We start from the raw sequence: 288,358 nt of genomic DNA on the forward strand, positions 1-288,358 counted from the left end.
ACCAGAAGCTTTTGAAATGGTTCTCTTTAAAACTAAGTACATGTTGTAATATTCCAGATGGAAGCATATGACAAATTCTCTATACATTTCTCCTCTATGCCTCAACTGAAACCTGGATGTCCTCCAAACACCTGACTTCACTTTTGCCCTTTCAAGCACAGTCTTGTTCATTCTCCTACACCCCAAGGTTTCTAACGCAATCATAGCATTTTTCCTAGGTTGTTGTGGGTTTTTTTTGGCCAGTTCTAGACCATTATTACATATGCATGTGAGAAAAACCTCTTGTCTTTATAAAGTTTATAGTAATCAAGTTTACCACCTTCTAAAGGTTTCAGGGAAGAGCCAATTCTGATTCCATCTTGGAATTGTTTCTTTGACTTGCTTTTCATTGCTTTTGTTTTTATTTATTTTATTTTTTTAAGTTCTTTTTAAAATTTTTATTTATTATTTATTTATTTTACTTTACAATATTGTATTGGTTTTGCCATACATCAACATGAATCCATCATGGGTGTACACGTGTTCCCAATCCTGAACCCCCCTCCCACCTCCCTCCCCATACCATCCCTCTGGGTCATCCCAGTGCACCAGCCCCAAGTTTCCTGTATCCTGCATCGAACCTGGACTGGCGATTCGGATTTGGGAGAATGGCATTGAAACTTGCTTTTGTTTTTAAAATCATACATAATGTCCTGTTTCAGAGAATCCTGCCCCTCTGCCTGACTGGTAAAGTGCCTTTTTCAGAACCCTGTCCACCTATTGATGGCAGGAAAGAAGAAATGAAAACATCCTCTGGCAGAGGCTTGCCATTCTGAGATATTTGCAAGACTAATGGTCTTTTCACTGTGTTTACTCACCTGCCCCCATCTCTGATCTATAAAAGAACCTGACATCCAGACCTTCATAAGATGGATATTTTGAGACATTAGTCTGCCACCTTTTCTGCCAGTTGGCTCTCTGAATAAAGTCATATTCCTTGCCTCAACACCTCATCTCTTATTCATTGATCTGTTGTGTGGAAAGCAGAGTGAGCTTGGGCTCTGTAACATAAACTTCCCCTCTTTTGTCAATTTTCTGGTGAATCAGTCCTTCTCCATATTCATTGAGGGGTTTGGCTCCCATTTTACAGTCTTCTTTCCATCTCATTTTTCTTCATTCTTCTGGATGGTTTCCATATGCAAGCTGAGGTCCTATCCAATTCCATGGTTATCCTATTTATTTGATCTTCAAATATAATCACTTGCCTGGAGAATCCCAGGGACGGGGAAGCTTGGTGGGCTGCCATCTATGGGGTCGCACAGAGTCAGACATGACTGAAGTGACTTAGCAGCAGCAGTGCTTCAATATACACTTCAAGATAGCACACAGGAAGTTACCAGCTGAAGGTTCCCCAATTTGGGATTGTTAGTATCCACCAACCCTTTTAGTCATCTAAGCCCCCTGGCTTTCTCTATCTCCTCCTCCCATGTATCTATGGTCTTTTACTATACTGAGACCCTTAGTTTCCCTCTCTTTATCCTGTGTTGACTTCTTTCTCTGTATTTTGGGCATTTTGAGGTTTGGAAGTTCCGATACTTTCTCGAGTATTTCTTCTCCACTGTCCTGAAAATGGCCAAACCATCAACTCTTCCTCTCACCTGATTGTTCCTCACCTCTTGCATTTCTGAGCTTTATCGTTGGTACTAAAAGTGAACACTTTCTAATCTCTGCTTGTCTTTCAATACAAAAGAACAAAAATACAAAACATCCTTGGTCAGTTGCTTCTCCCATTTCTTCTCTGTCTTCCAGCTCCCACAAATACAAGGATAGTATTCACCCCTCTCATCTTACTCCTTTCCTGGCCTGGCTTTCTTTCTGTGTTAGCTGGCAACCTTGCTTTATATTTGGATGTCAAGTATCTACTCCTTGTCATTATCTTATTTTCCTTGTTAGAAAGTGTAGCCAATAATCTAGATCCAATGCATCTCATTTCTGAAGGTGTTTTGTCCCATTAATTATATCTCTATGTGTTGGATTCTTTCTTATGGTGTATAAATACACTTAACTGTTTCATTGGGGCGGTGGGGGGGTGGAGTGGGGGGATCCCTCTTTGATGCCTGTCATTGTAACACAAAGCCTTTCTTTTGCTGTTGTTTGCTTAATCAGATTTCTTGAAAGCAGAATTTATATACAGTTACTTCATTTCCTCACAAATCACTTTTCATTTTCCAAGAATGTGACCCTGTACCCAAAATATCCACAAATTTTCTCTGGGACCTTTGTGCCTCAAATACTTCTCAGCCAACTTTTTTTCAGTATGATCACTGTATCTCAAGGAGCTCTTAATCCATTGCGTTGCAACTTCCAGATTATCTGTATCACTTAACATACACAAGCCATGTTTTGTCAAAATTACAGTTTGTCTGGAGCACAAGCCTATTTCATAGAAGGTGTGTGTGTGTGTGTGTGTGTGTTAGTTGTTCAGTCATGTCCTACTCTTTTGTGACCCCATGGACTGTACCCACCAGGCTCCTCAGTCCATGGGATTCCCCAGACAAGCATACTGGAGTGTGTTGCCATTTCCTTCCCCAGCCATAGTGGGTGCTTGAATAATATTAGAATGAATGACTAGACTACTACAGAAAATGAACCTGAAGTGTCTTATTCCTAGGAATTCATAGAAATCTATCACTGAAAGGGTGTTATGACTCTTTAACTTCCCAATTCTCTAAGATACCCTATAGGTCTTACCTCTGTTAATTACTTACTAGTAACCTTATAAAGTTATTTTCCTTAATTTTCTCATAGGGAAGGTCAAAAGATTGGAGTTGGCTATAGTCCCAAGCTGTTTTGAAATAAGCTTATTCCAAATATAATCTTCAAACACACAAACTACATGCCACAGGGACAAGTGAATGCTAGAATACCTGCCTGGGGCAGGATCAAGGTGTGGTTATTTATTTAGACTCAATTCCTGTCTTTGGAGTTACTGAGCAGATGTCAATGAATGGATAAATAAGTAGAAATGGAGAAGGCAATGGCACCCCACTCCAGTACTCTTGCCTGGAAAATCCCATGGACGGAGGAGCCTGGAAGGCTGCAGTCCATGGGGTCGCTAAGAGTTGGACACGACTGAGCGACTTCACTTTCACTTTTCACTTTCATGCATTGGAGGAGTAAATGGCAACCCACTCCAGTGTTCTTGCCTGGAGAATCCCATGGACAGAGGAGCCTGGTGGGCTGCCGTCTATGTCTATAGGGTCACACAGAGTCCGACATGACTGAAGTGACTTAGCAGCAGTAGATTTGCTGCCAATTCAGGAGAGCACCAATTTTCCCCACTTCTTTTCATGTTGTGAGTTGTAGATAGGGAGATAAATTTGTAAACCATCCTGCTTCTATGAGAGAATGAGAATGATAAGGAGAGGAGTCAGATATCCTAAAAAAAAAAAAAAAAAAAGCTATAAAGTATGCTCCAAAGAAGGTTTAATTTTACACAAATTTGCCAAAAAAATAAATAAAATAGATAAATTTTTTGAAATGTGCTACACTGTTTTAAGCTAAATCTAACTTATTTTTCCCCCTCTTCTGATTGGACACTGTTCTATTTTTACTGCTCAGGCAATCACTTTCCTAAAGCAGTTGAATAAACCTCAGAGGACAAAGGTATCACTCTGAAGGGCATGAGCTTTGCAGTAGGGAAGCTATTGGAATTCTATTCTGTTGACTCAGTGTCTCCTTAGATCAGACGAGTGAGAGAAACTGAGCTTGTCAGCAGATTTACTCCCACTGCACACACTCATGCCAAATTAAGCAGGTCAATAGCATCTCCAGAATTCCCTACTTATTTTGGACAATATCTCCACTCTAAGGGTAAAACCAAAGGCCTCAGTCAGTGATCTGCAGCAATTATCTTACTTTTAAATATGGATTTTTACAGAAGACTGTGTAGTATGTGCCCTAAGGCAATGATGCAATAGTTAATAAGATTGATACTCGATAATATGGAACACAAAATGTCTCACCCCATCATTTGAATAGAATTAAATATCAATAACCTCAGATATGCAGATGACACCACCATTATGGCAGAAAGTGAAGAGGAACTAAAAAGCCTCTTGATGAAAGTGAAAGTGGAGAGTGAAAAAGTTGGCTTAAAGCTCAACATTCAGAAAACGAAAATCATGGCATCCGGTCCCATCACTTCATGGGAAATGGGGAAATAGTGGAAACAGTGTCAGACTTTGTTTTGGGGGGCTCCAAAATCACTGCAGATGGTGACTGCAGCCATGAAATTAAAAGACACTTATTCCTTGGAAGGAAAGTTATGACCAACCTAGATAGCATATTCAAAAGCAGAGACATTACTTTGCCAACAAAGGTTCATCTAGTCAAGGCTATGGTTTTTCCTGTGGTCATGTATGGATGTGAGAGCTGGATGGTAAAGAAGGCTGAGCACCGAAGAATTGATGCTTTTGAACTGTGGTGTTGGAGAAGACTCTTAAGAGTCCCTTGGACTGCAAGGAGATCCAACCAGTCCATTCTGAAGGAGATCAGCCCTGGGGTTTCTTTGGAAGGAATGATACTAAAGCTGAAACTCCAGTACTTTGGCCACCTCATGTGAAGAGTTGACTCATTGGAAAAGACTCTGATGCTGGGAGGGGTTGGGGGCAGGAGGAGAAGGGGACGACAGAGGATGAGATGGCTGGATGGCATCACTGACTCGATGGACATGAGTTTGAGTGAACTCCAGGAGTTGGTGATGGGCAGAGAGGCCTGGTGTGCTTCGATTCATGGGGTCGCAAAGAGTAGGACACGACTGAGCAACTGAACTGAACTGAACTGATACCCACTTGTATAGTGCCTCAAAATACAGGATTTTATCATTAGTGTTAATAAACCCTGAAAGTTCCTGAAGCTTCTGTGAAAATGAAACTGTGTTCAAATGCTATACTCTGTGAAATATAATTGCTCTGGTAAGTTTTGGAAAAAATTTCAACAGTGAAAAAAGGTGACATAACCTTCCATAAGGCTTTCTATTTAACCCCTAGTTAATCAAACAAGAAAACTGACACTATTTTCCTAGCTTTCAAATTACCCAGGACTTTATTTTCCTTTTCAAGTTCAGTATAGGGTCTGAGACTCTATGTGGAAAGGACTAATAAAATAAACAATATAAAGTTGATTGTGGTTGCACCTATTAAGTTTGTCTCTTACAAGGTTACTTTTCCTTTTTAGGTAGAATTAATTTAAATATTTCAGAAAAATAAAATTCTCTACTTACTAAAAATTTCTAAAAAAGAAGACACCAGTATTTCCCACCATTAATAAAATAATGACTGTTTAAAAGACTTAATTCACAGAAAAATTCTTCATTTTTCTACCATCACTGGAATAAAATGAAACATCAGTTTTTGCACAGTAACCTTTAAATCTTAAAAAAAAAAAAAATCCTTTTACCCTTTTCCCCCTCAAAAGGTCCTAGCTTCTATAATGTATTTTTTGTTCTTTTTTGAGATGTAACTAATATATGACATTAGATTAGTTTCAAGGATAGTTAGGGAGTTTGGGATTGATATGTACACACCGTTAATTTTAAACAGATAACCAGCAAGGACCTACTGTATAACACAGGGAACTCTGCTCAATATTATGTGACAACCTAAATGGGAAAAGAATCTGAGAAAGAATTGATACATATATATGTAAATGAAGCAAAAATAAAATAAGATTGTACACTGCTAAAATAGTTGTTTTAGGTGTACAATATGATTTAATATTTGTTTATATTATGAAATGATCACCACAGTAAGTCTATATAACATCCATCATCACACATAGTAAAAAAAAATTATGAGAACTTTTAAGATCTACTTTTAACAACTTTTAAATATTTAATACAGAATTATTAACTATAGACACCGTGCCATTCATTATTAGGAGATTTTATAACTGGAAGTTAGTAGCTTCTGACCTCCTTTATATAATGAGTGTTTCTTAGTCAACTTCTCTGATTATAAGATAAAAAAGTACAACCAGATGTGACAGCCTGGCTATTTTCCATTCATATTCACTATCCCATAATTATTTATTATTATATGTACAATATTCACTTCTTGGGTTTTAGTGGGTTCCCCACCCCACTAAATGGAATACTTTGCATTTCACATGTCGAGTTTTATTTCCTATAGGTTCTTTAGTTTATGAAAGTAATTTTGAGTTCTGAAATGCTAACTACATCATACAACAGAATGAGAGTCATGCCAAAAATACTAATATCAAAGCATTGTGAAAATTCAAAGAAGGGAAAGTTAATTTCTATCTATGTGGATCAGTATATTCACACAAGAGTAAAATATTAGCGACAGGAGATAGAATTTGTTGGGCAACATAGATGTTGGGAGAAAACATTGTATTAACAATGCAAGCAAATATACAAAGGTATGAGAATGCTGGGTATTTAGATGAAAAAGTAAATTGTTCAGTTAGCCATACATATAACATGCATAAGTTAAAGAGGTTGGAATGGAAGAATATTGATATTTTATCATCAAAAATATAAAAGTATATTGCCCCCAGTTCTCATCTACATAAAGAAAATATACAAAATGCAATCTCTGGTTAGCTTTCTGAGGCACTCAGGAAAATTGTATTTAAAATAAGTTCTGATTATTTATAGTAGGACAAACATTTTGAAACTACCTCTTTTAGAGTATGAGGGAAATTATGTAGAATTCTTCAGTGACACTTAGGAAAGCAATAAAATATTTATCAATCCACTTGTGTTGGGGTACCTACAGCATTCATATAATTTGCATCTCTTGCTGATAGTGGTCTATGCAGTTTAGGTATCTAGTTTAAGGATCAGAAGACAATTAACATTTAATTACAAGCTCATATGGCTTACCTGATATTGCTTCTATGCTATTAACTGCTTGTTTCAACTAAATGCTTTACATCATACTGCTAAATCAGAGCAAATGTTGCTAAACAAGTAAAGTATGGCACAAGGGTGCTTTTAAAAAATTTGCAATAGTTTTTCTTAACCTATGTAATTCTTTTCAGGGTTATAGAAGGAGCAATTTTTCTTAAAATGTAACAGTTCTATAAATGATATAAATATTTTTTGGACTGAGTCATTTTTAATAAACATAAAGAAAACTTTTATTAAGATATACTAAAACCATCTACATAGAGAAACTTATATCCAACACATTTAACTTTTTATTCTCATTTTTACATGCCAAGATCCACTTTAAATTTTTATTTTGTAACTTTTCTTGCTTGTTCTAATATGTTTACAAACACTCTGAGGAATGATAGAGGATATCAATATGTATAAAATATACTAGAACTTCCCTAGCTTTGTCCCAAATGTTTAATCATCTGTATTTAAGTATTGTATGTTCATTAATGCCATTTTTTCCATTTTCCTGTGCAAGATTTATTGCAATAACCTAAGTCCCAGCTTGCTTTCACTGAATTTTTAATTCCAAAAGGAAGCAAGACACAGCTAATATGCAAATGGAAATGCCATCATATTAAGTAATTAATCTCTTAAAAAAGATGTATTGAAATTCTGTTCCTACTTATCTCTCAAGGTGACAGAAAAAGAGCTCATGCCCGTCTGTCCTGTATGTGAGAACTTTCCCACTGAGCACCATCATTATTGGGGTGGGGTTTCCACGTGACTCAGTGGGGAAAGAACCCACCTGCAGTGTAGGAGATTCAGGAGACATGGGTTCGTTCCCTAGGTTGGGAAGATCCCCTGGAGTAGGGCATGGCAACCCACTCCAACATTCTTGCCTACAGAATCCCATGGACAGTGGAGCCTGGTGGGCTACAGTCCACAGGGTTGCAATGAGTCTGACATGACCAAAGAGACTGAGCATGCACACACATTATTGGGTTGATAATATCTTGAAAATCCAAGAAGTAAAAGATATACTTTGAGTATGTGAGTTTTTGTTATGAGATAAATTAGAGATAATTTTGGCTTAGCTAAAGAGATATGGCCATAAGAGTGTTTCAGTTTGGTATACTGATTATTTTTCTCCTAGGTACTATAAAAATTTAAAGCAGCAAAAAGAAGCAGCTGCATTTCTGATCAATTCTTAGTAATTAATGTTTTACTGAAAAGTAAGTGACCTGTTTTGATGCAACAACCTTAAACCCAAATAGAATTTACACCTGCTTCTTATCAAAATGAGAAAATGAGAATCATAAAGATCTGAGCCATTCATTTATTTACTTAAAAATTATTGAGTATCTACTATGTACTTGGCATTGTTCTTGGTGATAAGCTATAAGTTTGAGAATGTTACAACTTTGCTTTGTAGTAGAGTAACCATTGTTACCTTTTCACTTTGCACCAGCTGGTACAGCTACTGAACACAAGGCTATTCTACCAAATGAAGTAGATTAATACTAGTTATTGGAGAATTTAGTAAAATGCCTACCAAATTCCATGGCTGTGAGTCCATTGCTACATTTCTGGTATAAGTTGGTTTTGTTGTCTGATGAGATATCATGGCAAATGGATGAGGCTTTCTGTAAGTCCACAGATGGTATTGCTGGCAGAAGGACTGTGGATGGAGATTGCCTACTGACATCAAGAATCTATGACCATCTCAGTAAAGCCAATTCTCTGTCCTTCCTGTATTAGAAAAGATCCAATACAATCAATTAGTCACCGAGACCTAGCTAGTTCCCATGGGGAATATCTCTTTTGTTCAAAGACTGAGTACTTAGCCCTGACTGTAGTCATATCAGTCTTGATGAATGAATGCCTATGTTCTTGAATGCACAAATAGCATCTATGCCACCACAAGCACTTCTTCCCCAAACTTTAGAAGTTATTAAGTAGTACGGGGTGATTGGGAAAAAGGGATTAACGTGCTCAAGATGGTTCATTTTGTCCATTTAATTTGAGATCGTCATACACATGCAATGATCAGAAATCAACTGAAGACTTACATGGGTTTCTCAGCAGGTCTCTGTGGTGTGCTCTGTACTTCTATCTACTCTTCTCCCTCCTTCTAGATGAATGCTAGACTTCTTCTCTCTATACTTAGACTCCCAGTTTTATCTCTTAGACTGCTGGCATCTCCTCCTGGTTTCCCATTCCCTCTTCTGTAGTACAGAAATTCTTTCCAGGCAGTAACCTAGAATAATCATAGATATGGTATATATTTATAAAAGCAGCCTTAATATTCTTATCTTTTAATTGTATTGCCTTTTGTGGGTTTTCCACTGAGATTTTTTTTCTTTCTGCAAGTCATTAATTATTATTCTTGCTTCTTTGCACACTTGTTCATTTTTTATTGTATATGGTGTGACTCTGATTTCTGTCAGGTGAAACTCAATATAACCCCAGCCACTGTGGTGTTGGAGAAGACTCTTGAGAATCCCTTGGACTGCAAGGAGATCCAACCAGTCCATTCTGAAGGAGATCAACCCTGGTATTTCTTTGGAAGGAATGATGCTAAAGCTGAAACTCCAGTACTTCGACACCTCATGTGAAGAGTTGACTCATTGGAAAAGACTCTGATGCTGGGAGGGATTGGGGGCAGGAGGAGAAGGGGACGACAGAGGATGAGATGGCTGGATGGCATCACCGACTCGATGGATGTGAGTCTGAGTGAACTCCGGGAGTTGGTGATGGACAAGGAGGCCTGGTGTGCTGCGATTCATGGGGTCGCAAAGGGTCGGACACGACTGAGTGACTGAACTGAACTGAACTGATTGTGCCCCAGAAATTAATTGCCTATTGCTTTCTGGTGATTCTTTCTTTGGTCTTTGTAATTTCTTCTTATGAATAGACAAATCAGTACTTAAGCATAGACTCAAGGAAATCTTTATACAAAGCTCCAGAGCTCTTTTTACAAGACATGTAAAAGATGCTTTTGACCTTCAACAAATTTAGAATGTTGTGGGAGAGAGTTAAGAGATCTAATTGAATAACTACAATAGATTTCTTTCTTTCATTTTCCCCAAATATGCATTCCTGGACAGAGTAGCCTATATATATACCCAAAGGAATATGAGTAGATCATTCTAAATAAAGAGATGTCAACTGAGTGAATTTTTATTTCAAAATTTTAAAATATTAACTTTTTACAAGCATCAAAAGAAACTGGTGTTTTTAAATAGAGGATGGATTGATTGATTTGCTTATCTGGCCATGCCCCACAGCTTTTGGGGATCTTAGTTCCCCAACCAGTTATGGAACCAAGGCCCCCTGCAGTGGAAACACGGAGTCCTGCAATGTACCACCAGGGAATTGCCTAAATAGAGAATTTTAAATAGGTACAGTAGACATGATTTAGTTAAGATAACAATAAGAAAATAATAGACACTGTCAAGAAAATCAGTTGGCGATGTTAGGTGTGAAAAGTATTAGACACAATAGTCCATATGACATGAAACACATAATAGATTCAACAAACAGAATGTGTGCTGTACTGTGCTCAGTCAACACGTCGTGTCTGACTCTTTGTGACCCAATGGACCGCATCCTGCCAGGATCCTCTGTCCGTGGGATTTTCCAGTTAAGAATACTGGAGTGGGTTTCCAAGCCCTCTTCCAGTGGATCTTACAACCAAGGGATTGAACCCGTGTCTCCTGAGCCTCCTGCATTGGCGAGCATATTCTTGTACCACTGAGCCACCTGGGAAGCCCCCCAAAATGGAACAGATACAGACAAAAAAGAAACAAGAAAGCTGGAAAGTCTAATTGGGCAGTTCTCCTAGAAGAGAGCATACAAAGATAAAGGAAATGTTAAAAATATGGAACCTACATAGAGAAATATCAGCAGCCATATAATAGGGATCACAAAAAGGGAAAAAATAGAAGATAATTTTTTAATAATGAAAAGAAATTTCTCAGTACTCTTGACTGGAAAATCCCATGGATGGAGGAGCCTGGTAGGCTGCAGTCCATGGGGTCGCTAAGAGTCAGGCACGACTGATTGACTTCACTTTCACTTTTCACTTTCATGCATTGGAGAAGGAAATGGTAACCCACTCCAGTGTTCTTGCCTGGAGAATCCCAGGGACGGGGGAGCCTGGTGGGCTGCCGTCTATGGGGTCGTACACGACTGAAGTGACTTAGCAGCAGCAGCAGCAGCAGAACTTAAAAAAAAAAAGTGAAAGGTCTCAGATTAAAAGAATCCACTGTGACCAAAAGGAAATATTAAGAAAAGCTACATCTCAGTAAATTAAAAATTAAGAATACTGAAAAATTCTAAAATTTTCATAGAAAAACAGATCACTTTTAAAGGAAAAAAAGAAAAGATAACAATACTCTAAGAAAACAATGCATTAATACCATTAAAGTATTAAAAAGAACTTTCAATCTAGAATTTATATGTAGCCAAATTGCCATTTGAAAGTGAGGGTACTGTAAAAACCTTGTTAAGCATACAAGAACTAAGAAGTTTTGCCTCACAAAAATCCACATTAAAAACACTTTTAGAAGAAGTACTCAAGATAACTGGGCTTCCCAGGTGCTGCCAATGATAAACAACCCTCCTGCCAATGCAGGAGACATAAGACACATGGGTTTGATCCCTGAATAGGGAAAATGCCCTGGAGGAGGGAATGGCCATCCACTCCAGTATTCTTACCTGGAAAATTCCATAGACAGAGGACCTTGGTGGGTTACAGTCCATGGGCTCACAAAGCGTCAGACATGACTGAGGTGATTTAGCATGCACATACTCAAGATAAAGGAGAAAAAAGTCTCAGAGGTGCTCTAAGAAATTTGCTAATGAAAATGATTAAATACCTAGACCAAATTCATAATTTAAAAAAATTAAGACCAAAAGAAGAGAAACAGTAAGCACTCATTTCACAAGCTAGCAAGGTAATACTGAAAATCCTTCACGCTGGCCTCAACAGTAAGTGAACCAAGAACTTTGAGACGTACACGCTGGACTTAGAAAAGGCAGAGGAACCAGAGAACAGCCTTTTTATGGTCCAACTCTCACATCTGTACATGACTACTGGAAAAAAACATGGCTTTGACTGTAGGGACCTTTGTATGCAAAGTGATGTCTCTGCTTTTTAATACACCATCTAGGTTTGTCATAGTTTTTCTTCCAAGGAGCAAGTGTCTTTTAATTTCATGTCTGTGATCACCATCTGCAGTGATTTTGGAGCCCCCCAAAATAAAGTCTGACACTGTTTCCACTGTTTTCCCATCTATTTGCCATGAAGTGATCGGACCAGATGCCGTGATCTAAGTTTTCTGAACGTTGAGCTTTAAGCCAAATTTTTCACTTACGTCTTTTACTTTCAAAAGGCTCTTTAGTTCTTCTTTACTTTCTGCCATAAGGGTGGTGTCATCTGCATATCTGAGGTTATTGATATTTCTCCCGGCAATCTTGATTCCAGCTTGTGCTTCATCCAGCCTAGCATTTCTCATGATGTACTCTGAAGATAAGTTAAATAAGCAGGGGGACAATATCCAGCCTTGACGGACTCCTTTTCCTATTTGGAACCAGTCTGTTGTCCCATGTTCAGTTCTAACTGTTGCTTCCTGACCTGCATACAGGTTTCTCAAGAGGCAGGTCGTGTGCTCTGGTATTCCCATCTTTCAGAATTTTCCAGTTTATTGTGATCCACACAGTCAAAGGCTTTGGCATAGTCAATAAAGCAGAAATAGATATTTTTCTGGAACTCTCTTGCTTTTTCAATGATCCAGTGGATGTTGGCAATTTGATCTCTGGTTCCTCCAAATCACAAATTGGATTTGTCAGCACTACACCTGGCCTTTTCTGCTACTATGAGTACTAAAGATCACCCTAGTGACTGAAACCAGCTATGTCACCATGACTTAATTGTTTTCTTTGGGGGAAGAGTGGGGCAGGAAAGGACAAGACAAAATCAGTAAATGATTTTACTATTGGCTGTAAGAAATTCCTGCTGCTGCTGCTGCTAAGTTGCTTCAGTCGTGTCTGACTCTGTGCGACCCCATAGACGGCAGCCCATCAGGCTCCCCCGTCCCTGGGATTCTCCAGGCAAGAACACTGGAGTGGGTTGCCATTTCCTTCTCCAATGCATGAAAGTGAAAAGTGTAAGTGAAGTTGCTCAGTCGTGTCCGACTCCTGCAGCCTACCAGGCTCCGTCCATGGGATTTTCCAGGCAAGAGTACTGGAGTGGGGTGCCATTGCCTTCTCTGAAGAAATTCCTACAAATTCATTTATCAGAGATAGCATTCGGCTCATATACGGAGATCATTTATTAAACAGTAGTTTACTTATCACTTCAGAACCTTCACCTCCCTGTATGCAACAATCCTAAACTGTTGTATCATAAATGTTGCCCAATCTTTATTATTCCCCTGCCTTCAAAGATCTGCCTAGACCTCAGAACTTCTAGATTTCCTCCTTTTGAGATACTGCCAAGACTCTGACTTTCTCACTACAGTGAGTTAAACTTCATTTGTCTTTATTTACACGGGGTCTGATGATACTTTCAGGAATTCGATATTAGGCATTTCTTGCCAAAGCCCCAGCCAATGCTGTCTTATTACTTAAGCCTATGCATTTCCCTAATAAGAAAAGGAGAAAACACCCCAGACAGATTCCATTTGTGTTGGTACCGGTAGTTATTTTCCTAAAGTGATAAGAAAATTTATTCTCTGTCTGACAAAGGGGGATATCTTCTTTAGAGGTGGGACAAGATGAGGAGCAGGTCTCTGGACTGGTTGTGTCCACAGAGGAGACATAGGGCTGAGGTTAGCTTAGTCCTTGGACTCTGGCAGCAGTCAGATTTAGTATATGGTTTTCGGTGGGGGGTGCGGGGGGGGCGTTAAAGAATTTTTTTTTTTTTTGATGTGGACAATTTGTTTGAATCTTTATTGGATTTGTTACAGTATTGCTTCTGTTTTATGTTGTTTTATTTTTTTGACTGTGCGGCATGTACGATCTGAGTTCCCTGACTAGGAATCAAACCTATACCCTCTGCCTTGCAAGGGGAAGCCTTAAGCACTGAACCGTGAGTGAAGTCCCCTAGAATATGGTTGTACGTGGATTGTCCCGTCTGCTCTAGTTAGGCCTTAATCTCAGATCACGGTCACATCAGGGCTTGCGATGGTGTGGGGAGTCAAGGGGGCAGAGAGTAAAGGGTAGTGTTGTCTCCCCTACATGCTTTGCACTGAGGCCCAGGCAGTAGTAAGGCCACTGCTCCAGGGAAGCTGATCAAAACGCAGTGACCAGAGGCCCATGCAGGGTCAACTGGTGTGAGACTCTGTAGCAGCGCGGATGGGCTCCAATAAGATGGCAGAGGACTCCTTCCCCTTTCTCGAATATAGTAGGAGCAGTATTTTCGCCAAAGGAAAGAAAGTAGAAATTTGGAATACAGTTACAGAGTGATAATTAGAGCATTTTGTTTGAAGTTTCCTGTTCCTTTTGTCTGGGAAAGAATAAACAAGGGCCTACTGCAATCCTTGCTCGTATCCTCTGTTTCCCTACAGATCTGTAGTTGCCTGAAGGAGACACTGCCGTCTCTCCCAAGGTGGAAGACTGGGGAAGGAGGTAGGTGATCAGGATGTCAAAAGGCTGCTAGATCGTTCTAGAGTTGTAATTACTAATGAGAATTCATGAATCAACTCCTCAGCCAGGGGCCCATAGGCAACTTCTATTTTGATCAAACAATTATTTATCCTGACACGGGTGGAACACGTGGAGAACATTTCAGCAACAGAACTTATTTCTTTTTTTCATTTAAAAGCAAGATGATAAATTATCTCAGAGAATTGTTCTCATTTTCCTCTAAGAATATATCTGTATATAAAAATAACATGTAAATAGAATACTATAGAGTAGATTGAGTATTGGTACAACTCTGCCTAACTGGAAATAACATTGATTTTTAAAATCTATTGCTTAGGGAAGGTATAAATAATCTTTGCTGCCAAATTATGTATTTTGTAATAATCCTTGTTTCAGTAGTCATCTTAAGTGTTGATTTCCTACATGGTGTGTTTTGTAACTAACGTTGGAAATGCAGGAGATCTCAGGAAAAGTTGTATTTCCCCCTATTTTTCAGTTACAAGGTTAACTATATATTTATAAAAAGAAGGCTGCATGTGATACAGTGAGGAGGGTGTGAATCAAAGTCCCTGCCCTTTCTCAGCAATAAATTATCATGACCTTGGGAAAATCATTTAACCTCTGTGAAAAACAATTCACATTTTTGCAAAACTTGGAAGTCTTATCTAGATCATGGGTGGGCAAACTGTTTCTATAAACAGTAATTAATATTTTAGGCTTTGCAGGGTATCTGGTGTCTATTGCAACGTTTAGCTCTGCTGTCATAGTGCAAAAAGCAATCACAGGCCAGCAGCGAGTCGGAGCTCTATGGAGGTGGCGGCGAGTCTCGGGTGGTGGTTGCAGCAGCGACTCTTCTGAGCCGTTTCAAGCCGGTTCAGACTCCTTCCTCCCCCTTCCCTCCCCCTTTTTTGTTTTCCGTTCCCCTTCCCCCTCCCTTCCCTGTCCCCGACGACCGGATCCTGAGGAGGCAGCTGCTGTAGCAGCTGCTGAGTTCTCGGTGAAGGTTTTTCATTTCTCCCATCCTCTTCCCCCCCCCACCCCATCCATTAATATTATTCTTTTGAAGATTTTTCGTTGTCAAGCCGCCAAAGTGGAGAATGCGATCGCAGAAGTGGGTGCTTCTCCTTTCAGTGCTTCTTTGGGCGGAGGAGGAAGTAGGGGTGCACCTCAGCACTATCCCAAGACTGCTGGTAACAGCGAGTTCTCGGGGGAAACCCCAGGGCAAAACGCTCAGAAATGGATTCCTGCACGAAGCACTAGACGAGATGACAACTCCGCAGCAAACAACTCCGCAAATGAAAAAGAACGACATGATGCAATCTTCAGGAAAGTAAGGCATATTAAACAAGCTTACTCCTGAGAAGTTTGACAAGCTATGCCTTGAGCTCCTCAGTGTGGGTGTAGAGTCTAAACTCATCCTTAAAGGGGTCATACAGCTGATTGTGGACAAAGCCCTAGAAGAGCCAAAGTATAGCTCACTGTATGCTCAGCTATGTCTGCGATTGGCAGAAGATGCACCAAACTTTGATGGCCCAGCAGCAGAGGGTCAACCAGGACAGAAGCAAAGCACAACATTCAGACGCCTCCTAATTTCCAAATTACAAGATGAATTTGAAAACCAAACCAGAAATGTTGATGTCTATGATAAGCGTGAAAATCCCCTCCTCCCTGAGGAGGAGGAACAGAGAGCTATTGCCAACATCAAGATGTTGGGGAACATCATATTCATTGGAGAACTTGGAAAGCTTGATCTTATTCATGAATCTATCCTTCATAAGTGCATCAAAACACTTTTGGAAAAAAAGAAGAGAGTCCAACTCAAAGATATGGGAGAGGATTTGGAGTGCCTCTGTCGGATAATGAGGACAGTGGGGCCTAGATTAGACCATGAACGAGCCAAGCCCTTAATGGATCAGTACTTTGCCCGAATGTGCTCCTTGATGTTAAGTAAGGAATTGCCGGTGAGGATTCGTTCCCTGCTGCAGGATGCTGTAGAGTTGCGAGAATACCATTGGGCTCCTTGCAAAGCTTTTCTTGACAATGGACCAAAGACGATCAATCAAATCCGTCAAGATGCAGGAAAAGATCTAGGAGTATTTATTCCTGCTCCTATGGCTCAAGGGATGAGAAGTGACTTCTTCTGGAGGGACTGTTTATGCCACCCAGGATGAAAATAGATAGGGACCCACTTGGAGGACTTGCTGATATGTTTGGACAAATGCCAGGAAGCGGAATTGGTATTGGTCCAGGAGTTATCCAGGATAGATTTTCACCCACCGTGGGGCGCCATCGTTCAAATCAGCTCTTCAGTGGCCATGGGGGACACATCATGCCTCCCACACAGTCGCAGTTTGGGGAGATGGGAGGCAAGTTTATGAAAAGCCAGGAGCTAAGCCAGCTCTACCATAACCAGAGTCAGGGACTCTTATCCCAGCTGCAAGGACAGTCGAAGGATATGCCACCTCGGTTTTTTAAGAAAGGACAGCTTAATGCAGATGAGGTTAGCTTGAGGCCTGCTCAGTCTTTCCTAATGAATAAAAATCAAGTCTTTTTAAAAGAAACATGGTTTACTTGCACAAAACTGATCAGTTTTGAGAGATCGTAAATGCCCTTGAAGTGGTCTTTGTGGGTGTGAAACAAATGGTGAGAATTTGAATTGGTCCCTCTTATTATAGTATTGAAATTAAGTCTACTTAATTTATCAAGTCATGTTCATGCCCTGATTTTATGTACTTGTATCTATCAATAAACATTGTGATACTTGGGGAAAAAAAAAGCAATCACAGACACATGTCTAAATGGGCATGGCTAGATTCCACTATTCATAGACATTGAAATTTGACTTTCATACAATTTTCATGTCATGAACTATTATTTTCTTTCATTTTTCCCCCAACCATTTAAAAATATGAAAAGTATTCCCAGCTCATGAACTGTACAGAAAACAGGATATGGACTGGATTTAATTCAGAGGCCCTGATTTCCTAACCCTTGAACTAGATCTCTGCTGAGAACAAAATTCCCTTTGACTTTGGTTTTCTTGGGGCTGAAATGGCAAAGGTACAGGTCAGTCTTGAGGTAAAGAAGTAAAATGAGAATCAAGATTTTAGAGAAGTTGCAGAAGATGTTATGATGGAGTAATGTTTTGGGAATGGTGCAACAAGAAACTAGCTGAGGAAAGGGACAACTCAGGGAAAAGAGTAACTCCGAGTAGTAGAGTTGCCTAACTAATGGCCAGAATGTGTAAGATATCTCTGGCTTGAACTGAAACAGAAGTAAACCTGGAAAAGAAATAGAGATAGGTAGAGACGACAATAAATATGACATTATATGTTTTTTCATGCATGTTTGCGTGTGTTAGCAATCATTAATACCCAGAACTATGCAGAAAACATTGTGAGTGAGTATGGGAAAAATCAGACATGACCAATATGTGCAAGAAAAGAGGAATAAGGATATGAACACAAGATGAATAAAAATCAAAACATTTTAAATGAGTTTATAAATGAGTTGTCTTCTCCTACAGCCATTTATTTATTTTTTAATTTAAATTTATTTATTTTAATTGGAGGCTAATTACAATATTGTATTGGTTTTGCCATACATCAACATGAATCTGCCACCGGTGTACACGTGTTCCCCATCCCAAACCCCCCTCCCACCTCCCTCCTGGTACCATCCCTCTGGGTCATCCCAGTGTACCAGCCCCAAGCATCCTGTATCATGCATCAAACCTGGATTGGTGATTCATTTCTTATATGATACTATACATGTTTCAATGCCATTCTCCCAAATCATCCCACCCTCATCCTTTCCCACAGAGTCCAAAAGACTGTTCTATACATCTGTGTCTCTTTTGCTGTCTCACATACAAGGTTATCGTTACCATCTTTCTAAATTCCATATATATGCGTTAGTATACTGTATTGGTGTTTTTCTTTCTGGCTTACTTCACTCTGTATAATAGGCTCCAGTTTCATCCACCTCATTAGAACTGATTCAAATGTATTCTTTTTAATGGCTAAGTAATCCATTCTAAAGGAGATAAGCCCTGGGTGTTCTTTGGAAGGAATGATGCTAAAGCTGAAATTCCAGTACTTTGGCCACCTCATGCAAAGAGTTGACTCATTGGAAAAGACTCTGATGCTGGGAGGGATTGGGGGCAGGAGGAGAAGGGGACAACAGAGGATGAGATGGCTGGATGGCATCACCGACTCGATGGACGTGAGTTTGAGTGAACTCTGGGGGATGGTGATGGACAGGGAGGCCTGGCATGCTGCGATTCATGGGGTCGCAAAGAGTCGGACACGACTGAGGGACTGAACTCAACTCAACTCAATACTCCATTGTGTATATGTACCACAGCTTTCTTATCCATTCATCTGCTGATGGGCATCTAGGTTGCTTTCATGTTCTGGCTATTATAAACAGTGCTGTGATGAACATTGGTGTACACATGTCTCTTTCAATTGTAGTTTCCTCAGTGTGTATGCCCAGTAGTGGGATCGCTGGGTCATAAGGCAGTTCTATTTCCAGTTTTTTAAGGCATCTCCACACTGTTCTCCATAGTAGCTGTACTAGTTTGCATTCCTACAGCAATTTAACTTGCTCTAGAATGAAACAGTGTCAGACTTTATTTTTTTGGGCTCCAAAATCACTGAAGATGGTGATTGCAGCCATGAAATTAAAAGACGCTTACTTCTTGGAAGGAAAGTTATAACCAACCTAGACGTCATATTAAAAAGCAGAGATATTACTTTGCCAACAAAGGTCCATCTAGTCAAGGCTATGGTTTTTCCAGTGGTCGTGTATGGAGGTGAGAGTTGGACTGTGAAGAAAGCTGAGCGCCGAAGAATTGATGCTTTTGAACTGTGGTTTTGGAGAAGACTCTTGAGAGTCCCTTGGACTGCAAGGAGATCCAACCGGTCCATCCTAAAGGAGATCAGTCCTGGGATTTCTTTGGAAGGAATGATGCTAAAGCTGAAACTCCAGTACTTTGGCTACCTCATGCAAAGAGTTGATTCATTGGAAAAGACCCTGATGCTGGGAGGGATTGGGGGCAGGAGCAGAAGGGGACAGAGGATGAGATGGCTGGATGGCATCACCAACTCGATGGACGTGAGTTTGAGTAAACTCTGGGAGTTGTTGATGGACAGGGAGGCCTGGCATGCTGCGATTCATGGGGTTGCAAAGAGTCGGACACAACTGAGCGACTGAACTGAACTGAACTGAGAAACAAGTTATATGGCAATAAGGCATATGTTAAAAGCGGGTTGGCTTATTGGGTAATGACTTTTATGTATGTTAACAAGAGGCAGGAATAAATATTATTTAAATGGTTAACATCAAAGCAGACATTGATTTCATCTACTGGCTATAAAGGAGTTGACTCCTCTTATGCCCATCTGGGCAATGTTCTAGATTATGTGTTCAATATGTTGACTTTTAATAAACTTACTAGAATGTTTTAGGTCTGTGACTTGCCTTACTTATCCTGGCCAATGATTTCCAGGGCTTCAGCTTGATAAGTATGGATGTAGATAGATATCTATCTATTTTTCTATCCAGCAGTCATCTAATAAGGACATTCCTAAGAGATATCTTGCTCTGGTCATATATAAAGATAAACTATGCTGCAAAGCACTAAAATAGTTCAGCAAAACTGCATTCACTATGAACTTATGTTAAGGATATAGAAAGTGTAGACACAATAGATAGCTTTTTACCAATATATTTCATAAATAAAAGTAATAAAGAACACTAGAGTGAGTACCCTGAGGGAGTTGCTTAAAGTAATAAATAAGTAGGATTTTGCCAAGTGCTCATTTGATGAGGAGATGGTAGCAATCTTTGTAAGAATCATAAACATTAATTTAACTCCTTCTTTACTCATTAAATATATTCAGATGCATAATAAGCATAAGATTTCATGAAGAAAAAAATCACAACTTTACAGGGAAATATTGTTGACAATAGGTTTGTCTTAAGGTAGGTGCACACAGAAATTCTTAATGGACTCTTAAAAGTATTCCTGGACTTCTTAAAAGTCCATGATGGACTCTTAAAAGTATTCATTTAGCTTCTTTACTGGAACTCACCTGCCAATGCAGGAGACATGGATTTGATTCTTGGTCTGGGGAGATCCCACATGCCATGAAGCAACTAAGCCCATTTGCCACTACTGAAGCCTGGAAGTCTAGGTGTGCTCTGCAACAACAGAAGCCACCGCACTGAGAAGCCTGCGCACTGCAATGAAGGGTAGCCCCCCACTTGCTGCAACTAGAGAAAGCCCTTGGAGAGCAGCAAAGACTCAGCACGGCCAAAAATAAATAAATAAAAAGAATTTTAAAAAAGTATTCATCAAGGAGAAGAGTCACCCACTAGACAATAAGGGGGACTATATTAAATAAATGCATTGATTTTCCCATTTTAGAACTCAGCTAATAAGATTTAGTGATATGATGTACTGGGTCTCTGATTCTTATTCCTTTTTATTTCCTTTTGAACTTTTTATTTTGTATACACTCAGTTAATGATGTTGTGATAGTTTCAGGTGAGCAGCGAAGGGACTCAGCCATACATATACATGTATCCATTCTCCCCCAACCCCCTTCCCATCCAGGCTGCCACATAACATTGAGCAGAGTTCCATGTACTATACAATGGGTCCTTGTTGGTTATCCGTTTTAAATCTAGCAGTGTGTACATACTCACCTTATCTAGATTTTAAAAGTATGAGAGTTTAATTATGGGAATGTTTGCCAAGGCACACCTTTGTTCTTTAGCATCTGCTGAGTGAAGGAGCACCTATTAAGCTGTTAAGATATTAATGCTCTTGAACCCCTATAGCTGTGTTAAGTTACCGTGTGTATTGAAATCATTAAGTTCCCTGCCTGTGGTTTGTGGTTCAGCAATGCAAGCATCTCTAGAATTCCTGCTTCCCTACAAAATGTTAGTTGTGTATGGCTGACAGACAGAAACTTGTATTTCTCCTCTAATTTTTTCCTCTTTCAGTCTATGAGGAATATGTGTTCTTGGTGTTGATCATTCCTGAGATAGTTGATGAAAAATATTTCATGGCAGAATGATTTATAACATTCCAGTCCTTAAAACATTTGGGTATTATAATGTGGTGAATACGGAAGTCATATTCTTCACCCGTCTCAGGGTATGTTCTCATTGTTTGCTGTGGGTTTTAGTTAGTCATTTAATGACTTAGTAAATTATTTTTGTAACTTTTTTTTTTGTAAACTCTTTTTGTCATGTGTGGTGTCTAAAATCTGTTCCTTAAGCTTGTGGTCAGCTACTGTTTTGACAGAAATTTCCTTGAATACTTGGACTTCCTCCCCCCTGCCCCCGCCCCCCGCTCCCCACCCCCCCAAAAAAGAAGGAACAAAAAGAAAGAAAAGGGGGAAAAATTAAAACAATTCTGCCATTCTCTGCAGGCTGGCTCTGTGTTGTGGCACCCCCTCAGTGCTTAGCCAGGCTAGTTACAACTATGCCTTAGCCTTAGTTCTTAACTTGTGGTGAGTATAATGAACAGCCAGAGGTAAAAAGCTTGTAGTCTTCTTGGATTTTTCTGACCGTGCATCTTACCCTGTGCAGTATGTGGCTCTCTAAATTCCTTGTATATGCAAGTGCTTTTCGGTGCCTTGCTTTCCAAAAGAAAGCATTGTCTTCCCAGCTTTTCCTCCTATGCATGCCTATTGTCTGCTTCAACTACAGTCTTTTGTCCCAAACAGCAGAGACAGTGAGCTGTTCATTTGCCTCGGTGTTTTCTAGGAATGCCTTCTCTGAAGACACTTTTCTGCCTTTAACTGATTGACAAGGAAAACACAATGCAACAAATATTGTGGGGTGCGGTGAAAGACACGTTTAAGGGGAAATTTGTAGTTTTAAACTTAAAATAGTTAAAATTTTGTATGAGATAGAAAAATTTTAAAGTCAGTGAAAAACAGAGTGATATCAGCAAATATAGCAGAGACTATTAGGAGACTATTGTCTCCTAGAGACAATATAGGAGACAATTCTTGAGTTGGGAGAAACAAAGACAGGTACCTCCCATCATCCCTTCAGGTAGCGCCAAGGCAGGCAAAAACAGAACATTGTTCTTTCAGAAGTTCTGCTTTGATCACTCCAGAGCCTGGGTGAAGGTCCCAAACTGGGAGCATAGATTCTTATCCTTAAGACTGCTAGTGAGCTGAGGAGCAAGCTGGACAAGGTCACGGAAAAACGCCACAGAGCACTCCTGCTGTTTTAAAGTTGCCTTTTCTTGATCAACATATGCTTTGTTGCTGTAAAACCTTTTGGTATTTCCCAGGGTTCTTCCACTTGATTCTGGCAGTTTTCACTCAGCTTTTCTAACTTTTTGTGGAGAAAAACTTGGAGCTAACTTCTCTGCTATATTTGCTGATATCACTCTGTTTTTCACTGACTTTAAAATTTTTCTATCTCATACAAAATTTTAATTTTAAATTTAAAACTAAAAATTTCCCTTTAAACGTTTCTTTCACTGCACCCCACAATATCTGTTGCATTGTGTTTTCCCTGTCAATCGGTTATAAATATTTTCTAATTTCTCTTGTAACATATTATTTGATCTTCAGGTTATTTAGAAATATATTTTATAATTTCAATATATTTGGTGCTTTCCCAGAAATCTTTTTGCTACTGATTTTTTATTTAATAAGTTTGGGGATATGGGAACATGCTAAGGTTTAAATCCTTTGAAATTTGCTGGATTAATTCATTATGCAGCCTATTGTCTATATTAGTGAGCATTCCACATCGAAGGCAAAACAAATGTTTTCCTTCTGACCAAATTAACTCAGTTTAGATCTTGATCCTGCATATAAGACACTGGTTCTATGTTTTTATTTCCACACCACACCTGAAAAAGCCGTCACTGCCTTTCACAATGAAGAGCACTTGCTTGATTCAGCAGATTTGCCTAAAGTGAACAAATAAAGCATGGAGATTTAGATGGAACTAACACAAGCACATGTTGCTATATTATTAATAAGAAGAATTAAGTCATTGGTCCTGTTCTTCCCCAGGTTTCAAAGTCAGTTTGCTTTTTTTCAGTTAACTGGTAAAAGTAAGGAGCACAATTATTCATTCATAACAGTAGAACCATCTCATTTGTTATACCATCAGCTCTCTGTGTTCTGAATGTGAAGGGGTCAATGAGGATGGACTGTAAAAGGTCACCTTCCGACACGTGTTTTAATGAAAATTATTGAGCTGGGATCACTGGTAATAGGACTATACCAGCAGCCTCTTTCATCTGTGAAATACAACTTTTCAAGTTTCATAAGAACTACACAATAAGATAAATATTTTTCTGATCTACTATTTTGGATTTTTTACCCCTGTTCCTATAGTCAGAGTTTTAGTTCTATGTAACAATAAAAGGACAGAGAAAGCTCCAGAACATCTTTGGAACTGAGTGGTTATTACAGGGGACAACCAGTGATTCTTTATCTAGCAAAAGTAACTAGTCACCTAGAGTATGCATTCTGGCACTTGAGTTATCTGCAAATTTGATCTGCTACAGACAACTTAAAAGAATGCAACCAGTATTTATAAAGATGGCTAGCTATTATGGGAATAATGTTGCAAGCTAAAACTAATTGGGATAGAAGAGAAAATAATTTCATAAGTAGCCCATCACACTCACTGCAGCTGTTGCACAAAGGAGAGTACACAGTTAATCTATTGTACTCCACTACTGTCGCTCAATAGACTTTGTTTCTTCTTGTCAGAAAATTAGTTAAGAGCATGTAAGACCTCAACTAGGATACCAGGTTTTGACAGCCACATGAAAACTGTGAAGATTCATCTGACTTATTTCACTTAGCATAATAACCTCCAGATCCATCCATATTGCTCCAAATGGTAAGATGTCATTGTTTGTTTCTTTTTTTAATAGCTGAGTAATCTTCCATTGTGTATATATACTGCATCTTCTTTTTCCATTCATAAATAGATGGACAGTTAGGTTGCCTCCATATCTTGGCTATTGTACTAAGTTGGTCAAAAAGTTCAAATGGGTTTTTCTGTAAGATGTTACAGTGCTGTGATGAACCTAGGGGTACATACATATTTTTGAATTTGTATTTTATTTTCTTTGGCTAAATACTCAGAAGTGGAATTACTGGATCATATGGTAGATCTGTTTTTATTTACTTTTTTTTGAGGACTCTTCATATTGATTTCCATTGTAACTGTACCAATTTACATTCCCATCAACAGTGCATAAACGTTTCCTTTTCCCCACATTCTTCCTGGCACTTGTTTCTTATCTCTTTGATGACAGCCATTCTGACAGATATGACATGATATCTTATTCTGGTTTTGTTTTACATTTTCCTGATGATTAGTGATGTTAAGCATCTTTTCATGTGCCCATTGGCCATCTATATATCTGTTTTGGAAAACATATCTATTCAGGTCTCTGCCTGTTTTTAAATAAGCTTTCTTTTTTTTTTTTGATATTGAGTTTTATGAGCTCTTTATATATTTTGGATATCAACCTCTTATTGAATATCATGCATGCCTGTGTGCTCAGTCATGTCCAGCTCTTTGCAACCTTATGGACTATAGCCCACCAGGCTCCTCTGTCCATGGAGTTTTCAAGGCAGGAATACTGGAGTGGGTTGCCATTTCCTCCTCTAGGGTATTTTCCCAACCCAGGGAAAATACTGTGTCTCGAGTCTCTTGCATTGGTAGGTGGATTCTTTACTGCTGCCACCTGGGAATGCCCCTTATTGGATATATCATTTGTAAATATTTTCTCCCAATCAGAGTGTTTGCAAATAAGGGCAATTTTCTCTTTTCCAATCTTTTTAATTTTTTAAAAATAGTTATTTCTTTGCTGCACAGTTAGAATGGCTCATATAATGTTGAAGATAGGGTGTTGGAAATTTTTACCTCTTCAAACTAGTTTATAGCCATTCATCATCTTACTGTTCCTCTTGGAAATCTAGTTACACAAGTGTTAGAACTTCTCACAGTACCGCCTACTTATCGGATCTTCTCTTTTGTATTTTCCAGTGTTTTGTCACTCCCTGATTCATTTTTAGTGTTTTATTCTAACTATATCAAAAGTTTAACTTGCTTTTCAGTTGTATCTAATCTATTATTAACCCATCCATTGGGTTCTTAATTTTAGTTATTGTATTTTTCAATCCTAGAGTTTCTCCTAATTCTTTCATAATTCCAGTACTTTTGTCAAAATTCTGCATTTATATATCTATAAATGTATTAAACATAACTATTTGAAAGTATATGTTTGCTAATTCAATTGTCTGGATTCTCTGAAATGTTTTCTATTTTCTGTTGTATCTCTTCAGTTTGGTTTATATCTCTTTGTATATTCTGCCACTTTAATATATTTTATATTTAATTTATCTTGGCTCAGATGGTAAAGAATCTGCCTGCAATGCAAGAGACCTGGGTTCGATACCTAGGTCGGGAAGATCCCCTGGAGACAGGAATGGCAACCCACTCCAGTATTCTTGCCTGGGAAATCCCATGAACAGAGGAACCTGGCGGGCTACAGTCCATGTGGTTGCAAAGAGTCGGACACGACTGAGCAACTAACACTTTCATATTTAATATCAGATATTTATGTGAAAATTATGGAAATATTTTGAGACTTAAATGATATTAGTTTCCTCCAGAAATGATTTATAGTTTCTTTTTCCCATAAGGGTAGGATCAGTCTCAGACCTCCTTGATGTAACTGTGAAATTGAGATGACTGGCAGCTGGACTTTAGCAAAAGAGTCTATTTATTTTTGCTTTGCTTTTCCTTACTCCTAGGACTTAACTTTTTGGAGCACCTACCAAGACCTGTGAACTTATCAGTACCCTTCTCCCAAATGGTAAGCTCTAACGTCAGTTTTCAGCCTCTGAGTCTATTGAGGTTGTTGATTTATTTGTTCAATTTCTCATCCTCTCAGTTTCCTCTTTCAGAAAAATTGCACTACCAGACTCACCTCTCTGCAATTCCTTCTCACAGATTTTTATTTTCACAATTCCTCTTTGCCTTTTTTCCTTAGCTCTTCCAATGGCTTTACACATATGTTTCTTGCAGTAGTCTACTTTTTCTAGTTGTTTTCAGTTCAAGGGTAGAGTTTAATTATCTAATCTTCCTGTACTGAAATTTAAAATTTCTTCCATTAATTTCTCATTTCTTTTCTGTGAAAGAAAATTAGCAGGAGAGAGATCTTTAACAAAAGAGAATATAGATCAATATTTACTAAGCATTGATCACATGCCTAAACATTAGTATACATTTTCATTAATAATGTTCAAATTCTATGATGTCATAAAAGTCATCTCTTTGTAAAGATTACAACCAATGCAAAACAAACACAAATCTCAAAATGGAGTGGTTAGAAGATTTTGCTCCTTGAGTGTTTCTCGTTTATTAATGCAAATAATTCACATGGGGATACTATTCAATGCAGAGTCTGATTCAGGTGCTCTGGGGTTTGGCCTGAGATTCTGTATTACTACTGAGTGCCTGAGGGAGGCTGATATTGCAGGTCCACAGACCACACGAGTAACAAGGCACACCATCATGCCACCAAAGCAGCTTTTTATCTTTGTCGCTGCTGCTGCTGCTGCTAAGTCGCTTCAGTCGTGTCCGACTCTGTGCGACCCCGTAGACGGCAGCCCACCAGGCTCCCGCGTCCCTGGGAGTCTCCAGGCAAGAACACTGGAGTGGGTTGCCACTTCCTTCTCCAATGCATGAAACTGAAAAGTGAAAGTGAGCCGAGTAAATCTTATCAATCCTCACAACCCCCTGGAAAGTGCGTCTTATCTCTCCCCACTCCTATAATTTCTTCCTTTAAATTATAAAACAACTCCCCTTCACCTATATTTTCTTACAGTCATATTCTATGTTCCCTTATTCTTCTTTTTAAAACTATCATTTTGAGCTCATCCATACTTCAATCCCACTTCTTGCTTTCTACTGTTCATTCAAACTCAATCAATCTGCTTTTTCCCCTGCCGCATGATTATTTTTATTCAAAATTTCCATCAGATATTATGATCACAGTCTTAACTGTAGTTTGATCAATAACTATTTAACTTCATATTTATAGCTTCCAGCTTTTCAACTTCTGCTTTTCTGTCCATTATTTATTGCTATCTAATATTGGTCAATTAAAGTTGAGTATTAGCATGCAAAACACAAGTGAGGAAGAGCAGTTAGGCTTTCTGAGTGCAGAAATCAAATAGGAGGAATTCTAGATAGCATTTCCCAAAGTTAAGTTTAGAAACTTCTGTGCCACACCCAGTTAGGTTATGAGAATTGGGAGAAATGTTGAAATAGATGGACATACAACAATTGTGAGTAAAAACAGGCTAATAAGATTGACACAGAAAAGAAAAGAAAAGACATGCTAGATATGTATGCTATTTAAGAACCATTGTAAGGGGCTTGTGACCAGGGAATTCAGTTACAGTACCATCACCTCTAGACTAAGCATAATGTCTTAGTCTTCTTTCTGTTCTTTCATTCCCAACTAAACACATTATAAAAACATAATAAATACCTGCCTATTTGAGTTATATAATGATAAGTGAAAAGAAAGAAAATTACATCAGAGGAATAAATTAATTTCATAGGATTTTATAGCAAATGCTATGAGCTTGCATCATCTAACTTTTCTTTGACATTAGAAATAATATCAAGCTCACTCTCCTCTGGTAAAGATTGTGTTTTTATTATTTAATATTAAGAATGCTCACTATTTTGCATTAATTTTAGTTCAATGAATATTAACTAAATATATAATTGACTATTAAATTGCCAGGCGTCCTTCAGTCTGAGATTTTAAAACTTATGTAATGGTTTCCAAACGAAAGAGCAGCTGGATTTGAAGTTCTCAAATAAACCCAGTGATAGTTTGTATCAAAGAACAAAAAATATTAGTAAAATTTTTGGCCTCCTTGGTTAAAAAATACCAGATGGCAGTCTTGAAGAGATATGTTTTGAGAGACTGAGAGGGTTAGTGTATTAAGGAAAAAGGATGAAAAGTAAAGGTTTAAAAGTTTTAACCTTTACTTCCATCCATGTCTTTCTGTTATCTTTCCAGCTAGAAAACTTAGAAATCAGTAAATCATCGAGAGCTTCCCACATGGCTCGGTGGTAAAGAATCCACCTGCCAGTGCAGGAGACACAGGAGACTTGGGTTCGATCCCTGGGTCATGAAGATCCCCTGGAGGAGGAATTGGCAACCCATTCCAGTATTCTTGCCTGGAAAATTCCATGGACAGAGGAGCCTGGTGGGCTATAGTCCATGGGGCTGCAAAGAATCCGACACGACTGAGTGACTGAGCACACATACAGGGATTTTGCACTGCCAGAGTTTAGCAATTGCTAAGTTCTGTATTACAGCCATTTACTCTAAGCAGGAGATTAAACCCCAAAATATGTCCTAAACATTGTCTAGCTGAAATCAAAGGGAACTCACTATATTAAAGCACAGAGTGATCTATTATTCAAGGTGCATAAACAAAATAAAATCATCCTACACAAAGAGGTGCCAGACAGGTCTTGGGGTATCAGATTTTATATGATGTTGATAATGAAAGCAACCCAGGAGTTATACAAAGACTTAACTTACATTTCCTTTTTCCTCAATAAAATAAGGAATTTTAAGGGCATCAAAAGCGAAGCCCATTTATTCCCTAAGTCACTTGTTCATTCATTATAACACAATGTTTATGAGTGTCTATTATATTATTTGGGACACCTGATAGTTGGGATTGCCTTGAGATGCATTCACCTTGGAAACAAAATTTTTATGCAAATCAACATAAAATGAAAATATACAAAATAATATCCAGGAACCAAATTTTTCTTCAAGCTTGCTATATTTTTGTTGAAAGTCTAACAGATTTGAAGAAATGGTATCTATCAAAGAAAAGTTGGTTTAGGTGATGGCATTATAGAAGACATGATCACAGAGGCAAACATTAGCTTTTCATATCCAAGAACTGTCCAAAGAAAAGGGATTCCTAATCCAAGAATTTGAGTTACCCAGTCTAATGATAGATGTGTCTTTTGTGGGAAGAGATGCATTGGCCTGATGCTTTTAAATATCCACTTCAAATAATCAATTTTTCCTGTTGTAATTTTTCAACATGCAGAAATTCTCTAAAATGCTACTTTCCCTATAACTTACTTATAGGAGTAGAATCCACTTAAAGAAGAACTTTAAGTGTTTAATTCTTTTAGCAGTTATACTTACCATTGATGAAATTTGTATTCTAGTTTCTCTCTATTTGTCTTCTGAGCCTTATTTGAAGTACTGGTACTTCTAAAGTCTGATCAACTCTGGAACACCTAAAACAATACTTTTAGACTGTTCTAAAGAATACAGCAGGCTTCCCTGCTGGCTCAGATGGTAAAGAATCCACCTGCAATGCAGGAGACCTGGGTTCTATCCCTGGCATGGGAAGATCCCCTGGAGGAAGACATGGCAACCCACTCCAGTATTCTTGCCTGGAGAATTCCATGGACAGAGGAGCCTGGTGGGCTACAGTCCATGGGGTCACAAAGAGTCGGACACCACTGAGTGACTAAGCACAGCACAGAGAATACAGCTGTCTCAAGAATTATAAAGAGGTGTTTCTGAAGTTTATATTCCATTCTCAGATAAATTTAGAACTTGATTTTAATTCATATTCTCTGCCTACTGACTAGCTAAATGACCTGCACTAAATACCTTTCACAATCAGAACAAAGTCTACATTTTAAAATTATGTATGTTTACATATATAAGAATTATGAAAACTAAATAATAATAATACAAAATAAAGCACTTAGCTAGCATGTGGTGCTTAGTAGTGAAAAAAAAAAGAGAGAAATGGCTTCCCTGGTAGCTCAGATGGTAAAGAATCTGCCCGCAATGCAGGAGACTGGGTTCAGTCCCTGGGTTGGGAAGACTGCCTGGAGAAGGGAATGGCTATCTATGCCAGTATTCTTGCATGGAGAATCCCACGGACAGAGGAGCCATGCAGGCTACAGTCCATGGGGTCACAAAGCATGTAGCACTTAGTAAGTGCGTGCTCAGTAGATGGTAGCTAGTAGCCATAATGGCAGTAGCAGGAAATAGCCCTTAAGTTTCTTATGTCATAAGTCACTGATATCATCATCACCGGTATAGCTTTGTGCAATATTTTATTCTTTATACATATAGTCTATCAGGTAAGCTGTAAAATAATATTAAGCTTATTTCTAGAAAATTCTTCCTAGAGATTTCAATTCACCATATAAAATCATTCAAGCAGTTAATCAGAGACACGAATGGTGGTGAGCATGAGCTTGTAAAGAGTATTAATAAATGTATGAAGAAAACATGACTCATTAAGAAAAGTAAATACAGCTCTATTGACTAAATTGTAGTGATAAAACATTATGTGGAGTCATATGCTATCATTTATTAGGGCGACTCTACATATAACCATGATGGTAAAAGCAAAATATTAACAGAAAATATGGGCAAGGATTAAAGTTTCTGAAGGTTGGGATTAGAAAAGCTCTTAAATACCCCATCAAAATACCTACTTCAAGTTAAAGTGCTCTTTAATAAAAAATTAGTTTGCCTTTCAAACAATTATTGATCAATCAAGATTTCTCCATTAGTAGGCCCTGTGATTCATTACATGAATCATAAATATAGTTACATGGTCAAAATAAGAGTGCTGAGTACAAGAGCAATCTCCTCACATCTTATAAGATTGCCACTTATTTCATTAATATCCTTGATTTTGTCACATCAGTAAATATAAAGGTAAAATGCACTGTATTAAATCAATTTGAATTTTTAACTCATATAACCAAAGTTTAAAAGTAAACCTTAAAAATGTAAATTTTCATTAAACAAACATTACCCAAAACTAATAATTTTTCTATACCTTCATCTACAGATTCTGTAGGTTAGTAAGAAAATCATCAAAACCACAGCAGTTACAAATGATTAAACACAAGAGCAAGTAATTGTTCCATTAAGAAATACAATTAGTAAAGAGAAAAAAAATTTCAACCTTGTTTGATATAAAAAAAAACCTGAAAATATATGAAGGTATTAAACTTAATCATTAAGTCAGCAAAAATAGTAGAAACTTCTAGAGTAATAATACTTAGTGATGCCCAGATTGGCTCAAAAGGACATAGGCTTCCATGTCTGACAGTTCAGATTTGAATCCTAGAGCCCTAGCTCTTTTAATTGCTGTGTGATTTTTAATACATTCTTATCCTGCTGAACTACTTTTTTCTTTTTCTGAAAATCTGCAGATAAAATATTTTCTTCCTGGAATTGAGATAAGTTATGAAGAAAAGGATCATTTCTGTTTTTTCTCATCAGTGACTATCTGTATCTGGCATAATATTGATACTCATTCAATATTTGTTAAATGAATAAATGGATAAACAAACAAACATGAAAATTAAGAGCAGTAGACAAAGAGATCCCATAAATATTTATCACTATACTTTTTTTGGTAAATGTTGCAATAGAACTTTATATTGCTGATGGCAATGTAAACTGATTCAAATCATTTTGAAAATTAATTTGAAAACTTGTGATAAGTGACACAATTTTTCAAATGTAATAATCATTCCTCTGGGAATTTATATTCAAAATTTATCAAAATAAGACAAATGCTTTATGTACAGACATTTTCAATATAGTTCTAAATAGACTAGTGAAAAAATTTAAGCAACTTGTATGTTTATTGGCTAAGAACTTATTGATGAAAATCTAGTATATTCAATCACTTGAATATGTTACAGACCATTTAAAAGATTTGTAAGAAGGTCTTATGTCAAAGTGGAACATATATTTTGTTTAGTTCTGGTTTCTTGGTAGCACTTTTACAGCTTACTGTGTTATATCTTACTTTTTTACTAGAAAAATATAGAAAATGTAAAACAAAGAAGTAAACATAATCTATTAATTTATAAAATTATCATATAAAGTATAAAATGAAAGATTTTTCCATTATCAAATATCCAGTGAGACTTCTGCAGAGGTGATCACAATTAACAGTTTGTGGTGTTCCTCCTGAAGTTTAAGATCATATGATATGTATTGGTTGGAATCATCAAAGCACAGAATCACTTATTTTCCAACTGCATGACTACGGATAAACTTTTATATGTGTAGATATAGGCATATGAAAAAGTGAATGAGTGAAATATCTGCCATGAGTACTGGGATTATATCAATTTCTAAATTTTCTTCAGTGTAATTCTAATGATTCTATGAACCTAAATACAATGAGACAATTGCCTACAGTAGATATGGGCAAAGACTGATACAAGAAGTAAAGCAATATTATTCAAATAATTAGAATTTGGGGGAGGGGAACTTTTGTTATGTAATACAAAAAAGGAGAAAGAAGATTAGAACATTTTTAAGGATCTGATAGATGAAAAATGGTGCCACTATAGCCTTAATCTCTTGGCTAATTTATGTTAGCCAGGGAAGTACTTGTGTTCAAACTGTGCACATTATGAGCATTATCATTTATGAGTGACTGCTTAGTCATTCTGAATATGAATGTTAAGATGGGCACACCAACAGTGACTCATATAATACCGTCAAGTTATTATTATTTAAATATAAACTAAACTTGAATAGAATAATAATGCCATTATTATTTGAATAAATTTGAGTCACTATAATTAAAAAGAAATGTTTTCCAGGAACGGTGAAGTCTAACTGTGCAATGTTGGAAAACAGGAACAGATGGACAAATTGTGATATTAATTTTAGGTGATTTATTCAGACCATTTATAGATATCTGACCATATAAAATTAAAAAAAAAAAAATTGGTCAACCAAATAGCCAAAGCAATTTTTAGAAAAAAAGAACAAAGCTGGAGGTATCATACTTCCTGACTTCTGACAATTCTACAAAGCTACAGTAATCAAAACAGTATGGTACTGTCACAAACCCAGACATATAGATAAATGCAACAGAATAGAGTCCAGAAATAAACCCATAAACTTACGGTCAATTTATCTATGATAAAACATGCAAAACAATGGGGGAAAAGACAATTTCTTCAATAAAGTGGTGCTGGGAAAACTGCACAGCTGCATGTAAATAATGAAATTAGAATATTTCCTTACATCATATACAAAATAAACTCAAAATAGATTTAAGACCTAAATGTAAGGCTAGAAACCATAAATCTCCTATAAGAAAACAAAGCAGAGCACTCCTTAATATAAGCCATAGCAATATTTATAAGGATCTATGTCCTAAGGCAAAGAAAACAAAAGCAAACATAAACAAAAGAGACCTAATTAAATTTAAAAGCTTTTGCACAGTAAAGGGAACCATCAAAAGAATGAAAAGATAACCTAGTGAACGGGAGAAATTAATATATACAAATGACGTGCCCATCAAAGGGTTAGTATCCAAAACATAAATAGCTCATACAGCTCAATATCAAAAAAATAACTCAACTGAAAGTGAACAGAATATCTGAACGGAAATTTTTCCAAAGAAGACAGGCACATGAAAAATATGCTCAATATCGCTAACCATCTGAAATGCAGATCCGAACCACAATGAGTGATTATCTCACACCTGTCAGAACGGCTATCAGCAAAAAACTGCAAATAATAAATGTTGGTGAGGACATGGAGAAAATGGAACCCTGGTACACTGTTGGTGGGAATGTAAATTGAAATGGCCACTATGGAAAAGAGCATTGAGTTTCATCAAAAAAACTAAAAAATAGAGCTACTAGAAATTACATTCCTGGGTAATTTCAGAAGAAAATGAAGACACTAATTCAAAAAATTCATGCACCCTAATGTTCATTGTTTTTTGTATATTATTTCTTATAATAATAATGTCCAGCATTATTTATAATAGTTAAGATATGAAGCAACTTGTGTTCATTGACAGATGAATAGGCAAAGAAGGTGTGATGTATATAAACAATGGAATATTACTCAGCCATAAAACACAATGAGATTTTGTTTCATTTGTAACACAGAAGGACCTGGAGGGGATTATGCTTAGTGAAATATGTCAAAGAAAGAAAGACAAATACTATATGTTATCACTTACACATGAAATCTAAAAAATGAAACAACTGAGTGAATATAATAAAAGCAGACTTACAGATATAGAGAACAAAATAGTGGATACCAGTGGAGAGAGGCAAGGGGGAGGAAGAAAAAAGAATTAGGGGACTAAGATATACAAACCACTATATATAATATAAAGTACATTATACAGCACAGGAAATATAGCTAATATTTTATGACTTTAGAGTTAATTGAATCACCATGTTACATATCTGAAACTAATATAATATCATAAATCAACTATGCTTCAATATAAAATTAAAAAGTGGGGTCAAAAATATTGATGGGTCCAACCAACAAACATTATTGACTAAATTGCTAAAGTATTTCTTATATATCCCTGTTTGGAAAAGTTTACTTGTCACATGTCGCATACCTCAATGAGGTTTACACAGTAGGTTTTATGACCATAAGTGTTGCCTAGGATGATTTCAGTTCAGTTCAGTCGCTCAGTCGTGTCCAACTCTTTGCGACCCCATGAATCACAGCATGCCAGGCCTCGCTGTCACCAACTCCCAGAGTTTACTAAAACTCATGTCCATCAAGTTGGTGATGCCATCCAACCATCTCATCCTCTGTTGTCCCCTTCTGCTCCTGCCCCCAATCCCTCCAAGCATCAGAGTCTTTTGCAATGAGTCAACTCTTAGCATGAGGTGGCCAAAGTATTAGAATTTCAGCTTTAGCATCAGTCCTTCCAAAGAAATCCCAGGACTGATCTCCTTTAGAAGGGACTGGTTGGATCTCCCTGCAGTCCACGGGACTCCCAAGAGTCTTCTCCAACACTACAGTTCAAAAGCATCAATTCTTCGATGCTCAGCCTTCTTCACAGTCCAACTCTCACATCCATACATGACCACTGGAAAAACCACAGCCTTGACTAGATGAACCTTTGTTGGCAAAGTAATGTCTCTGCTTTTGAATATGCTATCTAGGTTGGTCATAACTTTCCTTCCAAGGAGTAAGGGTCTTTTAATTTCATGGCTGCAGTCACCATCTGCAGTGATTTTGGAGCCCAGAAAAATAAAGTCTGACACTGTTTCCACTGTTTCCCCATCTATTTCCCATGAAGGGATGGGACTGGTTGCCATGATCTTCGTTTTCTGAATGTTGAGCTTTAAGCCAACTTTTTCACTCTCCACTTTCACTTTCATCAAGAGGCTTTTTAGTTCCTCTTCACTTTCTGCCATAAGGGTGGTGTCATCTGCATATCTGAGGTTATTGATATTTCTCCCGGCAATTTTGATTCTAGCTTGTGCTTCTTCCAGCCCAGCGTTTCTCATGATGTACTCTGCATAGAAGTTAAATAAGCAGGGTGACAATATACAGCATTGATGTACTCCTTTACCTATTTGGAACCAGTCTGTTGTTCCATGTTCAGTTCTAACTGTTGCTTCCTGACCTACATATAGGTTTCTCAAGAGGCAGGTCAGGTGGTCTGGTGTTCCCATCTCTTTCAGAATTTTCCAGTTTATTGTGATCCACACAGTCAAAGGCTTTGGCATAGTCAATAAAGCAGAAATAGATGTTTTTCTGGAACTCTCTTGCTTTTTCCATGATTCAGCAGATGCTGGCAATTTGATTTCTGGTTCCTCTACATTTTCTAAAACCAGCTTGAACATCTGGAAGTTCATGGTTCACGTATTGCTGAAGCCTGGCTTGGAGAATGTTGAGCATTACTTTACTAGCGTGTGTGATGAGTGCAATTGTGTGATAGTTTGAGTATTCTTTGGCATTGCCTTTCTTTGGGAATGGAATGAAAACTGACCTTTGGGCATAATTAAATAAAAAAAAAAGTAAACAAAAAACCAGTTGAGGCTGGATTACATGGTAGGAAAATGTGTTGACAAATGAAATTAAAAATTCAAAGAGAAACAGGCTTTGAGTTCGGTAGCTCTAGCACTCTAAGAATTATCTCAAGCTTCAGAGTCATTGTATCTCTGTCATGATCTTCATCATCCTTCTAATATACCTTTTAATATTAATTCCTTACCTGGTTCTAGAACGGCTGACAGTTGCAACAGAAGATACATGCATATTGATTTATATCAGATGTAAGAGAGGGTGGCTTCCAGAGTTCTTTCAGAGTAATGAAGAGGATCTTTTCCACAAGCTTCATGCAAATCACTATAAGAATCTCAGTATTCTGACTGTTGCCCTTGGCTGTCTCTGAGCCAAAAACTAAAAATGGGAGTGGAAGGAGCATTAGAACCACCAGACCCAACTTTCTAAGAGGCACTTAGGCTGAGAGGCAGGTAACTAAATAGTATCAGGGTGCACTATGGAAGGTGAAGGAGATAATGAATTCTGACTACTGAACAACATGTCTACTGTAACATCTCCCAAAAGAAAATGTTCCCGTGTTTTTAAGGTCAGTGTGCATACAAGGAAAAGAGCTATTAGTCAAAGGATACTTTCCAGTGACATAAACTGTTGTCAGGAGTCATTGCCAAGTGGTAGGATTTAGAGAGATGGAAGATGTGCTTGTAAATGGGGATTTACTGCCTGGCATGCCTCGGTGGAACAGTCAGAACCTCATCAGCTGTCCTTCAAGCTCCGCCTCGTTCGCTGCTTGGTTCTTTGGAAGCCTGTTTGTTTTCTCTGAATACAGCTTGCTCTCTAATGGCATGGCCCAGACACTTTGAAACTTTCAGGAAGCACAATGACCATGTCAGCTTAGCTCAATATTTGCCGCACCAAAAAAATACTCCCTTAGTGAAGAAAGCTGAGTACTGAAGAATTGATGCTTTTGAACTGTGGTGTTTAAGAAGACTCTTGAGAGTCCCTTGGAATACAAGGAGATACAACCAGTCCATCCTAAATATCAGTCCTGGGTGTTCATTGGAAGGATTGATGATGAGGCTGAAACTCCAATACTTTGGCCACCTCATGGGAAGAGTTGACTCATTGGAAAAGACCCTGATGCTGGGAGGGATTGGGGGCAGGAGGAGAAGGGGACGACAGAGGATGAGATGGCTGGATGGCATCACCGACTTGATGGACGTGAGTTTGAGTGAACTCTGGGAGTTGGTGATGGACAGGGAGGCCTGGCGTGCTGCAATTCATGGGGTCACAAAGAGTCGGACATGACTGAGTGATTGAACTGAACTGAACTGAGTCTTACGTTGCAGGGGGCTTCACTGGTGGCTCAGACAGTAAAGAATCCACCTGCAATGCAGGAGACCTGGGTCAATTCCTGTGTTATGAAGATCCCCTGGAGAAGGGAATGGCTACCCACTCCAATGTTCTTACCTGGGGAGTTCCAGAGACAGAGGAGGCTGGCAGGTTGCAGTGTGTGGGTTACAGAGAGTCGGACATGACTGAGGGACTAACATTTTCACTTCACTGTGTAGCTGGAGTGCTTGGAGCCCTTCAGCTGTTCAACACTGACCAAGTGCTTATTAGACGAGAACGTTCTCCAGCTTCCTATAAATTCTGGCCATAATTAAATGGACATTGGTTTCTAGATCATTCAAGAATTTTTATAATTTCATTACTCTGTTACGCTATAATATAGTAGTTGAAGACCTAAGAACCCACATATTATAAAAAATTAATTCTAAAAATTGTTTTTTAGGCAAGAATGGTATTAAGGTCTAGAGAATTTAAGAATAAATACAGTAAGTTTATTTACCCTATAGATGATTTCTACTGTAAAGCCGTTTTATTGCTCTTAGAAACATTATTGTAAAGTTCAAACATCACTGGTCAGGTCCAATTCAATTACATTGCTCCTTATATACATCACTCTTAAAACACATTTACACATTAAACAAAGCAGAAAGCCCTAAGTTAACAACTGTATAGTCTACTCAACTTATTTTTTTTTTTATACCGATGCAATGACTTTTCCTAATAACTGCTCATTCTTGATCTTGCTTGTTTATAATCAGCAATTTTAGCATGAACTGATAAATATATATAGATTATGTCTCCTTCTATTTAATCACTTGAATCATATCTAGTTCTAGTAATGAAATGTCCCACTTTAGGGGGAAAAAAAAGCCTCATGAATTTATATTAGTTTTCCTTTGATGTTAGTTTATGGTGAAGACTGTGCAGCAAAGAGGTACAAAAAATGCAATGGCTCCAATAGAGATAGTTTATTATTTTCTTCTACGTAAAAGTCAAGGAAGGGTAGTTGGGCTTTATGACATCTCCCAGAGGCAATGGCTGCTTTACCATTCACCAAGGCATTGCCCTCATCTGCCTCAGTGTCTGTCCAATCAGACACTGAAGTCTGATTGCTACGATGTCCAGTTTCTCCCAGTGGAAACCAAGGAGGGTACAAAGGAGCACTCGTGGTGTGGTAAGACCCAGCCTTGGAATGGCACAAGTCCCTTCTGCTCACATTCCATCAGTGAGAACTCTCTCACGTGTTTACTCTGGCTCTAAGAATAGGTGACTGAGTAGCTCTGAATGACCAAGTATGGTTTTAATTCTTTGTTCCTGTGGATGGAGAATAGAACAGATTCCAGAGGACAACTGGTCTCTAACACTTTTATTAAACATTGATGTTTCGCATTTATTTTGTCATGTATCTGAAAGTGAGAAACAGAACAACTTAGATTTCATAAGTTTGAATGAAAAAATGAATTTAATATTGGATTATTTTTGTTAACTGATCATTTCTTTTTAGCTGTGATAATATTCTTTGATGAATATGAGTTCTGAGGAAGAAAACTGCTACTATTTATCAAGAAATCACTCAAAATTTCCTTTGAGTTTAAAAATGGACATGCTCTTAGCTTATAAGCAGAACTGAATGAATAAGTTTTCTAATTGCTCAAAAGATACCCACTGCTACTCCCATCATGACTGTGGGTTTAGTCAGGAGTGGTGATAGCGTCAAGGCAAATACTTTGGATGCACAAACCATTTCAATTTCCCTGTTTTACCAACTTACTGGTTTATAACTCCCTGTTCCTTAGATGTAATTTACTTTAGAAATGTATTTATTTTATTTTTAGCACTTTTTAAAGTTAATTTTTATTGGAGTATAGTTTATTTACAATGTTGTATTAATTTCTGCTGTACAGCAAAGTGAATCAGTTATAAATATATATGAATCTGTTCTTTTTTCTTAGATTCTGTTCCCATATAGGTCATTACAAATGATTGAATAGAGTTCCCTGTGCTACACGGTAGGTTCTGCTTAGTTATCTATTTTATATACAGTAGTGTGTGTATGTCAATCCCAGTCTCCCAATTTATCCCTTCCTCACCTTCCCCCATAAGTTTGTTTTCTACATGTGTGACTGTATTTCTGTTTTGTAAATAGATTACCTTGTACCAAATTTTTAGATTCCATATGTAATGTAATATGGCATTACATTACATTTTAATATGTAATGTAATGTAATATGGCATTTGTCTTTCTCGGTCTGATTTACTTCACTTGGTATGACAATCCCTAGGTTTTCCATGTTGCTGCAAATGGCATTATTACATTCTTCTTAATGGCTGAATAATATTCTGTTGTATACATGTACCACAACTTGTTTATCCATTCACCTGTTGATGGGCATTTAGGTTGCTTCCATGTCCTGGCTATTGTAAATAGTGCTGCAGTTTTCTTTCAGGGTGCATATATCTTTTCAAATTATGATTTTCTCTGGATATATGCCCAGAAGTGGGATTGCTGGATCATATGGTAGCTCTATATTTCATTTTTCAAGGAATCTCCATATTGTTTTCCATAATGGCTGTATAAATTTACATTCCCTGCATCACGTAAGAGGGTTCCCTTTTCCCCACACCCTCTCTAGAGTTTATTGTTTGTAGATTTTTTTTTTTGATGATGGCCATTCTCACCAGTGTAGGGTGATACCACATTGTAGTTTTGATTTGCATTTCTCTAGTAATTAGTAATGTTGAGTGATACTTAGTGATATTCAATTTCCCTGTTTCTCCCAACTCACTGCTTTATAATTCCCTGTTCCTCATATAAATTTAGTTTATAAATTTAAATTATTACATCTGTGTAATATTGTATTGAATTTTTAGTTCAAAAGTAAACTAGAGCAAATGCTTTTCCACCATAAAAAGATGAAATAATGAAAAAGGATAAAATATAAAGCAAAGTATATTGAATTGAAAATTCTGAAAAGAAATTTCATTTGAATTAAAATTTGATTGGGAGAAGGGATACATGTATTCAGGAGGGCATGGGGAGAATCAGAGAGGATAATCATCCCACCACTGGGAAATAAGAATATATCTTTCTAAGTAACACACAAGTAACAGTAAATTGAGGTTCTTACACCATTATAGTTAGCTGGAACACTTTTAAACTTAGAACAAAACTATATGTGAAATTAGAAGGAAGAGTGATGGGGTTCTCCTAGCGTAGAACTTCTAGAGTTCTACAGATCTGGAAATTATCTAAGGGAATATATTAGACCTCTATCAGCAACTCCACTTTTATATATTTAGCTGGAAGATGTGCAGAAGTTAAACACATACAGTTTTTTTTGTTTTTAATAATCTTTTCCCTCACTGTACTTTGCTAACATCATGTTGGTGAAAAAATAGGCTGTGCTGTGCTTAGTCATATCTAACTCTTTGCAACCCCGTCGACTGTAGCCTGGCAGGCTCCTCTGTCCATGGGATTAAGACTGGAGTGGGTTGCCATGCCCTCCTCCAGGGAATCTTCCCAACCCAGGGAGCGAACCCAGGTCTCCCACACTGCAGGTGGATTCTTTACCATCTGAGCCACCAGAAATGCCCAAGAATACTGTAGTAGGTAGCCTATCCCTTCTCCAGGGAATCTTCCTGACCAAGGAATTGAACTGGTGTCACCTACATTGCAGGTGGATTCTTTAACCAGCTGAGCTACCAGGGAAGCCGGACAAAATAGGCTATTTTATTACAAAATACTAGGAAACAATTCTTATCCTTGTAGTTAGAAGCTTAATGATAATTAAAATAAAAGTTAGTGAACTACCTTTACAAATTACTCAGTATCATCCTTTGAAAAATATTGTCAAACCACAACAAGAAAAGGGAGCTGCAGCCAGGCCCTGCCACTAGTGAAACGTTCTCCTTTGCATTTCACATACTTCCTATACTTTGAATCTACTTCTTTCTATTATAACTAACTACAGCACAATAGTGATGAGTTGGCAGTTTTCACCTTTATAATGTACCAAGTCACTGTTATTAAGCTGCTCAACTTTGCTCAGGCTGAACAAAGTCCTTTCATTGTGAGATTGCCTTTTTGTCCAGTTCATTTGAGCCATATGTATAAGCTGTGTGAAATCTGTAAGAACCCACAGTATCTTAACTGGGCTTCAGAGAGCACATATTTATTTAAAAAAATTTTTAGAGGAAAAACATGTTATGGTTTCTTTGGACTGGGTCCCTGACAAAGGGCAAGAGTCTGGCATGATTTGGCCTGGCATGACTTCTGAGAATTCAGGATCTTCCTGTCTGAGGACAGTGTGTGCTGTCCACAATGTGTGCCCAAGGACACGACCATAGTTAGGTTTCAGGTTCTGCGGGGAACACTTACATCTTGACTGTGCTCCAAGATGTTCCAGAAACCCCGAGAAACACAGCTAATCCTAAGAAAAGTTTCAAGCTGAGAATTGTCTGATAATTTTTTATTTCTTATTTATTCTGTCTTCCATCATATTCTATACCCCAGGAACCCCATACTCTCATCATAGTTCTCATTTATCTCCACTTTTACTATGTCACCTATCAGAAGCTATTTTGGATTATTATAGTGAAAAGGACAAGTGACAAAGGGTAGCTAAGAGAAGTGACTGCATCCTTTACTATCGTGTATTCTAACAGCATATGTGATGAGCACAGATCTATTACTTTGCTCGAGAATAATCAAACTTAGAGGTTAGATTTCAGACAGAAATGCAAGCAGGTGAATAAACATCCTAGACAAGAAGATCTTATCTTCTGAGCCATGTCTTAAAGATGGGCTGCAGTTTCATTTAAGCATGCATTTGGATCTGCTGGGAAAATGAAGTAACTTATTTTAGGTGTGGCTGGTATTTCATGTTATTGCTTTGTAACTCAAATTTAAGTCAGCTGCCTGGATGCAGGGACTCTATAATCTCTGGAACATCCTCCTGAAGCTCAGAGAAAGGAACCTGTTGCCCAAAAGAGTTCTTTTGGTAAGTCGGTGGAAATAGTGAATTTGAGTCGTGTTGAAATAGGCAGTTGCCCAAGTGGTCAAAGCAATCTATTTATGGCTTTCTTATTAAGGTGTGTATTTAGGCAACCATCCGAGTCTAAGGTATACATTCAGACATAGGGGAATGTGATAGATGCCTTCTTTGGAAATCTATCTTCTTTGGAAAGTGGAAAGATGTTTCACAGATTAAATTCAGAAACAGCCAACAAAAGGACTTAGGGAGATATGGCTTGTCCAAGTAAAAGTGATTTATTCAAAAAGTGATTTAATAAAACTGGAATAAGCACTGCAGGGAGGTTTATGTAAACCAGCAGATATGGTCATTATCTGTAAGATAAAAATTTGGTGAGATAGTATACATGATATGAGACAAAGATATGTGCAAAACTATCATCAGATCTAAACTGAGAAGTTCTCAGAGATGGCTCCTAAAAGAATACTCATTGAAGTTACAAGAGTTGGGAAATTTAACTGTTAGATGTTATGTGATGGATAACAGGTTATTGATATGAGAGAGAGTACTATGTTTTAAAAAATTGCTACACTGCCATCTGACAATTCAAGTGGTCTAAGACTCTGTGATAACTCATTGCTCTTTACATCTGTAAGTTGTCAAAATTCCAAGACAATGAGGAATAATGGTAAAACATGGACATGGGAACTGGAGGGCTTTCCATCATAAGGTGGTAGCTATTCAGTCTCTCTGAATGTTAGGCACAGGACTAGATTGTGTGAGAACCTTTCAGCTGTATAATTCTGTGATTTTGTGAATATGATATACATGAAAACACCACCAAAAAATACTGGCATAAAATCATAGAATTTTAAAGGAATGCTGTGGTATAATGAACGGAAAATTTTTAAATATTTTATTTGTGGGTTTATTCTCAAGTTTCTAGTAGTAATTAGTATTTAATTGTCTATCTTTTGTCAAAAGAAACCCGTATATGTGTTGTTACAGAGCTAAAAAAAAATGCAAGTGGTGAATGGATATCTAGGGTAATCTGAGTCTTAATGCCATTCTTGGGGTTGAGTTGCCTGCCAGAGACCTAAATCTCTACCATCAGAAAGAGAAACGCCTTCATCTATGTGAGCACAATAAGTCCTATGTCGGAGTTTTGGGGAACGTGGACAAACAGAGATATGATCCATTTCATTTTTCTGTGTAGAGACGCTTATGCCTCCTCTGGCTTGCTTTTACTGGGACAGAGAGATTTGGAGGCTGGAGAGCGCCAGCATCTCAAGAGGACCGCAGTCGCCCACAGGATGGAAGTGGTGGAGGAGAAGGTCACTGTGGCCAGAGCAAACTCTGCCTCCCCTCGGCAGGTCATGATAACAGTCGATTACTAGCAACAACAGGAAGGAACTGACAGATACCTTAGGGATGAAGTAACTTCTACACGCTTTACATCATTCCAAGAACATCACTCTTTAAAACAGTGTTGAGTTTTTAAGGAATTCTTTTTAGATCTACTGTAAGATAATTTTTAATCAATGTATTATAGTCTAATGGATATGAGTTCAACTTTGGGAATTAGACTGCCCTGTGTCAAAATACACTTTACCATTTACTTTGAACAAATTTTTTAACCTTTGGAGAAGGCAATGGCACCCCACTCCAGCACTCTTGCCTGGAAAATCCCATGGATGGAGGAGCCTGGTGGGCCGAAGTCCATGGGGTCGCTAAGAGTCGGAAAGACTCAGCGACTTCACTTTCACTTTTCACTTTCCTGCATTGGAGAAGGAAATGGCAACCCACTCCAGTGTTCTTGCCTGGAGAATCCCAGGGACGGGGGAGCCTTGTGGGCTGCCGTCTGTGGGGTCTCACAGAGTCGGACACGACTGAAGCGACTTAGCAGCAGCAGTAGCAGCAGTGTGTTATTTTCCTTATTAATAAACTGCCAATAAAAAGAATATGTACCTCAGGATAATGGAGATGATAAAAGAGGTACTTAGCAAGTGTTTATCAATAGAATGGCCAATGTTTATTAGTTATTAATATTGTTTCTATGTAAAACAAACAGATTTCTGTAACTAAAACCTCAAATAGTTGATAAATGTGGTTATTAAACCTGAACTTCACTAGCATTTCATTCTTTTTAATTTGTATTATATTCAGATGTACTGGTCAGAATCTTTCAAGATTCTAATTGCTCTCTGGGCCATCCATCTTTGTTCTTGTCATTCAATTTTTATTATTATTTTTTACTTTACAATATTGTATTGGTTTTGCCATACATCAACATGCATCCGCCACGGGTGTACATGTGTTCCCCATCCTGAACCCCCCTCCCACCTCCCTCCCCGTACCATCCCTCTGGGTCATCCCAGTGCACCAGCCCCAAGCTTCCTGTATCCTGCATCGAACCTGGACTGATGATTCGTTTCTTATATGCTATTATACATGTTTTAATGCCATTCTCCCAAATCATCCCCCCTCCTCCCTCTCCCACAGAGTCCAAAAGACTGTTCTATACATCTGTGTCTTTTGCTGTCTCGCATACAGGGTTGTTGTTACCATCTTTCTAAATTCCATATATATGCATTAGTATACTGTATTGGTGTTTTTCTTTCTGGCTTACTTCACTCTGTATAATAGGCTCCAGTTTCATCCACCTCATTTTCTATAATTCCCCATTTTCTCTTACCAGCTTTAAACAAAGCTGTGAAAGGTACGAGATCAGTAATCACTAACCCTAACGCCATTGTCTCACAGTCTGAATTATTAGCTTTAAGCATTTTTCCTTGCCTGTCTTGGTTCTTCGTTAAGCATCTCCCTAGGAAGGCATAAATTGGAAGACTGGGATTGACACATACACACCATATATATAGAATGGATAACTAACGAGGACCTACTGTATAGCATGGGAGCTCTACTCAGTACTCTGTAACGACCTATATGGAATAAGGAATCTAAAAAAGAGTGGATGTATGTGTATGTATAACTGATTTACTTTGCTGAACACCTCAAACTAACAGAAACTTGTAAATCAACTATACCCCAATAAAAATTAATTACAAAAGAAGGAAAGATTGAGAGTTTATGTACAAAAAAAGGCATGCCACTCAAAAGCCTTCTAATGATATGGTATGGACCTTTCATTTTATTCTCTCAATTATTGTAAAAATTTAGATGGTAAGTATCTCTTAGAAGTATGGAACAGTAAGTCATACTCCTCCACTCCACTGCTATCACAGCTGCCCGTGTCCATGCCCCCACCTCCTTCCCCACTTCATGACTGGCTAAGCCCACAAACTAAGTGCTGAGGAGGAGGACCAGCTGCTGCCAAACCCACCTGCCATGAGGTGGAGGGAGCCAGATGGGCAGGATGCCATCTGTAGGCAGCTCCATTTCAAAGACTTCAGAAGGGCTCTTGGTCTCCGGATGACAGTGGCCTGCAGACTGAAAAACTGGACCAGCATCCTGAATGGTTTAACCTGTGCACCAAGGCCCACACCATCCTGAGTGCCCACAAGTGTGCGGGCTTTTCAGAAAGGGACATAAACACGGCCAGCTTCAGGGAGCAAGTGGCAGGGTCCGTGACATAGACCCCACCCTTCGTCTCTGAGTTTTTCAGGGGATCCAGGGAACTGGGGAGCCCTGAGATGTTGCTGCAGTCAAAACTGCCAAGTCAGCACTGCTGCCTCTGATTAGAGGCAAGTTATTTCCCTGGAAGGAGAGGGCCATATCTCCTGCCAAGATGAGGAAATTAGACCATTTTTCCCACACCACTCTCCTCCTCCTTGGACCTCTGAAACATGTACACTGATCTGAGTAAGTTCTTCTCTTGCTTCACTACTTCCCAGCAACAGTAATGCTTTCTTTTCAGGCCATGTCTTGCTTGCTCCTTTTCTGATTCATTTCCCAAGAAGCTTGACGGAAACTGTGTCTAAGACAAAGTTTTATCTTAGAAACCAGGACCCTCACGTTGTCCTCATCCTATGTGACAGAAATGCATTCACTTTTATGCCTCAAATAAAATCGTTGTTTCACTTGGGGAAAAAAACAAACAAACAAAAGAAATACGGTACTATAAATCTCAAAATTTCCACTCCTTTATTTTATAGATGACCAGGAAAAGCCCCCCTGAACTGAGAATGTCTTTCAAAGTCCCACAAATATTTTCTAGCTAGCACTGTTATAAGATAAATGTTGGATTCTGTGGTTTTGCAAATTTCTCTTCTTAATGCACAACCTGTCTTCAGCTCCTATTCTTGCAAATTGTTCTTAGAAAGCAGTGAGTAGAAAGCTCTTCTTGGCATCAACAAGTGAGAAATGACAACAATCTAGTCTTATCTCCCCTAATAGATAAAACATTAGCCTAAAATACTTCATGATAATTTCAATATGACCATAGGCAGAGGAAATGACAGGTTTGGATGCTGGCAGCTTCTCAGGACCATAAAATTAGTATATGTAGGCACTTAATTGGAGAAGGAAATGGCAACCCATTCTAGTAATCCTGCCTGGAAAATCCACATGGACAGAGGAGCCTGGTTGTCTACAGTCCATGGGGTTGCAAAGAGTCCGACATGACTGAGTGACTAAGCACAGCACAGCACAGGCATTAAATTTTTCTATCAGTATCTAAGTAAATTATTTCTGAAGATAGAACATGTTCCTTGTTTGGGTCAATTCTGCCTGAAATGGTATTTTATACAAGCTTTATAAAAGAACTTGCTAAGACAAGCTAGTTTTATCTGCAATAGTTTTTCACTATAACTCTTATGAGTGACATTGCTAACACAGACTAAGTGTTGATTAAAGACAACGGATCACTTTTTATCACTTTAGAATCATTTCCACTTTTGCAAAACATTCTTTAAAGCCATAGTGCCTGGATTTTTATTTCTCTTCACCTAGAACATCTTTCTAACAGTTGAAAAAATTACCTAAATGGGGCAAAAAGAAAAAAAAAAAGCAATGAGAAATATCATTCCTCTGTTCTTCCAAAGGAAGAACAGAAAGCATTTCTAGAGTGACTATCGCTCTCCCAGGAAGTGTGTTTGGCACTAGAAATATATATGCACTTTAATGAGATATTTTCCTTGTCAAGTAGTTTATAATTTTTAAGAGAAATTTAGAAGGATAAAAAAGGACTAATCATATAAGAATAGAAGTGTGTGCAAGTTACTATAAGAGTTCAAATGAAGGGCATTTCATTTAGACTATAGATACCACAGAAGTTTTTCAGAGCAGGTGACTTTCACTGAAGTGTGTGTGTGTGTGTGTGTGTGTGTGTTAAAATTGCCTAGGCACAAAACATGGGTTCTCATTCCAGGAGCGAGAAAAACAACATCAGCATTGTCCATGAGAACATAATTAGGCCCAGTGGTTCCAGTACCCCATTAGATGCTCTGACATGGGTGGGAAGACGGAGAGAGCAGAATGGAGACCGGAGGCTGCTTAGTGTCCAGTGAGCCACAGGCTGACCGTGTAAGAGTGTAAGATGAAATAAGGAATGTCATGGACACTTCGTAACTGTCATTGCTGCCACTGCTCCCACTTCTGCCTGTGCCTCCCTTGTCTCTACTTCTAGGAGCCTGACTATCTCCACTACTCTACTCAAATGCCATTCCTGCAAAAATTTCTGCCTTTTGCACCATCACTGGCATTTTGGAATTACCTCAAGCTATGAAGAGAACCAGAATCAACTTATAGGTGATGCAAATCCCCATAATTATTATCATTTTGCTTCCATTCTCTGCTATGTACATTCTTTATAAATGCAAAGTTCTTTCCCATCATGGTGGAAATGTGAGCCCATTGTCACTAAGGTCACATTAAATACAGACCCAGCATTTGTTGCCGCTTTCTAAATGTTGAATAGTAATTAGAAGAGATTAGTAGGAGGAGGAACAAGAAAGTATTTAAAATAGATCCCAACTGGTTCCAGCTGCAATAGAATGTTATCAAAATATAAAACTGAAAATATTTCTAGGAAACTATAGGCCGTTTAAACTCATTAGATAGTTTTAACTGAAATCCTTTAAATCTACACAGCAAAAAAGTATTTTCCAGATGTCCTTTATACTGATACAGAGAATGTAAAATATGCTTCCCTTACAATTTGGATTTTTAAACATTTATTTATGCTTATTTTAAAATGTGACGTTTCATTCGTTGTTTTAGCTATTTAGTCAGGTGAAAGCTGCCTAATGAATAGCAGATGGTACAGGAAAATATATATATATACATTTTAATTTTAGCTTTATCTGAAGTCCATTGTTCATTTCAGGCTGCCTTACTGAGAGTCCTTGCACTAAACGCCTCTGGTTGCATTCCATTCAAGACAAAGGCATGTTTTAGGGATGTACCTCTCACAAAGAGGTATTGATGGACCAGGAATCAGAGTTTGGACAAATGAACATTTCATTATAACACAGCCTAATTGTTAAAGCTCTTCTTATTGAAAAGAATAAAAATTTCATTAGTCATCACAGTAGCTCACCACGAACTCCTCCTCTTTTTCTGACAATGCAGAGAAACAATGGCAGTTTTAAGCTTATCATTGAACATTTTGGAACAGTTGGTTCTTCCTTCCTTTTGCTCTAAGTACACTAAGAAGTATTTTAGTAACAATTATGAAAAAATCTTTGGTAATAATTTTAAGCTAAATTTTAATACATGGAATTGTGGGGAAAAAAAATCTCACAGATCACAGGCAAATGCAATTTAAGATAAGAGCAGCCTGATTTTTCATTTTAGGGCCTGAGGATTGTTTTATGGGTTTATTAAAGATTCATAGGGCCATCCTAAAGCTCAAAGAAGGGATAAAGACAAAAGTGCTTTAGAAGCGGTAAAGGTTTTATAGGTCTAAGGGAGTAAAATTTGCATTGGCAATTCTCATCTCTATTCAGTTTTCAATTTCAGTATCTTTTCAGCTTCTTCAGAAAAGATACATACTGATCATTGCCCTAAGTGTAAAACCTGAAACAAGGAAGGGCCAAGATACAATGAAGATCACAATCTGGCACTCAGAATTCCTGTCATTAATTAGATGGTAATGTTGAGGATGCCATGTAAATTGTTGGGAACTCAGGGTGTCCTAGAGGTGAAATGTTGTGGGCAGACTAGATGAAGAACACAAATGTAGAACAACCACTACCCTCACCCCTGAACACATATTGCTAATTGATCATGTAAGTGATTCTGGCTAAGACAGAATGCGGTCTTAGAGCGGTACTCAACAGTATGCCAATCAAAGCTGGCTTTCTGAGTTGAAGCCTATTGGACAGGCAAGAACTAGAGAATCTCTTGGGGTTTCCTTCTGCAGGTCTAAGAGCCTATGGTTGTCACCGTGATTGTAGATCAATTGTGTTATCCATTCTCATCTTTATTGCTCCTCCTCCTTCATCTCCTGCCCCTCTCTCTCTCACTCAGCTTGCTCTGGCACACTGGAGGCATGTCTTTGTCTCACAAACTCTGCAGTGACTGTACCCTCTGCCTAGAATACTCTACTCTTACCTGTCCCCATGCTCACTCTGTTATCTTCCCCATGTCTTCACTAATCTCAGCTTCTCAGTGGTGTACAAAGGGTTGGCAAACTATCATCCGTGGGCCAAATCTGGCCTCCTGCCTGTGTGTGTGTGGCCCACAAAGTAAGAATAGCACTTAGATTTTTATTTAAAAACACATAAGTCAGAAGAAGAATTATGTTCTGTGGCACATGGAAATCACATGATATTCAAATTTCAGGGCTCATGAATAAAGTTTTATTGAAACACAGGCTGCTTTTGTGCTAAAATGGTCAAGTTAGATGGTTATGGCAGCAACCATGTGGCCCTGAAAGTCTAAAGTATTTAATATCTGCTCGTTTACAGAACAAGTTTGCCCACCCCTGAGGATAAGCTTAACATTTTGTTAATTACTGGAAGCACTCACTGGCAATCCTGATGCCTTCGCCTTCTCAATTTTTAAAAATAACATTTATCACATTGTACCATACACTGTCTTTGTAAATTATGTATATTGTATCTCTATAAGAGCACAAATTCCACTAAGTCAGAGAATTTTGTCCACTTTATTTTCTGATATATTCCCAGTGCCCTGAACAATGTCTGATACACAGCAAATATTCAATAAAAATATTTCTGGAATGAATGAATTATATGGAAGATACCTGCAATTAAGCAGAAACATATTAAATGGAATAGTCACAGAAGATTTCAGGGGAAGATGATATTTCAGGGTTGTTTGTTGCTAAATTGTGTCCAATTCCTTGCACACCTGGCTTCCCTGTCCATCACCAACTCCCTGAGTTTGCTGAAACTCATGTCCATTGTGTCAATGATGCCATCCAACCATCTCATCCTCTGTCACTCCATTTTCTTCCTGCCCTCAATCTTTCCCAGCATCAGGGTCTTTTCCAATGAGCCAACTTTATTTTAGTGTTAAAAGGTACTAAGGATTCGGACAGCATGTCTCCTGAATGAAAGAACTCTGTGTACAGTAGCCTGGATGTAACACAGAGTCCATGAGGTTGAGAGAATCTGGAGAATCCATAGAGTCCAGGTTGTGAAAGACTTGGAATGTCTGATTAAGATGCTTGGATATGATCTTATAAAAAATTGGATATTTCAGAAATATCTATCTGATGATTGCTATATACAGCATGAGTTGGAGTGGATAAGATATATGTGAGAATTGTAATAGCCTGGGCTCAGATTTCTAACACTGGACAGAGGTAGATGGAGTGAAAGAGAAAGGATGCAGAGCGTAAGGGAGGAGGAACCATTGGTACCTTCAATAACATGAGTCTTGATGAAAACATGTCATTGTCAAAAGTTGAAAAGCAGCAGAAAAGAGAAAGCATTAAAAAATAAAAACCAGTCTGCTTCAGTTCTTTGTAGTTTATTGAATAAATATGAATACAGTTCCCAGTTTAAGACTTCTGTAGATTTTCTGCCTCAGAGAAGGCATATGTGATGGTAAACCTGACAAACTAAACCAATTAGACTGAGCGACTTCACATTCACTTTTCACTTTCATGCACTGGAGAAGGCGATGGCACCCCACTCCAGTACTCTTGCCTGGAAAATCCCATGGACGGAGGAGCCTGCTGGGCTCCAGTCCATGGGGTCGCTAAGAGTCGGACACGACTGAGTGACTTCACTTTCACTTCTCACTTTCATGCATTGGAGAAGGAAATGGCAACCCACTCCAGTGTTCTTGCCTGGAGAATCCCAGGGACGGGGGAGCCTGGTGGGCTGCCATCTATGGAGTTGCACAGAGTTGGACATGATGGAAGCGACTTAGCAGCAGCAGTAGCAGAGTTAGATTAGTAGTACTTCAGAAGTCAGAATAGGTTTCACTCAGCTAGATTTTAAGTCACCTGTGCCATCCATGTTGAATAGAGACAATAAATCCAAATGTCCATGATAGTGCCTAAACTTTTTTTGTGAAAGTAGTAGCATGATATAATTCTAAGTGAAAGACAAGAAAAAAATATCATATACAATTTGATTCTATTTAAATAAAATTTTGTACATATTTAGGATGGACTTTCCCAGGTGGCTCAGTGGTAAAAGAATCTGCTTGCCAATGCAGAAGAATCAGGTTTGATCCCTGGGTTGGGACGATCCCTTGGTGTAGGAAATGGCAACTCACTCCAGTATTCTTGCTTGGAAAATTCCATGGATGCAGGAGCCTGGGCTACATTAGGAGTGGGCTACAGTCAGTCCATGGGTGAAAAAGAGTCAAACATGACTGAGCAACTGAGCCCACACAAGATGGGATTTTAGTCTGTATATTCTTCTCCATATTTTCTATATTATTTGACTTTTTGCAATGACAATATTATTTTTTACAATCATAACAAAATTATTTTTATGTTAAACTATTAAAAATGACAGGCTAGATGTATAGCAAAAATCTCCATAGATTTGTTTATATATTAAGAACAGATTCATGCTACAAAGTACTTATTTGCTATGAAGACTATTAGGAATTAGTCAGCAAAGTCTGAGATAGTAGTTAATGTTCAAATAAACTGTCTGTCAAGTATATTTGAATTTCTTTTAGTCTAATAAGAACAGGCAATTGACTGATTGAACTAAGATTATGAATTTTGGAAACTAGACCTGTGTCCAATGCCAAAGAATCATTTGTTGCTTAAGTTTTTAAAAATGGATTATGGTAATCCTTTCTTAAATGGTTATTTAAGTGAATTGATATGATAAAGAATACAAAATACCTATCTAGTGAGTAGCTGTTCCAAAAATGATAGTTATTATTCTTGAAAAATGGGTAAGTACTAAGGTAAAATAAGAGTTTGAGAATCAAGCCACATTTACTTAACCCATTACTCAATTTGTTCCACTTAATGTCATGAACTGTGTCAAGCACTGGCATAAAAATGTAACAGCAAGAGCCTGCCTGCTCTCTCTTTAAGGTATGACCAATAAGGTGTTTAATAAGGTGTTACAGATGCTATGACTCAAGTTCCTACGGAGCAGAAAATTTAAACCAGGCTACCTCCCCAGTGAAAGTTAAGCATATAAAGTCATGTGCTTTCGTGTGCCCCGAGGCTTTTCACTGAAAATATATGTAAAAGCACTTTTATTTGGAAGCTGTTCTTTTATTCATCCATTCATTCAACAGTTACATGTTCAGCATCTTCCATTTTCATACATTCTTCTTGGAGCTGGCCCTATATAAACAAAGACAAACCAGATTTCTTCTCCTATAAAGTTCCAATCTTATGAAGGCAGAAAAATAAACTAGGCAAAAATAGACACAATAAACTCAGTTAATACTAGAAAGAAAATCAAACATGGTGGAATGTTGGACTAGGGTAATTTAGCTTAGATGATTGAGCAAGGCTTCTCTGAGCAAGGGGTATCTGACCTGAGACTTGAAAGATGAAGCTTCCATCATGTAGACAGAGAATATTTGGCAGAAGGGAATTATAGGTTCAGGAAATGGCTAGTACAAATCACGTAAGGCAGGAGCAAATTTAGCCAGTTTTATAAACAGGAGTGTTTAAAACTATGGTTGAAGAAACAGGGGAAGGAGGAGGAAGCTGTGAAGTCAAAGACGTGATCTCTTCATCACTTGAATATGAGCTTCTCTAAGTAGGAGAAAGGGCTTCCCAGAACACTACTGGTAAAGAACCTGCCTGCCAACACAGGAGACATGGGTTCAATCCCTGGGTCAGAGATATCCCGGAGAAGGGAATGGCAACCCACTCCAGTATTCTTGCCTGGAGAATCCCATGAACAAGGGAGCCTGGTAGGCTATAGTCCATAGAGTCCCAAAGAGTTGGACATGACTGAAGAGACTTAGCATGCATGCATGGATGTAGCAGAAAGTTACAGAGAATGCTGATGTTTTGAAATGCAAGGAATTAATTCAATATTCTAGAACACAAGATCATTAACTCTACCTTACTATGTAAATAATTTATTCAGTCAACTAATATTTGACTGTGTGGATCACAATAAACTGTGGAAAATTCTTAAAGAGATGGGAATACCAGACCACCTGACCTGCCTCCTGAGAAATCTGTATGCAGGTCAAGAAGCAATAGTTAGAAGTGGACATGGAACAACAGACTGGTTCCAAATCAGGATATGAGTATGTCAAGGCTGTATATTGTCACCCTGCTTATTTAATTTATATGCAGAGTACATCATGTGAAATGCTGGGCTGGATGAAGCACAAGCTGGAATCAAGATTGCCAGGAGAAATATCAATAACCTCAGATATGCACATGACACCACCCTTATGGCAGAAAGTGAAGAGGAACTGAAGAGCCTCTTGATGAAAGTGAAAGAGGAGAGTGAAAAAGTTGGCTTAAAGCTCAACATTCAGAAAACTAAGATCATGGCATCTGGTCCCATCATTTTATTGCAAATAGATGGGGAAACAATGTAAACAGTGAGAGACTTTATTTTTGGGGGCTCCAAAATCACTGCAGATGGTGACTGAAGCCATGAAATTAAAAGACACTTGCTCCTTGGAAGAAAAGCTATGCCCAACCTGGACAACATATTGAAAAGCAGAGACATTATTTTACCAAAAAAGGTCTATCTAGTCAAAGCTATGGTTTTTCCAGTTGTCATATATGGATGTGAGAGTTGGTCTATAAAGAAAGATGAGCATGGAAGAATTGATGCTTTTGAACTGTGGCATTGGAGAAGAATCTCGAGAGTCCCTTGGACTGCAAAGAGATACAACTTGTCAATCCTAAAGGAAATGAGTCCTTCATATTTATTGGAAGGACTGATGCTGACGCTGAAACTCCAATAATTTGGCCACCTGATGTGAAGAACCGACTCATTGGAAAAGAACCTGATGCTGGGAAAGATTGAAGGCAGGAGGAGAAGGGGACGACAGAGGATGAGATGGTTAGATGAAATCAACGATGCAATGGACATGAGTTTGAGTAAATTCTGGGAGTTGCTGATAGACAGGGAGGCCTGGCGTGCTGCAGTCCATGGGGTCGCAAAGAGTCGGACACGACTGAGTGACTGAACTGAACTGAACCGAATATAAAGCCTTCAAGAAATTTAACCCATACAAAAGCTTTTTCATGGGCTGCTGTAGATAAAATAGTTGATGGTACAACAAGGTCATATTTTTAATAAAGACACCTATGTCCTAAGTAATGACTCTTTTAGATCTATCTATTTTTTCAACTTGAAATCATCTATCCTCCTGCAATTGTCAGGCACTTGTCATATATTAGTATAAATAGGGCTGGTGTTTGGGTAAATTGGACAAGAGAAAGATTTTTTAAGATTTAATCCTAGTTAAAATCCTAAGATTTTAACATGTAATCCTAATGTACTTTCTGTCAGAAGTTAATGTCTCCTGCAGATAGGGAAGGATCATTTCTTGCTGTGTGAACCTGGAATTTTTATGGTTGGCATTTGAGTGAGGTTAGGTGGGTAGTATTTAGACATAAAATACAATGGTGCTGAGGGACACCAGAAGGCATTCTAGGAAACAACATGGATAAAGGCATAGAGATTTGTTTAGATAATAATAGTATGCTATTTTAAATTCCTCTTATAAAACACCTTGAGTTCTAAAATTCAAGAGATCATTGTGAAACCTTAAGTTGACCTTGTCACATTTGTCTCCCACTTTTCTTTGCAAGAAATTATGTGTGTGTGTCAACAGGAATTCTGTGAGCTACACCACAGATCTTCTACATGCATTGAGCAGTAAGGAGAGATGAGGTGGAAGGGCCATTCCTCCTAACTTCACTGTATAGTCATGCCAGGTCTTGTAATAAACAGTAAAATGAAGGAGGAAAGGCCAGAAGGTGATGCTCATCAGCTATGCGGTTCCACAAGGACGGGGTGATCACCAAGGCTACGAGTTGTTTGGGCAGCCCAGTGCCCACCAGGTCTGGTATAGTGATGTTAAAACTTCAGCTCAGCCCTCCTTCTTAATTTGCTTAAATTTAACACCCAAACAAGATCAAACCAGTCAATCCTAAAGGAAAGCAAACCTGAATATTCATTGGAAAGACTGATGCTGAAGCTGAAGCTCTAATGTTTTGGCCACCTGAGTCAAAGACGGCCAAAGTGGGCTGATGCAAAGAGCTGACTCATTGGAAAAGACCTTGATACTGGGAAAGATTGAAGGCAAAAAAGAGAATGAGATGCTTAGATAACATCATTGAATCAATGGACATAAGTTTGAGCAAACTCTGGGAAACAATGGAGGGCAGAGGAGCCTTTGCACAAAAAGTGGGTCCAAACCAACAGATTACCAATTACAATAGAGTCTGACTGCCATGGGGTCTATCCTACTGTGTGGTCTGTAATGACTCCATTCTGCCACATTTTTTAACTTAAACTAATGAAAAACTTTCCTTCCTAAAGCATCTTATGCTGTTACCTGGGTTTCATTTGATGAGAACACACCTGTGACACAAACTGAAATGTGAACACTCAAATTACAGATTGTCTTCCAAAAGTTACAGAATGCACTCAAATTAATTTTGATTTCACATAGAGAATTCTAGAACATCAAAGAGTACATACCAGTTGGAGAAATTCTGACCTAAATGAAAAACAGGCCATTTCCATGAACACATACCCTGTTCATGCAGTGTTAACATCACAGCAGCTACAGTAGAATTAAGATGAGGGAGACATAAGGAAACAAGGGCCAAAAGAAAATGAAATCTCTTTAAAGGCTACGAATCAGTTTAATAAATTGCTCATGTAATTATCTTCCTGACTCAGGCCTTGTTCTTACCCCTAAAAGACTGAAGGGAATGGAAAGATGGAAAATCTATTGAAAAGTCACTATACAGAGGCTTATTGAATCACAGTCAAAGCTCCATCTTCCTAGGAAAATATTGCTTGTTTTTTACTCCTCAGGGGTGAATGAGGAAGAGTGTTAGATCTCCCCAGATTGCTAGAGTTTAGAGTGTTTAATAACAGCTAGTCTAAAGGTGCGTGATTTAGAGAACACAGACAGCATCTGGGGCATTTAAGAGTTCTGGGATTCCACTCAGGGGATATGGAAACCAGGCATTAGTGGTGTTGACTTGACGCAAATCAGTTCATTTTTTTGTTCATCATTTTCCTTTCCTTTCAAACAGGGCAGCTAGACTACACCGAGGTCTCTGCAGTGCAGCTCAGAGTTGAGGTCTTATGGCTCTATGAGATGGTTGTATAACATGATGGAGGAAACCATAGTCAAGGTTTCATGGACTCGAGCCATGGTGCTACCCTGGTGTCTGTTTTGTAGGATATCATTGAGATGTTTTAATAAATAACCTTCTGCCTGGTTGGTTACAGTTTAAGACATATTCTCTGTTCTGCTATACTCAGAGGGACATACATTGTGTTCCAGTTTATGTTTCTGGAAGGTAGGGTGGAACTTTCCTTCTTGGGAACAAGTTGCTCCACTCTGACTTTTAAAAGGATTGATAGAAATCAATGTTAAGTTATCCAGGAAAAGCAATTTCAACACCATACCCTAAAACACATTTAAGGAAATAATATTTCATCACATTAGTCAAGAAACAATCAATCTTATTAAGGTCATAACTTGTCATCTGTGTATTTAGTCCTTATTTCACAATATAAGGGTGATAATGCTACAGTGTGTGTTTAAAGCAGTCATCAATTGCAACTAAAGGCAGGCATGTTGAACTAAGAAATGGCAGAATCAATTCCAAAAAGAAAGACTTTATGTATATTATGAACTATATATTATAAAGTTAGTCATATGTGGATGGCTATTTCTTTAAATAACTTGAAATATATCCTTGTATATCAAATTTAATAACTTCCAAACTTTGTCTTCATAAGAACCACCTGTAGCTTTTGCGAAAAAATACTGATTCTTGGTCACCATCCCTGACTTCTGGGATCCTTCTCTAATCACTCCAACCTTGGTTGCACATTGAAATCACTGGAGAGCTTTACAAAATACTCATGCCTGTGAAATAAGCCAGACAGAGGAAGGCAAATACCATCTGATCTCACTTATATGTGGATTCTAAACAAACAAATGAAAAATAACTCATAGATACAAAGAACAGATTGGCAGTTATCTAAGTTCAGAAGTAGGGAGTGAGTTGAAATGGTGAAGCAGGTCAAAAGGTACAAACTTCCAGTTATAAAATCAATAAGTCATGAGGATGGATGGTATGGCATGGTGACTATAGTTAATAGTACCATATTGTATTCTTGCCTGGGAAATCACATGGACAGAGGAGCCTGGTGGGCTATAGTCCATGAGGTCACAAAAGAGTTGGATGCAACTTAGCGACTAAACAACAAAACAGCAAATCATATATTAAAATTTTCTGAGAGTAAACCTTAAAAGTTCTCTTCACAAGGAAACCAGCGTTTGTTAACTATGCACGTTGATGGTTGTTAAGTAGACTTATTGTGGTGATCATTTCACAAGAACAACAACAAATATTGAATCATTGTGTTGTCCACATGAAACTGACGTCAATTATATTCCAAGAACAAATACTCAGGCTTGGACGAAGCCCTAGACATTTTGTGTGACCTGGATATCTGGATTTTAAAATATTCCCCCACGTGATTCTATGGAGCAGGAGAAATTGGGAACCGCTGCCCTAGGAGATAAAGCTAGGAAGGATCTGCTTCACTAAGTTCCCTAATCATCAGGTAAGTGTGTAGAACTTCAGATGATCATCTTCCCAAGATGTTTTCAGAACCCATGTGGATTTACTTTACATTGTGTTCCAGGTCCTGAATCCATATCACACTTTTCTAGCTTACTCTCATTCCAGTGCACCTAGCTAACATTTGAAGCAATGACTCTTTTGCATCAGCAATTCTCAACTAGTAGTTGTTCTTAAAAATGTAGTGAGCCACACTCCAGACCTTTTTCTTTTTTAAAATTATTTTATTTTAATTGGAGGCTAATTACTTTACAATATTGTGGTACTTTCTGCCATACATTCACATGAATCATCCATGGGTGTACATGTGTCCTCCGATCCCCAAACCCCTCCCATCTCCCTCTCCATCAAATCCCTCTGGGTTGTCCCAGTGCACCAGCTTTGAGAACCTTGTTTCATGCATCAAACTTGGACTGGTCATCTATTTCATATATGGTAATATACATGTTTCAATGCTATTCTCTCAGGTCATCCCACCCTCGCCTTCTCCCACAGAGTCCAAAAGTCTGTTCTTTATATCTGTGTCTCTTTTGCTGTGTCACATACAGGGTCATCTTTACCATCTTTCTAAATTCCATATATATGTGTTAGTATGCTGTATTGGTGTTTTTCTTTCTGACTTACTTACTTCACTTTATATAATAGGCTCCAGTTTTATCCACCTCATTAGAACTGACTCAAATATGATCTTTTTTAATAGCTGAGTAATATTCATACTGTATATGTACCACAACTTTCTTATCCATTCATCTGTCAATGGACATCTAGGTTGCTTCCATGTCCTAGCTGTTGTAACATTGGGGTACATATGTCTCTTTCAATTCTGGTTTCCTCAGTGTGTATGCCCAGCAGTGGGATTGCTAGATCATAAGGCAGTTCTATTTCCAGTTTTTTAAGGAATCTCCACACTGTTCTCCATAGCGGCTGTACTAGTTTGCATTCCCACCAACAGTGTAAGAGGGTTCCCTTTTCTCCACACCCTCTCCAGCATTCATTGCTTGTAGACTTTTGGATAGCAGCTATTCTGGTGAGTATTAGATGGTACCTCATTGTGGATTTGATTTGCATTACTCTGATAATGAGTGATGTTGAGCATCTTTTCATGTGTTTGTTAGCCATCTGTATGTCTTCTTTGGAAAAAATGTCAGTTTAGTTCTTTGGCCCATTTCTTTTATTGGGTCGTTTATTTTTCTGGTATTGAGCTGCTTATATATTTTTGAGATTAATTCTTTGCCAATTGCTTCATTTGCTATTCAGTTCAGTTCAGTTCAGTCGCTCAGTTGTGTCCGACTCTTTGTGACCCCATGAATCGCAGCACGCCAGGCCTCCCTGTCCATCACCAACTCCCGGAGTTCACTCAGACTCACGTCCATCGAGTCAGTGATGCCATCCAGCCATCTCATCCTCTGTTGTCCCCTTCTCCTCTTGCCCCCAATCCCTCCCAGCATCAGAGTCTTTTCCAATGAGTCAACTCTTGGCATGAGGTGGCCAAAGTACTGGAGTTTCAGCTTTAGCATCATCCTTCCAAAGAAATCCCAGGGCTGATCTCCTTCAGAATGGACTGGTTGGATCTCCTTGCAGTCCAAGGGACTCTCAGGAGTCTTCTCCAACACCACAGTTCAAAAGCATCAATTTTTCGGCGCTCAGCCTTCTTCACAGTCCAAATCTCACATCCATACATGACCACAGGAAAAACCATAGCCTTGACTAGACGGACCTTTGTTGGCAAAGTAATCCCATTCTGAAGGCTGTCTTTTCACCTTGCTTAAAGTTTTCTTTGTCCTGCAAAAGCTTTTAAGTTTAATTAGGTCCCATTTGTTTATTTTTGTTTTTATTTCCATTACTCTGAAAGGTGGATCATAGAGGATCTTGCTGTGATTTATGTCAGAGTGTTCTGCCTATGTTTTCCTTTAGGAGTTTTATAGTTTCTGGTCTTACATTTAGATCTTTAATCCATTCTGAGTTTATTTTTGTGTATGGTGTTAGAAAGTGTTCTAGTTTCATTCTTTTACAGGTGGTTGACCAGTTTTACCAGAGCCACTTGTTAGAGATTGTCTTTTCTCCATTGTATATTCTTGCCTCCTTTGTCAAAGATAAAGTGTTCATAGGTGCATGGATTTATCTCTGGGCTTCCTATTTTGTTCCATTGATCTATATTTCTGTCTTTGAGCCGGTACCGTACTGTCTTGATGACTGCAGCTTTGTAGTATAGTCTGAAGTCAGGCAGGTTGATTCCTCTGGTTCCATTATTCTTTCTCAAGATTGCTTTGGCTATTCGAGGTTTTTTTGTGATTCCGTATGAAGTGTGAAATTATTTGTTCTAGTTCTGTGAAAAGTACCATTGGAAGCTTGATAAGGATTGCATTGAATCTATAGATTGCTTTGGGTAGTATACCCATTTTCACTAGATTGATTCTTCTGATCCATGAACATGGTATATTTCTCCATCTATTTGTGTCATCTTTGATTTCTTTAATCAGTGTTTTATATATAGGTCTTTTGTTTATTTAGTAAATTTATTCCTAAGTATTTTATTCTTTTCATTGCAATGGTGAATGGGATTGTTTCCTTAATTTCTCTTTCTGTTTTCTCATTGTTTTAGTGTATATGAATGCAAGGGATTTCTGTGTATTCATTTTACATCCTGCAACTTTACTATATTTATTGATTAACTTTAGTAATTTTCTGGTGCTGTCTTTAGGGTTTTCTATATAGAGAATCATGTCATCTGCAAACAGTGAGAGTTTTACTTCTTTTTTCCCCAACCTAGATTACTTTTATATGGTTTTCTTTTCTGATTGCTGTGGCTAAACCTTCCAAAACTATGTTGAATAGCAGTGATGAGAGTGGGCACCTTTGTCTTGATCCTTACTTTAGAGGAAATGCTTTTAATTTTTCACCATTGAGGATAATGTTTGCTGTGGGTTTATCATATGTGCCTTTTATTATGTTGAGGTATGTTCCTTCTATGCCTGCTTTCTGGAGAACTTTTAGCATAAATGGGTGCTGAATTTCATCAAAGGCTTTCTTTGCATCTATTGAGATAATAATATGGTTTTAGCTTTCAATTTGTTAATGTGGTGTATCACATTGATTGACTTGTTAATATTGAAGAATCCTTGCAACCCTAGGATAAAGCCCATTTGGTCATGATGTATGATCAGTTAGACCTCATTGATATCTATAGGACATTTCACCCCCCAAAAATGAATTTCATCTTTTTCTCCAGGGCATGTGGAACATTCTCCAGGAGAGATAACATCCTGGGCCATAAATCTAGCCTTGGTAAATTCAAAAAAATTGAAATCATTTCAAGCATCTTTTCTAATCTCAATGCAGTAAGATTAGATGTCAACTACAGGAAAAAAAAAAAAAACTATTAAAAATACAAACATATGGAGGCTAAACAACACACTTCTGAATAACTGACAGATCATGGTAGAAATCCAAACTTGCATAGAAACAAAAGAAAATGAAGACACGACACCCCAAAATGATGGGACTCAGTGAAAGCAGTGCTCAGGGGAAGGTTCACAGCACTACAGGCCTACCTCAAGAAACAAGAGAAAAGTCAAATAAATAACCTAACTTTATGCCTAAAGCAACTAGAAAAAGAATACAGGAGGAACCCCAGTTAGTAGAAGGGAAGAGATCATAAAAATGGGAGCAGAAATAATTGAAAAAGAAACAAAGGAGACTACAGCAAAAATCAACAAAACTAAGAGCTGGTTCTTTGAGAAGATAAATAAAACAGACACACCATTAGCCAGACTCATCAAGAAAAAAAGGGAGAAGAATCAAATTAACAAAATTAGAAGTGAAAATGGAGAAATCACAACAGACAACACAGAAATACAAAGGATCATAAGAGACTACTATCAGCAACTATATGCCAATAAAATGGACAACTTGGAAGAAACGGACGAATTCTTAGAAAAGTATAACTTTCTAAAAGGGAACCAGGAAGAAATAGAAGATCGTAACAGACCCATAACAAGCACAGAAATCGAAACTGTAATAAAAAATCTTCCAACAAACCAAAGCCCAGGACCAGATGGCTTCATAGGTGAATTCTACCAAAAATTTAGAGAAGAGCTAACACCTAACCTACTCAAACTCTTTCAGAAAATTGCAGAGGAAGATAAACTCCAAAAATCATTCACTGAGGCCACCATAATACCAAAACCAGACAAACATGACACAAAAAAAGAAAACTTTAGGCCAGTATCACTGATGAACATAGACGCAAAAGTCCTCAACAAAATTCTAGCAAACAGAATCCAACAACATATTAAAAAGATCATACATCATGACCAAGTGGGCTTTCACCCCAGACCTTTTGAATGAATCTGGAAAATTGCAGTTCAAAAATCTATACACTATACACTTAGAAATTTGCATTTCTAAGCCTCCTGGGTGATGTCTGGGTATAGCAAAAGTTGCAGACTATAGGATTAAAACTTGCTTGGCATGGGATAGCAAAGAGTCAGACACAACTTAGCAACTGAGCATGCCCACATGGCATGGATAACAAGAGAAGACAATGAGTTATGGGAGCACAAGAGGCAAATAATACCCTGCTCTCATTTCCTCTAGTCACAGCATCTTTCCCACAGTCCAACTCAGCCACTCTCTAGTAACACTAAAGAAAGCTTTTCAAAGCATTTGGTGTGTGGGTTGTGAGAACTGTACATATTTACACTGAAAGGTAAATATGACTCAAGAGGCAATGAAATTGCACCTTATAAACAGAGTACCTCATGTGAAATCCTGGGCTGGATGAACCACAATCTGGAATCAAGATTGTCTGGAGAAATATCAGCAATCTCACATATGTAGATGATACCAATCTAATGGCAGAAAGTGAAGAGAAACTAAAGAGCCTCTTGATAAGGGCAAAAGACAAAGGTGAAAAATATGACTTTAAACTCAACATACAAAAAACCAAGATCATGGCATCTGGTCCCATCACTTCATGGCAAACAAAAGGGGAAAAAGTGGGAGCAGTGACAGATTTTGTTTTCTTGGGCACCAAAATCACTGCAGTGTCTTCAGCCACGAAATTAAAAAACATTTGCTCCTTGAAAGAAAAGCTATGACAAACTTAGATACCATATTAAAAAGAAGAGACATCACTTTGCTGACAAAGGTCCAAATAGTCAAAGCTAGGGTTTTTTCCAATAATTATGTATGGATGTGAGAGTTGGACCATAAAGAAGGCAGAGTGCTGAAAGCCAGTACTTTGGCCACCTGATGCAAAGAGCCAACTTTAAAAAGATGCTGATGTTGGGAAAGACTGAGGGGAAAAGGAGAAGGGGTCAGCTAAGGATGAGATGGTTAGATAGTATCCCCATCACTGTCTCAATGGACATGAATTTGAGCAAAATCTGGGAGATAGTGGAGGACAGAGGAGCCTGGTGGGCTACAGCCTAAGGGGTCCCAGAGTCGGACACAACTTAGTGACTGAAAACAACCTGGCAAATATGCTTAACTATGTATTTGCTTGGACACTTAGGTTTTGGAACATGGCCTAAAATTAGGGAAAGTAAGGATGTCAGTGGGCTTCCCTGGTAAAGTAGGCTTAGCAGTAAAGAATCCGCCTGCCTATGCAGGAGATGCAGGTTCGATTCCTGGAGAAGAAAATGGCATCCCACTTCAATATTCTTGCCTGAGAAATACCATGGATGGAGGAGCCTGGCAGGCTACAGTCCATGGGGTCATAAAAAGTCACACACGACTTAGTGACTAAACAACAGCAAACAAGGGTTATCAACACATTGTCACTTTGTAGCTCCTTAATCTTGCAAAGTTTCTGTGTAATACAAACTTGATTGAGATAATAAATTCATTTCCTAGAAAAAAATCTAAAAGTTTTGATTCTTTACCATCCAGTTGTACATTAAGAGGTATTTTATTATTTCCACCAAAGACCTCCCTCAAAAAACACTCAGAAATAAGCAACCTAAAGTTACATACTTTTCATAGAGTACCCACTTGTTTAACCTCAGTTTACCCTGCCAGAATGTGGGCAGTGCAGGAACTGTATATTCAGTCTAGTTCCTGACCATCACTTAATAACTGTACATATGACCTTGTACGGGTCAAGTTTCAGTCAGGACAGAAGCTTGAATGTTACATAAGGGTAAAGTTGTTATTTAAGTTACAGGAAGTAGAATTCTAAATTTCTTAGAGGTTGCAAGTACTGTAAGCAGCCCTCATCTCTAATACGTACTTGGGAGGAAAAGAGACAAAGTTATTGAAATTTAGAACCACAGACGGAGAAGGCAATGGCAACCCATTCCAGTACTCTTGCCTGGAAAATCCCATGGACAGAAGAACCTGATAGGCTGCATTCCATGGGGTCGCTAGGAGTCGGACACAACTGAACGACTTCACTTTCATTTTTCACTTTCATGCATTGGAGAAGGAAATGGCAACCCATTCCAGTGTTCTTGCCTGGAGAATCCCAGGGACGGGGAGCCTGGTGGGCTGCCGTCTATGGGGCCGCACAGAGTTGGATATGACTGAAGCGACTTAGCAGCAGCAGCAGAACCATAGAAGAAAGGACCTCATGAGCATGGGACCAGGATCTCTGAGGAGAGGGGCTTAATGAATCTAGTTCTACTAGAGTTGGCAAATTACAAACTGGATTTTCATGCAGATAGAGAATGCACTTCTGATGGAGTGAGAAACCTTCAAGGCAAAAGAGCCTCTTAATGAAGTTAAAGAGGAGAGAGAAAAAGCTGGCTTAAAACTCAACATTCAGAAAACTAAGATCATGGCATCCGATCTCTTCACTTCATGGCAAATAGATGGGGAAACAATGGGAACACTGATAGACTTTATTTTCTTGGGCTCCAAATCACTGCAGATGGTGACTGCAGCCATGAAATTAAAAAAATGCTTGCTCCTTAGAAGAAAAGCTATGACCACCCTAAACAGCATACTAAAAAGCAGAGACATTACTTTGCCGACAAAGGTCTGTCTAGTCTAAGCTATGGTTTTTCCAATAGTCATTTATGGATGTGAGAGTTGGGCCATAAAGAAAACTGAGTGCCGAAGAATTGATGCTTTTGAACTGTGGTGTTGGAGAAGACTCTTGAGAGTCCCTTGGACTGCAAGAAGATCAAATCTGTCAATCCTAACGGAAATCAGTCCTTAATATTCATTGGAAGGACTGATGCTGAAGCTGAAGCTCCAATACTTTGGCCACCTGATGCGAAGGACTGATTCATTTGAAAAGACCCTAATGCTGGGCAAAATTGAAGAGAGGAGGAGCAGAGGATGACAGAGGATGAGGTGGTTGGATGGCATCACCGACTCAATGGATATGAGTTTGAGCAAACTCCGGGAGGTGGTGATGGACAGGGAGGCCTGGCGTGCTTCAGTCCATGGGGTCTCAGAGAGTCGGACACAACTGTGTGACTGAACTGAACTGAAAGTCCATAGCACATACAAGCAGACAAGAAGCCTGTAGGAATCCCACAGAAAACAGGAAAACACATTCCCCTTCCTCCAACTTTCCAGTCACCCTCACACACCCTTCTTGGCAGAGATTAACATAGATCCAGACAGAGATACAAAAACATTCTCAGGTTCTCAGCCTGAGAATCACAAAGCACAGGGAACAAAGATCAAGAGATAAGTTAATAACTGGTGGAAGAAGCATAATGATAGGCTGGGCTCCCTGGGTAATATATCAACTTCTCACCAACCATCTGTTTTACATATGGTAGAGTATGTATGTCTATGCTGCTTTCTCCATTCATCCCACTCTCATCCCCTACTGTGTCCGTAAGTTTATTCTCTATATCAATGTCTCCATTCCTTCCCTGCAAATATGACCTAGAGGGGAGGGGTGGGGGGAGGGCAGGGAAGCTCAGGAGAGAAGTGATAAATGTATAATTATGGCTGAATTGCCTTGTTGTATGGCAGAAACCAACACAACATTGTAAAACAATTTTCCTCCAATTAAAGAATAAATTAAAAAAAAAAAAAAAAAGCACAACATTAAGTGTTGCATGGTAGACGAGAGGAGACAGGTAGGTTGCCCTAATTTGGTTCCTGGCCCCATCACTTAAAAGCTATGTGATCTTTGGTTCCTTACACTTGATGGATTAATTTGCCCTCGGTATAAAACAGGAACAGTGTTAACATCTAGGAACTGTTGTGAGAAGTGAATTCAATAATGAGGTTAACTGCTTATCATACAAGCACAGATGAGTATGTGACAAACGTTAGCTATTATGAATTTTATTTGTATTATATAGCAAGATATATAATGGTATATTCCAAGTAAAAACTTCTGATGTACACTACAGATTAGTGGTTTTCAATGGTTTATGAGTCTTCAATACCTGGGAAAGCTTGTGTTTGTAGTAACATACCTGGAAATTGGACTTCCCTTGTGGCTCTTGGCAAACAATCTGCTTGCAATGCAGGAGATACAGGATATGCAGATTCTTTCTGTGAGTTGGGAAGATCCCCTGGAGGAGGGCATGGCAAACCACTCCAGTATTCTTGCTGGAAAAATTCCATGGACAGAGGAGCCTAGCAGACTACAGTTCATGGGGTCACAAAGAGTTGGGCACAACTGAAGTGACTGAGTATACATGCACCTGGAAATTAATATGCATATTTCAAGAAGTAAGATTCTGAATATGTATCTACTGTCATTCATTAATTTGTAACCTTCCCATTATGTGCCATGTCCCCGTCATTGTAGCATTTATAGTTTAGCAGATGACAGAGACAGCTGAACAATTACAATAAAGTAGCATAAAGGCCAGGAGAGGGGAAGTATAGGGATATGACAGAGATGGGTAATGAACTTCAATAAAGTCTCAGAGGATGTTCTCTAAGCAAGAGAAACCTGAGGCCCGAGTAGGTTAGCTAGGCAAAGTTTTCAGGGAACATGGCAATCCATGTACTTTATAAAGTTAAAAATAAAGAACTTACAAGCAAAAGGTTTCACACCAATGGAAAAGCTAGCATTTGGAATATAATGAGATCTTCAGATTGCACAGTGAAAATGTTTAATCCTGTATCTTGAAAGGTTTAAGACAATGCCATATATTTTATTCAGTCTTTCTAGCGAATTTAGTGCCGTGCTGAGTAAATAAAGCTCAATATATATTTGTTAGAAAGTACAGTTCTATGGTTTTGTACTGTTATGGCTCAGGGTCTGTCTGGTGAGATTAGTACCCACCCTGATAGCTCAGCTGGCAAATCTGCCTGCAATGGAGGAGACCCTGTTTCAGGGTTGGGAAGGTCCGCTGGAGAAGAGATAGGCTACCCACAACAGTATTCTTAAGTTTCCCTGGTGGCTCAGCTGGTAAAGAATCCATGTGTAATGCAGGAGATTTGGGTTCAATCTCTGGGTTGGGAAGGTCCCATGGAGAAGCGAAAGGCTCCAGTATTCTAGCCTGGAGAATTCCATGGACTGTATAGACACGACTAAGTGACTTGCGCTTTTACTTTTCCATTGGGGCCTTGAATTATTAACTGAGTATCTTGACATACTAGAAAAGAATTACAAACTGGGGAAGGAAGTGGACTGTATTCTGTTAATCCATTTAATAATAATCCAGTTCATATCTCTGTTATGTATATGCATACATTATTCTTTCAGAATTCTATTACATATGAAAAAGTGAAAGTGTTAGTTGCTCAGTTGTATCTGACTCTTTGCGACCGCATGGCCCATAGCCCACCAGGCTCCTCTGTCCATGGAATTGTCCAGGCAAGAATACTGGAATGTGTTGCCTTACCTTTCTCCAGGAGATCTTCCCAACCCAGGGATGGAACCCAGGTCTCTTGCATTGCAGGCGGATTCTTTACTGTCTGAGCCATCTATGTATGGATAGCTGTGTATTTCTACTTACAACAGTGATACAGTGATGCAGCCAAGGCTGTTGCATCACATTTTTTTCCTTCTTGGTCCCTGGTTTTGATTGCACATCCATCGTGTGACAGAGATCAAAAGCACTGTTGCTATGAACATCTTGGTGGAGTTATTGTCTCAATGTGAAATGACCCTAGACATCCTGACTTCTTTTTACAGTCAAAACAACACCTTGATTATAAAAGATAATTTTTTGTTTTTAGTTTTCATGTATGATGTTATTTGTTGTACAATATCATTAGCCAGAAAACCTAGATCTCTTAGTTCCCTTGCAGATACGCCTTTAATGATCTCTTATGCTCTCAGCTAATAGTCATACCTTGTGCTAGACCATTATTTCTTTACAAAATACATGTGATGTTTATCATCAACTACCTCTAAGAATTCTACAAATGATTAGTGAAACAATGATTTCAAATCTGTCTAGTATTCTCTGGTGGAAAAGTACCTTGCATGAAATTAGTATTAAATAGAAGAATGCATCCATATACAAATGAGAAATAATGATAATCCTTACATTTTGTGTACTCAAACTTTATTTAGAGTCATCAGACTATTTTTATAATACTCTCTATCAATAGGGAAAGGATAATGAAATATAGATGTCTCTATATATGTGTGTATGTGTGTTTTGAGGAGAAACTCACTCTAGGGAGAATAATTGGAAAACACAGAGATTCTTGATGCCTTAATTTCAGTACAGATATGTCCTTACATGCAAAATGACCCTAATTATAGGATACACAAAATAACCATACACTGTTCAATAATCAAATGAGGAAAAAAAGACTGAGAAAGGGAAAGTTATTTTTACAAAGTCACACAAATAGATGGTCAAGAGAACATACTTTTTCCCCTTCCAGATTAAATCAATAAATAATAAGCATGTGCCAAGCATCCTTTTTGAGAAATGTAGGGGTAAAGAACAGTTCCTCAGGAATATACAATTTAGTATGGTTTCCAGCTCTTCATACATTTATATGGTATTAAATGTATTGTGTTAAGCAATTTGAAGAAAGGCATGAACCGGTGGTGGGGAGTGGGGGGGGGCGGTCCTTGTGATAAAAATACATCATTTTGACACATCCAGAGCAATGTGTTATATATATATACACACACACATACATATATTCCTGCAGATGATACCACTGTAATGTTAGAAAGTGAAGAGAAACTGAAGAGCCTCTTGATAAGGGTGAAAGAGGAGAGTGAAAAACTTGACTTAAAACTCAACATTCAAAAAACTAAGTTCATAGCATCCGGTCCCATCACTTCATGGCAAATAGACAGGGAAAATGTGAAAGAAGTGACAGATATTATTTTCTTGGGCTCTAAAGTCACTGTGGATAGTGACTGCAGCCATAAAATTAAAAGACACTTATCCTTGGAATAAAAGCTATGGCAAACCTAGACAGTGTATTAAAAGCAGCAATATCACTTTGCAGACAAAGTCTGTATGGTCAAAGCTATGGTGTTTCCAGTAGTCATGTATAGATGCGAGAGCTGGACCATAAAGAAGGCTGAGCACCGAAGAATTAATGCTTTTGGACTGTGGTGCTGGAGAAGACTCTTGTAGAGTCCTTTGGACAGCAAGGAGATCAAGCCAGTCAATCCTAAAGGACATAAATTCAGCTTTATACATATGAATAAGGTTTGCCTGGCGGCTCAGCAGTGAAAAGAACCTGCCTGAAATGCAGGACATGCAGGTCTGATCCCTCAGTAGAGAAGATCCCCAGGAGAAGGAAATGGCATCTTACTCCGGTATTCTTGCCTGGGAAATCCCATGGACAGAGGAGCCTGGAGGGCTACAGTCCACGGGGTCGTGAAGAGTTGGACATGACATCAACTAAACCACCATGACAACATATGATTAAAATGAACATCAGCACAACTTTGTGCAATATACTTAAAGATTATTAGTTTTCACATATGAATATTCTATGTCCATTCTTTCAGATGGACTTTAGAATAATTTTCTTGAGTGCCAACACTCTTAAAAAAAGGATAATATGCATCTGTTGTAATTAGCTACAATTATTATATTGTTACTATTTCATTTTAATTACAGAATTCAAATCAAGGTTAATTCTAAGATATTTCATAGAAACTTATAATCACAATTTATGATAATTTCAAAGCTTCTATTCTCTCTAAAATTACTAGAACTATACAAATGCCTACAATCAAATTGCCTCAGTTTTCTCATCTGTACTATAAAACAGTGAAATAATCGATCAATTCTGAATCCAGCTGGTGATCAAAATACAATTGGAGGTACTTCCTTGATGGTCCAATGGTTAAGACTTCACCTTCCAATGAAGTGGGTGCCGGTTTGACCCCTAGTCAGCTGAGATCCAATGCCTCGTGGCCAAAAATCCAAAACACAAAACAGAAACAATATTGTAAAAAATTCAATAGAGGCTTTAAAAATGATTCACATCAAAATTAAATCTTTAAAATAATAAAATTGGAATCTTTTTAAGTTTTCTTATTTTTTATCTAATGTCCTTTTTCTGTTTCAGGACTCTATCCAGCATACATTACATTTAAACATCATATTTCCATAGGCTCCTCTCTTCTATAGTAGTTTCTTAGGTTATTTTTTCCAAGACCTTTACAGTTTTGAGAAATGCCAAGTATGTTGTAGAATGTCCCTCTATTGGAGGTTACTTCATGATCCTTACTAATGTGTTATTCCTGATTAAACTGGGGTTTTAAGCTTTGAAAATAAGACTGAAGATTTTCTAAAATATACATTTCTGTATTTATTTATAATTGTGTGGATCATGCACGATAATTTTTCAAAACCTCTTCAGGATTCAATCACTGCTTAAGTTGTCTCTTCTCTCAGGTGCTATTTGCTCTGTTTAGTAACAATCAGACACCAGTTAAGGATTAAGATCTGAGAATCTATTTTCTTCAGCTTTTGGAAAACTCTTCAGTTCAGTTCAGTTCAGTTCAGTCACTCAGTCGCGTCCGACTCTTTGCAACTCCATGAATTGCAGCACGCCAGGCCTCCCTGTCCATCATCAACTCCTGGAGTTCACTCAAACTCACGTCCATCGAGTCAGTGACGCCATCCAGCCATCTCTTCCTCTGTCGTCCCCTTCTCCTCCTGCCCCCAATCCCTCCCAGCATCAGAGTCTTTTCCAATGAGTCAACTCTTCTCATGAGGTGGCCAAAGTACTGGAAAACTCTTAGCTATATTATGTCTTATTTCTTTTTATAGTTCCTCCTTTCTTTTCTTCTGAAACTCCACTTACAGGTAAAATTGAGTTAATATATCCTCCCGGTCTCTTCATGTTGGCATGCACGTTATGTGTGTCTGTTTTTTCTCCTCCATCCTGAATTTCTCAGAACAATCTTTAGATTTACTAATTGCTCTTCACAAATGTGTAGAATTTATTCCTCACAATGAACTTTCAAGATTTCTTTTCCTTTCTCATTTTCAAACTTTTTTTGAGATATTTTTGCCTTATAAATTCGAAATGAATTTGTAATTTTGATTTTAAAAGCTTTGTCAAGTAATTCCATTAATATAATTTACGAAGAATCCGTGCTTGGAGCACTGAGGTTTTTGTTTGCTTTCCTTAGAGTTCTTCCTGTGACTTTAGTATACATTTTATCTTGACTGGAGGAGGACAGCTTTTTCCCTTGGCCTGGCTTTTCTGCTCTAAGTTTTCAGGTGCCTGTGACTGCCTTCACCTGGCACTCTTGAACCACCAATCCAGAACCAAGTTTGATAACAGCACTTTAAGGTTCTTGCTCTGGGGAGATATTGGGGGTACAAGCTTTATGCAACTAGAGTTAGTGAGCAGCTTGATTTGATTCCTAGTTTGGAGTCCACACCCCCTTTAGCTACTGTTTTCTATGTAGCCGGGTTTTTAGCCTTTCATTCAGATTCCATTCACATGGGTGGGAGTCCTGGCCTCGCCCTTAGTTTCTCTTCCCGAATGGAGTACTGAACTAGTTATCTATTGCTGGATCACACATTATCACAAACTCAGCAGACTGAAACAAGATACACTTACTATCTAACAGTCATGGGTCACAGGAATGTGAGGACCAATTACCTGGGTCTTATGACCAGGGATTCTCAAGGCTACACACCAGGCGTTGGCCAGGTAGCCTTTTGGCTGGGAAAGAAGACTTTAAAGTGCATTCAAAAGCAACTATACTCCAGTTAAAATAATCTAAAATAAATAAATAGGTAAAATCAGTTTCTTTAGACTGCGTTAAAACAAAGGGGGAGCATTAGGTTGTTTGCAGAGTTCATTCCTCAGCAGCCGGAGGACCCTGGCTTCTTGCTGGCTGCTGGTTGGAAGCCACTCTTAGGTCGGTGAAGCTGCCTTCAGCTGTTTGCCACAAGGATTTCCTCCACATGGCCCGTTATTTCATCAAGCTTGCAGGCAGGGTCTCTCCTCTCAAGAAGGACCTTCTACTTCTTTTAAGAGTTTTCCCCTGATACCTTTAAAGTCATACACACAGAGAATAATATCCCTTTTGATTAATTCAACATCACCAGATTTGGGACCTTAACTACATTTAAAAAATCCCTTTACCTTTGCCATTTATGGGCTTGCCTTGTGGCTCAGCTGGTAAAGAACCTGCCTGCAATGCAGGAGACCTGGGTTCAATCCTTGGGTTTGGAAGATCCCCTGGAGAAGGGAAAGGCTACCCACTCCAGTATTCTGGCCTGGAGAATTCCCTGGACTGTACAGTCCATGGGGTCACAAAGAGTTGGACATGACTGAGCAACTTTCACTTTCACTTTCTTTGCCATATTATAGGGACCAGAAGCAAGTCAAGGTCCCACCCATACACGAAGGGAAAGAATTACAGACAGCATGATGTCAGGAGGTGAGAATCATGGGTCACCCTGGAGTCTATTTACTACAAGCACCTTCAGCTCCCAAACCACCATTGATGTCCGGTCCCAGAAGACACAACTCTTGGCCCCAGCTTGGCTCTCTGCTTTGCATTTCTGTTCTTTCACTAGCTCAGGAAGATGTTTTCCTTGTTCCTTACTTCCTCTATGTCTATCAAGTATTTTATCCTTTTATATTCTATCAAGTGTTAAGTTTTTGTTTGTTACAGAGAGGTTTTGCAAAAGCATAACCATACAAAGCCAACCTACCCCATCAAAAATGTCTACGTTATCAGGGTTAGGACAGGTTTTTGAAACCTTGGTGTGTTTTAATGGTAAAGGACATGCAAGCAACCTAGATGTCCATCAGCAGATGAATGGATAAGAAAGCTGTGGTACATATTCACAATGGAGTATTACTCAGCCATTAAAAAGAATACATTTGAATCAGTTATTATGAGGTGGATGAAACTGGAGCCTATTATACAGAGTGAAGTAAGCCAGAAAGAAAAACACCAATACAGTATACTAATGCATATACATGGAATTTAGAAAGATGGTAACGATAACCCTGTATGGGAGACAGCAAAAGAGACACAGATGTATAGAACAGTCTTTTGGACTCTGTGGGAGAGGGAGGGGATGGGATGGTTTGGGAGAATGGCATTGAAACATGTATAATATCATATAAGAAACGAATCACCAGTCCAGGTTCGATGCATGATACTGGATGCTTGGGGCTGGTGCACTAGGATGACCCAGAGGGATGGTACAGGGAGGGAGGTGGGAAGGGGGTTCAGGATGGGGAACACATGCACACTCGTGGCAGATTCATGTTGATGTATGGCAAAACCAATACAATATTGTAAAGTAAAAAAAAAAAAAAAGACGTATTTAACTAAATGGCTTGGGGAAGATGGCTAAAGAAGAGGATTATTTTTAGTGTGAAAGGATAGGGAATTGGTCAATACAACTGGGGGCATTTAAAACTTCGCCATCACATTTTAAAAACAATTTTAAAAGTAGTCTATATCTGCTTTACAGCAACAGCCTCAATTTCTAATTATACTCTGGAAAGACCCACACAATCTTCATATCTTCACCCTATAGAAATAGCACTGTCAATGACTAGGTTTTTCCCTACCTGTCTTTGTAAGGGATACTTCATCAGACAATTTATTACACCATAGTTCTTTATGACACAAAAGTAAGGGAGGCAATGAATGAAAAATAAGGCAAGAAAAGAGATACTCAGAACAGGATTCCAACCATAAAATAAAATACACACGATAATTTAATGATTTGAACATTAGGGGCAAAGTCCTTAGTGTTTCTTGTTTTTCATTGATACAGAAACCCTCTTTCTTTGCAGACCTTGGGAGAGTTACACTTAGGGCTGACACTTATGAACAAAAATATACTTAATAGTTTCACCTGAGAGTTAAAGCCTGACCTGAGAAAGTGACAATTTAAACACTGTGATTTTAAGATAACCGTATGAAATAAAGGTCACAAAATATTGTTTATATCAATCTGCCAGGGCAAGTCCGCTATTTCTTTTCTGAAAATAATTGGTTCTTTATGTTAAAAGGCAGAGGATATAATCCTTAAAAAAATGTTGATTCTGGGGTTCTTTAACCTTCTCAATAAATGCAAGTTGACTAGGCAGATAAGTTAATGTTTACTTTGGGAAGCTCACAGACTGTGGTACCAGGGGGATATATTTTAGACATATTCAGAATGGCTGTAAAAATTAATGCCTGCAAGATGAATGGGGAAGGAAGCTGCTGCGGCACGGGCTTAGCTTGGCTGTCATGTAGTACCACCTGATTCTCTCTCTTAAATCTTGGTTGGTATAACTGACAGAGACTCAATACAGGGCTCCACAGGACATGACTGAACGACTTCATTTTCACTTTTCACTTTTCACTTTCATGCATTGGAGAAGGAAATGGCAACCCACTCCAGTGTTCTTGCCTAGAGAATCCCAGGGACGGGGGAGCCTGGTGGGCTGCTGTCTATGGGGTCACACAGAGTCGGACACGACTGAAGCGACTTAGCAGCAGCAGCACAATAGAGATAGAGAATAGCAAACTTCCCAGTTCTGAAAGGCCAAAGGCCTTAAAAGAGATGTTCTGCCTCCATACGTTTTCCACAACTAACTTTGAACGGAGTTTATCACGAAGTGTTAGAAATTATTTTAAAAGATTTTAACTGACTGGTATAGATTAGAGAGGGTTTCCCTGGTGGCTCAGTAGTAAAGAACCCACCTGCCAATGCAGGAGCTGTGGGTTCTATCCTTGGATCAGGAGGATTCCCTGGAGAAGGAATGGCAACCTACTCCAGTATTCTTGCCTGGGGAATCCTATGGACAGAGTTCATGGGATCGCAAAAGAGTCAGATACAACTGAATGACTAAAACAACAATAAACATAGATGATAAAGCAAAGTCTTATTGAAGCCATTTTCTAATCATGAAAATAAATATTGCTTTAGAAAGACATAGAATAAACAATAAATAAGGACATACAGAATCAGTTACATGATGTCTATCTGCTGCTGTTGCTGCTAAGTCGCTTCAGTTGTGTCTGACTCTGTGCGACCCCATAGATGGCAGCCCACCAGGCTCCCCCGTCCCTGGGATTCTCCAGGCAAGAACACTGGAGTGGGTTGCCACTGCCTTCTCCGATGATGTCTATCATGTAACCAAAATTACTAAAAGTATAAGATTTTTTTTTGACTTGTCCTTATATCAGATATTCCTTTAGACAATTTAAAGATATATTTTTTTATGAGAATAGAAGTTCCCCATCACTTCCACAGTTCTAGAAATCTCTCTTTGTTTCTTCAATCATTCTTTGTTACAATTTGACCCACAGATCAGCATTTTTTAAAGAAGCCTATAATGCATAATAAAACAGAATTAAGTTGAAAATTGCATGTATTAAGCTTATAAAAAATGAAAAAATGTAAAAATGTACATATTTTAAAAATGGGATATGACACTAAGTAGAGTGTATAGTTAAATCTGAAAGCAGGAAGCAGATGTTTGCAAGAAAATAGGTGATGATGAGAAAGGAAAAAGGAAAGAGCCAAGAGGAGAAGGTGAAGATGTGGTAGTGTGCCTGTTTTTGTCATATGGACTCTGCATGATCTTCATTCTGTTTGCCCTCAGGCTTAGTGTTTTTACAGAGAGTCAGAGTCCATAGGAAATAGGAATTAAACAAAATAATGGCCATAGTTTTAAAGCAGATACACAGAAAATTAAGCCTCTCTCATCACTAGGTACGTTTGCAGTGTGATTGCATATTAGCAGCTGTTTGGGGGTGAAAGAGAGGCAGCAAGACAGACTGGGTTTACAGGTTTCTTGAATTCCGAGATTTCCCCAAATGGCCAGGCTGCCTTTACGTACTTCAATGTTTTCCCCGACCAAGTCTTAAAACTGTACTATGAGATAGTCTGAGTAGACATAGTGACTCAGGGCATGATCTTTGATTCAGAATTCAATTCCCAGTTTTGTCAATTTCCCTCTGTGAGCTTGCATGTTTGACTCTCCAACGTTCTATTACTCTACCTTCCACAAGGAAAATGATATTATCTACCTCCAGGATTTTTATTAGGATTACATGAGATCAGTCTTGTTAACTTAGCATTGTGCCTGAAATTACACTTTAGAAACTCAAGTAGAAACCATAATAATCACTATTATTATTAATATTATGGAGTGCAGGATCAAATTAGGCCTAAAGAGTTTTTATGTACCTTCAGACTCTCTGAATTCCTCAGAGCTCTAAAATAGATAGTCACATTTCTTAGGAACTCAGCAGAGCTCAAACATCTAATTTGCAAAGTCAGTGATATTTTCACTCATATGATACCCCACTGTGATATATTCAGATATTTGAGACAATTAGCAAGGGAGTGTTGGAATGTATAGCCATGATTAAACTTATTCCCATTCTTTTATAGTCTACATTATATCATCTACATTACAAGGACAAATGATATAAAACTGTACCATTCATAACTGATTAAAATTCCATAGTTCATGGTTAATAATCACCAGGCTAAGCTAGCATCCTTCATAAGTTATTTTTTTTTGACTGTCCCAATAAATCATATGGACCCAACTGGTTGAAGAATCATGAACATTAAAAAAAAAATTAACAACTGAGTATACTGATACACTTTGTCTAGTGAAATAATGAGGGAATTTTAATAACATACTTCAGGGTGGCTGGAACTTCCTTACTACAGATGTGCTATTCAACATTCTATAAACTAAAGCTAATGAGCAGAATTTCATGTGAATCTGGATGGGAACTTGGAAAATGGATTTATGAGACATATGCATTCATCCTTGAAGAGAAGTAGCAAATGCTTTCATCATTTAATTTATCCAGCCATTCAGTCAATAATATTAAGTGTTAAATGCTGGTAGATCCTTAAAAAGTAGAGAAAGAGACTCACCGATTTTTTTGAATAATTTCAAGCTCCAAAAATGCAATTCAAGTATGTATACAATGACTGACTTAATATATTTTAAGTTATGGGATGTCCTTTGTGTGCAGAGATGTGAGAAACTCAACAATCTTTATATAAAGAGTGTTGTAGGCAATAGACAAAACAAAGAAACAATAAACATGGATATATCCTTACATACTAGAGCAACACATTTTCTTTCCAAAAGTCTGACAAAATGTTACTTGACGGTTAGTTTACATGACTTTATTAAGCAAAGGATTGTGACACAAATTCTTAAAAATTTTTCATACAATTGAGTATTTTTGCTTAATTTCTAGTACTTTTTTTAACCAAGAATTTACAAAAACATTATCCAAAAAGTAGCTTGCAACTGCTTGAACGATTACTTAAAGCTTGACAGTTGAGAGAGGGGAGCTTTTAAAGTAGATGCTTAAATTCTCTTATGTCAGATTGTTATCCGTGTTTACATTTTAGGCTTTTCTAATGAAATTAAATGGAAAATGATTATAGAGGTCAGTGATCTCCTTTGGTCAGGTACAAAGACTGAAAAAAATATCCCCTGTGTTTCTAATCTGCAAAGAAGGTAAACACATTCTTTTTTGAAATCCACGTTTAGAAGTCTATCAGTGAACTTTGGACTCTGGTACTTAAACATAGAAACATAAATCAAATGCTAATAGCAATGTATATCAGTTTGTTGTTTTTTTTTTCCCCTCCTTTTAATGTTAAGTAATACTATGCACAGTAAAACATAATTTCCGTTTTCTTTTCTAAGGGCACAAAATCCCAACCTATTTCTGAAATTCGGTTTGGAGCAAGCAAAGAACTGCTTGACTTGGTATTTTTTAAAATTCCCGTGTTTGGTGTTTAAACGTATAATGTTTATGTGCAGCGGCGGCATCTTAGCTTCTGCAGCTTACACCCCACATGATTTGTAGCTTTTCTGAAAGCTATGTCGTATATATATATACATTGAATACATAGCCAATCATGCTCAGAGGAAAAGCGAACAACTATTAGACTTTCCTAGTTCCCAGGAGGACAGCACTCTAAGATCAGACTCTTAAAGGTACTTGGGCTCTGATTGGGGAAGAGGGGAGGGAAGGTGAGGTACCACAGCAGTTCTGGGTATGCAAAGCTGCTTCCTGGCTTTCTTGCCTGGACGCCAACTTGGCGAAGATCTGCTTCTGGCAAACACAGATCAGTCAGGATAAAGTCGCCACAGACTCAACCAAGCAAAGCATAAATGGCTCTTTTTCAGCACGAGTCTGTGAGGAGGGATGTTCCTGAGCCCAGCAACCCCATTTCCTTCCTCCAAGATTCCCAACTCGCCTTTTCTAAACCCTTTCTGACTTACAAGGCAGGTGGCTGATCATCTAAGCACCGCCCCCGCCCCCCGACCCCCGCCTTTCCTTCACTTATCTCCTTCACCTCCTAGCCAAAGTTCAACTTTTTCGTGGGTTCGGAAAGGAGGCAGACTAGCAGGCTGGGAAGTCAGGGCAGGCGCGCTCCCACCACACCACCAGATTCGAGAGGCGCTGGTGCGACGGAAAAAGGCGGGCAGGGGACCAGTCGGGAGGTGGCAACGAGGGCACAGGGCACGCCTCGCAGGGGAACGGGGGCGGGGCCACGTGCCAGTCCCAGGGTTCCCAGCTCCAGCACCGGAGGGCTCGCGCGCCCCAGCCCGCCCGCCGCGCCACCCGCCCGCTAGGAGCCCGGTCGTAGGACTCTGCGCTTCGCTCAGCCCGCGAGCGCGCGGCACGAAATCGCGTCGGCATCCATGCCCCGGCCGCGGGAGCAGGAGGCGCTCGCAGCTCCAGGCGTGTAATGCGAGGCTGAGCGCGTGGCGGCCCGCGTCGTGCCCTGCGGAGCCAGGCGCGGGAGGTGAGGGGCGCACTTCAGCTCAGCTCGCAGCGCGCGGGGCGGGGCGCGGCTGCTGGCGGGGCTCGGCCGCTTGCGGGGAGCCGCGGAGGAGCAGGCGCTCTGCGGCCCCGAGGCAGGTCACGGTTAAAGCTTTGCCATCAATTCCGAGTCCAGAAAGTCCGTCCTAAGCTAACACGCTAACTCTGCAGCCTCCCTCACAACCCCAAGCCACCGAAGGCGGCGACACCTGATCCAGCACACAAACACGGGTCCCTTCTGTCCCCGGATACAATTACGCGGCGGAGACACACTCAAACTCACGCGCAGCAGCCAAGAGCCGAGGTAAGCGGAGGGACCACGCGGTTCCAGCGAGGGGAAGGGGGGCGGGTAGGCGAGAGGAAAGGGGCGTTGTTTGATCCCGGAGGTGAGTACTGGGCGAATGACTGCGATCCTCGGGTGGGGGTTAGGGATCCGAAAGTGCAGTTGCGGTTGGGCTGAGGGAGTTAAGTGTTGGGGGTGGGTGGGAAGGAAGACCGTGAGCTGGGGCGGAGGGGTGTGAAGGAGATCTTTCTAAGCTGCCCCAGTCGCGCCTGTGCGCCCTTCCCTCCCATATGGCTCTCGATTGAGGGTCCTCTCGCGTTCGCGCGTGCAGCCTGAGAGGGCATAACGCGGCGCGGATCTGGCCAAGGACTTTGCACTTGACCCTGGAGGGATGGGCACCGCGGAACCCCGAGGCCATAGCCCGCTGCCAGCCAGGGATGGGGGCCCCGGGAGGTGCTTCTTCGGAAACTCTCCAACTCTCCTCGACTTCGTCCTCTCCTTGAGGGGGAACTAGACCTGGGTGCGTTAAGGAAGGGCATGGCTGGGGGCACCGACACAGGGACCTTTCAGTGCCAGCAAGCCTGTGCAACCCTGGGGAATGCACAGTAGTGGCAGGGTCTCCGCGCGGATGAGGGGACCATATGGCGTGCCCTTGCTAGGGAAGCATGTGCGGGTGAGAGAGGAATCGAGAGAAAGGACGCGCTGCCGAAAGTAGGGCGCCTTCCATGGACCGGAGGAGCGGCGAGGGGGCCTGGGATATGCAGTTCGGAGTTGTACCGGGCAAACCGCGTAGGGGCGCAAGCCGTGCGAACCGGCAGAAGGACGGTCACGGGTGGCGAGGGGTTTATTCAGTCTGTATATGTAAATTCACTGCTTTAATAGAGGGTTTATGAAGTTGAGTACCGGAACGTGCCGCTCTGCAGCACTTCCTTAAGAAAGGACCACCTCTGTACCTGTGCCGCTGGTTCCCATCACCTCAAAGCAACTCTGGGGGCCAGGAGGGAAGAAAGTGAGAGAACTTCTGAAAGTCTGCAGACTAACTCAGTCGACTGGGTTGTGTTAACTAGTCATCCTCAAGGGGAAGAGGGCGTATCACAGGAGTGAGGAGTGGGTAGCATTTTCAACTAGGCATGACCCAAGAGTCACCTCTATTATGAATCAGTGATAGAGGCAGCCTTTTATTTCAGGTGGCTTCTATCCAGAAAAGGTAGAAAAAACGCTACTCTAAACCTTCCGTTTCCCCTCAGGCTGTCATCTTGTATAATGAGTTTTTCAAGATTAATGACATGAAGATGTGGTAGTTTGGCTAATGCCAAGAGTGCTGTTGTTTCTATATCTGATAATTTCGTGTTCAAAGAAAAATGTCTCCACTCAGAATTGGTGTAATTGGTGTGCTTTATTTCCACTTATTCCCAGAAAAAAAAAAAAAAAAGCCACTTGAAGAAAGGAGGGAAAGTGCTTTTTAAATGATATTGTAATAGTATTAGAAGTAATCGCATTTTATTCCCTGTAGATTTTTAAATTAATTGTAGAGTCATGCACATCAATATTGTATAGTGAGGGAATCTGCACTTTGCATTCATTGAATCCGATCATAAATCAGTCTATGTTTTTTTCTGTCTCGGAGAAACAGTGGACTAGTTTTCTCCTATAGAAACTTATCTCCAGGCAGTTTGAGGTTTGCTTTTGGAATGTCTCTGTTCAACTATTCTAGATAATTCCAGAAAAAAACACTGGAGTATTATTTGTTTTGCCTGCCACCCACAAGGTAAAATTTTGTGGTTTACTGCTATAGGAGTGTTTAAAAACTACAATAAAGCATAATGCCCTGACATTTAGTAATAGCCTGATCGTATATTAGTAGCTTGGGTGTAATTGAGTGAAAACTGTACTTGTGACTTTCTCTTGATGATACTGCTATAGATAATACTACTATAGAGATCAAACTCTTATATCTAAACTTTCCAGAGCTCTATGCTTATGGTGTTAATGCCTGGAGTACATATTAGAATAAGTAAACCAATGCAGTAGGTAAAAATACTTATAACAGACTTTATCTTTTGTAAAGTCTTTTTTTGTATGTAAAGAGTTTGATAGTTCACATTTGATTTAAATTACTTAAAACATTTCATGGTATCTTATAAATAACCATCAGCTTAATTACTATGTAAATATAGATGGCCAAGGAACAAAATAACCACACTCTCAATTCTTAGACTCCTTTTGAAGGTTATTATGTACATGTTTATCAGATAATATTGACTTGATGCTGTTTAATTCACATTAAGTTTCCAAAGTACACCGAGAGTAAGACACTTTCGATTGTTTTTGCAATATATAATGAAACCGCATTTATTTGACACCATCTGGGTTGTTGCTTATTTCAGTCAGTTCAGTTCAGTCGCTCAGTCGTGTCCGACTCTTTGTGACCCCATGAATCGCAGCACGCCAGGCCTCCCTGTCCATCACCAACTCCCGAAGTTCACTCAAACTCAAGTCCATTGAGTCGGTGATGCCATCCAGCCATCTCATCCTCTGTTGTCCCCTTCTCCTCCTGCCCCCAATCCCTCCCAGCATCAGAGTCTTTTCCAATGAGTCAAGTCTTCGCATGAGGTGGCCAAAGTACTGGAGTTTCAGCTTTAGCATCATTCCTTCCAAAGAACACCCAGGACTGATCTCCTTTAGAATGGACTGGTTGGATCTCCTTTACATAAGCACATTTTCTAAATAGCTGACCCCTCACACCATTCATTACTGAAACTTTAAAAATTTAGCTATTAAAACAAGCAATGTCTAAATGTTCCCCTCTTAGTTGGTCCCCAGGATGTAAGCTAAATTTTTTGTTGGATTGTCTTTATGAACATGAATTCATAAAGAATTGAATAGTGTTATATTTCTTGAGGTGTATAGAGCTGTTTTTGTTTATGGTAAATGGTCTCAGCCTGCCCAGTTGAAATACTAGAATGGAGACATAAGTACTATTCTCTTTCTCTCTCTCTCTCTCTCTTTTTTTTTTTTTTTTCTTGTGGTTTTTCTGGGTCCTCTTTCTGTTATCAGCTATCACTTTCTACTGCTGTCAGACTGTAAGCGGGTCCTGCTGCTGTATCTGTTGTCTTTTTTTTTTGGCTTCTGAAATGATGTGGGCTATTGCTCTAGTATAAAGCCTGTGTAATTTGTGACAGATACATGCTGTTCTCATCCTTTGTTTCTGGGCTGTATAGTGAGCTCAGTTGCTGAGGTTCCTAGATGGGTAGCTTCTATATAAGTGGTTTTAAAGTGTTTTTAAAGTGTTTTTTTAAATAGAAAATTTGTATATGAGATCTTTAGAAGGGTGTCTTAATTTCAGACATTCAGTCTTCTGGAAGATCTTTGCTTTTCTGAGAAATCAAAGCAACCCTTTAATAAAAGAGTTTACTTTTCTGATGGTAGCCCCAGGTTATCTTTGTGTAAGGATACATATATGATGATATTTTACATCCTACTTCCTGCCACTGAAATTGACTAGCTGTTCACAATGTTGACAATATTTTTCTTCTCTGAAAGCCACGAATAGTGTGATTTGATAATCCTGGTTCCCATACTTGAAGCTAGGTGAATCATTTCAATACTGTTTTGCATACCCATGTACAGAGGGGCTACATAATCAAATGAATTTGAATAAAGTTGTTTTAGTTAGTCTTGAAAACAGTGGTAATCATATCTTCCTAAAGTATTTTACAAACATCCTTCTTTTTTCAATAAATACTTATTACTTTCAATAAATGCTTATTAAATACATACTATGCATTGGGCACTGTGGTCTTGTACACTGGGGATATTGCAGACATAAAGACCATGGGAGGACTCTGGGTTTAAGAGGATTAGATAGACAGAAAACAAGTTAGTTTCAATATAGTTTTAATATAGTACTGTTTGTTCTGAGAGTGCTGTGATAGACATACTCAGAGCGCCCTAAATAGGCATTTGGATGTGGCCAGTTCCACGTGGGGACAGATACTAGAGAGGCTTCATAGGGAAGGTAACAGCAGAGGATAACCAGACACAGTAATCAGAAGGTAACCAGTTAAGGGCAAGATCATGGAAGACTGTCATCCTAAGATACATAGACCATTTTCTCTTCAGTGTTGTTTTAAACTAAAGAGTGATGAGAAGACAGCTCTCGCAGCTGTCTAGCAGGATTGATCTGAGTTGGGAGACAGGAATAACAAGTCAGAAGGTATTGAGGTGATCTTGTTAAGAGAAGTTGAGGACTTTACACCAATATGGTGGCAGTGAGATGAAGAAAAGGGCTTGGTCACACAGATGTTAAGGTGGTAGAATCCCTTGGATTAGATGACTGGTTAGCTGGTGGGTGGTATGGGAGGACAGGATAGAGACTTTAACGGAGAAGCAGGTTCGAGGACCAAGGATGGTAGAGTTCAGTTTTGGAAATGTAGAATAAGAAGTGCTTATAGAAAATCCAGCTGGAAATGAGTGTCCAATGGATCATTGCACAGAAATTCTGAGCTGAGAGGTCTGGGCTGCATTTGTTGTTGTTCAGTCACTCAGCCATGTCTGACTCTTTGCGAACCCATGGACTGCAGCACACCAGGCTTCCCTGTCCTTCTCCATCTCCTGGAGTTTGCTCAAACTCATGTCCATTGAGTCAGTGATGCCATGCAACCATTTCGTCCTCTGTCGTCCCCTTATCCTCCAGCCTTCAATCTTTCCTAGCATCAGGGTCTTTTCTAATGAGTCAGCTCTTCATATCAGGTGGCCAAAGTATTGGAGCTTCAGCTTCAGCATAAGTCCTTCTAGTGAATATTCAGGATTGATTTCCTTTAGGATTGACTGGTTTGATCTCCTTGCAGTCCAAGGGACTCTCAAGAGTCTTCTGGCTGGATAGGTAGGTACGTAAATGGGTGAATGAGTAGGTGGACTTCTTTAGCCATTTTCAACATATAGGTTGTTGCCAAAAAAAGGAAGTCAGTGGATCTTCTAGGGCAGGTTCAGAGAGTAAGAGGGAATTAGAGGCCTGGGGAGATCCTACAATTTAAGAGTTGGTAGAAATACAGGGAGTAGTAAAGAAAGAGAAGGTAAAATGCAAGTTGGGAGGATAATTACTGGAGAGTTGTTTTTAGCAACTGAAGGAAGAATTTCAAGATATGAGAAGCTGAATACTAAGATGGGGGTATTAGACAGTCCTGGTTCTGCCCCTGACTATCTCTGTGACCTAGAATTCAGAGCTTAGTTCCCTTTCCTCATTTACATAATGAAGATCAAAGTGTGACTTCCCAGGGCTACTGTGAGGATCAAATGAGGTAAATCAAGCTCAGTGACTGGAAGGTTACTGGTTTGTGTTCAATAAGTGCTAGCTGATTTTATGGAAACCTCAGTCACGTCGGACTCTTGGCGATCCCATGGACTGTGGCCCGCCAGGTTCCTTTGTCCATGAAATTTTCCAGGCAAGAATACTGGAGTGGGCTGCCGTTCCCTTCTCCAGGGAATCTTCCTGACCCGGGAATCGAACCCAGGTCTCCCGCATTGCAGGCGGGTTGTTTACTGTCTGAGCCAGCAGGGAAGCCCTTTGTGGAAGCAGAACTTGGATTCTGTAGATACTGTTGCTTTTAGCAGTCCTCCTTTTCAGGGTTTAAGGAGGTTGATTAAAAGATCTATTAAGAGGGGCTTCCCTGGTGGCTCAGATGGTAAAAAATCTGCCTGCAGTGACGGAAACCAGGGTTCAGTCCCCGGGTTGGGAGATCCGCTGGAGAAGGGCCTGGCAACCCAGTCCAGTATTCTTGCCTGGAGAGTCCCATGGACGGAGGAGCCTGGGGGGCCACAGTCCTGGCCTCACAGAGTCAGACACGCCTGAGTGAATACTCTTTCACTTTAAGATGGAAACTTTATTATGTTTATAGCCTTTGGGGAAGAAGCCAGTATAATAGGGGCAATTGAAAATTTTGCAGGGAGAAGAGAGAACTTTGGAACCTGTTCCTGAAGGGGCGTGGGTGGGGTTGGGTCAGGAGCTCTGGAGAGGATTTAGTGTCCTCAGGGAAGGGCATACTCCCACCAGCCTGGAGGGTCCAGAGCAACTTGGCTGCTTTTTAAAAGCCTCTGGTAATCAAATCATAAACATTTTTAACATTTTATTTAAAGTTTCTTGATATTTAAGTGAATTTAAGTGAGTTCTAATTTCTCAGGTAATCCAATAAGGCCAAAGATTATTCATTTTAAAAGACTCTGAAAACAAAAACAAAAAAGATAGGTGTTATTAAAGCAACAAAATATAATTTAATGCTTGTTTCAGATGGCACTTCCATGTCAAATGGTGTCTTAAAAATCAACATTGTGGAAAGCAGGTATTAACCTGTGTAGTAGAGGAGGGACTGATTCATAGATTTCTTAAAAAATTGAGCTGACCATAGTAATATTTTAAAATATCTCCTTTTTTCCTCAGGATTTTCTCTATTTGGTTGAAATAGTGCTGTATATTGGAAACATCTGAAATTAGGTTTCTACTTTAATATGTATATGGATTTTTTTGCCATGCATTTAGTGGGTATTTTGAAAAAATATTTACATATGTGAACTGGTTTGGGAGCCAATCAACAATAACATAGTGCATACTGTTTACCAAGTGGTAGTTAGGCATATTGGTGGTTAATTAATTAATTATTATTCTTTTTTAGTTCAAATTAAGAAGTCTGTTTCAAAACATACTTATCAACATTTACTCCTTATCATTTGTTTATATAGCATGAAGAATAGTACATAGTTTTGGGACACCCAATAAATGTTTTTTGAGTAAAATGAAATTAAATATTCAGTATTTTTAAGATGAACTGAAGTTCATTATGTATGTAGTTTTTAACCTGTGATGACCTTCTTTCCCTGAAGTTCTTTACCCACATTTTTGTTATCGGGACCTCTGTGTTTTGGAGTTGAGTTTTGGTCTGTTGTGCTAACTCCCTCTCAGTGTATGGTCCCACTCTTGCAAACCATAGTGGCCTATGTAGGTGATTTTCAAAGACTTCTGAAAGTTCCATATTGTATATTCACAAACTCAGCTTTGGACTCTATATTGTCCCGTTCAGGACTCCCTTACAGAGATGACAGATGCCACAGTAAAATTGACTTAGACATGAGGTCAGCATTTAGGGGTTCAGAGCCCAGATGAAAACGGAACTTTTGGGTTTGGGAATGGCAGGGTGTGTAGGACAGCCAGGTCAGTTCTCAGTCTCTGGCAATAAGCAGTAAAACATTTGGATTAGGTAGAAAGAACATGTAGTTAGGAACGTTTCAGAGATACTGTGTATTTTGCTAATAACTCTCTTCTGTTTGTCTGAATTTTTAATAATGGAAACAATCACTATATTGGAGGTATAATTTCCCTTGACTTGATTGAGATAACAGAAATGCACCTAGAGGTATTGCCTTTCACTAAATAAATTTATATTGTAACTGCTTTGGTAAGTATTTGCCTCATTTGAGAATAGTATGAATACAGACATATGTGTAAAATCACTTCACACTTTTCAGTTAGGTTTTAAAGAAATTTAATACTTGAAACATTTTCAAGACACCAAGTTATACTTTTTTAGCTGTATGTTGGCCATAACTTGCTTTAATAATAACCATGGGGCTGATTTTACTCCACGTGAGATATTTTAGCTTAAACAAAATGTTCTCTTGGATTAAGAAAAATTTTAAGCAATAGAATCATGTGCAGATATGCCTTGATTTTTATAATATGTTCCTGAAAAGTTATATAAAATTTAGTTTTTATAAATTGAATCATATTTGTAGAATTTAAAAGTTTCAAAACACTTCAAAGTAAGGCAGAATTTAAACTTTAAAATATAGGTGATGGGTATACAGATTTTTTTTATATTAATCTTTATACCTTTCTGTATGTTTGAAATAGTTGACAGTCCAAAAAAATATGGACAATGATTTTAAAGCATATCATATTTAAAATGTACCCATTTAAAACAATCTCAGATTCCTTGATGGTTCAGTGGTAAAGAATCTGCCTGCCAATGAGGGAGATGCAGGATTTATGGGTTCGATCCCTGGGTTGGGAAGATCCCCTGAAATAGGAAATACAATCCAGTATTCTTGCCGTGAAAATCCCATGGAGAGAGGAGCCTGGTAGGTTACAGTCTGTGGGGTCACAAAGAGTTGAATACAACCGAGCTACTAACACACACACACACACCAAGCAATCTCAAAGTACTTCTCTCTCTAAAAAAAAATCTCATTCTGATTAACCTGTTTTGCAAACTCAGACTTTCCTAATGGACTTAAGCAAACACACACAACAGCAACAAACCGCAAGGACACCTCTGTACCACACAGTAAATGATATAGTCACATCCAGCATCTTAAACTTGTAAGATAAAGGCTTAATCTGTTTCTCAATCGTAACCACATTGTAATATCCCTTGTTCAGAAGAGAATGCATAGACAGGGATTTTTTAAAAAAAAAAACTAGCTCTAGAGTGAGCCCTTCAGTGATGTTGCCTTCCTGCATTGAGACAGCTGCCCTGAGACTGGGTGGATGGCACAGATCCCTAGCTGTGGCTGCTTCTTCTGAAGGCCATGTGCTTTTCATAGCCTTTGCATTTGTGCTGTGAACCTCTGGTTCATTTGTACTGTCATCCAATTGGAAGAGCTGGACTTAGAAGAAAACTGGTCAGACAGGTTTGCCTGTCTATTTACAAAGGGGCGGGGGGAGCTGGGGGTGGCAGCAAAATTTGTGCGTAAAGTTAAGGGTGAAGCTATTTTAAGGAATATTAATGCTAATCACTGTTTTTTTCCTGGTTTTGAAAACACTTCAGTGGCATTTGTGAGAATATATTAATACCTTATTGGAGCTAAAGTGATCAGAAGACAAACTGGAAGGAGAAGTAGATAAGAAACAGGGAATTAGAGCAAGATGGAGAGTGGGAAAGGAGACTATATGGAAGGGGAAGGAAAAAAAAAAAAGCAGAAGAGAATGAGTGCTTCAGTGGCCTGTGTGGGCTTTGTGTGAACCTGGAGCACCGTAGCAGGAGACTATAGTATTGATCTGAGCATGAGTTTAATAAAATCCAGTGCCTGTGATCCTCCACAGTCAGAAGAAGGAACACTACTGGCTCAGGGCTGAGGTGTACTAGGAACATTGGTGGCCAAATGTAGCTACCATCTCGGACACTCCCTTTATGTTGCAAATACTCAGTTCCTTTGAGCAGCAGTAAAATCTTAAGCATTGCCTGTCCAGTAGTGTTAGTCACACAGTCGTGTCCAACTGTTTGCGACCCCATGGACTGTAGCCCACCAGGCTCATCTGTCCATGGAATTTTCCAGGCAAAAATACTGGAGTGGATTGCCATTCCCGTCTCCGGGGTATCCTTACACAGGGATCGAACCTGGGTCTCTGGCATTGCAGGCAGATTCTTTACCACTGTGCCGTGTGGGGAAGCCTGTCCAGTAGGTCATCACATCTTCCAAACCATGGAGACACAGCGCTCTGAGGTCTCCAGGACAGGTGTAATGTTTGGACCCGGGCTCCTGGCACTTCGTTTTCACCTGGCAATGCTGGCTCTCAGAGCTCCCTGTTATCGGGCTCCCCTCTAACCCCCCTCTCTACTTCCTCCTGTCCCCCGGCATGGTTCTGTTCACTGGGTTCCCTTTGTCTCTCTAGGCGTTTGCTTCAGGATATCCCCTATCTGAATAGCTCTGCTTTTTTCCCTCTGGGCTTGCAAACTGTCATCCTTCATGGTTTCGATACTCAAGTCCCAACTCAAGACTATTGTGTCCCAGTTTCTATTACTTTCCTTTGCCTTTCATTTCTGTATTTGGCTGTGATAGTTGAACACTTGGTTATGTTAATTCTCCCTCTGAGAAGAGTATGTGCAGTTCGAGGGTGGACTTTCACTCTGGGTTTCCCCATAAGGCCTTGGACAAACATACTAATCAGAGATAAGATATTTAAACATGGTTGAATGATACCTCCTGTAACTCAGAACAGGAAAGGAGGTAAATTCCCTAAAACGCTGTGTGTATATTGATACTTTTTTCCTGTTTTTTTTTTTTTAAAACCACATCATTCAAACTAGAAACATTCTCTTTCTTTGTAAATGAATCGTCCTGCATAGACTGCTGTATCATTTAGTTATGACAGCAAAAAAAAAAGGTTTGGTCTGTAGAAAGATCATATTATAGGTCTTTGAACTCTTTATTATAAAATATGTAATGGTTTGGTAGATTTTTAAAAAATTTTTTAAAATAGTTTTATTGAGATATGGTTCATACATCATCCAATTCACCCACTTAAAGTATACAGTTGGATGGTTTTTTTATATATATATTTTTATTTTTTATTTTATTATAAATTTATTTATTTTAATTGGAGGCTAATTGCCCTACAATATTGTATTGGTTTTGCCATAATCAACATGAATCCGCCACGAGTGTGCACGTGTTCCCCATCCTGAACCCCCCTCCCACTTCCCTCCCGGTACCATCCCTCTGGGTCATCCCAGTGCACCAGCCCCAAGCACCCTGTATCATGCATCGAAGCTGGACTGGCGATTCGTTTCATATATGATATTATACATGTTTAAATGCCATTCTCCCAAATCATCCCACCCTCGCCCTCTCCCACAGAGTCCAAAAGACTGTTCTATACATCGTGGAGATTTTTCTTTTAAAATTTACCCAGGGCTTCTAATGGATGGAAGTACATTCACAGCTAATTTTAGGAAAGACTAATAAGAGGAAATAATGACACAGATAATTAAGTGTATTTAGTTTTTAATTTGTATTTATATTTGAATATGGACTTCCCTCGTGGCTCAGATGGTAAAGAATCTTCCTGTAATGCAGGAGACCCAGATTCGATCCTTGGGTCAGGAAGATCCTCTGGAGGTGGAAATGGCAACCTATTCCAGTCTTCTTTCCTGGGAAATCCCATAGACAGAGGAGCCTGGTGGGCTGTGGTCCATGGGTCACAAAGAGTCAGACATGACCGAGTCAGACATGTCTGATGTCAAGAAACAGTAGTTGGAGAAAATGATTACACATATTAGGAAGCTCTAACTTGAAGCAGTCAAATCATCCTCTCTCCCTGACCCCCTGATAAGACCTTCAGTTAACCAGAAGCACAGGATGAGTTCTTTTCCCTCATACCAAAGTTTTCTGGTTCATAGTGTCTCCTCTTGCATGTCATTATGGGCAGGGCTGTAGGAGTAGCAATAGGAATAAGACTGGATCTTAAGAAATCTCAGCAACAACAAAAAAGGAAATTGACCGGGTAGGTAAGACTGTTAATAAGAACTGATGCCTGACTCTGTTATTTGCCAGTTTTAAATAATTCATGTGAGCTTTAAGAAGTAATTTTGTTTTGATCAGTTAGACTTTATCTGAACATATAGGCTTCCCTTTGTGGTTCAGCTGGTAAAGAATCCGCCTGCAATGTGGGAGACCTGGGTTCGATCCCTGGGTTGGGAAGATTCCCTGGAGAAGGGGAAGGCTACCCACTCCGGTGTTCTGGCCTGGAGAATTCCATGGATTGTGCAAAGAGTTGGAGACTGAGTGACTTTCACTTTCACTGAGCATATGCCTGAGAATAGAATGTACTTTTTGTTCAAATTTCTAAATAATGAAAACCATGCAGAAACAAGGTCCTCTGGCTGTCCTGCATCTTCTTTTTGCTGTCCCACTCTTTCTTTCTGTCCGCTTACATCGTCTTCCTTTGTGAAGATGATGTCCCTGCCTTTGTGGTGAGCTCAGAAGAGTGATCCCAGTGATCGGCTTACACATTGTCAGGTAAGGATGCAGATAGAGGTGTGTGTGGAGAGGGGAGGGCGGTGGAGTCTGCCCATTTCTAGAGTAGGATCTGGTCATTTTAGTCAAATCATCCTGTGTAGCAGTTGCCCAGCCTCTGTATAAGCCCAGATGCTTTATGCTTTCTCATCAGTATTTTTACCAGTAAAGATCACTCAGCTTGCCATTTTGATACTAAGCAAATGCAGCCCTATTCCTATATCCCTACTCTGCTCACAAGGGCATGGAAAGGGAGAGACATTTTGAACCAGACATATTGAATTCCAGGAGGTTTGTGAGATGAGCATCTGTAACAGAGAATTGATCCAACCATTCATTCACAAGCAGCCTATTATGTGTTAGATGTCTTCTCCCTTAGAGCCAAAATATACAGTGGTTTTAAAAAATCTAGTAAAACATTGAAAGGCTTTTTGAATATTGCTGATTTGCTTCATGTTCCCCAGAATTTAAAAAAAAAAGCCTATTATCTGACATGTGGCAGTGGCAACTTCAGAGAGTCTTTTTATGGTACAGGTAAGAGATACTGAATTAGGACCCAGGAAACCTGAGTGCTAGTTCCGACTCTGCCAATGAGTAACTAGGAACTAGCCAAGTGATGCTTGGCAACCACTGCCTGAAACCTTGTTCTTTCTCTACAAATGAAAGGGTTTAGACTCAGTTATCTTTAGTTTTGAAATTAGGACTTTGATTTATTTTATAAAATATGAAATACATATTTAAAAAACATATTTGGCATCATTTCATAACAAATGTATTAAGTACCAATGTTTAAGCATATTTATATTATGTTTTCAAGACTGTTAACAATGGCAGTGATATACAAAAGCCTTCTCTGGCCTTGCTTCATTCTGTTGAACATCAGGTTTAATCCTAGATGCTTAGAAGCCACAAAACTACGTTTTCACTTGTTAACAAGGGAGTCTCAGAGAATGCCTTCTGTCTTTCTGTAGAACCTACCAAAATCTTCCTCTTCTGGGGACTAATACAACTTTGCAGTTTTATCTGATACTCCATAACAAACTTCTCTTTCTGACTTCACTAGCATTTTATGAGACTACGGTTGGGAAATGTGTTATTTGCTCATTCTCCAGGACTTTCAAGGAATTAAATAGGGAAATATCCAGAGTTATTTTAAATTTGTTTTTGGTTATATTTGGTCAGACATTTTTTATTTGAAAACATGTTAAAAATATCACATAAGGATTTTTCTTTTGATTCTTAATAATGTTAATGTAGATAATGTTTACAATTTAAACTAATTTAAACTGGTGATATAAAGGAAGGGTATTATTAATAAGTAGGAGAAAAAAAATCTCATGATCTTTTGTGAACCTAGTACATTTCTGAAACTTTAAGATTCTCTAGGTGATGGTGTATTGAAAAGCTCTCTTCCCCCACATATGATTTTGTCCCATTGTGGCAGGATATGAAAACTTGATCTGAATTTCCTCCGCATTGACTGTGGTATTCTGCTAATTAAAATCCCAATGAATGAGAGCTAATAAAAGCCCTAATGAAACATTTTAAAACATGAATCAAACATCAGTTTTTTTTAAGAAAGCAAATGCCTACCGGAACTTAAAGCCTCACACAGAACCAGTTGTATGATGTATGAAACTTTTCTCATTTGTTTAAGGATGAGATCAGCGTCAGAACAAAGAGTTTCCTTATTGTTGGTTGAGTGTTGAGCGCATGGTACAAGAACATGGAGATACCTGTGCCAGCCTAGCAGCAAAAGAAACCCACGCTGCATCTGTGTGTGTGTGTAAAATCACAAACTTTTCCCTCTATTAATGATTCTCAAAATGATCTTCAGACCAGTAGAAACATCACCTGAAAATTTGTTAGGCGTGCATCCCAGATCTCTGGGAACAAACAGTGGACAGGCCTGTAAGTCTGTCCATTTACAGCAAGCTCGTCAAATGATTCTGCTGCTTGCTGAAGTGTGAGAGCCGCTGATCTGTGATAATAAATGTAATCATTTCCAGTTTTCTCATGTAATGAAAAATTTCTAGTCATTTTAGGGACAAAAGAAAAATCCAATATGAATTTCAAAATGTTTTCCTGCTTAACACTTCCGGGCTAGTTTTTATAACCTAAATTCATGATACTGTATTTTATATACTAACTGGTTATTTAGGAATATTCAAGTATTCTTGGTTCTGCCAGCACACACATATACATACACATACACACACACACAAGCTCCTCAGTTTATTAAAAGACACCACCAGAAAGTGGGTTGGTGGGAATGTAAATTGATATAGCCGCTATGGAGACCAGTATGGAAATTCCTTAAAAAAACTAGGAATAAATCTACCATATGACACACCAATCCCTCTACTAGGCTTATACCCTAAGTGAAACCATAATTGAAAAAGACACATGTACCCCAATGTTCATTGCAGCACTATTTACAATAGCTAGGACATGGAAGCAACCTAGATGTCCATTGACAGATGAATGGATAAAGAAATTGTGGAACATATACACAATGGAATATTACTCAGCTATGAACAGGGGTGCATTTGAGTCAGTTCTGATGAGGTAGATAAACCTAGAGCCTATTATACAGAGTGAAGTAAGTCAGAAAGAGAAAAGTATCTTATGTTAATGCATATGTATGGAATCTGGAAAGATGGTACTGATGAACCTATTTGCAAGGCAACGGTGGCAATGCAGACATAGAGCACACGCTTGTGGCCACAATAGGTGAAGGAGAGGGTGGGACGAATTGAGAGCGTATCACTGAAACATATGTACTACCATATTTAGAATAGATAGCTGGTGGGAATTTGCTGTATGACACAGGGAGCTCAAAGCTGGTGCTCTGTGACAGTCTAGAGGTGTGGGATGGGGTGTGAGGTGGGAGGGAGGTTCAGAAGGGAGGGGACATGTTATAACCATGACTGATTCCTCCTGATACATGGCAGAAACTGACACAAGATTATAAAGCAATTTTTTTCCAATTAAAAGTTAATTAAAAAAAAAGAAAGTGGGTTGGATTAGTTTACTTTTGTGTATTTTACTGTGATTTTGTGTAAATGTAACCCAGTGGCTTTCGGTAGCATAATCCCCTGGGGAGCATTAAAAAGAAAACAAAAAATGCTAAGACCTAGGTAGGCCCCATCTTCAGAAATTCTGACTGATGTAGGATGGGGGTGGCAGGTTTTCGGGTGTCTCTGGTTTTCCTGGGCTCGCCTGTGACTATAATGTGCGTTCACAGTTGAGAGACACTGGAGGGTCGCCCTGTGCTGGAAGATTGGCTCCCTGCCACACATATCAGTTCCTTAAAAGAAATGTATATTAGGTTGCTGCTGCTGCTGCATTGCTTCAGTCGTGTCCGACTCTGTGCGACCCCAGAGACGGCAGCCCACCAGGCTCTCCCTTCCCTGGGATTCTCAAGGCAAGAACACTGGAGTGGGTTGCCATTTCCTTCTCCAATGCATGAAAGTGAAGTCACTCAGTCTTGTCCAACTCTTAGTCACCCCATGGACTGCAGCCTACCAGGCTCCTCTTGTCCTTTAATTGTTTTAAGCAAATTGTCTTTTGTGTGTGATTAACAAATAATTTGTTTTCCAGGAGGTTATTGGTGGTGTTGACTCACTGACCGCTTTATTGACCGTGTTTTATGACTCTCCATTCTGCCTCTTGGCTTCACTCTACATCCTCGCTTGCTCACCGTGCACTGCGCATACCTGTAGCATCTTGTGTCACCAGAGAGCTTGTCAGAGATAAATCATCTGGGGCCCCACACCAGACGTGCTGAATCATAATTGCATTTTAACAGTATCCCTATGAAATTTATCTCCACAGTAAAGATTCTCTAGAACATAAAGTTTAAAGTCAGGGTAAATTGCATTTTTCTTTGTTTTTTCCTCAGCATCCATTGATCTGGCCTTAACTATTTTTATGATTCAAATCATTTCAATCTCATTAAACCTATTCTTAACCTCATTTTTCAATAAGCTTTAGACTATAAGTGGTTTTCCAGACCATCTAATTTAATATCCTCACTGGCAGGTGAAGAAAATTAGGTGCAGAGAAATTAAATGACATGGCCTAAATTACCAAGACTATGGATTTGGGCATCCATAGTTGCTTATCGTCGGAGAAGGCGATGGCACCCCACTCCAGTACTTTTGCCTGGAAAATCCCTTGGATAGAGGAGCCTGGTGGGCTGCAGTCCATGGCATTGCTAGAGTCAGACACGACTGAGCGACTTCACTTTCACTTTTCACTTTCATGCATTGGAGAAGGAAATGGCAACCCACTCCAGTGTTCTTGCCTGGAGAATCCCAGGGACGGGGGAGCCTGGTGGGCTGCCGTCTATGGGGTCGCACAGAGTCGGACACGACTGAAGCGACTTAGCAGCAGCAGTTGCTTGCCCTGTGTGTGTGTATGTGTTTTCCTTTAATTGTAGGGACATCATGATAGGGTCACTTACAACAATTTTACTATCATAATATAAACAACTTGAAATGTGGACTACCTGAAAAGACAATCAGGTTACTCAAATATGACACATATTCAAAACACCAAAATTTTAAATACACATTGACATTTATTTAAATTATATATCTAAAGCGGCATTGACATACTTTACTAATAAACTAATATTTCAGATTATAATTTGTGTAATTTAGTGGTGATGGGAAAGTAGAATATGTGATATTAACCTTAATGAAAACTGAAAGGTAATCATGTCCTTATAAATTACTAAAACTGTATCCATGCGTTCCTGAGATATTGCAGGCACTTTATCACAAGACATTTAAAATATTTGGGGAGTGTTTATTTGTTTATTCTGGGTTCTTCAGGATCAGGGGATGGGCCTTGTTCTTTTTCACATCCCCAGGACAGTTGAGCTTTATCAGATCTTTAGATTTCACCACACATCCACTTCATCACTTGTGTATCTCTCATTGCAGATAAGGATTAAGTGTGAGATCCTTGTCTCTCAAACTGATGGTTAAATTCATCAAAAACCCCAGCTGCTTCTTACAAGTGCAGATTTGGGGATTTCCCCCAGACTTCATAATAGCCTGTGTGTTGAAAAGACTGGAATCTGCATTTTTAGTTAGCACAGTAGGTGTTTCATTTGGATGCACACATTTGAGAATCATTTCATTAGGGGATTACATTTTGTTTAATATAGTTAAATTTAATTGCTACCATTGAGCATTGAATACATATATTGTACTAGGTACTGACTGCCATGTCTGTTAGTATCCGTATTATCCTGTTTTTCTTTTCTCTCTATTTTCTTGTTCTTTTAAATCTTAGTTTCTCACCTGATGATTTCAGACAAGGATCCCAGGTGCCTCTGGGCCAGCTCTCACTGATAAGCGAACAGCATTGGGCTTCTCATTACAGCTTCCCCACCTGTACTCTAGGTGTCTGGAAAGAGATAACTGCAGGTGCTGGCAGTGTAGAAAGTGGTAAGTGCAGCTAGCTTGGAGTGCTGTAACAGCAACGAGAACCATAAAGACCACAAAAACATTCCTTATAACTTCTCCTTCAAGAGGAGGTTTTTCCTGTACCCTTGTGTTGCTCATCAGAGTCCCAAGGGCAGAATTGATTTGTTTGAATGGTATTTCTAATGTTTTATTTCCTTGAGTAGTTTGCATTTCTGTAGTTGAGCTGTGCATATCCAGACAAATCAGTTCAGTTCAGTCGCTCAGTCTTGCCCGACTCTTTGCGACGCCATGAACCGCAGCACGCCAGGCCTCCCTGTCCATCACCAACTCCCGAGTCCACCCAAACCCATGTCCATCAAGTTGGTGATGCCATCCAACCATTTTATCCTCTGTTGTCCCCTTCTTCTCCTGCCTTCAATCTTTCCCAACATCAGGGTCTTTTCAAATGAGTCAGCTCTTCGCATCAGGTGACCAAAGTATTGGAGTCTCAGCTTCAACCTCAGTCCTTCCAATAAACACCCAGGACTGATATCCTTTAGGATGGACTGGTTGGATCTCCTTGCAGTCCAAGGAAGTCTCAAGTCTTCTCCAACACCACAGTTCAAAAGCATCAATTCTTCTGCGCTCAGCTTTCTTTATAGTCCAACTCTCACATCCATACATTACTACTGGAAAAACTATAGCCTTGACTAGACGAACCTTTGTTGACAAAGTAATGTCTCTGCTTTTAAATATGGTATCTAGGTTGGTCATAACTTTCCTTCCAAGGAGTAAGCGTCTTTTAATTTCATGGCTGCAGTCACCATCTGCAATGATTTTGGAGCCCAGAAAAATAAAGTCAGCCACTGTTTCCACTATTTCCACATCTCTTTGCCATAAAGTGATGGGACCGGATGCCATGATCTTCGTTTTCTGAATGTTGAGCCTTAAGCCAGCTTTTTCACTCTCCTCTTTCACGTTCATCAAGAGGCTCTTTAGTTCGTCTTTGCTTTCTGCCATAAGGGTGGTATCTGCATATCTGAGATTACCGATATTTCTGCCGGCAATCTTGATTCCAGCTTGTGCTTCTTCCAGCCCAGTGTTTCTTGTGATGTACTCTGCATATAAGTTAAATAAGCTGGGTGACATTATACAGTCTTGACGTACTCCTTTTCCTATTTGGAACCAGTCTGTAATATATGGTCATAATTGGCTTCAGAACACAAGATATTGTTTACATATGAGAGTGAAATGTTTAAACCTGGGCTCTTTAACAACTCTATAGCAATAAAGCTGAATATTCCCCCAGTTTGTCCACAGTCACAATATGTTTTTTCAGCTTCGCTTTCTTCCTGTCTTCGAATGGTGGGGTGAAAGTGGATTAAAAATGGATATGAAGCTCTGCAATATACTAGGTAATTTCTTGTCTCAGTCTTATTCTCCTCATCTGTAAATGGGAACAACTATTTTTGTCCTTATCTCAGTATAAAAAGAGATAATGCTCATAAAGCCTGTGATGCAGAGAAGGTACATAGTACACAGTACAACTCTCTTTACGAGCTGCTATTTACTGAGAGTTTTATGTTACGGTGTAGATTTCCAGCTGTGGCATGACCAGCTCCTTCTGGTTTGCCCAGGACATTCCCAGTTTTAGCGCTGAAAGCCCCGCATCCTGGAAATGCCCTCGGTTCTGGGGTGGTTGGTCACCCTACTGCTGGAAACAGTCTGCGAATGACAGTTTCAGAAAAGTATCAGGAGTTTGCTCATGGATGATGGTTACAGTGGCAGAGCAGACAGGGCTGATACTCTGGGGGCACAGTGCTAAGTGTCTTTGTTCTGACACGTTTCCTGGTTTGTGCTTCTATCCTGTGGTCCAAGATGTTAATCATTACCAAGTCCTCATTCCATCGGGCAGAAAGACCAAAAGTGAAAGCTCTCAGGGTGTAAATGAGAAATTGCACATACCACCCTGCTTCTGTCCCATCCTGTTTACTAGAACTAACTTTTGTGGCTAAACTAGCTCCTAGAGAGGCTGGGAAATGGCTTTAGTCTTTTTTGGCTGAGCCAAGCTAAAGTAGAGGATTCCATTACCAGGAAAAAGAAGAAAAATATATGCCACGACTGTCTCTTATATGCCTATTTATGGCATCCAGTTTCCTTTCATATTGTGATTATTTAATAAATGGTCATTTGCTTGGCCATTTACAACATTGCTGTGAATGTATAGGAAGTTAACAAACAACATGAAAAAAGGCCCCTAGAGTTAAGGAACGGAGAAGGCAATGGCACCCCACTCCGGTACTCTTGCCTGGAAAATCCCATGGACGGAGGAGCCTGGTGGGCTGCAGTCCATGGGGTCGCTAAGAGTCGGACACGACTGAGCGACTTCACTTTCACTTTTCACATTCATGCATTGGAGAAGGAAATGACAACCCACTCCAGTGTTCTTGCCTGGAGAATCCCAGGGATAGGGGAGCCTGGTGGGCTGCCGTCTATGGGGTCGCACAGAGTCGGACACAACTGAAGCGACTTAGCAGTAGCAGTAGCAGCAGAGTTAAGGAAAAGCTCTAATGAAATCTATTCTTTGACTTGATAACTTTTTCCAATTGCAGTACCCATTAGCCCAGAAATTCTCTCCATAATTGAAGTGGGTAGCTAACTACAGTGCCTCGGGCAAAGCTTTTGATTTAGAATTTTGTTCAGAAATAAGGCAATAAATATAACTACAAGTTCATTCATTTCAGATTAAAGGACAAAAAAGAGTCCATTGCTGAAGGTGTATGTGGTCCAACTATGTATCCTGGTTCAGAATCACAGTCACAGTCCTTCATTTAATAAATCTTTATTGAGCACCACATGGTCAGGCCATAGGAATAAAACAGTTATAAACCTCTACTACAATTTCTACCCTTTTGGAACTTAAATTATGCTACAGGAAAATAGATTTTTAAAATAAATTTGCATTTATTTAAAAGCCCTATTAATGATCCCCAATTAGTTTTTACTTTGCTGGATTTATTTTTCTTATTTTTGTTTTACTGGATGGCATTTTCCGAGGCTTAACTTGTAAAAGGTGCTTAGAAAAGAATGAAATTACTCGACAGTATTTCATGTAGTACCAAGGTCAACCTGTGGTGGCAGTCATGATTGATACATTTTCTCTTCTTATTGCCATCCACATAATCCTCAATGCCAAGGAAACTTAAAAGCACGAAGAAATTCTGCTATGCAGCTTGCTAGACTATATGACGGAGAAGGCAGTGGCACCCCACTCCAGTACTCTTGCCTGGAAAATCCCACGGATGGAGGAGCCTGGTAGGCTGCAGTCCATGGGGTCACTAAGAGTCGGACACGACTGAGCGACTTCACTTTCACTTTTCACTTTCATGCATTGGAGAAGGAAGTGGCAACCCACTCCAGTGTTCTTGCCTGGAGAATCCCAGGGATGGGGGAGCCTGGTCGGCTGCCGTCTCTGGGGTCACAGAGAGTTGGACACTACTGACGCGACTTAGCAGCAGTAGCAGTAGCAGACTATATGATCTGTGTTGACGACTAAATCACTCTGTTTTTCTAAATAGCCCAATTCACTATGTACAGACATGATCTTAAATTTCCCATTAGTCCTTGTTTTTCCGTTATCATGAAAAGATTTTGATTAGTTCTTGTTTAGAATGTTAGACTATGAATTGTTGAGCTGCTGGGATGGTAGGCTGTCAAAACCTGAGTTCTAATTTTGTTTTGTATTTTTCATATTTTTTTTCCTATATAGTTCATTCTCATGTATGTTTAGTTCAGAGTTATTAATGATCTAACTTCAAATAGAAAAAAAAAACTAGAAATGATTCTTTCAAGTGGTGGTCAAATGTTAGGCACCCTCCTTTTTTCTTTTTAAATAATTGGATGGAAATAGAAAGGTTGCTGGAGGTCTAGCATAGTGTTATGCTCTGATATTTGAGAAAATGGGAGCAATATGGGTTCATAAAGTCTATTGTTTATCTTTTAAAATCTCAGTGGTATGATGGGATGTTCTTGTGTTAAGTTTCTGCCTTTGTTAACCATTGTTGCTTAGGAGCAGGAACAAAAGAGCTATTAATAATTAATTTTTTCTGGTGCTCTTAAGGGGTTTACAAACGTGGGGTCTTGCAGGGATCATTTTTGCAAATGAGTGTTTTGTAGAGGCAACATATAGGAGAATTCCATGGGCAGAGGAGCCTGATGGGCTACAGTCCATGGGGTCACAAAGAGTTGGACACAACTGAGCAACTAACACACACACATACACACACACAAATAGGTACACCCAGATATTCTTGTTTTGCCCAAATTAATTCATAATTAAATGTTGAATGGTTTTCATATGGTAAGGGGTGGGCACACTTATTAAGACTAGCATTGTTTCTTATCTTGAATATGGCCCTAGAAATAATTTTTTATATAAAAAATTTTATATAAAAAAGGAAGGGTGGACTGATAGGCAACAAGAAATTTGTTTTGTTGTGTTCAGTTGCTAAGTCATGTCCAACTCTTTGTGACCCCATGGACTGCAGCACACCAGACTCCTCTTCACTCTTTCCAAGAGTTTGCTCAAACTCATGTCCATTGGGGCTTCCCTCATGGCTCAGATGGTAAAGAATTTGCCTGTAGTGTGGGATACCTGGGTTCCATCCCTGGGTTGGGGATTGAGAATTTGTTTAAAGACTTTGAATTTGGGATTTTTGTCAGTATTCTGGCAGTGCAGTACAGTCAAGTAATAGTTGCATCTCAGAAGCCAAGAGAGAATTTGGAGCAGGAAGGCAATGGCACCCCACTCCAGCACTCTTGCCTGGAAAATCCCACGGATGGAGGAGCCTGGTGGGCCGCAGTCCATGGGGTCGCTAAGACTTGGACACGACTGAGCGACTTCACTTTCACTTTTCACTTTCATGCATTGGAGAAAGAAATGGCAACCCACTCCAGTGTTCTTGCCTGGAGAATCCCAGGGACGGGGTAGCCTCATGGGCTGCCGTCTGTGGGGTCACACAGAGTCAGACACAACTGAAGTGACTTAGCAGCAGCAGAGGCTCAGTAGTATCTCACGTGAAAGAAAAGCCCAGTCAGGTAAGTACTGGGAAAGAAAGGTGTTTCAGTGAATATTAGGAGATATTTTGGCTTCCCTGGTGGTGCAGTGATAAAGAATCCGCCTGCCAATCCAGAAGACATGGGAGATGAGGTTTCTATCCCTGGTTTGGGAGGATTCCCTGGAGGAGGAAATGGCAACCCACTCCAGTATTCTTGTTTGAAAAATTTCACAGACAGAGGAGCCTGGCAGACTACAGTCCATGGAGTCACAAAGAATTGGACACAGCTGAGCAACTGAGTACACATATAGGAGATATTTAGTGCTCTTGACAATGAGTGTTCAGGCAGAGTTGTGGTGGAGTCAATGGCAGACTGTAATCATTTGGGAAATAAGTGGGGTCCAATAAACAGAGACTGATGTTTTAAGACACTTGACTCCAAGGGGAAAATGAGAATAAGACATGCTCAAGTGGCATGTACGTTGAATGAGTGTGTTATAAATATTATGTATTTTTGGCAGAAACCTTCAGAAGTCCGGAAATATATAACTAGGAAAGTAAGATAAAATCACTCAATCTGACAATCCAAATTTACTGCTGATAAGAGTTTTGATATTTACTTTGTTGTTACTATAATCGTTTTGAAAGTGAAAGTAAAAGTGGTTGTTGCTCAGTTGTGTCTAATTCTTTCTGATCCCGTGGACCTCATTGGCCACCGAGCTCCTCTGTCCATGGAATTCTCCGGGCAAGAATACTAGAGTAGGTTACCATTCTGTTCTCCAGGGGATCTTCCCAACCTAGGAATCAAACCCAGGTCTCCTGCACTGCAGGCAGATCCTTTACCTTCTGAGTCACCAGGGAAGCCCTATAATCATTTTATGTATACATATATACGTGTATGTGTGTATGCGCTCAGTCGTGTCCAACTCCTTGTGACCCCATGGACTGTAGCATGCCTGGTTCCTCTGTCCATGGTATTTTCTAGGCAAGAATACTCAAGTGGGTTCCCATTTCCTATTCCGGGGGATCTTCCCAACCCTGGGATAGAACCTCTGTCTCTTGCATCTCCTGCATTGGCAGACAGATTCTTTACCACTGCAACACCTGGAAAGTCCATATATATATATATATATATATCAGATCAGATCAGTTGCTCAGTCGTGTCCGACTCTTTGCGACCCCATGAATCCCAGCATGCCAGGCCTCCCTGTCCATCACCAACTCCCAGAGTTCACTGAGACTCACGTCCATCGAGTCAGTGATGCCATCCAGCCATCTCATCCTCTGTCGTCCCCTTCTCCTCTTGCCCCCATTCCCTCCCAGCATCAGAGTCTTTTCCAAGGAGTCAGCTCTTCACATGAGGTGGCCAAAGTACTGGAGTTTCAGCTTTAGCATCATTCCTTCCAAAGAAATCCCAGGGCTGATCTCCTTCAGAATGGACTGGTTGGTTCTCCTTGCAGTCCAAGGAACTCTCAAGAGTCTTCTCCAACACCACAGTTCAAAAGCCTCAATTCTTCGGCACTCAGCCTTCTTCACAGTCCAACTCTCACATCCATACATGACCATAGGAAAAACCATAGCCTTGACTAGACGAACCTTTGTTGGCAAAGTAATGTCTCTGCTTTTGAATATGCTATCTAGGTTGGTCATAACTTTCCTTCCAAGGAGTAAGCATCTTTTAATTTCATGGCTGCAGGGACCATCTGTAGTGATTTTGGAGCCCAGAAAAATAAAGTCTGACACTGTTTCCACTGTTTCCCTATCTGTTTCCCATGAAGTGGTGGGACAGGATGCCATGATCTTCGTTTTCTGAATGTTGAGCTTTAAGCCAACTTTTTCACTCTCCACTTTCACTTTCATCAAGAGGCTTTTTAGTTCCTCTTCACTTTCTGCCATAAGGGTGGTGTCATCTGCATATCTGAGGTTATTGATATTTCTCCTGGCAATCTTGATTCCAGCTTGTGTTTCTTCCAGTCCAGCCTTTCTCACGATGTACTCTGCATATAAGTTAAATATATATACATAACATTCTGTTTCTCGCTTTCTTATGTTATAAGCATTTTCTCAAATTAAAATTGTTTTTAAAAGCATGGTTTTTGATGGTGCTAGAGTTTTCCATAGTAAAATATGCTATACTTTTTCAAATTAATTGATTTTTAATTGAAGGATATTTGCTTTACAAAATTGTGATGGTTTCTTCCATAAGTCAACATGAATCAGCCATAGATATGTATATGTCTCCTCCCTCTTGAACCTCCCTCCAACCTCCCACCCCATACCATCCCTCTATAAAATGCACTATACTTTGATCAATCCTTTACTGCTGGCTTCTTAGTGGTTTCTGGCTGTTAGCTGTCAGAAGTGAATGCAGAGAATATCTTTGTAGATACGTGTTGGCAATTCTGATTTCGGATCGTTTCATAAATGTAAAATAATGGCCGATTGTTTTTCAGAACATTTGTGCCTATTTAAATTTTTACATGGTGCTAGTATTACAGGATTGGAAAAGGTCAGTTTTCATTCCAATCCCAAAGAAAGGCAGTGCCAAAGAATGCTCAAACTACCGCACAATTGCACTCATCTCACATGCTAGTAAAGTAATGCTCAACATCCTCCAAGCCAGTCTTCAATAGTACGTGAACCCTGAACTTCCAGATGTTCAAGCTGGTTTTGGAAAAGGCAGAGGAACCAGAGATTAAATTGCTTACATCTGTTGGATCATCGAAAAAGCAAGAGAGCTCCAGAAAAATATCTCAGTTCAGTTCAGTCACTCAGTCGTGTCCGACTCTTTGCGACCCCATGAATCACAGCACGCCAGGCCTCCCTGTCCATCACCAAATTCCGGAGTTCACTCAAACTCAACGTCCATCGAGTCGGTGATGCCATCCAGCCATCTCATCCTTGGTCGTCCCCTTCTCCTCCTGCTCCCTCCCAGCATCAGAGTCTTTTCCAATGAGTCAACTCTTTGCATGAGGTGGCCAAAGTATTGGAGGTTCAGCTTCAGCATCAGTCCTTCCAATGAACACCCAGGACTGATCTCCTTTAGAATGGACTGGTTGGATCTCCTTGAAGTCCAAGGGACTCCCAAGAGTCTTCTCCAACACCACAGTTCAAAAGCATCAATTCATCACTCAGGTTTATAGTCCAACTCTTACATTCATACATGACCACTGGAAAAACCAGAGCATTGACGAGACAGACCTTTGTTGGCAAAGTAATGTCTCTGCTTTCCAATATGCTGTCTAGATTGGTAGTTATTGATATTTTACTTCTGCTTTATTGACTATGCCAAAGTGTTTGACTGTGTGGATCACAATAAACTGTGGAAAATTCTGAAAGAGATGGGAATACCAGATCACCTGACCTGCCCCTTGGGAAATCTGTATGCAGGTCAGGAAGCAACAGTTAGAACTGGACATGGAACAACTGACTGGTTCCAAATAGGAAAAGGAGTACGTCAAGGCTGTATATTGTCACCCTGCTTATTTAACTTATGTGCAGAGTATATCATGAAAAATGCTGGGCTGGAAAAAGCACAAGCTGGAATCAAGATTGCCGGGAGAAATATCAGTAACCTCAGATATGCAGATGACACCACCCCTATGGCAGAAAGTGAAGAGGGACTAAAGAGCCTCTTGATGAAAGTGAAAGAGGAGAGTGAAAAAGTTGGCTTAAAACTCAACATTCAGAAAACAAAGATCATGGCATCTGGTCCCATCACTTCATGGGAAATAGATGGGGAAACAGTGGAAACAGTGGCATACTTTATTTTTGGGGGGCTCCAAAATCACTGCAGATGGTGACTGCAGCCATGAAATTAAAAGATGCTTACTCCTTGGAAGGAAGTTATGACCAACCTAGACAGCATATTAAAAAGCAGAGACATTACTTTGCTAACAAAGGTCCATCTCATCAACGCTCTGGTTTTTCCAGTGGTCATGTATGGATGTGAGAGTTGGACTATAAAGCTGAGTGCTGAAGAATTGATGCTTTTGCATTGTGGTGTTGGAGAAGGCTCTTGAGAGTCCCTTGGACTGCAAGGAGATCTAACCAGTCCATCCTAAAGGAAATCAGTCCTGAATATTCATTGGAAGGACTGATGCTGAGGCTGAAACTCCAATACTTTGGCCACCTCATGCGAAGAAGTGACTCATTTGAAAAGACCCTGATGCTGGGAAAGATTGAAGGCAGGAGGAGAAGGGGACAACAGAGGATGAGATGGTTGGATGGCATCACCAACTCAATGGACATGAGTTTGAGTAGACTCTGGGAGTTGGCTATGGACAGGGAGGCCTGGCATGCTGCAGTCCACAGGGTTCCAAAGAGTAGGACACAACTGAGCGTCTGAACTGAACTGAGTAGTAAAGGATCTGCCTGACAATGCAGGAGACATGGGTTCAGTCCTGGGTTGAGAAGATCCCCTGGAGAAGGAAATGGCAACCCACTCCAGTATTCTTTCCTGGGAAATTCCATGGACAGAGGAGCCTGGGATGCTACAGTTCATAAGGTCACAAAGAATTGGACACGACTGAAGCGACTGAGCATGAAGCACATTTTTGCCGACTTCATTAAACTGCTTTGTACCTTTGTGGAGACTGAGCCTTATCATTAAAAATGACATCCTTGCTATTTTCATGAAGGAAAAAGTCTCTTTTTTTTCAGTCATTCAGCAAGTTTTGAGCTCCTTAAGACTAACTGGGAGGTTGAGTCCAGACTGCACGTGGCAGGGTGGCATGTCTAGTGCCTGATGCTGCCTCTGGGGTCCACGGGTGAGGAGCCCTTTGCCACCACCACACGCCAACGTTAGGAGGGCTTTACCCTTAGTCATCAGTTCTAACTCCTCTTTAGGCAGATGATCCAGTTTTCCTGGAGAGCTGGTCTTCATCTTTACTGTGGGGGGTAAATGCAACAGCCCCTGCTTTTCCCTGGGAGCGCGTCCCCTTCATCTCTTGCTCCTGGAGTGTCCTCTGAAGCTCTCAGCCATCTGGAAGCAATTTTCGTCTCTACTGCAGCTTCCTCTGTGTGTTTTGGGCTGCCATTTCTTTCATTCTTTTGTATCCCTCAATAAGCATTTGTCAGATTACTGACACAGTGTCCAAACTCCATTCCGCTGTTGACTGGTGTCTTGCCCACACCTCACTTCTTCATGTCAGTTCTCAGAGATTTGGGGTATTTGTTCCCTTTAATAGACTTTACTGTAATTCCAAAGGAGCTTTAGGAAGAAAGGACTAGAGACCCCTGTGTTCAGTTAGCCATCCTGGACTGGAAACTTCTGCTCCAGATGTTCTAAACATTCCAAAAATAGTTAGTGATTATGTAATAAAATCTAATGATAGTGATTTTTTTTCCTTTGCTTTATACTCAAAATTATCTTTTTCCTTCCAGAGATCATTTAAGGCTCAACACTCTTAATGACTTTATTAGAAAAAAAATTTCTTTTGACAATCATCAGTCTGATTTACTTTGGGGAAAGTCTAAGGTAAAATTTTTAGTGATTTTCTTTCTCTAATATTATATAATATTATATATATAATATATATATATATAATATCCAGTTTATAATACTTCACATTGAGTGAGTTCTTTCCTCATTTACTTGTGGTACTTCCTTCATCTCATGTTATATTCAAGAAATTCTTACAGACTACCATTGATTTGCATTAAGATTCTTGGACGAGCTCCATAGTGTGTGTGTTTTTTTTTTTTAATTGAAGTATAGTTGATATACAATGTTGTATTAATTTCTGCTGTACAGAAAGATTCAGTTTATATATATATATATATACACACACACACACACACACATTCTTTTTCATATTCTTTTCCACTGTGGTTTATCTCAGGATATTAAATATAATTTCCTGTGCTATACAGTAGAACCTTTTTTATCATTCAGTATATAATAGCTTACATCTGCTAACCCCAGCCTCCCACTCCATCCCTCTCCCACTACCCCTCCCCTTGGGGACCGCAGATCTGTTCTCTATGTCTGTGAGTCTGTTTCTGCTTTGTAGGTAGGTTCCTTGGTATCACAGTTTAAATTCTACGTACGAATGATATCATATGGTATTTGTCTTTCTGATTTACTTCATTTAGTATGATAATGTCTAGTTATATCCATGTTGCTGCAAGTGTCATTATTTTGTGTTTCTCTTATGGCTGAGTGCTATTGCAGTGTGTAATTGTGTATATATGTACTACCTACGTGTGTGTGTATATATATACACATATGTAGTGTACGCATATATGTATGCCTCATAGTCCACCCATGAGGGTGGACTGACCCTGAAGGAGAGGCCCAGATAGTGTTTTAATTACAAAATTTTTACCTTTCTGTCCCAAGTTGTTACTGTTTCATTTTCAGAAGTGAAATCTCCCTTCTAGCCTGTTGTAACAAGTAAACATGGATATAGTTTGGTCAAATTCCAGACAAAACAAAACCATCCACTGGAATTTTGAGATGAATTTATTCAATCTATTTATCATATGGAAAGGATTGACTTTTTTAGAATATTGTATTCCATTAAAATAATGTGGTATTGCTATACACTTAATATTCTTTTCATGTATATCTTCAGGGAAAGACTTGCCTTACTTAGAATAGCCAATGTATATGTTTTTTAGTTAATTTTAAAGGTATTTTATGTACTTTGTTGTTACTGTGAATGGGATCTTTCTTATCACATTATTTAAAAATAACACTCCTTATTTTTATTAAGAGAAGAGCAATGTGACCAATGTAGAAAAAGTTAAGTTAAAATCTCTTATAATTTGTACTCTCCAGAAAAAAACCCTGACCTTTGGTGTATATCATTCCTGTGTATAATATTTATATGTATGTGTCTTATATAAAGTGACACTTCACATGATGGGCTTCCCCAATGGCTCAGCAGTAAAGAATTTGCCTGCGATGCAAGAGACTTGGGTTTGATCCCTGAGTCAGGAAGATCCCCTGGAGGAAGAATGGCAACCCACTCCATTGTTCTTGCCTGGAGAATCCCATGGACGGAGAAGCCTGGTAGGCTGCAGTCCATGGGTCGCACAGAGTCAGACACGACTGAAGCGACTTAGCAGCAGCAGCAGCAGCAGCATATAATTGGAATCATACCATATGTAGCCTTTTCAAATAGGTTTCTTTCATTTAGTAAATATACATTTTAATTTCCTCCTTCTCTTTTCATGGCTTGATAGTTCATTTCTTTTTAGTGGTGAATCATATTCCACCATAGCGAAGTACCACAGTCTTTTTTTATTTATTCAACTGACTTTAGGTGGTGTGCTTGGTTACTCCCAAGTTTTGGCAATTATAAATAAAGCTGTTATAAACATTCATGTGCAGATTTTTGTGCAGACATCTGTTTTCATTCATTTTTTTTCTCTAAATGCCAAGGAGCACAAATTCTGGGTCACATGGTAAGAGTATGTTTATAGAAACCATCGATTTGTCTTCCAAAGTGTCTGTACGATTTTGCACCTCCGCCAGCAATGTATGAAAGTTCCTGTTGCTCCATACCCTCTCCAGCATTTGGTGTTGTCAATGTTCTGGATATTGACCACTTTAATAGATGTGTAGTGGTATCATTATTTTTTTTATTGCAGTATAGTTGCTTTTTTAAATATAATTTTATTTATTTATTTATTTTTGGCAGTGCTGGGTGTTCGTTGCTGCATGGACTTTGCTCTAGTTGTGGTGAGCGGCGCTGCTCTCCAGCTGTGGTGTGCGGGCTTTGGGATCGCCTCTCTTGTTGGGGAGCACGGGCTGTTAGGGCTTCAGTCATTGTGGCTCCTGGGCTCCGGAGCACGGGCTCAATAGTTGTGACACATGGCCTTAGTTGTTCTCATCTTCTCGGACCAGGGTTGACCCCACGTCTCCTGCATTGGCAGGCAGATTCTTTACCGCTGAGTCACCAAGGAAGTCCTCATTATTGTTTTGGTTTGGATTGCCCTCATGACGTATGATGTGGAGCATCTTCTCATCTGTTTACTTCATACCTGTATTTTCTTTGGTGAGATGTCCATTAAGATCTTTAGCCCCTTTTAAATCAGGTTGTTTATTTTTTTTATTGAGATTTGAGTTCCTTCCTTACATATCTTGGTAGCAATCTTTATATATATATATATTGCAAATGTTTCTTCCAATCTGTTGCTTATCTTTTCATTCTCTTGACATTATCTCTCTCAGAGAAGAAGATTTTAATATTAATGAAGTCCAACTATTCAGTTGATGCATTGTGATATTTCTGGACCAGCAAGGATCATACCATTTATTGGTAGTTGTGTTAGTCATTCTGTTATCCATAACGGTGGTATTTATGAGATTAAAGTGCTGTTGTAATCCTTCATAATTACCTTTGTATTTTAATAGTGAATAATGCACTTGTGCAAATGATGCTTCTTTGTTGGTAATCAGTTCTTTTTCCTGAAGACACATGATGACCTAGTAGACATTATTTTTAGAAGATATTTTATTGTATGAATATTGGCATTTCTGAATAGTTTTATAATTTACATGTACAGAGTCTATGTACCTTTTCTAACCTCATTTTGTTATACGACAGCCACTGGTGGCTGAGATGGTCAATTATCTGCCTGCAGTGCAGGAGACCTAGGTTCAATTTCTGGGTCAGAAAGATCCCCTGGAGAAGGGAATGGCTACCCACTCGAGTATTCTTGCCTGGAAAATCCCATGGACAGAGGAGCCTGCTGGGCTACAATCCATGAGGTTGCAGAATAGGATATGACTAAGTGACTAACACACATACACATGCAGTACAATACTAGTTTAGAAGTTCCTCAGTCACACTGATCACGTTGGAATTGCTCACTGCTGCTGCTGCTAAGTCATTTCAGTCATGTCCAACTCTGTGCGACCCCATAGACGGCAGCCCACCAGGGTCCCCTGTCCCTGGGATTCTCCAGGCAGGAACACTGGAGTGGGTTGCCATTTTCTTCTCCAATGCATGAAAGTGAAAAGTGAAAGTGAAGTCGCTCAGTTGTGTCCGACTCCTAGCGACCCCATGGACTGCAGCCTATCAGGCTCCTCTGTCCATGGGATTTTCCAGGCAAGAGTACTGGAGTGGGGTGCCATCGCCTTCTCCGGGAATTGCTCACTAGAGGCTCCCATATTGGATGGTAAGGAGATAGACCATTTTCATCATCACAGGTAGTTCTGTTGGACAGTGTGGTTCTAGAACATAAGCAGTTGTGATTAAACAGTCATTTTGCGTGATTTCTTTTTACTTTGCAGTAATTACTAAAATACTAAAAGAAAAAATTAAGAAATGCAGTGAAAGTATTTGTTTCCCTACTGTTATCTTTTGTTTCTTAGTGATTTATGTTCAAGTAATAGTTATGACTACAGCTGAAGGAGTTAAGTATGCTCACCATCTGCTCAGCTAAATGCGAAATACAATTGGCAGAGCAGTTGCCTAACATTGGTCCATCATGATGTTGGTCTTCTTGGACATGCCAGTAGTAATAGGCTCTATTAGTCACAGCAGTGGGCAGTTCAGCCGAAATAACTTTTCTGCATAGATCTCATTCTTATAACTTGTCTATTTAAAATTCCTAATTTTTATCCTCTTTTGGCAAGGGCAGAAGGCTGGGCTTCACTGGTGGTTCAGAAGGTAAAGAATCTGCCTGCAATACAGGAAAACCGGGTTTGATCCCTGGGTCGGGAAAAGAAGCTGGAGAAGGAAATGGAAACCCACTCCAGTATTCTTGCCTGGGAAAGACCATGGACAGAGGAGCCTGACGGCCTACAGTCCATGGGTCACAAGAGTTGGACATGACTTAGCAACTAAACCCCCACCACCATTGGTAGAAGGCTACACCAGAGAGACACATTTGGAGAGACAACACAGGAGAGTAAAGGCCTGGAAGATTTGCTCTAAGATTGGCTATTTAATTTTCTTCTTTCATTGACATTGTAATTATAGAATAAACTTCATTGCTACAGAAACAGTGTTTGCTCCAAATTATTTTTTTAAAGGCTCACATTAATTCAGGCAACATTTAACATAGGCTTTCATATGTTTATAACACATATTACTTCAGTTTACTGTTATAGTAATGATAACTTAATGATATAGTATCATTTGAAATTGGTTTGAAAAGCATCTGGAAATATATTTTATAGTTTAATCTTGGTATTGGAAAAATCTATCGTTTGCCTGCTATTAACATCTTTTTTTTAGGTTTCTTTCAGTGTTTGAATGTTGAGAAGGTATAGTTGTTTAAACTCTGTTTAGATGGCGGGAATTTGTACAAACAGGATGGTTAATATATAATGGGTAAACACAGATATTGGTTTGGTGATTGCATGTAAATCTATTTTGAGTTGTTCTTTGAAGTAGAAAAGTCCAGTTCTCATGGGTAGTTATTGTTTAGGTCTTTCCCTATTTGGAGGCTAATTTAGAATCTAAATGTAAATTATATTGGGAAGATAGGGTGAGTTTCCATATGCAGTGGCCCGCATAGGTATTTCTAAAAAAATGGTAGAAGGTGATTCTAACTATAGTCTATACTTAAGTAAAGCAGAAGAGTAGAGGAAACATGAGCCATTCTGTGCACTTGTCCTTTGCACCTGAGTTGCAAGTACAACTCAGAGAGGACAGTCAAGGACACAGTCACTCAGCAGCCATCTCGTTCACAAGTATTTACTGAGATTCAGTTAACCCTCTTGAACTTTTGTATTAAAGGTTTCTCTTTTAGATAATGCCCTGAAATGAGTCAGCAAATTGATATAAATTACATAAACAGAGTTGGCCAGGATACTTAAGGGTATTTAGATAAAGGAGAAAGTCACGTTAAAAGTCGTTTTTTTCTCTTGTGGAAAAACTTATTTTCTATAGAATTACTACTTGAAAGGATGATTTTCTGATACATAATCTTTCTTTGGTATGCTTTTGTTGTACTTGGGGAATGTTGCTGCTGTGATAAAATGATTTTAAAAGAGACATACATGCTGATATACCCCAAAATAAGGGTATTAACATTGGTCTTCTTGGACATGCCAGTAGTAATAGGCTCTATTAGTCACAGCAGTGGGCAGTTCAGGGTATGGGATTAACATTGATGTTCAATTAAAAGATATACAAAGGTTTCATAGATGGCTTATAGCTCTTATTCAATGAAGAGAGTTTTTTTTTTCAAATTCAATCTTACAGGTTTCATTTCAAATTAGAAAAAAAAAAATGAGTTCTCTATTGTTGTTCCAAAGCTGATACATTTTAAATCTATTTCAGTTTATGGCAGTCTTACTGTCAATTCTATATTTTAAGAGACACCTTTCAGAAATGAAGAGACAGAACATATACTGGGATAATTTTTTAAAGCCATCCCTAGGCAAAGTACTGGATCATCAGATCCTGTGAGAAAGCATCTTTGTGATAGTTTTGAATGGTGAGGATTGCTGTCTGTTTTAAGCAGTTTTCTGGTTGTCATTTCAGCTATGAAGTCTTACACTCCGTATTTCATGCTCCTGTGGAGTGCTGTTGGGATAGCCAGGGCTGCCAAAATCATCATCGTGCCGCCAATTATGTTCGAAAGCCATATGTACATTTTCAAGACACTAGCCTCGGCCTTGCATGAGAGAGGCCACCACACAGTGTTCCTCCTCTCTGAAGGCAGAGACATCGCGCCATCTAATCACTACAGCCTCCAGCGCTACCCAGGGATCTTCAACAGTACCACCTCGGATGCTTTCCTGCAGTCCAAAATGCGGAATATTTTCTCTGGGAGATTGACAGCAATCGAACTGCTTGACATACTGGATCACTATACCAAGAACTGTGACATGATGGTTGGCAACCACGCCCTGATTCAGGGTCTAAAACAGGAGAACTTTGATCTGCTGCTGGTGGACCCTAATGACATGTGTGGATTTTTGATAGCTCATCTCTTGGGGGTTAAATATGCTGTATTTTCAACCGGCCTTTGGTATCCTGCTGAAGTGGGCGCTCCTGCACCCTTGGCTTACGTCCCAGAGTTTAACTCACTCCTCACAGACCACATGAACCTGCTGCAAAGGATGAAAAACACCGGCGTTTACCTCATTTCCAGAATAGGGATCAGCTTTCTGGTTCTTCCCAAATATGAAAGGATCATGCAGAAATACAACCTGCTGCCGGAGAAGTCCATGTATGACTTGGTCTACGGGTCCAGCTTGTGGATGCTGTGTACAGACGTAGCCCTGGAGTTCCCGAGACCCACCCTGCCTAATGTTGTTTATGTAGGAGGAATCCTAACCAAACCGGCCAGCCCGCTACCAGAAGTAAGGTTTGCTGAACTCCTTGGTGATCTTTTCTTAATATCAATGTCAATTTGCCAGTTTGGATTTTTAGAAGACAGAGGATTGGGTATTGTTGGATAATAGATGCTATTCTAAAAAGTGGTTAAGAAACAGAACCTGCCAAGGCCCTTTTATTTGTGGGTACCCCACTCCTCTGGAACGCATTCCTGCTTTGAATGAGCATTTCCGTAACACCAGGAGGCCACTGTGCCTTATGGTCAGTAGACTCTCTGAGAAGTAGATTTTTGATTAAGTTACAACTCTGAGAGGAATGGAGTTAGAGAGTTCATTTTAATGAGTGTAAGTGATTTCACTTTTAAGTAAACATAGAGTTCCTTCTGATCTCCCCCAGAAAGCACAAACACAAGTCTCTACGTCCAGGTTAGGTCCTGGGAACTCAAATAAGAACAATGTTAGTAGTGGCTCTTCTTTCAGCAGTCATGACCACTAAACAGTTTATGTCCAGCAATGAAAACGAGGTAGTAACTTCCATCAGACTAGGATGCTGATTTTAAGTTAGTAAAACTATTTAAAGAAATCATGTCTCACTGTGATTTCATGTCAGGATGGAAGTAATTACATTTTAACAAAACCTGTTTACTCTCCGAGTCAAACCTGATTTCTTCTTTCTGGCTGAGCTGTCAACAAATACACTTGTGTTCTATACTTCATCCTAGTTTGCCCCCCCCCCTTTTTTTTTCAATTATGTATCTCAAAACCTGTAGGAGCCATATTGCATATCTGTTGTTGTGGGGGGAATTTCCAGCCTCAGGTTGACTCTGGATTTAAACTCAACCTCTGATGGCATTTATCAGAAGTGTAGGGCCTGTTCTGTGGTTTTCTCTACCACAACTGTTTCTACTCTTAAAATTCTTGAAGCAGCCACTCACAACAACAGTCAAAGTGTTCGTTTCCAACTCTGGTCACTACATTAAAGAAATTTGCCAGAGTCTTGAGGAAGAGTCAGTCTAGATTTTCTCCTATAGGTGTCACATAAGCACAATCTCTGGCAGAATTTTCTCTTGGGGAAATAAGGTGATTGGGATATAGCCTGTAGATTTCTCTCATGCCTGCATTAGAAGCACATTTAATAAATAACACTTTGATATATTTCATGGAACATGAAGAGATAGAACTTGCCAGATCTTTGACCTATAAACCCTAGATTGCCACTTTTGAAGACAGAGAGAGCAGTTGTTCTTTCTGACGCCAGCTGTAAAGAATAAAGGTTAATCTCAGGCTGTCTCAGCCATTATCAAGCCCACTTGGAAAATTTAATTAGTCTCTCTCAGAGTCACTGTGTGATGTATTACCCCTTTCCTAAAAGTATCTAGAATCAAACTTCAGAAATAGCTTATAAAAGTCCCAGAACCAAGTTTATCTCTACCTGAACTGAGCCATTCCTAATGTCGGGCATATTGGCCCTGCTCCCTTCAAGTCTTCATCTTTTCCCAACCAGAGCACTGCCATTTTGCCTGTTCCTTTGAATTTTTGTTTGAATACTGTCTCCCCTCTTTGTATGGAAGAAGGAATTAGTGACGTTCATTTTTCCTGTATTATAGCAGCTTGAACTGTAAGTACAGAACACTATTGTATGCTTAGTAAAATAGCGTGGGTCCTTATGGCTTCATTACAGTAGTCCCTCCTTATCTGTAGCTCAGTTATCCTCGATCAACCATAATATGAAAATATTAATTGGAAAATTCCATAAATCAACAATGTGTAAGTTTTAAATTGTACATTGTTTTGAGTAGTGAAGTATGATATCTTATATGGTCCAGCGCAGTCCTGCTCCATTCTGCCCTGAATCCCCATCCATCCACGTGGTCTGCTTCTGACCTCCAGCCAACGGCATCATCATGGCTCTGTGATCCAGCATCATCTTGAGCAGATGATCCTCCTGCTGTCGCCTAACTCTGTATCGTAACGCCTGTGTCATTGACCTTACTCCGTCTGGTCATGTCTTATCTCATGTCATCACACGAAGGGAGAGTAGAGCCCAATAAGATATTGAGAGAAACCACATTCACATAATGTCTATTGCAGTGTATTGTGATCTATTTTATTTTTAGTTATTATTGTTGATACCCTACTGTGCCTGATTTGTAAATTAAGCTTCATCACAGGTATGTATGTGTAGGAAAGAGCATGGTATATATAGGGTTCAGTATTATTTAAGATTTTGAGCATCCCCCGGGGGTCTTGGAACATATGTCACGTGGATAAACTGGGTTACTGTATACTTTGTTTTACTTTAAAAGCATCTTTTGCGTGGTTTTTGGAACTTCCTATAATGTTATTATCCAGGATATTTTCTGACTTGCCATGATTTCTAGTTTGGCACCAGTTTGACCCAATTTGTGGGCTTCCCTGTTCTTTTTTTCCTCTCTGGGCATTTTGTAATTATTCTTTTGAATATGTGCTCCTTATTTACAATTACTGCTTTGGCTCCGACAGGTGTCACACTCAGAAATATACACATCTGGCATGAGTATGTGTTAGGTATGTGAACCTAGATAAGTATATTTTGTGTGTGTGTGCTCGCTCAGTCATGTCTGACTTTCTGCATCCTGTTGGACTATGGCCCACCAGACTCCTCTATTGCTGGGATTCTCCAGGCAAGAATATTGGAATGGGTTGCCGTTTCCTCCTCCAGGAGATCTTTCCAACCCAGGGGTCGAACCCGCATCTCCTGTGTCTCCTGCATTCGGGCAGGTTCTTTACCCACTGAACCATCAGGGATAAGTATATTATTATCATTGAAAATCTGTGAGGTTATAAAGTGTGAAGGGCCGTTTTCACTTCAGTGTTCCATTTACAAAGTTCTTCAATAGGGAGAATTTTGAAGAATGGTGGGTCTTATTTGTTCATATTTTCCCTACCCTTGTGAGGTTTTATATGCTTTGGAACACGTGCATTTCTATTGAGATTTCTCTAGTAGATTTGTTTGATACAATACACTGTACCTCAGCGTTGTAAAAGTTAATGAGTTTCTCAAATGCCTGTATTATTTACAGGTCACAGTTGTGACAGTAAGATAATAGAGCCCACAAGTGGCCTCTTAGAACACATGATTCACTAATAACACCTTAATTGTTAACTGCCTTGGTGTCTTACCCTGGCAGTGCCTTAAGTTTTCCAGATGTCTAGAAATGATTTGACAGTGAGACTTCTTTTCATAGCCTGGGATAAAAAGGTAGAGAAAATGTCTAAAAGACATGTTTTCAGAGGCTTTCACAATGTTTGAGCCTAAAGAAACTCTAGAGAGCGTCTAGTTCAGCTCCACTTTTCCACCTCAAAATATCGGAAGTGACCCATTCACTTGTCACATATGAGATTAAAAGGATTTGAGTGTCTCATCCAGGCCACACAGTTTGTGGCACAGCCAGGTGAAACACGGATCGTGTTCCTATGAATTAGATATTTTGTCAAGATGCGTGCACTCTCGTTACTCATTTTACTCATTTACACATTTATAGCATATTCAAGGAACTTCCCTGTAGCTTGTACCGGTAAGAATCTCCTTGCAATGCAGGAGACCTGGGTTCAATCTGTGGGTCGGGAAGTTCCTCTGGAGAAGGGAATGGCAACCCCCTCCAGTATTCTTGCCTTGAGAAGCCCATGGACAGAGGAGCCTGGTGGGCTACAGTCCTCGGGCTTGCAAAGAGTTGGATACGACTGGGCAACTAAGCACAACATATTCAAAACTATGCAGAGACAGTTTCACTCATCTTTATTTGATAGCTCAAAGATTGTGAGGACTTAATATGATAGTCAAGTCACATCATTTTTACCCCTCCTTAGAGGAAGAAATGGCAACCCTCTCCAGTATTCTTGCCTAGGAAAACCAATGGACAGAGAAGCCTGGCAGGCTACAGTCCATGGATTGCCAAGAGTCGTGCCTGACTGAGAGACTAACACTTGTGTTTCAGAGATTTAATGATAGAAATCAGCCAGAATCCAGATCCTTTTGATTACAAAATGTTGTCTTGGTGTAGAGTGAAGAAATGGTCTACACTGATAATCGAATGATTTCTAAATGCATGTACCTGACTCATCATGCTATTTACTACCGACTGCCTACAATAGGAGTAATGACTTTTAGAGGAAGAGGTTTAGATTGGACTGTATCCATATTGCGGCTTATCTGTATCATTACAGTGCGGTAGAGAACATAGGAACAATTTTTTTTTAAAAGTTTACTTCCACCAGGAAGGAAGTCTGTAAATAGTCCCCCATTTGACTAGATCCTTCAAGTATTAAATGTGGATGAAGTAAATAATAACATCTAGTAGGGGGTGACTATAGCTTTTAGTAGTTTGTGACTAGGAGGTAATAATAATAATACTCCCAAAGAATAGTACATTTACTTAGGGAGTCTTTTGATTATTAAAATTCACATGTTCGAGGTGATAAATTTTAGGTGATTTCCCATTGGCAGAAAGTGGTCTAGTCCTGCTACGCTGCTGATCTCTGCCACTTTTCAGCTTCTACAGCCCTGAACTATCGTTGCACCTAACAGATTGTATCTTAATTATTGGTTTTTCACATGGTTTTCTCCCCTACTATGGTGTGGATGCCTTAAAGGGTAGACAATAAGGTGGATAACCTTTGTACCCTGAGTGCCTGGAAAATGGTAGTCATTCAATAACTGTTTAAAATTAAATGCATCAAATAGAAATCGTTGCCAAAAAATAGGGGATTCAGTGAGTATAACAATATTGTTAATATTATAACCATTATTTGTTTATTCCAAATTTATGTTCAGATGCCATTGCAGCCATTAAGTAACCTAACATTCCAAGTTCTTACAGTGAATTAGGATAGCTACTTAATGATATGATATTGAGAAAAGACGATCATCTCACTGCTCATTACCCAGTTGGTGAGCTAAATGGTCCCTAGTGTGTTCCAGATATGAAATAGGGCCAGTAGTGCTCAGGCACTATTGCTGTGTTAAGATGGCTTGGGAGGGTATGACCCTCATCTGGTTGGACTGCTACTGCTGCTGCTGCTAAGTTGCTTCAGTCGTGTCCGACTCTGTGCGACCCCATAGACAGCAGCCCACCAGGCTCCCCTGTCCCTGGGATTCTCCAGGCAAGAACACTGGAGTGGGTTGCCATTTCCTTCTCCAATGCATGAAAGTGAAAAGTGAAAGTGAAATCACTTAGTCGTGTCCGACTCCAGCGACCCCATGGACTACAGCCTACCAGGCTCCTCCATCCATGGGATTTTCCAAGCAAAAGTACTGGAGTGGGGTGCCATTGCCTTCTCCAGGGGCTTTATTGCCAGGCTAGGGGTGTGAAAGGCATTTTCATTGCACCATTTGTACAGACATTTTTTTAAATTAGGGAAACAGTCCTGGGGAGAGATACAGATAAGATAAAAAGATGAACAGAGATAAGAAAGAGCCAGAGCCCAAGGACTGGGTCATGAGATCCTCACTGTTGTTCATTTTGTCATTTGCCAGAACTCCCTCACAGAGAAAGGTTTGGTGGTGGCGGGGGGTTGGGGGGGGGGAAGAGACATTGTGCAACAGATTCATTAGATTAACCCACTTGTGAACAGATCAGGTTATGAGAAGAAGAATAAAACTGAGGAGCAAAACAGTGGCTTTTTACATGTAGTTTTCATTGAGTAACCTAGAAGCCTTTCCTTATTATTACATATGGAAATGGAAAGCTGACTTCCCCTAGAGTGAATGAATGTCTAGGCTGAGTTATGTATGGGACCACAGTTACTGGGGCTAACAGACTGATCCAGGGTTGCAGCAAATATGGGAAATTATGGTGATGGACAGGGAAGCCTGGTGTGCTGAAGTCCATGGGTCACAAAGAGTCAGACACGACTGAGTGACTGAACTGAACTGAAGGCTATTTAAATAGTTGCTTATAAATTATTTCTTGAAATATAAAGCTAGAGATAGGATTATAACTATTGTATTATATTGATTAAATTGTCTTCTTTTAAGTAGGTATAATTTAATCTATGTGTTTCATAGTTGGTTCTTAATTTTGGATACCATCACCTACAAATAATTTTTTAGGGTGTCTTTATTCATGTGCTATATTGGTAGCTATGCAGGGATCAGAAGATTGAGAACTATAACATTTGCAAGAGATGAATGATTTAATTTCAACTACTAATTCTTAGCTGAAAGATTCACCACAACATGATAGTTGGGCATAAATAATAGATTCCCTGTGGGATTTTATAGGCTTCCTAGGTGGCTCAGTGGTAAAGAATTTACCTGCCAAATACTGGAGATGCAGAAGACACAGGTTCAGTCCCTGGGTTGGGAAGATCCCCTGGAGGAGAAAATGGCAACCCGCTCTAGTATCCTTGCCTGGAAAAATCCCATGAGAAGAGGAGCCTGGTGGGTTATATAGTCCATAGATTCGCAAAAGAGTCGGACAGGACTGAGTGAAAGAGCCATGGTACTTCATTAATGTAAAATGTTGCAGATATTTCTTGCAGAAGTTTTGTAGGTGGATCATATATTTTGTCTTTATTTTGTAGTGAGAAACCAGATTACCTAAGTGAATCTATCCAGGAAGTAAATTGGGCAGTGTTGCAACCATCAACAAGTTACTGTTTACTTCACTGATAGGGAAGTTTTCTAAGCAGCGCTGTAGTTTTGAATAGCTTATCAGTTGCTTCTGTAAGCATTATAGGCTTGGAAGAGTTTTCTGATACTTTTAGAGAGTATATAATTGAAAGTGCAGTCTGACATAATTTTTAAACGCCTTTCTTCCTCTGCTATTGAGTATTTAAGCTTTAAGATGCCCAGTAGAGTTATTCATTTAGATGTTAGACAGTGGTGATGTCAAGGAAAATGTATTTTAACTGATCATATTTACAAATAGTAATTCTCACAATTAAATAGTTGTTCCGGTTTTTTTAGAAAAATATTTTTCACAAATACTCTCATTCCAAGCCAAACAGTTCTAGTTTGGAAATGCAAATCGCTACTGTCCATGAGTTTGTCATTTTTTTCAGTTTGTCCATGAGTTTGAGTGCAGATTTTGACATAAAGGACCGAGTGAGCCTGAGCTTCTGAAGAAGTGGTGGCTCTGGAGACAAGCCACCCATTTCATAGTTTTGTTTACGGAATTTTTTATACCAAAATGTCCAGGGGCTGTGGCAAAGTAGCCAGATGGAAAAACATGGGCTTTTTCAGCCAAATGGCCCTGGGCTTTAATCTTGGCCTTAATAAGACTTGGAGAGGGAGGGTGTCAGCCTCCTTAAAGTGAGGATGGCAGTGCCTACTTCAGAGGGTTTCGGGGAATGAGAGCCGTGGCAATGCCTGGTGGGAATAGTTCTTGTTCTTATTATTGTTCCAATAACTCTCGTTACTGAAGATGAGCTCTGGTTACTAAATCACCCTCACCTGCTATCTTCCACCTGGCAAACAGAAGAATGGTTTCAGAGGGGGAGGAAGTGTCTATGGCATCACCCCTACTCACTTCAGGGGTTGGCCCTTGGTCCTTCTCCTTCCATCTTGGGGACGTTTATTTCCCTTTCCTTCATCCTCTTTCTCACTGAAGTAGAAGGAAAAGAGCAAGTGAACTATATGGGGATTGGACATCTGAGCCTTAAGAAATGAGCAGAAGCTGACAGGTGTGTCCTGTTCAGGGAGTGCCCTCCTGGTGCTTCCAGATGCTGGCTTCTTTAGGCTCAGTGATGTTATCTGTGGATTTTCAGTCCTTTAAATGGAGGGGCAGTGACGCCAGCCCTGTTCTGCAGGCTCCATCCTTGTTCCTTTCCCTCCTCTGTGCTTCTCATTCCTGTCGGACCTAAGGAGACACTCTGAACAAATAAATACCTGCCTCCTAGCCAAAGATTCTACCCAGATTCTCCTCCACACTCCGACCCTGATGCACTAGATTATTAGATAACCCTGTACTGGTGGCTCAGATGGTAAAGAATCTGCCTGCAATTCAGGAGACCCAGGTACGATCCCTGGTTTGGGAAGATCCCCTGGAGAAGGGAATGGCTACCCACTCCTGTATTCTTGCCTGGGAAATTCCATGGAGGAACCTTGCAGGTTACAGTCCATGGGGTCACAAAAAGTCAGACATGAGCTTCAAAAAAAAAGTTTGAAATTTTCTTCTAAGATCTGAGGTGCAGACTCTGCAGTCAACTTCAGTGTTTATCCTTACTTGTGCCTAGATCTCTTTAAGCTGTGCAAGTTGTTGCTTCTGTCTGATTCTTTCACTCTCCACAGTATAGTTCATATCAGAATCCCATTACATTCTTGTTAAAACACGTATTGGAGGGCTAGTTAGGAGGCCTGAGATGGGCCTTACTCATTTGTAACAAGTTCCTAGGTCATGATGAGGCTGCTGTTGCTGGTCTAAGGACTAACCACACTACGGGAACCACTGACCTAGATTCAGACGATCTGCACGAATTATACATTTTAATTACAGCCTGTAATATATTTTATCTGAGAATAATCTTTTCCTCATCATTATAGGGTTTTTTCTCTTCTAGAAAATTACTTTCAGTATAAATTGTACCACCATAAATGTATATATGTATGTAGATTTCAAGGACTAGGAGAGCCATGGATTCCATTGTATATCTGGAGAACTCATTACCTTATCATTTTGTTTTGTGAAATTATGATGATGCTGTTGATGTATCAGCACTTTCTGTAGGAAGCAGGTCTAAATAGAACATCCATGTGCAGCCATGTTAATAGTAGGTAAGGTCTTCAGAACTAATATCCTTTAACTCTACTCCCTATTTTCCTTTATCTCCACCACTATTTTTTTAATAACACTCTAAAAATATTTTATCTCAGGTTAATATACAGCATTGGATCAAAGCAGGCTGTGATTTTAAAGTCATATTACATAAATGCCCTTTTCTAAAATTCTAAGAAGTCATGTGCTAGCTTTTATGTCCAATCCTTTGTCCAAAATCTAGTAACAAGCAGAGTGTTAGCGTTCTGTAAATGCTCACTACCCATCAAAATTTTTTTGTATTTATAAGATGTCAATATATCTCTTATAAATAAAACAAAGTGAGGGTTTGGGTTTTAGAGTCAGTCTTTGTATTAGCTTGCTTATTCAGAAAATGCAGCTGACCATTGACAACACACGGGTTGGGATGTTGACCCTCTGTGCCCTCAAAATCCACATGTAATTTATAGTAATATCTGTGTACACAGTTCTTCTTTATTCAAAGTTCCTCATTTGTGGATTCAACTGACCATGGATCATGTACTATGGTACTATTTAGTATTGAAAAAAATCAGTGTAGAAGTGGATCCATGTAGTTCAAACCCATGTTGTTCAAGAGAAACCTGTATTTTTTACACTGTGACAACCACTTTTATCTTTTTACTTTGAAGGCATCTCTCTTATAAATCAGCAAACCCTGAGCATGCACATAAGCCAAAACTGGTCCCTGCCTGATAAACCTAGTGTTGTCCTGGGCCAAGAGTGGCTTTATAATGGGTATTTTTGTAGCAGGCAAACAGGACAGATAGCCAAAGAGAGATAGGCATTGAAGTAGTGGGGTGGACTTTTTCAGGTACTTCTTAACCCAGAATACATTCTTATTCCCCTGAAATCAGAGTCTAGAAAGCTGCTCCTCACACCGTGCGGATAAAGCGTCATTTCACCAAGCAGGGAAAAGTGTGGCAAGGGCTCTCACAGTGCCTGTACTCAGTGGTAGGAACTGGGCACCCAAGGAGAGATGATAAAACTGTACAGACCAGGACCCTGCGTGCTGGTGCTGGAAGGCCTGTTCTTTAGATCCTGATAACGAAGCAGTTGCAGCCCAAGAGACCTTCTGCACAATTAAAACCCAGCTGTGCTGCCAGCCGCACGCTGCCTGGACCAGCACAGCATACACATTCCTCCACCGTTGTCTTTCGGCTTTCTGTCAAGGTGTATTTTTGTAAAGCAGCATTTATCGCTGTTGTAGGAATCACGGTTAGTGGGAGAGTCAAGATTTCTGATTCTATCAGTATAAATGCAGTCAGTTAATTAGCCTTTTAACAGAGCATTTGTTTTAGAAAGTGCTGTGAGAGAGAGAGAGGCATGAGACAGAGAAAGCATGTCTGCTTTTTTCCTTAAAATGCTTGTCCACCTGAAAGAGCAGAGTGCCTATTAAAATGGTCATTTTCTTAGATTATTTCATATGGATGACTTTTTGTCAGAGTGACTTTTGCAAGAGTTACGGTGTTCAAACGCAAGAGGGGAAAACTTAATGTCATGAATAGTTTCCCTCAATGTGCTTCTCTCTTTTTCCTCCTAGATGTATGATACAGTAAGAATAAACCTGGCAAAGTGAGCTGACCTGATTTTATGCTTCTTTGAATATAGTAACTACTTAATAATTGTCTGTTGCTTTGAATTGCTTTATGCTCAATTAGATCTAGAGAAAAGTCCTTTTGATAGTATCTGAAAAGATTTCAGCTGCATAGATCTCTAAGAAAATCACCAGGTTCTGAAAAACTGAAGACCTTTCAGAAAGAGTAGCGGAAGAAACTCTCTGAGAACAGGGTTCCCAGTTTAGTCATCATTTATATCCCACCCACTTTCATACCTAGTTCTGCAGCACTTTGCAAAGCATAGGCCCTTATACATATATTTTGAATTAATATAATTTCAAGTTGTAAAAGCTGGTTCATTTGCCCAGGTTATTTAGCAAAACTGGGATAAAATGTTTTTAAATGGTAAATTCCCAGAGCTTTTATCAGTAAAAAGCAGCTCACATGGCTTGATAAATATTATTAAAATCCTGAGGCTAATAGTTAATTTCCTTGCCTAGCATTGTTAGCCCAGTGTGAGCAACAGTTAAACTAACTTAAGGTTTTCTTTTCAGTGGAAAGTCCATTGAGAACTTCTCCTTGTGTGTGACAGGGCAAACGTTTTGCAAAACACAAAGGGATGGCCACTCATAGAAAGGATAGATAGCTCTCTAGTTATATATTCAGGGCATGTTTTTTGAGTGCCCAGTATGTGCCTGGCACCAGGTTAGCAATGTTAAGTGCAAATCATACTTTCTTCATTTGTGCTTGTTGTTCAGTCGCTAAGTCGTGTCCAGCTCTTTGCAGCCCCATGGACTGCAACACGCCAGGCTTCCCGGTCCTTCACTGTCTCCCTGAGTTAGCTCAAACTCATACCCATTGAATCAGTGATGCCATCCAACCATCTCATCCTCTGTCGCCCCCTTCTCCTCCTGCCCTCCATTTTTCCCAGCATCAGAGTCTTTTCCAATGAGATGGCCCCTTGCATCAGGTGGCCAACATGTTGAAGCTTCATTTTAAGCCTCAGTCCTTCCAATGAATATTTCAGGGTTGATTTCCTTTAGGATTGACTGGTTTGATCTTGCTAGCCAAGGGACTCTCAAGAGTCTTCTCCAACACCACAGTTCAAAGGCATCTAGTCTTTGGCACTCAGCCTTCTTTACGGTCCAGTTCTCATGTCTGTACATGACTATGGGAAAACCATAGCTTTGACTATATGGATTTTTGTCGGCAAAGTGATGTCTCTGCTTTTTAATACACTGTCTAGGTTTGTCGTACTTTTCTTCCAAGGAGCAAGCATCTTTTAATTTCATGCCTGCAGTCACTGTCCATAGTGGTTTTGGAGGCCAAAAAAATAAAATCTGCCACTGTTTCCATTTTATTCCCCATCTATTTGGCATGAAGTGATGGTACTGAATGCCATGAATGTAATTTTTTGAATGTTGAGTTTTAAGCCAGCTTTTTCCACTCTCCTCTTTTACCTTCATCAAGCGCTGCTTATAGTCTAAGAGGAGAAATGACTAGAAAAGAGGTAGATGGATAATAAGATGCACAATTTTGATGCTGAACTACCAGCAAGGAAACCAGTGGGGAGCAATGATAGAGAACAGGAGTCTTCTCGGGTGACTGGGTAGAATCTCAGGAGAAGGTGAAGCCACAGGGCGGAAAGCTTTCCTGGCAGGGGACCCACCTGTCCCCAGGTAGGGAGACACTTGCACTTTGAAAGATCAGTGAAGCTGAAGCGCTGAAGGCCTGAGACTTGGGCAGGTGGTTCAGCTGGGTTTGGAGAGGTGAGCAAAGAGCCTGTCACTACAAGGGGTATAGATTTCACTGAATAGTCAAAGTGTTAGTTGCTCAGTTGTTTCTGACTCTTTGCGACCCCATGGACTGTAGCCCACCAGGGTCCTCCGTCCATGGGATGCTCCAGGCAAGAATACTGGAGTGGGTTGCTATGCTCTCCTCCAGGGGATCTTCTTAACCTAGGGATCAAACCTGGGTCTCCTGCATTGGCAGGCGGATTCTTTACCATCTGAGCCAGTGGATTTCACCAAATGAGTTAAAACCTGATGGGGTTTGCATTTAGAAAGACTCCCTCTGGTTACTTTGTGAAGATAGTATTATAGAAGAGAAAGCGAGAAGCTGGGAGGACCAGTTGAGTGCATGTTGCTGAAGCTCAGGAAGGAGATGGGTTGATGAATGTGGATGTGGTGAGAGAGAGATGATTCCAAATGCACTGGGAGGTAGAATTAACTAAGGTCCAATCTGGGGAGTGGGGACACTTTCAAACAGCCAGGTTTCCTGCTTAAATAACCAGGAGGGGGCATTTGCTGGATGGAAAGACTAGGGAATGAACAGATTTTTGAGGGAAAACACATTGTTCAGTTTGGGACATACTGAATTTGAGAAACCTGTGTATCTCTGAAGATGGATTTGATAGGAAAGGCCAGACTTGCTATTCAAATGTGGGGATGATCTTCAAGAAGACTGTACCGAAGCGGTAGGAAAAAATGAGGTTACTAACAGAGAGGTGTAGAAAGAGAAGAGGACTTAGGTTTGAGTCCCCAGGCCTCAACCATGTAGAGGTTGGTTAAAGGCAGAGGAACCTCCAGGAACTCTGAGAAGTGTCAGCACCTGAGATGTGAAGCATAACCAGGAAAAAGGCATGTTTTAGGATCCAAGGAATGGGTATTTCTGGAAGCGAAGTCCATCAGTTATCATTGCTACCAAATCAGGTGTTCCCATGTGTTAGTTGGAGGCATATAAACGTGGTCGTATATATCACTGGACAGCTTTAGTTGTTGCTAAGTAGGTAATTGCTTAATCAGTATACAAGAACCTATGATCTCTTTGGGGCTTCCCCAGTGGCTCAGTAGTAAAGAATCCGCCTGCCAATGCAGGAGATGTGGGTTCAGTCCCTGGGTCGGAAAGATCCTCTGGAGAAGGAAATGGCAACCCACTCCAGTATCCTTTCCTGTGAAATCCCATGGACAGAGGAGCCTGGAGGGTTACAGTCCATGGGGTCGCAAAGAGTCAGACAAAACTTAGTGACTAAACAACAACAATAATAAGTAGATAATAGCAGCAAAGTACTTTTTGTACTCATCTTTAACAATCAGCCTCACATCTGCTACTTCAGTCCACTGGTACAGTTGAAAGGGCACTCCTCGGAATCAGACGAATATATACAGTTGACCCTTGAACAATAGGAGTTTGAACTGGGTGGCTCCTCTTATGCCCTGATGTGGAGGAATCAGAATTACAGACAGCTAACTATAAATTATACTGGTCTTATCAACAGCCGGGATGTTTGGCACCCCTAGCCTCTGGGTCAGAGGTCAGCTGAATATTCAGCATCCAGCTAGGCCCTGGGGAGATCACGTTCTCATTGTGGGCTCCCCTTCCTTTATCACCAAGCTGTGGGTGGGTGAGTGGGTGAGGGCTGAACTGGTCTTTAAAGTCTTCTTCCACTTCAGTGATGGTGGGAAATAGAACATTTTCAGCACCATACATACATTAAAATCCAGACTTTTATTCTTAACTTAAAACTTTTTATTTTTGATGCAATTAATGTTGACAGAATCAAAGTCAAGCAGACCTCTCTGTAGGTGTATTTTAAGTCGTAGTTCATTAAAGTGGAGGCTTGCAGAGAATGGATGAGGCATAGCTACAGAAGAGGATTGAATTTACAATTTACATATGGTGAACCTTTGATTTTTTGGTAAATCATAAAGAATAGTTATTAAGAGAAATAATTTTTGTGTTTCTCAACACTGATTAAATTTTTAAAATTAAAAAACTGATAAAATTCAAATCATCATTTGGTTTTATTTTGTATAATACACAAGGTGCATTTTTCCCTTGGGAATATAATTGAATTACCACTTTTACTGAAGAATACTTTCCCGAACTGGAATCTTAAGGAGAATTTTAGAACGCCTCAAACAATGCACATAATTTTTTTCCTGGCTTCAAAGATTATATCTTTTAGCTTTTTCATGATAATTTGTGAATGGATTTTGTAAAATATTCTTCTCAAAGGCAAAAACTGAAATCATAGGAAAATGCTGAAGGCCTTTGCAACTTGATTTCATTTTGGTAAAGTTCATACTTAGTTGAATATTTTGTAGAGTAGTAAAATGAGGGAATTTGGCCATTTTGCTGCCAAAACTTAGACGCATGAAAACTTGGGTTAGTTATATGTAGACATACATATAAGATTAATAATCAGTCATCTGAAGCACAAACTTATTTTCTGTTAAAAATGCCTCACCAAATAAGTTTTTATTTCTTTTACAACTTAGTTGATTTTTTTAAAAGTAACTTACTTCATGACTGAAACTTCAAATGAAGCTTATTTAATGGATCTTTACAGATTAAAAGGGTAGAAATTTATGCTGAAATGCAGTTTGGATCACTTTTCTCTTATAGAAAAGTCTCCATTGTTGTAAACTCTTTTAGAAAAGTGTTAGATGTTATGAGGACTAAAGTTGGGTAAAGATAAAAAGTGAAGTTATTTATCTATTAGTTTATTATGTGCAACTCATTTTTAGTTGAATGCTGAAAAGTTCATTTTTTTTCAAAAAATATATGGGCTTCCTATGATAATTTTTGAATATAGATAGTTTATCCCTCTAGGCTTGCTTAGGAATAAAATATTTTTTAAACTATGAAGATTTAATGGAAATCATATATAGTATGTTGTTTATGGATTAAATCAAGCCAGCTACCTAGCCTAGGCTTGTTTTTTTTTTCCTAGTCCAAATAGCTTTTTAACAGAGATGAAAAATATTACATAGCTATTAGCTTTATGCACATCTTGTACATAATCAGTGCCTTTATTGATAACTTTACTTCTTTAAGCTGAATAGGGCCTCAAAAGTTTTATATTCAGTATTTGAGTACTTTTGTTTTTCTCTTTAAAAATCAGTATTAGGCACTACTGGTTACTACCAGCTGAAGCCTCACACAGCTGTGCGTTTAGCATTTAATCACACTAAGAATTGCTAATTAGAACATCACACTGGACAAAGCGAACCCAGTGGAGTTGAGACAATACCATTTTTGTTTGAGAAACATAAATAAATGATCTTTACGAAGTAGTCTTTTCATTAATAAGAATTTGTGCCGGGTTTGGAAAGTAGGTGATCTTTAGCAAAATGTTTTAACCCACTGGGAATGCTTTATCAATATCACCCTTTCTCAGTAACCTCTGTAGAATATGGCCAGCCTTAGTCAGGACTGTCAAGCTTACATATGGCTTTTCGATTCCTCTTTCAGTTTTTCACTTTGCTTACTCTGTTCCCTTTCAGCAGCAGCCTCAACTTGACATCCACCCCGCACTAAAGACACAGACCTTCTCCTGTGCTCCCCTTTGCCCTTTTGCCTTAATTTGAATCTCACTGCAGCCCCTTCGGTCAGCCTTACTCAGGCTCGGGTTGCCCAGTGCTCCCAAATCCCCTTCTCCGTTTCTTTGTAAAAGCCACCTTGTTTGCAGACCTTAGGTGCAGTTAGTTAGCTGTAGTACAGAGGGAGAAGGCAATGGCACCCCACTCCAGTACTCTTACCTGGAAAATCCCATGGATGGAGGAGCCTGGTAGGCTGCAGTCCATGGGGTCACTAAGAGTCGAATAAGACTCAGTGACTTCACTGTCACTTTTCACTTTCATGCATTGGAGAAGGAAATGGCAACCCACTCCAGTGTTCTTGCCTGGAGAATCCCAGGGATGGGGGAGCCTGGTGGGCTGCCGACTATGGGGTCGCACAGAGTAGGACACGACTGAAGCGACTTAGCAGCAGCAGCAGCAGAGGAGGACTAATTTATTCAGTGCTGTGATAATGGTTGATAGCAATTTAACCTATTACCTTTCTGGGAGTAGTGAATATTTTATACTGAAATCAAAGGTCTAGTGACAGTAAGGCATACGTCAGAAGAATCAATATCAGCAGCATAATTAGTTTGGTTAGGAAAAGGGGAAGATAATGGTTCCAGAAAAATGAGAGAGTATACTCTGGGTGTCCCTAATACCAGTTCTTATTACCCACTCCCATGAATGATTATACTCTCAAAGGGTCTAACTTACCCTGGCAATGCAGCAATTTTAGCTTTTTATGGAATCAGATCTCACAGTCCTTATGAGTGACTGTGAGGAATGTTGTGGGGTCTGACATGGTGCTTATATAATGGGTGCTTAACACTCTTGTAGATTCCACGGATTAAATAAGCCAGACAAATAATATGTGGAGAAGTTAAGATGTGCAGAAAATATTTAAATGCATTGAAAATGTTTAAATGGCACAGATTTTGTGGAAAACACTTCCTGGTTTACAGTTATGCATTTGGGAAAGTACTGAAGTAGTGATTTTCTGAAGTTCAACAAATACCAGCTTCTTAGTTTTTTGTGGTTGTTTGCTTTGAGCTGGTGTAGACTAGCGCCACTCCAGTAATTCACATTATTAAACCTATGTCCTTGTAGTAACAGAAGATTTCTGGGTCGAGAGACTGAAGTGTCTCATGTCTGCCACTTACTAACTTTGTCATCTTGGGACTTGTCACCCAGACTTGCCAGTTGCACTTATCTTGTTTGTAAAAGGAGGGGGATAATAATGTTTTTGTCTGTATCAAAAAATGTTCATTGAAGATCTGTTGAAATGGTATTTGTTTTCTACAAAGGACAGAGTATTATATAAAAGATAATTGAGATATTACGTAGGAACTATACATTATGAATTAAAAAAAGCATATATTAAGATGAGCTGAATTTTTCAGAGAACATTTATTGGAGACCCAAAGATCAGAGTTTTAGTGCCATTTCTCCTACCAACTTCAGTAACAAACAGGCTTTTTTTCTGGCAGTATTGCTTATCTGGATGAGAACCAGGAGCTAAAATCTCAGTCAAAAAGACATTTGGGAAGCCACTATAAATGCCAAAATGTCCAGGAACTAAAATTCATGTATTCGACTCACAGTAGATGCCCTTAGACTTTCTTCCTTCACAGTGAATTCATTCTAATTATATACCTTTGAAACAGCTTAGTTATTTTATTTCTAAGACTCTGGAAGATTAAAAAAGCAAGTAAGTTTTTCATGTTGGCATGCCAAAAATCATGAAAAGTAACAATTAAATAATCTGATAGAAAAAGGATACCCTTCCAGAATAACTAGAAGAAGAATATAAATAACTCCAAGAGCATAGCCCCCTTGGGCTATTTAGTGTTGCAGACCCAGGACATCACTCTGTTATAGTGACGCAAAAACATAATTGAGCTCATATGTTATAGAAGTCGCTGTATAAGCAAAGAATAAGTGTCCCTAGCACCTTTTATGAGTCCATCCATCAACAATATGCTTTAGCTATCATGTAAATGAAAATACTCAGAAAGATGCAAATTCACAACAGGCTTCAGATAGTTTGTATTTTAATTTAGGTTAAGGGATCCAGAACTACTTCATCAAGGTAGGCCCAGTGTTTTCATTTGCAAGGGCTTCCCAGGTGGCAGTAGTGGTAAAGAACCTGCCTGCCAATGTAGGAGATGAAGAGAGTGGGTTCGATCCCTGTCTTGGGAAGATCCCCCGGAGGAGGGCATGGCAACCCACTCCAGCATTCTTGCCCGGAGAATCCAATGAACAGAGGAACCTGGCGGGCTACAGTCCAGTGAGGTCTCACAGAGTCAGACACAACTAAAGCAACTTAGCATGCCCATTCATTTGCAAAATGAAGAGCCTGGACTCTTTAAAATTAACTAATCTTTAAAATTACAGGCTAAAATATGTAGCTTCATATATCTCTTCTATAAGAATAATATTGTGCATTTTAAAATAGCCACATTTCTTGAAATCAATTTTTCCACAGAATATATCTGATAAAAGACAGGATGACATGCAGTACTTGCTTTATTCATGTAAAACCACTAAAAAAGCATTTATCTTTAAGGTCTTAGCACTTAGAAATTAAGTTATAAATATTCATTTATTTAACAAATATACATGAAGCACTTTCTTAAATCCAGAGACCTTGTCAGCTCCTGGGAATAGAAGATTTAGCAAAGTGAGCTTGTACCCTCAGGGCACTTAAGTGCCATGGGAAGACAGATACTAAACTTCTAATCACCTTAAATGACATTTGGAAGTGCTTTGATGGAAAACATGGGTAGGGACCCAAAGAGTGTTGCATTAAAACCTAGGAAAGGCAGATAGTGTCCATTAAGAGCTTTTTAACTGGAAGTGCCAAGGATAGTCCACTGACTTTTAATAAGACCCTCAGGGAACCCAGAACTAAGGCTTTTTCTAAGGAGTAGCAAATCTGGGGGCATTCATTTCTCCTTCCCTCCTTCCCTCCCTCCCTCCTTCCTTCTGTCCCTCTTTTCCCCTCTGCCATTCTTTCCATAGTGATTTATTGAAGGTCACCGTGTGTGAGGCACATTTTAAAACTCATCTCATTTGGCAGGGAACAAGGACCTCCTCCTAACACCACTGTGGCTGACATTTTAGGTCACTCTGATCTTTGGTTCATGCTGAGTGTTCTCTGCTGATTGGAAAGTTACTCCGTCCCACTAGCTGCTCGTTTGCCATTTTTTGGTTTCACTAAGCTTTACAGGTTGGCTGCCACCAGCACAGCCATGCTCGGGTCCAACTGCCATTCTTCGACATCTCTCATTGCAGAAGATTTTCCTAAACTCCCATCCCAAGCTCACCCAGGATTTCTAGGGCTCATAGACTTGCCTAACCTGATGGGCATCTCAGCTGAGAACACTCTTCATCCCTATAAAAGAAAAAGCCCGGTGCTTCATACCTGTGCCCTTGGTTTGCTCACTCACTTACTGAGCAATATTTGCTGAGCTCCTTCCTTGTGCAGGGTACTCCATTAGATGCTAAGGGTTCAGAGTGAAACAACAGAGTCCCTAAATCTCCAAAGGGTCTTACATGTAATCTCTCAGTTTTATTGCCTGTTGGGATTTCCATGCTGGTTCCACTTGTGAAAGAAAGCCCTAAGTGGAAGTGAAGGACAGCAGTTTCTAGCTCTCTGCCAACTTCCGTATCAGATCAGATCAGATCAGTCGCTCAGTCGTGTCCGACTCTTTGCGACCCCATGAATCACAGCACGCCAGGCCTCCCTGTCCATCACCATCGCCTGGAGTTCACTGAGACTCACGTCCATCGAGTCAGTGATGCCATCCAGCCATCTCATCCTCTGTCGTCCCCTTCTCCTCTTGCCCCCAATCCCTCCCAGCATCAGAGTCTTTTCCAAGGAGTCAACTCTTCGCATGAGGTGGCCAAAGTACTGGAGTTTCAGCTTTAGCATCATTCCTTCCAAAGAAATCCCAGGGCTGATCTCCTTCAGAATGGACTGGTTGGATCTCCTTGCAGTCCAAGGGACTCTCAAGAGTCTTCTCCAACACCACAGTTCAAAAGCATCAATTCTTCAGCGATCAGCCTTCTTCACAGTCCAACTCTCACATCCATACATGACCATAGGAAAAACCATAGCCTTGACTAGACGAACCTTTGTTGGCAAAGTAATGTCTCTGCTTTTGAATATGCTATCTAGGTTGGTCATAACTTTCCTTCCAAGGAGTAAGCGTCTTTCATCATTCATCGGTTCTGTCTGCAGATATTTATTGAGTTAGATGTTATTCTAAATGCCGTAGGCAAGTAGTGTGTGAACCATGGCCTGCGTTAAAGGAAACTGGAGGAAGCTGATCCCTAAACCTGACCTTCTGCGCATTCTGATGTCCTGGCTTTCTTGTTGAACGAGGACTTTCAGATCCCTGTCATGCCAAGGTGTATAGCCAGAAAGTAGTGCCAGGAAAGGCTGCCTGCCTCTTGTTAATATGAAGTGAAGAATGTAGTCTTTACCATCTCTTTGCTTTGCCTTTTTAATTTAATTTTTTCTTTCTTTCTTTCTTTTTTTTTTTACTTTACAATATTGTATTGGTTTTGCCATACATCAACATGCATCCACCACTTATTTATTTTAATTGGAGGCTAATTACTTTACAATATTGTATTGGTTTTGCCATACTTCAACATGAATTTTATTGTCCCTTGACTTTCCCCATAAGATCCAAGTACCCTTCTTTTTGGAAACCATCTTGATAGAACCTGATGTAAGGAGTCCACCAGTACTGGAATGGACACAGGCTTTAAGGCTAGGCAAATCTATGTTTTAATCATGGATTCCCTATTGCTAGCCTTAGCTTATTGGGCAGGTTATTTCATTTCTCTGGACCTCAGCTTTTTTATCCATGACATAGGAAGAATAATCCCATCGTGAAAATAAGCATGATAAGTTGTCAGTACCTGGCACATGTAGACTTGTTTTTCCCCGGTTGCCTAGCATTGTCTTCCTTCCTTCAGGGAAGGAAGGGGCTCACAGGGAAGCACTGAGCTGAAGGGAGGTCAGAGGAGCTTCACTGGGTGCATGAAACACATTGTTGACTCTGCTTTCTGGTGGCATTTGCTGCACTTTGGTTTTCACTGTTTTGATCTCATAGATTGATCATTTTCATGGAAAGAGATATTAGTAAATTTCCTAAGAGTTTTCCTTAGAAGAGAAACTTTCCTCAGGTGTCTACATCTGTAACATTCTTCAGGATGAATACATTTATAGTTATTTACTCTAGTAGCTGCTAGCTGCCATCCAAAATAAATTAGAAAATAGTTTTCAAAATAATTTTAAAGTTAAAGTAATTATTTATTATATAAATATATTTATCTATACAATATCTTAGAGTCATATATTTTTTATTATATTTAATTCACAGATATATTGTAGAAAATATCACCAAAAGAACAGGATATTCTTACCTTAAAAATGAAGCCCTGATGTTTTCTGGCACTTTAATCATTGTTGTCAATCTTAGAGTAATTTCTGTGGAGAAATTCTGGTAAATGTTTGACTGTCACTGTGTTCAAACATGACAGGCAAAATTCTAAATTTAAAAGCTAAGTTCATAGCCTTTTAGAGAGCTAAGGATGAAGTTTGAAATAAAAATTTGCAATGAATAATTGTCAACTGATAATCAGTTACTAAAAAAGGAGCCACAAAACCCCACTGTTACTGGGATTATATTTATGGGTAATAATGTTTCTTTAAAATACAGCATCATTTTTAGTTTATTCCTTCCCTTTTTTCTGACCATGTAAGAAATCTTTCCCTCTTTGTTCAATCTCACTTTATTTCTCTTGCTATAAACAAACTTGAATTTGGATTATATTAAATTTTGGTCTGGTGACTGTTCTCCATGACCCAGTCATGGATTCCAATTCATATGAGTGATGAGAAAGCTATGTCTTATCTAAAATATTCAGTATAGAAAATTTTCATAATATAATGTTAGTTAAAAAGAAGAAAAAAATAATATTTGGTGTGTACAAACCTCAGTGGATATTGTTGTTGTGGCTGTTTAGTCACTAAGTTGTGTCTGACTCTTTGTGACCCTGTCGACTGTAACCTGCAAGGCTCCTCTGTCCACGGGATTCTCCAGGCAAGAATACTGCAGTGGGTTGCCATTTCCTTCTCTGGAGGATCATCCCAACCCAAGTATAGGACTCAAGTCTACTCACTGGCCAGCAGATTCTTTAGCACCGAGCCCCCAGGGAAGCCCCCAGTGGAGGTTAGTTACAGCTTTATTCACGTGTTCCGCCCTAAGTCGTGTCCGACTCTTTGTGACCTTATGGGCTGCAGCACTCGAGGCTTCCCTGTCCTTCACTGTTTCCCAGAGTTTGCTCACACTCGTGCCCATTGAGTCCATGCTGCCACCCAACCTTCTCACTGCGTGTTGCCCCCTTCTCCTGCCCTCAGTCTTTCCCAGCATCAAGGTCTTTCCTAATGAGTCAGCTCTTCACATCAGGTGGCCAGATTATTGGGTCCTCAGCTTCAGTATCAGTCCTTCCAATGAATATTCAGGGTTGATTTCCTTTAGTACTGACTGGTTTGATCTCCTTGCTGGCCATTTATATGTTTGGTGTTACAATGAGAGGCAGACCTCAAGTGTTTTGACAGTATTTACTGATCTATAAAATGAGAGATTAATCACTGTAGTAAATTCATAGAAAATGAGAGAGGAGGATGGAGAAAAAAAATTATTACCTTTTTTAAAGACAGTTTCATGATACAGCATGCTCAGGGCTGATGCACTGGGATGACCCAGAGGGATGGTATGGGGAGGGAAGAGGGAGGGGGGTTCAGGATGGGGAACACGTGTACACCCATGGTGGATTCATGTTGATGTATGGCAAAACCAATACAATATTGTAAAGTAATTAGCCTCCAATTAAAATAAATAAATTTATATTAAAAAAAAAAGAAAACAGCAAAAAAAAAAAAAGAGCAGTTTTAGGTTCACAGCAAAATTGAGAATTTGCATAAGCCCCTTGCTCTCTCATTATCAACATCCCCCACCAGAGCAGCGCATCTGTATCAACTGGTGAACCTGTGTCACCTCGACACGTCATAGTCACACACAGTCCACAGTTCACACTGGGGTTTACTCTTGGTGCTGCACGTTCTGTGGGTGTTGACAAATGTGTAATGAAGTGTGTTCATCACTGTAGTGTTACACGAAATCGTTTCTCTGCCCTAAATCCTATGCTTTCCACCTAGTCTCCCCACCAAGTCCTAGTGACCACTGATCATTTTTTACTGTCTCCATCATTTTGCCTTTTCCAGAATGGCAAATAGTTGGAATCATGTAGTATGTAGTCTTTTCAAATTGGCTTCTTTCACTTGAGAATATTTACTTAATATTCTTTTATGTCTTTTCATGACTTGATGGCTAATTTCTTTTTTAATGCTGAGTAATATTCCCTTGTCTGGATGTATCACCATTTGTTTATCCACTTACCTAGGAAAGACAGCTTGTTTGATTCCAAGTTTGGGAATTATGATTAAGCTGCTATAAATGCTTATATGCAGATTTTTGTGTGGTTATAAGTTTTCAACTCTTTTAGGTAAATAGCAAGGAGTTGAGTTGCTGGTTTCAGTTGTAGGAATATTTTAAGTTTTATAAGAAACTGCGAAACTGTCTTCCGAAGTGGCTGTACCATTTTGCATCCTCACCAGCAATGAATTTGAGTTCCTTTTGTCCCACATCCTTGTCAGGATTTGGTATTGTCAGTGTTTGGCTTTTGGTAAGGGCTTCCCTGGTGGCTCAGATGGTAAAGAATCTGCTTGCAATGTGACAGACCTGTGTTTGATCTCTGGGCTGGGAAGATCCCCTGGAGGAGGCTTGTGATAAGCATGTAGTGGTATCTCATAGTTTAATTTGTAGTTCCTCGATAGTGTAACGTGGAGCGTCTTTTCATACGCTTCTTTGCTATCTGTATATCTTCTTTAGTAGGGTATCTGTTCAGGTCTTTGTTGCATTTTAAAATCACATTGTTCATTGTATTACTGAGTTTTAAGAATTCTTTGCATATTTTGGATAACAGTTCTTTATCAGATGTGTCTTTTCCTTTTTCTCTTAGGCTGCAGCTTGTCTTCTCATTCTCTTGAAATTGTTTTTCATAGAGCTGTAAGGTTTTAATTTTAAATGAAGTCCAGCTTATCAGTTCTGTCTTTCATGGTTCATATTTTTGTTGTTGTATCTAAAAAGTCATCAATATACCAAAAGATTGTCTAGGTTTTCTAGGTTTTCTCCTATATTATCATCTAGGAGTGTTTTTTATTATTATTATTTCTTTGCTTTACATTTATGCTTGTGATCCATTTTTTAATTAATTCTTGCCAATGGTGTAAGGTCTGTATCTAGATTCATCTTGTTGGATGTGGATATACAGCTGCTCCAGCACCATTTGTTAAAGAGCAAGTCTTTGCTCCATTGTAGTGGCTCTGCTCCTCTGTCAAAGAACAGTTTGTGCGTCTATTTTTGGGTTGTCTGTTCTGTCACACTGACCTATTGGCCTATTCTTTCGCCAATACCATACTGTCTTGATTACTATAGCTTTTAAAGTAAGTCTTGGGAACTTACTTTAGTAAGCTCCCAGTAACTGGGAAGCCAGGTTTCCAATTTTGTTCCTCTTCTTAATATTATTAATATGTTGGCTATTCTGGGTCTTTTATCAGAACAAGGACTAGGTGGCACCAGTGGTAAAGAATCCATCTGCAAAGCAGGAGACTTGGATTCGATCTCTGGGTTGGGAAGATGCCCTAGAGAAGGAAATGGCAGCCCACTCCAGTACTGCCTGGAAAAATCCCATGGACAGAGGAGCCTGCCAGGCTACACTCCATGGAGTTGCGAAGAGGCAGACACAACTGAGCAACTAAACAGCAGCAACAGCAGCATAAGCTTTAGGATCAGTTTGCTGCTATCCACAAGAGAACTTGCTGGAATTTTGGTTGGATTTCACTGAATCTAGATTAAGTTGGGAATAGCTAACATTTTGAAAATATTGAGTCTGTCTGTGAACATGTAGTATCGCTCTATTTCTTTAGTTTTTTGATTTCATTCATCAGAGGTGAGCACTTTTTTCTCATTTAGATCTTGTATATATTTTTTTAAATTTATACCAAAGAACTTTTTGGAGATGCTAATTGAAAAATATTGTGTTTTTAATTTCAAATTCCACTTGTTCATTGCTGGTATAGGGGAAAGTGATTGACTTTTGTGTATTACCTTTGTATCCTGAAACCTTGATATAGTTACTTATTAGTTCCAAGGAGTTTTTATTTTATTGTTGTTACTGACTCTTTTGGATTTTATAATCATGATGTCACCTATGAACAGTTTTATTTCTTCCTTCCCAATCAGTATGATTATTTCCTTTTCTTATCTTAGCACACTGCATTCCCATACAATGTGAAAAGAGATGAGGGGAGACATCTTTGCCTTGTTCCTGATCTTAGTTGGAAAGCTTCTTGTTTCTTTCAATTAAGTATGATATTAACTGTATGGAGTTTTATAGCTATTCTTTTTCAAGTTGAGAAGGTACTTCTCTATTTACTTCTCTATTTCTAATTTTATCATGAATGGCTGTTCAGTTCAGTTCAGTTCAGTCTCTCAGTCGTGTCCGACTCTTTGCGACCCCATGAATTGCAGCATACCAGGCCTCCCTGTCCATCACCAACTCCCGGAGTTCACTCAGGCCCACGTCCATCGAGTCAGTGATGCCATCCAGCCATCTCATCCTCTGTCGTCCCCTTCTCCTCCTGCCCCCAATCCTTCCCAGCATCAGGGTCTTTTCCAAAGAGTCAACTCTTCGCATGAGGTGGCCAAAGTACTGGAGTTTCAGCTTTAGCATCAGTCCTTCCAAAGAACACCCAGGGCTGATCTCCTTTAGAATGAACCGGGCCATTTTATCAAATGTCTTTTAATGCATATATTGATATCCTCATTGTGATTTTTTTTTTATTTTAGCCTGTTGATGTGATGGATTATTTTATTTCCTAATCTTGAACTAGCCTTGCGTACCTGGAATCTTATTAGATTTTCGGAACCTAAAATAGATGCAGTTAAACTTGAAGAAATTATAGGGTCTCAATTTCTCCATTGCCTAAATCAGTCTTTCCATCTTCATTTGCATTTGACAGTAAAAGGAAAAATTCATAGTCATTTTCCATCTGTCTGTCCACTGAAAGATATTACAACATGACCAGTAGTTTAAAAAGTGAATTTGAAATGTTACCAGATTAGATTTAATAGTTTTTCAGTGTATGGTAATTTCTATTAAAGGGAAATAAACATCAGTAAGAGTAGGAAATAGACTCATTATGTCTTATGAGGTAGGCTATATGAGGGTTACTGGTACCTTTACGCTGAGTAGTAGTCAATTGTTAACATGACCCCGTGGATTTAAGTAGAATTGTGAGATCAGGTACACCAATGGCTGGCAGAATATTCATGAACTTTTTCAAAACTTACTTTAACTTTGTTGGAATTTTTTAGGCCATTTGTGTCTTCAAGATACTGGGACTTTGAGCCGGCACATATTTCGTCTGTATATAGGGGAAACTGTCTACCTTACAGTTAGGTTTTGCAGTTAAATAGGGCAAAAGAGTAAGTAAAGCACATTACTTAATGCCACAGTAAGGAAAATATTCTCTTGTAGTTTTAGTTAGAATTGTATCAATGTGTTCTTTTCAATATGAGATTCTTTAATTAAACCTATTCTTTTTACCAACTTATTAGACTATGAATATTTTGCTTCCTGAATCCACCCTTCTATTTTCAGTTGAATGAACAGCTGTAATGACTCACCCAGTATGGACAGCTGAATAAACTAGCACTCAAGTCAGTAAATAAAGCATCATTTTATTTAATTCTCTTTTCTTTTTCTCAAAGCTACTTTAGTTTGCAAGCAACAGAATCTAAGCTTGCTGTTTGACTTTCTGTTGGTATAAGAGAAAAATGTATTTATTTAAAGAAAAACAAAAACTTATGCTGTTTTAAAGTCCCGGAAAAAAATAACTTACAGAAAAAATTAATAAAATGAAATTCTCTAAAGTCACTGTTTTTCCCCTTGCATTTAGAGAAATTATTTTTAATGAAAAATATAATGCTTTTCTTTTGTATATTACATGTATGCCTCTGAGATGAGATGTGATCTCTGATAAGCATCATGCTTTAATCAGAATAAAATTAGAAGCAACGAGCCCTTTAAAGGGTTATTTTTCCTCCAAAATGGAAAATCAATTTGAGGTGGGGGTGCTTAAAAGGAAAACAAAGAAGCTTGGGTTTCATTCTTTCTCTTTTATTGGTGTTTTGGTTTGTAAAATTTTGGCTTAAGATCCAAGGTAAAAACTGTGAAATGGCAGGACCCGGTACTTAAGATGCACAGTCACATTCTCTCTGACTTTTTGGTTTAAACATTAAGTTGTAAAAACAGTTTTGGATGCAAGATGATGGCAGTGGTATTGAAAGCAGCTTCTAGGCCATTAGGCACTTGTGTTCCGGAGGATGGAAACAAATACTGTAAACGTTAAGTTTAAATTTTAATAGTTACACAGTATTGGTGAGTGATAAAGCACCTGAGTAAGGTAGGTGACACCTAACTACAGTTGGTACAATTAGATGGGAAAATTCTTGGGGGCAAAAGAAAGTCCTAAGCCACATCATAACAGGTAGAAGTAGTTTTATGGTATTCCATTCGGTACTGATAAAAAGGTACTTGTAGGGCTTAGAAAAAAATGCTATCAGATTTTCCTGAGTGAGGTTAATATTTCTTGACCTTTGAATAGCTTCTTTGTGGCATTATTATAGAATAATGCACCATTTCAGAAACAGATCAGTCATTCAAATTTATTTCCTTCTGACAGCTCAGAATTTGGCCTACACACAATAGACCCTCAGTGAATCTCCACTGGATGTGTGAATGCGTTTGTAACTTTTATGTTAGTTGTTTAGATGAAAACAACTAGTTGTTGAGACTTAACACATAATACATATGGGCTTTCCTGGTGCCTCAGATGGTTAAGAATCTGCCTGCAATGTAGGAGACTCAGGTTCAATCTCTGGGTCAGGAAGATCCCCTGGAGAAGGGAATGGCAACCCACTCCAGTATTCTTGCTGGGGAATTCTATGGACAGTGGAGCCTGGTGGGCTACAGCCCATGAGGTCACAAACTGGAAATAATTTGAGCAACTAACACAACTAACACATATTTGCATATTAATATTACTAATGTGGTAATTAGCTCATTAAAGTCATGTTCAGCTTCTACTGTAACTAAGTATTTATAAAACACCCAGTATATACAAGGCTTTGGAGAAGAAAGAGGCAACCCACTCCAGTATTCTTGCCTGGGAAATCCCGTAGACAGAGGAGCCTGGTGGGCTACAGATCATGGGGTCACAAAGAGTCAGACTTGACTGAGCAGCTGAACAGAATGCACAAGGCTCAGAGATACAGGCTTCCTAACCATCTTTAAGAACTGAACGTGAAAAAGGAGACTTTGTGGGAGGAATTCAGACTGTATAGAGGAAAAAAACCTTTATGAGCAATTAAATTAAATTTAATGAGCAGTTAAATGAACAAGTCTATGAATTGGTCAAAATTATTAGGAAAACCATTGCAGAATTTCTTGAATGGGAATAAACATCAAGAATTTCACTACCAAGTTTGCTTGAAAATAATACTGGTTGACGTCACTTGATGTGGGCTTACTATGAAGAGGCATGGTGCTGAGTGACTTACAGGCACTATTTCATTTCATCTTCATGCTTATTACAGGACAGAACTGTGGGAGACACATGAAAACAAGCAGATAGCCCAGGTCATGCAGAGCATAACGTTCTTATTTACGATTACAGTTTCGTCAGTTCCGTGTCACTGGTTTGCCAATTGGGGAAGTTTTCTACCATCAAAAAGCTAAAATATAATGAATTTAACTATTCTTCCAAAGTCCTTTGCCTATTCTATGCCGGGGCATTTAGAACAGAACATTTCTTGGTTTGATTCCCTTTATTTATCTTCATTATATAAGACAGGATATGAAAAGGAAGGGTATGCACTTCATATCTGTGGTGAGGAAGCAGGATGGTGTCATGAACATGAATGCTTAGTAGCATCACTTACACGTATCTTCAGGCACACAGATAACCTGTTTTGTATTCTTTAAACTTCTCAGTCAAATCAAATCCAAGGTAATACTTAGGTTGTATGTAACAATTTTGGGGCAATGTCTTCTTTTAATCTTTCCATTATGACACTAGAATGAGATTTGACTTATGTGTACTTTGAGTCCAATTTTGTCATGAAGTTCAGTTCACTTCAGTCCCTAAGTTGTGTCCGACTCTTTGCAACCCTGTGGACTGCAGCATGCCAGGCTTCCCTGTCCATCACCAACTTCCACAGTTTACTCAGACTCATGTCCATTGAGTTGTGATGCCATCCACCCATCTCATCCTCTGTCATCTCCTTCTTCTCCCTCCTTCAGTCTTTCCCAGCATCAGGGTCTTTTCCAATGAGTCTGTTCTTTGCATTAGGTGGCCAAAGTATTAGAGCTTCGGCTTCAGCATCAGTCCTTCCAATGAATATTCAGGACTCATTTAGTTTAGGATGGACTGGTTGGATCTCCTTGCAGACCAAGGGACTCTCAAGAGTCTTCTTCAACAACCACAATTCAAAAGCATCAATTCTTCAGCACTCAGCTTTCCTTATAGTCCAACTTTCACACCCATACATGGCTACTGGAAAAAACAACTTTGACTAGAAGGACCTTTGCCGGCAAAGTAACCTCTCTGCTTTTTAGTATGCTGTCTAGGTTGGTCATAGCTTTTCTTCCAAGGAGCAAGCATCTTTTAATTTCATGGCTGCAGTCACCATCTGCAGTGATTTTGGAGGCCAAGAAAGTAAAGTCTGTCACAGTTTCCATGGTTTCCCCATCTATTTGCCATGCAGTGATGGGATCAGATGCCATGATCTAAGTTTTTTGAATGTTGAGTTTTAAACCAGCTCTTTCACTCTCCTGTTTCACTTTCATCAAGAGGCTTTTTAGTTCCTCTTTGCTTTCTGCCATAAGGGTGGTGTCATCTGCATATTTGAGGTTATTGATATTTCTCCCGGCAATCTTGATTCCAGCTTGTGCTTCTTTAGGCCCGGCATTTCACATGATGTACTCTGCATATAAGTTAAATAAGCAGGGTGACAATATACAGCCTTGATGTACTCCTTTTCCTGTTTGGAACCAGTCTGTTGTTCCCTTTCTGGTTTTAACTGTTGCTTCTTGACCTGCATACAGTTTTCTCAGGAGGCAGGTAAAGTGGTCTGATATTCCCATCTCTTTAAGAATTTTCTACAGTTGATTGTGATCCACACAGTCAAAGGCTTTGACATAGTCAATAAAGTAGAAGTAGATGTTTTTCTGGAACTCTCTTGCTGTTTCTATGATCCAGCAGATGTTGGCAATTTGATCTCTGGTTCCTCTGGCTTTTCTAAATCCAGCTTGAACATCTGCAAGTTCTTGGTTCACATTTGTTGGAGCCTCACTTGTAGAATTTTGAGCATTACTTTGCTAGCATGTGAGATGAGTGCAGTTGTGTGGTAGTTTGAACATTCTTTGGAATTGCCTTTCTTATGAAGAAGAAGCAGTTGGCACATTTTAAAAAGCTTCATTGTGCTTCAGGTGGATTAATACATATGCGCTAAAGCCAAAAAAAATTAAAGAAAAAAATAACTAAAAGTGAAAAATAAGAAACACGGTGTTTACCAGTAGCAAAATGAAAGTTGGGTTTTTTTTTTTTTTTTTTTTTCATTTCCTGTTTTTCACTGCCTTCCAGTGCACCGCAAAAGGGAAGATAAAATGCAGTTTTGGAGGACATAGTACAGCATTGTATCTTTTCATTGAGCAAGTAAAAAAAATTCGTTGTGGATTCCCTGGATTAATAGCTTTGATTTATGTAACATTATTCTTCTGAGGAATTTAAAATAGTCTTTGCATTGTCTCATAGAATAAATGGCCATGCTATAATTTTATAATAGAGAGCACTGGAACTTAAGGCTGGGACTCAGTTCCCGCTTGCTTCTGATTTCCTGCCATTGGTTTATGCTTTCTTCAGTTTCTTTAGTTGTAAAATAGCTTAGTAGGACAACATGAGTTATAGCTGTTCAGAGTTTATGATGCTGGCATGGTTTGATTTTCAGGTGCAACTCCTGGTCACTGTGGTACTAGAGACTGATAATATAGTACAGGTAGAGCATTCTAGTTTTAAAGCAACCCAATGATCCAGAAATTAGCATTCTATAGTAATTTGCACTGTACTATTTCTCAGACCTACGCTGGAGTCATGAGTTTGTGCACCTGGGTGATGCTGGGAAAGCATATGCAGTCAGCCAGAAGCATGGACATTTGTTTGAAGACTCCTATTTTGCATCCTTTTTCATAATTACATTACTTAAGAATTATATTTTAATTATACTCAAAGTTTAATGCAAAAGCAGAAAACAAATAAATAGACCCAGTGGAAGTTTATTTTTGTGTCGCAAAAAGGAACCTCTAGGTTGGCAACTGTGAGAAGTCAGCAGTTCTGACGGCAGCCCTTGCACTGCCGTCCTGGAGTGCAGCTCTGGTCCTCGTGGTCCAGACAGCTGCTGTATGCCAGCCATTGGCAGACCCATTACTTCCACATACATCTCATTGTCCAGAACACTGGCTGCTCACCTGTTCATGCTCAGCTTCAGCTAAGGCTGAAAAGTGTCCTCTTTGCTTGGGCTACAATATGTCCAGCTAAAAGCTGGGAATTGTTACTAAGGAAGTCGAGAAAATAGATATTGCTAGGCAACTAGCAGTCTCTCCTACACTTTTATACCTTCATTTGTTTTATTTTTTTAAAAGACTTTAATATTATTTGTGATTAAAATTAACATTCCAGGATGTTTTTATTTTATGGCTTTATGATGTGGGTATTCCTTCCTACACCTGGGTGTTTCCTCACTTTGAGAAGTACAGATTTATATGTGAGTATGGAAATTCAGTACACACCGACTTAAAGTGATACGTGGACTGTTAATTAAAAGCAGCGGTGTTTTGGACCAGTGGGTCTTGAGTTTGGTTGTTTTTGTTGTTTTTAACCTCACTGGGTTGGCATGCAGAGATCTTTCCCAGGCTGAGCTGGAGATTGCATTTGCCTTGAGGACCTGATGTGCTTAGGGACCACTGGTTCCTCTTCTCCCAGGTGCTGAATTCTTCACTGTGACCCAGCTATGTGGTCATGTTAGTTACCTCTGGAGTTGTATTATTTCCAAATGACTGGCAGTTGGCCAACCTTGGAATCCTTTTTCTTATCACCTTATCTACATCTTCTCCTGGAGCAGACTGCAATATTACAAATGACAATTGTTAGTAATATCCCCACATTCACATTTCTCTTATGTATGAGCGACTTTTTTCTTAAGGATGATATGCTTTGAAGCTGTCTGTATACAGCTACTACTTATAATTAAAATTAATTCATCCTTTTTTTCCTTAAGTTTGTTGTAATTTTTTAAAATTAATTATTTTAATTGGAGGCTAATTACTTTACAATATTTTTGTGGTTTTTGCCATACATTGACATGAATCAGCCATGGGTGTACAATTAATGTATGTATATTCTCATTTTTTGTCATACTTAGTGTAATACTATGACTGTGATTTCCAGTTCCATGAAAATAGTTTCTTTCTTGGTGTTTTTGTTTGGTTTGTTTTGTGACTTTTGGTTGTTGGTTTTTCATCTATTTTGAGGGTTATTCAGTTTGTCAGAATCAACTGTCAGGTAACAGGAATCCAGGATAAACTCATAATATGATTTGATTGATCCTGGAAGAACCTGATCTCTGCTTTACTCAGCATTTCTTCTGTACTTTTGTTCTCAGTTTGCCCAGCCTTAGACCTAGATGAGAGTGTTGAGATCTCTGCCAACAAACTTCCCTGAAGCTGTTAATTTGGAGGAAAAGGTTGTTTACTCCTTTTCTAATTTTTTATTCTAGTAGATAATCATCATACAAGTTTTCTTTTGGAGTCACATAGTGAACTAAATCATGTATATCAGGAAAACCTGTGAACAATTTGCCTTAAAAGATTTGGCAAATCTTTATTCTTTCCATTTTTTTCTCAATTGAGAATGCTAGGAGAACCTACGTCTAAGAGTAGTATTACTTAACCCCTTTTCTTTAGTTTTGTTTTTCTTTTATAAGATAAAAGTATCACATCTTTTAATTTTATGAAAAATTTGAGACAGTTCCAAAATTATAAACAAGAACTGGATGATTTTCCATATATATGTCATTTCTGCTCTCTTGCTGAAATGCTGTTATGGTTTTCCTTTATGTCCCCTCTCTTACAAACATATTTCAGATTCATAAACTCTTTAAGATACTTACTTTTAAAATATACAGAGAGGTGATTTTTTTTTTTAAACAGATACAGCAAGTCCGTCAGTCACTGATGTCCCAGAATAGGAGTACAGAAGGTAAATTTGTTGTCCCAAATTTCCCACTGGGAAATGATATCCATCACAGCTAGGTTCTTTCAGTATCTCCCAACTGTCTTGTAAATTAATAATTGATCCATAATATCTTTGAAGTATTGACGTCAACTTCAATTATCCTAAATTACCGCCTATAACAATAGCATTTTGTGAAAATCAGTAGATTTCAGAAAAAGATTTCTAAACGAACCTTAAGAATAAACCTATTTATTAGCCGATGGATGTTTGCATGGGTTTGATTTAGCAAAACAGTAATGAAAATATAATGTAATTCATCAGATAGATATATATTCAATGAATGTTTATTGAGTTTAGATAAGTTATGAGAAATACACTATTTTGGGTACTTTAATATTTAAGAAATTTATAGTCTGCTAAAGGATATGACATATATATACAAATAATTTTATAACAAGTTCAGATGTGGATGGTACCATACCAGAGATATAAAGCACTATTGAAGAATAGAAATAAAGAATAAATTCTTAAACTTGGCAAGATCCAAGATTGATGTAGAAGGTGACATTGTTCTGACCTTTAAAGATATGCTGAATTTGGATAAATGAAAATACCCTGATGCAGCAAAAACAGAAAACCCAGTTACCAGTGTGGGCAGGGTGGAAGAAGCTAAGAGAATGTGGAATGATCTGATGTGGTTCAATGTTAGAAGTGAGAAACAGATGGGCCTTGCATTGTCAATGACAATTTTAAGATTTTTCTTAATGGGTAAAGTTAAGAGAAAGTGAGAACTTGAGCCCTGAATGGAGAGTACTTGTATAATACTTTGAAAATATACTGGTTCAGGTTGGGCAGAAAACTTTTGAGAGGGCCCAGGTATTAGGATAAAAAGAAAATTGCTATGGTGAGAAAGGGAATTTGGAGTTGTTTGTTCAGAGATTTCCGCTGCAGGCTTTTCTAGAAGCCCAGTATTAACTGTATCAGTGGAAGGAATTCATGACATTGGTGAATTAGACAAACAGATCAATCCAAGTATTTGTTCCACAGAATTGACCTGGGGGTGTGCTTCTGTCAGAGCAGTGCCTGGAGGGAGGCTGCGAGGCAGAGCAACCCCACTGAACATTCTCTTGATTTTCCTTCTTTGGTATAGCCTTTGCCAGGCCCAGCCAGGATTTTCATCTTATTCTGATCTTCCTGTTCTCTATCCAAGCAAAGGGTGAGATTTATTTTGTAAATTTGGAGAAGGCAATGGCAACCCACTCCAGCACTCTTGCCTGGAAAATCTCGTGGACGGAGGAGCCTGGTGGGCTGCAGTCCGTGCGGTCGCAAAGAGTCGGACACGACTTCACTTTTACTTTCACTTTTCACTTTCATGCACTGGAGAAGGAAATGGCAACCCACTCCAGTGTTCTTGTCTGGAGAATCCCAGGTACGGTGGAACCTGGTGGGTTGCCATCTATGGGGTCGCACAGAGTCCGACACAACTGAAGTGACTTAGCAGCAGCAGCAGAGTAGTACATGGAAGTACATGGAAGATTACACAGTCTAGCAGGCACTGTTACCATGCTCTGCATGCTTTTGCCCCAGGTAGAAATGCTTTCCCTGGGATGACTCACCTCCTCATCCAAGGATCAACGCACTGTTGCCCAGACCCTTCTGGGTCATTGGCTTTGTTGCATAGGGGGAGATGTACTTCCTGGTGAGTTATAGAAATAGATTATCTACAGGGGAGAGAGATGGAGGGAAAGAGGTGGGTCAGTTTTTAGTTTTCTGTTCTATATAGTCTCTTAGCCCAACCTGACAGCAAAAGTAAACCAAAAACTTCTCCTGGCCATGTGTACCATTTATGATCTGCAAGGAAAGACACAGAAGTTAATGGAAACATCCACTAGATGCTACTTGCAGCTTATTGCATATGTTGGTTTTTGTCTAGCTTCTTATTTATTTCTTTAAGCATTTGGGAGGAGCTGACTCCAGTGCACTCTGATCCTGTCGTTGACCTGGAAGGATCTAATTGAATGATTTATGCTGAAACTGAAATGAACTAGACTGGTTTTAGCTAGTTTTTGCATTTACTGTTCTTTTATTAGGTTTATAATCTGGAAACGAATATCAGTATTAAAATAGAAAAAGGTAGATTTTTTTTTTTTCGTTTACTTAGGAAGGGATTCTTTAGTTTCCAAGGAATTTTTTTGACATAGTATTTTATTGAACTATCAATATATTTCCAATTGGTTTTGAAACTGTTCAGTTGCTCAGTGGTGTCCGACTCTTTGCGTCCCCATGGACTGCAGCACACCGGGCTTCCCTGTCCATCACCAACTCCCAGAGTTTACTCAAACTCATGTCCATTGAGTTGGTGATGTCATCTAACCATCTCATTCTCTGTCGTCGTCTTCTCCTCCTGCCCTTAATCTTTCCCAGCATCAGGGTCTTTTCTAATGAGTTAGTTCTTCGTATCAGGTGGCAAAGTATTGGAGTTTCAGCTTCAGCATCAGTCCTTCCAGTGAATATTCAGGACTTATTTCCTTTAGGATGGACTGGTTGGATCTCCTTGCAGTCCAAGGGACTCTGAAGAGTTGAAAACCAACACCACAGTTCAAAAGCATCAATTCTTTGGTGCTCAGCTTTCTTTATATTCCAACTCTCACATCCATACATGACTACTAGAAAAACCATAGCTTTGACTACACAGACCTTCGTTGGCAAAGTAATGTCTCTGCTTTTTAATATGCTGTCTAGGTTGGTCATAGCTTTTCTTCCATGGAGCAAGTGTCTTTTAATTTCATGGCTGCAGTCACCATCTGCAGTGATTCTGGAGCTCAAAAAAAGAAAGTCAGCCAGTTTCCACTGTTTTCCCATCTATTTGCCATGAAATGATGGGACCAGATGCCATGATCTTAGTCTTCTAAATGTTGATTTTTAAGCCAACATTTTCACTCTCCTATTCCACTTTCATCAAGAGGCTCTTTATTTCTTCTTCACTTTCTGCAATAAGGATGGTAGAATCTGCAGATCTGCATATCTGAGGTTATTGATATTTCTCCTGGCAATATTGATTCCAGCTTGTGCTTTATCCAGCCCAGTGTTTCTCATGATGTACACTGCATGTAAGTTAAATAAGCAGGGTGACAATATACAGCCTTGACATACTTCTTTCCCTATTCGGAACCAGTCTGTTGTTCCGTGTCCAGTTCTAACTGTAGCTTCCTGACCTGCATACAGATTTCTCAAGAGGCAGGTCAGGTGGTCTGATATCCCCATCTCGTTAAGAATTTTCCACAGTTGGTTGTGATCCACACAGTCAAAGGCTTTGGGATAGTCAATAAAACAGAGGTAGATGTTTTTCTGGAACTCGCTTGTTCCAGAACAGTCTGGAAATTTGATGTTGGCAATTTGATCTCTGGTTCCTCTGGTTTTTCTAAATCCAGCTTTAATATCTGGAAGTTCACGGTTCACATCTTGTTGAAGCCTGGCTTGGAGAATTTTGGGCATTACTTTGCTAGTGTGTGAGATGAATGCAATTGTGCAGTAGTTTGAGCATTCTTCGGAGAAGGCAGTGGCACCCCACTCCACTACTCTTGCCTGGAAAATCCCATGGACGGAAGAGCCTGGTAGGCTGCAATCCATGGGGTGACGAAGAGTCGAACACGACTAAGCGACTTCACTTTCACTTTCACTTTGAGCATTCTTTGGTGTTGCCTTTCTTTGGGATTGGAATGAAAACCAACCTTTTCCAGTCCTGTGGCCACTGCTGAGTTTTCCAAATTTGCTGGCATATTGAGTGTAGCACTTTGACAACATATTCTTTTAGGATTTGAAATAGCTCAACTGGAATTCCATCACCTCCACTAGCTTTGTTTATAGTGGAGCTTCCTAAGGCCCACTTGACCTCTCATTCCAGGATGTCTGGCTCTAGGTGAGTGATCACACCATAGTGATTATCTAGGTTGTGAAGATATTTTCTGTACAGTTCTTCTGTGTATTTTTGCCACCTCTTCTTAATATCTTCTGCTTCTGTTAGGTGCATACCATTTCTGTCCTTTATTGTGCCCATCTTTGCATGAAATGTTCCCTGGGTATGTCACATTTTCTTGACGTGATCTCTCATCTTTCCCATGCTACTGAAATTGTTAGCATACAGCTTTTCATTGCTTGTTGCCACACTCTTCCATTGGAAAGTCAGCTCTAAAGTGAAGAGAAAACTGACTTATAATGTACATAAATTTAACATAATAGAATGTTTTGAAATTATTTCTTGAGTCTCCATTTCCCCAGCATGGAGGGAAGACATGGGGCAAAGGCCGTATTCATGTAATGATGAACACTATCGTGTAACGATAGTGAATGAAGTCCACGAATCTGCCCTGGACTGTGATGTTCTGGGCAGAGAACCATATCTTGCTCTTCTGTATTCTTGGCCCCTGTTACTTGGAGCATAGAAAGTGAACAGTAAGCGTTTAACTGTTATCGAATTATTGATGACATGAATATGCCTGCAGATTAGTTAAGGGCACTTCACCCAGTCCTATGTCAGTATCAACACACATCAAAAGGGAATGTGGCTGTAAGAATTATTTTGGAAAAATACAAGGTAAATATTTTTCTGTTGAACTATGGATGAGTACCACAAGTCCATGGCTCAGAATCAGGTTCTTTTATTATTACTGGGCCTCACCTTTATTCATTATCTCTTTTTCTTAGAAATACTTTTAGGTGGGTTGATAATCACAGAGTAGGTATTCAGTGATGGACAGTTAATTCCTATTCTCCCAGTCTTTTCTGAGAAAAAAAAAAATGCTATGCCAGGAACTTCATGTGGATCTCTTAGCCCTGTTTTTAGAATCTCCCTGTGACTCTTGAGAAGCTAACCAAATGAAGATCTGTTTTTTTTTTTTTTTTTATCTATATCAGGAATTTCAAACCCAAATTCGTCCTCCATGGCCATGATAATCTCCACTTGGTCCAAACTGTCTAAGCCCAGGTCTTTCATAAAATGGGAATTTACTGAAAGCTTTTCTGGGTCAATCTTGTCATAGAGTTTCAAGACGTAAAGAACACGGTCCTTGATTCCCTCCAATGTCAAAGGTGGTGCATCGCTATACTGGCGGCACAGCTGTGTAACTCTGCCTGGAACCTGCGCGAGCACCAAGGCCGGCAGCGGAGCCCCAGGCCTCGTCCGGGTCTCCGCGGCCAACAGGGTAGTGCTGAGCGGCCGGGCCGCGGCTAGCGTGGGGAGCCTGGGCAGCGGCGCGAAGGCCGTGGGAAGTCCGCGGACACAGGCGCAAAGGACACGAGCCGCCATGGCTATGCCGACCCAGGATGCTGAAGATCTGTTGAGACATTCCAGTTATTAGAGGTGCGAGGACAACCTTGATGACAGTTAAACAACCATTCATTTGGCCCCCAGGACCTGTAGATGAGGAATTCAGGAAGGACATAGTGGGAAGGGCTTTCCAGTGGTTCCGTTTTCTGCGGCCTTGGCTGGACACCTCGAAAACTAGAAGCTGGCATCATTGTAGGTACAGACAGTGACATGTTTGGCTGTTGGTCCTGGTGGGTGGCTGAGACCCTACTTGAGGCTGTTAGTTAGAACACCTACTTGCGGCCTCTCCATGTGATGGGGATTTATTATAGAATGGGGTTTGGGTATCATGGTTGCATGTTGCAAGAGAGAAGCAGGTGGCATCTGTCTGCTTTTTTTGACCTTCTACTGTATCAGGTGATCAGGAGAGTCACAAGCTTGCCTAAGTTCAAGGGGTGTGAATACAGCCCCATTGTGATGGGGAGTATTGAGGTTTAGAAAGCACGTGGGCTTCACGTTAGCACAATGGTAAAGAATCTGCCTGCCAGTGCAGGAGACCCAAGAGACACGAGTTCAATCCCTGGGTTGGGAGGATCCCCTGGAATAGGAAATGGCAACCCACTCCAGTATACCTGCCTGCGAAATCCCATGGATAAAGGAGACTGACAGCTTACAGTCCATAGGGTCGCAAAGAGTTGGACATGACTAAAGCAATCTAGCATGCGTGCACTTGTTGATCAGGTACTGAAATTGATGGAGGGAAGTTTAAATTTAAAAATAAAAATGACTAGATTATCTAGAATTTTTGTCTTGTATTTCCCAGTGAGGCAGTTACAGTTTGTTAGTACTTTGGAGAGCAGTTAGGATTTATAATAAAATTTGATTGTAAAAGGAACAAAATTATCCCATCCTTCTCTTGCACAAGTAAATAATGAATACTCAGCTTCTAGGGAACTTTTTCCCGTTTCTTTTTGCTGTATGCTGTTTCACTTTTCTCTTGCCTTGAATATCAATCAGTTTTATCTTAATTCAGGTATATAGCAAAGACGTACTTGTCAGTGAGCCACCATGTCTATTTCTTTATGGTCCTAAGCTATATTTTGTGATAGCACAGGGAATTATACAGATATCTCATTCAGGAATTTATCAGTGGACAATCATTCTAAGACAAATAAAAATAGAGACTCCCTTTCTCAAACTTCCTTATTTTGTTTTATGTCATCTCCTTTTAGTGCAGGTGCTAGTTTTGCTCAACAGGAAGTCAGTGTGTTTTCCCTTCCTTATCAGCGCTGAATTCAGTGAGTTAGAGGTAAGCCCAGTTGCTTCTCAGCTTGAAGAGGGTCTGGAGAGCCTAGCAGGGACGCCCAGAGAATTAAAGCCAGCAGATTAAGAGGACTCATTCTGGAGTTGGAGTAGTGGTTATTCCAAGTCTTTGACTTGCTTTGGGATCCTCCCTGAAGGAACCAGATTGACTGTAGGGCCCAACTGCCTTCTTGTGGGGTTCCCCGGGTGGGGTGCTGTGGATTCTCTGCCTCCTGCTTACTGAACTAGGGGACTGCATTCTGACTCGTGCTATGAGCAGAACTGTAACTAATTTATTCTGTGTGTATTCGAGACCCAGACTCTCTTTTGCTCACTTCTCTTTAAAGAGGCTGCTGGTCACCACTTGTCCGTAATGCTGATATGTTTCCCCTGAGGTCATCAAGTGCTCTCCAAAGCTGTATCTGCAGCCCTGTTTTCTTCCCCCAATTTTCTATTTCCTTCTGCTCTCTAGATAGCTCCACATGTATATGACACAGACATCTCAGATTCATTATGTTCAAATAAAAACTATTCTTCTTCTCCCTCGCCGCCAGATCTTATAGGTTTCTTATAGTTCTTATAGGTTTCTTTTCTCCCTTTATAGGTTTCTTCTTTTGGTGAATTATAATGTTATTCCAAGCCAGAAACTTGAAAATCATGCTAGCCCCACATTCTCCCAACCCCTCACTAAGTCTTTCCTTCTAATAAACACCTGTCTGCACCCACTCCTTCCTCTTTTCAGCTTTAGACCCTCACCTTGTCCCCTTCCAGTCTCCTCACCATTGTCTCCCATCTCCTCTGAAATGTCCTGGGATAATCTTCTCCTATATGAATCTCACTTTACAATAGCCATTTCCCACCTCTGCCTTCACACTAGGGGCTTCCCTGATGGTTCAGTTGGGAAATCTGCCTGCAAAGCAGGAGACGCTGGTTTGATTTGTGGGTTGGCAAGATCTGCTGGAGAAGGAATAGCCTGCCCACCCCAGTATTCCTGGCCTTCACACTAGACATGAATTTTGCCTCCTTCCTTGAGTCTTTGTGGCATCAGTCAGTTCAGTTTAGTCGCTCAGTCGTGTCCGAATCTTTGCAACACCATGGTCTGCAGCACACCAGGCTTCCCTGTCCATCACAAACTTCCAGAGTTTAACCAAACTCATGTCCATTGAGTTGGTGATGCCATCCAACCATCACATCCTCTGTCATCCCCTTCTCCTCCCGTCATCAGTCTTTCCCAGCATCAGGCTCTTTTCCAGTGAGTCAGTTCTTCACATCAGGTAGCCAAAGGATTGGAGTTTCAGCTTCAGCATCAGTCCTTCCAATGAATATTCAGGACTGATTTCCTTTAGGATTGGACTGGTTGGATCTCCTTTCTGTCCCAGGGATTCTCAAGAGTCCTCTTCAACACCACGTTTCAAAAGCATGATTCTTCGGTGCTCAGATTTCTTTATAGTCCCACCTCTCACATCCATACATGACTTTTTCACTCTCCTCTTTTACTTTCATCAAGAGGATCTTTAGTTATTCTTTACTTTCTGCCATACGGGTGGTGTCATCTGCATATCTGAGGTTATTGATATATCTCCTGGCAGTCTTGATTCCAGCTTGTGCTTCATTCAGTCCAGCGTTTCTCATGATGAATTCTGCATATAAGTTAAGTAAGCAGGGTGCCAATATACAGCCTTGATGTACTCCTTTCCCAATTTGGAGCCAGTCTGTTGTTCCGTGTCCAGTTCTAACTGTTGCTTCCTGACCTGCATACAGATTTCTCAAGAGGCAGGACAGGTGGTCTGATATTCCCATCTCTTGAAGAATTTTCCAGTTTATTGTGATCCACACAGTCAAAGGCTTTGGCATAGTCAATAAAGCAGAAATAGGTGTTTTTCTGGAACTCTCTTGCTTTTTCAATGATCCAGCAGATATTGGCAGTTTGATCTCTGGTTCCTCTGCCTTTTCTAAAACCAGCTTGAACATCTGGAAGTTCACAGTTCACATACTGTGAAGCCTGGCTTGGGAAATTTTAAGCATTACTTAGCTAGTGTGTGAGATGAGTCCAATTATACTATAGTTTGAGCATTCTTTGGCATTGCCTTTCTTTGGGATTGGAATTAAAACTGTGGCCAGTCCTGTGGCCACTGCTGAGTTTTTCAAATTTGCTGGCATATTGAGTGCAGCACGTTCACAGCATCATCTTTTAGGATTTGAAATTTCTTAACTGGAATTCCACCACCTCCACTTGCTTTATTTGTAGTGATGCTTCGTAAGGCCCACTTGACCTCGCATTCCAGGATGTCTGGCTCTAGGTGAGCGATCACACCATAGTGATTATCTAGGTTTGAAGATCTTTGATCTTTTTTGTATAGTTCTTTGTGTATTTTTGCCACCTCTTCTTAGTATCTTCTGCTTCTGCTAGGTCCATACCATTTCTGTCCTTTATTGTGCCCATCTTGGCATGAAATATTCCCTTGGTATCTCTAATTTTCTTGAAGAGATCGCTAGTCTTTCCCATTTTATTGTTTTCCTCTATTTCTTTGCATTGATCACTCAGGAAGGCTTTCTTATCTCTTCTTGATATTATTTGAAATTCTGCACTCAAATGGGTATATCTTTCCTTTTCTCCTTTGCCTTTCATTTCTCTTCCTTTCACGCCTATTTGTTAGGCCTACTCAGAGAACCATTTTGCCTTTCTGCATTTCTTTTTCTTGAGGATGGTCATGATCCCTGCCTCCTGCACAATTTCATGAACCTCTGTCCATAGTTCATCAGGCACTCTATCGGATCTAATCCCTTGAATCTACTTGTCACTTCCACTGTATAACCGTAAGGGATTTGATTTAGGTCATATCTGAATGGTCTAGTGGTTTTCCCTACTTTCTTCAATTTCAGTCTGATTTTGGCAATAAGGAGTTCATGATCTTTGTGGCATAGCATTATGATTATCACAAAGAAAGTTTCATTTTGTCTTTCCAAGAGAAGAAGGCAGACAGGTACACTGGCTGGCAAGCCCACCTTTATTTTCTCTAGGCAGGACATGTGGTTAGACTTGATTTTAAAAAACCCAACATTCTGTTAGCTCAAATTCTAGGGAATGGACAGTGTTACTGAACGAAAAATATAAAGCTATTTGTTGTTTATCCTTTGAAGGCTGTAGGTTACTACTGGCTTTCTTGATTTATTCAAAGACATAAGTAGTGAGCACCTACTATGTCTCACCGCCCTGGAAGACAGACAGTCCTGTGCGTAAACTCACACACTACAGGGCGTGCGCTTTGTGTCCTGGGAGACAGCACATCTCACAGAAGAGATGACACAGAGTTACTCCAGTCATGTCTGACTCTTTGTGACCCCATGGGCTACAGCCCGCAGGCTCCTCTGTCCATGGGATTCTCCAGGCTGGAATACTGGAGTGGGTTGCCATGCCCTCCTCCAGGGGATCTTCCCGACCCAGGGATCAAACCCACGTCTCCTATGCCTCCTGCATTGGCAGGTGGATTCTTTACCACTGGTGCCACCTGGGAAGCGCATCCTTTGTCATGACTTTGACAAGTACCCGTGGGCTTAGGAGGAAGTGGCAAGCACCCCGTGGCAGGCTGTATCTGAGGAGTGAAGAGTAGATGAGGTGTGGAAGCCTGATGGAGGTGAGGGTAGAAAGTTAGGTTATGGCCATGTGGTTAAGAATGTAAACTGTCTAGAGAGGAATTTTTGGTCATAAATTTATTCTTTGCTATGTCTCAAATATCTGGAAGAATGCCAGGTATGGTATACAGCAGGTCCTCAATAATATTTACTGAATCCATGAATAGACTCTGAAACCCTCCTCACTTGCTGGGATACTATTTAATAATCAAATATTTGATAGCCTTGCACCCCACCCCTTTTTTTTCAGCAGAAATGTGAATATTTATTTGACAGCAGATTGTTTTGGAAAGAATGTTCCAGGATCTCAGATCTGAGCACAATACTCACATATGCAAGGAAAAGTATCTCCTCTTCCTGCGTCTTTATCCCCCTGCCCACATCCCCATCTTCCTTGTCTGTTGCAGATCAGCATGCTCAGATCTCTCTCATTTGCCCCAGACCTCTGCATTCTTAATTTCCTTTGGTAACATAAGAAAGATGTAGATGTCATTTTTGGGGACTGATTTTTTTTTCAGGTGAGGTTTTCATCTTTTAACATTCAGTCAAAAGTACGTGCAGTACTTTGCATAGTGCCCGAGTCCCTTGCCGTAATCGCATCCTGGGGACATCCTGACTGTGTGCGGTTTCTTGAAGGTCTTAAGAACTTTGAAAACTGAACTCTCTTCACAGTCAAATCAGGGTTTCAAATTTTGCTTACTTCTTTTCATTGTAACTGTAATGGCAAAAATTTAAAAGCCTTATGAGAAAGAAAAAAGATACTGCAGAATCTCAGTGGAAATGAGTGCACCCTTCTAGGTGCCTGTTTCATTCTCCTGGATGTTCATTGTGTTAATGAAGGCATCTTCTGAGAGTTTTGTTTTTTTGTTTTTTAAATAGAACCATCACCTTGATATTGGTCACTGACATTGGTCATTCTTCAGGTTAGTTGTGACATAACCCCTTTGGATCATCTTAGAAATCATTTGAATATTCTGAAAAACTGAGAACTAGATATAAAACATTTTTGTGTTATTTCTCATTTATGTATTTGTTTTAATCAGCTTTATTTTGAAGAATAAACATGACGAAGAGAGTAGTATCATTGAGAGAAAATATGTTCGTGCAAATGGCCTTTTTTCTTCCTTTTCTCAGCGTAGCTAATCATTTCAGTCCTCCCTCTGTATATTGTTTTTCAGACTTCCTGCTCTGGGAAAACGACCCTGTAATTTCTATGTGACAAAACACTTTTATGTATTGGATCTCATTTAATCTTTACAATGTCCCTATGAAGTATTATCAGAATTTCTAGAGAAGAGAGAGCTGGGTCTCAGAGAGAATGAGCACTTGATGGAGATTACATGGCAAACCATGGAATTGGAGGTTTAAACCAAATGCTTTCCCAATTAACTCAGTGACAGCCATGATTGGTGCATTTCCATTTTGAATGGTGCCTTCTGTATTCTCAGTGGTATTTTTTGGTCATTTTTTTTGTTTACTACGTCTTGGTTAACTACCTTAGCAGTAGTCAAAGATCACGCTTGATGTCCCATGGTGTTTCTAAAACATTTTATATCAGAAATGGTCAGTATTATCTTATCTGTACTGGATTTTGCAGAATGAATATTTCAATTCTGTGCAGCCCACCTGACCAAATCGGAACATTCTTTGTATCAGGCTCTTTAAAATGGGAAAAGAGAGCTATTGATACTGGTGTTGGAAACAAGAAGAGCGGTCCCAACACCCACCCTCCTCTTCTCCCGCCACCATCTCTGTGTGGGATTCTCTCACAGTCCAGGCATTCTTTGCCTCAGAACGCATGGGGCTGACAAAGGGTGCAGTGTTTCTGGTGTCTCCACTGCGCTGGCCCCCTCTCAAGGCCCCTATTTTGTGGGGAGAAGGGAGTAGGTTTGGGTCATAGGCTGCCGTCAGGACAGATCTGGTCCTCACCTCGGCAGCCCCATCTGTCCCCAGGCTCGAAACTGTGAAAGACTTCTCTGAGGAGGAGGGGGGGTCTCTCCACATCCCGCATCCTACAGTGAAGCCAGGACAGGATAGAGGTGGGCCTGCACCATCCACCTTTTCACGATAGTCTTCTGTTGATTCTGAAGTGACTATCTTTTAAAGATCGACTTTTACATTTCTGAAACTGGGGTGTGTTTTACATACATACAATTAAGAGGTAGTTTCTCGTTGTTTTTGGATAGGAGGCCTGACGGTATAAAAAAAGGAGTCACTCAATGACTGCCTTCTCTAGAAGTCTCAGGATCTGCTTTCTGCTCCTTCTTTGAGTGTTCCATTGATCCACTGTCTTCATTTCTCGACATTCACCATGTCAGGACATTATGTAGAGTTATTGGACTTTTTACACTTTGGGAGCATTTGCTGCCTCAGTGTAATGCTGGTACTTCTCTTGTACACCCATCTGCAGTCTCACAGGGCCAGGCTGTGTACCCGCCCGTCCTGACCAGCGCTCCACCGAGGGAAGTGGAGAGGGGGAGGACAATATACTTTGCATTGCCTTATTCTTCTGACAACCACATCAAGGCACGTGGTGTATAATTACTCTAGGGAAAGGAATCTGGCCATACCAGAAAACACATCATGTGTAGCACTAATGGTCTTTATAAAAAAAAAAGCAAATATGTAAATATATAGCACTTGAATATGATAAATATATTATCCATATTTCCCTATTATGCTACCCTTTTGCACATAAGACACCTTTCCTATTTAATGCTACAGGAAGATAACATGATTATTCTTATTGTAAGGTTGTCTTTTCAAAAGCTAATATATTGTATAATTATAGGAAAATATAAGTATGTATCTAAATTGGTTAAATTGCATAGATATGTAATTATTCATGGTAATATAGCTGGAGAAGGAAATGGAAACCCACTCCAGTATTCTTGCCTAGAGCATCCCATGGACAGAGGAGCCTGGCAGGCTACAGTCCACGGGGTAGGGAGAGTTGGACACGACTTAGTGACTAAACCACCACACGGTAATATAGCGAGACCTGTGACTGTTGTTGCTTTTTTCTGCTCAGTATTTGACCTAGTACTGTCTGGATTTTGCTTTTACTTACATTGTGGAAATCACAGAGTGCTTCCCCTGAACAATAAGCAGGAAAAACCGTAGAGATAGGATGTGGGTTCGGGCCTGTGGTGATGCTTTGCAGAGCCCAGACATCCGTGCTCTGCTCCTGCCCTGCCATCTGGTGGAACAGCATAGACGCAGCGCTTGTCCTGCGTTTGCCAAGGCGCGTCAGTCACGTCCAACGTCCTGTGACTCTGTGGACCTTAGCCCACCAGGCTCCTCGGTCCATGTGTTCTCCAGGCAAGAATACTGGAGTGGGTTGCCATTTCTTCTTCCAGGGGATCTTCCTGACCCAAGGATTAAACCTGAGTCTCCTACATCTCCTGCGTTGGCAGGGGGATTCTTTACCGCTAGTGCCACCTGGGAAGCCGCTGCTGCTGCTGCTGCTAAGTCGCTTCAGTCGTGCCGAACTATGTGCGACCCCAGAGACAGCAGCCCACCAGGCTCCCCCGTCCCTGGGATTCTCCAGGCAAGAACACTGGAGTGGGTTGCCATTTCCTTCTCCAGTGCATGAAAGTGAAAAGTGAAAGTGAAGTCGCTCAGTCGTGTCCGACTACTAGCAACCCCATGGACTGCAGCCTACCGGGCTCCTCCGTCCACGGGATTTGCCAGGCAAGAGTACTGGAGTGGGTTGCCAGTGCCTTCTCTGTGGGAAGCCACAGTGCTGTTCAATTAAGTAGTACTGAATGCATTTCTAAACTCATATGATATGTGAAATGATGTGTTTATGCTGTGCATATATGCATAAATATCAATAACATCCATAAGAAAATGGTACTGCTAATAAATGTTGAAAGTTGCTCAGTCGTGTCTGACTCTTTGAGAACCCCATGGACTCCATGTGACAGTCCATGGAATTCTCCAGGCCAGAATACTGGAGAGAGTAGGCTTTCTCTTCTCCAGGGGATCTTTCCAACCCAGGGATTGAACCCAGGTCTCCTGCATTGTAGGTGGTAGATTCTTTACCAGCTGAGCCACAAGGGAATCCCAAGAATACTGGAGTGGGTAGCCTATTCCTTCTCCAGCAGATCTTCCTGACCCAGGAATCAAACTGGGGTCTCCTGCCTTGCATGCATTGATGTGTTAAAAAAGCAAAGTCCGTAAATGGAAAGTAGTGAGAAATTTAGTAGTGCAAATATTAAAATGTTTTGTACCAATAGGTACAGCTCCTTGACACAGGCACAGAAATGGATGGATAGCTCAGTGGAACAGAATAGAATTTAGAGAGAATTCTCTGGCAATCCAGTGGTTAAGATTTTGCACTCTCATTGCCGAGAGCATGGGTTCAATCCCTGATCAGGGAACTAAGGTCCCACAAGCCATGAGGCATGGCCAAAAAAAAAAAAAAAAAATAGAATTTAGAAATTGAGAGGGTGACATTTCAAATAAATGAGAATAAGATGAAATACCTAGAAGTGTTGAAAAGGCTGGATATTTAGTTTAAATGGATCCCAGTCTCATTCTTTCCTCAAAAAAAGAAAAAAATGTCCAGATGAGGAAAGGCTAAAAATTAAAGAAACAATATAAAATGAAGTAGAACTATTTAAAAGATAATCTTAAAGTGGGAAATGTTTGCTAAGTAATTTGAGAATAAACTCAGAGACCACTTAGGAAAAGGCGTTTATCCTTCTGGCCCCCCAAAAGAAAAAAAATAGTTGACAGAAAATTATAAAGCAACAATACTTAAAGAGAAATGCCACATTCAGTTCTGAAGTTAAAGTGAATCAGGTGATACTGCATTGAAAGCATCTGATAGACTGCTGGAGAACGAGAGATGAAAACCATTTGAATTTGCATTTCCCTGATTATCCATCTGAGGCTAAACAGCTTCTGTGTTATGCCGTTGGCTTTTCTTCTGTGAAATAGGTGTTTTCTCAAGTTGTTTGGCGTGGGGGTGTTCCTCATTATTTGTTGTAAGTATTTTTTAAAATTTTTCATTCTGTTTTGAAGTATAGCCAGTTAACAAAGTTGTGATAGCTTCAGGTGTACAGCGGAGGGGCTCAGCCGTACGTATACACGTGTCCATTTGCCCCCAGACTCCTACCCAGGCTGCCGAATAACACTGGCAGAGTTCCCTGTACTGCACAGTGGGTTCTTGTGGGTTACCCATTTCCTCATTATTTTGTTCTATGTATTAATTCTTTATTTTGTGTGTTACAAATACTCTGCATCAACTTATGGTTCCATTGCTTTTTATTGATAAAACGTCTTCCATTCTCTAGATGTTTATTGTTCTGTGGTCGTATCTGTCGGTCTTTTCTTTATGACTTCTGGGGTATGTGACTGGCTCAGGAAGGTCTTCCCCACCCAAATGCAATAAAATTATCTTTGGGGTTTTTCCAAGTACTTCATCTGTTTTAATTTAGTTTAGCTGTTTAATCCTTCTCTGATTTGTGCTAGCGGAAGGATCTAGCTCACTCTTTTTTCTGAACCCGTGGCTGGAGGCCTCATTTCTGTGCTGATGAAGATGCTGACTTCCTATCCACAAGGCAGTCCATCTTGTCTGCCACCTCATGGCTCTCTCTGCTCCTAATACTGAAGACGTGCATTGTGATGCTCCTAGATTCTACAGTGCATTTTAATATCTTGAAGCATAAACTCTTGTTTTTTCAAAAGTTTTTTCGCCTTTCTTATACATTTTCTTTTCTAGATAAATTGTAGGCTCAGATTTTTAAGTTCTGTAACAATCCTTTTGGAATGTAGGCTGAGGATGCATTGAACTAAATTTTATAAAAAATCAGCATCTTAATAACATTGATGTTTCCTTCCCATCTCATGTTACATCTATTTGAATAGATTTTCTTTTTTGTCCTTCAGTAAAGTTTTCTTGTTTTCTTTCTGTGGATCTTCTATATTTTATTAATAAGTTCACTCTAACTCTTAAATGTGTATTATCTTTGTTGCTATCTTGAGGGTTTTTTTTTTTTTAGTCCAATTTTTTAAGTTAGTGTTTGCCACAGAGCAGGGGGATTCTAAAGTATCTATAATTTTAATAATGGTTTCTGGAATTGGGAGAATTTGTTTTACATTAATTACATTTATTATGAAGGGTGGAGAGGGCTTTGTGAAGAACTGTTATTAAAACAATTTACACTTTATAACCAATGGGGTCTTAAATTCTAGAAGATACAGTACATGTACATAGAATTGAGATGCTGCCTGGCCTCCTAGCTCTTTGGCAACCTAAGCACACCTTTCAGTGAAGTTTCAGTTCCAGAGTCTTCATCATGAGTTAAGCAAATTCTAGACCCCCTCGGCGTCTAGCTCCTGCATCTACTCATGTTACCTGAGGGTCGCTGAACCAGTCAAACCCCAAACCCAGCCGCTTCTGTGTACTTGTAGGACATCAGGCACGCCAAACCTTTTCTGATGTACGCAGCAGATTGGAGATCTTGGGGAGGGATTCCGTCCCCTCGTGGCCAGGTGGCCCCTGCCCCTCCCTCTCTCTACCCCAGTCTCTCACTATCCTCTTACGCCTCCAGATCAGGACAGAGAGTTGGGAATTCACCTTGGGCCTCAGTCCCCACATTAAGCCAAGTACAGCGCATATACGTGCTAAATCGCTTCAGTTGGGTCTGACTCTTTGCAATCTCATGGACTGTAATCGGCCAGGCTCCTCTGTCAGGATTCTCCAAGTAAGAATACTGGAGTGGGTTGCCACACCCTCCTCCAGGGGATCCTCCTGACCCAGGGATTGAACCTGTGTCTCTTATGTTTCCTGTTTTGACGAGAGTGTTCTGTACCACTAATGCCACCTGGAAATTGCAAGCCAAATGTGGTATTACCTTCTAAAAATGCTGAGTATTTCCCCTGGAGGGAGTGAACCATAATGAATAAAAGTTTTTCTAGTCTGTTACATACCAATAAAGACAATATATTTGAATATATTCTGTTTATGGCTAATGACTATGATAGGAAAAGCTGGAAAAATAGGTTTATGATTTCATTGTGTATCAAGCAAAGCAGAGAACAACTGAAGAAGTATCTGTAATTCTTTATGTATCCATAGAGTCAGCTGAAACTTAAAGATATTCTAAGTTCTTGCGAGACAAAAATTAAATAATGTTATTCCCATCAGTTTAGTTGCTCAGTTGTGTCCAACTTTTTGCAACCCCATGGACTGCAGCATGCCTGGCTTCCCTGTCCATCACGAACTCCTGGAGATTGTTCAAACTCATGTCCATTGAGTCGGTAATGTCATCCAACCATCCCATCCTCTGTCGTCCCCTTCTCTTCCTGCCTTCAATCTTTCCCAGCATCAGGGTCTTTTCCAGTGAGTCAGTTCTTCGCATCAGGTGGCCAAAGTATTGGAGTTTCAGCTTCAGCATCAGTCCTTCCAATGAATATTCAGGACTCATTTCCTTTAGGATTGACAGGTTGGATCTCCTTGCAGTCCAAGGAACTCTCAAGAGTCTTCTCTAACACCACAGTTCAAAAGCATCAATTCTTCCACACTCAGCTTTCTTTATAGTCCAACACTCACATCCATATATGACTGCTGGAAAAACCTAGATGGATTAGACGGACCTTTGTTGGCAAATTAATGTCTCTTCTTTTTAATATGCTGTTTAGGTTGGTCATAGCTTTTCTTTAAAGGAGCAAGTGTTTTTTAATTTCATGGCTGCAGTCACCATCTGCAGTGATTTTGGAGCCCCCAAAAATAAAGTCTGTCACTGTTTCCATTGTTTCGCCATCTATTTGCCATGAAGTGATGAGACTGGATGCCATGATCTTAGTTTTCTGAATGTTGAGTTTTAAGCCAACTTTTTCACTCTCCTCTTCCACTTTCATCAAGAGGTTCTTTAATTCCTCTTTGCTTTCTGCCATAAGGGTGGTGTCATCTGTGTATCAGAAGTTCTTGATATTTCTCCTGGAAATCTTGATTCCAGCTTGTGCTTCATCCAGTGTGGCATTTCACATGATGTACTTTGCATATAAGTTAAATAAACAGGGTGGCAATATACAGCCTTGACGTACTCCTTTCTAGTTCTAACTGTTGCTTCTTTACCTGCATACAGGTTTCTCAGGAGACAGGTACGGTGTTCTGGTAGTCCCACCTGTTTAAGAATTTTCCATAGTTTGTTGTGATCCACACAAACTGTTGTGATCCACCAATTTGTTGTTTGATCTACAGTCAAAGGCTTTGGTGTAGTCAATAAGTAGATGTTTTTCCATAACTCTCTTGCTTTTTCTATGATCTCACAGATATTGACAATTTGATCTCTGGTTCCTCTGGTTTTTCTAAATCCAGTGTGAATATCTGGAAGTTCACGGTTCACGTACTGCTGAAGCCTGGCTTGGAGAATTTTGAACATTACTTTGCTAGTGTGTGAGATGAGTGAATTCCATGGACAGAGGAGCCTGGTGGGTACAGTACATGGGGTCACAAAGAGTTGGACACGACTGAGTGACTAACACTTCACTTCCCCTGATCATTCTTTGGCATTGCCTTTATTTGGGATTGGAATGAAAACTGACCTTTTCCAGTCTGTGGCCACTGCTGAGTTTTCCAAATTTGCTGGAATATTGAGTGCAACACTTTCATAGCATCATCTTTTAGGATATGAAATAGCTCAACTGGAGTTCCATCACTTCCAATATCTGTGTTCGTAGTTATCACACCATTGTGTGATATCTGGGTCATGAAGATCTTTTTTGTTTAGTTCTTCTGTGTATTCTTGCCATCTCTTAATACTTCCTGTTTCTGTTGGGTCCATACCATTTCTGTCCTTTATTGAGCCCATCTTTGCATGAAATGTTCCCTGGGTATCTCTAATTTTCTTGAAGAGATCTCTAGTCTTCCCCATTCTATTGTTTTCCTCTATTTTTTTGCATTATTTTTTCCTATAAGTTTTAGTATTTTTGAATGTAAACATTTTGTAAATAGCATTGGCCCTGAAATTTTTGGCTTTAGAGAATTGGATAGTTGGTGATAAATTATTTGAAGACAAACCATAGGGAGAAACCACCATATGTATTCAGATCATTCTACTGTGCTATGTTTATATCTGTTCTAAGTACACCTAGCTTAAGACTGTATATAAAATGAAAATTCTGAATCAGTTTGTTGTGTTTCTTACTTTGAATCTTCAAATTTCACTGTTAACTTTTTAGCACATGTGATCTTCTTGATAAATGTGGTAGCATGTACGTTAAAAGCATTAATCTACAGTTGATATCTTCTGTTTCTTTCATATATTCATTAATAAGTAGAGTTGCCTGGAAAATGAGGTATTTTGATAAGATTTTCTTCCCTCCCAAATAATGATAGCCTATTTTACTCACTCAGTAGCTGGAAGGATGTACTTCCTTTCCATCTTCATTCTTGGTCATATAATGACACTATTTACTAATTCATTTGGGGCATAAAATGTAGTCCTCTCTTCCCTGCTAAGAAAAAGTGTAATAGAGCCAGTTAACACAGATCTCATTAAGTGAGAGGTGGGAAAGACAGCAGAGAAAATCAAGACATAAAGAGGCCTAACATTCCATATAAATACTTCGTATTGAGCTGCATGGTGATGCCATTGTGATGGTACTCCATGCTGTACTTCTTACCTCTCGGCTGCAACTCAATTATGCCAGAAAGTGGTGTGCCATGAAAAAGCACAGACGACACAGTCGTCTCAATAACTTCTTCATCCTGAACCAGAGACCTCCCAGGTCTGCAAGCTGTAACTGAGAAAGCTCACCCTGCCTGTTGTGACGACAACGTGGGACTGTCCCCTGTTTCCATGACTGTAATAGGGCATAGGTATTGCCAGTGGACAGTATACTTGTTTTCCTTACAGTAGAATTATGTGTTCTTCAAAGCACTGTGGCTTTATGAATTTTCATATGGGAAACTGAAGCTCAGTGCCTTTGATGAAAGACTTGGTCAGAGGGATGAGTTACCCCGAAAACAAGCTGGTGCTTACAGAATAAAATGCTGCCAGGTTCGTGTTCCTTAAAACAAACTGCTTTCATCTTTAGCACAAGTCAGTGATACTGGCGGAAGGGTGTTAATGTGTCTTCCTATGAAATGAGTAATTCCTGCAGTTTGACAGTTTCTTTAGTTAGTATCAGATTTGCTATGGCCCTGTATCTACTAGCTGTAGATGGACATGTTTGAGAATTTAGTGTTTTTCCACACAATGAGGGAAAGCTTCTGCTCGGAGATTTCCAGAACCCTGGGATGCCTCTCTATACAGTACATATGATTTCTGTTCTGTGTGAGTGGAAGTTGAAGAAATAATTAGAGAAACAGTAAAACTTGTTAGGCCTATGGTTCTGTGCCCCTATCAGCTAATTCCTTCTCTTTCTCAGTCATATAATACAGTACGCTTTTCAGAAATGCTTAGACCAAGATAAAATCAGCCTCAGTTCACATCAGTTCAGTTCAGTTGCTCAGTTGTGTCCGACTCTTTGCGACCCCATGGACTGCACCACACCAGGTTTCCCTATCTGTCACCAACTCCTGGAGCTTGCTCAAACTCATGTCCATCGAGTCGGTGTTGCCATCCACCCATCTCATCCTCTGTCATCCCCTTCTCCTCCTGCCTTCAATCTTACCCAGCTTTTCCAATGAGTCAGCTCCTTGCATCAGGTGGCCAGAGTATTGGAGCTTCTCCCTGGGTGGCTGTTGCGGTAGTAGTTTTTATTTTTGTCATATGTCTAATCTTTCAGGTATATCCTCATACAGATTTATCTCTAGCCATGTTTTAAACATAAATTTCAATTTTTTTAAATTCTGTCTGAGATCTTAGGCCATTAATTACTGATATTTTGTTGTTGTTTATTAATCTTACCAAATTAACTATCAGTTCTCCTTATTTTAGTTAGCATCAGCAGGTGGAATATTTGAAAGGAAAATATTATATCCTCTTCAGGTTCTGATTGTTTAAGAAAATTATCTGAGTGCTTTTTAAAAACAGAGCTGTGATGACACTGATTATAAACTATATTACTCCTTCATAAAATTAACCGCCGTGTTTTGAATTGCAGGATCTCCAAAGGTGGGTAAATGGTGCTAATGAGCATGGCTTTGTCCTGGTGTCTTTTGGAGCTGGCGTCAAGTATCTGTCAGAAGACATTGCTACCAAACTGGCCGGAGCTCTGGGGAGATTGCCCCAAAAAGTGATTTGGAGGTAAAGTAATAATATAGATTGTTTCTTCACCACTGATTTTCTGTATCCTCTTGCTTAGTCCACGGGTATAAATAACCACAACACACTGATACCCTGGCAACATTAGCAAGATGCCCTGACTTTTCATTTTGTTTCTTAATGTGTTGAAATCTAGGGATTAATTTATATAATACTCTTTAATATATAAATTAACATATTAATTTATATATTATTAATATATAATATTAAATATAAATTAATTTATATAATTATAATTTATATAAATTATAAAATAATTTATATTTATAAATATAATAATGTACATAATACCCTTTAATATATATTAAATGTTAATATATAAAATTTACATAATTTATATAATGCTTTCATTTTGTTTCTTAGTGTGTTAAAATCTAGGGATTAATTTATACAATACTCTGTGATGGAGAGAGGCATCTAGTCTATAGCATAAAAAGAAGATACAGTGCATAGTGATGTGTCCTTATTGATGTGCATTTTTATGTTACTCTCATTTTTGTTGTTCAGTTGCTCAGTCATGTCCAACTCTCTGCAACCCCATGGACCCTTCCGTTGTTTATGATCATTTAAAAATGTATAGTTGCGTGCATTTCTGTGTGTGTGGGTTAGTCGCTCAGTTGTGCCCAACTCTTTGCACCCCCGTGGACTGCAGTCCACAAGGCTCCTCTGTCCATAGGATTGTCCAGACAAGAATAGTGGAGTGGGTTGCCATTCTTTTCTTCAAAGGATCTTCCTGACCCAGGGATTGAACCCAGGTCTCCTGCATTGCAGGCAGATACTGTCTGAGCCACCAGAGAAGCCATTTCTATATATTGCTTCAAATTAGTGTTGGAATGAGATTAAAAACTGATAGATGAATGATTAAATAGGTAAAATGTTTCATGGAACCTTTGGGCTCCCACTTTGTTTATAAATGCTTTTGATTCCTTTCATCCCAGAGACCAGGCCTTAAAAAAGACAGTGACTTGCCAGTTAGTGCTGGTCAAAACAGACCCCTCTTCTTTTGGGAGGCACGGCCAACACCTGTCTGTCTCTGGAATTTTTTTTTTTAATTATTTACCTATTTTTATTTTTGGTTTCGCTGGGTCTTCATTGCTGCTCTCCGGCATTCTCTAGTTGCAGCAAGCAGGGGCAACTCTTCGTTGTGGTGTTCGGGCTTCTCATTGTCGGGGCTTCTGTTTTTGGGGAGTGCCCATGGGCTCTAGGGCACACGGGCTTCAGTAGTTGTGGCACTTGGGCTCAGTACATGTGGTTCCCAGGCTCAACAGCCAAAGGCTCAGCAGTTGTGTCGAATGGGCTTAGTTGTGCCGTAGCATGTAGAGTCTTCCTGGACCAGGGATTGAACCCATGTCTCCAACACTGGCAAGTGGATTCTTAATCCACTGAACCACTGGGGCAGTCTGGTCTCTGGAATTTCTAACCCAGTGTCTAAACTTGGCCCTGAGCACTTACTTAGTACGTATTTATTTAGTACCTGCCCCTACCATTGAGCGTTAGGGATACAGAAGTGAACAAGGTCAGCCCCATGGTGTCAAACCTTTACAAGTATGCTGTAAGGAATGTGGTTTTCTCCCTTGTACAGACTGTGGGAGAATTAGTTCCCACTTCTGGTGCAGCTTGGATGGGAAAGAATCTGCCTGCAATATGGGAGACCCGGGTTCAATCCCTGGGTCAGGAAGATCCCCTGGAGAAGGACATGGCAACCTACTCCCCTATTCTTGCTTGGAGAACCCCATGGACAAAGGCTGCAATCGATGGGGTTAGAAAGAGTTGATACGACTGAGGGGCTAACACTTTTCCTTTTCTCCCAGCTAAGCTATGAAGTGGATGTTGGGTTTCCTATGTTAGGCTTAACCCAGATAGTGCCCCTTCTGTTAATTATCTGGGCTGGTTTGTATCAGCCTATTTCAGGCTTTTGCCTTTCTCTCAATTGATGAGCACTTTATGGTTTGTGTTTCAAAGACCCAGGCAGGAAACAGCCTGCATCTTTACCCTACAGTACCATCCCTGGGGCTCAGTCGGAGAGGAGTACTTCTTGCATTCTCCTAGTTCTCGAGCCTTTCCTCGGGTTCTGGGTGTCCAGATGGGAAGTGGGGACCGCCCACTGGTGGCCCTCCCTGCCTTCCTCTCTCACCTTCTGGATGCTGGTAGAAAGTTGACTTTCTAGCAGAGGTTCATGTGGTTGCTATTTTCCTCAGCTCTGTGAGAATTGCTGAAGGAACATGGATCTCAATATAATCCAGAATGTTTCATATTTGTCCCTCAATCAGTGAAAATGTGAAAAAGTAACTAAAATTTTTGTTGTTATTGAAGCATGGCTTCTCTCTTAAGAATATCAACAAAAGATCATGTAATGTTTATTTTAAACCTGAAAGTTTAACCAGACAGTTCATACCAAGAGTTCAACTTTGATTCTTTGAAACATTCATTGTCTGGTGTACATTTCAGATTTTCTGGAACCAAACCAAAGAATCTGGGAAACAACACCAGGCTCATAGAATGGTTACCACAAAATGACCTGCTTGGTAAGTCATTGACCCATGGGTGCTTACTTGGCTTTTTGATTTTAATTGTGTAAATGTGAATTTTACACTTGAGTAGCTTATATAGTATATGTGTGGTTTATAATAGAATCATTATATTATCTTGAGTGCTAAGTCCTAGATTTCAGACCAAGTCAGATCTTCAGTTATTGGCAAATCATTTTAAAGCGTAATCATTTAGGCCTAAAATGATGAGACCAGTCACAAATTTTGATTTTCTGAAAAATATACTTAAAACTGCATAAACTAGTAGGAGTAAAGCTATACCTAGTTAGACTGATCAGTTAAAAGTAGTCAAACTAAAAACAGTGAAAATTTAGATTTGTATTATACTTTTACTATAGCTGTATCTAAGAAACCAGAGAAAGTTGAAGTTACTCATTTGTTTGAAACCACAGTCAAGCAGAAAGCCAAAAAACAGTCAATTTATTTCAACTTTATTTGAATTGTCTGACTAAATTTACCCCTAAATCACTGGGAAATTTTGAATACTTTATTTCTTTCGATTTATTTATTTATTGGGGTTCTGATCCTCAACTCAAAATTAAAATGCAAATTATATGCATATCTCAAGATTTGAATATAAACAATTTAATTCTCTTTGATGAGCAGAGATAGTAAAATGTAAGTTGCTTTATTCATTAAATCTCTAGGAAAACATAATGCCATGTTATCCTTTAAGATATTACTTCCTAAGGAAGTTATAAAAAATGTTATTTTTTTTGGCAATATCAACTCATTTATTTGTTCAATAGTACTAATCTTAACAGATTATGTGAAAGTAGGTGAAAGTTACATTCTTAAAAATAGACTTTTGGAGAGTATCTTTTAGAAGCTAAATGGACCCTCTAAAACCATGCAAATTGAATTTTGTAACTATTACAAATAGTTGTGAAAAGAAGAGAAGTGAAAAGCAAAGGAGAAAAGGAAAGATATAAGCATCTGAATGCAGAGTTCCAAAGAATAGCAAGAAGAGATAAGAAAGCCTTCCTCAGCGATCAATGCAAAGAAATAGAGGAAAACAACAGAATGTGAAAGACTACAGATCTCTTCAAGAAAATTAGAGATACCAAGGGAACATTTCATGCAAAGATGGGCTCTATAAAGGACAGAAATGGTATGGATCTAACAGAAGCAGAAGATATTAAGAAGAGGTGGCAGGAATACACAGAAGAACTGTACAAAAAAGATCTTCATGACCCAGATAATCACGATGGTGTGATCATTCACCTAGAGCCAGACATCCTGGAATGTGAAGTCAGGTGGGCCTTAGAAAGCATCACTATGAACAAAGCTAGTGGAGGTGATGGAATTCCAGTTGGGCTATTTCAAATCCTGGAAGATGATGCTGTGAAAGTGCTGCACTCAATATGCCAGCAAATTTGGAAAACTCAGCAGTGGCCACAGGACTGGAAAAGGTCAGTTTTCATTCCAATCCCAAAGAAAGGCAATGCCAAAGAATGCTCAAACTACCATACAATTGCACTCATTTCACATGCTAGTAAAGTAATGCTCAAAATTCTCAAAACCAGGCTTCAGCAATACGTGAACTGTGAACTTCCAGATGTTCAAGCTGGTTTTAGAAAAGGCAGAGGAACCAGAGATCAAATTGCCAACATCCACTGGATCATTGAAAAAGCAAGAGAGTTGCAGAAAAACATCTATTTCTGCTTTATTGACTATGCCAAAGCCTTTGACTGTATGGATCACAATAAACTGGAAAATTCTGAAAGAGATGGGAATACCAGACCACCTGACCTGCCTCTTCAGAAATCTGTATGCAGGTCAGGAAGCAACAGTTAGAACTGGACATGGAACAACAGACTGGTTCCAGATAGGAAAAGGAGTATGTCAAGGCTGTATATTGTCACCCTGCTTGTTTAACTTATATGCAGAGTGCATCATGAGAAATGCTGGGCTGGAAGAAGCACAAGCTGGAATCAAGATTGCCAGGAGAAATATCAATAACCTCAGATATGCAGATGACACCACCCTTATGGCAGAAAAGTGAAGAGGAACTCAAAAGCCTCTTGATGAAAGTGAAAGAGGAGAGTGAAAATTTGGCCTAAAGCTAAACATTCAGAAAACTAAGATCATGGCATCTGGTCCCATCACTTCATGGGAAATAGATGGGGAAACAGTGGAAACAGTGTCAGACTTTATTTTTGGGGGCTCCAAAATCACTGCAGATGGTGACTGCAGCCATGAAATTAAAATACGCTTACTCCTTGGAAGGAAAGTTATGACCAACCTAGATAGCATATTCAAAAGCAGAAACATTACTTTGCCAACAAAGGTCCGTCTAGTCAAGGCTATGGTTTTTCCAGTGGTCTTGTATGGATGTGAGTTGGACTATGAAGAAAGCTGAGCATCAAAGAATTGATGCTTTTGAACTGTGGTGTTGGAGAAGACTCTTGAGAGTCCCTTGGACTGCAAGGAGATCCAACCAGTCCATTCTAAAGGAGATCAGTCCTGGGTGTTCTTTGGAAGGAATGATGCTAAAGCTGAAACTCCAGTACTTTGGCCACCTCATGTGAAGAGTTGACTCATTGGAAAAGACTGTGATGCTGGGAGGGATTGGGGGCAGGAGGAGAAGGGGATGACAGAGGATGAGATGGCTGGATGGCATCACCGACTCGATGGACGTGAGTCTGAGTGAACTCCGGGAGTTGGTGATGGACAGGGAGGCCTGGCGTGCTGCAATTCATGGGGTTGCAAAGAGTTGGACACGACTGAGTAACTGAACTAAACTGAACTGAACTATAAAACAGTAAATATAAATAATTCCTTTTCATCTAATTTATTATAAATATTATTCTATAAATTATAAAAATTATGGGAAAGAAAGGCAATTTACCTTTTTTGATATTTGCATTTTTTTCTGTTTCTTATCTTTACTGTTATGATGTCAGATGCCGTAGAAAGTAGGAAGGAAGCAGGAAATTTAAATATCTCCGCTTCTTGACCCTCAGCCATCTCACTGCAACAGCAGACAGTGCTATCTGGGATCATCGGAATTGGTTTCATGCCATTTTTTTCTCTGAGGCTATACAGCAGGGTGTAGCTGCTCCCAGAGGGCCTCCCAATTTTGCAGCTCCTCCAGGTTCCTCAGAATCTCAGCTCTCCGCCTTTACTGAGATTAGTATCCTTTTCAACTCCAGCCATGACCTCTGTGCATCCTCTGCTGGTTTCTGACTTTGTTCAGAAGATTCCTCCAGGAACAGAAGCAGGAACCAAATCAGGGTCCCCTCCTCTCTCAGTGCACTCCCCTTGCTCTCCACACACCAATCCTCTTTACTTTTTCACAGCTGGCCTTGCTGGTGGTCAGGTTTCACTCGAAGAAAAAGAGTTCTACTGCTGAAAAGAAAGTTTGAAATCCACTGCGAGGGCAGATTCCTTAGTTGGGCTGAGTTGAGAGGCCCCTTGTGGGTCAGGGCAAGAGACACAGTGACCAGCCTGCTAGATGTTGGGGGCAGAGAGTCCTGGAGCCCCACTGAGACCTAGGTTCATATGTGACGTGTGTTTATTTTAAATGCTCAAGGGGGAGGAGCTAAGATGGCAGAGGAATAGCACAGGGAGACCACTTTCTCCCCCACAAAGTCATCAAAAGAACATTTAAACGCCGAGTAAATTCCACAAAACAACTTATGAATGCCGGCAGAGGACATCAGGCACCCAGAAAAGCAACCCATTGTCTTCGAGAGGAGGTAGGAAAAAATATAAAAGACAAAGAGACAAAAGAGGGAGGGATGGAGCTCTGTCCCAGGAAAGGAGTCTTAAAAAGAGAGGTTTCCAAACACCAGGAAACACTGTCACTGCCGAGTCTGTGCTGAGCTTTGGAAGCACAGAGGGCAACATAACAGGGAGGAAAAATAAATAAACAATTAAAACCCACAGATTAAGAGCCCAAGAGTAACTCCCCCAGAGGAGAAGCAGTGCAGACGCCTGCACCCGCCACTAGCAAGCGGGGGCTGGGCAGGGAGGCGCGCTGCGCGGGCTGCATCTCAGAGTAAGGATCTGGCCTTAATGCCCCGAGCGCTATCTGAGCGAACTAATTTGGGCTAGCAAACCAGACTGTGGGATAACTACCACGCAAAAAGCCAGCCCTAACCTAAGACACCTCCAGACCTGCGCACAGAACAAAGGACTGAACAGAGATAGCGGGCTGCAGACCATCCCCCTCCGGTGACAGGCAGCCAGAGCCGGAATGGGACAATCGCAGTGCCAGAGAGACATTATCTACAAAACTGTAAGCAGGCTTCTTTGCCAACTAAGACTTCTTGGGGTTCTGGACGGTCAACATCCGCCTGAGAAGGTGCGCCGGTTGTACACCCAGAAAACCAAGTGGTGGGGAGGCGATAAGTCGCAGCAGCTGCGCTCGCCAAACACCTCATCACCTGAGCTGCTCGGACCTGGGAAGGGCGCAAAATGCAGGCCCAACTAAGTCTGCGCCTCTGAGGACTACCCGAGTGCTTGAACCTGAGCGGCGTAGACCTGGGAGGTGCAAGCAGCCCAGGGCCGGCCACGGATGGTTCCCAGTGGAGCAACCTAGAGCCTGAGCAGTGTGGGCAGGGGGGCTACAGGCGCGTGAGCGGGGGCAGGCCCAGTATGGCTGAGGCAGTGCGAGCACACGCCAGTGTTATTTGTTTGCGATGTCCCTCCCTCCCCACAGCGCGACTGAATAAGTGAGCCTAAAAAAAAAAAAAAAAGTGTCCACCACCGCCCCCTTTGTATCAGGGCAGAAATCAGACACTGAAGAGACCAGCAAACAGAAGAAGCTGTAACAGAGGGAACCGCCTTGGAAGCGATAGGCAATAGATTAAAACCCTGTCGCTAGTACCGACTACATAGGAAGGGGCCTATAGATCTTGAGAAATATAAGCCAGACCAAGGAACTAGCCAAAAATGAACTGACCCCACAATACCCACAACACCACCAGAGAAAGTCCTAGATATATTTTTACAATCATTCATTCTTTCCTTTTTTTTTTTAATTTTTAAAAAAATTTTAGGTCCTCTATTACTCCTTTAATTTTCACTTTTATAACCTACTATTACTTTGAAAAAAAAAAGACCCTATTTTTTTTAAAGCAAACTTCATATATACATATTTTATAATTTTTGTGACCTTGTTTTTTTTTTTCTTTTTCTCTTTCTTTTTTTCTTTTTTCTTTAACATTGTATTTTTGAAACTCCAAACTCTACTCTGGATTTTTAATTTTAGCTTTTTGGTATTTGTTATCAGTTTTTTACCTATATATTTTTTATAATTTTTGTGACTTTTTTTTTCTCTCTTTCTTTCTCTTCTTCTTTTCTTTAACACTGTATTTCTGAAATTCCAAACTCTACTCCAGATTTTTAATTTATGCTTTTTGGTATTTGTTATCAATTTTGTACCTATATTTTCTTTATAAATTTTGTGACTTTGTTTTTGTTTGTTTTTTTCCTCTTTCTTTTTCTTCTTCTTTTCTTTAACATTGTATTTTTGAAATTCCAAACTCTACTCTAGATTTTTAATTTTTGCTTTTAGGTATTTGTTACCAATTTTGTACCTTTAAGAACCCAATCTTCAGTACCCATTTTTTTACTTGGGAGTGAGATTACTGGACTCTCCTTTTCCTCTACCAGGTCGCCTGTGTCTCCTCCCTAACCCCTCTCTACTCTACCCAACTCTGTGAATTTCTGTGTGTTCCAGATGGTGGAGAACACTTAGGGAACTGATTACTGGCTGGATTTGTCTCCTTTTCATTTCCCCCTTTTTTCCTCCTGGCCACCTCTGTCTCCTTTCTCCCTCTTCTCTTCTCTGTATAACTCCGTGAAAATCTCTGAGCGGTCCAGTTGTGGAGTGCACATAAGGAAGTGATTACTGGCTAGCCTGCTCTGTCCTCTATTGATTCCACCTCATCTCATTTGGGTCACCTCTAACTCCCTCCTCCCTCTTCTCTTCTCCATGTAACACTGTGAACCTCTCTGGGTGACCCTCACTGTGGAGAAACTTTTCATCTTTAACCTAGATGTTTTATCAATGGTGCTGTATAGAAGGAGAAGTTTTGAGACTACTGTAAAAATAAGACCGATAACTGGAAGCAGGAGGCTCAAGTCCAAACCCTGACTCCAGGGAACTCCTGACTCCAGGGAACATTAATTGACAGGTGCTCATCAAACGCCTCCATACCTACACTGAAACCAAGCACCACACAAGGGCCAACAAGTTCCAGGGCAAGACATACCAAGCAAATTCTCCAGCAACACAGGAACAGCCCTGAGCTCTAATACACAGGCTGCCCAAAGTTACTCCAAAACCATAGACATCTCATAACTCATTACTGGACACTTCATTGCACTCCAGAGAGAAGAAATATAGCTCCACCCACCAGAACACCGACACAAGCTTCCCTAACCAAGAAACCTTGACAAGCCACCTGTACAAACCCACACACAGTGAGGAAACACCATAATAAAGAGAACTCCACAAACTGCCAGAATACAGAAAGAACACCCCAAACTCAGCAATTTAAACAAGATGAAGAGACAGAGGAGTACCCAGCAGGTAAAGGAACAGGATAAATGCCCACCAAACCAAACAAATGAGGAAGAGATACGGAATCTACCTGATAAAGAATTCCGAATAATGATAGTGAAATTGATCCAAAATCTTGAAATCAAAATGGAATCACAGATAAATAGCCCGGAGACAAGGATTGAGAAGATGCAAGAAAGGTTTAACAAGGACCTAGAAGAAATAAAAAAGAGTCAATATATAATGAATAATGCAATAAATGAGATCAAAAACACTCTGGAGGCAACAAATAGTAGAGTAACAGAGGCAGAAGATAGGATTAGTGAATTAGAAGATAGAATGGTAGAAATAAATGAATCAGAGAGGATAAAAGAAAAACGATTTAAAAGAAATGAGGCTCTCATCGTGCGGCAAGCCTTCAAGATGGCGCCGAAGAAAGACAAGAAGCCTAAGAAGTCAACCTGGAAGTTTAATTTGGATCTTACTCATCCAGTAGAAGATGGAATTTTTGATTCGGGAAATTTTGAACAGTTTCTGCGGGAGAAGGTTAAAGTGAATGGAAAAACTGGAAATCTTGGGAATGTCGTTCACATTGAACGCTTCAAGAATAAAATCATAGTCGTTTCTGAGAAACAGTTCTCTAAAAGGTATTTGAAGTACCTTACCAAGAAATACCTTAAAAAAAACAATCTTCGTGATTGGCTTCGTGTGGTTGCATCTGACAAGGAGACTTACGAGCTTCGTTACTTCCAGATTAGTCAAGATGAAGATGAATCTGAGTCTGAGGACTAGATGATGCCATCCTTCACAGGGCTTTGCTTGCTAATAAAACTTATTAAGCATACAAAAGAAACATCTTGAAATGGACCTTTAGCTTATCAGTGAATAAAAAACCTTACTTTGTATGTTAAACATTGATCTTTATTTAAGTGTATGCTGTTTATATAGTGCTGGCTTTCCATTAAGACTTTTTTATATTTTTATTGGAGTGTAGTTCATTTACAGTGTTGTGTTAGTTTCAGGTATATAGCAAAGTGAACGAGTTATACATAGACATCCACTGTTTCTTTTGTCATATAGACCATTACAGAGTACTGAGTAGAGTTCCCTGTGCTATACAGTTTCTTAGTTATATGCTAAGTTACTTCAGTTGTGTCTAACGATCTGCAAACCCACGGACTGTAGCCCGCCAGTCTCCTCTGTCCATGGGATTCTCCAGGCAAGAACACTGGAGTGGGTTGCCATTTCCTACTCTTACCTGTTTTATGTATAGTAGTGTGTACATGCCAGTGTCAATCTCCCAATGTATCCTTCTCCCCTGTATCCTCTGGTAATCATAAGTTTGCTGCATCTGACTTCCATTTTGTAAATAAGCCTTTGTCCACCTCCCCCCCACCCCAAGTACTTTGTATAAACAATATTTAAATAGCTTATAGCTGGTGGAATTTCAGGATTTATCTAGTGTACTGGTTTTACAGATGCCTCAAGTTAAAAGTATATAGCAAAAACACAATTGGGTGTAACTATATAATAAAATCTATAGATTTGATCAACAGTCAAAAAAAAAAAAAATAAAAATAAAAGAAATGAGGACAATCTCAGAGACCTCCAGGACAATATTAAATGCTACAACATTCGAATCATAGGAGTCCCAGAAGAAGAAGACAAAAAGAAAGACCATGAGAAAATACTTGAGGAGATAATAGTTGAAAATTTCCCTAAAATGGGGAAGGAAGTAATCACTCAAGTCCAAGAAACCCAGAGAGTCCCAAACAGGATAAACCCAAGGCGAAACACCCCAAGACACACATTAATCAAATTAACAAAGATCAAACACAAAGAACAAATATTAAAAGCAGCAAGGGAAAAACAACAAATAACACACAAGGGAATTCCCATAAGGATAACAGCTGATCTTTCAATAGAAACTCTTCAAGCCAGGAGGAAATGGCAAGACATACCTAAAGTGATGAAAGAAAATAACCTACAGCCCAGATTATTGTACCCAACAAGGATCTCATTCAAATATGAAAGAGAAATCAAAAGCTTTACAGACAAGCAAAAGCTGAGAGAATTCAGCACCACCAAACCAGCTCTCCAACAAATACTAAAGGATATTCTCTAGACAGGAAATACAAAAAGGGTGTATAAATTTGAAACTAAAACAATAAAGTAAATGGCAACAGGATCATACTTATCAATAATTACCTTAAACGTAAATGGGTTGAATGCCCCAACCAGAAGACAAAGACTGGCTGAATGGATAGAAAAACAAGACCCCTACATATGTTGTCTATAAGAGACCCACCTCAAAACAGGGGACACATACAGACTGAAAGTGAAAGGCTGGAAAAAGATTATCCATGCGAATAGAGACCAAAGAAAGCAGGAGTAGCAATACTCATATCAGATAAAATAGACTTTAAAACAAAGGCTGTGAAAAGAGACAAAGAAGGTCACTACATAATGATCAAAGGATCAATCCAAGAAGAAGATATAACAATTATATATGCACCCAACATAGGAGCACCGCAATATGTAAGACAAATGCTAAGAAGTATGAAAGGAGAAATTAACAATAACACAATAATAGTGGGAGACTTTAATACCCCACTTATACCTATGGATAGATCAACTAAACAGAAAATTAACAAGGAAACACAAACTTTAAACAATACAAAAGACCAGTTAGACCTAATTGATATCTATAGGACATTTCATCCCAAAACAATGAATTTCACCATTTTCTCAAGCACACACGGAACCTTCTCCAGGATAAATCACATCCTGGGTCATAAATCTAGCCTTGGTAAATTCAAAAAAATTGGAATCATTCCAAGCATCTTTTCTGACCACAATGCAGTAAGATTAGATCTCAATTACAGGAGAAAAACTTAAAAATTCCAACATATGGAGGCTGAACAACACGCTGCTGAATAACCAACAAATCACAGAAGAAATAAAAAAAGAAATCAAAATTTGCATAGAAATGAATGAAAATGAAAACACAACAACCCAAAACCTGTGGGACACTGTAAAAGCAGTCCTAAGGGGAAAGTTCATAGCAATACAGGCATACCTCAAGAAACAAGAAAAAAGTCAAATAAATAACCTAACTACACCTAAAGCAACTAGAAAAGGAAGAAATGAAGAACCCCAGGGTTAGTAGAAGGAAAGAAATCTTAAAAATTAGAGCAGAAATAAATGCAAAAGAAACAAAAGAGACCATAGCAAAAATCAACAAAGCCAAAAGCTGGTTCTTTGAAAGGATAAATAAAATTGACAAACCATTAGCCAGACTCGTCAAGAACAAAGGGAGAAAAATCAAATGAATAAAATTAGAAATGAAAATGGAGAGATCACAACAGACAACACAGAAATACAAAGGATCATAAGAGACTACTATCAGCAATTATTTGCCAATAAAATGGACAACGTGGAAGAAATGGACAAATTCTTAGAAAAGTACAACTTTCCAAAACTGGACCAGGAAGAAATAGAAAATCTTAACAGACCCATCACAAGCACGGAAATTGAAACTGTAATCAGAAATCTTCCAGCAAACAAAAGCCCAGGTCCAGACGGCTTCACAGCTGAATTCTACCAAAAATTTAGAGAAGAGCTAACACCTATCCTACTCAAACTCTTCCAGAAAATTGCAGAGGAAGGTAAACTTCCAAACTCATTCTATGCGGCCACCATCACCCTAATACCAAAACCTGACAAAGATGCCACAAAAAAAGAAAACTACAGGCCAATATCACCAATGAACATAGATGCAAAAATCCTTAACAAAATTCTAGCAATCAGAATCCAACAACACATTAAAAAGATCATACACCATGACCAAGTGGGCTTTATCCCAGGGATGCAAGGATTCTTCCATATCCGCAAGTCAATCAATGTAATACACCACATTAACAAATTGAAAAATAAAAGCCATATGATTATCTCAATAGATGCAGAGAAAGCCTTTGACAAAATTCAACATCCATTTATGATAAAAAACTCTCCAGAAAGAAGGAATAGAAGGAACATACCTCAACATAATAAAAGCTATATATGACAAACCCACAGCAAACATTATCCTCAATGGTGAAAAACTGAAAGCATTTCCTCTAAAGTCAGGAACAAGACAAGAGTGCCCACTTTCACCATTACTATTCAACATAGTTTTGGAAGTTTTGGCCACAGCAATCAGAGCAGAAAAAGAAACAAAAGGAATCCAAATTGGAAAAGAAGAAGTAAAACTCTCACTGTTTGCAGATGACATGATCCTCTACATAGAAAACCCTAAAGACTCCACCAGAAAATTACTAGAACTAATCAATGATTATAGTAAAGTTGCAGGATATAAAATCAACACACATAAATCCCTTGCATTCCTATACACTAATAATGAGAAAATAGAAAGAGAAATTAAGGAAAGAATTCCATTCACCATTGCAACAGAAAGAATATAATACCTAGGAATATATCTACCTAAAGAAACTAAAGACCTATATATAGAAAACTATAAAACACTGGTGAAAGAAATCAAAGAGGACACTAATAGATGGGGAAATATACCATGTTCGTGGATTGGAAGAATCAATATAGTGAAAATGAGTATACTACCCAAAGCAATTTATAGATTCAATGCAATCCCTATCAAGCTGCCAACAGTATTCTTCACAGAGCTAGAACAAATAATTTCACAATTTGTATGGAAATACAAAAAACCTCGAATAGCCAAAGCGATCTTGAGAAAGAAGAATGGAACTGGAGGAATCAATCTGCCTGACTTCAGGCTCTAGTACAAAGCCACAGTCATCAAGACAGTATGGTACTGGCACAAAGACAGAAATATAGATCAATGGAACAAAATAGAAAGCCCAGAGATAAATCCATGCACCTATGGACACCTTATCTTTGACAAAGGAGCCAAGAATATACAATGGATTAAAGACAATCTCTTTAACAAGTGGTGCTGGGAAAACTGGTCAACCACTTGTAAAAGAATGAAACTAGAACACTTTCTAATACCATACACAAAAATAAACTCAAAATGGATTAAAGATCTAAACATAAGACCAGAAAATATAAAACTCCTAGAGGAGAACATAGGCAAAACACTCTCCGACATGCATCACAGCAGGATCCTCTATGACCCACCTCCCAGAATATTGGAAATAATAGCAAAAATAAACAAATGGGACCTAATTAAAATTAAAAGCTTCTGCACAACAAAGGAAATTATAAGCACGGTGAAAAGACAGCCTTCAGAATGGGAGAAAATAATAGCAGATGAAGCAACTGACAACTAATCTCAAAAATATACAAGCAACTCCTACAGCTCAACTCCAGAAAAATAAATGACCCAATCAAAAAATGGGCCAAATAACTAAATAAACAGTTCTCCAAAGAAAACATCCAGATGGCTAAGAAACACATGAAAAGATGCTCAACATCACTCATTATCAGAGAAATGCAAATCAAAACCACTATGAGGTACCATTTCACACCAGACAGAATGGCTGCTATCCAAAAGTCTGCAAGCAATAAATGCTGGAGAGGGTGTGGAGAAAAGGAAACTCTCTTACACTGTTGGTGGGAATGCAAACTAGTACAGCCACTATGGAGAACAGTGTGGAGATTCCTTAAAAAACTGGAAGTAGAACTGCCTTATGATCCAGCAATCCCACTGCTGGGCATACACACTGAGGAAACCAGAAGGGAAAGAGACACGTGTACCCCACTGTTCATCACAGCACTGTTTATAATAGCCAGGACATGGAAGCAACCTAGATGTCCATCAGCAGATGAATGGATAAGAAAGCAGTGGTACATATACACAATGGAGTATTACTTAGCCATTAAAAAGAATACATTTGAATCAGTTCTAATGAGGTGGATGAAACTGGAGCCAATTATACAGAGTGAAGTAAGCCAGAAAGAAAAACACCAATACAGTATACTAACACATATATATGGAATTTAGAACGATGGTAACAATAACCCTGTATACGAGACGGCAAAAGAGACACTGATGTATAGAACAGTCTTTTGGACTCTGTGGGAGAGGGAGAGGGTGGGATGATTTGGGAGAATGGCATTGAAACATGTATAATATCATATATGAAACGAGTCGCCAGTCCAGGTTCGAAGCACGATACTGGATGCTTGGGGCTGGTGCACTGGGACGACGCACAGGGATGGTATGGGGAGGGAGGAGGGAGGAGGGTTCAGGATGGGGAACACGTGTATACCTGTGGCGGATTCATTTTGATATATGGTAAAACCAATACAATATTGTAAAGTTAAAAAATTAAATTAAAAAAAATGCTTGTGTTTTTGCAAGCTGTAATTTCTTTCTGGCCATCTAACACCCATCTCAAGTGCCATGTTTTTTTGTCTTACGTTTTTTATGCAAGTCTCTCTGCTCACAAGGAGATCTGGAGTTTGAAATACTTCACTAACTTTGATAAATTATCTCTTTTATCTCCAAGACAACCAGATGTTACATGATGTCCTATCTCTTAGAACTAATTTTTGTATTTACCTGTCCCTGCTTGTTTTTGTTCCTAAAATGTAGAATTGGACCCTAAGATTAAGAAGTGCAGGTGGTACAGACATGACTTGAATGTTGTGAAAACTGAGCACTGTGCAATGTTCCTCCTTGGATAAGCACAGAAACATTTCTTGGACATCTGGAGTCCAGCCTCACATTTTTACTTTTTTTTACAGAGTGTGTTTGGCTTTAATATAGATAAATGTTTAAGTAGCCAGAAGTGGGTGTCTGCGTTTAGTAGAATGTGGTTATACTCTGGTATTTTTGGTCATTCCTTGCTTTCATTGACCTATTATTAATTACTGGCTATTTGAATGCAGTTGGTATTTGTGTTTTGGGAGAAGATATTTTAATATACTTCTTAAAACTATAAATGTTAACTACTGAAAATGGCTTTTAATTCATATATACACATCTGATAATTATGCTTATAATAAACATTGTAATTGGCACAGAGTAGGAATCAGTGAAACTGTGTCTTTAAAAATCTTATATCTGAAATGCATGTTTATTATAATGTCAACTCTTAAGAAATTTCTGGAAAACATCTTCCTAGAGTAATAGACAATATTCTAAGTGGTTTTCTTTTTTAATCCTTCTTTAGGGCATTCCAATATTAAAGCCTTCCTGAGCCATGGTGGTTTGAATAGTATTTTTGAAACTATGTATCATGGTGTGCCTGTGGTGGGAATCCCGCTCTTTGGAGACCATTATGATACTATGATCCGGGTACAGGCAAAAGGCATGGGGATACTGCTGGAATGGAAGACAGTGACTGAAGGAGAGCTGTATGAAGCGCTAGTGAAAGTTATCAATAACCCCAGGTAAGGTTTCAACTGCTATTAAAGCAGGCGAACTATATTTACCACAGCATATTGTCAATAGCTGAAAATTGCCAGTAAATCATCAATAAACTAAATACAGACATATCCTTTAGATTTCTGTGTGTAATGCCTTGTGCATGCTTCTGTCACTTGAAAAATAAAAATCGCAATCATTTGGCCAGCCATGTATTACCTCGAATAATATTCCACCACTGTTTGCCAAACTGGGGAAGAAACCACCATGGGAACCTTTGGGTCCCTAGAGTTTATCAATTTTTGTGTCCTTTATGTCACTTTAATGCTCATAAAACTTTATATCACCATTTTCCTTATTTCCATTATAGAGAGGAGGCACTTAAAACTCAGAGAGCTTAAGTAATACACCCCTAATTATACAGCTTTGGAGTAGGGATTTGAACCAAGACTGTCTGATTTCAAAACAGGTGCTCTTGATACTGCCAGGTGCTGGGTTTCCCTAGCACTGGGCATCAATGAAATGCCAAGATATATTTACTCAGATGAATGACTTGGTCAGAATCTTTTATCTTGTTTCTTAAATTCTTGATGTGTCTTGAGTTAACCCAGTTCACAACTGAGCCTCAAATGGTCGGGAGTTGGCCTGCATAGTTTTAAAACAAAGCATAGGTTTTCCCATTTTTATGCAACATTTAATTGATCCTGCATTTCAAGTGGCATTAATGTCTGGAAATGTGTGAGCTTTTCCTCTTAATACCCAGGATATATAGCATAACACTGGATTGAGAAATATTGCCATATTCTAAGAACACACAATAAAGAAAAGCTCTTTCATATAAAATAATGTTTCTTTTATGTAAAAGACTGGATTCAAGTGCCCTGGGGTTCTTTATGCTCCCATATGTGGGCTCAGAGGCAGCCTTTATGCACTGACCCCTTAGAGGATCTAGGGTCTTGGTTGTAATTCTTGGCACTTGGAGCAGTATGTTTGATCATCCAAGGTGTCAGAGTAGGGGACCCCTTCATCTGTGTTCTATAGCTTTCCTTTTAAAACTGTGCTCAGATGCTCAGTCCTGTCCAACTCTTTGCAACCCCATGGACTTAGCCCACCCAGCTCCTCTGTCCATGGTATTCTTCAGGCAAGAATACTGGAGTGGATTGCCATTCCTTCTCCAGGGGATCTTCCTGACCCAGGGATGGAACCCATGTGTCTTGTGTCTCCCTGCTTTAGCAGGCATATTCCTTACCACTAGCACCATCTGGGAAGTCCTTTAAACGTATCAGTTCAGTTCAGTCGCTCAGTCATGTCCAACTATTTGTGACCTCATGGACTGCAGCACACCAGGCTTCCCTGCCAATCACCAACTCCTGCAGCCTGCTTAAACTCATATTCATCAAGTTGGTGATGCCATCCAACCATCTCATCCTCTGCATCCCCTTCTCCTCCTGCCTTCAGTTTTGCCCAGCATCAGGGTCTTTTCCAATGAGTCAGTTCTTTGCATCAGGTGGCCAAAGTATTGGAGTACATCAAGGCTTTAAAAATATCAGATCAGATCAGATCAGTCTCTCAGTCGTGTCCGACTCTTTGCAACCCCATGAATCGCAGCACGCCAGGCCTCCCTGTCCGTCACCAACTCCCGGAGTTCACTCAGACTCATGTCCACCGAGTCAGTGATGCCATCCAGCCATAAGTATAGTGTTTTTCAAAATGTGATGTTCTTGTGGAAAATGACATGTGTGCCTTGCCTCCACTCTGTAGCTACCGTCAGAGGGCTCAGAAGCTTTCAGAAATCCACAAGGATCAACCTGGTCACCCCGTCAACCGGACTGTCTATTGGATCGATTACATTCTCCGTCACGATGGAGCCCATCACCTACGTGCCGCCGTCCATCAGATCTCTTTCTGTCAGTATTTTTTACTGGATATTGTCTTCGTGCTTTTGCTTGGTGCTGCCTTGTTTTACTTCCTCTTGTCATGGGTGACAAAATTTATCTGCAGAAGAATCAGAAGTCTGTGGTCAAGCAATAAGCACAGCACAGTGAATGGACATTACCATAATGGAATCCTCAATGGCAAGTATAAAAGAAATGGCCACATTAAACATGAAAAGAAGGTGAAATGAGCCAACAGCCCACCTGGTAGTAACAAATCTATTCAGTCATTGAATTTTTATTGCTACAAGTTAGTCTAACAACTACTAAATTAAAAACATCAGTAAACAATTCTAACACTCCCTTTTCTGATCTTATTAATGAAATTCTGTGGAATTAAGACGGCTGTAAAAAGCACAAACCTAAAATGCAAAAATGTATTTTATTCGAATACTGATACAGGTAGTTTTGGCACTGGACCTTTTAGAAGCCTTAATTATTTAAATCAATTAAGTGACTGTGTCAGACTTTAGTTTTAAGTCTTGATATATGTGTGTCCCAGACGAGGAACGGTTTATTTTCTCTTAGAAAGGTTTGTCTGTGTGTGTATGTGTGTATGTCTATGTGTGTGTATGTTTCCTAAATGAGAGACTTTTAGCCAGCTGCTTGTTATATTTGTTGACAGTACAACACATCTAAGAATGAAATAGAAAGTTAGGATCCAAGTGTTTCTCTTCTAGAACTTAATATATGGGAACTCAGAAACAGTACCACGAAAGAACACTTTTTTTCCTTAAAAGTGAATGCAGAGGAAGAAAATGCAAAAGATAAATGGCACCTGTTTTTGTACTTTGGGGTTTTTTAATTTGTTTTCTTTTTTTTTTTTAACAACTGGATTGGAGGGGGAACGTACAATTAAGTAAATGTATAAATTGGTTGTCATAGTTTATTTTTATTTCCCCCCCTACCAATAATTTGCCTCTGGGAGAATTTTATAGTTTTTTTTCTATTTCATTTTAATGAATAACATTATCTTAGCTATATAATTCAGACAAAGCAACAAAGCTCTAATTTTTGTTCAAAGTACTGAAGACTACTGCTTATATAGCATCTTTAAACAGGGCCGTTGTTTGACGACTTTTCTATAATGTAATTTTTGAATGTTCAGATGTGATATTTCCAAAGTTTTAACTAAAAAACCACCTTCTTCATCCCCTTTTGGTGTCTGGGTCACACAATCTCTTATATAGGTGCCAACATTTAATTCTTTTCATTGGATCTTTTGCTTTTCTCCATATTGGTACCTGCTTTGTCTGAGAGGTTTGAGATCTGGTTACCAAATCAAACTTGCCATGACATACAGAAGTGACAGAGAAATTGTCCCACTTGTTTGTGAAAAGGAGTTCCCACTTCCTCGTCACTCCCTTCACCTCGCTTCAGCCTGCTCTGACTCTTCGATCCTTGTGGCTGACATGGGATAGTGACAGTATTCATTTGAGAATGGGGTGCAAGTCACAGACATCATAAAATCAGGACCTCCCCACTGAACCATATACTCACTGGCATCTAGGAGTTCATTCCATGTCATTCTGTTTACTTAGCATTTGCACTACACATGTTGAGTGTATGCTTTATTTATTTGTAGTTCAAAATCTTATGTCTGACAGCTGAAAGTAGAAAACTACAGCATTTTTACCTGACGACTTTCACTAACATGGGAAGAGTTGTGAAAATTCTAGAATGCTGTAAATCCTTGTCATACACTATGACATACGACTTCATCACACTCCCACCAGGAGCCACTCTCCTGTACTTAGAAATAATGTCACAAGTAGTTTTCTCATGTACAATGCAGGCAAATACATTGCTCTCTGAATACTTGAAGAAATGGTATTACATATATAAGCCTATTAGTTCTACCTTTTCACAATCTTGTAATATTGCCGTTAAAGGGAAAGAAAACGCAGGCAATGAGTGGTGGGATGGCAACAGGAATTAGAGTGTATGACTGAGCTGATTTTGCTTTTTTGGAATTGGATGAAGTTGACAGTAGGCATTCACTAGATGATTAAGCATAAGTTAATCTCCACTGTGATAAGAACTTAAACAATAAACATGATTTAAAAATAGAGAAATGTTGTTGGAATAAAATTTTTATTCAGATTTTATTTCACAATATTATGTATATCCATTATAAACATGTTTCTGAGACAGGTCTCCCATCTTTTATATGTGTATATGAGTGTGAAAACAGTGTGTTACATGTGAGAATGTTTTTTTTTATTATTATTAAACAGAGGGGTTTACCTTACAAATACATCAACATGGATCATAAAATTGTCCCATAATTAAGAATGTTAAGTGTAGGTATTTACTGATCATTGTTGTTGTTGTTGTTTTTTTTTAGTAAGCTTATTGTTAGCCAGTTTTGGTAAATAGAGTGATTTTAAATTTTCCACACGGGCTAGATTCTCTAATAAAGTGAAGTTTTCATGAAGGTATTTATTCATTTATTTTTTTAAAAAAAACTTCTGCAAGTGTTTCTATAACTGGTCATCATCTTGTCAAATACAAATAAGAATTAAGACATTAATCATTCTTTATCTAGAGCCATAAGTTTCAATATCTCCCCACACAGATGTAGAAACAGAGCTTGGATGTCCAGGATTGGAGGGAAGCAATGTTTGGGTTAAAGCAGTGGTATATGATTAAGCTTGAAGAAAGCTGGAGATTATTTCTTGAGGATGTAGACATTTTGTATTACAATCTGGGGACATTCTCAGATTGCTGAGTACAAAGTTGGCATTTTCTGGTAAAGAGTCCACTGATGTTTATCAACTTAGATTTGAGTGTATTGTCCTTAAAAGAGTCTCCTCTGAACCTCTCCTGCCCAACCACATATTTACCGCTGCCCCCTCTCCATATTGTGATACGCAACACCCTTCTCCAGCTGTACTGGAATCCACCACACTGGATCCTCTTAAGGACTCCAATTAAAAAACAAACCAACCAACAAACAAAAACCCTCTTCTGTGATCTGGTACCCATCCCTGCCGCCCTGCCCTGCTAGGAACCATAGTCGTGAGGTGCTGCTGAGACAAGACGGACCTCTTGGTTTTTTCCCACCCATATCCTTTTTCTGCCAAAGCTATGAGATTACTTATGCCCAGATGACCTGCTTCAGGGCCCTACTGCCAGCTTTGCCTGTTATTAGATACACAGGCCTGCCTGCTCAGTCGCTAAGTTGTGTCCTTGGACTGTAGCTCACCAGGCTCCTCTGTCCGTGGAATTTCTGAGGCAAGAATACTGGAGTAGGTTGACATTTCCTCCTCCAGGGCATCTTCTGACCCACAGATTAAACGTGCCTCTCTTGCGTCTTGTCTCCTGCATTGACAGGCAGATTTTTTACCACCTAGCCACCTGGGAAGCCGAATAATTAAGTATATTAGACATTATAATTAAACATTGTGGAACATAAAACTTGCAATGAAATCAACATGAAAAAAGTTCAGCTGCTTGTTGTAAAAATTTTGTGGACCATTGTTATTTATAAACGGTAAGTACTTCCTCTGAAATACACAACTGTAGTGAATTGAAAGAATATTTATCCACCAGAACTTAGGAGCTGCCGTGAAGGGGAAGGGGTAGAAATTGTTTGATATTCTGTGGTTGCTACCTTGTTCCAGACAATAAGCTGGATACCAAGAGAATTTATAGATGATAAGGACAGTCTCTCCTTCAAGAAGCTTGTGGTCTATTGGGAGACATGGGCATATAAGTAACTATAAATACCGGCACCTATAGTCAATATATGTGCAGGGTTCTGTGGGGACACTCAGAGGGCAAGAGTATGTGTCAAAAAAGCTTTTGTGTGCACTAGAGAGTTCACTCACTACTGTTTGTCTTATAATACAGCATGTCCATGAATTGCTTCATCAGGAACATCCTCATGAATTTATTTAGTTTTTGAATCATGTGTTGGACTCAAGCTCTAATTGTCTGAGGGTCCTGACTTTGAAAGCTTACCCCAACATCTACTAATTTTAACTTTTTATTTCTTTTTTTTCTTTAACCATTTATCATTTCTTTATTATTATTATTATTATTTTTACTTTACGATATTGTATTGGTTTTGCAATACATCAACATGAATCCGCCACGGGTGTACACCTGTTCCCCATCCTGAACCCCCCTCCACCTCCCTCCCCATACCATCCCTCTGGGTCGTCCCAGGGCACCAGCCCCAAGCATCCTGTATCCTGCATCAAACCTGGACTGGCGATTAGTTTCTTATATGATATTATACGTGTTTCAATGCCTTTCTCCAAAATCATCCCACCCGCTCCCTCTCCCACAGAGTCCAAAAGACTGTTCTATACATCTGTGTCTCTTTTGCTCTCTTGCATACAGGGTTATTGTTACCGTTTTTCTTAATTCCATATATATGCGTTGGTATATTGTATTGGTGTTTTTCTTTCTGGCTTACTTCACTCTGTATAATTGGCTCCAGTTTCATCCACCTCATTAGAACTGATTCAAATGTATTCTTTTTAATGACTGAGTAATACTCCATTGTGTATATGTACCACAGCTTTCTTATCCATCCATCTGCTGATTTCTTATTTGTGTGATAATGGTTACCTCATGGGCTTATCTTGAATACATATATCACAAACACACACACACACACACACACACACACACACACACACACATGCTCTGTTCTGCCCACTGTCAGATCAGATCAGTCGCTCAGTTGTGTCCGACTCTTTGCAACCCCATGAATCGCAGCTCGCCAGGCCTCCCTGTCCATCACCAACTCCCGGAGTTCACTCAGACACATCCATCGAGTCAGTGATGCCATCCAGCCATCTCATCCTCTGTCGTCCCCTTCTCTTGCCCCCAATCCCTCCTAGCATCAGAGTCTTTTCCAATGAGTCAACTCTTCACATGAGGTGGCCAAAGTACTGGAGTTTCAGCTTTAGCATCATTCTTTCCAAAGAACACCCAGGGCTGATCTCCTTCAGAATGGACTGGTTGGATCTCCTTGAGTCCAAGGGACTCTCAAGAGTCTTCTCCAACTATACTAAATGTTTAAAACACTGTATGTTGAAAGCATTTAGCATAATGGCCAGCACAGATTGGGCCATCAAATCCACAGTGTTAGTCATGGATATACTGAATAGCCCTGGAGAAGGACATGGAAACCCACTCCAGTGTTCTTGCCTGGAGAATTCCATGGACAGAGGAGCCTGGTGGGCTACAGTCCATGTGGTCACAAAGAGTTGGATATGACTGAGCAACTAACAGATACACACACACACACACATACTGAATAGACGAACTTCTTTCATATTAGTGTGCCTTCAGTTTTTCAAAGTTATTGTTTAAGAAAAATGTTTTATTCATTCACCCACCAACTATTTATTAAGGCTTCTGTTCAGCCGCTGGTATTTCAGACGTGCATTTGGCCATCACAGTTACATCGTATCCTCTCTCTTCATAGCTCAACTCTGCACCAGATTCCAAAGTGCCACTGAAATGGAATGACTCCACTTTGACAAGGTTTAAACACGAGAAAACCAAATTGAAGTGACAAAACAACTTCAAGTCATCTGTTTTATTATTGAAAGCGTTATTTTTCATTCTAGTTTCTAATTCAGCTGGTTTGTAAATATAAAATCGCACTAGAGAATGCTTATTTGCAATCGATATTATCAAAAACAATTTGAAACAAAGCTTTTAAATCTTATATGACAAAGTTTAAGAATTATATGAATTTTATTAAAGAGCTTCTTTCTTACTTCTGAGAGAGCATTTTTAGCCAGCTATTTTTCCCAACAGAAGGTCTCACATATTTATTACTAAGCCAAAGCACTAATGTGTGTACATGTGTGTTAGTCGCTCAGTTGTGTCCGACTCTTTGCAGCCCCATGGACTGTAGCCCGCTAGGCTCCTCTGTCCACGGAATTCTCCAGGCAAGAACACTGGAGTGGGTTGTCGTTTTCCTCCTGCAGGGGATCTTCTGGACCCAGGGATTGAACCTGTGTCTCCTGGTCTCCTGCATTGCATGCAGATTCTTTACTCACTGAGCCACCAAGAGAGCCCCCAATTATAGTGTAAATCTACTCTAAGAAGTCTAGCACCAACATTAAATATCTCAGGTATTACAAAGAATTTTCATGTATTAAATAATCAAATCTGAAGTCCTCACAGAATTTTATGCAACTAAAAATATTTTATTGCTATGTTAGTTTCTATCTACAATTAATTATTACTCTTTCAGTAACATATTTTGTGCAGTAAGTGATCATTTTTTATTACAAAGGCAGAATTACCTTGAATTCAATATAATATTTACACTTTTAAAAGGTAATTTCTACCAAACCATATTAGTCCTAATATTAAGATCAATTTTCCATCCAGGGCAGAAGCAAAACACAATGTAACAGAAAATAGTTACTTATTGAGATCCTAGATAAAAGCAATTTTGCTATTGAAGGATATATTACTCTTAGCACAGTGCTGCATTAGAATGTAAATTACTAATATGTTAGAAAGGAAGAAATTTATGTATTTATGCTAATTATGCTTTAGTTACCCTCATGGGACTGTGACTGAGTATTCCTTTTAGCAGAAAATGGTGACTTTGGATATAAACATATTAGGTAAATTGAATGTAACATCCAAATTCACATTAATGATGATATGTGGTGTTATATTTCTGATTGATGTCTATACATTTTTTCTCGAATTGAAAGAGCTGGTAGTTAGAGACCAGGCATTAAGAAAAGCCCAAGGCTATGATATAAAAATCATCAATTCTGCTTCCAATTCTGATTCTGCCCTCTGGACATAATAAGTTTACCTTATGAATAAGAAGGCAGAGAAGACAATGGCACCCCACTCCAGTACTCTTGCCTGGAAAATCCCGTGGATGGAGGAGCCTGGTTGGCTGCAGTCCATGGGGTCGCTAGGAGTCGGACACGACTGAATGACTTCACTTTCACTTTTCACTCATGCACTGGAGAAGAAAATGGCAACCCACTCCAGTGTTCTTGCCTGGAGAATCCCAGGGATGGAGGAGCCTGGTGGGCTGCCATCTATGGGGTCGCACAGAGTCGGACAAGACTGAAGTGACATAGTAGCAGCAGCAGCATGAATAAGAAGGTGGTTCTAGATACTTAAATATGCCATTGTGAACAACTGGTTAAAGCTTGGTCAATAGAAAAAAAGCAAATTCAAATGCCTATATACATGGAAAAATATATAAGACTGTGCATATGTGGAGTTAACATTTAAATTATGCTAAACAATTCTTTAGATTATATAAAAATGAACTCAAACCAATAATTCTTCATCTGATTTTTTTTAAATAAAGGCAGTATTTTAAACACATTTTATTTTAAAAAACAAAAACTTCTTTGAAACTGAATGTTAGTCAAAAGAAGTAGGGCGTTTTAGCATCTAAGTCAGATGTACCTCTGTAAAACTTATGGCCAAAATATTGCAAAAAATAGGATTAAATAGCTATAAAATAAAATCAAGCTACTGCTCTGAATATAGTCTTCTTTCTGGAACTTCCATCTTCTTATTTATTCTAGAATAAAAATATTTTGAGATTTAGAAGTTTAAACTAGATCCTAGTTGTAACATTTTCTCTTACAATGAATTCAACGGACACAGACAATTTTTCATTTGGGATCTCAAGGAGATGAGAATGAGAAATAAATTTACTCATGTACCTCTGAATCCATTTCGTAGATCCAGGAGAATGGATAAGTTAGCTTTGCCATTTGTGAAAGCTTTGAGTGGAGTGTGTTGGTTTCCAGTTACAGATTTCATACTACAGATTATACACTCTGCCTTCTTCCCTTTCCTGCTTCCCATCTTCTTGCTTCCAAGCTTTCAGTTTCCTCTCTTGGGTTGTCTGCTGGTCAATGTTTTCTAAGTTGCCTTAGCAGTTCCCGGTTTATGGTGCATAGATTGTGCTTATGTGTATAATAACGTGTTTTTCAACAGAGTATGGAAATCCAATTGGAAGTTCAAGCACTCCTCATTACTGAAGGCCAAATTGAGAAAGTGTTCAACTGTGTTAAAAAATATTTTGCGTGCACTAGCTGAACGTCCTTTAGGATGTAGTTTCCATCGAAAACAATGAATGTACAAATGGTGCTTTGTCTTTGGTTTGGGAGGAATTGGGAGGAATCCTGCTCTGAGCAGGGGACAGCCGGGGGGCCCTGTGAACTGGTTTAGGGCATAGATTAGTGATCTTTTAAACTGTCAAGCCATGTATTCCCTTTTTTACCTCCTACTTGGTAATCAAAATTGTACAAAACCTGCTGTACAAATCAAAATTTGTACAACTAGTTTGTATAAATAGAGACCTGATCTTTCCCCAGCAAGAGCCTGCCTCATTTCATTATTGGAACTTCTAAAAGGGTCTTCTGCACCAGGATGCATTTTATCTCTGATTCTCTAACTCTCACCTATTTAGCATCACTCATGTCCCCGATATTAACAGAAGATGTTGGAACTGCAGCCAGCTGGCAGGTTAGAGACGGAGAAAGGCCCAGGCCTGATAGGAGGCAGCCATTCAAGAACTTAGCCTAGGATGGCAGTGTGTTCATCTTCCCTGGAGCAATAGAAAGGTGTGAGAGTGAAGCAAGGGTGACCTGGGAAGGAGGCAGCATTTTCAGATCCAAATCCACCTCAGAATGGCTCTCATGCTTTGGATGAATGGTTCCTCCAACCATGCAATTTGTATTTCGAAATGCTAGCCTATCTTGTTTGTTTGTTTTTTCCTTCACAAAAATGAAACTGGGAAGGGGCAAAATCAAGCAAAGATCTTTAAAGTCTTGAATATAGGACCCAAGGAAGTCAAGGGGATTTGGCCAACAATGCAGGACTTTGCAGTATCCAGGCATCTACAGCCGGGCGGGTCCTATTATTTCATAGATGTGTCCATGTGCAGCAGATGTGATTCTTGAGAGTGGAGTGACCGCACTGGGAGTCAGCGCCTGTGTGTCCATGACGAGATGGAGTGGTGCAAAGCATCTCTCTGCTGGTTATTATTTTCTCAAACGAGGGAAATGACTGCAATTTAATAATTTATTATTTTCCAGTTTTGAAAGTGGGCTTCTCAGGTGGCGCACACAGTGGTAAAGAATCCACCTGTCAATACAGGAGATGCAAGAGATGCGGGCAGAGCTCCCAGAGGAGGAAAGGGCAGCCCATTCCAATATCCTTGCCTGGAGGATCTTGTGGACAGAGAAGCCTGGTGGGCCACAATCCATGTGGTTGCAGAGATTTGAACACAATTGTGCAACTTAGCACACACACACACACACAATTAAAAGTAAATAGGTTAAGTTCAGCATTTGATTACATGGAATTTTGTTTCATGGCCAAGTATGTTGTATTAATCTCCCAGCTTCAAACGTAAGCTCTAACATGTCTTTAAAGGAATTAATACCTCAGAAAGTCTCCTTTTTTCATATCAGAATTTCCTCCATTTAATTGATCAAATACTTCTTTTCCATAGCCATCCGTATTTCCCTCTGCTGTTGCTCATATCACTGGTTAAGAAACTACCCTTAGATATTTACTGCATTTTTAAATTCCTTACACCACAGAGTCTGTGAAAACTAAATAGAAAAGAAGCAGATGAGGGAAGCCATCTAATTTTAAAAGGTGTTTTAGATTCTGTAGTATTTCATAGGTAGTAACATATTGCCTTAACATTTTATTCTATAAAATAAATAGTAGCCTTCTAGTTTTGTTTTTACCTCATCACTTTATACTACTCAGCTTTAAGTTCTAGTCTTAAAAGTGTTGTTCTAAAATCCTTTAAGCAAGTACAGAAGAAGACATTACTATGCTTTTCCTTTATCTCCAGAAGATATAAGCCCTCTACTCATGCAATTAGATTGACTAATTCGTTACATTATCACTGCATTTGGCATGGGAATCCATGTTTATATGTTAATTCCAAGGTTTTCTTATAATCTTTGCTTTTGGATCCGACTGTAAACTAAAAATCGTAAGTTGCAGGTTGCCTAGTTTTAGGCTGTAATACACAGCACTGTTCAAGGCTACCTGTCCCTGGGCCTTCATCTATGGTCCAGCCCTTGAAGCCCCTTTACCAGTCAGTCCAAGTTCTCTTACTGGTTCAACACAGGAGAACACCTTGTTACCAGCATTAAATAGCTCCAATTGCGTTTGTTCTGGTGTTTCTTCTCCTAGTAGACTCTCTATTTCATTGTAAGTCAAAAATACATTGGCTTCATGGTCAGTGCCATAGGAAAAGATTTGAAGATCTACGGAGATGAAAGATTTCATATATTCCAGCCCAGATTTTTGGTGTTAGCTCAAACATCTGCCACCCATCAGAACAGCGCTTTGTCCTCTTTGGGCTGGTGTTTCTGTTTCTCAGATATATCTATGTCATTTTTACCCCTCACCTGGGTTTTTGCTGTACATCTCTTTAACAAGTCAATTGTTCCTTATATTCCTTTTAACACCAGCTTATCGCTTCTCTTCATTCTGCTGAAATATCTGTTCATTTACATGACTGCTTCCCTTCTGATATCTGTGTTCTCATACTGTTTTATAATTAAACTATAAACCTCAATGTTTTTATAGTTTTCTATTTGCCTCATTCATTAATATAAGCATCTTAATGAAATATTCTGTTTCATGTACACTAGAACATTTGATATATCTATTAAATCTTTGCTAAAGCTGTTATGAAAAACATCCATCTGATTACACTGTAATTATCTTTGTATCCAAAATCCTTGACTTATTTGCTTATATTCACTTTCTACCTCCTGTTTTTCTAACACTTCTTAATGTTACATCACAGGTAGCTTACTTTTTTTGCTATCAATTCTGACCATACTGACATCTCTAATGCTAAGTTGGGTGTAATCTATAACATTAACTTTAATTTACACATAGTCAAAGGTTGTATCTTCATCTACAACACCACAAAATAACATTCCTTTGTCAGTATTCTTATTATCCTCTCCATCTCACTGCTCTAAGTACTGCCTTTATTAAAACACAATCAAACATTGTTTTCTGTGTTTCTAAAGTGCCAGGCACTGTATGTACCCCTGGGAACAGAAGGATGAAGAAGCCACAGTCCCGGACTTGAAGGAGACAAAGCCCACAAGCAAGCAGCTTCAGTCAGCAGTGGAATATATATTGTAATGTACACTCGGAAAATGTGCTGTTGAGGCATAGAGAAGGAGGAGGGAATGTTCCACCTAGGCTTGTTTTAGTGGAATTACAAAGAATGAATAGACATTCAAGAGGCAGAGAAGTAAGTAGAGATAATTTTTGGAAGGCATGATTCTATGGTGGATCATGAGTTATGGAGGGGTGTGGCACAAAAAGAAGCTACGAGTAGTTTGTTCTAACAGAAGGATATGTGTTGAAGAAGGGATGCGTGTGTATGTGTGTGTGTGTGTGTGTGCACACTCAGCGGTGTCCAACACTGTGTGAACCCATGGACTATAGCCTGCCAGGCTCCTCTGTCTATGGGATTCTCCAGGCAAGAATACTGGAGTGGGTAGCCGTTCCCTTCTCCAGGGAATCTTCCTACCCCAGGGATCGAACCTCTGTCTCTTGCATTGGCGGGTGGATTTTTTACCACTGACACACCTGGGATGTTCTGAAGAAGGGAGGACCAATATACTGAGGAAAGTGATTTTCTGACAACATTCTTCCCTTTGGATCTTCAGTTAATCACTCTCAAACATAGTCTGCATTGCATTAGCTAGGCAGCAACTTCCCCCAGAAGCCTGTGTCTGTGCCTGAGTGCTAAATACCTGGTTTTCTGGCACAGTTTCACCATTGTTGTTGTCAAGTTTCTTGTATTAGACACTTGACATAATGTCAAGGTCATTCCGTTTCCCAGGTGGTGCTAGTGATAAGAACCCACCTGCCAATGCAGGAGACTTGGGTTCAATTCCTGGGTTGGGAAGATCCCCTGAAGGAGGCCATGGCAACCCACTGCTGGAGGATCCCATGGACAGAGGAGCCTGTTGGGCTATAGTCCATTCGGTTGCACAGAGTCAGACACAACTGAAGCAACACAGCATGCAAGCGTGCAAAGGCCATTCTGTTATGCTAAACTGTAGAAGACCAAACTCGAACACTCTTAACTCTACCTGTGTCCTTAGGCAATCTGCAAAATAGTTGTAATAAGTCCAGCTTCTTAACTAGTTTGAAGGAAAAGAAATGGGAATTTTTTCATCTTAAAATAGGAAAGAATATGTTCTGGTAATGAAAGGCTTCAGCAAAAGTGACAGTTTATAAATTGTGTTTTACTTGACTTGGTAAAGAAAAATAAATGCCTAGGAATCTTGACTGACAGAGTGCTTGAGAATGACAGTAACAGAGTAAGCATTATGATTATTTAGGCAATTCATGGGTTAAATGATCGTTGAGATTATGACATAATGTCCATGAGAACAAAAGAGAAACTGCTATGGCCACAACAGTAAAATGCAAGAAATATAACAACTGAATGTTATAGATTAAAATTTTTAAGCTTTTATTTATTTTATTTATTTTTTTACAATATGGTTTATTTTTTAATTTATTTTGTATTTTATTTTTTAAATTTTTATTTATTTATTTTTTTTTACTTTACAATATCATATTGGTTTTGCCATACATCAACATGTATCTGCCATGGGTGTACACGTGTTCCCCATCCTGAACCCCCCTCCCACCTCCCTCCCCGTACCATTCCTCTGGGTCATCCCAGTGCACCAGCCCCAAGTTTCCTGTAAATCAAGCCATGCTGCTACTGCTGCAGCTAAGTTGCTTCAGTCGTGTCCGACTCTGTGTGACCCCATAGACGGCAGCCCACCAGGCTCCCCCGTCCCTGGGATTCTCCAGGCAAGAACACTGGAGTGGGTTGCCATTTCCTTCTCCAATGCATGAAAGTGAAAAGTGAAAGTGAAGTCGCTCAGTCATGTCCGACTCTTCGCAAACCCCATGGACTGCAGCCCACCAGGCTCCTCCGTCCATGGGATTTTCCAGGCAAGAGTACTGGAGTGGGGTGCCATTGCTTTCTCTGAATCAAGACATGAGTATTATCCAAATAGCACTTGGATTTTTTCCTACAGTTTTGGGCTTTGCTTGAGCAGTTACTACTGTTTTTACCAGTCTCCATTTCAGAAAAGCTTGTATTCCAAACACCAAACTCAGGTCCCAGAATCAGATCAGCTGTGGCTTATAAAGCTTCCTAAAACTGTGGAATGGAAGGATGGCTAAACCCCACTCTAGTATGGTTGAAGGAACCACGTGTGGTAAATGAAGCAATTATGGCATCTGACTCAATTCAATAGCTAGGTTTCTTCTCAGATTCAGTAACTTTTCTCTACCAATGGATGAAGATAGTTAAACTATAAGATTAATAAAGGTTTCAGAAACATCTGCATGTATCTTCTGGAGAAGGCAATGGTACCCTACTCCAGTACTCTTGCTTGGAGAATCCCATGGATGGAGGAGCCGGGTAGGCTGCAGTCCATGGGGTCGCTAAGAGTCGGACACAACTGAATGATTTCACTTTCACTTTTCACTTTCAGGCATTGGAGAAGGAAATGGCAACCCACTCCAGTGTTCTTGCCTGGAGAATCCCAGGTACGGGGGAGCCTGATGGGCTGCCGGTATGGGGTCACACAGAGTCGGACACAACTGAAGTGACTTAGTGGTGGCGGCAGCAGCAGCAGCAGCACATATCTTCTAGTTCTTCTTGCTTGCCCGCTCTGTCACTTCAGTCATGTTAGACTCTTTGAGACCCTATGGCCTGTAGCCTGCCAGGCTCCTCTATCCATGGGAATTCTCTAGGCAAGAATACTGGAGTGGGTTTCCATGCCCTCCTTCAGAAGATCTTCCTGACCCAGGGATCAAACCCACATCTCTAGTGTCTCCTGCACTGGCAGGCAGGTGGATTCTTTACCACCAGGGCCACCTGGGAAGCCAGTTCTTCTTACTCAGGTTTGATTAGCTCGTTTTAACTCAACAAGCCTTTTTCAGCCTCGCAGCTGGCAAAAAGCGACACTCCTCCTCACGGAGGAAGGGGAACTAAACTTTTTTTCTTGATCTTGACTCATTTTTGGAAAGAAAATGTGAAAAAGAGCCCAGGGAAGCCAGTAGTCTTAAGTTTTCTTTCTATAGAGACTGATAGTGGTACAATCTTTTAGTAGATTTAAAACTCCAAGGATAACTATTGATATTTTGAATTATGTTTAGTTCTATATTGAGTCCAGGGATGCATTTATAGAAAGGTTAAAAAAATAGGATTTAGTGGTCTGATATATTGCCAAAACTGAGTATTTAAGATAATGGAACTTCCTGAACAACAGGAAGTGGGCTGGGAAAACAGATTGGCTTCATGTCTGTACATGAGAAGTAATTTAAATGTCAACTCACAGAGAACCTTAGTTACATCCTTGACTGCTTTTCCCACTAGAAGTTTCGTTCAAGTGCTTTTGACTCAGAGGGAACCAAAAGTTCCTTCTTTCCACATCATGTCATCATTTCTTCTAAAAATAAAGTAAAAAATACTGACTCTTGTATGCAAATCATTAATTTTAACTAAACAAAAAGTATGACTGATTCTATTTTACACTCATTTTAAAGAATGTGAGTGAAATCATTCCTAGAGGATGTTCTATCTTGGGTCATTGCTTTATGCTTAGGATGACAGCTACTTGGCCAAGTAATTTATTGAAGGTAATGCATTAATATGGGCTTCCCTGGTGGCTCAGTGGTAAAGAATCCACCTGCCAAGTAGGAGACGTGGGTTTGATCCCTGAGGCGGGAAGATCTCCTGGAGAAGGAAATGGCAAGCCTCTCTAGTATTCTTGCCTGGGAAATTCCATGGACAGAGGAGCCTGGAAAATGGTCCTTGGAGTTGCAAAAGAGTCAGACATGGCTTAGCCACCAAACAACAACAACATGCTTAATATAAGTTTCTGTTTAAGAAGGTTGATTAGTAGTCTTTAAGGCTTTTTCAGATATTGTGAGGACCATCTAACAAAAGAATATCATATTTGCTTGCTGTTGTCAAAGCAGCTATCATTTTTTCCCTTCCCCTTCAGTTATCACCTCCAGCCAAATCTGGGCTTTTTATCATGGAAATGAAATGTTGTTGCTGAGTCGTGAAAGACACCAGGATTCTTGGCCTCCAGAGGAGAGGAATTCATTCTGGGGCCAGTGACAGGTCTCGATTGCTCAGAGCTTTTGTGTAATAAAGTTTTATTAAAGTATAAAAGAGATAGACAAAACTTCTGACATAGACATCAGAAGGGGGCAGAAAGAGTGCCCCCCTGCTAGTCTTTAGCCAGGTGTTTTATGGTCTGTTAGAAAGCTATTAATCAGATAAGAGAGACAGACACCTCAAGGCTGAGGGAGTTTCACCAGGCCCCTCTCCCACAATATGCATTTTTGAGATAGGATAGCACGAACTGTGTCCCAGCCATAAAACAATTGATATGAATACTGGTTTGTTGAGGTATTATCAGCCCAAGGTTTGAAAATAGAAAAAAGTTGAAAAAAGTTGGTCTTTGGTGGAACCATTTTGAAGAAAGGCAAATTCCAAAGGAAATACATAGTTTCATTAACATAGCTTAAGAAAAATATTTCCATAAGAAAAACCGCATTGGTGAGCTCAAGGTTTGAGAAAAGTTAAGTTCAGGTGGAACCAGGTGTTGTCATGGCAACACAGAATTTTAAGAGAAACCTGCTTTTAATTTTGTATGGAGAAGGAAGAAAAGTCTGACTCTTGTAGTTTGTTTCCTCCTGCAGCTTAAGGAAGAGATTAAAAATGTCTGACTTGCAGCCTGTTTCCTCTGTTTGGAGACCCCTGCCCTTCCTGCCTATTACCCTCTCAGAAACTCTCCCCTTCTGAAATATTCTGCTCCAGTACTTCACTCTCTGACTTAGCTTCCTGTTATTCCAGTACCCGTTTTACTATACTTTACTGGTATCCAGTTCCATAACTATTCCATTTTTTTTCTTTCAATTTAAAAGGTTCTTCCTGGAGTATTTTCTTTGGCAATAAGTCTGGGACTTTGATCCCTAACTTAAAATCCCTATTGTCTATACTGACAGACTTTGACCTCAACCTTCCTGCTGCATCCAAGTAGCAAAGTCCAATCCTGTGTCAACCCAACCACCTGTGCTCCCTCTCCCTCTACCTGGACTGGTAAGCAATATGTGCAAAAATCAAATAGCCACATAGGCTGATGCTACTAAAAAAGCAGGCTCTTCATTTTAGTTGGACATCAGTGATAGCTACTCATCATACTATTTGTTCCGTTTCAACTCCCTGGGTCTCTATCGTTATTTCAAACTTTCATCATTTTCCCTTCAAGTCTTTTAGCTTTCTAATGTACCCCCATTGGTTCTGTGGATGGTCGTGCTTTTACTTTACTGAAAAAAAAATGGTGTTCATAATCCACTGTTCCTTCACATCCTGCCATTTCTCCTCACTCATTGTACCCATGTCTTCCTTTTTTTTTCCCCTTTCTATAGTTTCAGTGAAAAATATAACAACCTAACAAAACAAATAATAACAAAATTCACACACATTTTCTCTTAGTGTCTTTCATTTCATTATCTAGACTTCACTTAGGAATGCTTCGATTTCGTCATGGCATCAATATACGCAAGTGAAAACATCTAGGATTGAACATACAGATCTGGAACTCAGGAGAGAAAGCATGGCTGGAGAGAGACACATAGGATCCAGCAGCAAACAACACCTGAATTAAATTGTGGCAGAAGAAAAGTCCCTAGCACATAGAATGCACTCAATATCAGCTGTTTTTTGTTCCTATTTCCCTGATCACTTGCTCTTCCTTGCTACTGCTACTGCTAAGTCGCTTCCTTATTGCCTCTCTTATTGACAACTATTTGCATTGTCATTAAATAAATCACCCAAGCCATGAACTCTGGATCATTTTGGACTTCTTCCTCATTTACTACTTCCTTCCCGTAAAGATGTCTTGCTAAGTCTATATCCCTAGTATATCTTGGTCAGAGAAGGCAATGGCAACCCACTCCAGTACTCTTGCCTGGAAAATCCCATGGACAGAGGAGCCTGGTATGCTGCAGTCCATGGGGTTGCTAAGAGTCGGACATGACTGACGTGACTTAGTAGCAGCAGCAGTATATCTTGGATCTTTACTCTTTCACGGCAGTCTTACCTCAGATGATTATCTCTTCCTTGATTTATTGCCACATCCCCCTCAATTGTTCTTGCTGCTTCTGGATTTCTTTCTCTATGAACTCTCTTCCTTCTACTTAAAGAATGATCTGTCTAAATATGCACATTTGGTCACGCTACTTATTACTCAGTCTTTCAATAGCTTCCTATATAATAAGATAAAACCTAGACTGGAACATTAGACCTTTCATTATCTGGTGTTTGACACCATCCCCAAAGTTATCTCTTGCCACTTATTATACCATCTCAACAGTAAATTGGAACTACTGGTTATTTCTCCTACATTATACTTTCTCTGGTAAATATATGTGTTAGTATTTCTTTCTCTTCATTCCAATTCTGTCCTCACCCTTTCCTTGACTAACTCTTACCTCTTCAAATCTCAGCTCAGATATTATCTCTTCAATCAAGACCTCAGTGTGAATTATGCCCCTTTCCCTCAATTTCTCTTCTGATTTTCTGAATTCATAACTGCTCATCGGAATTGTTCACATATCAGTTTCTCCACCCCAGACACTGCGTTAGAGATGTTGATACCTGTATTCCCAGCACACAGCACGGACCTGAGACCTGGGGAGCACACACCAAGTGTACACCAAGTGAATGAAAGCGCGTTCTGGTTCTTTTTTTTTTTTTGTCCTACTGCTTCCGTATCAGTATGTTAGGAAACAGGATGAGAACTTAGGATGGGAGTAGGGCTGCATTTATGTATGATGAGACAAAATAATTGTTATTACCTTCCTACACTGTGACTCAAGTAAGACCCCCTTCCTAGCTGTGTTGTACCACTAATCACAATGTTTTCCTTTCCCCTTCTGAGCTTTGAGTTCCTGCATCAAAAAAACCACTTCGGTCTTGCTCATGGATGTACAGCTTGTGTCTGGCACAGCACAGTTTCTCAACAGAGGTTGTGGGGTTAACTAATTAATCAATTCCCTTCAGGAGGAAGTTTAGGGGAAGAGTGGGAGAGGCTCTGCTTCTTTCTTGAGTCCACATCCTTCTTGATCCTGTAAAGAGAGCCTTATTTTGGACACTATCTGTTTTGGTAGTATTTGCCTTTCTTTCTCATTGCCCTGATTAACTTATAGATGTTACAAATTAAGACCTAAACACACTGACTTTCCATGCTTAGTGGAAAACATGAAATAAACATATTGTGTTTACCATGATTTTATACAATGTATATATAATTATGTGTTGTAGTGTGTGGCATATGAGTTATACCTCAAAAAAGATGCTGTTTTTTAAAAAAAATCACGCAAATATATTATTTTAACCCAAGTAGAAAGCTTAAAATAATAACAATTTCAGCCATGTCAAAAGCAGGCAACCTACAGGCATTTTAAGTTCTTTAATCATCATTTCCCCCATGTTGGAAGGCTTTATCTTTTCATGAGTTAATATTAACAGGTTACTCATAAATATCCAGAAAATATAGAATTCATCAGAAGTTTTTATAGTTGGACAAATTTCATTCATGGTCTTACTGTGGCTTCCTTTTATGCTTTTAAAATTTGGATAATAGTCTCTAATCATTTAAATTCACATAATTTTTGCTTTTATTTTATAGAATAAACTACACAGAATAGCACTTTAGGACAAAATGAGGAAATTATACTTGTCATCCATAGCGTAGAGTTATTTTAGAGATAAATATACAGAAATATGGGCTTCCCAGGTGACTTAGTGGTAAAGAATCTGCCTGCCTAGCAGGAGACACAGGAGAGGTGGGATTGATCCCTGGGCTGGGAAGATCCTCTGTTGGAGGAAATGGTCATCCGTTCCAGTATTCTTGCCTGGGAAATTCCATGGACAGAGGAGCCTGGCGGGCTATAGAGCACAGGGTCACAAAAGGTCGGACATGACTGAGCATAGCACAGCAGCAGCATACAAAAATATACTGAATGCTTTTGGCAAAAGAAATAGCGTATGTACATATAATTAAAATCTTGACATTTAATATTTATAGGATAGATGTTACAAAAACTAAGGCTAGTGGTTTGGAGACAAATTCCTTCTTACTTGTCGAATCTTTTCCAGGTGATAGGCATGGACCCTCAGCTTTACATCAGATAGTAAGACTTACCTGTAAGAGTCCTTATGATTGAAATGGTTATCTTGGGTTTCTCATTCAATAGTTCAGAATCTGCTACATCTTTAGGATCTTGTGATGCTGGTTCTGGAACAGCTTTTAAAGAGAGCAAAACAGTCAGGGACCTTGGTCTAAGAAATGTGAGAAAGTGAATAGTCACATACTGGGTGTAGAATACCTAGGCAAATGAAATGTGGGTCTAAATCATCACTCTATAATCATCTCACCGAGTGATTTGGAACAGAATGTTTAATCCTACACTCTTCAGGTATAAGCACAATGAAAAGCCAATGTGTTCTCACAGATTAATGTTTCATTTCCTTCTCCCCTCTTGGCTTAGTGCTTGTCTGTGTGTGTTATTCAGGCTCCCCAGCAGGATAATCCACTTCTTTGTTTTTTTCAAAGACACATTTATTGAGCGCCCACTCTGTGCTAGGCACAGGACTCTGTGTGTGGATACCAGGTTGAATAAGACATTGTCTTTCGCACAAAGATTCTACTGTCTAATAATATTTGACAGCAAGAGGTTTTTCCGAGTGTGATGTTGTAGAAAGTGCCCAGGTTGAGAATTGTAGCATAATTAGTATTCTCAAATGTAGTTTCAACCAGCTCTCTTAACAAATAGCCATGGTGACCATGGCAGACAGAAAAAGAATGACTCCAGGTAGCTCAAGAAATGGCAGGCAGCAGCTGCCATTCAAGGATTGTAAGAGAAATTTTGACTAAAAATAAAACATCAGATGGCATAATTTGGAAGATTGCACTCTGTGGTGAGAGTGGAAGATCCCCAGGAGTTTGGGAGGTCCTAGAGAATAGGAGGGCTTCCCAGGCAGCTCTAGTGGTAAAGAACTCACCTGCACTGCAGGAGACATAAGAGACCTGGGTTCAATCCCTGGGTTGGGAAGATCCTCTGGAGAAGGAAATGGCAACCCACTCTAGTATGCTTGCCTGGAGCATCCCATGGACAGAGGAGCCTGGAGGGCTTCAGTCTATGGGGTTACCAAGAGTTGGATAGGACTGAAATGACTTAGCATGACCACACAAAGAATAGGAAAGGACAACTTGCTGCAACTCACTTTGTGAATGAATGTATATGAGTCCATATAAATGCTCATAACATGAGTTGAAGCCCCAAACTTTTCAAACACAACACCACTTGAACACTGGACTTGGTGAGCATGATAGCTCCAAGAGCATCTTACAAGCAAAGTGGAAGTTCTCCTACTCAGAGAGAGGAGCAGGGTGTGAAGACAGCAGGAATTTTCACTTTAGTCCAGCAAAGGCCCATTGCTGAGTATGACACACAAGGTTAATCTCTGCACCAGGCTTCTAGAGGTGGATCTTCATCAGACTCTCCTGGGCAAAACCAATCCCCTCAATTTAACTCGCCTGGGAAAACTCATTTCCCTGCACCACACCAACCCCAGAACAGCTGAATGTTGCCAGGGGAACTGCAGCGCCTGGTCAGTGTCTCACCAGACTCATGGCCCCAATCTTAACAGAGCTGTCAGCGCTGCCCACCCTTCTCTGTACTCTTTCTTAGTAGATTTACTACTTTAATATTCTCTCTTATTAATCCTTCTACAGTCCCTCCACTTCCTTGAGTTTAGAGGATGATTTCACAGCATACTTCTTTCAGGAAATAGAAATCATTGTGACCTTCCTCATGTACTCTGCACCAAATCTACCAGCCTTCTTTGCCTCCATATCCGCATTCTTTCTGTCTTAATAATTGTTAAAATGCATGATGCCTCAGTTCCCATCAGAAGTCAGCTCCTCTCTGCTTGCAGTATGGAGATCATTCTGATTCTCCAAGATTTTACTGCAGGAATTACTCACCATCTTTCTGTGCATTAATTTCTCTCCATGTATATCCCCAGTGGAATAAAAATACTTCTTAGCATCTCCTATCTAAAAACAAAAAAAGAGAGAGAGAGGAGATTTTAACACTGAGTTTCCCTCTGATTAAGTTATGTCTTCAGTTTCCCTTTAATTGCAAAACTTCTCACAGAGTTTCCCCCATTCTTTATATTATCCACTTTTGCTGGACTTCCTCCCTCATCATTCTATTAAACTTTTTTTCCAAGACCTCCAACTAGCTCCATCTCATTAAACTCAAGGATCATTTTTCATCTTTGTCTTATTTCAAATTCAGCCTTTCAGAATATTTGACATAATTCCGTCTGCCTTGGAATGATTTACTTTCTTAATTTTTCTGCATCTATTTCCTCTTCTTTAAAGGAGAACATAGAATCTGTGTTTAACCTGTGTCATATGGTTGTTTGGGGGTTAACAGGAACAGAATTTAGGATGGTAACTAATGTAGTATTTTGCAATAAATGAAAGCTATTAGTGTTTCCTAAGATGTGCTACTGTGTTCCCTGTCCTGTTTCAATGACCATTTCCAAGCTTGATTTCCAGCTACCCCTCTGCTGTCAGACTTCTAAAATGTTGGCACCCCCCCCCCCCCAGAACTAGAGTCCTGGGCCTCTATTTCTATCAGAACTTCTCCCTATATGAACACACAGAGGATCATGCTTCTGACTGTCATACATATGTTGATGTCCCAATTGTATATCTTCTGTTCTTACCTGTCCCTACAGTTTCCAACTTAACTGTCTACTTGGCCATCTGCACTTTTAAGTCTAACAGCACTTCAAATGTCAAAACTGGAATTTTTAGCTTCCCCCTGTTATTTCCCATTTTATGTATAGGGCTAATACTTGCCCCGTTACTTAAACACTGTGATGACTATAGTTTTCACATACGCCATCAAACAATGAGGTCCTATTGCTTTACCACTGGAAATTTTCCTGAAACCTTTCATTTCTCTCCACCACAATCATGATGACCTCTAGCCTATGGCGTGAAGTTCCTCAAAGGTCTCTCACGTTCCATTCTTGGATTTCTAATATGTAGTTTCTACTCAAAAACCAGAGTCCCTTTAAGAAAACACACATTCTGCCGTGTCACTGCCCTGTTGAAACCCTCAGGCTTCCCAAAGGTCTCACTGGGGCCCACCTGACACTACTGTTCTCACCATGACCTGTACTTTCAACCAGCTAGACTATACTTTCCACTCTCACTGAGCTTCAGCCTTCCTGGGCTCTCTGTGCTTCTCAGTGTTTCTCACTTTCTGCTAAGGATTACACTGCTGTTCCCTCCCTGAAAGGCCCCCCTCCTTCAGATCTTCATCCCATGCCCTTCCTTATCATGTAGACCTCTGTCCAAATGCCTTCTGCTCAGAAAGCACTTATACAATCATTCTTTCTTACTTTTTCACAACATGCTTTTTCACAAATCATTACCTAAAATTGCCTTATTTATACATTTGTTTTTTCCTTGTTTATGCTTATTTCTCTCAATAAGAATGCTAACTGTACAAGAGCACCCTTATGGCAGAAAGTGAAGAGGAACTCAAAAGCCTCTGGATGAAAGCGAAAGAGGAGAGTGAAAAAGTTGGCTTAAAGTTCAACATTCAGAAAACGAAGATCATGGCATCTGGTCCCATCACTTTATGGCAAATAGATGGGGAAACAGTGGAAACAGTGTCACACTTTATTTTTCTGGTATCCAAAATCACTGCAGATGGTGATTGCAGCCATGAAATTAAAAGGCACTTACTCCTTGGAAGGAAAGTTATGACCAACCTAGATAGCATATTGAAAAGCAGAGACATTACTTTGCCAACAAAGGTCTGTCTAGTCAAGGCTGTGGTTTTTCCTGTGGTCATGTATGGATGTGAGAGTTGGACTGTGAAGAAAGCTGAGCACTGAAGAATTGATGCTTTTGAACTGTGGTGTTGGAGAAGACTCTTGAGAGTCCCTTGGACTGCAAGGAGATCCAACCAGTCCATTCTAAAGGATATCAGTCCTGGGTGTTCTTTGGAAGGACTGATACTAAAGCTGAAACTCCAATACTTTGGCCACCTCATGCGAAGAGTTGACTCATTGGAAAAGACCCTGATGCTGGGAGGGATTGGGGGCAGGAGGAGAAGGGGATGACAGAGGATGAAATGGCTGGATGGCATCACCGACTCTATGGACCTGAGTCTGGGTGAACTCTGGGAGTTGGTGATGGACAGGGAGGCCTGGTGTGCTACAATTCATGGGGTCACCAAGAGTTGGACATGACTGAGCGACTGAACTGAACTGTTTATGCTTATTTCTCTCAATAAGAATGCAAACTCTACAAGAGCATGGGTATTCTTCAATGCTAAGTCCTCAGTGATTAGAGCAATGCCTAGCATCTAGTACTTGTTAAATAAATAGTGTTGAATTAGTGAAGGTTCAAGAGGGGATATTTCTAATAAAATGTGGGAACAATCAAGAACAAATCATATAGTCTCTCTGTTGGTATAGGTGTCCTTTCTTTAAATATAAGTAAAGAATACATCTCCTAAAACATAGCAGTTCATTTCAGTTCAGTCGCTCAGTTGTGTCTGACTCTTTGCGACCCCATGGACTGAGCATGCCAGGCCTCCCTGTCCATCACCAATTCCAGGAGTTTACCCAAACCCATGTCCATTGAGTCAGTGATGCCATCCAACAATATCATCCTCTGTTGGCCCCTTCTCCTCCTGCCCTCAATCTTTCCCAGCATCAGGGTCTTTTCAAATGAGTCAGCTCTTTGCATCAGGTGGTCAAAATACTGGAGTTTCAGCTTCAACATCAGTCCTTCCAATGAATATTCAAGACTGATTTCCTTTAGGATGAACTGGTTGGATCTCCTTGCAGTCCAAGGGACTCTCAAGAGTCTTCTCCAACACCACAGTTCAAAAGCATCAATTCTTCTGTGCTCAGCTTTCTTTACAGTCCAAATCTAACATCCATATATGACTACTGGAAACCACCTCAAACTCTATCCCTGATCAGCACGGATTTGAGTACCAAAAATATTGGGTTACAAAGAAGATGGGATACCAGACTAAAGTTTCAAAGGAAAGTCTGGTGAATACAGTGACTCAATATCTCAGTCAGTTTATCTTAGGCTCCTGTGACAATTTGGACAATATCTTAATTTTCTCCATTCATGAGTAGATTATAATCTCTGCCTTTTTGCAAGTGTAAGTTGTATAAATAAACTACTTCCCATATAAAATGCTTTGCCAATATGTTACTGCCATCAATATTACACACGGTATTTGAATTTTTTTTTAACTGAAGCAGGGATAGGTTTGGAAAAATCCAAAATCTCTCTTTTCATGATTATTACCATGTATCGTTTATACATTTGCTAATTCCTTCAACAAATACATACAGAATGCCTAATATGTGCCAGGAAATATGTCAGAGGATAAACTATGAGTTACTAAACATATACTATGCTCACCCTTTTATGAATATTGTGCTAAAACAAAATTATCAATATAACCAATGCTCAACATACCATAAATATAATAATTTTGAGTAGACATTACATAAGAGAGTCCTATAGTATAAAATTTCTTTTCTTTTTCTTGAAAGGATTGAGTTGGTAATGTATATAATTTTAAATATTCCATCCTGGTGATATTCAATGCATTCTCCATAACATAGAGATTGTCTTGAAGTTGGGAAAACTGCAAAAAACACCATCAACGTCCTAGAAAGAAAATTATAATTCAGTTCAGTTCAGTTCAGTTCAGTCGCTCAGTTGTGTCCGACTCTTTGGGACCCCATGAGTTGCAGCACGCCAGGCCTCCCTGTCCATCACCAACTCCCGGAGTACACTCAAACTCACGTCCATTGAGTCAGTGATGCTATCCAGCCATCTCATTTTCTGTCATCCCCTTCTCCTCCTGCCCCCAATCTCTCTCAGCATCAGAGTCTTTTCCAATGAGTCAACTCTTCGCATGAGGTGGCCAAAGTACAGGAGTTTCAGCTTTAGCCTCATTCCTTCCAAAGAACTCCCAGGACGGATCTCCTTTAGAATAGACTGGTTGGATCTCCTTGCAGTCCAAGGGACTCTCAAGAGTCTTCTCCAACACTACAGTTCAAAAGCATCAATTCTTCAGCGCTCAGCTTTCTTCATAGTCCAACTCACACATCCATACATGACTACTGGAAAAACCATAGCCTTGACTATACAGACATTTGTCGGCAAAGTAATGTCTCTGCTTTTCAATATGCTATCTAGGTTGGTCATAACTTTCCTTCCAAGGAATAATCATCTTTTAATTTCATGGCTGCAGTCACCATCTGCAGTGATTTTGGAGCCCAAAAAGGTAAAGTCTGACACTGTTTCCCCTGTTTCCCCATCTATTTGCCACGAAGTGATGGGAACAGATGCCATGATCTTCGTTTTCTGAATGTTGAGCTTTAAGCCAACTTTTTCACTCTCCTCTTTCACTTTTATCAAGAGGCTTTTTATTTCCTCTTCACTTTCTGCCATAAGGGTGGTGTCCTCTGCCTATCTGAGGTTGTTGATATTTCTCCTAGCAATCTTGATTCCAGCTTGTGCTTCTTCCAGCCCAGCGTTTCTCATGATGTACTCTGCATATAAGTTAAATAAGCAGGGTGACAATATACAGCCTTGACGTACTCTTTTTCCTATCTGGAACCAGTCTGTTGTTCCATGTCCAGTTCTAACTGCTGCTTCCTGACCTGCATACAGGTTTCTTAAGAGGCAGGTCAGGTGGTCTGGTATTCACATCTCTTTCAGAACTTTCCACAGTTTGTTGTGATCCACACAGTCAAAGGCTTAGGCATAGTCAATAAAGCAGAAATAGATGTTTTTCTGGAACTCTCTTGCTGTTTCGATGATCCAGCAGATGTTGGCAATTTGATCTCTGGTTCCTCTGACTTTTCTAAAACCAGCTTCAACATCTGGAAGTTCATGGTTCATATATTGCTGAAGCCTGATTTGGAGAATTTTGAGCATTACTTTACTAGCGTGTGAGATGAGTGCAATTGTGTGGTAGTTTGAGCATTCTTTGGCATTGCCTTTCTTTGGGATTGGAATGAAAACTGACCTTTTCCACTCCTGTGGCCACTGCTGCGTTTTCCAAATTTGCTGGCATATTGAGTGCAGCACTTTCACAGCATCATCTTTCAGGACTTGAAATAGCTCAACTGGAATTCCGTCGCCTCCACTAGCTTTGTTTGTCATGATGCTTTCTAAGGCCCACTTGACTTCACATTCCAGGATGTCTGGCTCTAATTAGTGAGTGTTTAAAGGAAGATAAACAGTTTCAATTATATTAAATTATGCCATAAAAAAAGAGATGCTGCAAAGCACATCTAAGGAAAGCATTTAACCACCCAAAGGTGGTTTTTGATAGTTTAAAAAGAAAAAATTCTATTTTTAAAATAACAGTCATTATTTAAATTATATTATTATCCATTTTTCCTTCTTCATTTCTTTAGGTTTAAAAGTCTGCCCATCAAGTGAACCTTACCTTTCTCACTATAAACGAAGAGTAGAGATGATTAGACTGGATTTTTCCAATAAAATTGTGCGTGTGTCATGGAAGTTTGCTCTGTGAAGGAATTTACCGTAGAATCTTAGGAAGCAAATAATCCCCTATTACTTCTTGTGGAAATAAATACAGTAAATGAAAATATTGATTTTAAAATTATATAAGGCAATTAAACATGTAAAATTAATTGCAAGATTTTCATCTTGAGTTCATTATGATGTTCATAATGATATGAACAGTTTCAGTTGCAAATAGTCTCGTAAGTCTTCACATTAATGAGGTCTCTCATGGGTGAGAGCCTATGTTATTTTCTAAAGAAAACTGGAGAGAAAATATACATGGACATGTGTATTCATACATATTTATTATGATCACGTTGACATGCATATAACCATAAAGTTGTTGGTTGGGTCTGTGAAAAACTTTGAAATGATAAACAGTGACTATTGTATTAATATGTACTTGAATTATTTTGCGTTGCATGTAGAAACACATTATTTAAGTAGTTTCCTGGTTGTGCTGAGAAATAGAACAAATATTTTTGTGACAGTGGCTGGTAATCCAAGAGCTAAATGCTGAGTAGGTACTATTATAATAAACAAGCCTTTGGTGACATCTAGTGGTTAAATGTAGACTTATCTATTCTTTTTTTCTCTCACTTTTAGGATACTGATAATTGAATACAATCTTGAGAGATGGTGAGATTTAGAGATTGGAAAAAAAATGGAGAAATTTAGTAAACTAATTTTCCTCAGAAAAGTAACTTAAAACTGGTTAATAGCAAGGAGGAAAGTATAAAAGAATAAAATAAACTTTTACTAGATTTTTTACCTTTTATTGTGAGAAATTTATGTACCGAATAACATTTAAAACAATTTGTTCATCAGCTTATATTATAAATATATATATATATTTTTTTCTTCAATTATGTTTTCCTGATGTAGATAAGTTCCAATTCTGAGTAGACTTACCACACCTACTTACTCTGGGCAAATTCCAGAAATGTGAATTCTTAAAAGAAATCAGATGGAACCTGTGTATTTATTTTCTATTTTCCTTAATCTACCAGTATTCACCATATTTATTATCATTATATTTTAGGATGATGGGGTGGAGATGTCCTTATAATTGGTGACAACAAATTTTGTTGACCTAGGTTTATAATTTGTATTATTTAAGCAAAAGAACCTACCAAACAATTAAGTCTTAGATTTTCACTTGGCTATATAGAGCACAAAATGATTAATATTTTTAACAAATGAACTCACTTAGAGCTTGAGTCAGAATGTCTAAGTGTCAAAAACCACCGTGTGAAGACAGAGCCTGTATTCAGCTGTATATCTACTAACACAAATTGGGGCAAATCAGTTAATATATTTAAGCTTCAACTTATTTTCAGAATGAATATATTGGTTAGACAAACTCCAAGCTCCCTTGAATCCCAATCTTACTTAATTTTTATGTGACTATCTATATGCTTTATTTGGGCTTCGCTTGTAGCTCAGCTGGAAAGAATCTGCCTGTAGTGCAGGAGATCCAGTTAGATCCCTGGGTTGGGAAGATCCCCTGAAGGAGGACACAGCAGTCCACTCCAGTATTCTTGCCTGGAGAATCCCCAGGCAGGCTACAGTCTATGGGGTCGCAAAGAGTCAGACACAACTGAGCGACTAAGCACGGTACATATGCTTTATCTACTCTTTGGAACAAAATTCTACCAAAGAATAGGGAAAAAAAAACAAAACAGTCATTCTTCTGAAGGCTGTGTCTACATATTACAAGTGGAATTGGAGTTTTAATTAATTACCCAGTTAATTTAATTATTTTAGGCATTTAAGGCCAAACTCAATTTTTCATAGCTTCATTTACCTACATTAATGTGTCTATATTGATTAAATTAAATGTTTAGTCTGCACTTTACTGTGTTGATTTAGCTCTGTGAACTGACAGAGAAATAATGAGACAGTATATAATAATGTAAACTACTATAGTTTCTCAGCGGAAAGACATGTTTTCTCTACACTAGATAAGCTCCACTGCATTAATCATACTCTAAATGAACAAGGAAACATTTGAAATACATGGTCAGAATTTTAGGAGCAGTAATTTTTGTTTTATTAATTCATTAGAAAACATTTGCTGACTGCCTGCTATTTGCCAAGGGCATTACGTTTAGGAAGACAGTGGAGAACAGCAGACCCAAGTCTTCGGGGAGTGGCCAGTCTGGCTGAGAAAACTGGTATTGACAGAATTTAGAGCTAAAAATGGAGCTGTGCGAAATCCTATGGGCTGTGTAATAATGAGACCCTAATTGTGACAGGAAATTTAAGATGCATATTAAAAAGGTATATTTTATCCATTATTCCTACTGCTGCTGTTAAGTCATGTCAGTCGTGTCCGATTCTGTTCGACCGCATAGATGGCAGCCCACCAGGCTCCCCCGTCCTTGGGATTCTCCAGGCAAGAACACTGGAGTGGGTTGCCATTTCCTTCTCCAATGCATGAAAGTTAAAAGTGAAAGTGAAGTCGCTCAGTCGTGTCCGACTCCTAGCGACCCCATGGACTGCAGCCTACCAGGCTCCTCCATCCATGGGGTTTTCCAGGCAAGAGTACTGGAGTGGGTCGCCAGTGCCTTCTCTGCCATTATTCCTAGATGCCTCTAAAACAAAGATTTATCAGTTATTTTAGTCTACCTTTTTTTGTTTGGAACCAGAAGTGAGAGCTTTACTCAAATTCAGACTTTAAAGACATTGTGGGTCTGATCAGTTGCCATGTGAGTCACAAGCTTACTTTTTTAACAGCAGAGGCAATTCAAAGTCACTGTAACAATGCTATTTTCACTCATTTGTTCTGACCTTTAGGTGTGTGGGAGGAAGTGCCTACAGCCGGTTCATCAGGACTTTTACAGGCTTATGAGAGGAGTTTGTTAATGTTGTCTGCCTATTCTGAACATCCAGGCTGAAGAAACCAAAGCCCTTGCCTTTGTTTTGGAGTATTTTTGTAGTACTTAATTTTCCTCTGGTTTGGCATCATGTATGACTCTTGGGCTCTTGTCTTTTTCAGAAATGGAGGATTTTTTTTTTTTTTGTCCTTTTCCAAAAAAAATCTATAGATTGTAAAGCTGCAATTGGCAACTTTGGTTATGGGAGTCAGATCCCACAACTCTAATTGAGACTCTAGTAAGCACCCAGGCTTGCTCGAGTTATGTAGTTCCCACAACATGATTTTAAATGTAAAGAAATGGAAGCTGATAAACATTAATTTGGAAAGATATATGCACTCTCATGTTCACTGCAGCACTATTTACAATATCCAAGACATAGAAACAACCTAAATATCTATTGAAGGATGAATGAATGAATGAATGGATAAGGAAGATTCTCAAACTCCAAATGAGAATGTCCTTGTTTCCAAGTATTCTTTTCTGTCTTCATTAAAGGATTTATAACTTTTTTCTTCAGCATAATCATGGTAGTGTATGAATAATTTTTCTGTTTCTTCTTTCACTTGACTGCAAAATATGCATGTTTCCACATAGTTAAGGATTATATTTACATTTGTAGTCCTGTGTAATAGTCCATCAGAAGATACGTCATGGCTTAATCCTCATGTATATATCTACATCATTTTTTGCTTTATATCTCTTTTCTATTGCTTTCTATTAAGAAAATGATTTCAGGAATATCTCCATTTGTTATTTTTATGTATTTGCTTGTTTTATTATAACAGAGTCCAAGAAACTGAAATTAAACTGATAATGAATAAGAATATTTAATTGCTCTTGGTAGGCAATGTTAAACTGCTTTCCAAAAAACCTTCAATTGTTTACAGTATTATTAGTGCTTGTTTTCCTATCATGCATCATTATTAAGAGTTAAACTTGTTTTTCCTTCTTTTGCTCATTTGCCCAGTGAAAATTCTGTCTCAGTTTGATTTTAATTTTCATTTTTTCACTAAAAAAGATATTTGTATACATTTTCTTGTCTATCTGTAAGTATTGAATTGTTTCTTTAGGTTTTCCATAAGTTTTCATATTTTTAACAAATATATATCCTACTATATTCTTTGCCTTTAATGTTTGTAGATAATAGGTTAGTTTTTCCTCTAATCTCTTCTCTTTTTTGAGTTCTTCCCTTGTTTTCATGGGCTTCCCTTGTGACTTGGATGGTAAAGAATCTGCCTGCAATGTGGGAGACCTGGGCTCAATCCCTGGGTTGGGAAGATCTCCTGGAGAAGGGAAAGGCTTACCCATTCCAGTATTCTGACCTAGCGAATTCCATGAACTGTATAGTCCATGGGGTTGCAAAGGGTCAGACACGACTGAGCAACTTTCACTCACTTGTTTTCAGACTTAAAAAGTCATGTTTGTCACTCTAGAGTGTTGATAAATGTTTAGCTCTAATTTCTATTAGTTGTATATTGTTTTATTTTGAGAATTTTAGTTTTTCATCAAGATAAATTGGTTTTAGTGTTTAATGTGAGATACTTGCCTGAACTGATTTTCTTCCCAGTTGATAAACAGTAATTCTTGCTCTTATTATTATGTGCTTTTCTCACTCTGATTTGTCATTTTTGGTTACGTTAAAGTTTTTCTCAGCACCGGTGTCTGTGTCCTGTTCAAGGTGCCTGTTTTCTGTCTTGCTCAGGTTTCATCCCGTTACATGCCTTGCCCATCACCGACCTTGATGAATACTCATTGAATGATGGTTACAATTTTTACTGTGAGGTCTGCCAATAAGCGAACTGGCATTTGGATTTTCTGACATCAAACCTGTTTTTTACATTTTATTCCTTCACTCATTTCAATGTAATTTTGTTCAAATGTCTTCTAAATATGTTTGATCTCAGATATTTTCTGAGCTGGAATAAAAATGACTTCAAAGATGCTCTTATTCTATTGCATGACATTATGCTGTGCAGTTTATGGATGAATACAAGCTAGATATTCAGTGAAGGAACTCTGCTGCTGCCTTAAACCCAAGAGAACAATGCAAGGATAACTGACTTGATATCCTGTATTATATCCTAAGCATAAAATATTCGCAGTCCTACTCTGAAGTATACATTTGAAAAGCAAAGCAGAAAAGACATGTGAATATAAACTCAGTTATTAATACTATTCATATCATTAAGCACAGTATTTCGGAAAACATTCCCAGGACATAAATAGTGATTTATTTGTTTGGGGAGGTAGGGATGGAAATTTCTCCTCCTTCTCACTAAACAATCTCATTTGAGTTCTTCATGTTCAGTAAATTCTCAGCACTGGGGAATACATTTTCCTTCCTATAACTCAATGTGGTTTGCATTAGTCCTTAATAAATATATTATGATATGCTATATACCTCCATTTGCAGTTTCAGAAATCATTGTGTAGCTTCCTGCCAACCACCTCCGAAATGAACAAATAGGCTATTGCACTCAAGGTGAGTAACTGTGTATCTTTTAAAATTGAATTATTAGCCTTTTAAAAAATTAATCATCCTCACTTACACACCAACCTCGACAGAATACTGACCTCCTCTAAGCGTTTTTGAAGGTTATTCAAAGTGGTGGTGACATTTTCAAGTCGTATTTCGAAGGCATTCATTTACGAACCAACAGGATTCTGTAGCTGCTAAGAAAAGCCTCACAAAGGCAGTATACCAGAAACAGTGAGATCATTAGTTGGATTGCAGGTAAAATTACTTGAAGCTGTTTAATTTTTGTATTTCTCCATAAAAGATTAATTTCTTTTAGCAGGGTAAAGGTGTCAGTGATATTTTAGGGGTGCAATCGGAGAAGGCAATGGCACCCCACTCCAGTACTCTTGCCTGGAAAATCCCATGGACGGAGGAGCTTGGTAGGCTGCAGTCCATGGGGTCGCTGAGGGTCAGACACGACTGAGCGACTTCACTTTCACTTTTCACTTTCAAGCATTGGAGAAGGAAATGGCAACCCACTCCAGTGTTCTTGCCTGGAGAATCCCAGGGACGGGGGAGCCTGGTGGGCTGCCGTCTATGGGGTCGCACAGAGTCGGACACGACTGAAGCGACTTAGCAGTAGCAGTGACATCCAATGGAGAGACAAATCGAACCTTGTTCATTTCCTTTGACGAGACAGAAAAGAGTTGTTTATTCTAATAAATTGATCACATTCAGTAATATATTAGGTTTCAGCTCATGCAAGTTCATATATGTATATTATCCCTTTAAAACAATGATTATCAATAAGTGTGTTTTGGTCTCTCAGTTGTGTCTGACTCTTTATGACCCCATGGACTCCACTGTCCATGGGGTTTTCCAGGCACTAATACTGGAGGAGCTGTCATTTTCTTCCCCAGGGGATCTCCTCGACCCAGGGATCGAACTGGGTCTCCTGCATTGCAGGCAGATTCTTTACCACTGAACCACCTGGGAATTTATTATCAACATAGTTGTATAAATATGTCAAAAGTTTTCTGTTGTAATCTCTTTTTGTTGTGGTTGATTATTGAAAACTTGCTACAGGAAGGTACTTGTAAATATCTATCATTTCAGCTCAGTTCAGTCTCTCAGTCATGTCCGACTCTTTGTGACCCCATGAATCGTAGCACGCCAGGCCTCCCTGTCCATCACCAACTCCCGGAGTTCACTCAGACTCACGTCCATCAGGTCAGTGATGCCATCCAGCCATTTCATCCTCTGTCATCCCCTTCTCCTCCTGCCCCAAATCCCTCCCAGCATCAGAGTCTTTTCCAATGAGTCAGCTCCAGTACTTCCAAAGTACTGGAGTTTCAGCTTTAGCATCATTCCTTCCAAAGAACACCCAGGACTGATATCCTCCAGAATGGACTGGTTGGATGTCCTTGCAGTCCAAGGGACTCTCAAGAGTCTTCTCCAACACCACGGTTCAAAAGCATCAAATTTTCGGCACTCAGCCTTCTTCACAGTCCAACTCTCACATCCATACATGATCACAGGAATAACTATAGCCTTGACTAGACGGACCTTTGTTGGCAAAGTAATGTTTCTGCTTTTGAATATGCTATCTAGGTTGGTCATAACTTTCCTTCCAAGGAGTAAGCGTATTTTAATTTCATGGCTGCAGTCACCATCTGCAGTGATTTTGGACCCCCCAAAAATAAAGTCTGACACTGTTTCCACTGTTTCCCCATCTATTTCCCATGAAGTGATGGGACCAGATGCCGTGATCTTAGTTTTCTGAATGTTGAGCTTTAAGCCAACTTTTTCACTCCCCACTTTCACTTTCATCAAGAGGCTTTTGAGTTCCTCTTCACTTTCTGCCATAAGGGTGGTGTCATCTGCATATCTGAGGTTATTGATATTTTTCCCAGCAATCTTGATTCCAGCTTGTGTTTCTTCCAGTCCAGCGTTTCTCATGATGTACTCTGCATGTAAGTTAAATAAGCAGGGTGACAATATGCAGTCTTGATGTACTCCTTTTCCTATTTGGAACCAGTCTGTTGTTCCATGTCCAGTTCTAGCTGTTGCTTCCTGACCTTATACATAATTACACTTGAGATATTAAAATAAGCCTATGAAACATGTTATTCATCCTAATGAGAACTAATTACTTTCCACTTTCCCCCCATAATTTGGTATGATTGGCCTGAGTCAATGTTTGGTTGATTTTCTAATATTACATGCTTAGAGGTGCTTTAACAGTTAAAAAAACATGAATGAGCCGTTAGTGCTGATGTGTTAAGTCATAGCCTGTGTGAATGAATCTTTCTAAAATGTCACTGTTGCCAGTGGAAGTCAGAACCTTAGGTCTGTAGCTTTCCTGTCAGCAGAAAGCAAAGTGGATGCTGCCCAAGAAGAATGAATGGATTCTTACTCACAACTCAGATAAGTTTAATAGTCTAAACTGAGAATTCAAGCACCATATTGGAAAAATAAATTCAAAAGGAAGCCATGATGAACATGATATGGAAACTAACAGCATTTTTTATTCATTTATTCAAAGATTTTATTCAACACATACTTATTGAATGCCTACTATGTGCTAGGGACTGTGCAAGAGTATTTTTCTTTTATTTTGAGAAAAATAAAACATATCTACGCTCAGTTATTTGAGCTAGGAACAGACGAAGGGGGTTAGGTGTTTTTTGTTGTTGTTGTTTTTTTGCATTTTTGCATTTATATTTTTTTTCTCAGGGTATAGTTGATAATGGGTGGTTTTAGGCATCAGTTTAATTAGCACTTTCCCCCCACAATATTGGGTCTCTCTGTACACAAATTTGAATTGAGAAATATAGGGGGACCAAAGAAAATGCTAAGAGGAACAAAGTACTTTCAGGTTGTATTTGAGATTTGCTGCCACTAGAAGACCACTGAAAACTCAGCATTTGAGGGAGAGCCTCTCATTTCACACCATAGAGAATAAATAACCTACATGTATTTAATTTGTACAATGTCCCAGGAAACTGGAAGTTTCTGGTTTAGTATCAACTCTTTGCAAAGATTAGGGAATGGAAAAATTTCTAACCAGTTTAGTGAGATAATGAGAAAGACAAAAATTGGACGTGGTCATACTAAATCTGATGAAATGCATAACTGCATATGTTTACTTTACAACTTAGTTAAGTCATTCTGTGGGGAGACCCCAACTTGGTGGATATATTCAGGAAAAGAAGGATGGATAGATAAGCTATATCCAAGCTATGAATCCGTATCATTCACATATGAACTTGGTAAGTAAGCTGTTGAAGCTTACATAAAAACTCACACAGGAGGGATTTGATTTTCTCAGTATAACATACCAATCAGTTCAGTTCAGTTCAGTCTCTCAGTCGTGTCCGACTCTTTGTGACCCCATGAATCGCAGCATGCCAGGTCTCCCTGTCCATCAGCATCTCCTGGAGTTTACTCAAACTCACGTCCATCGAGTCAGTGATGCCATCCAGCCATCTCATCCTCTGTGGTCCCCTTCTCCTCCTGCCCCCAATCCCTCCCAGCATCAGGGTCTTTTCCAATGAGTCAACTCTTCGCATGAGGTGGCCAAAGTACTGGAGTTTCAGCTTTAGCATGATTCCTTCCAAAGAACACCCAGGACTGATCTCCTTCAGAATGGACTGGTTGGATCTCCTTGCAGTCCAAGGGACTCTCAAGAGTCTTCTCCAACACCACAGTTCAAAAGCATCAATTCTTTGGCACTCAGCTTTCTTCACAGTCCAACTCTCACACCCATATATGACCACTGGAAAAACCATAGCCTTGACTAGACAGACCTTTGTTGGCAAAGTAATGTCTCTGCTTTTGAATATGCTATCTAGGTTGGTCATAACTTTCCTTCCAAGGAGTAAGCATCTTTTAATTTCATGGCTGCAGTCACCATCTGTAGTGATTTTGGACCCCAAAAAAATAAAGTCTGACACTGTTTCCACTGTTTCCCCATCTATTTCCCATGAAGTGATGGGACCAGATGCCATGATCTTCGTTTTTTGAATGTTGAGCTTTAAGCCAACTTCTTCACTCTCCTCTTTGACTTTCATCAAGAGGCTTTTGAGTTCCTCTTCACTTTCTGCCATAAGGGTGGTGTCATCCGCATATCTGAGGTTATTGATATTTCATTCAATATCAAAGTAATCCAAGTCTATGCCCCAACCAGTAACACTGAAGAAGCTGAAGTTGAATGGTTCTATGAAGACCTACAAGACCTTTTAGAACTAACACCAAAAAAACATGTCCTTTTCATTATAGGGGACTGGAATGCAAAAGTAGGAAGTCAAGAAACACCTGGAGTAACAGGCAAATTTGGCCTTCGAGTACGGAATGAAGTAGGGCAAAGGATAATAGAGTTTTGCCAAGAGAACTCACTGGTCATAGCAAACACCCTCTTCCAACAACACAAGAGAAGACTCTACCCATGGACATCACCAGATGGTCAACACTGAAATCAGATTGATTATATTCTTTGCAGCCAAAGATGGAGAAGCTCTATACAGTCAGCAAAAACAAGACCAGGATCTGACTGTGGCTCAGATCATGAGATCCTTATTGCCAAAATCAGACTTAAATTGAAGAAAGTAGGGAAAACCACTAGACCATTCAGGTATGACCTAAATCAAAACATACCAATACTAACTGCTATATTCTTAGCTACTCTGTGATTGGGCCGTATATTATAATTGAGCTAAAATAACAAAATCTGGCTAAATAGTGGATTGCAGGGTGAGGAAGTTGGTTCTTTTGTGACTGTACACAGACTTTTCACGGTTCTTTTGATTTTGTCACTATCTTCCCCCTTGGTATCATGCTGTATGTGGTCCATTCTATTTTTTAAGAAAGCAGCTCTTTATTTCTCCCAAGTTATGAACTCGTTAAGATTTTAATATCAAGTGTGTGCTATTTTCTTGCTTAATACAAGTGAAACTATTTCAAGCCAATATTCCAGAGGATACAGGCTGCATTTACACACTGCTGTTCTAGGGTCACGAAAGAGTTGGGCACGACTTAGCGGCTAAACAACAACAACAATTCCAGGACTAACCACTGTCACAGTTTGTGTTACTCTGTTGTCAAAAATTTCCAGGGTCATCTAAAACTGGCTTTCACCCAAGTTTTCTTGTCTTTAAATTTGTGGGCAGAGATTATTACTAAGGATTGCAATACACTAATTAACATCAACTGGTTAACAATGTATAAAGATTTATGTTATAATACTAAGAGAGTTAAGTCAGTGGGGATGGGTTATCGATGCATCACATAATGTCTTCAAGAGGAAGGAATTGTGTTCTGGTCACTCTCTCTGCCCATTTCTACACACTTCATAAATATTTTATATCTCTAGATGAATAGTCTCTGCTCTAGACAATTGAACGATAAGCATTCTCTTATATGAAAATGAATTCATTTTATTATCAGGATCTAATAGTGGCCTTAATAGAAGCTAGCTCCAGTTATATATTTGCTGGCAGAAGAAAAGAGTTATTTAGTACATATAAAATATCTTAAAGTGGAAGTTAATGTAGGTAAAATATTCGGCTTATTTACAATTTACTGCAGATTAATATATAGATGCTCGTCCTGTGCTCTGTATGGTTTATTGGGCACTTTCATATGGTTTAAGGGGCAATGGGTAGAACCCTATAAATGTGTTCCAAGTAAAATTATTCAGGCAGGGGCTATGGCTTGGAATTGTGAAGCCTAGCTTGCTTGGGTACTGCTGTATAAGATCACGCTCAGAATTGCTGTCTGATGACAATCTTAGTCTCGCCTGAGGGTGTCACCTGGCTCACCCAGGAGCAGAGGAGATCAGCCCCTTTTAAACGATTTACAGGAGGGTGTCGGCCTGCTCGCAGTGCACCTGCCTATTGTAGCAGACAGCGCTGCACTGGACTCCCACAGCGGGAGCTACTGGACTCAGTGTCCTTTCCAGGAGTATACTCTTGACTTGCCTTTCAATAACTTTCAAGAGCTTTGTTGAGATAAATAATAAGTCATAAAGGATTGCATGAAGGTATTATCTACTTGTTTATCTAGATATGCATTTTTAAAACTTTTTTTAGTAGTAGAATGTGCGTGCATGCATGCTAAGTCACTTCAGTTGTATCTAACTCTGCAATCTCACCGATTGTTGCCTACTGGGCTCCTCTGTCCATGGGATTCTTCAGGCAGAAATACTGGTGTGGGTTGCCACGCCCTCATCCAGGGGATCTTCCTGACCCAAGGATCAAACCCTCCTCTCTTGCGCTTCTGTATTGGCAGGAAGATTCTTTACCACTAGCGTCACCTGGGAAGCTCTAGTAGCAGAATATTTTTTATCAAATGGGATTTTATGTGCAGCCTGATAAATATGATGGATTTAAAGAGGAGTCTGCTCAAAAGGAGTCTCTTGACTCCCTGAGATGGGAACCATGATGTCTTCCATGGAACCCGCAGCTTTGCAAAGAACAATTTCAAAACTGTTGCTCTAAATTTGGGCTTCTCAGGTTGCTCAGTCATAAGGAATCTACCTGCTAGGCAGAATCTGCAAGAGACACGGGTTTGATCCTGGGTTGGGAAGATCCCCCAGAGGAGGAAATGGCAACCCACTTTAGTATTCTTGCCTGGAAAGTTCCATGGACAGTGGAGCTTGGTGGGCTACAGTCCATGGGTTCACCAAGAGTTGGACATGACTGAGTGACTGCACATGTACACACTGTCTAAATTTGGGGTTTCAAGCCCAGATGAGGCTTACTCAGGTGAAGGTGTGTAAGTCTGTGTCTAAGAAACTTAGGGAATAGTGAGGTATATGCATAATAAAAAAAGATCATATTTGAATGAAAGCTTTTGGGGAGGTATGTATGTTTTTGTTTCAATATGTGTGTTTGTGTGTGTATCTCTGTGTGTGTGAGTATACACAATGGAGAGTAACTGAAAAACCTGTATAATCTAGAAAAATTATTTAATCTCTCTGAAGTACAGTTTCCATGTTTAAAATGAAGAAATTATTATCTACCACAAACAAGTTTATTGGATACTTAAATGAGATCATGCATATGAAATACTTATGAGAGTGCCTGGCACAAATCAAGCATTCCATAACTATTATGTAGTAACACCTACCTTTTAACTGGAAGAATATATGCCAACATGAGAGCTAATGAAAATCATCAATTATGTTTTGGGAATTGATACCTTTATTTTTCACTTTATAACTTCATTTTTTATTCTCTGAGCTATTGTGAAATAAATTGCATACATCATTACATTTCATCTTGAACTACCTCCAATTTGCATCTTTACAAAAGCACATATACACCCACAATAACATCACATCTGAAAATAAGAACTTCTTAATGCCATCCAGTCCTCAGTCCCCAGTCCCCTATCAAACTGCCATTTGTCCCCAAAAGGTCTTTCACAAAATGTTTGTCTAGTAAGAAATTTTAAATGGAAAAATACTTGCTGAGTTGCTTTCCGTATAATTTAAATATCATTTGACCATTTGAGCAATTAATTTCTTACAAGTTGGCTAGTAGAACAGGACAAATGTTAGACAAATGGAAAGGGCAAGGAAGAGACCTGGCTAGAACATTCTGTCAATCGGAACCAATAGCCAGAGCATGCTGTTCATGGCAATTGGTATTTTTGCAGTTGGAATCCAATGTCACAGGATGGGGAGTCATGCTTTTAGAATTGATTTCAGCAAGTTGACAATGAACAATAACACGAACCTGAGAACTGACATTATAGAACAGAGAATTCATGACTGTTTCTATAGAAAGAAACTGATCTGATGAATTATGCATTTAATGTTGCAGCTGGGTGATTTTTGCCTTTCATCTCATGGAGTTCCAGTGTAGTGGGCATATTCAATTTGTGAACACCTTCAAATAGAGAGGAGATGTCCTGTGAGGTGAACAACAGGGGAGCATGAAAAGCAAGGTTACTTTTAAAAAAGTTAGTTTCTAACATTTTCTGTGTCATTGACTGTTATGATCCAACTAAAAGGATTCAGCACCAGGAAGATACGTTGATGCAAAGGAGTAAAACTTTGGTAAAGTCAGTGCAGTTTAAATTTTAGATCTTCTGTTAGAAAATGATAAGGCAAAGGGGTTGTTTTTTTGCTTAACAAACGTGAGTGTTGTTTGCTTTGATTTCTGAGCTGTTGACATATATTTCTACCACTTGTGGCTTTGTACTTTGTGAGAGACACAGCAGAGAAAAGACAAACACGAATAAAATCGAGCATTGGTTGTTCAGTTTACTCTAGCCTGAGGTTTTCCAAGCTAGCCATTGCTTGGAATGAATTTCCAAAAATTTCTAAGGCTAAATTTGTTAGTCATCTCTTCCCCTCTCCTAATTCCCCATCACATGTGCACACACACTCACACTCACACAGTCCTTGTTAGAAATAATCTGACGGCTTCAAGAATCATTAGGATGATCTATGTCATCACAGGAAGCAATTGATTTCTTTTGAGTCTGGCGAGCTGGAATCAAGCTGGAAGGAATGGTTTGAGCCATTCCTTCTCACTGTCCTTTCTTGTTTCCATTCCTTCATTGTTTCTTCTGCTTTATGTTTTTTCATTTTAAACATTTTTTTTTCTGAGTGATCATATTCATTATGTTTCAAAGGTGTTAGGTTTTCTCCCTCAAAAATATAGTTAAGTCAAGAAATAATGGAGCACCTCTTCTACATCAAGCACTTTTATAGGCACTAGGGATCCAGTAGTAAACAAGACAGACTAACATGCCTGTCTTCATGGACCTTGAATCCTAGAGCAGGGAGATAGAAAATCACAAAATTAAGCAAAATCAATAGGTGAGAAATATAATATGCAATGGAGAAAAATAAGTCAAGATAGAAGAAAGTGAGTTCTGGTGAAGTGGGAGTGGAGAGAGGAGCCACTGCAGTTATAAACAGGGTAGATGGGGAAGGCTTTTTATGCTGGATGCCTTGTTTGGGGGCTCTATTTACTAGAGGAAAGGGGAGAAATAGATGCATACTTTTTAAACAGCAAAAAACTTGAGAGGAAAGTGTAGAAGTTTCCCACACACCCTAATACAATACATGCATAGCCTCCCCAACGTATCATCATTCCATCATGGTGTGGACACAGGTTTTCATCTCCTTTGGGTAAATATCAAGGACTGTAATGGCCGAATCATATGAAAAGAGTACATTTAGTTTTATAAGAAATCACAAGACTGTCTTCCAAAGTAGCTCTTTTATTTTGCATTTCCAGCAGGAACAAACGGTAGTTTCTATTGTTTCACATCCTTGCCAGTGTTTGGTGTCTTCAGTGTTTCAAATTTTGGCTGTTCCAATAGGCATGTTCGGGTATCTCATTGTTCTAATTGCATTTCCCTGGTGACATACAATGCGGAGCATCTTAATGCCTATTTGTGTGTTTTTTATATGTTATTTTCCATCTGTATATCTTCTTCAGTGTGATGCTTGTTAAGGGTTTTTTCCCTATTTTCTCAGTACATCAGTCCATGGTTTGTGTGTCAGGGAGAGGAGGAGTCAATTGGGATATTTTGTTTGAGATGCCTATTAAACGTACAAATGGTGGTGCTGTGTAGAAAGTCTTGAACATTAGAGGCTGAGGTTCAGAGGTGAGTTCATGGGTAGTCATCAGTTTAAGAATTGTCAGCATAGCATCTCAAGCAATGAAGCTGAATGAGCTCACTAAATAGGTGAGTGCTGAGAAGAGGCCCAATGACACTGTACTCTTTAAAGATTGTACATATGCTATGAAAAGAACAAAGAAGAGGAAGTAGGAGACATCTCTGAGATGAGAGGGAAACCAAGAAATGATGGTGACCTGGGAAGAAAGTGAAAAAAGCATTTCGAGAAAGAGAATGTGAGCTACAGGATCAAATGGAACTGATAGATCAAATAAATGATGGCTGATATTTACCTTTAGTTTTTGGAATACAGGGTAATTGGCATCTTAACAAAAGCTGTTCTTTTATAGTGTTTGAGGAAAACCTATGTGGAGGGGGTTCAAGAGGGCATGAGGCGTGTGGAGATAAGAAATAGAAGATAAAAGTGCAGGCAACTCTTCTCAGAAGTTTACCTTAAAGAAGAAAATGGGACAACTATGGAGAGGGATGGGAGAACCAAGAGAATGTGGTCAATTCTTCAGGTAGAGGAAACAGCAGTCTGTTCACATATAGAATGGCACAGTCAGTAGGTAGGGAAAGTTCAAGCTTGAGAGACACAGGAGAAATTCTGGGTTAAATAGATAAGAGGAAACAAGGCTGGCGCTCCCCTGGCCGTCCGGTGGTTAAGACTCCACTTCCAATGCAAGGGGCTGTATTTCGATCCCTGGTCAGGGAACTAAGACCCTGCATGCCTGGGGCAGAGCAAAAACTAAACAGATAAATAAACCAGCTAAGTTCTTTAAAAAACAAAAAACAAGAAGACTCAAGAGTTAGTATATAAATGAAAGATTGGACTTCAGTTAAAAGCACAGACAAATCAGCCATAGTAATGAGAGAAATGTTAGGGCACAGACATGGGAAGATTGGTTAGACATAATGGTGCAAGTAGGCAGATTAATCTTCAGATTGTTTCCTTTCATCTATGAAATAAAGTAATAGGGGAATTGATGTGAAGGTTTTGAGGAGAGAAATAGGTATAGAAATGTCAACAGAAGAGTTACTTAATAAATGGACTAGAGAAATGCAGTGTTTTAGCAGGTCAGTGTTAAGGAGACACTTGATGGAAGACGCAACAGATTTAAGGTGGTTGTGATCTGCATGCGCTGTCGTGAACATGTTCTATCATCTAAATGCAGGCCTAGAGTGGGTAGAGAGCTAGTGTTTGGATTTTGCTAAGTGAATATCATAAAACAAGAGAGGGGAATGATTATAATAACTGGCTAGGGATTTCAAGCTGGTGAATTGACTGAGTAAAGTGGAGAGGTCAGTGGGAGGCAGTGAAAACGTAATATGATCAAAGTATTATTGTTGTTTCTGGGGTTAAAGATTGTTGGTGTTGGAGTACACCTTAGTTTCCTGCTGCTGCTGTAGCAGATCATCACAGACTTAGCAATTAAAAACAAGACAAATTTATTGTGCTATGATCTTGGATGTTACAGTTTCAAAATATGTCTCATTGGCCTAAAATCGGGGTGAAGGCAAGCTTGAGCTTCTTTCTGGAGGCTGTTGGAAAGAAAGAATCACTTTTTTTGGCCAGGTTCTGCCTTGTATGCGTGTGTGTGTGAGTTGCTCAGTCGTGTCTGACTTTGTGACCCCCTGGACTGTAGCCCACTAGGCTCCTCTGTCCATGGGATTCTCCAGGTAAGAATGCTGGAGTGGGTTGCCCTTCCCTTCTGCAGGGGATCTTCCCAACCCAGGGACTGAACCAGGGGCTCCTGCACTGCAGGCAGATTCTTTATATTTTCAAGCTACTTTCCAAACAAGTCTCCATTTTCTACCCTCACAGCTGCTGACCTATAGTACATACCCTCTTTTCATTACTTGCATGAGATATTAAAGGAATTTTCTAAAATGCCTTTATGTCTCTAGTCTCACTTCCAATTAACCAGCTTAGCTTGTGGAAAGAGTATGGATTCCAAAGTCAGATATTTATATCTTGCATACTGACTTTGAAACTTTTTGTTGGACAAGAAAAAAGATAATTAAAGCTTTAAGATTTTAAACTTTCCTCACTTGTCAAAATGGGACACAATAAAAATTACCTTCTTTACAAGATTATTGCTATAATTAAATGAAAAGAACCTAGCTCATTTAAGGTGTTAAATGATGTTCAATTAACGTTAGTTTCCTTCTTCCTCTTATATTTCTAGAGTAGTCCTCCTATAATGCAGATTTGATTGTGGTATTCTACTGTGAAAAATAATCTCAAATAGATTCTGCCTGACTTCAGAATGGAAAACAATTCTCTATCATGGCATAAACAGATTTCATGATCTGGCTATTAATAGGAAAACCAATTGATTCCGAACGTCGAATTGGGAGAGATATAAAAGATAAGATTAAAAAAAGGCTTTGAACACTGAAAACCCAGTGAGACTTTTCAGGTGAAGTGAGTTACTCAGGCCCAGACACAAATCAAAGTATCTTCTAATTTGGTCTATTGTCCCACCTGGTGTGGAGGAGGCCCATTAGCTGAGAGATGGGTTTAAGGGTGAGAAAGCACGGGAACGAGAGGCCTAGGACAGTACTTCATGTGTGGTTACTGGCACGTGAAAGTCAAAGTAAGCAGAAGCTTGTTACGACATTTTGGAGTTGTGCTGTCAATGAAACAGTGTCAATGAGAAAGAACCTTTGAATGTTCAAGCTGTCAAACAAATTTCAGGCCACCAAGCTTATTCCAAGAGAAAATGAGCTGTGAAAACTGGACACCCCTGAAGGATGGCTTTCTTCTGGTAGAGAGCAATGGCAAATGAGGAACCGTCTGAGAAGTTGAGTCAGGGGCCGTGAAGAACAGTGAAAAATGAGGAGTGCCTCCCAGAAGGCAGAAGCAGGTCTGATTCAGAAACCAGGTGCCAGGAGAGGGACCTCCATTCATTCACCAGGTTGACCCTACAGGATTTCAGAATCTATGCAGTTTAATTACAACTCTGGTTCTTTCCTTCTTCAAATGAGCATATTTACTGTGGTTATTCTGTCCCTGCTCCATATTCTATATCCATATCCATATCTATATCTGGGCTGCCCCAGTGGCTCAGTGGTAAAGAATCCGCCTGCAATGTAGGAGATGTAGGTCAAACCCTGGGTCAAGAAGATCCCCTAGAGAAGGGAATGGCTAGCACTCCAGTATTCTTGCCCAGAGAAGCCCATGGACAGAGGAGCCTGGAGGGCTACAACCCATAACATCACAAAGAGTCAGACATGACTGAAGTGACTGAGCATGCTTGCACATATCTGTATATACCATCCAAATTAATTTGTGTTCTTCAGATCAGATCAGATCAGATCAGTCGCTCAGTCCTGTCTGACTCTTTGCGACCCCATGGATTGCAGCACGCCAGGCCTCCCTGTCCATCACCAACTCCCGGAGTTCAATTTGTGTTCTTACTACACATAAAATCATCAGGAACAGCATTTGCACTTGAGGACTGCACATCTCCTGGAGATTCTTGACTTTGGGTTAGAGGCAGTGACTGAATGAGACTCTGGCTCTGTCCTTTTGGGGAGATGGCAAGGATATTCTCTATGTGGAACGAGCAAAGGGATATTCAAAACACAGGGGTATCAAACACTGGTTAGTTTATAAACATCAGTTTTCCTTGGCAAACAGCTAGACGTTACTCCCCAGCCTTTTTTACAGCTGGAGCTATATGACTATTCTCTGCTTATAAGACTGAGGGTGGAAATGCCATCCACCACTGTCAGGCAGGCCCCTCACATGATTCTCTCTCCCTTTGTCTTCTGGACACACTGCTCAGGGTCAGGAAGAAGCCTTAAGGTCCCAGGATGTTGTCCAACCATTACATGGAAGAAAGCTTGAATGAGTGTTTGCAGGAGAGCCTTCTTGATAATCCTTATTACACGGTGATACAAGCAAGAAGCAAACATTTACTATGATAAGCCACTGAAGTTCCCCCCCACCCCCCATAGGGGTTAGCCTCCCCTGCCCAATACACTTGAATTCCAGAGCTGGAGACTTCCTAGCTCCCCTTAGAGTTAATTGTGGCCATATGACTGTTGTTGTTATTGTTGTTCAACTGTGTCCAATTCTTCGACTCTTTGCAACCCCATGGAGTGCAGCATGCCAGGCTCCCCTGTCTTTCACTATCTCCCAGAGTTTGCTCAAACTTATGTCCACTGAGTTGGTGATGCTATCTAGCCATCTCATCATCAGGATTTTCTGGTGGCTCAGTGGTAAAGAATCTGCCTGCCAATGCAGGAGATGCAAGAGATGTGGGTTTGATTTCTGGGTTGGGAAGATCCCCTGAAGGAAGAAGTGGCAACCCACTCCAGTATTCTTGCCTGGAAAATTCCATGGACAGAGGAACCTGGTGGGCTACAGTCCATGGGGTCGCAAAGAGTTGGGCATGATTGAGTGACCGAGCGCATAGACCTTTTACATATGCCCCACATTAAACATTGGGGTGTAGGTGTGTTTATGCCTTTTGCATCTAACAGTAAATCTAAGTTCTGCCTCATTGAATTTTTCTCCCTCAGTCAGACGGGTGACTGTGTTCTAGCAAATGGAATAGGAGGAGATGCACCGTGTGTCATTTGCAGGCCAGTAGATATGACCCTCTAGGATCTCTCACTCTGTTAGGAGGGTGTAAGAAGTAATGGTACCTTAAGAGACAGCAGAGACTCTGAGGGAAGGAGCCTGCATTCCTGGACTACTGCCTGGAGAAAAGCCACAGGTCAGTCAGGAATATCCACTTTATATGAGTGAGAGGCAAACTTTTGTTTTTATTTCTGTCCATCTTGAGTCTTTTTGTAACAGCACGTAGCATTTATTCTAAGTAATAAATGGGCCATTTTCCTTTATGTTTCTATTGACTGCATGTTAGTCAGTTGGCTATATCTCTCCTTGACTTTTCCACCTGGAAATTCCTATCCAAACTTAAACCTGTCTCAAATCTCAATTGCTCTCTACATTTTTCTTAATTTCCTGAGCAGTTATTTACTCTCTTCTCTAGATTAATCAAGAATTTTGTATATTTATATGATTGTCTAATAATTATTCATTTATAATTATTAATTTGCACAGCAGTCTTCCCTTTTAGACACTTAAACCATACAGGGAAGGAGTTTATATTTCTCTATTTCTACCACGCCTCAGACAGAACAGATGGTTTCAAAATGAACAAAATTATTTGCATTGAGATATATTGTCATCTTATATAGTTAAAAATACTGAAATGCTTTATGGGTATTGAATATATATTGAAGAAATATCGAACTAAAAATATAGTTTAAAGTAAACCTCGTTAAAGCAGATCCAGCTTTGAAATAAATAGACACATCATCCATCTGTCTATGTCAGTTGGACATTATTGGACATTATTGGAATCCTAATAATGCCATAACCCTGATGGAAAGGAACAGAAAATACTCTAATGGAGAGTTTTATTCCCAGTCCTCTCAGGTTAAGAAGAGATTTAATTATTCCTACACTAACCTATCAATTATTCACAAACCCAGTGATCTGAGTGCCCAATCTCCACTCTATCAGAGTAGGGTGTCAGGCCTCTTCCGGGCATGTGCTGTGTCTGGGTTGTTCAGATGTTGTCAGTTTAGACTTTTGCAGAGGTTTCTCACCACTTTGGTCTTTTATGTCCAAATAGAAACTTTTATTCCATCAAATAAATTCCAGATGTGAGAGAAAGCCATTTGGGAGAAAGGTAATAATATTTAATTTCAGATCCAATATAAATGAACAGAAAACAACTTATACACAAAGCTCAGTTTCCATTGGATTGGTTCAGGTATGACTTGTATGATTTCTCAGTCATCTCCTTAAAGTTTTAAACTTTTACCTTAGTAGTTAAAATACCAAGAGGATGAATCAGATATATTTACAATGACTGACTTCTCAAAACTTTTATTTTCATTATAGCAAACTGTATGCATGTAGTGAAAAGACCATAGATTTAAAAGAAATAGCTCATTGGTTCTGGATGGAAAACACCTTAGAGAAAATGTTATCATCAGTTCAATTCTGTTTATATTTCTTAGTAACATGATGGGGTTTGATAACCAAAAGGCAAACAAGAAGGATTAAAATGCCACAAACTTAATAGTCAAGGCCTCTTATTTTTAATGTTTGCATCTTTTTCTGCATCCTTTCCTAATACATGGAGTAAAGCTATTAAGTTCTTTCTAGATTACCTTAAAATGACAATGCCAGATATTCGGTGTATTTGTGAACAGGCTAATAGATGCCCGACACTGTTTATGCCAAGTTGCCTATATCCTTCGTACCCATGATTAACTTCTTACAAGATTTAACTATCGAATTTCACATGGTATTTTGAAATGTTACCATTTTAAGCAAAAATAAGCTTAAAGAACGAGATTAGCCGAGTCACATACTTATTACAATAAGACAATAAAACATGCATCTAGAATTACAGTTTCCCAGCCTATACTATTGCCTACGGTCTGCGATTGAATATATAGAGAATGCAAGCAGATGGAGGTGAAAAGAATATACTATTACTTGGTGTTAAAGCCATCTGTTGCTACTAAATAAGAAGTCTTTACTTTGTCTCTCCTCATTTTCTTTTACCAAACAACTGGAAATAGTGGAACACCCTCAGAATTTTCTGTTTGTTATTTCCCTGTCTTGTTGCTGTGGGCAAGCTAGGCCATGATTCACTATTGTAGGGAATAAAAATAGATTTTTTTTTCTGGAAGATCTGCTGGAGAAGGGATAGGCTACCCACTCCAGTATTCTTGAGCTTCCCTTGTGGCTCAGCTGATAAAGAATCCATCTGCAATTGGGAGACCTGAGTTCCATCCCTGGGTTGGGAAGATCCCGTGGAGAAAGGAAAGGCTATCCACTCCAGTATTCTGGCCTAGAGAATTCCATGGGCTGTATAGTCCATGGGGTCACAAAGAGCTAGACACGATGGAGTGACATTCACTTTAAAGGATAGTCCCTGGAAAAGTGCCCCTGTCCTTCTAAGTTATTTTACTTATTTTCTCTCAAGTGAGCTGCAAAGGCTTGGGTTGCAGAAAATTAAGCTTGAAGCACCAAATATTATATCAATGACATATAAACATCAAATGATATATTATTTAACACAAAAAGCCTCCACCCAATCAGTCACTGTCTTTTGGATAAAGCTAAATTTGCCTTGGCTGGATTTTATGATGTGTATGACATATGTAAACAAAATCCATTAGAATGGTAATTGTCAGATATTTATTCATTGAGAATTTAATTTTGATAAGGGAGAACAGTAGTTTGAATAATTTTACAAATGTGGTGAGGATGAAGTTGCTCATATGTAAGTTGCAATATGCCCGCATACCAATAAGCTTCTTTGGGCTATTGAGACAATAGAGAAATTTCAGAGTTTTTTTATAACATTTGCATGAAGACAAGAAGATACCTGTCAAGGTAAAGGTGAGATTGTGTGTTCTTTGAAAGAAATAAAATGACAGATATAAGAATACTAAATAAACACAATGTTGAAAGGTTGTCGTCACTATTGGGGAGATCCCAAAGAAGAATCCTTTTTTCTCTTTGACATCTATACATATTTCACAACTGTTTCCAAGAAAAGAGACACAAAGATTGTTTCTCCAGTTTGTTTAGCTGGCAATCAGTAATTTGTACTTCAACAGGGAAACAGAATGGAAGCAAAGTGCTTTGTCTGCTAAAGGAATATATTTCTGAGAGTATTCACCTGCTGAGAACCTCGCACATATTTTAATAATTTGGGGCTGTCAGTCTCCTATCTTAAGAATTATTATTCTCAGCTTTCTTACATGTTCATTGAGTGTGTACTATGTGTAGAATATTTTGCTAAGCACTGAGATTACACAAGTTTGTAAAACAGTTTCTTCTGCAAAGATATTGATTGGGTGGTGACCTTATTTGCTATGTAGTATGATCACACATACCCAGCCATTAAACACAGCTTCACAGAGGAAAGACTCAATCTGTGTTGCCAGAGTTAAATAGGCTCATTCAGTGGGGCTTTCCTGGTGACTCAGATGGTAAAGAACCTGTCTGCAATGTGGGAGACCCAGGTTTGATCCCTGGGTTGGAAAGATTCCCCGGGGTAGGGAAGGGCCACCCAAACCCAGTCCAGTATGCTTGCCCAGAGAATTCCACGGACAAAGGAGCCTGTTGGGCTGCAGCTCATGGTGTCACAAAGAGTAGGAGGTGACTAACACAAGCACAAACAGTGTTTATACTTGCTTTTTTTCCCTTGCTTTTCCAAGTCCTACTCCGTCGCTTCTATTTCTAAACCCTAATCTAGGACCCTTTGGCTCATGTCACTTTATAACTTTGTCCTCACATCTTTATCTAGAGTAGCCTCACAAATTACACACTTTGAAAACCACTGGGTTTGGTCTTAATATGTCACATTGCCCTGAAATTCACTTAGAATCTACCTGATGAGAGGGCTTGGCATTTCTAGAAATATGTTACTTAGAGCCATAGAGTATCACACACAAGATAAATTTGTCAGAAATACATGCAAATATGCATAAAATCTGGATAGATGTGATAAATTTATTCAGAAACATTTATTCTGTGTCTAAAATGCATCCAGAGTTAGTGAAAGTGCTTTGGCTAGAGCAATCAAAAGAGCAATAATATAAAGAAAACAGCACTGGCTTCTTGGCCAAAAAAATAAAAGCAATTACATACCTGTTGTCATGCTGCTTATATTTCACTGCATGTGTCATGTAATATGTCAAATAGTAATAAATGTTCGGTAGGAAAATAAAGCAGAATAAGGAAGCTAGGGTAAGAATTGAAGGCACTATTTTTAACAGGAAAAACTCAAAAGCACTCCAATAAGGTGCTATTTGTGCAGAGTCATGAAGGAAATAAAGAGCTGAAGATAGATAAGGGAAGAGAATTCCAAATAAAGAAAATTCCAACTGCAAAGGCCCCAAGTTGAGAGTTCTTGAAGTTTACAAAGAATGCTAAGTGGGGTTAGAGCTCAATGAATAATGAGTGTATAAAGAAATATGATGAGAGAGGTTGGCAGAGGCAGATTATGGAGAGCAAAGGCCATGTTGAGAATTTTGGGCCTTATTCTGTGAGATGCAAATGAATATTTTTAAGGTACATTTGTAAAGAGATTTTCATTTGATTTAATAAGGTTTAGAATAATTTTAAATTAATTTTTAAAATTAAAAACATTTTCAAAAATGTAAAAAGATCTGAAAACACTGGCCCTGCTTCTTCAAAGCAATTATTGATTTATTTATGTGGTCCCCTTAAGATGGGGCACAAGCCCTTCAGATCATCACAGTTCCTGTCACTTCTTATTTTTTTTACACCTGACTCTGTGTCACTAATTTATATTACCTTTCTGGACTCTTTAGGAACTTGAGTTTTGACCCTTGGGAAGTGAATCTAAGATGAAGTGTGTCTTTCTGAGCAAAGACTGGTACAGCCAATCAACAAAAATTCAAAGATCAACATACAGGCTATTGGCAGAGACCTTGGCTCCTGTAAATGAATCTTTTTATTTATTCTAACAAAGTCAAACCCTCATCAGTTTTCTTTTCTGTCTGAGAACTGCAGAGTCTGAGATTGGAGCTTCCTGTCAAAGAACAAAGAAAAATCAGTAGTTTACTAGGAAAGAAAAAGAGAGAGTTTTTATTAGCCTCTGAATTTCACGGAGAACATTATGCCAGTGAAACAACAAGGTAAAAATGTAGACAGGAGCATGCCTCAGTTCAGTTCAGTTCAGTCACTCAGTCGTGTCCCACTCTTTGCATGTCCATCCAGGAGCATGCCTAGACCCAGTTTATTTGCATAGAACCTGAATGACTATTACCATTCTCGAGGCTAGTATTCTCTTTGTAATTTTACCATTGACTATTATATTATCTCCTCTATGTTTCCCTCTAGCTGTTTCAGAGAAAGAAAAGTAGCCAAGAGACAGGGAAATAGCATTCCTTTATGTAATGGCCTCAGAGAAAATGTCCTTTGGGAGAAGAATAGTTGCAGAGAAGAAGGAAGCAGAAAGATGTGGGCCAGATGAATGGGGATTTGGAAGTCAGTGTGGGGTGTTCATCATGCAGGAGGCTCTGCGTGGTATTATACATGATCAACAATAAGAATATTTTTGCTGATACCATGCCTGAACTGGGCTCCTTAGATTCTCTTGTGGAGGTGAAAGGTCCTGGAGTGTGGGCCAAGAGTTAAATGATGCCAGCTGTGAAGATTATAGGGCAGCAGGACAGTGTGCTTATATTCTGTGAAGTCAAATATTTGGTATTTCAATCGCATCATCTGAAGTTTAGTAGAAAATACAATTCTTCCACTAAATACGATGCAAGGAAATAGATATCCTCTGATAGCTTTAAATTTAAAGTAGTGGATTAAAAAACAAGTTTCCTTAGAGCCTGAAAAAGTGAATTTTTTTTAAGGAAAAGTAAATAACAGTTAATTGGGGAAGGAAGGGGAAAAATATAACCTTCAAATTATATTTTGTTGAACTCAAAATGTACCCTTGTATAGATTCAACAGAGCTGTTCTATTCCTTGTGATCTAACAAGAGTGTTTGTGCAGATTTGCTTAGGAACTTTCCAAGAACATAGTTGAAGATGCTCCATGATTTTTCTTAATTTTCTGCCTTTTTGTTTCCTTCTTTGGTTCTATCTTCTAATCTTTTTTTTTTTCTTATTCTTTTCATCTCTTTGTTTTAGAAAGTAGACACTGGTAAAGGGAGTAATTTGGCAAATATGTTGATAGAGCAAAAATGTGTTATTGAGAAGACAATTTCTCTGTTCTTTTCTCTTCATCTTGTCTTTTATATTAGGTTGAACATTAAGAAAGCACAGATACTGAATGCTTTTGACTTGGGAAAAAAGGGGGAAATGCATATGGTTCAACCTGTTCCAAAGTTTATCATGTTACTTTTCTACCCAGGACACTTTCAATCACTTCCCATTGCTGATATTCTAAAATCCAGGGTCCATAACCTGGGTATTCAAGAGGTTTCACAACCTGGGCACAGCATTGTCTACCACAGATTCACTAATCTAGTCAATTCATCCCAACTCAAGGCCCATTTCCTTCAGAAGCTTTCACAATTCAATGTAGAAACCAGTTCAGTTCAGTTCGGTCGCTCAGTCCTGTCCGAGTCTTTGTGACCCCATGAATCGCAGCATGCCAGGCCTCCCTGTCCATCACCAACTCCCGGAGTTCATTCAAACTCATGTCCATTGAGTCAGTGATGCCATCCAGCCATCTCATTCTCTGTCGTCCACCTTCCCCTAAACCCCTGGCGCTGTATGTGCACATAGGCCATGGTATACAATGTGTAGTTAAATGACAGCTGACTTTTTCATGTTGCAAATACTCTGTATAATGTTATTGGGATCCCCAAACATATTTAAAATTACTTATGAACAGAAACCATTTTTTGGAACCCATTTTTATATCTCTTTGTCTGTTCTAATACCTTAGAGCACAGTAGGTATTTGACCACTATTTTAAAAGAATATGTAGATTTTTAGGTAGCAGTTTGTTCAAGACAGAATTCTGCCCAAACTAATATATACTGGGGAGATGAAAAGCATGGAAGCTACGAATTCTGAAGTTTCTCTTGTTAACTTATGACTTTGTGTATACATTAGGAGAAGATTATTTAAAGTTCCTTTCCTTTCTTCAAATCTGGATTCCAGATTTCAAATTTAGTTGTTTCTGCCCAGTGACCTTATTAAGTGCAAGAAAATTGTGGTAAATGTGTGAGAAGCAAATATGTTTCGCGAGCATCTCAGACAGTGTACCCGCACCAGCCAAAGAATCCCTTTCCATGAAATATGCTCACTGTCTCAAAGGAGAAAGTGAAACCACATCTCACTCAAGAAAGGAGCTCAGGGAAGGAGGCTCTGTGGGAAAGTTAATTTTCGGCAACCCGTCGACTGATTTTCTGCATGTGACAGCAGGGCTGTCACAGGGGTACAGTGGCTGCCATGTGGCAGGGAGGGACGGCTGTGGAGCCGGCAGAGGCCCCAGCGTGTGACGGGCAGGGGCTGTCTCCCGGCAGCTGGCAGCACCAGGAGGCAGCCGCGGTGAGCGTGTGGCTGGCAGGAGCACAGGCATGCAGCTGGCAGCAGAGACTATGGAGCAGGAACCTGGCGGAACTGCTGTCAGCCCTTCAAACCAGGCATCAACCCTGCTTAGCATTCTCTGAGAAATCAAGGGTTGAGGCCACCTGATTCTAAGTTCAGTCAGCCAGACCACATGAACTGGCAGGGTCGAACATCTCGTGTCTGTGTAGAACGACCTTCTTCTTCTTCATGAATACCCGTAACTGGTTATTTCGTCAGTGCCTGTTTTCTTCCATGGAAACCCGAAGCAGTAGCTTCGGTAGCAGAAACCCGTAGCATAAAGATATTCTGCACCAGTAGAGACTCTTTAGCCCTGTAAATGCCTAATTAAATGTTGTCTTAACCAGTAATGTGCTTCCCTGACAGCTCAGTTGGTACAGAATCTGCCTGCAATGCAAGAGACCCTGGTTCGATTCCTGGGTCGGGAAGATCCGCTGGAGAAGGGAAAGGCTACCCACTCCAGTATTCTGGACTAAAGGATTCCATGGACTGTATAGTCCATGGGGCTGCAAAAAGTCAGACACGACTGAGTGACTTTCACTTCACCTCACTTAACCAGTAATAAGCTAAGGAAGCATCTGGTTCTTGGAACCAAGATTTAGGACAGTGATACTCATTTTTGTATAAACAGGTTATAATCCAGTATTAAAGAAAGGTCAACTGTACTGGCAATCCATGTTTGTGCTTTGCAATTCTTTTAATCCAAAGTACATCCAAAAGAAAGAATATTAAGACAGCCAAGGTTAGAACTGGGCTGTGGTGTTCTGGAAAACACACACACACACACACACACATACACACCACATAAACTGAATATATCCAACTGATACAAAATGATGTGAAGTGATGAAGCAAGATTCAGATCAGTAGTACTATATAAAAGCTGAGCAAAAACATAGCTTATGAATGTGTTGCTTTATTATGCTTGATACTACATCTTCAAGAAATTAATTTTCATCATTTGCTTGTAGCAATGTGGTGTGAATTAATAATTCTCATGTTGAAGGTCATCGCAAATAAAATATTTGAGGACAGACCATAGGTTTTAAGGAAATGGAAACTGCTACTCTGAAGGATGACTGCAGCACCATTTTTGAAAGAATAATATTCCTTCTTCTTTCTTCTCAGAGTTCCATTGTTTTACTATTTCCCTAGATTTCTTCATGTATTTGATGTCACCCCACTCTTTAAACAAAATTTCAACCTATCTATTTTTTGATAGTACCATTTAACCACACTTTCAATAGCCAGAAACTCCCGGTAGTATAGTGATGAGAAGCAAAGGTTTTGATATATGCATGTGATGAATAGGAATGTGGGGTACATTGTGCAAAAAGGAATATTTTTCCCATTTCTGGCCCTATCGGCAATTGGAGTCACTTTAGATAAGTCGTGTTTTAGATAAGCTTGTGTTTCAATATATTCCCCAAGAACATGAGGGTTAATGTAACATAACATCCCTTTACTATGGTCGTAAGAACTGATAATACCTAAAATTATAATTTACAAATTGTTGCGAAGTCATTAAAACTAGAGACTTTATATAATTAAATAGTCAACTTTTTCTAGCACTTTTCACACCATCCAGGAAATTGGCTAGAAGCTTTTCACTGCATTCAACTTAATCTAGCATTTTTATTAGTGTATCAGTTGCAACACTGAATATATGAAAGTAGCTATGTTAATTTTTATTCACCAATTATTTGTCTGTGTACACGATAGAGGGGTTTCTCAGGTGGCACAGTGATAAAGAATCTGTCTGCCAGTGCAGGAGATGCAGGAGACACAGGTTCGATCACTGGGTCGGGAAGATCCCCTGGAGTAGGAAATGGCAACTCACTCCAGAATTCTTGCCTGGGAAGTCCTATGGCCAGGGGAACCTGGCTGGATCCAGTCCATGGGATCACAGGGTCAGACAGAAGTGAGCACACACAGTAGTGGCAGCAGTACATGACAGAAAGATACTGCAAACAATGTGGAAGTATTGCCCAGATGTCAACTGCTAAAAGTCATTTTTCCTATGCAATTTTATTTTCTTCTATGTCTCAGGAAGTCCTAAGCAAGCTCACTACTGAATGTTAATTTATAATACTGCAGGATATATTTTTTCCTTCTAATTGTAGAGATAAGGTTTCCCAACATTACTATTTTGGAAAAAGAAATTGCTCTCTTAAACTAAGGTGTAGTTATGAAATAGTTCTTCTCTGTTTTTTTTTTTTTTTCTTTTCTCTTTGCAAATTGGAAAAAAATATACCCATTGTTTAGCTTTTGATTAAGTCATAAGTCTATTTTTTGTTTGTAGGATAGGTAAAACTGTTCTTATTTGAACCCAGGATCAAGATTACAAAAGGACACTCATGAGACATTCAGGACTGTCATGACGAGGGGTCTGGGAGTCCTGGGCTGAAAACCCATCTTGTCTTCTTAGCAGCATCTGCCTCTGAGAATTCTAAACTTCAACTGAGACATGTTTCTTCATGGACAAAATGGAAGCACTAATAGGAGGCCCACCTAGGGTCATGGTGAGGGTTCAACATATGTATGTCAGGGAAAGACTTGGCCTAGAACATCCTAAACAATGGCACACAAAAGGACTGGTCAGCCGCCCTGGGAGCTGCGTCCTTCTCCTCTCAGCTTATTCCTAATCCCTCTCTGACTGTACCTGGCTTTTCTCTTTAGGAATACCAGTTTCATTCTTCTCAGCTCATGCAGACTGCTCTTCAGTATTTCTGGGAATAATAGTTTCTAGGGAGGCAATTCTCTGAAAAATAAAATGAAAGTAAGAAAACCAATAAAAATCAGAACAGATAAGACAGGTTTATGGATAAAAATAAAAGCTATTACAAGGGATCTGCTTTGTTTCTCAGGATATTGGCACCTACATTTTTAAAACATGACTTAGCTACACTAAAAAAAATTTAAACAGACCTTTTATGAGGCAAATTACAAACTTCTCACTAATTGGACTACATGCTAAGTTGCTTCAGTCATGTCCAACTCTTTGCAACCCTATGGACTGTAGCCCACCATGCTCCTCTGTCCGTGGGATTGTCCAGGTAAGAATACTAGAGTGGGTTGCCATGCCCTCCTCCAGGGGATCTTCCCAACTCAGGGATCAAACCTGCATCTCTTATGTCTCCTGCCTGGGCAGGCGGGTTCTTTACCACTTGCACCATTTGGGAAGCTGCCAAAAACACTCCTTTCCTGACTGGGTATTGAACCCAGGCCACAGTGGCCAAATCCTAGCCACTAGACAACAGGGAACTGTGAGATTGCATTACAGTTAAATACAAATACCATTATGTACCTAACTGTGTCTCATGCCCTGTGTGCTAGGCATTCAGTAGGAAGGAGACTATGCTATAGAATGCTAAGACCCATCTCCTGCTGTCTTGCAGCTTGCAGTAAAGTGGTAGAGTCCAATGTGAGTCATGTAATTATGACTGTGACAAGTAGGGAAGGGAAAACACTAGTTAATATAGGACCAGAGTAAGGGAATTCATCCTGATTTGATTTGGTCATAAATTCTCTCTAGAGTAGAGAATATAGAATTTCAACCCTAAGAAGGAGACCAGTTGCATCAGAGATAATGTTCTTTGCTGGGCTTCCCAGGTGGCTCAGCTGGTAAAGAATCTGCCTGCAATGTGGGAGACCTGGGTTCCATCCCTGGGTTGGGAAGATCCCCTGGAAAAGGGAATGGCTACTCACTCCAGTATTCTAGCCTGGAGAATTCTGTGGACTGTATGGACTGTATAGTCCATGGGGTTGCAAAGAGTCAGACATGACTGAGCAGCTTTCACTTTCTTTGCTAGTAAAGTACTTTTGCAGGGTCTTTATTTTCAAGAATTGTTTTCTTCAATTTCCTGATGTTATAGCTAGTGAGTATTGGGTTCTTTTTTTCTCCTTTGCTATATGTAACTTAACAATAACTATAATTTGGTGAATACTTACTATTGGTTAATATTGTAGATTCTTTACAGGATTTTCCTAACAATTTTTATTGGGATATAGTTGCTTTGCAATATTGTCAGTTTCTGCTGTAGAGTGAAGTGAATCAGCCATATGCATACACATATCCCCTCTTTTGGAGGTTTCCTTTCCATTTAGGTCACCACAGAGCATTGAGTAGAGTTCTAGATGCTCAATGTCACTATTTATTAGAAAAGTACAAATCAAAACTGAACTGGGTAGCCGTTCCCTTTTCCAGGGGATCTTCCCAACCCAGGGATGGAACCCAGGTCTCCCACATTGCAGGCAGATTCTTTACCAGCTGAGCCACCTGGGAAGCCCAGCAAAGAACATTATCTCTGATGCAACTGGTCTCCTTCTTAGGGTTGAAATTCTATACCCTCTACTCTAGAGAGAATTTATGACCAAATCAAATACGGTATCACGTATTTGGCCACCATCAAAAAATCTACAAACAATAAATATTGGAGAAGATGTGGAGAAAAGGGAACCCTCATACACTGTTGGGGCTTCCCTTGTGGCTCAGCTGGTAAAGAATCCACCTGCAATGTGGGAGACCTGGGTTTGATCCCTGAGTTGGGAAGATCCCATGGAGAAGGGAAAGGCTACCCATTTCAGTATTCTGGCCTAGAGAATCCCATGGACTGTGTAGTCCATGGGGTCACAGAGTCGGACAGGACTGAGCGACTTTCATACACTGTTGATGGGAATGTAAACTAATGCAACTTTATAGGATTTTGATACAACTCTGTGAAGTGCTATTTGCATTCGGTAGATATAGAAACTGTGAGAGTTACAGAACTGAAGTAGCATTTTCCAGGTCACATGAGCAGGAAGTGATGGAGTTGAAAGATGGATTTGCAGGTCTGATGTCTCCAACGCTGACAAGCTTTGTAATTCTCAGGGCAATAGAATCCAAGTCAGAGCAAGTATGTTCATTAGCAGGAGGCTGGTATTTGCATTTGCTATTCTTTATTTTAAAATGTGTCCACATGTCTTTAATGATGCATCTAATCAAGATTTGCATGTGCATGTGTGTGCTTAGTAGCTGAGTCAATTCCGACATTTTGTGACACCACGGACTGTAGCCAACCAGGTTCCTCTAACTGGAATTCTCCAGGCAAGAATACTGAAGTGGGTTGCCATTTCCTACTCTAGGGGATCTTCCTGACCCAGGGTTCAAACCCGTGTCTCCTGCATTGGCAGGTGGATTCTTTGTGGCTAAGCCACGAGGGAAGCCCCTCAAGATTTGCATAGACTAGGTATATTTAGCACTCGGATGAAACCAATTGTTGAGTTGTCACTGAATCAAAAGATGAGAGTGTGAGCTCACAAGGAGGGATCATTGTGTGATTTGTTCATTGTAAACTTAAGTTCCTAGAACAGAGACAGGCAATACAAAGTATTTGCTGAATTAATAAAATGACAAGTGAGAAACATCAGCCAAAAACAAGGGAATTACATTTACTATTAGGAAGGAGAAGAGATGCAGCACTTATTTGTGTTTGAAGTTAGCTTCTTTCACAAGCTTTTGAATCAAGTTAGGTATATTATTGAATCTCTTTAATTGGTGAAATTACCAATATAGAAATCACTTAAAGCCCTGATAAAGTATCCTGATGCCAATATCCTGATGAAGAATAATAGGAAGACAATTAAGTTGCTTGATATGTAATGGAAGTGGTTCATTTTACACAATAATATGAAGATGAAGTAGAAAGTTGTATCTATATGAATGATATGATAATGATTTTAGGGATAGGGAATAGTTTTATGGAAAAGCCTTCCTAATATTTTAATAGATTATTTTGTATACCTGTGTCCCTATATGAAAATTATCTGAGGGCCTGGAGGGGCTGCCAGGATGTTGAAGCCCTCAAAACAGTACATAACATTTGACATGAAGAACTAATTAGAAATATAATAACATTTCTACAAAAATATGATATTACCATATTGTAAAGATATTATCAATTACAATTAAAAAGCATAATCCCACAGGGTTGGTGTTTGTTATTTATTTAGTCACTTTACACACATTATGCATTCAACAGGTATTTATTAGTGTTGTGTGACACACACATTCAGGCCATTAAAATAGATCACTAAAGGAAATAGGTAAAGGACTCTGCTTTTATGGAACTCACAGTCTGAAAGGAGGAAACACTATACAATAAAAATGATAAATTATCTTATTATGTAGTTTTCAAAATTTAAGGGTTGTAGAAAAAGAAAAAGGAGAGCAACTTAAGGAGTGCTGGGAGGACAGCTATGATTTAAACAGAGTGATTGCGATAGATCTCATTGAGAAGGTGACATTTAAGAAAGAAAGGGCAATGACCAGTTAGCAGACCTGGATTGTAAGACAGAACGGTGCTTAGGTAAGTGTGGTTGGAGTGGGGTCAGTAAGAAGAGATCAAGCTCTCTGAATATTTTGACTCACTGATAAATTGGTTGTGGGATTTAACAGAAAGGATTACTTTTCCAGAACTGACTTTAAACTTTGGCCATGAAGTTGAATTTTGTTAAGCACGAAATGTTAAACCAGCATGACTGTCTTAACCTGGTAAACAACTTTTATTTAAATGAAGATATTTCTTGTGACTTCACCTCAAAACATCAATTTCACCAATGCCTTTTTTTTTTAACTTTTCAATTATATGAATGTTAGGTAGAGTAAACAAATGGTTTAACTCCTGTTTGTACATTAGTATTAACTTGGAGAAATTTAAAAATTATTCGATACCAGGTGCTAGTCCAGAACTCTTGACTGAGCCTTTCTGAAGCTGGAATGTGGGTACTGATATTTTTAGTTTGAAAGTTTCCTGGATGATTCTCCTAAGCAGACTGGTTAGGTACCTTGAAACATGGCCTGTTTGTTCTAAGCCAATGGAAGTTGTGCCCCCCAAAGAAGAAAATCTTATAACTTGATCTTGACATTCCATTAACATAATTTTAATTTTCTGAATAATGTAAAGGCAAAAACATAAGCAGCAAAAGTATTTTCTTCTTAGATTTCAGGTTGAATAAGGGAGGCCAAGAATAACAGCTTTTTAGCCAGGATTTGCAGAAATTAGCACTTGATCTAAGGAGATCTACACATTATTTCTGAAAGCGTTATTGATGCCAAGCCTAGTGTGAAGAAGGAAGCCATGTAATCACACGGGTTTCAGGTCCATTAGAAACACCAGAGAGGGAGAGAAATTCCTTTTTTTGCCAAATGGAAAATGTCAAAAAATCAGCAGGGTTAAAAAGAATTGGATTTTCATGCTTCTAGGAAGGGGGGAAAGGAAAGCAAAACAGAAACTAAAAACACGCCAACTGATTCTCTTAAATAAGTCAGTGTAGTATGTGTTCTTCATTAATTCAAAGATACTTCTCAGTGTGATTGATTGACCACTTCTTTAAAATAAAAATATCCCCTTCTCCTGAGTCATGTCTTCTTTCCACCTGCTGTTTCAGACTATGGATCGAACCTTGGTAAACCATGAATCCATCTTTACCTGCTGGTTTAAATCCTTCAGTTCAGATTCTGTCTGTTGTTTTCTGCTGTTAATTGTTTCTACATCAGTCTGTTCACTGGTAATGTTAAAAGATGCTCATAAAAGAAAAATACAGACAGTGAGATCACTTTTGAAGTATTTTCAAAACATGATGAATTTTCCTCACTAAAACATATGGAATATATGCTTTAAATAGCATACCTATTATGTAAATAAGTTAAGTCTTTAGTATAAGCAGTGTAATGAGGCTTGATAATTCAGAATTATCTTGAGAATTTTGAGTTTGTAATTATGAATACAAGCACACCCAATCAAATGGAATCATTGTTTTCTAGCAAGGTTGGTTATAAGAAAGTTATTGTAAAAAAATAATTATTTATTGCCATCTTTGAGGAAAAAATAATAAAAGTGAATTTATACGTATATCCTCAATGAACTGATATGAATACACTACACACAATGTGAATCTGCAGTGATGCACATAATACTGAAATATCTAAAAATTCTAACCCTGGAAGGCTCCTACGTGGCATTTGGCTCCAAAACAGATAGCATATTGGTGAATAAACCCACAATACATGTGCTGAAAAAGACAGAACCCGCTACAAGTCAAGACTTTCTAGTGCTTCCAGGCAACACTTTTTCCTCTACTGCATGTGTTCCCAAGCACCTAACAAACCGCCTTTTGAATTTTAAAATCCTGATTCCTTTCTCTTTCTTTTTTTGTATTTAATAGTATGAAAACAAAATCACAATGTTTGACATCACACCATGGTATCTAACAATATTCTGTATACCATATTTAGCATAAAGTTTTATTTAAATGGAGAATTCTTCATGTTTTCGGTATCAGGTTTCATTACAGATGTAGATCTGGAGACAATAAGTGATTTTACTTAAAATAAATTGTGGTTTCTAGTTCCAAATACCCAGCTTTGAATCCTGGCTTGGACACTTATCACCTGGAAGAGTGGGGTAATAATAGTACTTGCTTATAAGATTATTGTAAGAACTAATTGAGTTAATATATGTAAAACATTTGCAGTAGTGCCTAGAACAGCATAAGCATTATATAGTTACGTGCTGTTACCAACTTATTTGCTATTATCAACATTCTTAGTATGGTGCTATGTAACATGATTCCCAAAGAGATACACTCTTTTGACATTTAATAATAAAAGGGAAGATTAATTTAATTTCCTAAGGGCTTTACTGTAGGTGACATTGAATGTCCCCTTTAAGACCTAAAGAAATTAAAAGTGGCACAGCAAAAGGAGAACATGCAACAAATAAAGAATACTTGAAACTTGAAGTTTGACCTATCATTCAGAGAGTCTGGCTCTTGGGACGTGGTATATACAGTTTATTGACAGATATTAGGTAGTATTGCCCACTAATAAATATAATGATAATTTGAAATGCATAATCAGATGTATTTATAAAATAAAATTCGTGAGAAGTAAATGAGAAGTACTGTCAGAGTTCCTCATTTACTGCTTAAGGAGATTTAGGTGTGATGATATATCTGATAGTCAATATAGAAATCTCCAGTTCATATTGAAATTCAAAATCTTTTTAATAATTTTAATTAAAATTCAAAGGAGTCTAGTGAATTATACCATTAACCTCTCACCACTAGAATTCACAGTATCACATTTTAGGTTGATATGAATAATGAGTTTGCTCATCTCATCCAAATGTCCTTTTGCACTCCTCCCCATGCCAAAAAGGGGATTATTAAATCACCGTACAGTTGGCAGCCTTTAATGAAAGAAAAGTGGGAAACAAGGATTTTGGGTCAGGACTGTCTTGGGTGGATAATGCAGCATAACAAATTTAAGGAAGCCTTTTCTTGATTTAATTCATTGATATAGGTACCTGATTTTTTTTTTTAAGTCTGAAAATGGTTAAAGGTCTGCCAAAGAGGGAAGAGAAGCAGACTTTTTAAACGTTTAAGAAAACAAAATTTGTCTAAAAAATCTAGTAATGCTCTCTGTGATATGACTGATTATATCTGTGTTTGCATTTTGTGATTGAAAATAGCCAGAGGACTAGTGCTAATCAGTAGGCAGATTATTACGAACGTCTGCATGTTCAAGCAAAAGAGAAGGTGAAAGAATGCAAAGAACCTGTGTGTATTTGAGGAAGATTTCTTTATTGGGGTTGAACTATTCCTAGACTGCACATAAGAAATAACCGGAATTTTAAGAGTGAGGAAGGAACAGTGTGAGGAAGCTGAAGCCAGTCAAAACCAGCAAAACTTTGCAAGTGCCTGAAAAAACTGGTGAGAAAGAAGAGAAACTGTGAACCTACAGTGCTATAAATCCTTTTCACAGGAGCCAAATTGAGATATCTAAAGAGGAAAGGCAGCTTTTGTTTTCCTGAACAATAAAGAGGATTTTTAGTCACTAACAGATTTGAGGAAACCTGCTGACGGCCTCTAAGAAAAAGACCCAAGGAAGCTAATGGCTGATGACTGAAGTTTACGGCAAGTTTCTGTGGACAGGCTATTATGAGGAAGGGAGAGTGTTGGCCTTCACATATCAATTATTGTTTACAGGACAGAGCATCTTATAAAAATTTTGAAATGACCTTCTTCCTATTGGTCTATATTGGAACAAATGCCACGGCCAGATCAATTGGCAAGGGGTCTCTAAGGAACAATAGACATTCAGGTAGAAAAGTAAAAGGCTTGAAGATATATTTGATTTTTACCTTCTCTTATAATGGACGATCATAACTTTAGAGGAGAAAGAAAATTGGGAGTGAGCAAATGGTTGTTTTGTGGAAGAACAGGATTTATTTTCCTTGACCTGTTTTAATCTGCGAGAATGTGTCCTTGATTTGGGTTGAATTACTTGGTGGGGACAAAGAACAGTGACCCAGACATTGCCAACATAATCAGTGGGATTTTCATCTAAAAGAAGAGAGAGGAAAGGGAGAGAAAAAATGCTTTTATTATATGAAAACCAAAACACTAGAGTTACATAGATCATGAGAACTCCATTTTATTAAGTTCTTAAGGTACACTATAAGTTCTAAGATTCTTCCATGCATTAGCTTGTTTAATTATCTCCACTAACTTACTTGGTATGATTTTTTTTTTAATTTAAATCACAAAATGTCAATTAGAAAACTGGGACCTGAAGATATAAAAAAAGCTTGGTCAAGGTCATATTGTTAGTAAAGATGTAAAATCAATAGTCTGTCTCCTGGAGCACATGGACTTGAACAGTATTCTGTCTGTCTTGCTGACATAAATAGGTGGCAATCGTAGAGAAAGTGCCAAGAAATTTGGTAAAGAAACCGTTAAGAGTATCAAGAAGGGGAGAACAAGATGGCAGAGGAGTAGGTGGATGTGGAGTACATCTCTCTCCATGGATACATCAGGAATACACCTTCAGACACAGAAGTGCATGCAGAACATCAGCTGAGAGCGGACAGGAGTACCTGACTAGTGGAAAAGAATATATAGATCCACGCAAAACTAGGTAGGATGAAGGCACTAGGGGGAAAAGCAGGAGTGTTAGTAGGGCTGGACCTGTCCTCAGCGGGTGGAGGAGCTGAGGCAGGGGCAGATCCCCACAGCGGGGTGATTTTCTGAGTCAGAGGTGAAGCATTTAAGTGAAACAGCTGATCTGTGGAGGACTAAATGGAATGAGAATCAGACAGTCCTTGCCGTAGCCATACATACCCCGGACAGGGACATAGATCCCCAGGGATTGTGGTGCAATCCCAGGGTGAGGGCTGATGTTGACTGCAGAGAAGGGATGTGAGGGAGGACATTGTGGTGGGAAACACCTGTGGAGGAAAGCCGGGCAGCCATGGTAACAAGGCGATACTGTTAAGTCACGTATAGGGAGTGGAGCCATCACCATAGCCTTTCTCCTCCCACATGCCAGCATTGGCAGCTGAACAGTAGAGAGGCTGGCCCATCAAATGTCTGAGGCACTGAACTCAGAGTAGGACCCCACCCAGGGTGCTCCGTTAAGTGCCTGACGCGCAGAACAGAGAAGGACTCCAGGCAAGGGAGCCCTCTAAGTGACTGAATGGGCAGAGTGAGAGAGAAAGACTGGCCAAAGACCTTCTGATCGCTAGCTACAAGAGACTTGAAAGAAGACTCCAATAGGGCCATAACTTCTGTGGTGGAGGCAGTCCGTGTCCCTGCACACTTGGTGCCGCCAGGATCCCCGCAAGCCAAGCAGCTGCTCCACCTTCATGCTCAACTCTTACTGGGGCAGAGCAGTCACAGGCAAAAAAATAGTCTTGAATCTATGTGCCCAGGGTTCCTTCGGTAGTGTCCGAGTTTTTGCAACCCTGTAGACTGTGGCCTGCCAGGCTTCTCTGTCAGGGAGGGGGATTCTCCAGGCAAGAATACTACAGCGTATTGGCCAATACTGGCTGCCATACCCTTCTAGAGCACTGTATTTTCTGCTGCCCTGGCTGCCAACTCCCCTGAGAACCTGGTGCTGCAGGAGCCCCTGCGACCCAAGCAGCTGCACCACCTCCACACCTAGCCCTCACAGGAGCAAACTAAAGCCCTCCAGGGCAGCCCCGGGAGCACACCCCAGTGAACGACCCACATGCAGAGGTGGAGATAAAACCACAATTGAAACCCAGGGGTAGTGTGGCTAAGGAAGAAGACCCAAAACCTTCTCACCAGCTGTACAAGCTGCAGATTAAATCCACACTATCAACTAGGGAGACTCTGTCTACGGAATATATAAAAGGTCATTGAGAGCTCCCACAAAAGATAACGCACTAGTTCTGATAGCTGTGGACATTGGAGGCAAGAACATAGAGGAGTGGGACCAGATTAGAATCTGAGCTGCCCCCACAAATAAGTCCAGAGATCGGCACAGTGTTGGAGGGCATCCTAGGGCGGTGAGGTGGACTGTGACTCCCAGCGAGGGAAAAGACTGACAGCAGTGACTCAAGAAAACACTTATTATTCTCATGTTTTGAATTGTTCTGTAGATTCTTTTGATTTTTTTTTTCTTTTTTTCCCCCTCTGTTGTAGTTGTTGATTTTATTGGCACTATGAAATCTAATTAAGCTTTTGAGCTTTTTCTTTTTTTTACTGAGTCACATTTTTTATTGCTCTCATAAACCTCTGCCTCTACATTGGGCTTTTGCAGTTCTGGGGAGTTTTCCTTTTCATTATTTTCTTTTCTCATTTTTTTGATTTTAATTTTTTAAGCCTATTATTATTTTTTCTACGTTTATTCCTTTGTTTGCTTTCCCCTTTGCTGTTCTTTTCCCCTTGCAGTTAATCTTTAATGTATATAAATCTTCATCTACCTCTATTTAACATTGCATATCTATTCTTTCTTTTCTTTCTTTCCTTACCTCTCAACATATTTGTTAGTATTATTTTCATTGTTTTATTTCCCAATTGGCACCTGGCTTTAGTTTTGTTTTCCAGTTTGTGCTTTAGTTAGTTTTGTTCTGGTAGATATAATTTTTGGTTTCCTTTGATCTCCAGATCAATCTATTGTACTTTATTTTTGTTGGGCTGTTTTGATTTTTCTTATGGGTGTATATGTATATGTGTATATTCATTCACAATTTTTATTGTGGTTATAAACCTCTACACTGGGCTTTTGCAGTTCTGTGGAGTTTTCCTTTTTTTCCCCTTTTTTCTTTCTTCCATTTTTTTTTTCTCCTCTCTTTTTTATACTTTTAACTTTTAAAAACCTATTATATTTTTTCTACATTTATTCCTTTGTTTGCCTTTCCTATTGTTCTTTTCCCCTTGTAGCTAAGCTTTAATGTGTATAAATCTTCTTCATCTACCTCTAACTTTCCATAACTATTCTTTCTTTCATTCCTTTCTCTCAACATATTTATTAGTTTTGTTTTCATTGCTTTATTCTCCACTTGGCACCTTGATTTAGTTTTGTTTTCCACTTGGTGCTTCAGTTAGTTTTGTTCTTAACTGGTAAATATAATTTTTGATTTCCTTTGTTTGCCAGGTCAATCTATTGTGCTTTATTTTTGTGGACTGTTTTACTTTGCTCTTGGGGGTATAGGTATATGTGGATATTCCATTATTTTAATTATTATTTGCCTGATTTTGTAACTGCCATTTGTCTGGGCTTCATCTTTTTTTTTTTTTTTTCTCATTTTTGGATATTTGTTTTAGTCTCAGTGCCATAACAAACCATTTGTGAAATCTTTATTCCTGACCAGAGATCAAGGCCTGAGCCTTTGGGGTGGGAGCACTGACTCCAAAATGACTACCAGAGAGCTAACCCTGCTGCTGCTACTGCTGCTAAGTCACTTCTGTCGTGTCCAACTCTGTGCGACCCCATAGACAGCAGCCCACCAGGCTCCCCATTCCTGGGATTCTCCAGGCAAGAACACTGGAGTGGGTTGCCATTTCCTTCTCCAAGAGAACTAACCCTAGAGGGTATCAAATAGTGAGAACTCACACAGAGGAAACCACTTAAATATAGGGCCCAGCATCACCCAACCCCAATAGAACCCTATGCAGGATACCCCATCTAAACAACAAACAAAACAAAAATACAAACCCAATCATCAGCAGACAGGATTAGCACCTCACTCAGCCTTGCCCATCAGAGGAAAAACAAACAAACAAACAAAAACTCAGCACAAATATGACCATATATGAAGCTTACACAAACCACTAGACCAAGCTTAGAAAGTCAGAAACCAAAAGGAAGAAAGAATTCAAGCTTGAAGTCTGGGAAAAGGAGACCTTAAACACAATAAGTTAAAAAAAATTTTAAAAAGGTAGAGAAATACTACACAAATGAAGGAGCAAACTAGAAACACAGAAGTCCAAATAAATGAAGAGGAAATAGATAGACTCCCTGAAAAAGAATTCAGAATAATGATAGTAAAGATGATCATAAACCTTGAAAACAAAATGGAGAAAACCCAAGAATCAATTAACAAAAACCTAGAAAAATTAAAGAATAAACATACAGAGACAAACAACACAATTACTGAAATTAAAAATACTCTAGAAGGAGTCAATAGCAAAATATCTGAGGCAGAGGAATGAATCAGTGAGCTGGAAGATAAAATGGTGGAACTAACTTCTGAAGAGCAGAATAAAGTAAAAAGAATGAAAATAACTGAGGATAACCTCTGGGAAAATATCAGACACAACAACACTTGAATTATAGGGGTCCCAGAAGAAGAAGAGAAAAAGAAAGGGTATAAGATAATTTTTGAAGAGATTATAGTTGAAAATTTTCCCAACATGGAAAAGAAAAGAGTCAATCAAGTCCAAGAGGCACAAAGAGTCCTACACAGGATAAACCTAAGGAGAAACACAACAAGACAGAAACCAGTCAGACTAACAAAGAAAAAACACAAAGAAAGAATATTGAAAGCAGCAAGGGGGAAGCCACAAGTAACATACAAGGGAAACCCCATATGCTTAACAGCTGATCTTTCAGCAGAAACTCTGCAGGCCAGAAGGGAATGGCAGGATATATTTAAAGTACTGAAAGGGAAAAAATCTACAACCAAGATTACAGTACCCAGAAAGGATCTCATTCAAAATTGATGGAGAAATAAAAACTTTTCAGGCAAGCAAAAGTTAAGAGAACTCAGTACCACTGTTAAAGGGACTTTTATAGCCAAGAAATATAAGGCACAAAGAAAGATTTACAAAATCAACCCCAAACAATTAAGAGAATGGCAATAGGAACATATGTATCAATAATTACTTTAAATGTAAATGGATTAAATGCTAATGGATACAAAAACAAGACCCATATATTTTGTCTACAAGAAACCCACTTTAGACCTAAAGACACATATAGACTGAAAGTGAGAGGATGGAAAAATATATTCCATGCAAATGGAAAGCAAAAGAAAGCTGGAGTAGCAATCCTCTGATCAAACAAAATAGATCTTAAAATAAAGATTACATGTGATAAGGAAGGACACTATATAATGATCAAGGGATTAATCCAAGAGGAAGACATAACAATTGTAAATATATATGCACCCAACAAAGGAGCACCACAATACATAAGACAAACACTAACAGACATAAAAGAAGAAATTGACAGTAACACAATAATAATAGGAGACTTTTACACCACACTCACACCAATGGACAGATCATCAAAACAGAAAGCTAATAAGGGAACAAGTCTTAAATGATACATTAGATGAGATGGATCCCATTGATATCCTCAGGACAGTCCATCCAAATGCAGATGAATACACCTTCTTCTCAAGTGCACATGGAACATTCTCCAGGAGAGATCACATCTTGGGTCACAAGTCAAATCTCAGTAAATTTAAGAAAATTGAAATTGTGTCAAGCATCTACTCTGACCACAACACTACAAGACTAGAAAATAAGAGGAAAAAACTATAGGAAATGCAAACACATGGAGATTAAACAATATGTTTCTAAATAACTGGTTACTGAAGAAATCAAAAGGGAAATCAAAATTGTCTAGAAATAAATGAATATGAAACCACAACTCAAAACCTATGGTATGCAACAAGCAACAAAAGCAGTTCTAAAAGGGAAGTTTATAGCAATACAATCCTACCTCAAGAAACAAGAAAAATATTGAATAGACAACCTAACTTTACACCTAAAACAACTGGAAAAAGAAGAACAAAAAAACCCCAAAATTAGTAGAAGGAAAGAAATCATAAATATCTGAGCAGAAATAAATGAAAAAGAAATGAGAGAAACAGTAGTAAAGATTAATAAAACTAAAAGCTTGTTTTTTGAGAAGATAAAAAAAAAATTGACAAGCCTTTAGGCAGACTGATCAAGGAAAAATGAGAGAAATGTCGAATCCACAAAATGAGAAATGAAAACAGAGAGGTTACAACAGAAATGCAGAAATACAAAGGACTATAAGAGACTATTATGAACAACTATATGGCAATAAAATGGATAACCTGGAAGAAATGAATAGATCTTGGAAAAGTTCAATCTTCCAAGACTGAATGAAGAAGACATAAAAATTATGAACAATCCAATTACAAGCACTGAAATTGAAGCTGTGATCAAAAATCTCCCCCAAAAACAAAAGCCCAGGATGAGATGGTGTCACAGGAGAATTCTATCAACCATTTAGAGAAAAGCTAATGCCTGTCTTTCTAAACTCTTTCAAAAAATTGCAGAGGAAGGAACACTTTCAAACTCATTCTACAAGGCCACCATCACCCTGATACCAAAACCAGACAAAGACAACACAAAAAAGAAAACTACAGGTCAATATCACTGATGAACATAGATGCAAAATCCTCAGCAAAATTTTAGCAAACAGAATTCAGCAACACACCCAAAAGCTCATATACCATGATCAAGTTGGGTTTATTCCAGGAAAGCAAGAATTCTTTAATTATATACAAGTCAATCAATGGGATACACCATATTAACAAATTGAAAGATAAAAACCATACAATAATCTCAATAGATACAGAAAAAGCCTTTGAAAAAATTCAGCACCAATTTATGGTTAAAACTCTTCAAACAATGGGCATAGAAGGAATCTGCCTCAACATAGTAAAGGTCATATATGATAAGCCTACAGCAAACATTATTCTCAATGGTGAAAAATTGAAAGCATTCCCCCTTAGATCAGGAACAAGACAAGGGTGTCCACTTTCACCACTATTATTCAACATAGTTCTGGAAGTCCTAGCTATAGCAATCAGAGAAGAAAAAGAAATAAAAGGAATCCAGATTGGAAAAGAAGAAGTAAAGCTCTCACTCTTTGGAGATGACATGATACTATACATAGATATCCCTAAAGATAGTATCAGAAAATTACTAGAGCTAATCAGTGAATTTAGCAAAGTTGCAGGATACAAAATCTATACACAGAAATCACTTGCATTTCTGTATACTAACAGTGAAAAGAAGCAGAAGTTAAGGAATCAATTCTAGTCACCATTGTAACAAAAATAATTAAATATCTAGGAATAAACTTACCTAAGGAGATGAAAGAACTATACACAGAAAATTATAAGACACTGATGAAAGAAATCAAAGATGACATAAACAGATGGAGAGATATTCCATGTTCCTGGGTAGGAAGAATCAATATTGTGAAAATGACTATACTACCAAGTGCAATCTACAGATTCAATATGATACCTATCAAATTACCAATGGAATTTTTCACTGAACTAGAACAAAAAATTTCACAATTCATATGGAAATACAAAAGACCCCAATAGCCAAAACAATCTTTATAAAGAAGAATGGAGCTGGAGGAGTCAACTTTCCTGAGTTCAGACTATACTACAAAGCTATGGTCATCAAGACAGTGTGGTCCTGGCACAAAAACAGAAATATAGACCAATGGAACAAGATTTTTTTTTTTTTTTTGATATTTTTATTTTTTAAAAGGAAGCAGGAATATACAATGGGGCAAAGACAGCCTCTTCAATATATGGTGCTGGGAAAACTGGACAGCTGCATGTGAAAGAATGAATTAGAACACTTCTTAACACCATGTGCAAAGATAAACTCAAAATGGATTAAAGACCTAAATATAAGACCAGAAACTACAAAACTCTTACAGGAAAACATAGGCAGAACACTAGATGACATAAATCAAAGCAAGATCCTCTATGACCCACCTTCTAGAATAACAGAAATAAAAGTAAAAGTAAACAATTGGGACCTGATTAAACTTAAAAGCTTTCCAACACCAAAGGAAACTATAAACAAGGTGAAAAGACAACCCTTAGAATTAGAGAGAATGATAGCAAGTGAAACAACTGACAAAGGATTTATTTCCAAAATATACACGCATCTCATACAACTCAATACCAGAAAAACAAACAACCCAATCAGAAAGTGGGAAAAAGACCTAAATAGACATTTCTCCAAAAAAGACATACAGAAGGCTAACAAACACATGAAAAGATGCTCAACATCTCTCATTATAGAGAAATGCAAATCAAAACCACAATGAGATATCACCTCACACCAGTAAGAATGGCCATCATCAAAAAGTCTACAAACAATAAATGCTGGAGAGGGTGTGGAGAAAAGGGAACGTTCTTGCACTGTTGGTGGGAATATAAACTGATACAAGTAAATTGATACCATCACTATGAAAGACGGTATGGAGATTCCTTAGAGTACTGGGAATAAAAGCACCAAATGATCCAGCAATCCCACTCCTAGGCATATACCCTGAGGAAACCAAAATTTAAAAAGACATATGTATCCCATTATTCACTGCAGCACTATTTACAATAGCTAGAACATGTAAGCATCCCAGATGTCCATTAACAGATGAATGGATAAATAAGTTTGGGTACATGTACACAATGGAATATTCACTTCAGTTCAGTCGCTCAGTCATGTCTAACTCTTTGCGACCCCATGAATCGCAGCACGCCAGGCCTCCCTGCCCATCACCAACTCCCGGAGTTCACTCAGACTCACGTCCATCGAGTCAGTGATGCCATCCAGCCATCTCATCCTCTGTTGTCCCCTTCTCCTCCTGCCCCCAATCCCTCCCAGCATCAGAGTCTTTTCCAATGAGTCAACTCTTCGCATGAGGTGGCCAAAGTACTGGAGTTTCAGCTTTAGCATCATTCCTTCCAAAAGCCATAAAAAGAAACACCTTTGAGTCTTTGAGTGAGTTCTGATGAGGTGGATGAACCTAGAATCTAATTATACAGAGTGAAGTGAGTCAGAAAGAGAAAGATAAATATTGTATTCTAACGCACAGATATGGGATCTAGAAAAATGGTACTTAAGAATTTACTAAAAGGGCAGCAGTAGAGAAACAGACACAGAGAATAGACTTATGGACATGGGGAAGGGGGAGGAGAGGGTGAGATGTATGGAGAGAGTAACATGGAAACGTACATTACCATATGTGAAATATATAGCCAATGGGAATTTGCTGTATGGCTCAGGAAACTCAAACATGGGCTCTGTATCAACCTAGCCAGATGGGATGGGGAGGGAGATGGGAGGAAGTTTCAGAAAGGAGGGGATATATATATTCCTATAGTTGAATCATATCGAGATTTGACAGAAAACAAAAATCTGTAAAGCAACTATCCTTCAATAAAAAAATAAATTAAAAAAAAAGAGCATCAGGAAACATATTTATCCTCCCTTTAAGGTGACCAAGCAATAAACAAATGCAAGTAAAATTTACATAGAGGTAGGACTTTCCAGCTAGATGAAGAAAGTGGTTGACGGGTTTTAGGAAAACTAAAAATGAATAAAAACAAAAATAGCTAACAAAGGAAATATGCCAGTTCCTATAGTAATGAGAGTTTCTTCTCATGAGGATTTATCTGGAAGACACATTGTTTTTTTTTTAATGTTTATTTTGTATTAAAGAATTAGCAACATTGAGCTAGTTTCAGGTGTACAGCAAATGATTCACTTATATATTTACGTGTGTCTGTTCTTTTTCTAACTCTTTCCCCATTAGGTTACTATAGAATATTGAGTAGCTTCCTGTGCTATACAGTAGGTCCTCCTTGGTTATTTATTTTGCATACAATAATATGTATATATTATATGCAATCTATTCCTCTCCTCCAACCTTCCCTCCAGGTAACCATAAATTATGAGTGGAAGACAAATTATTTTTTTAAAATTTTTATTGGAGTACAGTTGCTTTATAATGTTGTGTTAGTTTCTGCTGTACAATATAGTTAGTCTGTTATACATATACATATATCGACTCTTGTTTTAGATTCTTTTCCCATTTAGGTCACCTCAGATCATTGAGTAGAGTTCCTTGTGCTAAATAGTAGGTTCTCATTCATTGTCTATCTTTATAAATAGTGGTGTACATACTGGCGGAGAAGGCAATGGCACCCCACTCCAGTACTCTTGCATGGAAAATCCCATGGACGGAGGAGCCTGGTAGGCTGCAGTCCATGGAATTGCTAGAGTCAGACACGACTGAGCGACTTCACTTGCACTTTTCACTTTCATGCATTGGAGAAGGAAATGGCAACCCACTCCAGTGTTCTTGCCTGGAGAATCCCAGGGACAGGGGAGCCTGCTGGGCTGCCGTCTATGGGGTCGCACAGAGTCAGACACGACTGAAGCGACTTAGCAGCAGCAGCAGCAGCAGCAGTATATATTGGAGTTGCTTCCCAGGTGGCACTGGTGATAAAGAACCCACCTGCCAATGCAGAAGATGTAAGAGATGAGGGTTTATCCCTGAGGAAGATCCCCTGGAGAAGGGAATGGCTGCCCACATACCCAATATTCTTGCTTAGAGAATCTCGTGGACAGAGGAGCCTTGGGTCTCAAAGACTTGGACAGGACTGAAAAATTGAGCACAGATAACTCAAAAACAAAGAGTTCTTAATAATGAAAGCTTCTAACATGAATGAGTAAAAGTTGAGGAAGGGGAGCAAGTATAGAGGCATTGCTCTTTTCAGAAAGAGAATTTTGAAGAGTTCAAGTTGATAATATAGAACATCTACTAACACTTAGGTTCTGTTGATTTATTGTGAAATTAATCATGCACAAGAATAGAAACTAGCTGACATGGCCTTAATGACATTAATATTAAAATTGTTGCAAACTTGTATAAATTGCATCAGGAAATGTATAACCCTGAGTCAAATGAGGCTTCAGAAAAATGTCACTGTGCCAAAGGGCTTTTTCAAGCATGCTAAAAGCAAGTAGAAGGCAAAAGTAAGTAGAAACCTGCTGCCTGGGACAGATGGTATAATGTTAACAGACGACAGGGGGATAAACAGGATTCCTTCACTTCACAAAGTTTTAGCTACTTTGTCAGAGGAAATGATCCTTCAGCTAGAGAGGGTAGAGCCCATATTGTCAGGTGGGAATTGATCTGTGAGAGAGGTGAGATAATTTATAGAGTAGATCTGGTGCTTCAAACCATTCACACAAATTGTATCCTCAGTTCCAAGGGAACTCGGGGAGGAGATGGCCGCATGTCTGCTGCTAATACATTTTGAGGAGTTGTGGGAAATGGAAGGACACTAGAAAATTGAAGGCAGAAAATAACATTCTGGTTTCCAATAAATAGAAGACAGAATAGATTATCTACTGCAGATTGGTGAGCCTAAAGCAATTCCCCCAAAATCTACAGAACTGCCCTTTTACAAACTTTGATTATCCATGCCTTACGGGTTTCCATGCCTTGGTGGTATTAATGGAAATATAAGGGTAGCCATGCCAGAAGAAGGGGCGGGGAGTGAGGAAGAAGAGACACAGAGAGAGCTGAGTATCAGTCCTGAAACTGGGAAACAAAACATCAATGCTTTGCTTTTTTTTCCAGATAAAAACAAAGAATTCTTAATAATGAAAGATTCTAACATGAATGAGTAAAAGTTGAGGAAGGGGAGCTGAATACTGTATAATTTTTTTTTTAATCATGATAAAACCTCCCACATAATACAGTGGATTAATAAGCCCTTGATCTGTGAATAGGATTGCAGTGAACACTGCAGCCCTCAGGGAACTGAGTGACAATCAATCAGGAGAGGTTCTCTTTCTTTTCTTTTCTTTTCCTTTTGTTATTATTTATTTCCTTCCTCCATATCTCCCTTCACCCCACTGTCTTTCCCTATTCCCTTCCTCAGTTTCCCTCTTAGTTTTTAGTCTTCTTCCTTCTTTCTTTGCTTAAGTGTACCAGAGAATTTTCTAGACACATAGGTCCTGATTTTCTGTAAGACATTGACAATAGCTTTTAATAGCATTTTTGTGGATGAGAATGAGGGATGGCTTCTGGCATAATTAGGTAGAATTGTGAGGAGTTGATTAATTGGACACAAAGGTTAAAAATTTAATGAGCTGTTAGCATGAAAAGATAGCTAACCTGAAGTCTCAGAGCTTTATTCTCTCCACAGTAATACTCAACGTCTTCAATTAATAACTTTATTTCAATTAATAAGGCATGCTGATCAAATTGGCACATTGCACGAAGCTGTGAGAAAAAGCAAATTTATTTTTAGATTCTTTTAAAATGTTTCTGCAGGCTGGAGGTGGAATAAAACATATCTCTGAGCCCAGCCTGCCCAATGACCATGCAACCCTGCAGGGTGGGTCACCCATGCGGGATGAAAAAGGGAAGCTTCCACCATCCCTCTAGATAAGTACCCAAGTGAGAAAGCTACTAGAGGGCCATATGGGCACATGAAGGTCATTCTCATGACTGCACAGTAAAAGCCAACCTCAAAGCTATCTGTGCCAAGAGACGGTAACTTACCTGCACCAGCTGGAGGAGCAGATGAAGCTGAAGAAACGATGTGCTCCCTACAACGATGCCGATGGGCACCCAACCATGAGTGATACTTTTGTTCTGTCCTTGCTGCTCCTGGCTCCTGGCACGAGTGACAGAGGGAAATTAAATGATAGAAACAGGTGGCATAAGAGGGAAAGACCTCTGAGAATTGGACGAAGATCAGAGAGGGATGGGTAAGCATTGGCTGAGGCAATGCTACATTAATTACATTAAATATTCACCTAACTCTGAGTATGTTTTGACTTGTGACTCTAAGTAGTAACACTAGCTGGTGCCAAACAGAAGCAGGATCTTGTAGGGAAATTTAGTTTTGTTAACTATTGAAGAATTCCTTTCTCTCTCTCTCTAACTTATCTGATTTGGTACTGAACCATTCCTACTGTTCCTGTTTCACAAGCAAAGCATTTTGAAGAATATCTGGTACTTCAGAAATGCTCAATAAACAACAGTTTCACAAAGAGAAGTCCTGTTTTATAGTATCTAGGCCACAAATAAAAATTAGAATCCTTTTAATATTAAAATTAATAAACTAGGATGTATCCAGAAGAGACTGTCCAAGACAATTTGTAGAGAGTTGGCCCAAAAATTCATCTAAAGTTTTCTGTTGCATCATATGGAAAAGTGCAAACATAGTTTTTATCCAACCTAATGTTATTCTATCTATTATGTTATTCTATCTATGTATAGGGTTTTGTTGTGGTTTTGGTCATTAAGTTGTGTCTGATTCTTGCAATCCCATGGACTATAGCCCACCAGGCTCCTCTCCATGGGATTTCTGAGGCAAGAATACTGGAGTGGGTTGCCATTTCCTTCTCCAGGGGATCTTCCTGACCCAGGGATCAAACCTGTGTCTCCTGCATTGACAGGCAGATTCTTTAACACTGAGCCACCAGGAAAGCATAGGGGTGTTAAAACTCTCCAAAATTGTCCAAATGTACAAATAATGTGTATAAAATGGATGTGGGAAAGTGGACCAAGATGTGTCTTCCAATAAAGGATGACAGTCCAGGCCTATGTTGAACAAGGGGAGATCTAAGCCAGATGCCTAGACATCCAAGCTTGTTATGAGAGAGCCAGAGGAGTGGGTTTCCTACTACTGGTTGTCATGAAGGGAGATTATTTTGAAATACTGCCTAAATGTGTAAAGGAAAAATATAGGGGAGAAATGACCCCAGGTAAACTCAAGAGCAGTAGGCCAGTGGGTTTCTTAGTGGCATGGGACAAGATGTGGCACTGTGCAGGCATGGGTTGAAAACTGAGTTATCACCATATATATTACATTTTGTGTTGAGTTTATATTACTACAATGAGTTGGATTGGGAACTTCAGTGTTATAAAATCTTTTCCTAAAGTAATTCACAGTTTAGTATATTAGGCATATTAAAAAATACACAGATAAATTGCTCTGCCATGAAAGAAATATGTGCCTGTGTACAGTATAGACACAAAAGAGAGGGGCAGGATCAGAGAACATCTCAAAAGAAGGAGATGCTTGAAGTTTGGAAAGATAAATGTATTTCTTCCAAATTGACTAGGGAAGGGCCTTTCAGGTAGGGGGATCCCATGACGTTCCACATTGAAGGACATATTGTTATGAAATAGCCTGGCCAATTTAAATGCCAGAAGTGCAGGACTATTGGAATGAAAGAGAAATTGTTATGAGAAACAGAAGCTATAAACACATCTAGATCAGGAAGAACCTTACCAGGATGCTAGTATGCTCTACCATTTTCTCATAGAGAATAGGAGACTGGTAAAGATATTTAAAGCCACAAAGTGGAAAATCACACTAGCAAGGGCTTGAAGATGAAGTGGAAGAAAAAAAGAGCAAAGACACAGAGACTTTTTTTTGAGACTGATTCAGTGATGCCTGGAAGGACTGAAGAGGTCCTAAAAGCCACCAGTAGTGGAGGTACGGTGGAGAGGAAGAAGAACTGATAGATTTTGATCATCTCCTGGTTTGAGGGTAGGAAGGAGAAGGATAAATAAGTCTTGACTGGATCTCAGCTTTCTGCCAAGAATATTTACCTAAAACAGTAGGAGCCATTTCAGTAAATAAAGATGAGTTCAATTTTAGGTCTGTTGGCTTTAAGGTGTCTGGGGTTACTCGAGTGGCATGTCCTATAGGCAGTTGGCTATATGGGTCTGGAGCTCAGGAAAGAACGGATTAGTGATTCTGTTTTCAAACATGTAAATAGCAGCTGAATCACTGGGTTAAGTGTTTAATGAGAAGTGTTAGTGTTTAATGAGAGGGAGTGCACACAATTTTAGGCTGTGTCAACATTAAACAGATTCCTGGAAGACCAACCATCAGAAGCGGTGAGAAGGAATGTTTGGAAAGATAAAAGGAAAACATTTGCACTATATGTAGTAGAAGCCAAAGGATGAGAGTTTCTACAAGACAGACATGGGCAGTACTGTGGCAGAGAAGTAAAAACAAGTTGAGAACTTAAAAACTGTAGATAGAGTTGGTTGATTGAGTTGCCAAGGCAGAATTATATCATAGTGAGTAGAACAGGAATGCCACATGAGAAAAAGGACACAATGAACATAAATTATTAACTTAAGGAATGTGACTCTGATTAATTTCAAAAAGGAGCTATTGCTCTTCAGATACTGGAGAAAAGAAGTGACTGTGAGTTGAGTTACAGCTAAATATGAATGTGGAAACAGAAAAACGTTTGATGGCCTTATTTTTCTCAGATGAGTAGGAGGCAAGTGCGATTGAGCTGGCCATAGTGCGCGGGACTGGAGGACACCCAACGCCCACACTGAAATACACTCAAGGCGTCATACACTCAACCTATAGAAAATCTGACTCACGATAATCCTGACAGCCTTGACCTCTATTTTTAGCTCTAAATCCATAGATTTAAAAGTGTACTATCTGTGGCCATCTCAAAGATAACTTGAATCCTAGAATTTTGCCTCGTCAAATCTTTTCTCTCATCCTTCAAAAGCCAGAGTCTCTCTCATCCTATTTTGCCATGTAAGTATCTCCACCATCTGTTAATTGTACTCTGTCTGGTGGCCACTATTCTAGCCTGGATGGGAGGGGAGTTTGGTGGAGAATGGATACATGTATATGTATAGGGGTAGATCTACTGTGCACCAAAAATTATCACAACATTGTTAATTGGCTATATTCCCATATATATGTTCATATATATTCCCATATATATGTAAGTTCAAATTTAAAAATGCAAATATAATCTTGTCACCTACTATTTCTTAAAAACATTTCAGTGGCTTCCCTTGTTAAAGACTAAAATTATTAATACATTTGAGAGGACAGAGTTTAGTCTTATCCCCTGCTTCCCAGACCAATCTCCTCTCTCACCTCGGTCTCTTCAGTGCTACAGCCCTCTCTTGGGCACTTGAACGCCCCTTGCTCCCTCCCACCTCAGGGCTTTAGCTCCTATTGTTTCTCCTGCTTCGTTCACCTCTGTTCTCAACCCCCACAGTACCTTTCAACTACTTAATTCTAACTTATCTTTCAAGTCTCATACCAATTTTAATTTTCATTCAGTAAAGCCTCCTTGACTCCCAGATGCCTCCTCTTTTAGTCACAAAGACCACATTTATTTCCTATGTAGTATTTAACATAGTTCTGATTTATTATTATAGCAATAATATTTTGGTATATTAGTATTGTTGAATTAAAGGCTGGCTCCTCAATTGTAGTGTGAGGTCCTTGAAGGCAGAAAAAGTGCCTGCTCCGTTCACTGTAATATCTCCTTTGCCTAGGACAGTGTTTCACTTGATGGATATGTCTTTAAAGACAAAATGAAAGCAAGGAAGAAAGACTGAATGTATTTTTCACAATAAAGTCACCAAGAAGTATGTTAAGACTGGAGAAAGAGAAAGAAAACAGAGAGTAGTTCATTTCTGAATTAATAAACAGCAGTGGTCAGGAAGATACATATAAAAACTATCAGAGGGTGCTATTAGACGATTTATTAATGATCTGACCAGTGGTAAAACAAAAATCAAAGCGCTACTAAGTCACAGAGCAAAAAAAAAAACTGATTTATTACAATTAAAAAAAAACTATTTAATTAAATAATTTAGTAATCCTGCTTTTTCTTTGAATTTACTAAATCAGACAGTAGACACTTTCCAGTGTTTTTGATTTCTTAACCATCCTATAAGGCAGGTATTAGTACTAATTTCTTTATCAGACAGAGGGATAATGAATCTCTAAGGAAGAAAGTAACTTTCTCAAGACATGTCACTGATGTGAGCTTAAGTTTGCTTGAAAACAAAACAAAGTTTTTTTTACTATCTTACTCTCTGTCCCTGTGAACAAATATTGTTCATACAGTACTGTTTCACCATGAACAGATTTTAAGTCTTTAGCACTGAGAAGAAAATCATTGTGTAAAAAAATAATAAACATCTATAAAAACTTCTTTTTATTAGATATTAAAAAAAATGCAATATGTGCTCTTTCAGAAAATGAAATTTCAGATGTTGTGAGCAAAGCATATATTAGAGAACAGATTAAATAACAAAAAGATCTACCAGTTTGTTCATCAGCATTATCTGTTCTTAGACAATGGCTACAACATAAGACAGTATTTTATATCATAATAAAATCTTCATATCTTCATATCGTATTTGGAATTATTTTATTTGCTTTAGGAAAAACTGTATATGTGTGCAATAAGCAGGACATTTGCAAGCCAAATCCAATCTCAAAAAAATTAATAAGAACAGAAGTAATCAGATAACAATGTATAACCAGAAGTATCTCCTTATGCTTGTTCTAGTAGTAACAGTGCTTGAAGTCACAATGGCTGACTTTTGAATCTAATCTGCCAGTGACTTTCAGTACACATTGCTTGTTGACGTCAACTTAAATTCTTTATCTCAGAAAGAACAGAATAATAGAGCAGATTCCCAGGGCAGTGCTAAGGTTAATTAAAAAAACAAAGTCATAAATATACAATATAAGGGAAGAATAAGACTGGTAGCAACTAGCATAGTAATAAAACCTATTTCTTGCTCATTCAAAGAGGAAATGTCCTGAAGTTTTGGAAATGAACATTCTCATTGCAAAAAAATATTTTTTCATTACCAAATAAGGGCTGGTAATTTCATAGTGTAAATTGGATTGGAGGATCCTATGAGGTCTCACAGAGAGAGGCCGCTGCAATGATTACCACTCCCTCTCAGCAGGACTCTCGTGCTGCTAAGTGTGATATTCTTGTCCCTTTTCAAAGCTAGAGGTGTTTTCCCAGCTGATAGAATTAACGGGAGAGAATTGTGAAGGATGCGATACTAATAATCCATGGAATTAAAAAAAAAAAAGAGTCATAGTATTCTTTGCTGCTCAGGGTCATTTTTGCTCACCACTTCTTAAATTACATCCATTGTATGATTTACAGGCATCTCTCTTTTATCTAGAGAGTCATCCAGATCAAAACAGTAATATAGCTTTGTTGACAAATGCCACAAAACTGACTTTATTCCCAGGGTCCATTTCGAATTTCTGCTTAGTCCCAGGCAGACCGCAAATGGACATAATGACAATCTCAGAGTGATTTTTAATATTGGGCTGTCCATCTTGGCAATGTTGGTTTTTCAAGGGTATAACCAAGTGTTTGGGCACTATACTGGGATCATGTAACTCACCAACACTCCCAAGGAAGGCGTCTTGCAGGAAAACACTGTTATGACTCGCATACTTAGCTAGGAGATCAAAAGAGTTTTCTGGATATTGTATATTTGTCAAATTCCAAAAATAAGAGAGGAAAACAGATGTTTTCAGGGGCAGCTGAACACAATAAAATTTTATTTTTCCACCACTTTTTACATAAGCAAATACTTTGTGTGTGTGTGTGTGTGAAATCCAGAACGCTACTTGAATTTTAGTTGTATCGAAGGGGCCAGGAGCTTTTAATAGCTTTCCCTTCAGCTAGGATCAGAGAAGGAAGAAAACTGAAGGAGCTTTTTTCCTATGTGACATTGTTTCCAATTAATACACACAAGGATATGAAAAGGGTCACGTGGCTTAAAAAGTCCAGGGTATAGAGATTTGCTGAAATAATTGCCCAGGTTGGAAGCTTCATCAGCCCGTCAGATCTTTCCCCCAGTACCAGCACTTTACTAATATAGTTTAAGAGACCACTGTGTAACCTTCACAGACCACATATCCACGCAGCAGCACATGATTAAATTCTCAAACATATATAAAAAGAGCCCTGCTGGATATTCTCCTTTCAACTGGCCGGTATTTCAGGCTTCACAATGTAATTTTTTTTTTTTTAATAACAGCATGCATTATGAGGAAAACTGTATAACTGGAGGACTAACCAGCAGTGGTTGAGAAAAGTGGAAGTTGCAAGCCACATGTCTCCTGAAGCTATTAAAGACATCTTAGCAATTCAAAATTCAGTAATGTTTATTGCAAATTCATGTGCATTCTGTTACCTATCTTAATCAAAATTATGTGTTAAATTCTAGCACTAAAGATGATATTGGTGAGTATTATTTCTTATATAATCTAAGGGGATGAAAGAGGTTGACACAGAACTTGTTATTATCATGATTAATAACTATGGATAGTGTAGGTTGCAATGGTAAAGTATTAAGTTGGAACTTAGGCTATCACAGAGTGGTTAATCACACAGGTATTGCTGTTTGGGTCTCTGGGCTCAAATCTCAGTGTTCTGATTTTGCTAGTTACATGACCTTGATAAGATGTTTTATTTTTCCAAGCCTCAGGGTCTTCATCTGTGAAATGATAGCATTTTCCTAGTGGGGTACAGAATATTGTGGGGATCAAACATTGTTTGTGAGGCATTTCAAACAATACCTGGTTGAACAAGTTGTTCAACAATTGCTTGTTTTTTGTTTTGCTTCAGTTGTTATTAATAACTTCATTATTACCACCATTTTTATTTGGATATAAAGTTATATATGTGGCAGATCCTCTGAGTTGGTTTACTTGTTATTAAGGAGAGGACCATCCTTAAGGAGAGGATATCCTTATTAAGGAAAGAACCACCTCAGCTGCCTGTGAAGTCCATCCAAAACCTTGAAAACCTTGAATTAATAGCTTTAAATTAAATTAAAATTCTATTGAGCTTGCTGAGCATGAGGTGGTATAATATTTAATGGCAGATGAGGTAACAAGAAGTGAATAGTCACTTATACACATCAAATCTGACATCTAGCATTCATGAACTTAGTGAACAGTACTAGAGCACTATCTGCATCATTATTTTTTAGACTTGAAAGCCTTATGGTTTTCTTCTACATTTTAGAAGACCTCTTCTGAAGGTTTTATATCTAAAAAATTTGCTCATTCAAATAGAGTAGAGGTCAACTCTCTGTATTAATGTTTTTGGATTAGTTAAAAACACTTTTTGTGCTTTTTATTGCCCTTTAAGACAGTCCTTCCTAATTGTTCCATATATAATAGATGAATGCAGAATATGACCAATTCTTATTATGATAGGTAGTAAGCCATGTATGGGATACAATCATGAGAAAGATAGCATTCTGATCTTCTAAGAGCTTACCATCTGATGGAGAGGATAAACCTAAGTAAGTACAGCTGAACGTGAGGAATACTATTCCTAGAGTTCCACTGGGGCAGAAGGGGTGAATGGTCAAGGAAGGGTTCTTAGAAAAGTTAATGTTTGAGCTGATTCCTAAATGAGAAGGGGCACTATACATGGAGGAGAGGAATCAAAAAGACAGAATATCTTAGCAAAACTCATGATATGCCTGGGGGAACTACAGCTTTTGTTTTCAGCATTCATGGAGAACTCAGGAAGGGGATGGGGAGAAGTATGGTCACATAAGCAGAGCTACATCACAAAGTGCTTTGCAAAGAAATGTAGCTTTTACTCTAAAGGCAATTGGAGTCATTGAAAAGCTTTGAGCAGGTAAATGTTATGATATCTGGCTGTGAGGGAGGCAATGAATTTCTGTGTGGTGTCGGGGGGACTAGTAAGTCAAACATAACCTTAGAGGAGGAGCTACAAGCTGGTTCTGTAGATTCTTTGGGTTTTAAAGCTGTCAGGTAGGACTTTGCAGCCATGATTGCTTATTGTCTAAGTATTCATTTTCACATCAATTTTTCTGGCCCAAAGTCTTTTTGCTTTTCTTTTGTTTTTAAAATCTTTATTATCACATTAGAAATTGGAGTAAATAAGAAGTGACTCTCTTGCTGGGTTTGATTAACCAACCACAAAATTTTTCACCAATTCACAAATGTGCCATCATTTTTGCCAGATCATCTAAAACTGAAATTGCCGAGATGTTTTACAATTGCTCTGCATAGGCATATAATCTTATTTTTCCTCTAATAACACTTTCAAAATAGTTAATAGATACTTTTCTTTTAAATAATAAGTATAGCTTTAAGAGGTATGAAGGAATTTGTTCCCCAAAATATCTGAGTAAAATTGAAGGCACGTGGGACTGGTTGCTAGTGGGAGAAACATGGAGGCCTGAGTTGGTTTTATGATAAAGAAAATGTATATTTTCACTTTTTAAAAGATATTTAGCCAAAATATCCACATAGAAGTGACAAGCCTCAATTTTACTTCTGGCATGTGTGTGCCATTTTGAAGATTATAAAGGAATTCATAAAGTATGTTCTGGCCTCTGGGAACGGGGAAAATCACAGGGTGGTTTGATAGTTCACAGAACACTTGGAGACATGCATGCATACATTCAAAAATGTACATTATATGTAACATGGCAGAAAGCTCCATGATTAAACAGAGCTCAGATAAAATTTATTCAGATGGAATTTGAAAGAAGGGAAGAATGGCAGTGGTTTCTGAACCACTGTTGAAAATTGTGGAAAGGTTTTTTTTTTTTCTGTTAGAAAAAGAACTTTAAAAACTTGTAACCTTTAACAAATAAAACAGAATCAATCGAGCTACCTAAGCTAGATTTTTACCTGGGGCCTATCTAACTTAAAACTGGAAATGCAATTAAAAGACACAAGAAATTCATCATTTACCTTTTGTTTTTGCTGATGCTCCCTTTTTTTAAAGTGTGCTCAAATCTTGATGAATTTTTAGGATAGAGAAACTTAAAAATATCTGGGAAATTAGTTCAGCAGCACAAATAAATCATGACAGAGCCTCTGGGGTTGATCATAGGATGAAAATTTTTAGTTTTATGACTCCTTGAGAGGAGTTTCCTGCCAAAATATAGATTATAAGTTGTTTTAATTAGAGGATACTGTATTCTTACAGTTAGCAAGAGGAGAGTTGTACTTCTCTATAGTGATCAGTGAGACTACAAAAAGTATATATAATAGGAAGGAATGCTTGTACAGCACAATATACTAAATATATTATTTATAACAGAACTATGATTTGAAATCATATTTTGGAATAGTATAATTGTTTTGTTTTTATAGATTTGGTTAATAATGACAACTTTTAAGGAAAAATCAGTATTTTAAGTTAATACATCTGAAAAGTGACCTTGCAATGGTCATAGTCCATGATGTGCAGCTTCACTCATCTTGCACAAACCAAGAAATTCAGGGTTACTGCTCTATTATCACATTAAATTTTAGGCTTGATCTTGACCTGTAAAGTCTAAGAGCCCCTCCTTCGCTACCTCCCTCCATCCCTCCCCTTCTTCCTTTCTTCCTTGTGTCCATCTTTTAACCTACTGCCTATTCAAAAAATCTTAGTGCAATTTTCTTTCTTCTTTGAATTTTCCACCTGAACACTTTGCTAAGTAATCTTAACTTTATCTTACAGATAATGGTATCGTTGGAGACTATTGAGCATCAGAGTGTTCTGCCTATGAACTCTAGCATCAATTGGTGGGATTACAACCTGGAAGACAGGTGGCTATTATAATAGGTCACACATGAAAGACTGGGGCTTCGGTTAGGTTGATAGCAGTGGAAATGGAAGGAAGAGATAGTTTTGTAAAGGAGGAACCAGAAGGACTTGCCAATTGGCTGTGTGAAAAGTGACAGTTATAGTTGTAGGTAAGGACTCAGGTGACTCTGTGATAAGAAACGAAAGACGGAATTACATATAATAGAAAATAAAGAAAGTAAAATATTACAGAAAGAAAATGGTAACAGTGGTAGCAGAAAAAAAAAAAGAAAATAATTTTTAAAAGACATGTCACCTTACAGTGTAGACAGTATATCATATTGGAGGGACAGCCTTATTATTTCTCTTAGCTGTTCATATAACAAGCTGTCTTAGTGATGACTAGGAAAGCTGCACTGTCAAGATGAGAAGCACATTGTCCACTGCTATTTTTGTTAGTTTCAATAAACATTCAAAAGATGTAATAAAGGATGGTCAAGGTGAAGACAGAGGCTTGGTTCTGTCAGCCAATTCTGGTTAATTTTTTTCAAGATATATATAAAAGTCCCTTCTTTTTCTGCATGTACATGTGTGACTTATAAAAAAAATTAACTTATTTTTGGCTGCACGGGTCTTTGTTGCTTTGTGCAGGCTTTCTCTAGTTGCTACAAGGGGACACTGCTCTTTGCTGTGCTGCGCAGGCTTCTCATTGCAGTGGCTTCTCTTGTTGCAGAGCACAGGCTTCAGTAGTTGGGACACATGGGCTTAGTTGCTCTGCGGTGTGTGGAATCTTCCTGGACCAGGTGTAGAACCTGTGTCCCCTGCATTGGCAGGTGGATTCTTATCCACTGTACCACCAGGGCAGTCCTGTGTGTGCCTCTTGATTATGCTTTGATTATAGTCATGATGATCATAACTAGACTACTAAATGCTTACTCAGTGGCAGGAACCATGCAAAGCACTAATAGGCATGATCATATTTACTTTTCACAGCAAACTTTAAAGGTTGTATATTACTGTATACATTTTACAGAAGAGAACACTAGAGTTCCAAAATTAAAAAAAAATTTGCTCAGCTTCCTGAAGCCAGTAAAAGTCAGAGCCAGGATTCAGATTTAAGTAGTCCAACTCCAGAGTCTCAATTTTTAACAAATATACTTTACTCTCAAGGTTTATGTTGACTTTAAAAAAGGTATACAACTTCTTCATGGATTTACTTCATCTGCAACTTTTTTATATCATGTGGAAAGGGGAGGACTTACACAAATGCAAAATGATAGCATATCACAACTTCTTAATCAGTGTGGCATGAATAAGTGCAGTCTGGATTTCTGTGGGGAAACATCAATTTTGCATCTTTATCCAAGACCGTATAATGTGGAAGTGTCAAAGTTGCTGTGTGTACACTTAATTAAGTAGTATTTCTCATGAGATAATTCATTCATCAGTTCAGTTCAGTCGCTCTGTCATGTCTGACTCTTTGCGACCCCATGAATCGCAGCACGCCAGGCCTCCCTGTCCATCACCAACTCCCGGAGTTCACTCTAACTCACGTGCATCGAGTCAGTGATGCCATCCAGCTATGTCATCCTCTGTCCTCCCCTTTTCCTCCTGCCCCCAATCCCTCCCAGCATCAGAGTCTTTTCCAATAAGTCAACACTTCACATGAGGTGGCCAAAGTACTGGAGTTCCAGCTTTAGCATCATTCCTTCCAAAGAACACCCAGGGCTGATCTCCTTTAGGATGGACTGGTTGGATCTCCTTGCAGTCCAAAGGACTCTCAAGAGTCTTCTCCAACACCACAGTTCAAAAGCATCAATTCTTCGGCGCTCAGCTTTCTTCACAGTCCAACTCTCACATCCATACATGACCACAGGAAAAACCATAGACTTGACTAGATGGATCTTTGTTGGCAAAGTAATGTCTCTGCTTTTTAATATGCTGTCTAGGTTGGTCACAACTTTTCTTCCAAGGAATAAACATCTTTTAATTTCATGGCTGCAGTCACCATCTGCAGTGATTTTGGAGCCCCAAAAGATAAAGTCTGACACTGTTTCCACAGTTTCCCCATCTATTTGCCATGAAATGATGGGACCAGATGCCATGATCTTCGTTTTCTGAATGTTGAGCTTTAAGCCAACTTTTTCACTCTCCACTTTCACTTTCATCAAGAGGCTTTTAGTTCCTCTTCACTTTCTGCCATAAGGGTGGTGTCATCTGCATATCTGAGGTGATTGATATTTCTCCCTGCAATCTTGATTCCAGCTGTGCTTCTTCCAGCCCAGCGTTTCTCATGATGTACTCTGCATAGAAGTTAAATAAGCAGGGTTACAATATACAGCCTTGACATACTCCTTTTCCTGTTTGGAACCAGTCTGTTGTTCCATGTCCAGTTCTAACTGTTGCTTCCTGACCTGCATATAGGTTTCTCAAGAGGCGAGTCAGGTGGTCTGGTACTCCCATCTCTTTCAGAATTTTCCACAGTTTATTGTGATCTACACAGTCAAAGGCTTTGGCATAGTCAATAAAGCAGAAATAAATGTTTTTCTGGAACTCTCTTGCTTTTTCAATTCATTCATAGGGTGTAATGTTTCTTAGGGAGACTTTAGCACAAATACCTAAAGAGATTTTTCCCCCCTTGATCTTCCATATCTGGATTATTTTATTCCTTCTCTCTATATAGCAAATTTCTATTTAGAAAGACAGGTCAAACTGAATTCCTTAATAATTCCAGAGAGTTAGTATCTCTCTTTCTTGGATTATCTAGCACTTTGTATAAGACCCTCACAACTCATCACCTAGAGCAATCATACATATCATGAGGGCAAGGACCATACATTCTTATAGTTCCTATTACGTGATCCATGGTAGAAATGTTTTGGAGATTGTTGAACTATTGTATACATGAAAAGTAGGTGTATTTCAGAATACCGTTGCATGCATTTTAAGCCTGAGTTTAACAGCCCCTTGTTCAATGGAGCACACATGACTTTCAGAAGTCTGGAGGTGCTACAGAGACTTGGTGAACAAAACGTTTCATTTATGGGCCAAATGAAATTGTTAATTTTACTTGAAAGCCATAATGCACATTGCCTGTCTACATTTTTAGAAGTATGACTGTGGATGGTGCCTTCTTCAATTTTTTGTTTCAGATTCCGAATCTATTCTTGGTTGCCCTGAGTATCATCTTGCTATTCAGAGTGATGTCCAATTAAACTTCCACAGTTAAAATTTCCACCATGACCATTTTTTTCTATTTCTGGATGGCTTTATGAGTAATCTATTATTTTTTTTTTAATTTCCAATTTGAAACAATGACATGCTCAATTTGCTTCTTTTATTTATCTAAATATATATATGTCTGTGTATATCAATTGCTTTTACCCAATCTAGCAAAATTACTTAATTCACTTTAATTATATATTTGCTATGTTTTTCCTTCTACCAGGCACACTGTAAGATTCAACAGTTTTCTTGCTATTGATAATTCTCTTTCTCAGGTGGCAAGTTATTGTGCCAGAACTTCCAAATTACCTGAGTAGTTAGCCAGGGGGGATGATGGATGTAAATGAAGGGTTTATTCAGCACTCATAGCCCAAGGTGATTGTCTTTTTTTACATTTGGAAAAGAATGAATTTTATACACTACCAGTCAGAAATTATGAAAGGAACAATTTTTCTCTAACCTCCTATTTTAAGTAACATATTTAGACTTATTCCTGCAACTATAGTGGAACCAGTTACTCTGGATATAGTTATGCTCTCATCTACATATAAGTAGAGAGAAAACTCTATTCTGCACCTTCTAACAATGAATAGGAAGGGTTTTGCTTGGCAATGAAATTTGAATCAAATATTAGCACAGAGATGAACACCCAATTTCCTCCAAGTTGAGTTGCCTAGCTTGTTTCAAACCAGAGAGGCAAATACTGGACCATGAGACAGTATGTCAGCAGTTAATCATTTAAGTAGCTACTGTCAGAAGGTTACTGTTTGCACAGAATTTTATCTTTTCCCCAAGTACTTTGAGATCACAGTAAGTTGTAATAATTTATAACCAATAATTCAGCAACCATTTCCTGAGTCTCAATTGCATGCTTAGCGCTTTATCAGTCTGTGGAAGTTTAAAGAGTTCCAGAATACAGGGCCCTCAGGCAGTTTGCAATCTAGAGGGGTCCAGGTACATCACACAAATTAATACCAGTGGGATGACTGTTATTCTTTTTTAGTTAAATTTTTATTGAAGTATAGTTGCTTTGCAATTCAGTTTCTACTGTACAGCAAAGTGAGTCAGCTATATGTACACATATATCCTCTCTGTTTCGGATTTCCTTCCCATTTAGGTCAGCACAGAGCACTGAGTAGAGTCCCCTGAGAACACGTCAGTTCTCTCTTTTACACATAAAATAGTGTCTATAGTGTATATGTGTCAATCCCAATCTCCCAATTAGTCCCCATCTTCCTCCCCTTTTCCCCTCTTGGGGTCTATAGGTTTGTCCTCTACAACTGAGTCTCTATTTTTGTTTTGCAAGTCAGATCTTGCAAATCTGTATCATTTTTCTAGATTCCACATATATGCGTTCATGTATGACAATTGATTTTCTCTTTCTGATTTATTTCACTCTTTATGACGGTCTCTAAGTCTGGGATGGATGCTACTAAGGAGACATTCAGAGAGCAAATGAAGGCCAGTTGGAGTGACCTACTCACAGCCACAACTGGCAGACACCAAGTGAGGTGTTAAGTATCTGCCCCAACGTTATCAAAGCTAGTGGAAGCACTTAGACTTCTACTCTATCCCCTGCAGCCAGTAAAATGTGCCAAGGTTTCAGTACCTATACAAAGCGAAAGACTGAGGGTTAATTTCTTAGTTTTAATACTTAGACTAAACAGCATTTCCTGAGCCTCAATTTTCTTATCTGCAAACTAAGAAAATCTACCCTATAATGTTGTTCTGAGGACTTAATATATTCAACAATCCTTTACACATTATGTGCTTTCTTCACCGTGCTCAATAAATAGTGACTATTAATTTTAGTAAGGCTCTATCTATGAACTTCAAGTGCTTTCTAGGTGGCTCAGTGGTAAAAAATCCCCCTGCTAAGCAGGAAACATAGGTTCTATTCCTGGGTCGGGAAGATCCCCTGGAGAAGGACATGTCAACCCATTCCAGTGTTCTTGCCTGGGAAATCCCATGGACAGAGGGGCCTGGTGGGCTACAGTCCATGGGGTCACAAAGAGTTGGGCATGACATAGGGGTGAAACAACAACAGCAACATATGAACTTAATAATAATAAAATATTAAAGGAACAATGTAGAATTTTCTATGCAGACTGTAGTCTAGCTCTTTCCTACTTAAACTCAGTTTAGTACAGTTTCTAAATCCAGTCCCATGGAAAGCTTGGGAACAGTCTGGAAAAAACCTTGGTCATTGTGGTTTTGCTTCCTCCCTCCCTTCTTTCCTTTCTTCTTTCCCTTTGTCCTTCTCTCCCTACTTTCCTCCTTTCCTTTTTTCCTCTTTCATCAGTTGGGACACATTTTATTTGTCTCTGTTGATGGGATTGCTATCGCCAGTTTTCCTTGGGAGCCAAGGGGTGGGGGTTGCTGTCATAGAGAGGAGGTTGCTGCCATAGAGAGGCAGAGTTGCTGCCATAGAGAGCCAAGGGGTGGGGGTTGCTGCCATAGAGAGGCAGAAGGACAGGGGTTTTCAGGTTCAAAAGGAACCTAGTTTGTGATTGTCTATTCTGCAATCTGAGGAAATTTAAGTGTGCCAAACATGGATTTTTCTAGTCATCAATGCATTTAGTGAGTCAATGAATGATGAAAGACAACGTCAAACAAAACCAGACCAGAGGAACCGAAGTTAGGAAAATCAAACAAACCTGTATGAGGGTTTTCTTCCTGCTCTTGCCACCAAACCACCAGTCTCAGCTGAATAAGCAAAGCCTTCAACCTAGAATCTGTATACTGAAATTATTTCCACATAAATCATTAGTTTCCTGATTCCATTTTCAGTTAACATGTTTGTTTAAGGAAAGAGTATGTTAACTTTGAGCAAAAACAACTTAAAATGTCAGTAATAGGAACAATCCTTTTAAAAGAAATTTCTGTGCTGTAATGAAAAGAGACCGTTTCTTTTCAGAAGATAGAATATCTGACTTCAGTTGTTCCCTGTTCTTCTCATTTTTCTTCTCTTTAATGGAATCATTAGACAAATGGTGCAGCACTTCATGGATCTTAAAACAAATCTTTCACCTGTAAATTCTTTCTAATTTTCTATGCTGGAGAGGAGAGGTGTAATGCCACCTGCAGAAGGAGGGGTTACTAAATGACATTTTCAATTGTTAGAGTTCTGTGTGAGTTAGAGACATTGAATTTAGTGGGTTCAATTTTAATCTGTTTTACAAGAAAGTGTCACTTTATATCATGTGAAAATATACTTTCTCAATTGGGACACAAAACACAAAAATATTTCTTTTCACCTTTCAATATATCTCCTAGGGTAAAAACAAAAAGCCTGTCTTTACTTTTCATATTGTGCAGACTATTTTTTCCACAGTCTTCATCCTAGATTAATTATGATGTCTAAAAGCCACTGACTGTCCTAACATTTAATAGGTTTCTTGTTTTAATGTTTATATGTCATGATGACAAAGCATTTGACTTCTACAATGCAAATTTATCTTAATTAGGGTATGCAAAATACGTTATTATCAAATAAAATAGTGTTTTTAAAAAATTTATTTTATTGAGGTAACATTGGTTTACAACATGAGTTTCATAGTTTTTATCAACAAGATTCATTAAGAGTTGATAACCCAAGCACACCCTTAAAAAATCCTTAGGATTGCATTGCATTTACCTGCAACATCTTTTGATAATGAAGACAATGCAAATGACATTGAAAAGCTAATGTCATCACATGATGGAGTTAGGCAGTTTACCAAAAGCAACTATAACTATTTCCCATAAAAACAGGCACAAGAAGCATTTGCAGAATGCTTTACGTTACATAAAATTGCAAAAAGCAAACAATTTAGCACCGAATTACATTCTACTCCAGTCAGTGTCTCATTTTCATTGTTGTCTGCAATTTTTTAATCCAATGTCTTTCCTCAGTGTAGGTAGCCTTTTTTTGGAGCCAAGCTGAAGACTCTGAAACTGTCTGTCATGATTGTATGCAATTTGGAGCTCTTTTCCCAAGACATTATAATCAGTTTCCTTTTAAAGACTAAGTGATAAGTTTGAAAGAGAGTGATGGGCAGAAAATTAAAAATAAAATGAGTGAAAAATGGAAATACATAAAGTAGCTTGAAAAATTGTCTTATCATATTTGGCCAATTAGCCTGAAACAAGCTCTAAATTCAAGCTCTTATACGTGTATCAAAAGTGGTTCAATTTTAGCCCATGTATATGCCTACAATTTCAAAAAATAAATAGATGACACTTGCTGACAAACATTCCAAAATACCTTATTTACAGCTAATCAACTCTCGACATGATCAATTTTGAACAACAGCTACATTTTGTTGTTGTTATTTCTGACTCTAAATGAAGGGATGTTGCACACATAGATTGAATTTGAGTTGGCAGGGCAATAAGAAACAAGTCTTTCTTTATATTGATACCTTTCTGTTTAGAGATAGGTAATTTGAGAAATACCCATACATTTAAATGTGCTCTTTGAAGTTATTAAAATCACTTAGCAACTGCATATGATTTTAAAACACACCATTGTGTCATATTTCAATACTTAGATAAAATATTTTACTGTACTCTATCTAATACCTTTGCATGTCTATAGATAGAATTTCTGAGTGTTCATTTACACCATGTCCACCCATACACACATAGCTGTAAATTGGGCAGTCTGTTTTGAGTAAAATTGGTCTATCCACATGTCACAACCCTTACCCTTTCTGAGTTTGATGCATCAAAGAAACTTCACTTTAGTCAAACTCTTCTAAGTCCAAACCATTGTTTAAGAGAATGTACTTTTCTTTCGTGTTCACTTCCATTGTTTTCATATCTGAAAGTGTTGATTTAGCGATCTTTGAAAACCTACTGAAATCTTAAGGTGATTTTAAAGGTATGCCTGTTTGTATCCTAGAGCAACATTCAAGAAGCAACTTGTGTGCAGACAGCATATCAGTCTGAGGTCCCTAATTTAGTGTTAAGTTCCAAACCCAAGTGGCTTATAGGGCTTTTCTGCCTGAAGCTCCTACCCCCGTCACTGCAGCTAGAAGTTCAGTCCCACCTTTACAGGACTGGATGTGGGGAGGTGGAAGCAGATAACAAGTCTAGCAAAATAAAGGACTCCATGAAGGGAGGGGACAGGAAATCTAGTGTCTAAAAACAACTCCTTTGGTGAATTTTTGCCTAAATTTTTCTTTCATCTCAAATATAGTTATTAAAAAATCAAAAAGAAGAATTTTTTTACAGGGAGGGAAACCATAGTGGTATCTAAGATGATATTCCCTGGGAGACACAGATTTAATTCTCAAACACTGAACAGCACTCGGGCCAGATTGTCTTCTCTCTAGCTCAGGTGTTTGTGGTCTCTCAGCTCTGTGATCATTTTTATTCAAGTCAAAATGCAAATTCTTTCAGATAACATTTTTAAAAAAAATCTTTATTTGATATGTAACCCTGGTAATAAAAAATTAATATTCATATGTTGGCTATAATAAAGTTCATTATTCAGATGATTATTGACAAGGGTTAGAAAATTAGTAGATTTCTTCTATGTGCACAATTTTTCTCCTAACCTATTGGTTCTGTTTATTTAGTAGAAGTGGTTACTTATACATGTAGCTGCTGTCTCTTCAACTTTCTTGTAGGTAAATGGTTCTCAGTCCCACATGAACATTACACTCATTTGGGGAATATTTAAAAAACACCAGTGCCGAAATCCTGACCTAGTTAAATTAAATCAGAATCTTTGAAGGTAGAGTCTATTTGTATTAAGTAAAACAAACAAACAAATGAAATAAAAAACCTAAGTAATTCAAGATCCAACACATATTAAAAAAAACTGCCTTAAAAGTCTGTTTCCAATTGGTGCTTATTGGGCAACACTTTTGGTTGCAAGCATCATAAATCTACTTTTACTAGCTTAGACAGGATTTAAGCTGTGATAGAGACTTGACACCAAGCTTTTGCCTTTTCCTGGGAACATGAACTGGGTATAGTGACGGTGTGGTGTTTCGAGAATCTCTTGAGTACGGGGTAAGTGTGTTCTCTGTGTGAGAAGAGCAAAAGGCATTTGGTGACCAGAGGGTTGACTATGGCAGAGACTGACTAGCTGGTCACCAAACTGCTTTCTTCTCTCTCCCGGGCACACAGCTAATGACATGCAAGTAGTTTAAGGCCATTGCACTGGGTTCCAGCCAATGGATGGTATGGGAATGATTCTGACACGTGCATTGCTGAACCATAAAAATACTTAACATTTCTCACTTGCTCAGTTCTGAGGACTTCAAGGAAGGCAGAGTCACAAGATGGAAGAAGCTGCTGAAGTCGACAAATTGTTAAATGAAAGACACCTCTTAGGGGAACCGTCTTACCTAACCAAACCCATTGAGCTACCGTATGAGCAGCAGAAACATTTTACCGTGGTAAGCCACTGAGATTTAGGGGTTCTTGTTTACAACATTAAGTCTGTAGAGGAAAGTATCAGAAGACAAGTTCGATGAGAGGATCTCAGGAAGCAAAGGACCCAGGCCAGTTGGGAGATTCTGGCAGGTCCTTTCCTAATCTCATATCTAGAGCATTACATGTAATACAGCTCCAACAAATACCAGCCTTCATACTACCTAATTCTGACCTTCTGTTTGCTGGAAATAATAATCTGAGTGGTCCAAAGTTGATTAGCTGTTTAACCCTGGAGCGGTAGTTACTGTAGCCAGCAGAAAAAAGTCCAGGTTTGAGAAGACAGGAGATGTTCTCTGCACTTCACACACCAGCAGCCAGGGCTCTCCTCTCTCAGCCCCATTTGATTATGTTTTCTATTATATTTTAATCATCACTGTTATCATTTCTGCAGTACTTTTGTATGAAAAGTGAAAGTATTAGTAGCTCAGTCATGTTCGACTCTTCGTGACCCCGTAGGCTGTAGCCCACCAGATCTTCTGTCCATAGAATTCTCCAGGCAAGAATACTGGAGTAGGGTACCATTCCCTTCTCCAGGGGGATCTTCCTGACCCAGGAATCAAACCCAGGTCTCCTGCATTGTAGGCAGATTCTTTACCATCTAACCTACACTTTTGTATAAATCCCCTCAAACCCTATATGAAATTAGTAGGACAAAAAATAAACATATAAATGATAAATAGATGAAGGATTCTATTTCCTTCCTCTTTTTAAATTAGCTGTGGCATTTATTTCTCCACAGCACATTGGCATCATTCCTATCCTCCAAACTCTTCAAAGGTTTCTAACAGTAGTTCACTGATCTCATTTACACATTTCCCTATATCCTGATATATAATTATCCTCTCACCATGAGGACTTAATTCATTTACAACAGCCTGAGTATTCTCTAACAGTCTCCTTGTTCATATTAGGTGGTATTTTCTCCTTGCCAGGCTGGAAATCATTCTGCTTGAGAGGGGAGATAGAAACACAATAACAGAGGAAATGCGCCTCATGTTGCTCATCAATAGTGCATCACAGGCTGCTGAAGGCAAACCTTTCTATCTCATCATCTTTTCTGGTTTGCATTTAAACAAAAGAATAAACATGGTTGTTGAGGGCAATTTTTCAAAGCCTAAACTCATTAGGAGATTTAGATACAAGGACATTGATCAGCTTGGTATGTGTCATCTTCTTATTTATCTTCAAGTATTTTCTCCACTTTTATATGTGGATTTTAAAGTCTGAACTGATCAGAGCACACAATATGTACTTTTCCTGGCATTCTTCAGGTATCTTCTTCTATCTTTCTCAACAGAATCATTTATGATTGAAAAATAAATATTATAATTCTAAGAACCCCTAAGCACTTTCTATGACAGAATCTCATATCATGAGATCAATACTATCTCTTTCCTAAATATTTGGATTTCTGCCTTCAAGGATACATGTCTTCATTTTTTCAGTTATTATAAACTCTAAAATGACATAGTTTCTTTGTCCTTGTTTCATTTTTGCAATGAGAAGAAATAGTGCCACCTGAGGAAAGCTAGTCATCCTTCAAAAGAAATGATTGATGATCACATTCAGGATTTTGTTCAAGATTTGCTGCCTTGGAAATATAATTGTTAATGTATGCAGGGTCACTTGCCTCGCTGCAAAACTAGTGAAGAACATTGCAAAACAAAATAAAAAACATGACAATTTATGAATTTATACAAACAGATCTACAACCAGGACATGTAGATATTTGCATTAAATGACTACAGAGGAAGACCTCTGTAGTCAAATGTGCACAAAATGTCAACCTGCAATCTAAAATCATGAAATCAGATAAATTAAAATGAGTTGGATGATTTTAATCATTGGTGCATCATTCTGTGAAAGCATGATGTGTCAACCTTTGCAAGAGGAAAATATCCAAATAGGAATGTTTTTCACACTACTGTTTAGAAATTCTAGACTTTCAATATGTTTGGGGATTTATTAGTTCTGTGATTAGAGTTTACTTCTGGTTTTCATTTGTAGTTTATAAAAAATGAATTATAAATATCAGACTATTTTAAGGAATTATTCATAATTGAAAATAATTTTTAATTCTCAAGTGAATGTTCTGAAATCAATGTGAATAAGTTCCTAGAGGTGTAAGTATTTTTAAGAGTCTCTGAGCATAACAAGTAGAAAGCAGTTGTGATTTAGTCACTAATTCATGTCCTACCCTTGCTACCCCATGGACTGCAGCCTGCCAGGCTCCACTGACCATGGGATTTCCCAGGCAAGAATAATGGAATGGGTTGCCTTTTCCTTCTCCAGGGGATCTTCTGACAGAGGAATCAAACCGGGGTCTCCTGCATTGCAGGTGAATTCTTTACCGACTGAGCCACCAGGAAAGATAAGAAGCTCCATAGCCTACTTAAGTTTGAAAATTTTGCTGTAGTTGATTAGACCATTGGCCCTGGATAACACCAAAAACAACTACTGACATCTGGAAGTATGATTTGTCCCAATTTTTTCCCTCCATTTCCTATCATATACACTAAAGTTTTTATTAGGTGTATTAGCTCATTGAATCAAGTAACATTCTTGTCTATAAGCCATTTATCTCCTTATTAAAAACTAAGTATCTCTTATGTTTTGCTCCCAAATCACAGTTTATTTTTGCTCCCAGTCACAAATAACCTGAAAAATCTTGCTTTTAATCCAAACTCCTAGTTCCAGTAAGATTTATTCAGAAAGCCTTAATTGTACAGAAATAAAAATATTTCCTTGCTGTTCCACACTCCCCAAAGTAAATTTGCCTGTTTCTACTTTAAGCTCTTATGTGTTAATAGTTTAAATCTCCAAAAATAATTTCATTTTCTCTATTTTCAGATTCTCTGTGGCTTCATCCACCTGATTCCTGCTAATTTCACTTTAACACAAACTCATCCTTATTGGCCTCGAGTAGTGGTTTTTTTTTTCTCTCTAAGATGGATTTTTAGCAGGTGAGAATTTGTTCGGGAAAAATTGGCTTAAAGCTCAACATTCAGAAAACTAAGATCATGGCATCTGGTCCCATTACTTCATGGGAAATAGATGGGAAAACAGTGGAAACAGTGTCAGACTTTATTTTGGGGGGCTCCAAAATCACTGCAGATGGTGACTGCAGCCATGAAATTAAAAGACACTTACTCCTTGGAAGGAAAGTTATGACCAACCTAGATAGCATATTCAAAAGCAGAGACATTACTTTGCCAACAAAGGTCCATCTAGTCAAGGCAATGGTTTTTCCAGTAGCCATGTATGAATGTGAGAGTTGGACTGTCAAGAAAGCTGAGCACCGAAGAATTGATGCTTTTGAACTGTGGTGTTGGAGAAGACTCTTGAGAGTCCCTTGGACTGCAAGGAGATCCAACCAGCCCATTCTAAAGGATATCAGTCCTGGGTGTTCTTTGGAAGGACTGATGCTAAAGCTGAAACTCCAGTACTTTGGCCACCTCATGTGAAGAGTTGACTCATTGGAAAAGACTTTGATGCTGGGAGGGATTGGGGGCAGGAGGAGAAGGGGATAATAGAAGATGAGATGGCTGGATGGCATCACTGACTCGATGGACGTGAGTCTGAGTGAACTCCGGGAGTTGGTGATGGACAGGGAGGCCTGGCGTGCTGCGATTCATGGGGTCACAAAGAGTTGGACATGACTGAGCAACTGAACTGAACTGAACTGATGCTTGTAATCACTTTTGGTTTTTAGTCAGTCACTAAATTGTATCCAACTCTTTGTTCATGGGATGGCAGAGTCGGACACAACTTAGTACTGAACAAAAAGCAAAAAATGTTTATTAGCTAAATAAACTCCAAGGATTTCCCAGTATTTAGAAGTTGCCAATGGCTTCTTATCTTTATGACAAGAATGAATCCAATGGTCTAGAATACTTCCATATTAATATTATCTCCATTTCTCTTTGCATTTTTCTTTAGCAGTATGTTTACAAGTCAACATGCGTTGCCCCAGAAGATTCACAAAGTTTTATCCTGGTGACTATCTTCTTGAAATACTGCTTTCCTCTCAATAAAACCCAAGAGATCTTATTAACCACACTGAAAGTACAGTTGCAACATTAGTTGGTCTTCTATTAATAATATCACCTGACCATGCTGCCTTGTTTTGCTCAACAACTTCCTTTCCTGTTTTCCATAACTTTATCAAACATGCTCTACTCTCCCTCAAAACTCTCTTATTTTCCCTCATTTCAAAGGCAATAAAAATCACTTAATGGATGAATAATCTTAATTTTAGCTTGGCAGGGTAGGGAGGTAGGGATGTGATGTAAAAAACCACCCGTATCTGTAAACCACCTTCGCCTCTTTCTCTTCTCTTGCAGCATTGTAGTTCATTGCTATGTACTGATGAACTAGATGCTGTCACAAGGCTTACAGCCTAGTAGTCAGGGGGAAATGCAAGTACATCAATAAGTCCCACATGACTTAGGTG

General features: G+C 39.2%; 2 protein-coding genes and 3 pseudogenes across 4 annotated transcripts; 4 read left to right on the forward strand and 1 right to left on the reverse strand.

The window, feature by feature from the left end:
* Positions 1-14,245: 14,245 nt before the first annotated feature.
* On the forward strand, positions 14,246-17,312 carry LOC147371178 (eukaryotic translation initiation factor 4 gamma 2 pseudogene; annotated as a pseudogene). Its single transcript, XR_015166020.1, has 3 exons — positions 14,246-14,326; positions 14,458-14,518; positions 15,262-17,312. The product of XR_015166020.1 is annotated as a eukaryotic translation initiation factor 4 gamma 2 pseudogene (transcript).
* A 28,745-nt stretch (positions 17,313-46,057) lies between these two features.
* Positions 46,058-46,371, forward strand: LOC147371179 (pterin-4-alpha-carbinolamine dehydratase pseudogene; annotated as a pseudogene).
* Positions 46,372-79,844: 33,473 nt separating this feature from the next.
* UGT8 (UDP glycosyltransferase 8) lies at positions 79,845-190,325 on the forward strand. Its single transcript, XM_086407807.1, has 6 exons — positions 79,845-80,416; positions 114,110-114,933; positions 169,383-169,525; positions 171,992-172,068; positions 185,761-185,980; positions 187,716-190,325. Exons 2-6 carry the CDS (start codon positions 114,112-114,114, stop codon positions 188,077-188,079), a joined length of 1,626 nt encoding a protein of 541 aa, XP_086263933.1. The 5' UTR covers positions 79,845-80,416; positions 114,110-114,111; the 3' UTR covers positions 188,080-190,325.
* On the reverse strand, positions 152,946-153,398 carry LOC147371181 (acyl carrier protein, mitochondrial pseudogene; annotated as a pseudogene). Its single transcript, XR_015166295.1, has one exon. The product of XR_015166295.1 is annotated as an acyl carrier protein, mitochondrial pseudogene (transcript).
* On the forward strand, positions 179,016-179,518 carry LOC147371182 (ribosomal protein eL22-like). Its single transcript, XM_086407808.1, has one exon. The coding sequence runs from the start codon at positions 179,030-179,032 to the stop codon at positions 179,396-179,398; it is 369 nt and encodes a 122-aa protein (XP_086263934.1). The 5' UTR covers positions 179,016-179,029; the 3' UTR covers positions 179,399-179,518.
* Positions 190,326-288,358: the final 98,033 nt, after the last annotated feature.

This window comes from Bos grunniens, chromosome 6 (assembly GCF_055505025.1).
Source record: "Bos grunniens cultivar Pamir isolate PY7600 chromosome 6, Bosgru_T2T1.0, whole genome shotgun sequence".
NCBI classification, from domain to species: domain Eukaryota; kingdom Metazoa; phylum Chordata; class Mammalia; order Artiodactyla; family Bovidae; genus Bos; species Bos grunniens.

Excerpts from the sequence above, each read along its gene's own strand:
- UGT8 (XM_086407807.1), top strand. The coding sequence starts at position 114,112 with ATGAAGTCTTACACTCCGTATTTCATGCTCCTGTGGAGTGCTGTTGGG. Across the intron at positions 169,526-171,991 it reads CCCCAAAAAGTGATTTGGAG|ATTTTCTGGAACCAAACCAA; the intron begins GTAAAGTAATAA and ends TGTACATTTCAG. Across the intron at positions 185,981-187,715 it reads AAAGTTATCAATAACCCCAG|CTACCGTCAGAGGGCTCAGA; the intron begins GTAAGGTTTCAA and ends TCCACTCTGTAG.
- LOC147371182 (XM_086407808.1), top strand. The coding sequence starts at position 179,030 with ATGGCGCCGAAGAAAGACAAGAAGCCTAAGAAGTCAACCTGGAAGTTT.